A 288,358-nucleotide genomic window follows, 5' to 3' on the forward strand; every position below is an offset into this window, starting at 1 on the left:
AAGAGCACTAAAATAAGTAAAACTAAATAAAATCTATATATGGATATATTTACAAATCTAACAAAAATGACAATACACAATTTAAAACAAACAAATTAAAATAAGAAAATAAAATAAAATCTAATTTGAATATTAACAAGGACTATAATATCAATGATGCTACAATAACACTGTAACCAACATCTCAAACTCAAGCATTAACCAATCGCAGTCATTTATTAATTTGACCCAGGCCATGCTGAATAGTAAACACACAGAGCTAATGCATGAGATGTCCGTATCGATCCGGGCTCTGATTTTTCACTGATGCACGACTGTGAACAAATGAACACGTGTCTCTGTTGGCGACGAAACATTTAGTTTGATGATTTTGCAGCGTCGGCACTTCCAGCCGCAGATGTGCTTACATCCGTCCACCCACCGGGGTTCAGTGCGCAGGGAATTCCATTAATTTGACAATAAATCTTGAGGGTGTTTCATTGTGGATGGGAACCTGAGTTTCAGAGTGCTGGCTGGACACTTTCTGCTTCTGCCATCATCAAACTACGTCCATCGCCTACTGACTTATGCTGTTCTCACAATCATACCTTCAGTGCTGACCTGAGTGTGTGAGAACTCAGACTTGACTTTGCTTAAAACTAGATGTTTTGCCAGGGATGAACTGCTCACTGAGGCAATATTAACATGTAAACCAGTTGTTGAAAGCAATTTTAAAGAAAAGTAAAAAAAAAAAAAAAAAAAGGAAAGATATTCATGGCATATAAATACTGTTTTCTACAATATTTTTTATAATAATGTGTACAATTTTTTATATTTCCATTTTATATATATATATATATATATATATATATATATATATTCTAAAGTATATTATATATTTAAATTCTATATTTATTCAAATTAAATACGTATAATTTAACAACATACATTTTATATTAATATACAGAGTATTATTGTATTTTCATTATGTAATTTAATTAGTTTTGATATAAAAATGAATTTAATAACATAATTAAAATTTAATAAATATAATAAAAAATGTATATATAATTTCAGATTATTTTATACATGTGTGTATATATATATATATATATATATATATATATATATATATATATATATAATTATTAAATAACACGTGTAATAAAATGTATTAATAAATCTAAAAATATTAATCATTAATATGCATATATATAATTTTTGATTAATTAATATATTTATAATTGACATTTATTAAACAAATAGTAAAATAGTAAGTAATATTAATATGTGTTAATAAATATGAAACAATATGATTAATTAATAAACTGTATAATTAATACATACAAATGATTTCAAATTAAAAATGCCACTTTATATCTAAAAGGCTGCTGACGTCACTTACCCATCACTAGGTTCTATGCCAATGGGCGGACGATGCATGAAGCTCCCAGCAGGCCTTGCTTGAATGTCCTGTAGCAGTGAGGAAGGCCTTGATGCAAAACAAAGCTGCAGGAATCCAGTCTGTCAGTAAACATTTAGCAAGCAGATTATACTGAGAGTGGGTCATTGTGGGTAAACTGGCAGAACAACAGGTGTGTGTACACAGCGGCTCATAACAGCTCGTGTGTGTGTTACAGGATATTTACATCACAATTAACACCAGGATTCACAGCTGCACGCAACAAAATATAAAAATATATACAGAACACATCATTTGGATCTGAATTGTATGCAAATATGCATTTGAGCTTGACTTTTATAAATTATACATAAGCATGCATTTGCAAACGATCTTGAGATGTTTATATTTATGCATAAACATGTATGCATATTTATTTATATACATTTAAACACTTGGGGTCAGTAAGATGTTGTTTTGAAGGACATTCATCCTTTATCATGAAAGGATTAATCAAAAGTGACAGTAAAGACATTTATAATGTTACAAAAGATTTTGATTTCAAATAAATGCTGTTCTGATTCATTTGAACTTCTGTTGGTTTATCTGTGAATCCTGAAAAATAAAATGCAACAAATTGGGCAGCACAACTGTGTTCAACATTGATAATAATCAGAAGTGTTTCTTGAGCAGCAAATCAGTATATTAGAATGATTTCTGAAGATCATGTGACACTGAAGACTGGAGTAATCAGCTTTGATCACAGAAATAAATTACATTTTAAATATATATTCAAACAGAAATCAGTTCTTTTAAATTGTAAAAATATTTCACAATTTTACAGTTTTCATATTTTTAAGCAAATAAATGCAGTCTTGTAAGCATTCACAAATCCTGAGGCTTTTCAGCGTCTCTCCTCTAATCATGTCACACACAGACTTTTATTTTTTGTCCATCCGAATCAACTCCTAATTGATAAAATCAAATCTGCATGATTAAAAATCAACCAGAAATATGTGCCATTACTGAAGGCAAACGGGTCGGGAACAGCATTTCATGTTTACTACTGCTTGTGTGTTCTTCTGATGTGGCCCGTTCACAGTTTTTTATTTTTCTCCAGGAACAGGGAAGCGTGTGCTGCGGCTCTTTTTGTTCTGACCAGTGCTTGAAGTGGGCCGGTACGCACCGGTACTTCTATATTTTAGCCTTTAGAGTACCTGCACTTTTTTGTGCATACTGGCAATTCTGACATGTTGTCGGTACTCAGAGTTAAATCGTCAGGGTCTGGGTTGTGATCCCATTTATGATTAGACATTATATAGAAACTATGTAAATCACACTGCCCAGGTGGGATCACCTCTCATCTCGACCAATCAACACAAGCAGAGTCGGTCTGCCTCATTGTGTGGTGCGCGAGAGCATGTCAGGGGAGTAGTAGAATAATATTGATTACTAATTTGAATCAGTACTTTATAACGAAAATCATATCTTAAAATGAAAAGAAGCAGGCTTTAGCAATCACATCATTTTAAACTGTAAACTCCTGGAAGGTCCAAGGATCCAGTGAACGAATTCAAACATTATAAGCTCAAAACAGCGCTAATGCAGAGAAAACACGGCCGATTTCATCAGCGATTACGGAGAGAATAGTGACTTACCTCCAGATGTCAGTAAAATTATTCTTTTCAGTGTGTATTTGGCTTAAAAGCAAGAGTGTTTTATAATGAACGCTGATTATGCAGTAGTCAGAGATTTAGTGATTCTGAATGGATCCGTGTATTAAAGGCAGGCGGTTTAGTGGTCTTTGGCGTCTCCCTGTGGTCCTGTTTGGTATTGCAGCTTGACTTGTACTAATTTGTATTGAAAACTTTGATTGAATTATTGATTGATTGATTGATTGTGGCACTATACATACATTGTGAATTATTAAAAAGTACTTATTTAATTTGAGTTTTTTTATTCATTTTTTATTTAGTTTTAGTTATTTTATTAAAATAAATTAAAATGAAAAACTTTGCCTTAGAAACAAGTAGAAAAAAAAAAAATATATATATATATATATATATATATATAAAATATATTTCTAATGTTTTACAACAAAACATGTTTTTCTACTTCAAAATTTCATGTTTAGCCTAATTCAATGTTTTATTTTTGTTTGTTTGTAAAATTTACTAAAACATTTCTTTAGATACATTTATTTACATTCGTTATATTTTCTAAAATGTATATTTAATTTTATCCCAGTTAGCTTAACATTTTATTATTATTTATTTATGGTTTTAGTTAACTGTAATATCAGTGTTTTTACTATTCAGCATTTGTAAAATTAGAAAATAACTGTGATTAATTAAGGTTTGTACAATAAATTGAGGTGTAAATCATTAGTATTATTGTTTAGTTTAGTTTTAGATTATTTTACTTTGTTATTTTAGTGCTTTAAATTTAAATGTTGCCTTAGCAACTATAGCATATACTTATTTTTATATTTTATTTTAGTTCGTTTATTTTCATTGCAAGCAAAATGTATTTATTTAGTTAGTTAATTAGTTAGTTTTAGGTTTAGTTATCTATAATAACTGCATGGAACCACTGAACTTTTTGAGCCAATCACCTACACCAAAAAATGTCATGTGACATCTGCGGGAAAATTAATATTATTAATATTATTAGGCCGATTGCACAAGAAGAGAACACACAGGCCGTTCATACAACATACTGTACAGTGTACTAGTACACTGATATTTGTATACTAAATATCTTTAAAAATATACTTGAACTTTACTTAAGTATACTTAATAAAATAATCTTGAAGTATACTATTTCTTTGCTAAGGGAGGCCAAAAAAGGCTCTAAACTTACATTGAACCCGAAACGTTCCTGTAACATTCGTCCTGTATTAAACCCAAACATGAGTCAAAACGCTACAGCGTTACTGACAGCCAAACACAGCCCATTAATTGAGGCACACAAACTTCAGCCCTGCCTCTGTGCCCTTATTAGTGTGCATGATGCCTGCGCTGTGGGTGGAAAGGGTGTAAATTGGCTGCTGTGTTCTTTCATCTAAGTGCAAAGTGGATGTGGCCACAGTTAATTAGTGCTGGAAATGTCCAGAGCATTGGTGGTGCGCAGCCATCGCTGAATGCTGACCAGTGCTCAGAGCTCGAGGTGAAAAAACTACTTCACCTCTTGAACTGACTAACAGTGTGTCTAGAGTTACTAAAAGATGACTGGAGAATGATATTAAAACAATAAGTCACTCAAGACTGTGATTTTAGCACAGGTGAAGGGTTTGTTGCATTCATATAACAGTACATGTAACAGAATTACGATAACAACCAATACTGCTCAACAAATGGGACATTTCAGGTGGAAAATAAATAAATAAATAAATAGTGCAACTGTTTTCAACATCGATAACAATCAGAAAAGTATCCTGAGCAGCAAATCAGGATATTAGGATGATTTCTGAAGGATCATGTGACCCTGAAGACTGGAGTAATGATGCTGAAAATACAGCTTTGCATCACAGGAATTCATTACATTTTACAGTATATTCAAACAGAAAACAGTACTTTTAAATTTTAATAATATTTCACAATACTACTGCCTTTATCAATTAAAATGTATCCTTTGGTGAACAGAAGAGACTTCTTTCAAAAACATAAAAAAAAAAAAATGTAATGAGTGGAACTTCAGAGGAGTTCAGTTTAGAAGGTCTGAAATGTAATATTGAAAAACTTTTTTATTCACTATTTAATTTAAAACCACTATGTCCCCTTTGTATGCAAAAACTAAATTGTAAACATGCTTAAAAATGTGTCCTTTTGTGATAGAACACATGAAAGTCATACATATTCAGAACAACATCAGGGCGAGTAAATTCATTTACATTGTGGGCTGAACAAACTATATAAACTATATAACAACCACAATTATCTATTATTCTGCAAAATTCTGAAATTCTGACTTAATTTTTTTTTTTGCAACTTTAAGATAGAGGTCTGTGTATATCAGTTATTTTAGCACATCTTCAAGCATGGCTGATCCAATCAGATTCTAGACTCAAATCACAAGTAAGCAAGGTACGAGAGGCCGTGTTGTATCGTGAATAAATTGCGGCTGAAGGGCGTTGTTGTTAACATATTTAATTATTGCAGGTTTGCATCATATTCTGAGTTTGCATTTCACTGTTTTAATTCATTTTGATGAATACTAAATCTGTTTTTTGCGAGTGGGATGAATTAATGCACGTTCACATTTAGTCTAGAACTACAGTGCACTGTGTGCATGTCACTCAATATATGGGGAAAAAGTAACTGGCGTTACTTTTTTGAAAAAATAACTTGGATATTTTCTCGTAAATCAAAAAGTAATGCATTACTTTACTTGAAAAAAGTAATATTATTACGTAACACGCGCTACTTGTAATGCGTTACCCCCAACACTGATCACAGATGACCTGTGATGATTGACGTACGTTTCTTATTCAAGTCCATCAGTACATTGAGTATCCATGCAGACGGATTCCTGTGTTCTATCAGAGCGACGCAACGGATATCTAAGTTGATAATTGTTCGCAAACAAATCCTGATGGAGCAAACAAACGCTGATCATTTCTCTCATGAAGAATGAACACAGAAGCCTGGATCATGTTGACTTTCTCGATCTGAAACGCAGATAACCGTGTTTGTTCCACAGACAATCATTCTGGCTCTGTTTTCACTGAATGATGTTCTGCTCTGTCGCCACGTCACGTTAACAGCAATAGATCGATTAGATTTGTGTCTCAATGCACAATCAATTATAGAAATCGTTCTGGTTGATTTTATCATGGGGATCCACACTGTGGGAGTGATGCTAATCATCTCAACTCCTACCCAGTGGATATACATATCAAATACTTATAAGTGTGTTGTTATTGTTAACTAAAACTAAAATGAAAAAATATTCAAATGTTTCCATTACTTGAAATAAAGTTTTAATTATATCAAATACAAATATTGTATTACAAAACTTAAAACAAGTTTTACTGAAATTAATATGGCATAAAATATAAATATTAGATAAACTCTAGCTACTAACTGAAATATAATCATTTTTGGTTTTGAAATGGTTAACACTCAAATAAAATAAACCTAAATATTTAATTTAAATGCCAAAACCACATAACAAAATTACTAAAACAATCCTAAATGTGAAACTGAAAATATATAAAAAATGACTATAAATACTATAAAATATTAATACAATGCAAATGCAAAACACTGATATGAAATACCACCCATGAAAATGACAAATGTCCCATTAAATGTCAATTTCAGCATCTACACATTGATATCACTACAAAAGATTGCATTAAAACGATTAAATAAAACAAAATACTATATTATGAGGAAAAACTTAAACTTAAAAAACTTGACAATGGTTTTCATTGATTGAAATGAAGCTAAAATATAAATAGACAAAAAATTTAACTTACAACACTTAAACCTTTGCTGAAATAAACTGAAAGTAAGTTTAAGTAGCTAAAACTGAAAAAAACTGCAAAATAAATATATAAAATTGATATTTAAAAGAAATATATATGTACAACAAACACTAAAAATGGCAAAAACACAACAAAAACTAAAATGGTCTACAATAAAACTGAAAATATAAAAGTTAATTCAAAATTGTAAAATAATATATATAATAAATAGTACATACTGTAATAGTACACATTAGACTAGTGTGACAAGAACTGTGGCAACATCTCCAAGATGCTTCAAGAAAGCTCCCTGAAAAACAATAGTGCACAGAGCAAAACAGCTGCTCACACCAAATGTTGGTTTAACTTAGTTAATAGAAGTTAATTGATAAAGAAAATCTATTCATGACATTATTTTTGACAGCATTTTTACACAAAACCTTTTAACAGCACTGGAGCTTTGCAGGCAGAAAATACTGTGGTGAAAATACTAGTGTTCTAATCATTTCTAATCATTTACCACTGTATAATTAATACTAAAATAACACTGATCTAAAGATATCAGCTATAAAATGAAAAGGATTATCGAACAGAATTTCAGGATTGGCAAATTGATATCACTACAAATGATTGCATCAAATTAACATGAAAAATTCATTTATTCAGAGTATGATGCTTAGAATGTTTTCCAGGGAATGTTGACAGAGGAATGAGTCTGTGCGCTTTAAATTAAAAATGAGGACAAAACATGCACAAACATACACACACACACACACACACACACAGACGTTGCCTCGGAGCGATACACACTCTTGTTCTTTTGCGCGTCTGTCATTGCATTAGTCAGCGGCTGACTCTCCGTGACATTTGCTTGATGAGGATTTCATTATGGCTGTGGGGCTTCGGCATTCCTTTAACAGCGTAATGATCCCGTGTGGACGACTGTCAATGAAGATCAGGGTCAAAGAACACGTAATTCCATTCTGTCATTTCCCTGTTACCTTTTAATAAAACATGAGCAGATTGGATGAATCATATACGGTACGATTCCATCTTCGGCCTGCATTAGCCTTGTGCTTTTTCTATAATTGCAGGCTGTTTTGATGTCTTTCCTATCTGTGTTTGAACTATTTTGATTCTGAACGAACGCTGTGTTTTGAAACGTCTGTCTAGACTTGCTCTGGGTGGCCGCTGACATGTGTAGGTTTATACACTGCCATAAGAGCTCATCCATCAAACGCTGCCACGGCTGAAAGCAAAAACAAGCTCCAGTAAAATTAAAACATCTGCTGCTACATTGTGTGTTAAAGCAACATCCCTGTATTCAACATCACAGTCGGTTTATAGCTGCACTTCCTGACAGAACCTCACAAAACCTCATCCGGGTCAAAATTCCCTGCAAAATCAGAAAAACAGCATAACAAGAATGATGAAAAAGACAGATTAGAGCCATAGTTCACCCAAAAATGAAAACTTGTGCTCACCATCAGGCCATCCAAGATGGAGATGAGTTTGTTTCTTCATCAGATTTGGAGAAATGTAGCGTTTCATCACTTGCTCACCAATGGATCCTCTGGAGTGAATGGGTGCCGTCAGAACCCAAACAGCTGATAAAAACATCACAATAATCCATAAGTAATCCACACTACTCCAGTCTATCAGTTAACATTTTGTGAAGCCAAAAGAAACAAATCCATCATTAAGATGTTTTAACTTTAAAAAAATAAGAGTCCATAATCCTTAATAACTTTTGATCACTTGTGGATTATTGTGATGTTTTTATCAGCTGTTTGGATTCTGACGGCACCCATTCACTGCAGAGGATTCATTGCAGAGCAAATGATGGAATGCTATATTCCTCCAAACCCGATGAAGAAACAAACTCATCTACATCTCGAATGGCCAGAGGGTGAGTACATTCAGCTCATTTTAATTTTGTCATAATTTAAACGTTTTCTCCCCAAATTCTCATTATTGTAAAGCAAAAAATACATATTTAATTTGTTATTTATACATCATATATATATATATATGTCTTATGTTGCCATTCATTTATGCCAATTTTGAATTAAAAAGTACATTTATTATAGTATTTTAAAAAGGTATTACAGTAATGAGAATCACCACTGAGAACAATAAGAATTACAAAACAAATAAAAAGCAAATAAATAAAGATGCTTGACAGAGATGAGAATGAGATTTGGAACCAAAACAGGGGAAAACAACAACAACAAATGCTGTCTTTTTTTTTTCTTTTGATTTTGGGCTAAAATGTTACCTGGACATGTTTTCTCATGTGATTTATCATCCAGTACGCACTCGTTCGTGTCCCAAAAAGTCACCAAAGAAAATTCTTGAAAAACCGTAAATATTTATTGATGAATTCAATTGTATTTTTAGCCATACATCTGCATTTTGGGGGGATATTTAAGGGTGCTGGTTCAGGGAAAAACTGGACTGCTGCACCCCGTCTCAAGTTCATCATCCTCAGCCCAACACAGAATGATCAAAAACCAATCAAATCACCCAAAGGAAAGCAATCTGGGAATATCTTGGCACACGCACAAATCATCAATGAACATGTATATCAGGGATATCTAAAAAAGAATGGATAAAGAACCTGTAAGATGGTCTCGTTTGTTTCTTGTTGTGCATTGTGCCATGTTGTCTTGTCTTTCAAAACTTCCCTTGAAAACCGATTCAATGCCGAACGCAACATCCACAACAAGTGATCTGGATAATTAGTTGAAAAGCAACACAACACACAAAATGTATGACAAGACAAAACCAATGCTCACAAAAACTGTCAAAGAATCACATTTCACTCCAAAACCTAAAGAACAAAGCAATTATATTTTGCAGAAAGTAAATGAAGCCTATTGTTACATTATTTTTATGACAATTAAGCACTTTTTTTCTCATTTATTCTCATTAATGTAATACAAATTACAGTGATTTACCCATATTTAACTACAATATAGTCCAGAGAATCTTATTGGGAAAAATTAAAAAGTTGCATTACAGTAACTTTGGGGGAAAAAATACTTAATTGCCATAAACAAAATGAAAACAGACTTCTTCTTCATGCAAAATGTCATTACTTGTTTTATTCTCTTGATTGTGGGGTGAAGTGTGACATAGACAAGTTTTTGTGAGATTAACCTCAACAGCCGTTACTTTTCTCCAGCAGAATCACTTTGTATTTTACAAAAAGAGTTTCTAAAAAATAAATACAAATATTTTAAAGACTGATTTACTGTCATTGATAGTTTGCAAACTCCTCTCAGCGATCCCACCCCAACATCCCAAAAGTTATTTCTTTTTTTTGTTATTTATTTCTTTTTTACCCACACTATATTCAGTCCTTGTCTGTCACCCTGACAAATTTTAGAATTTTGTATTTCAGTCCATTGCCAGGATGAATAAATAAATAAATAGAAAGCAATAAATACATAAATATTGTTTTACTTTTTTTTGTTCGTTTTTCTTTAAATAAATACATATTTAAATTGGTTTTTTTTTATGTTGGTATGTAAAAAGTGTTTTCACTGTATCCGTCCGGATCCCACTGACTTGAAGTCATTTATCTCCACAGATGGGAAAAGAAATCACAAAAAAAGCAAAGTATGAGTGTTCTTCGTGGTGCATATGGCACAACCCCATTCTTCTTGCTCTCGTTGACAGGTGAGAAGATGTTGGAGGTTTGCCCAGCACCCGGCCTAGTGCTTTTCTCCTTCAATATTTGTCCTGAACTTTTCTACAAGACAAGAAGTCACTTTACAAAGTGTAATGGGTGACATTAAAACCCTCCGGACTGACTGGGATCCAAAAACCGTCAATGCGGAACTGCAGGGAGAAAAAAAAACGACTCTGGGAACGGGATACTGATCAGAGGATGGTGCTAGGATCCTTCTTCCTCTGGCTGGGCCGGGGCGTAATATCCGGCCAGCTGCCTGAAGCGCGGCCCCCAGTCGCTGAGGTACGAGAAGTCCTGTTCCGAGGTGGTGGACAGCGTACGGATGGAGCTTAGCGAGAGAGCCGGCGAGCTGCTGCCCTCGAAAGCGTAAGTCTGGAACGAGTCGTACGGAGGCACCGATAAGTCTGCGTCCGCCTGCTCCACCTTCTTGCGTATGTAGCCTTTGAAAACTGTGAAATCAGCCGGGCCGCCATCTCCAACCACTCTGCTCTGGATCCACTGCGGGACCGGGTGCAGGTCGGGGCCCGAGTCTGAGTTTTTGACCTCGGGGAAGTCGTAGAGGCTGCGCAGGGCGCTCATGTCGTACGCCTGGGTGTCCTGCTCGCCGCCGCCCTCGTCGTTGTACTTGATGACGTTGTCGCGCATGTCCTCCTCGTCTTCGGACATGCGCTGGCCCTTCCTGTGACGCTTGAGGGTCAGGATCAGCAGCACCAGGACTAAAGGAACAACGAGAGACAAGCAAGACAGCTTTATTCAACAGGCCTGAGGTTGGAATAGACATCATGTTATGAAGAATCAAATCTTCCTTGATCTTTTGAAAAGTTCATCGTACTCTGAAAGTCCAAAAAGACAATTTATTGCATTTGACCTTCAAAGACATTGTGAACTTTCAGACACAGTGAAGTAATGAGGAGAGATTTAGACAGACAGGGCCAGATTTACTAAACAGGGCAAATTAGCGTTAGAGCGCAATTCCATAAAAGCGCCGATGGGAGCGGAATTTCTGCGTGTGATTTACTGACAATGCGCACATGAAAGAACACAGACGCAACCAGATTTTTTTCCATAACGACCAGCACAATCTACCAAGAGCAGCGCAATCTAACAGCTGGTCTAAGGTTTAAGAAAAATTTTTTTTGGGGGTGTTAAATAATGGCGCAAATACCAGTAATTTGACAAGTGCAAATGTTAGTAAATCGCGTTGCGTTATTCATTTGAATAATATCGTCCCATACATTTTGTGTCTGAAAGGGAAACTCCTACAAATGCATATTCAATAAGGTAAGGTGCAAAAATACACACCTTTTCAGTGCTACCTCGTCACTGCGCGTCTTTAGTAAATCCTGACAGTAATATTTTAACACCAAAAGACGGTTAAAATCTTAACAGCTTAAAGACGTAAGCTGTTAGTAAATCTGGCCCATAATGTTTGTTTTTTAAAACCAGTAAAACAACAAGAAGAGTCGAGACCTCAGGTAATTTAAAATAAATTAATAATTTTATCCAGCATTACAGTAAATTGATCAAAAGCTACAGTAAAGACATTTATAATGTTACAAAAGTTTCTGTTTCAAATAAATTCTGTACTGTGAACTTTCTATTCATCAAATAATCCTGAATAAAGTGTATCATGGTTTCCACACAAATATGAAGCAGCACAAATGTTTTCAACATTGATAATAATCAGAAATGTTTCTTAAGCAGCAAATCAGTATATTAGAATGATTTCTGAAGATCATGTGACTCTGAAGACTGGAGAAATTATGCTGAAGATTCTTCTTTGACCACAGAAATAAATGGCATTTTAACAGATATTCACATACAAAACAGCTATTTTAAATTTTAATAAAATGTCATAATTTTACTGTATTTTTGTTCAAATAAATGCAGTCTTGGTGAGCAGAAGAGACTTCTTTCAAATACACTATAAAAGAAAGATACATCGTGGAAAACACAGTTTCGTGACTTTAACCTCACAATGCAAATCGTGACCACAGCGGTGAGGAAAGTAAACTAAATTAACCTTTTAATCTCAGGGAAAAAGTAATGTTAAAGGGGAGCTTTGTTAACATATGCCTCAACATCACTTTTCATGAGAAATTATGACAAATTAATACAGTTTATTTAAGCATATGAAGGTGCCAAGCATCAGAGTTTCCAAGAAAATTACTTATTAAAAAACTAAATGGTCTCAAATAGAAAAAGGAAAATCCATTAACCTCAAATTGACTCTTTAGTAAACAACTGAGCCGCTTCTTGTACAGCGGCAGTCGACTTTCCTCAGCGGATCACACCACAACATGAGGAGGATATTAACAAACCCAACCTGGCAACGCTATGCAGCAAGGGAACTTATTACAAACCACATCCTAATTTTAATGAGAGACTTGTCCTTTCTGTAGCATTTCAACTACTGCATCATCAGAACAACGCTTGACAAAATTATCTCACTGCAGTTTCTATTAGAATTGACCCTTTGCTAAGCTCCGCCTCTTTTGGTTACTGCCACTTACATTAGAATTAACTCAATTGTGTTTAATATCCATTCAATTGTAAAATAAACTCACTGCACATTATTCTTTCTGTGAAAATCCATTATAAAAAGCATAAACTTCTCATATAATTATACACACAGCAACAGCTGCTAAACCAGGATTGGTCAGTAGTATTTTAAGGCGGAGTTTAGTGCACTCAACGGACTGCATTATGCATGAGCTTCTAAGACTGGTTATTAAGTGATATAGCTGCCATCCCATTGTCTTCATTCACTAACAATATGTGATTGAGAGGAGAAGTGCAGAAAGGATTACAAATAAATGAGACGTTCACAAAGCTTCGCCGTGAGGTGCAGCGCAGATATGAATGAGGAATTCAACTTGAACTGAAAAGGCAAACAATTGAGATGGATCATTTAATAAATGAATGAGTCAGAAAACAAAAGCGGCATCTCTCTCAATAAATCAATGAGCCCTTAATCTCAGCTGAATTATGTTAATTATGCTCTGCGTTTGTGATTGTATAGCTTCTTTCTTGCATTTCATCTATCAGTGTTGTTTAAATAAACACAGAACCGGCGGCAATATTCACTGCTGCATTTACAGACCCTAAAAGCCAACCAATTCCAATTTAGGAAACGTTGATGTATTTAATATGGATATCCGGGTAGAGAAAAAAGGTCTGACCTAATTCCATCCATGCATCTGTTTTAAGCCTCCTAAAACTGGAGACAAAAGCAGCGATTTAGCAATGTAGGTTACTGCAGAGGTTTTGAGATTGACTGTTCAAAAGTTAGTTGCATGCACAAACTCAAAACCTTCATGCATCCACACCGTTTGCACTATGGAAATGATTTATACCTCAAATCATGCTGTTATTCTTCTAAGCAATCGGATTTACGATTTTCTGGCCCAACAGACCAGAATAAAATCTAGAGATCAGAATATCACAGAAAACACTCTTCACGTGTTCTTTAAAAATATAAAAGTGTAATTTTTGATTTCATTTTGCAAACTGGAATAATTGTTATTTATCAATTTATGTTAATTACTATATGTTCAAGTCGACCAGTTTGCTGTAGTTTTAATGCAGTGTCATGTTTACAACATTATTGTGTTTTATGATGATGTGCACTGAAGCACGCACGTGTTCAATTTTGTTTTCTGCTTTCTGCTGGACAATACATCGACGTTTAATTAAATCTGCTGTCATGGTTTGGCTCTCCATCACACAGCTCACAAAATATAAACAGTAAACATGCATATTCATAGCTGAAGTATTAAAGACTCTACTACTTCTACTAATATTGGTGTGGAAAAAGCAGCTTGAATAGCTTTTAGTTTACATCATAGCTCTGCTGGCGGTGCTGGGTAGGAACTTCTGGATTATGAAATCAGATAAAAAAAAAAAAAAAAAAGTACTTGTAATTAGATTATATTACATTTTAAAATGCTCGTAATCTGCCTACAGTTATTTTTAATTGATCACATGATTACATATTCACACAATACCAATAAAATGTTCATAATTTATTGATTCTCCCTTATTCTTCTTTTTCCATCTTTTACACGTTCCTTTCTAAAATAGACCACATTCAGAAAGTTTTCCAGTTTTGTGGAAATTAACACAAAGTCCAGTCACGAGTGGCTATAATTACACAGAAAATTGAGAGCACACATTGCATTTGACTACTGGATTTACAAAAATCATAACAATGAATGGAATATATTTTCTGTTTGTATTTTTATCAAAATACGGTGCAAGATTACTATATTTAAAGCAACGTGATAAATTAGAAAAAAAGTAATCCAAAAGTAATCAGAAAATAGTCAGATTATATTATGTAAGTAATCCACACTGCCTGTTGTCACAGACTACAGTTTTGATTTCAGCAAGTCTTTAGCTGCAAAGATGCTAAAATCATGATGCATAAACGCAATATATAATGTCTGTGGTGTGAAGTTCAAATTCAGTAAGCGATCATCTGAATATTTCATTAAGCATGTTTTCACTGGAGCCACATGTCTGATCAAAGACTATCCATTTTACATAATTATTAATGTAATAAGAGTGCCATTGTCTTGGCTGGCGTTCTAATCTTGAGAGGGAAATGTCTGGGGTCAGGCAAGGATTTCTTTCATCCTTCCGTTTGAGGACGAATGACTGGGATGAAAGCTCTCAGACAACCGTTTATGCAATAGTGAAAAATGGCAATGAAGTACCTAAATGTGCTCAAAAAGAAATGTGAGTTAGAAATGTTCATGCTCTAATAAATCCAAGCCTTGCTATCCTAAATATATTTTGAAATATGTCAATTTTAGAACTACGCTCACTTTTTTCTTTATTAAGATGAAAAGGACTTCTCTTTCACCTTCTTTTCTGTTGTATAATGTATAAAGGCTTCAGAATTTGGCAGTAAACATTTTATTTCCTATGCTCTTTAACTACTACTTGAAACACATCAGCCTGATATACTGTGTCTGTAGCTCAAGTTTGCTTAACAACTCTCCCATCAATGAATACATACTGTGTGTGTGTGTGTGTGTGTGTGTGTGTGTATATATGTATGTATATATATATATATATATATATATATATATATAAATCTAATCCAATCTTTTCTTGTCATGACCTCATGGGGTCCAAATGAGACCATAAAATATATTAATTACAAATTATATTATCAGAATAACTTTAAAAAAAAAGTTGAATTGAAAAATTCCTCTCATTTGCATATTTTAGTTATCTAGAAATACTACTAGTGCACAATCCAAAATATATTTTCTCCAGGCTTAAATATGTGACCCTGGAGCACAAAACCAGTCTCAAGTCGATGAGTAATAGCCAAAAATACATTGTATGGGTCAGAATTATTGACATATTGATATTTTCTTTTATGCCAAAAATCATTAGGACATTAAGTAAAGATCATGTTCCATGAAGATATTTTGTAAATTATAATTAAATTATTTTTTTAATTAATTTATTTTGTAAATATATTAAAACTCTCAGATTCCAGATATACAAATAGTTGTATCTCAGCCAAATATTGTCCTATTATTTTCTCCTCCCATGTTAATGTTGGGAGGAGAAAAGATGGCAGGCATATTAATCTAGTCTGTTAGAATAGGACAATATTTGGCTGAGATACAACTATTTGTATATCTGGAATCTGAGAGTTTTAATATGTTTAACGCCATCAATGGAAAGCTTATTTATTCAGCTTTCAGATGATGTATAAATCTCAAAAAAAAAAATTGACCCTTATGACTGGTTTTGTGGTCCAGAATTTTGAATCTCATTATCAATGTGTTCCCAGACTTTTAAATCCCATTGCAGTTGGCCTCAAAGCTAACAGACAAATTGAAGCAACAAAAATCACATTTTGATATCAGACTTTGTTCAGGTTTTGATCAAATCCCCATTCTTAAGCAAGAGCAATATTAACAGTGATGCTTTCCTTACCAAGCACTGCAGATTCTGAGAAAACCTATCGGATATGCTTGACCTGACACGTGTCAATTTCCATGCATCTGTCAGATTGCAGCCAATCACAGTCCATTACCTTCCAAAGGTACAGCGTACGAGTTACATAAGCAAAAAAAAAAAAGGTATATTTGAGGACAAAACTATATATTTAGAGCCCAGTCTGCACTGGGAAACTTGTTTTATGGATGGCTTTTGTGGTAGATGGGAACACATAACAGTGTATTATGAAGGCTCTAGCTGTGAAGCAGAAGCTAATTTTGCTCGCTGTGGACCATCCGTCTAACGCCAAGCTTTACGAGCGGCTCCAACCATATGAAAACTGACAAAGCGAAGTACAAACAAGGCAGAAAATTAACAACGCACTCTGACCCTTTCCAGAAATGACAAATAAATCAGATACAGCAATTTCCAATTCAGCAGCCGTAGCCTGCACCTGGAGTTTCATAACTTCACTTTCACAGGATACACCGGTGAGAAGTATTTATGATTACTTACTACTGTTAATGTCTTTTAGCCAGCACTCGCTGTCAGCGTTTATCTACCCTAAACATGTTGGGAGGAGAAAAGATGGCAGGCATATTAATCTACGTAACTGACTCAGGATAGGCCGTTTTGCAATTGTTTATTCACCAGCAAATGGCTAAAACCATCCGAGTGAATAACGCCGCAGATAGAAAGACGCGCGGCGCGACTCCTCAAAGACGCTCTCTGGCTCTTTGATTCAGTATTTTTCCATAAGCCTCGGGGAGATAAGTCTTTGACCGCGCTCTCCCTTCATGTTATTCTTCGATTCTGGCATGATCAAGGACTCTAAATGGCCGCGAGCCAGGTAAAGTGAATTGAGTTACACAGACTGCATTTGCAGTGCACGATGCATACTAAATGTGCTAATTCCTGTGAAGACGGCATGAGATGCATGCATGCAGACTAGCCTTTAGACACATTAGGGGATTGCATGCATCGATTGCATAGACCGCAAAAAGAATTGAATCATTAGAAGGTCTTACCATTAAGGTGTGTGATATTGGCAAAAAATTATATCTTGATATTTATTGGTATTTTTGTTTGATAAAGATAATTTTGCCGAGTGTATTTTTGTGCTGTTACTTTGGCTGGTTTAGGCCTGACATCATTGATCTTTTTTTTTTTTGGCAAAATAAATCATTAAAATAACAATTACGATAGTATCGCAGATGATAAATATCGCACACCCCTACTTACGACTTCCTTTTTCCCAACAACCTACATCTGGACTGAGCTGTGAATCCGGCCTCGGCTCACACGGTCGAGCTGAAGGTGTCGGTGAACAAGATACACGTTATGTACTTGCCCTTGTGAAACACGTTGTGACTTCTTGCCGTGCAGATGTTGGGTTAAGCGGACCTGACAAGATGGCTAATTTACCCTTGGGCGGCGGGTGGCCAGGACTCCCATCATGGCAGATGGGCCGTAATTGGGACGGATGTGTGCAGATGCCTTGCTGCGCCCAAATGGATTTATCACGTCACCCTCAGAATGAACTGATGGAGGGGTTGTTTGTTTGAAGCTAATTAGGCAGAAATTTGTTTTCATTCCCTCCTTATCATGCTGCAAATTGATCTAATAGGAACAGTGCGGCGTTCGAGGAAGGCGAGGGACACCCTCTTCCTTCCAACGTCATGAGATCTGTCCGATCTGTGCACTCAAACAAGAGGAGACATACTGATGCAACTTTCAACGACTAGATTACTAGATTACAAGTGAACAGAGACTCTTGAGCCATAATCCCACTATGAATTTTATCTTTTTAATTTTATGAATTATAAAGGAATATGGTAAAACAGACTGTTTGAAAATTGACCAATCAGAAGCCAGGACGGGAATTAGTATAGACCAGATTAGGAGAGAATAGTGTAGAATGGAACATAGACAACAACAATCCTACTATAAATGAACATATATTTCCAGAAACAGTTTTAATTAAATAAAAATAAATAAAAAATAGACAAAATAAATTAAATAGAAATCAAATATTAAATACAAAATATAAAAAATAAATACTAAATACAATAATAAAATGTTTTAAAAAGTACAGAATTATCATGGAACCGAACAGAACAGAACAGAACATCATAGAATACAATACAGTCTCATAACTAAAATATAATATTTGGCTAGAACACAGATGTTCCATAATCTAAGTATGAATTGTATTTGTCCATCTGGGATTTGAAGGTGGCTGCAAGTGCTATTCTGCCAAATATTCAAACGCCAACCGTGCTCTCAAACATCACAGATTAAAACATCCAGCATTAAACTTTCAGCCGTTTCTGCCTTTCAGCTTCCCAGCGCTGCTTCAGTTTTAATTGATGTTCATTTCTGAAGAGGATCAAATCCTTTGGGACAACAATTAAATTGAATTATTAATTAGAGATCAATTTTGAGGTGCTTCGCTCACATATTTGCACGACACATTAAAACTAATGACTAAATGATGAGACATGTATGAAAATGTAAGCAGTGTTTGTCCTTGCAAAAACTGAGTGGATGCCAGGGGATTGCTATGTGGATGCTGGGTGGTTTTACTGTATTTACTGTATTACATGAAGAGCCTCGGTGGTTACGTTTCCAAATATTGATTCCATTTAGATTAAAATAGCCTAAAATGAAATAAAATAAACTGAAATTAAAAATATACATAAAAACCAATAACATAAAATAAAAATAAATAAATAAAAATCTTAAAACATAAAAATAATATATAATACAAAATTGCATAAAACAATATAAAAGGAGTAAGGTATGGCAGTCTATGTTACTTAAATACTGACCAATCAGAAACCAGAACTGGAAATAGTATAGAACTGAACAGCATAGAATAGAAAATGAAATTATGAATTATGTTTCCAAATATAACTAAAATAGACTAAACGAGTTTAAAATAGGTGACAACAAGCTAAACTAAAATAAAATAAAATAAAAATAACAGACTAAAATTATATTAAAACAGAATAGTACATATACATAATATATATATTTTTTAAATAAAAAAGCTTAAAACATAAAACAAAATTATAATTATAAAAAATCTGTTATAATCTGGTCTCTAGAAATGGCTTCTTTTTTTTTTTTTTGCTATATTTATCAAATATCTCATGCCTGATCACTTACAAATTTAACAGCACACCTTTCCCCGACAAGCTTTAATACTTCAGGTTAATAGTTTTGAAAACCCCTAACCAAAAGTATGAGCAATAGTGATAGCGATGCTTGACTTAGCAACCACGGCTAATTAAACAGAAATGAGGTGCGTTTGATGACCCGCACACGACCCATGAATGATTCACTGCAGGAAAGATGAGCCGAAGCATGCTCAGCTGACTGAGAACAATTCACGTCGCATACTTTCCCCAGAAAGAGAGAGAGGGACGGGAAAAGCGCTAAGTGGAGAAGAGAGAAATAAAGACAGATATACTGAGGCCAGGAGAAAGTCATAAAACTTTCAGAGATGACAAGAGAAGCGCAGTTCACTGCTCCGGTACATGGGAACGGGTGGATGTCTGGAAAGGCTGCTCTATTTAAAGCTGGGTGCTCCGCCGGGACAGCGGTGCTGATGCTGCTCTTTTTTGCGAACGAGGGCTACATCCGTTTTGAGCATCCCTTAACTCAGCCGTCCTCCGCCAAAGAGGCTACATGTCATTCACCCAGCCCTATATTGTGCGTGTGTTCGCTCTGCGTGAACAAAGGGTTTTGGAGGATGAGCAACTGCAGAGGATGCTGAATGAAATATTGATCAGCTTTTATGTCATTCTAGTTTTGTTTTTCGCCTCCTGCCGCATTTGAACCCAGCTTTTAAAGAATGAGTTACAGCGGTCGTGGAGGTAAACATGTTCAGAGCTGGCTTGGCTCTATATCTGCTGAAAGCCTCTGTTAATTGCTCTGAGAATACAGATATTAATGCACATTCTCAAGTGGACATACTTGCATCTTCAAGATCTGCTGGTCACCTGTGTTTTGATACAGATGAGTGACCCAAGCTTTCTTTCACATCATTGACCCACATGCACACACATTCCATGACATACTCACAGTATCTGAATGACGAAGGAATCTTCTGGGTTATTTACCACTTAATATCTACAAACAGCCTACCACAAATAATAATTGCATGAGTGTGCATGCATGAATGAGAAACACATTGGAAATCAATGGAAAGCTAGCAGATGAGAAATGTGAATAAATGTTTAGAGGCAACTACTCATTTTCCCTCCATCATTTTAGAATAGTAAATTATTAGAATAATAACTGTAATTAATATCCTTACTACTTACTTTATTATTAAGACGCTGTTATAAGTACATATGTTGATATAAAACATTGATATAAGAACATCATTTTTAAAAACTTTTCATTTTTTTTAGCTTTGGCATCACAAAAATTAAAATTAAAATACACAAATTTTTAAATTTGTAAATTAATTTATATTAATTAACTATTATTATTAAATTAATATTATATATATATATATAAAAAAGTTATAGGTCATACTGTATGTTTCTTTGAAAAAAAATATTAGATTTTTCTATATATATATATATATATAAATATATATATTTTTTTCAAAGAAACATACAGTATGACCTATAACTTTTTTCATGCAAAACATATATAAATGTCATTTTATGATACAATTTATAAAATTGCTTTACTTATGGATGTATAAAATTGAACTATATGTTCATAATAAGGAAGTAAAATTAACAAAACAATACTAATTTGAAAAAAACATTTAGTGACTTGTGGCATGCATTTACTCATACAGCAGATAATTTTTATCTACTGTGAACATGGAATTCAAGCTATAAATTTCATCAGTTTCTTTGTTCCCTAGAATTCAAACCCATGACCTCAACGATGTTCAACCAGTCAAGCTACATGATGTTGGTACTCAATACGTTGTCAGATCTGTCACACTGCTTCAAAACTAGAACCGCAACACAATATTACACGCATACAGCATGAGACCGGTGCCATAGAGTCGAGCATCAACACCGTCTGTCAAAGTCTTTCATCGCACAACCAGCGGAAAGAGAAAACATGGTTACTTTCGCTTAGCATCCGTGTGAGCATGTGATGTAACGTGCTGTTTACATTCAGTAAACTCACAGGAATGACACCAGTAATGCATAAGCAGAAGTTGATCTAGAACTGCAGTACAAACTCAACTGGACAATCTATGCAACACTGAAACACAAGTTTCTTGCCTGCTTGGCCGAACTGAGGAGTGCATTGAATTGAATATCTCATAATGTTCCTATAAGACCGTAAGGTGGATAAGTGAAGGCTTTACCGATGAGGATGAGGATGCAGACCAGCAGCGCGATGAGAGCGCCGGGGCTGAGCGCAGCTGACATGACGTAGGCCGTGGCGTTGCAGGACTGAATGGCTCCGTCCGTGTCGCAGCCGCACACGTGGATGGTGAGGGTCCCTGTGCTGCTGAGGGCCGGAGGGCCGCTGTCCACCACCAGGATGGGCAGCAGATACACGTTCTGCTCCTGGCGGTTGAATCCGGAGTGCTGCGTCCTGATGCCGGCTGTGTTGTCTACAGAGTCAAAGAGACCAAAGGTTTGATACACAAATACACTATATATATATATATATATATATATATACTTTTTTCAGCAAGGACACATTCAATTAATCAGAAGATTCAAGATTTGTATTCGTCACATACACAATTATACAGAGTATAGTAAAGTGATAGTAAAATCATTTATAATGTTATAAGAACATTCTGTTTCAGATGAATGGACCTTAAAACAAGTACAGTTAATTATACAGTATTTTTAATTAAGAACAATTAGTCAACTAGTTGTACAAACAACCCACCAACTTAAAAAAAAGCAAAGAGACGGTATACAAATAAATACAAAATCTATTGATATTTTATGATAAAATAATAATTAAAAAAGTAAAAACTCAATTAAAGTGACACTATACAAAATAAATATAATTTGTATTTATTATATTTAACATATATTTATAATTTATAATACAATTAATAAAGTAAAAAAAGAAAGTAAAGAGGCACAGTAAAAGCAGTATAATTTATATTTAGTATATTAAAAATGTTTATAATTTATAATAAAAAAAACAATTAACATTAAAATAAAAATAATGACATTTAATAAGTAAATATTTACATTTTTACAAGAACATTCTATTTCAGATAAATGAACCTAAAACCAGTCTAATTATACAGGATCTTTAAGACCAATTAGTCAACTAGTCATTCAGAAAACCCATCTACTTTCAGCCTTGGTGAGAGTTTTTTCAGCCTTGGTGAGAGTTCAAACTTTTGAATGTAAACACGCCATACTTATATATCCACATATTCACACACAGAACACCCAATTGTTCCCCTAACAGAAGAAACAAGCACAAACTGAACCCACTGCAGGCTGTAAGTGAGAAACAAAGTAGGTGTGGAGTTCCCCGAAGTGAAGAAGCAGATCTATGAACGCGACAAATACATACAAACAACAAAATACTATGAAAAACTCCAGCAACAGCTCAAGTAATGGACTTGCATACAGGCACAGAAGGACGTACATCACCGTCAGCTCCAGCGCTAGAGCATGACTTACTGATAAATACAGCTCACGTCACAGAGACAGGGAGTTTCTGATGACACTGTGACTCGACCGGGCCTGTAAATCTTCTCTCTTTCTCATAAATACACACCAACAAAGGCAAAAAATCTAAAGTCTAAAAGTCTAAAAACATCAGGAATGGAGACATTACCATAACCAGACCACAGCGCAATGCAGTCGCTTCCCTGCGATGAGCCCAAGTAAACACTGAGATGTGTTTTAAAATGCGACGCTGACACGGTCATTGATCGGGTCAAGAAACCAATCATTTATTAAAGAGCGCAGAGCCGTGACCTTTCAATATTCATCTAGTTGGGCCGCGTCTTTCTGGCAAACACCTAAATGACAAAAAGAGGACGCAGAAGGAAAGCATTGATTGAGTTCAGCACCTTGAATCAGCGCTCAGATTAGCTTCATAATTGATTTCGAGTCATCAAAAGCTATGAATCAGATTTAGTGCTTGCGTTTATTAGGGTTCCCACACTTTTGGCCGATGAATTAATGTGACCTTTCCAGTCGCTGGATAACGATTCTTAAAAATGATTCAAACGCAGACCAATTCACAAATGAATCATTCAGAACTGACTCAGAATCGACTCACATTGATTCACAAATTGGACATCACTGTGCACAACAACAATAATTAGCTATGTAGAAAAGAGCATGAAATGTATTTTTACTATATACATTTCATTAAGAAAAAAAGAAAATAGTAAACACCATTATAAAATTCACAGATACTTTCCATGACAGTCAAAACCTTGGTTTAAAAAGTTTTGGAAAAACTAAAACAACAAAATAATCAATTAAATAACATATACATGATATATGAAAATAATATATTTATAATATTATTTTAAAAACAAATTTTCAAAAATAGTCATTGCATTGCACGCATTATACACGCCAACAAAAATCTGTAAAAATAGGGCATAATATACTGTATAAGGAACAGGAATATTTCCATATTTATTTTTTACATGTGTTTAACTACTTTAAATTTTACAGTTCATTGCACTGTGTTTTAGAGTTAACAGAAATGTCCGTAAAATTAATGGATAATGTTGTGTGTAATGAGCAGCCAGTACTTTTTCGGTTATTTTACGGATTTATTTTTTACAGTGTATTGGAATTAATATTCATTAATAATAACATTGTATCAGTTTAATATTACTATTAAACAGTTATTATGCATTTAATATATAATATACTATAATACAATACAATACATTTAATCAAAATGACAGAAAATCGATGATTAAATCACCCTTTTTGAAACAAAACATGACGTACAAAAGGATTTTGTAAAATGTTTAAATACTACAACAACAGCGTCAGTATTGTTTGTTTGTGGTTAGTGGATGATGTTGATAATTCATGTGACCTTCAAACATCGAAGTAAAAATCAGTCAAACAGCTTCTGATTTGAACATGATGAGAATATCCCGCAGCATTCGAGACTCTTGATCTGCTGAATCACATTTGCACATTTAGAAGAGTCCAAACACTGATTTTGGGCATCTGCAGTTGCCAGATGGAAACATATTGCAATGTTTCTGTATCACAGCATCGGCCGATTGAGGCCAGAGCAGTCAAACTCCTTTGAATACAAAATATGGAAAGAGAACAATGAAATCAAACCAGAACAAAACTCAGCACCGATGCCAAAAACATCCCAAACAAACTGAGTAACAATGAACAATGCCCTCGGCCTGCGCTATACATTCTGCTGTGACTAAAAACACGCCAGCAGGCGTCCGGGGAGAAAACGGACACGGAAAATGTTGGTGGAAAGACGAATCAAACGCCGGTGTGAGAAAACCAGCCCCAGACGAGCCGTCCAGATCCAACAGCCAAAAGATGCTTTGTTTGGAGTCGTCAATCAAATTCCCAAAATGCCAAGCGGCTCTTTCGGTCTCTGTCCCTCTCTGGAAGGACTCTATTCCAAGCACAAAGTAAGAGATGAGTTTAATATTACAGCGAAAGGACAGCTGAATCAATAGCACAGATAGTTAAAAGTCTGACATCCTCGTGTGTCGGATCACAGAGGGAGAAGGTAACGCGGCACTGCAGCGCTCAACTGAGAGAAATGACTGATTCAGTCTGACAGCTTGACAAATGTGTCCATGAAAAAGAAGTATGGGGGATTCGGGACGTGGGAGGACACAAAGTGTGCTCTTTTGAGTGTGCTTGAGAGGGGAATAGCAGGGAAACCTGCGGAGGCGTCCTTTTAGGAGAGTTTCTGGGTGAATCTCACAACAGCTGTCAAGAACACGTCCAGCTCATGTTTCATCCCAAAATCAAATGAGGAAAATAGGAAATTATATTCAGCAAATAGAAAACCAAGTTGGGATCAAGAAGTGTGTGAGGCTATAGTGGCAACAAATAGAAGTGCAAAAATAATGAATGTTTCCAGTATTTTCAAACATTCCCCTCAACTTTGCAGATACTTTTGATGCACCGGTGGAGCAGAAATGAAACACTTTACCTTTATTTTTATTTGAAAATCAAGCACATCTCCCTCCAGTTTATCATTACTGTAATAGAAACAAATATTAGTGTCACTGTCATAATGTTGAGGGGAAAAAAGATACAAATGTAAGTATCTACATACACATTTTATTTTTATGCTGTTATTTAAGCATCTTTTTTATACCTTTTATTATAGTTTTATTTTATATTATTTTTATGTTTATTTATTTTTAGGTGTACAGCAATATACAAAGCACTGTATAAATGGCTCATTCCTTCATTCATTCATTCATATTTTATACTAGGCTACGTTTTCATTTTTTCAGCAAGTTGAAAATGAGTAATGTTGAGCAATAAGAGAAATTTATGTCAAGTTACAAATGTTTTTTATGGTTTTAGTTTTATATATAATTTGTGCTTTATCTTCTCTTCCATTAATATATTTAACATTTTTAGCCACTATTACACTATTATTTCTTTTGATTTAGAGGTCAAATATGACCTGGATGTTTCTTCAAGAGATTCACTTTTTTAATGTACACATAATGACACACTTTTTGTTTGCACAGTGTTTTAGTTATCATTTCTACCAGCTCTAGTTGATAGTCTGTGTGTGTGTGTGTCTGCTCAAGCGTGCATGTATGTGTTTGTGTGTGTGTGTGTGTGTGTTTGTGTCCTCACGTGCTCAGCTGACATTTGCCTGGCTCTCCACCGCTGACATTTCCATCCTGTCAAATCAGTCTGTATTTGCCCATGCGTCACATCAACTTACACACATCTCTAAAGAGCCCAGCAATAACACAATCCTGCTCGGCCTGATGGGACACAACAAATATAAAACTGACAAAGCAAAACTGAAATGAAAAATCTACACTGAAGGAGAAAACGCCGATTATTTGCAGATGGATTCATATCAATAATGCCAATGCACTCCCTACCTGGATGGCATTACAGGGACAGTCTCCAAGAAAACAGTCTTCTAGTATACCTTATTTATCATATTGTGTCTGAATGCTCAATTCTGAATTGCTACATTATATTTCTCAGCATGAAGTGGTAACACTGTTTTCACTGTCTACTCACAGCTTCACTATAAGTAGAGAGACTCTCTCTCTCTCTCTCATTAATTATTTAAAATAAGTTTTATATGTAATAAATGTTAATGTTGTAATTTAAAATGTTTATTTTTTTTTAAATAAACGAATAAATAAAATGTATTATATAAATGTGTATATATATATATATATATATATATATTAGTGCTGTCAAACAATTGCGATTAATTGCATCCAAAATAAAAGTTTTTGTTTGCATAATATATGTGTGTGTACTGTGCATATTTACTATGTATTAAATATAGACATGTAAATACATGTAAATATTTTCAAAATATATACTATATGTGTGTATTTATATATACATAATAAATATACACAGTACACATACATATATTATGCAAAACAAAACTTTTATTTTGGATGCAATTAATCATGATTAATCGTTTGACAGCATACAGTATATATATTTATATATATATAAATTGAAAAATATATATCATAAAAAGTGTGCCTGTGTGCAAATATGGACCTAACTGTATGTGTATAAAATATATGAAGAGTTTATTTGCAAAAACACACAATTGCGTTTTTTTTTTTTTTTAAATCATGTTTTTTATTATATCATATTTTTTATTTTTTATTTTAACCTAGACAAAATAACCCAAGTGCATTCATATATATATAAATGATCTGGTTTGTGTTTACATAGTGTGTACTGTATATGGTACATGTATATGAATTTAAGAAATATATATAAATACACAAAATTTAATTTTGGATGTAATTAATCGTGATTAATCGATTTGACAGCCTTATTATTTATATATAATTATACATAAAACCTCATTAGTAAAGCAGTTCAAATGAAAACTCACAGTTAATGTTTTTTTATGTCATATTTAATTTTGTAATTTTATGTGAAATTAGTTTTTAATGTGATTATCTGTTAAACGTTTATACACTTTTGATATGGACTAAAAAACACAAAGCTCCGATACTGGGTCTTTAAATAATCATTCTAAGACACAAGTAAAATAATAATCCAAGCAAAAATTGATAAAAGAATTCCCAGTACATAACAGAAAACCCATGCATATGAATTGGACAGAAATATTAAATACCCCTCATTCTCTGTTTCTGAGCACAAACACCAGATGCTGCAACAGAAGGTGATGTCATAAAAGTGACAACGCGGCCTACCTCTCGGGAGCGTTCATGAAAGATTGCATTTGTCAAGTCAGACTTAGACTAAAAGCTTTTTTTCAGCTCATATTCGGTCTTTTCGCCAGAGCAGATAAACTTGGCTTGTACTTTTATGACACCTCATGCGGGTCAGAGACAGCCGAGCGGCCCGTCGAGGGAGCGTCGTACACCGAAAGCGCCTGGAGGAACTCTATCCATCTGATTATCCCGAGCAGAAGGAAGATAAGGTGTCCGCTTGAGGAAGTTCGCTCAAAGATAGCGTAAGAACGCTTTGTGGAAACTCTCTGGTTGAGGGATTTTTGAAGTTCTTTCAAACCTGACGTGTCTATTTGTCCTGAAGATGGACGGATGCTCCAGACGCGTCCAACACCAGAGGATTAAGGGAAAGACTTTTCCTCTTGTATTGATTCCTCCTTTGCAGGAGCCAGACAGCTGAGCTGTGGTCATCATGACACGCAAGTCAAAGGTGAAATGTGTTCGAAAAAACCAACAGGGACCAGAGAACAAATGCTGCTTTAATACTCAGAGTCAAACAACTGCATTTTCCCCCTGATTTTACCTCTGAAAGTGACTGGATAGCCATTCCCTGCTATGTGGCACCTGTTTTGTCCAAATGCAGTTGCTACCACTGGCCAAACTATATACAGTACACCACTGGCCAAAAGTAGTAGGTTTTTTTTTTATCAAAAGTACAACAAAAATATAATATAATATAAATAAGTGTTTTCTATGTGAATATATTGAAAAATATAATTTATTCCAGTGAACCGCAGGTGAATTTTCAGCATCATTTCTCCAGTCTTCAGTGTCACCTGATCCTTCAGAAATCTGATTTGCTGCTCAAGAAACATTTCTGATTATTATCAGTGGTGAAAACAGTTTTGTTCAGCAAGGATGCATTAAATTGACCAAAAGTGACAATAAAGACATTAATAATTTTACAAAAATGAATAAATAAATAAGCAACAAAAACTGTTCAACATTGAAAATAATAAAAACCATTAATAATACATGAGGACCTACGATAAACAGCAAATCAGCATATAAGAATGATTTCTGAAGGACACTGAAGACTGGAGTAATGATGCTGAAAATTCAGCTTTGATCACAGAAAGAAATTGCAATTTACAATATTTTCAAATAATACAAAAACAGTTATTTTCAATTGCAAACATTTAGATATAGATATAAATAGACATATGCCAAAACCTATGATAAATTCAATATGCATGCATGTAAAAGAAAACTTTCCAGTGCATCCAAAATGTATAATGAAAAGATAAAATATCCATTCTCTCACCCTTGATGTCCCTCAGTGTAAAATGGCGGTTGTTGGAGGCCTCGGGTGCCAGTGTGAAATAGAATCGATGTCCAGACTGCGGTTCGTCTCTGTCCACCACACTGATGGTGTGAATGAGCTGGAGAGGAGACAGAAAGACAGAAAGAGGTTAGAGATTTCAATAAACCTCAGTGTCTGCACCATCCTAATCAGAGAATGTGCTGGCGCTTCAACCAGAAAACAGCTGAAAAAATACCACACTGAAGGAACTTCAGCCAGACTGCATGACTACTCATATTTACTAGTTGACTATTCAGCCAGAAAAGTAGCCAACAAGTCAATATTTACCTTATGTAAATGACTCACTTCTGGCAAGTCAAACCGTGTTCGAGTCTAGAGAAGGTCCACTGCTGAGATGATGAGGCTGACAAACCAAAGCGTGCATATCTACATTTCCACATTCATGCAGCTGCTGTTGTCACAAATGGTGCAACCACTAGTCATGTTCTCCTCGCTAGAGTTCCTGTCAGCCTCTGGCCAACATCTGATAAGCTTATCGGTGCTTTGCAATAATTCTGGCTTGTATGTGACTCTAAATGCAGATTATCTCAAATATCTGTAGCTGCAGTATGGTTCATTTTTTTAACGTCCTTCATGAATGCAAAAAAGTTCACAGGATTTCACTTTTAGGTCATTCAAAAGGTTTCAAATATAAAGCTGCTGTCAAAATGTTACATAGATGCATTAAAAACCAGATCAATTGCGTAACTAAATTACTAGTCAAACTGCTGCATAACATTTTGCACAATGGTTAAATATATCTAGTTATATAAATAAATAAATTAATACATTTCCTTGAGGGACAAATTAAGAGTTTAACAGTTGTATTCAACAGCATATATATATATATATATATATATATATATATATACATGGAGCTGTGAATCTAAAGGATCTGGAGTGATTCTGGATGAAGGAATGGTCTCTGATCTCTTGTCAGGTGTTCTCTAACCTCATCAGCCATTATAGGAGAAAATGTAGAGCTGTTAAACTGACAAATGGAGGTTTCAAAAAGTATTGAATAAAAGGGTGCCGGTAATTGTGTCCAATGTGTATTAGAGAAAAATATTTATTTCATAATGATATGTCCCCCCCATTTTAAATTCGCATTATACAATGAAAGGTTAGATTTTTGTGAATTTTTTAAATAAAAGATCAAAAGGATTAACAATGCAGATTAATTTTCACAGCCTTCTTTGATCATATTTATCAGGGGTGCTGATATTTTTGGCCATGACTGTATATATATATATATATATATATATATATATACACTCACCTAAAGGATTATTAGGAACACCTGTTCAATTTCTCATTAATGCAATTATCTAATCAACCAATCACATGGCAGTTGCTTCAATGCATTTAGGGGCGTGGTCCTGGTCAAGACAATCTCCTGAACTCCAAACTGAAAGTCAGAATGGGAAAGAAAGGTGATTTAAGCAATTTTGAGCGTGGCATGGTTGTTGATGCCAGACGGGCCGGTCTGAGTATTTCACAATCTGCTCAGTTACTGGGATTTTCACGCACAACCATTTCTAGGGTTTACAAACAATGGTGTGAAAAGGGAAAAACATCCAGTATGCGGCAGTCCTGTGGGCGAAAATGCCTTGTTGATGCTAGAGGTCGAGGAGAATGGGCCGACTGATTCAAGCTGATAGAAGAGCAACTTTGACTGAAATAACCACTCGTTACAACCGAGGTATGCAGCAAAGCATTTGTGAAGCCACAACACGCACAACCTTGAGGCGGATGGGCTACAACAGCAGAAGACCCCACCGGGTACCACTCATCTCCACTACAAATAGGAAAAAGAGGCTACAATTTGCACGGCTCACCAAAATTGGACGGTTGAAGACTGGAAAAATGTTGCCTGGTCTTATGAGTCTCGATTTCTGTTGAGACATTCAGATGGTAGAGTCAGAATTTGGCGTAAACAGAATGAGAACATGGATCCATCATGCCTTGTTACCACTGTGCAGGCTGGTGGTGGTGGTGTAATGGTGTGGGGGATGTTTTCTTGGCACACTTTAGGCCCCTTAGTGCCAACTGGGCATCGTTTAAATGCCACGGCCTACCTGAGCATTGTTTCTGACCATGTCCATCCCTTTATGACCACCATGTACCCATCCTCTGATGGCTCCTTCCAGCAGGATAATGCACCATGTCACAAAGCTCGAATCATTTCAAATTGGTTTCTTGAACATGACAATGAGTTCACTGTACTAAAATGGCCCCCACAGTCACCAGATCTCAACCCAATAGAGCATCTTTGGGATGTGGTGGAACGGGAGCTTCGTGCCCTGGATGTGCATCCCACAAATCTCCATCAACTACAAGATGCTATCCTATCAATATGGGCCAACATTTCTAAAGAATGCTTTCAGCACCTTGTTGAATCAATGCCACGTAGAATTAAGGCAGTTCTGAAGGCGAAAGGGGGTCAAACACAGTATTAGTATGGTGTTCCTAATAATCCTTTAGGTGAGTATATATATATATATATATATATATATATACTGTATATATATAGGTAATTTTAATTAAAACTAAAACATTTTCATCACTTAAAATAAGCATTAACTGAAAAATAAAATATAAAAAAATATATATATATTTATCTGATTTTATTTCAGGTAGTTGCGCAGGCATAATTTCTCATTTTCATCTATAATATGTGTAAAATAGCCAAAACTAAATAAACTAAAACTAAAACTTAATAAAAATTACATACACAAATTAAAAAAATAAATAATAAAAACTAAAATTAAACTTCAAATAAAATGAAAAAAGAAAACAGAAAATATTCAAAACAAATTTTATAAAACCACACACACCAACCGTTTTTTTTGTTGTTTTTTTTAACAGTGCTTTCACTTATTTTCCTTTATTAATAATCTTGATTAATATTCATTTCTATGCATATAAGTCCTTTTTTTAACAGTAAATTTATATATTGACATTAGCTGATGCATGAACTAACAATGCATATTTGTAAATTATAATCAAGATTAATACAGCTTTGTACAGGTTAAATATTACAAATTATGCAAAAAGAGAATATATTGCACTGTGAAGCCAGAGCACTTTACATTCAGAAAGCACACTATAAATGACTGTGCAGGAGCAAAACAAATCTGTACTTTTTGTCATATTATGCTAAAACTACACGGAGCTCTCTCGGCCTGCTAGGCTGTGGAATTACAGTTTATGTGATAAATCAGAGCACGAGGCGGAGACGTTGTTGTGGCAGTGAGAGTGGGCGTACTTGCGAGCGGCATCGGGCCCAGTCACTACATTAGCCGGATTGTGAGACAACAGATGGAAGTGTTTAGGAAGGCGGGATGAACAGAGGAGCAGCGGAGAGGGAGTGGGCGGCTCTTCAGACAATCCTGTGAAAATTCCCATGTTCTCTCATTGCTCATTTCTCATTACACGGTCATCAAGAGCCTCGCACGGCGTTTATGTCAATTTTTAGGGAGGTGATAGAAAATCCAAGTGTAATTAGAGGAGAGAGGAAAAAAAAACCCTAAATTAAAATTCTTTCTTCAAAGTCTTTCCTGCGCCCTGAAGTCAGCGAGGAACACTCACACTTGCTCGGATTGGAAAATGAAAAGGAAAGACATGCACACACCGGGAAAGTGAAAGCAAGGACAAATGCTTGTAAGGCACAGCCGTATACTCAAAGGAGACCCCACACTAACACTGATGTTTCCCCTTCAAAATGATTAAAGCTGGAGTTTCCAAGAGAGGCAAAGTGCTTGTGTTTAAGCCCCAGTCCTCCAGGACGCGCTCGTTTGACGGGCTCCGCTTTGACTCCACTGCGCCGTTCCCGCGAGGAGAAGCCCAACATTCACCGTCAGAGCCTTTCAAGAAATAGTTTGCAGAGAAATGAGCATTCTGTTCACATTGTGTCAGTTCAAACCTGGATGCCGTTAACACTTCTTCATTTAAAAAAAAAAGTCCATATGACTCATGCAGTATATTCCAAGACTTCTGAAGTGCTACGATAGATTGATAGCTGTCAAATGTTGACTGGTGCATTGTTTTTTGTTGTTTATTTATTACACTATTTCATACATCACTTCACTCAGGTTATGTTTATTCAGATTTATGTCTTGTTATTATGTGTCTTTTTTTTTTACATTGCCAATCCTAGAGAAAAACATTGTTTTTTAAACAATGACAACAGAGATCTATTCTATTCTATTCTATTCTATTCTATTCTATTCTATTCTATTCTATTTTTACAGCATGGAAACCGTGACATTTGACATCAATATATTACATTTACATTAATGCATTTGGCAAACGCCTTTATCAAATGTGACGTATATTGCCTTTAAGTAATAAATAAATTAATTAATTAATATGCAAATAAATTAATAAAAAATGCATAAATAAATAGACAAAGATATTAATGCATATACGTGCAAATAATAAACTTGCATGCACATCAATAAATAAATAAACAAACAAACAGATCAAATTAAAGTCACACTTCCACATGTAATTTTAAAAACATGAATGACAAAAAGGCGAATTATAAGTGAACTTCAGCAACACGCAAATCTATTGTACGACATTACTTTTAAATAATTACTACTTTTATGCTGATTTTGAAAGCCTTAAGTACCATAAACTGTCTTTGTATGCCAAAGTCAAAGTCTCTCTAAATATGAATCTTTTGTGATCCTGAAAACAACAGCAGACATGAGGGTGAGTAAATAATGACAGAGCTATTTCTAAGCTAAAGTGACATAATGACACAAGGAACCTATCATCTTTGAGTACTAATGTTTGCTACTACCATAGTAATCCTTTTTTAAGTATGCTGTGCACAGCATGTTTGTGCCCTGAGGTGCTGATGTGAGAGTCTCATGTAAGAGCTGGACTGCATATCTACTCAGATTCTGGTTTAAAGCCCACAGACTGTCAGTCACACTCACATGGAAACACATTCTGGCACAGAAAGAGAGCGCGGTGTTAACATTCATTCATGGCTTGTGCTCAGTATTGTTACTGTAGTCTGTGAGCAGCAGGCTTGCCAATCTTTACCAGGGTGAGTTAAGGTAACATTAGGGTAAAGAAGGCTCTCTTTCCAGTTCTTCTTCTGCTGTATTTTTAATTCTAAAAATTATTTTTTTTGGAAAAGCTCTGAATGAATCAGGAGTCCAACATAGGTCATGTCTAGATGACATTCCCTGTCTCAATTTTCCAATAAAGTAAAGGCTAAATAAATAATATGTTTGTTTATATAATAAGCTAATGCATTTCACCATTGCAACTTTTTCATTCTTATTGTAAAGTTTTATTGATTATAAAATAACCAGACTTCATTGGTCCCTCAATGAGAATTAGGTATAGTGGTCCAACATCTATAAAAAAAAAAAATTATATATATATATATATATATATATATATATATATATATATAGATCCATCCATAAAAAGGGCACATTTATTTATTTATCTTGTTTTATTTTACCTATATTTAAATTTTTCACTTCATTGCGCTGTGTTTTAGGGTTAATGGAAATGTCTATAAAATAATGTCCTGATAATGATAATAATGTCCTGGCAAAAAAAAAAAAAAAAACCTTACCACTGTACTTTGGGTCATATTTTTACAGACTTTTCTTTAGAGTGCAGATTAGCACTGCAGCATAGACATCAATTGCATCAACTTAGTTTAGTCTTTTCTAAATGGTAAAGAAGGTAAAGAACGAGGCCCAGAACTTCAGAAAATACAAATGTTGTTGATGCTGGAGTAAAACTGCAGGTGTTGAATCCCCAAAACATATTTCTCATAAGTCGAGCAGTACTTGCAGCTGATAATGTTTCTGCTTGATTACATCCACAGCAGCATTAAACTAAACACTAACCTGTGCTTCCCATCGGCCTCATTATTCGCAGCGCTCCACTTCTGTCTGCAGCTGATAATACGACGCCGGATGCATTTAAGAGTTAACTGGTAACTTATTGAAATTAAATAAGTTGAAGTTGAAGTACTAAAATGACTAAAACTGAAGTAAAATTAAATTAAAGCTAAAAAGAGCTATTAATAAAAATAAAAATGACAAAAGCAAATTAACAAAAAAAGCTAAAGCTAAAATTAAAATCTTAAATGAAAGCTAATTAAAAATATTAATACTACAATAGTTTTCAAATAATACTACAGTAATACTGTTTATATGACCACATTTATGACCAAACGGAACATGCATGATCTGATCAATCAAACCGCATAAAGGCATTCACAAATGGGTTTCATACCGTTATGAATGAATGTAATGAATTACGCACTGATTTAGTCTTCCTTCATCATAATTTCAAAAACATAGGACAGAACTCTATATGACAAAGTGATAAAAAATATGAGGGAAACTGAAAGTGCAAGTAAATTCAAAGCAGAGAATTTTTACATAGTGTACTGAAAGATAAAAACAAACATGCACTGATGAATCAGAAACATGCATTTAAGGAACCAGAGCTGTTAATTGGACGATTCTCATTCTTCTTATTTTGTGACCCTCATTTGTTTAATGAGCTGTTGTTTGGATGGTAAAAAAAAAACAAAGAATGAAGTAAACAAAGGTAAATGAGAACGCAAACTATATTAAAAAGAATAAATGAACACTGTTTTCTTAACAAACGTTAATTGTGATGCCAAAGACAGAAACAACAAAAGGTCATCTGATATTTCCCATTTCGAGGGCAAAACTAATGCCTGAGGGGTTTCTGGAGGGAGAGAATTGGGATGGAAAAACACAGAGAGAAACAGGGACTTCTGAGAAAGAAAGACGGAGAAAAACAATGTGAAGGAGAGAGAGATTGTGAGAGGGAAGCAGTGTGTGGGAGTTTATTGAGTGGCAAACACAGCTCCCTCAAGCAAAATCATCTAATTAGATTTCCATCCAACAGCCCCCTCATGACCCTTTAAGCTGCGCGAGGCTCGCAAAGTGAGAAGCCATGAGTCTCCCAAAAGTCTTGCACGTTCTCCAGAGTCTTTTAGGACCAAAGGTCCTCTCCAAAAGTCTTCCTCCGGCTCACAGAGGAGGAGGAGGAGGCTGACCTCTGAGACGGATGGAGAAGTTCAAGGAAAAAGAGTTTTCATTCTATGAGTTTGCATTGGAGTGATGAGGAGAGGAACTGATGGTAATTAGTTAGCGAAGGCAATAATTAATGCCAGAACAGGCTCACTGCATGACCAATCAGAACGGATATTCAAAAGACACAGTGCCATTAACTACCATCCAAATGCTGCCAAAAATCAAAGGGAGAATAAATGTAATTTCCCTCCTACCACATAAATAACCCTCATTATCAAGGTGACCTTTCAATTACTCCTCAATTCACAATTCACATCTGCCTCCTCTGTAAACCCCTCATGGAGCACCACTGCAAATGTAGCTATGTATTTGTTTGTCAATTTAAAACATGACTGATTTATATTTTTACTTCCAAATAATACCTTAAAAACTGATTCCTAGTTCAAATCTTCAGTACAGCCTGAACTTTCAGCAGCATAATTCCTACTATTTTCCACAGAAGTAATGAAATATAAAATCATATGTGCTTTGAATGAAATGAGGGTTGGTAAATGGTCATTTTTGGCTGAAATAACTTTGTTTGCAGGAGTGAATTCAGCACAGGTTCGGTGTATGTGTCACCATTCGATTGGGAGCCAATCCATCTCCACGGCCGTTTGCGTGTGTATGCGTGCGCATGGGAGCGAGAGTGTACTTTCCCCTCAAACATTAGTCATGTAGCCGGGACTGTCCCGCGGGAGGACCAGACCCCTGTGATCTGTCACGGAGAGCCGCTCGGTGCCATTTGATGTCTTGTGTGGAGCTGACAGGCCTCTCGTCCTCGGGCCGTTCTTAGTATTTGCCTTTCCACCCGGCCTTTCCCTGCACACACGATTCTATATGATATCTGTCTCTCCTCATCCCATCAGCCCAAATACCACAGGGTTAAGAGTGGAATGGCACACGCTCACACCGCTTCACATGGCAATCCGAACAAGGGTCAGGCGTGTAGATAGTCAACGAGATCATAAAGGGGGCACGCCGTGAATCAGAGACCTCTAGAAGGATAAACTGGAAATGCCTCCTCGTGCATTTGCATCTTTTTAAAAGCCCACTAAGGTAATTGTGGGAAGATGCATCACTTTTCTTACAATGGTACTGAATAATTATCAAATTAATGCACTGTGGTATTTATATTTAAAGTAGCAAATACCATGTCTTAAAAATCAAAACATGGTACTATCATGGCATTTTGGAAAGTATCATGGTATTCTTGGAAAATGTTTTTTAAATGGTACTTCAAAGAAAACCATGAAAAAACACAACAGTACCATGGTACCATTTTTACGAAATGGGAAATATTTCAAATACCATTTACAGAAATATTACCATAGTGCTACCATATTTTGGGGTACATGGTACACATCGAACATGTCCCAAAAACATGGTAGTACCATGGTATAATTTGTAAGTGAAGAGAAAGAGTTCAAAACAAGACCTTACCAAAAAAGAACCATTATTTTACCATATTTGGGGTAGTTTAAAAAAACAAACAAAAACAAAAAAACATAAAACAAGGTACAACAATGGTACTGTACATGTTCTAAGAGACATGGTAATACCATGGTGTTATTTGCAAGTGAAGATAAATTGTTCAAATAGCATTTACAGAATAAAGTACCATCATTTTACCATATTTTGGGGTATTTCCAAGACAACCATGGTAGTTACCATGGTAAATATTTTAAAACATGGTAATATCATCATACTGTTTGTAAGTAAAGCGAAATAGCATTTACAGAATAAAGTATAGTTTACTATATTTTTGGGGTATTTACAAGAAAACAACGGTAGTACCATGGCACATGTCCTAAAACAAAATAAGGTAATACCATGGTACTATTTTTAAGTGAAGAGAAATATTTCAAAACCGTACTTACCACAAAAAAGTACCATAGTGTTACCATACTTTGGGGGTACTTCTACGAAAACCATGGTAGTACTGTGGTATGTCTCAAAAAACAAAGGAGTACAACGGTATTATTTGTTAGTGAAGAGAAAGTTCAAAACAAGAATTTATAGAAAAAGCACTACACGCTGTCATGGTAATACTATGGTATTTTAGATCTAGCACAACAATAATATGCATTTTTGGACAATAATTGTATATGACAATACTAATGTGTTTTTTTTTTTTTTGCACTAGCTTCTTTTTCTTACTATAAAATCAAAAGTGCGTCCTGTGGATCCCGCGGCCTGCAGATCTACCTGACACTTAAATCCGCATGAGCCCATAAACGCTTTCTCCTTCCATGTCTAACATCGGTGTCACAGCGCTGGAAGGCGAGTCGCGCCCCCTGAGCCAAAGCTGCTTATGAGCTATCGGCTAAGTCCTTTTTCATGTCTCTAGCCCTCTTTCTTTGCCTGTGTCTGATTTATTCACCTTTCACACACAAACAAATACGCTGTGTTGTCATCCTTCAAATGGGATCAAACTCCATGCATTTAGCGGGCTTAAGCTAATCTGATTTCACTGTTGTTCTATAAGAAATGCAAGCGGTGACTCTAGCAAGCACTAGCGCAGAGAGAAAGGCCACGCTAGCATGGCACACCAATAAAGCTTGATAACTGGGCTAGCAGTAGTGTGTAACGTCATGTGAAATGTGAAAGCAAGCAAGTTTTTGAATAGCACAACAGACCGTATGAAGGGAATATCATCCGGTTTGCAAAATTTACAGACACTTTCACGGGGGGAAATTTTATGACAAATTTCTATAGGTAATTTTCGAGGCGCAATCTAATGAAGTTTGTCTTTTGCAAAACAAACTGTTTTCAGCTTAGCCTAGTTAGCCAAATATCAACTACTTCAAGGTTTAATAAATTCTTATGCTATTGAGAAATGTAAATCAATTATAACTTGATCATTTTTTTTTTTCATTAACAATGTATTCAGTAACATAGTTTATGTTAGTTACCATTAGTTAATGTTGGTTGATTTTGCAGTATATATTAACCTTTGTTAACATTAGTTAAAGGGGGTCATATGATGCGATTTCTTGTTTTCCTTTTGTTTAGTGTGTTATGTAGCTGTTTGTGCATGTATACGATCTGCAGAGTTACAAAGCTCAAAGTCTTCCACAAAAGGATTTATTCTATCTAAAAGAGAAGCCTGATCCAGACCTGGCTAAAATGCCTCATTCAAGCACGCCCCCACATGTTTACTTCACGATGTGGAAATATTTGCATAATGCAGCCCAAATGTTCACACAAAGAAAGAAGGCGTGGTTTCAGTAACTGCAGGAGTGTTGATGCAACCAAATGCAATTTATATGGCCTTCCGAAAGTAGATTCAATTAGGAATCATTGGTTAAGATTTGTTTACAACAGAACAGCACAACCCAAAGTTTCGAATTTGTGCAACGCATTTTATGTACGACAGTTTCATGAACTTAGGAGAGGACAAGGCTCGCTGTGCACAAAGGCTATTTAAAAAAAAAAAAGGGGTCAATTCTGACTTTGCTGTGACAATCTGGCGCTTCTGAATCAGTGACTGTAAGTATGTTTTGTTATTAGTTTAAGTATTTGCTATTATCTGTTCAAATGCAGAGTTTTGCGCTGCATAGAGAGTGTGTGTGTGTGTGTGTGTGTGAGGGGAACAGGGTCATATCACAGCGGCGTGTACAGCCCGTCAGAAATCATAGCACGTCAGCTGTCTTAATCGCGGCTTGTGTGAAAATACATATGAGCATCATCACTGTGTCTGTCACACAACTCTGTTCCCCTTTCGGGCTTGAACTGATGGTAAAACTAAGGATATTATTAACTGTATTTATATTTACTTTGAAAACTGAAGCTCGCAATTATGGTAAGAGGCGTTTCCGACGCGTGCTTGTGGTGTTCGGCCAATCACAATGCACTGTGTCGGATGGCCAATCAGAGCAGACTGTGCTTGTCGGAAAGAGGGGTTTTGTTAAAATTATGTGTTTGAGAGAGGTGGGGCATAGAGGAACTACAATAATGTACAGTATTTTAAAAATAATGTGTTTTTTTAACATTAAAGCATGTCAACATATTCTGTCACACCAAATGCACAAAATAATGATCTTTAAAATAGCATCATATGACCCCTTTAATGAAAATACTGTTCATTGCCAGTTCATGTCCATTAATATAACATATACAACTTTTGATTTTGAAATCAACATCAGCTCAGCATCGACAAGATTAATAAATGCAACATACACTGAACAAAATTATAAATGCAACACTTTTGTTTTTGCCCCCATTTTTCATGAGCTGAACTCAAAGATATGACTTTTTCTATGTACACAAAAGGCCTATTTCTCTCAAATATTGTTCACAAATCTGTCTAAATCTGTGTTAGTGAGCATTTCTCCTTTGCCGAGATAATCCATCCACCTCACAGGTGTGGCATATCAAGATGCTGATTAGACAGCATGATTATTTTAGAGTGGCCACAATAAAAGGCCACTCTAAAATGTGCAGTTATATCACACAGCACAATGCCACAGATATCGCAAGTTTTGATGGAGCGTGCAATTGGCATGCTAACAGCAGGAATGTCCACCAGAGCTGTTGCCCGTGAATTGAATGTTCGTTTCTCTACCATAAGCCGTCTCCAAAGGCGTTTCTGAGAATTTGGCAGTACATCCAACCGGCCTCACAAGCAGATCACATGTAACCACACCAGCCCAGGACCTCCACATCCAGCATCTTCACCTCCAAGATTGTCTGAGACCAGCCACCCGGACAGCTGCTGCAACAATCGGTTTGCATAACCAAAGAATTTCTGCACAAACTGTCAGAAACCGTCTCAGGGAAGCTCACCTGCATGCTCGTCGTCCTCATCGTGGTCTCGACCTGACTGCAGTTCGTCGTCGTAACCGACTTGAGTGGGCAAATGCTCACATTCGATGGTGTCTGGCACTTTGGAGAGGTGTTCTCTTCACGGATGAATCCCGGTTTTCACTGTACAGGGCAGCTGGCAGACACGTGTATGGCGTCGTGTGGGTGAGCGGTTTGCTGATGTCAACGTTGTGGATCGAGTGGCCCATGGTGGCGGTGGGGTTATTTTATGGGCAGGCGTATGTTATGGATAATGAACACAGGTGCATTTTATTGATGGCATTTTGAATGCACAGAGATACTGTGACGAGATCTTGAGGCCCATTGTTGTGCCATTCATCCACGACCATCACCTCATGTTGCAGCATGATAATGCACGGCCCCATGTTGCAAGGATCTGTACACAATTCCTGGAAGCTGAAAACATCCCAGTGCTTGCATGGCCAGCATACTCACCGGACATGTCACCCATTGAGCATGTTTGGGATGCTCTGGTCGTCTGGATATACGACAGCGTGTTCCAGTTCCTGCCAATATCCAACAACTTCGCACAGCCATTGAAGAGGAGTTGACCAACATTCCACAGACCACAATCAACAACCTGATCAACTCTATGCGAAGGAGATGTGTTGCACTGCGTGAGGCAAATGGTGGTCACACCAGTTACTGACTGGTTTTTGGACCCCCCAATACAGTACAATTGCACATTTTAGAGTGGCCTTTTATTGTGGCCAGCCTAAGGCACACCTGTGCAATAATCATGCTGTCTAATCAGCACCTTGATATGCCACACCTGTGAGGTGGATGGATTATCTCGGCAAAGGAGAAATGCTCACTAACACAGATTTAGACAGATTTGTGAACAATATGTGAGAAATATGCCTTTTGTGTACATAGATCTTTGAATTCAGCTCATGAAAAATGGGGGCAAAAACAAAAGTGTTGCGTTTATAATTTTGGTCAATGTTGTTGTGCATCATTCTGAATTGAGGTGAGTTTTTTTTTTTTTTTTTTTTTTTTTATAATAATCTCAATTCAGTCCAGAATTTAAATTGAGGTTGTAAATATTGCACCATTTAATGAAGTAGAATTAAAATGAATTGAAATGATATAAATACTACTTATAGAAATTTGGATTTAGATAATATCAGCATATGAATTATACATACTAGTTTATATATTTTGTCACTAAATAAATAAAATAAAAACTTTTCATCCTAGAACGCATAACATTGTTCTTCCTGTCATTCAATGTCATATTCCAATTCAATTAAAATTCCCACTAATAAATGAAAAGGGAGCTAATTTTTCAGTTCATCATTGCTATCCAATATGAATCATAAATAAAAGCGCTTGATTGAGGGATAAATAGATGCATTTGAACATACATATTATTTTATATATTTCAGTATAAATTAAATTTGTGGACCAGGGTGGAAGAACACTTCACTTCCCAGAATGCATCACTTCATGCCAGTCCAAATTCAATTCATAGTCAATAAATGGAAAGGGAGTAAATTCTTCAATTCATCATTGCTATCCAATTTGAATGAGGGAAACAAAATGCATTTCTGGCCCAATTTTGAGTATGTAGTATGTACTATCGTACAGTCTACTGTTTATTATACATATTTAAAGATGAAGAGTGCAATTTTTCTTTGCTTTTCTATTGTTTACCGTATTCCTCATTTAAAATGATTCTCAATGCATTTTCTCCAAATATTTTATTAATAATTACTATGTTACTAATCACAATATTTTTGCTAGCTTATCTTGGTTATGAAAAATAAGAACAATGGTGTACATAACAAACAGTATAATAAATACAATATAAGAAAGAAATTAACAGTGCTTTACTTTTTTCATATTAAATCAGTTTAACAAGCATTCAAGTAAGAAATAAAACAGAAATTAAATAATAAAAAGGTAAAAATAACCACAGTCTTTTGTGCATTAATTACAAATATTAAAGCCAAAAAATATATATTCATGCATGTTCTTTTTAAATAATATTTAATAAGAGTAGGCCACTTTATTTACAGAAAAAAACAGTACATTAAAATGTATGATGTTGGCCTATTTAATCACATTTTAAAAAAAATGATTATTTTATTTTTATTCATTTTTATGAATAATGAATAAGTGTAAAACCAGCTCAACATGAAGAAGCAACTAGTAATAGTTTCCAACTAGTAAGCCAATCTGAAAAGTGCAAACAGTGTGTCTGTAGTGCAATCCAAACATTTGTTTGAGCAACACTGACTCAAGCAGCCTGTTGAAAGCAAAAAGCAGCTATCATGATTTATTCAAGATTGATTCAAAATGCAACTTATGTAATGCTTCTTTTTTGCATTAGTTAGCGTGTTATTGTGACAAACTTGAACGCGTTTAGTTGGGTTTTCCCAAACGATAACATGATGAATGCTAGCATCTAAGAATGTTTAATGTTCACAAATAGATTTAATAGCGTGCTAAACAATAACAATTAGTTTCTCAGATATAAAATATCCTTTTTTTATAGTACAAAGTACATCCTTTTGTAGTTCACAGCATACGTGAGTCTATGGCTGCAGAATCATAACAGCTTCTATAAAATCATACATACTAGGCTATATGACTGCAAAATCATAGTTGTTTTTTTCTCAAACTGTAATTCCAGACTATAATGTTTGAATATGATAGGCAATTCATTGTATTAAAATTTCTTTCGACGTGATGTTTTCATGCTCTATATAAAACAATAAAAGTAATATGAGAGTACACTGTAACATGATGAATGCTACGAGTCTAAGTATGTTTACAACATGTTTATGATTAATAGCCCACTCTGTTCAAAAATAGATTTAATAATGTACTAAACAATAATAATTAGTTTCTCAGATATAAAAGGTCTTTTTTTGTTTACGATAGTACAAAGTTTGTGTGAGTCTATAAAACCTATATATATATAGATGCTCCTGATGTTAACCTGCTCACAAATGTTTTTGGTTGTTTGTATTTTATTGAATCTGGTACCTGAACCACAGATGAATCCTGATGACTTTCTTCTGATGTTGGTACAGTACTCTCAGAGGAACACAGTTCAACTACACTGATATTCTATGGAAAAACAAGATCCTTGACTACTGATTTTTTTTTTTTCTTGAATCCATGGACATAAGTAAATGTCAGGTACTTGTTGAACAGAATCTGTTGCAGGAACGAGTCAAAGTCTCTTCACATCTCTGTGGTTAGATCAGTGTGCACAATAATGTGTCTTTGACCTTCATTATGTATGTTGTGATTATACTGTTGTAAATAAAATACAAATAATTAAAAAAAAACATTTTTTTCAGTCTCCTCACACTCTCTCTCTTACCTGTCTCAGTCACAGTCACACTGATGGGCCATTAGCAGCCTTTAGGGGAGGGCCCTTTGTCTCTCAGGTGAGAATCACTTAATATTCAAAGCCATTACCACTCCCTCGCATATTGGCTTTCAATCACAAAACATGTCTTTAAAAATTTAAATTAATATATTTTGTTCTGTGAATGATTAAGCAGAATGTTTTTCGCATAACTGTGAAGTAAATATTCTAGCCTACAAGACTGACTACACAAAAGTCTTATTCAGGACTATTTAGTGTGGGTTTTATGGCCTTATTTCAGCTACATTTTTTTCCCCAAAACTTACTAACCACGCATAATATTTTTTTTTTCTAAAAAATGCAAACATGTACATCCATCTTGGACACATATTATTGTAACACAGTTTGTGCTGAATACAAAAAAAAACATGTTGGTCAATAGTATGTAACTGAAATAAGCACAAACATCAGGGCATGTCAAAACATCTCAAGGGCCCCAAAATCACCTCAGACCCCAGAGGGTTAAAGAACATAAACAGGTTCCCTCTCGTGCAACCAAAAAGTATGCACATAAAACTGTCTCACCCGATCCAGTGTTTATGTGGAGGCCGAGCTTTGTGCGTCTCCTACAAAGCGCCAATCTTAGGTAAGAGATAAATGAGTGTAATTGCGTGTTCCTCCACGGGCCTAATTTCCAGCCCAATCACCAGAGTGATTAATCATGGAGCCAGAGCGTGCGTAAAGTTTTAACGCACAAGCCGCAGCGTCTCCTGGCCTCCGCAGGCGTCTCTTGCTCACCTAAGCCAATTTAGTCGACACAACGCATTGGGGGACCCTGGGGTAGCGGACTACAAATCACGTAAACATGCTACAGGTTATCGTAACACTATTACATCGCTGAAGCTGCAGCAGCGGGCTTCCAAAGAGTCCTTCATTTAATGAGAGAAATTTATTACAAATATCCGTTACCGGATTGCACTTTACCTGTGTATTTGGGGGACAGACACGCTTGGGATTTTTCACCTTAAATGCGCTTCAGAAACAGCAGGTATTATGGCCCTTTGGTTTGAAATAGTCCTGCTGAAAGATGAAACGTCTTCTGAGCTCTTATGGACTCAAACGGCATCTTCTTCAGTATATACTGGTATTGTGTTGCGCTCTGTCTTTGTTCTGTCCAGTGAGTCGGCCGGATGAAAAGCAGCTCCACAGCGTGACGCTACATCACAGGATGCATGGTGATTGTTAAGGTATGAACACCACCCATATTGCTTTGAGTTTCCACAAAAAAACCTCCAACTCTGGCTCATCTAACAAAAAAAAAAAACATGCTCTTTTGTGTCTCCCTTCTTTCAGGTAGACTGGTAGACTTTTACTTTATTCTACTTGGTAACCCTTAAAAAGTCACTGCTTGTGATTCTGTGGCTTCTCACAAAAGTTTCCTTTTAGTTCTAGTGCTTTCCATGAACAATTTTGAGTAGGCTAATGTCAACATGAAATTTAAAATCATCCAGCCTTTCTAACACACACACACACACACACACACACATATACATACACAAAAGTGAGGACACCTCTCACATTTCGGCAATCATTTTAATATATCTTTTCAAGGGACAATTCTATAGAAATGAAACTTGGATATATTTTAGAGTAGTCAATGTGCAACTTGTATAGCAGTACAGATTTACTGTCCTATGAAAATAACTCAACATACAGCCATTATTGTCAAAAAAGCTGGCAACAAAAGTGAGTAAAACAGCTATACGTCGTTTAACCATGCAAAGCCACATGTCCTGTTCATCATGTTCATGTTTTTGTCTGCTTGTCAGGACTATACAAATTTGTGAATCTTGTTTTAGAGCAGTTAAAATTTGGTGCTTTGAGTACAATTCTCTCATACTAACCTCTGGATGTTCAACATGGCACCTCATCTCTCTGAGCATTTGAGAATTAAAATTGTTGCTCTCCACAAAGATGGCCTAGGCTATAAGAAGTTCGGCAACACCTTGAAACACCCTGAGTTACAGTATAGTGGCTAGTGGCATACAAAGGTTTTTCAAGATGGGTTTCACTCGGAACAGGCCTCGCAAGGGTCAGTCAAAGAAGTTGAGTCCTTGTGCTGTGCATCAGGTGCAGAAGCTGGCTTCAAAAAACAGACGCATGAGTGCTGCCAGCATTGCTTTAGAGGTTGCAGAATTGGAAGGTCAGCTTGTCAGTGCTCAGACCATACGCTGCACACTGTAACAAGTCGGTTTTCATGGCAGTCATCCTAGAAGGAAGCCTCCTCTGAAGCTGGCTCACAAAAAAGCCTGCAAACAGTTTGCTGAAGACAACCTGGCCAAGAGCATGAATTACTGGAACCATGTCCTGTGGTCTAATGAGTCTAAGGTAAACTTGTTTGGATCAGATGGTGTCTCCCTGGTGAGGAGTACCAAGAAAATTGTGTCTTGCCTACAGTCAAGCATGGTGATGGTTAGCATCATGGTCTGGGGCTGCATGAGTGCTGCTGGTACTGGGTAGCTGCGGTTCATTGAGGGAAACATGGATTCTAACATGTACTGTGACATTCTGAAGCAGAAGATGATGCCCTCCCTTCAGAAACTTTGGCGAACGGCAGTTTTCCAACATAATAATAACCCCAAACACACCGCTAAGATGACAACTGCCTTGCTGATGAAGCTGAAGGTGATGGAGTGGCCAAGTATGTCTCCAGACCTGAACCCTATTGAACACCTGTGGGGCATCCTCAAGCAGAAGGTGGAGAAGCACCATGTGTCTAACATCCAACAGCTCCGTGATGTCATTATGGAGGAGTGGAAGAGGATGCCAGCAACAACCCGTGCAGCTCTGGTGAATTGCATGCCCAGGAGGATTAAGGCAGTGCTAGATAACAATGGTGCCCCTACAAAATACTGAAATTTTGGACACAGTTTTGACATGTTCACTTAGGGTGTACTCATTTTTGTTGCCAGTTATTTGGACAATTATGGCTATATGTTGAGTTATATTTAGAGGACAGTAAATTTGTACTTCTATACAAGCTGCATATTGACTACTCTAAAATATATCAGAGTTTCATTTGTGTAGTATTGTCCCTTGAGAAGATATACTAATTTTTTTGCTGAAATGTAAGGGGTGTACTCACTTTTGTGAGATACTGTATGTATGTATGTATATATATATAAAATAAAAAATAAAACAATATAAAATAAAATAAATGGTGTTACAACCCGAATTCCAGAAATGTTATTTTTTAAATTTGAATAAAATGAAAACTAAAAGACTTTCAAATCTCATGAGCCAATATTTTATTTACAATAGAACATAGAGAACATAAATGTTTAAACTGAGAAATGTTACACTTTTATCCACTAAATGAGCTCATTTCAAATTTGATTTCAAATTTCAGGTCTCAAAACGCTGGCACAGGGGCAACAAAGGGCTGAAAAAGCAAGACATTTTGAAAAGATTCAGTTGGGAGAACATCTAGCAACTAATTAAGTTAATTGACATCAGGTCTGTAACATGATTAGCTATAAAAGGGATGTCTTAGAGAGCCAGAGTCTCTCAGAAGTAAAGATGGACAGAGGCTCTCCAATCTGTGAAAGAGTGCGTAAAAAGATTGGGAAATACTTTAAAAACAACATTCCTCAACGTCAAATTGCAAAGGCTTTGCAAATCTCATCATCTACAGTGCAAAACATCATCAAAAGATTCAGAGAAACTGGAGAAATCTCTGTGCGTAACGGACAAGGCCGAAGACCTTTGTTGGATGCCCGTGGTCTTCGGGTCCTCAGATGACACTGCATCACTCATCGGCATGATTCTGTCATTGACATTACTAAATGGGCCCAGAAATACTTCCAGAAACCACTGTCGGTAAACTCAATCCACCGTGCCATCTGCAGATGCCAACTAAAGCTCTATCATGCAAAAAGAAAGCCATATGTGAACATGGTCCAGAAGCGCCGCTGTGTCCTGTGGGCCAAGGCTCATTTAAAATGGACTGTTTCAAAGTGGAAAAGTGTTCTATGGTCAGACGAGTCTAAATTTGACATTCTTGTTGGAAATCAGGGATGCCGTGTCCTCCGGGCTAAAGAGGAGGGAGACCTTTCAGTGTGTTATCAGCATTCAGTTCAAAGGCCAGCATCTCTGATGGTATGGGGATGCATAAGGGGATATGGTATGGGCAGCTTGCATGTTTTGGAAGGCACTATGAATGCTGAAAGGTATATAAAGGTTTAGAGAAACATATGCTCCCCTCCAGACAACGCCTATTTCAGAGAAGGCCTTGTGTATTTCAGCAGGACAATGCAAAAAAGCTATTACAACAGCATAGCTTCATAGTAGAAGAGACCGGGTGCTAAACTGGCCTGCCTGCAGTCCAGATCTTTCACCTGTAGAGAACATTTGGCGCATCATTAAATGAAAAATATGCCAAAGACGACCACGAACTCTTCTGGAAACCTATATCAGGCAAGAATGGGACCAAATTCCAAAACCAAAACTCCAGAAACGCATAACCTCGATGCCCGGACGTCTTCAAACTGTTTTGAAAAGATGAGGAGATGCTACACCATGGTTAAAATGCCCCCATCCCAACTATTTTGAGACCTGTGGCAGGCATCAAAGTGGAAATGAGCTCATTTTGTGCATAAAATTGTAAAATTTCTCAGTTTAAACATTTGTTATGTTATCTACGTTCTATTGTGAATACAACTGGCTCATGTGATTTGAAACTTTTATAAAATTTTATTCAAAATTAAAAAACGTCCCAACATTTCCGGAATCCGGGTTGTAAAAAGACTAAAAATTTATTTTTCTTTTCCTAAAAATGTTATTTTTTATTTTAATTTTTCTTTTAAGGTATGATATGACATCCTTAAACACTTAAGACACTGTGTAGTTTTATCTGCACATCTTTGAAAGGGTCTTTAGTCTTAATTTTCACAGCTGTCATTAATATTCACATGATTAAATGATTCTCTATCCCTGGGGTTTTATCCAGAAAAACACTGGTAGTTAATTTAATGATTCACAGGTGACTTTAATTATTCACAATTATGAAATTACTAGAACAACTGTATTTCACATGTGCATCATATTTACTGTATGCTTGTATGAAGCATAATTTCATTTGCTTAAGATTTTATTTTAAATTTTTTTTACATAAAATGTAACTAAATGAATTCAAATTGAGTTCCAATGCTTAAAACAATCAGAGAACAACATATAAAATAGTGCTTCAAAAATTCAGCAAAAAGAGAAAACTAACACCACACATGGGAATAAAATCTTTTTTAGTCTTCCAAACTAAACTTAGCTATTTAATGGTTAAATAACTTACAAAAGAAAGCAACATTCATTCTTTTCTATTTCCAAGGATGAAAACGGAAGATGACAAAAGCCCTTCTAACACACAGCCAAAAATGTAGTACAATGGTTACCAGTTCTGTACAACAAAAAAATCTCTGAGAATCCTTAATCCAGCAATAACAGTCCTCATTCAGCGCCTCTATTGTGGAGCGAAGCCCTGGAGAAGAAGTGCGCAAAGACACACAGAAAGGAGAAGTGCATACAATTTTCCATGACATCTCAAAGCAAACAAACCTTTTGTTGTTCTTTATGTTTCACGGCCACTCTAAAAGAGGGCAGGAAAACGTTCGGCGGATCAACAAATAAACAGAGCTTTGAGGACAAAAAAAAAAAAACTACTTAAAAATAAATTCCAATAATTCCAGTCAGAGAGAGAAGAATCGGGGTGATAAAGCATCATTGTCATGACAAAAATGTAATTATTTAAAAAAAATCTTTGAGAATTTTTTTTTTCTTTTTTAATTTTTCTAATTTCAAACAAATACAGCCCCTTTTCCCCTTTAATTAATTTACATGTTTCAATTGTTTTATGTAATCGCAATCATGCATATGTCAATTATCTCACATTGTGACTACCACCATTGAAAAGCACATGTTAATGGCTGCATCTCATTATATCTTGAATAAAAGGACATGGCACAGTCAAATAAAGTACCTGCTCAATGTCAAATGTTTGGATTATCCGAAATTATTGGAGCGCCATTCTATAGATTTTCATGGTCAATGGCAGTCTGAAGTAAAAAACCTACTTGATGCTTTCTTCAGATGAACATTTAGTGTACTGTACTTCATAAAAGCCAGTGTAGCTCTATTTCAAAACATTTCAAACTATCTCAAACGCACCTAATGCCCTAGAAACGCACAATACCTTTTAGCTTTCAGTAGGACCAGATAGTTCATTAAAAATTAATTAATCTTTCGTTTCATTTTATAGTATATGTTAATATTTGTTAACATTCAAATTCAACAAGTTGTTAATAAACAACATGAAATAATGAATTCTTCTTCTTCTTATTATTATTATTATTATTATTGATGTTATATTACCAAATACGGTCAAAATTGTATATTATATATTAACATCTGTTAACATTTAAAATCAACAAGAAGTTAATAAATAAAAGAAAATATTGAATAATAATAATTATTAGTATTATTACTATTATTAGTATTACTATAAAAATACAAATATTGTCTGTCTATTTATTTATTTTACCAACTATTGTCATTTTTTTATTATATATATTTATGTTAACATTTAAAATCAACAACATGTACAAGTTAAATTGAATGTTAATTCTGAATAATATATAACATTAGCTAACATTTAAAATGAACAAGTTCATAAATATAAAATAAATTTAATAAATATAATTATTATTAACAAAAAAAAATAAGTAAAAAAAAATTAATAAATGCATTTATTACTATGCATTTATTAATACAATTATTTTATTTTAATTTTCCAAATATTGGCGAGCTTTTCATGGAGAGATTTGTGCACCGTGCCAGTTTGCTAGGCAGCTCACCAGGTTTGGAGCAGAACTTGTAATTTTTTATCTCATCAAAAATGCACTTTTTGTGCTTCACAGAAGACCGTTGGTCAGGTGGGTCTGAAACAGCATGAGGGTAAATAAAAGATGACAGAAGTCTCATTTTTGGAACATGTATTCTTCCATTCCACGAGTAAATAAAAGCTCTGCAACAAGTCGCTACAAAAGCGCTGCAGGTGAGTTTGCTTCACTGCTGCCGTTTTTTCGCGACTAGAGTTTATAAATTGCCTTTGGGACAAAATGTCAGACGGATCATTCTTTCCAATTGAAAAAGGTCCAAAGCAGGAGCAAAGCAATAATGAAACTATTCTGACAAAAACGTGAAAGCGATTGGCTCGGTACTAAATCTGACACACACTGATTGTTCTGCCGGACTCCAGCGCTTCGGTCTGGGTTCAGAGGTCATGCGAGGTCACGGCGCTGTACCTCTCAGACCGGTCGCTTCACACGGCCAAACGGGAAGGAGAGACCAGTGAGTTGAGCCAAACTACATTAGCCCAGTGGGATCAGACGAGATATTGAGCTTGGGAAAAACAAATCTCGTTAGGCGTTGTAAACTGCCGTCAAAGCGAATCAGAGAGGCCATGCTGAGTGTTGCAGTCCCACAATGCAATTAGAATCTGACCATTTCATCACGCTGCACACCTGATGTGTGCCGCGATTGATATATATTAGCGGCGAGCGCAGCTGTCTGAGAGGAACTGGCTGATGTCAGATTACATATGCTTTTCATGGAAATGACAACGTTTCCCTCGCAGGTCCGTATCGCGGCTGACAGCTTTATCAACACGACTAAGTCAGTGTCTCCTGACCGCAGATATCCTATCAAATCAGCAGTAATGATGATTTGTGTGCGGAACAACGGATCTGGTTTCAGACGCAGATGCGATCATGTCGAGGCGTGATTTCTGATTAGACTGATTGATGAGAGCTTTATCTCACCTGGCCAGGTTTGGCGTCCTCGCAGATCGACGCCTCGTAAGGAGTGGCCAGTTCGGGAGGGTTGTCGTTCACGTCCAGGATGCGGATGCTCACCGCCGTCTGAGACGCCATGGACTGGTTATCTGAGGAGAGGCAGATGGAACCATCATCAGAGCCATCGCAACTGGACTGGAAGTTATTTGCAGCACTAAACGTTTTTAAAATTAAAAATATCACACTAGTTTGTGTGGGTCAACTGGAGTGACTGGAGGAAGCACACGCTTATAATCTGAATTCACTACACCATACATACAGCATCTGAAAAAATGCATAAACTTACCGTAAATACACTCATTATAAAACACTGAAACATACTATTCATAACAAGTTTCTTTCTTGTTTACCAGTGAAAGTCACTTAGTTTTGTAATAAAGTCAAAAGAAAGAAAATTATATTTTATAACAATATTGTATTGTATAGGATAATACTATAGGAAGACAAAAACAACAAATAAATAAAAAAACACTGAAAATTACTATTCCTAACAAGTGTTGAGTCTTGTTTTGTAATATCTAAGTCAAAAATAAAAGAAAGAATAGAGAAGTTATTTTTTTTATAATGATACTATTATAAATGATATCTAATGCAAGAAAAAATGAAAAGAAAAAAGAAAACAACAGCACCAACATAAACACAGTGAAAAAAATATGTTCCTAACAAGTTTGTTTTAACAGTGGACAGAAACAGAAAGAAAGAAAGAAAGAAAGAAAGAAAGAAAAATAAACTTCATAAATATACTACATGTTACCTAATGTAGGACGAAAAAGCAAACAAACAAAATAAATAAGTAAACACTGAAAAATAATATTTGTAACACGTTTATTTGTCTTGTTTTAGAATTCTGCTATAATTATAATCTAATGCAGGGAAAAACAAATGGACAAAATAAATAAAATAAACAAACAAACAATACAGACAGACAGACAGACAGAGAGACAGACAGACAGACAGACAGACAGACAGACAGACAGACAGACAGACAGATAGACAGACAGACAGATAGATAGATAGATAGATAGATAGATAGATAGATAGATAGATAGATAGATAGATAGATAGATAGATAGATAGATAGATAGATAGATAGATAGATAGATAGATAGATAGATAGATAGATAGACAATAAAACTAATAACTTATGCAGTTTTTTTTTTCTTTCAATAAGAATATCTATTAAAACAAGAAACATATAATACTCAAGAACAGTATGGTTTTGTACTGTTATTGGAAATTGTGCTCTTCCTCACTGTCAGGTTTTCACTAGAAGTTTTTGCAGAGGACACTTGTTTACTGATATGATATATTGCAGACTGACATACAGGCCAGAATATATCACATTACAATCCCAATCACAGGAAACAATGTATCGCACACAGAATGTTACATCTGAAACAAAGAATGCTCTTAACACATGCACCGGTTGTCATGACGACGGCAGAGTTTACTCTGGCCACATCTGTGAGCGGCAGGAAAGAGCAAACCCAAACACTGTGATTTTGTCTCGTTAGATTCCACTGAAACACCGCAGCTGTATTTTGCATCTCAGCTTCATCATGAGTGTATGACACTGACCAGCACAACACAGCCTGCAGATGAGGACGCTTTGGATTTGGGGCTTCAAACCTCCCTAATTAATACGCCCTCAAATAATATATAAACACAGTATGTGTCTGAAGGCACTTCTAACCACTCTCTCAGCAGTGAATTCATCAGGAAGACAATTCTTCTGCTACAGTTTGAGGAAATGAACAATTAGCAACTCATATTCTTAACGAAGACAAACAAGACTATACACAGAAACATTTAGTGCTAAGAGCTCACCGTTTGGGGCTGACACAATGACATAAAAACAAAAAAATGGATTCAATATTGGGATGAAATATCATTTTGATCATGGCCTTATTAAGCTACAATAAAATAGAAATATTATTAGAAAATGTGTACATAATTAGTTCCATTTAAGTTCATATAAGTAAAATTATCTAGTAATTAAAAAAAGCTCTCTGTGTTGGAGGCGACTGATCCTGAGCTCATTTCTGTGCTTCATTATTTCATTAGAAATGTTTTAATTTTCATAAGAGATGCTTCTCAGCAACACATAGGCCACCGAGTGGCCCACCATTCTAATTGTAATGAGACATAATTACCTTTTCCTAATTAACACCGTGTTGCTGTTATGCTTGTGTTTATTTACGAGGATGTACAGCAGTCCACGCAATGGAAATTAGCGTTGCCTAATTTAAATATGCAGTTTCATTGTATTGTTTGCCTTATTTATTATAAAACACAAACATATCTGTAAACCAAATACATTTTTGGAAAACCAATTTCACCCCAACATTTAAAGAAAGAATTAGGGTTTATTTTAATATTATATATAATATCTAACATAAATAAACAAAGAAATGAACAAAAATATATAAAATAAAATAAAAAATAATAATAAAATTGCTAAATATTTATTGTGGCTTAATGACTGCAGTGCTGAAAAAAAATCAAATATAAAATAAATTATTTTAAAACTGAAACTATAAATTCATAATGAATTTTGAATAGAGAAAATATTTAAAAAATCAATGCTCTAAAATTTAAAAAAGATAAATAAATAAATAAATATTGCAAAGTATTAATCGTGGTCACATTTATATACTGCCTGATATTGTTCTGATTTAAATAAAATAAAAAAATGAAGTATTTTAAAACAAATCTTAAAAGCTGAAACTGAATACTGAAAGGGAAAAAGCTATATCATATGAAAAAAAATAAAAATTAAGCAAACAAACAAACAAGTTAAATGGCAAAGTATTCATCACATCATTATTTACCATATTGCCCAATACTGTGCTGATTTTGTTGAATATTGGACAAGTTTTCATGACAATCACCCAAATAAACCAAACACATAATAAGAACACAAAGCTCTGATCAAGTAATACTTTCTCTGTGCTTATATAGAGAAACTTTTTGGGAATTGTTTTTTGGTCTACGCACCTCGTTTGGATTATATTGACGGCGCGGTGAGTGTCTGGCTGCTTTCTTATATAGAGCAGACATCAGAGCTATATTTAACTAGCGATATGCGTCTGCGATATGAAGAGAAGGGATTTGAGCAGATTACAGGCTGCAGGGCTTCTGTTAGTGGCCCAGCAGATGTTGGACGGCCACATATCTTTATGACATATTACCAGTCAGGCACTATATTAGAAAAGATGCTCCTCAATCCTGTTTGAAAGCATGTCGCGGAGCTCGGCACGCCACCTACACAGAAATGTAGTCTTATGGGGTTTGGCAGTACGTGAAATCCAAAAGAACAGGAGGGTGATTATGCACTGCTATCTCAACGATCCTTGTCTCAAACATGTAGATGACACGGCAATAAACACTGATTGTTAGTAACGGCAAATCACAAATGACAACACAATAATAGATTCTTTATAGCAGATGAAGATGCACAATATGACAAAAAAATGTTGCTGATTAATTGCTGTCTCAATGTACCACTGTATTAATTAACATGGAGGTCACAGCATATGTCTAAATATAATAGATAACATATTACACTGAATGAAAACTATGCATCATAATGCAAAATGCAAAAATATTGATTGTGGTAATATTAACTATATTGTGCTGATTTAAATAAAAAGTAAAATAAAATAAATAATTTAACTTTTTATTCATTTATTTTGTAAGTAAACATAATAAAGAAATAATAATATGTCCTTACAAGTCACTGGCATTTTACATTTATTTTGGAAACGCGGAGGTTTTTGCATATGTGTCCAAAAGATCAAATATGAAACTAAATGCATCCTTTCAGTCTTTCATAATAAGCAGTTTAATATAATATTTTGAAATTATAGTGTTCAGAATGGTACTTTGTAAACATATTGTGAGTAAACATTTTAAAAAGTCTAAATAGTCTTGCATGATTCACATCCAGTCATGTTTGTCTCATAAAACAGAAGAAAATAAAGAAAAGAAAGTTCAGATTGCCTTTGGTGCATTTCTGACTCATATGAGCTCCAGCGGGAGTTACGCGCAGCAGACGAAACCTTCTCTGCGTGATAGTTGGCACTGAATTAGCAGAACTGACACAGACTGCAGACCTATGGCCTAAATATTAAACTAAACTCATCTTGTTTTATCGGCTCTCCCGGTTGCACTAACCATGCCTAATGAGCTTCAAATGTTGCGCAAATTGACAAAACAATATCTCTGTCCTCAACCCACGCCTGAAGACATCAGAGACGTCCAAGAGCAACAATTTGGCATGAAAGCAATAAGTGAATTTCTAGTCTGGATGAGCGTGACTCATTTAAAATAGTGCATAAAGGGCTAAATTTAACTTTGATGGTAAAAGCACTGCTGCTTTATTTTCACTGCGTCACGGCCTCTCGAACAGGCGATGTCACATGTAATAAACGTCTGTGAACTCGGGTCATCGCTGCAGATGAAATGTGTGAATCATGTTGCTGAACTTCATCTGTCTCCTCAAGAATAAAACAACCCTGACTAGTACACTTTCTCTCCTTATAAGAGCTGTATGCATTAAAACTGAATGCACTGTGTTTGGAAAATGGAACAGCAACATGTCATGTTAAAAATCTGAGAGTAATTAAAAAACAAAATTATCTAAATACAATAAATGCATGAATGCATGCATGAATGAATGAATGAACAAATGAATGAATGAATTAACGGATGGATGAATGAATGAATGAATGAATGAATGAATGAATGAATGAACAAATGAATGAATGAATTAACGGATGGATGAATGAATGAATGAATGAATGAATGAATGAACAAATGAATGAATGAATTAACGGATGGATGAATGAATGAATGAATGAATGAATGAATGAATGAATGAATGAATGAATGAATTGACGGATGGATGAATGAATGAATTAATTAATGCATTTGTTGTTAGTAATATAATTACAAGTAAATCATGTCTGATGAACTTTAATAACTCTAAAAACACCAATATTTTCTTAAATTTATAACATAATTGATAACATTTTCTTAAAATCATTCTTAATAAAATCAATTATTTGAGAAGCAAACTTGCAAGAGATATTAAGGCATATTTTTGGAGAATATATCTTGAATTATTTTCCTAACCGTAATATTATAAAATTAGAAAAACAGCATAATAATTAAAATAGAAATATAAAATAAAATAAAATAAAAATAATAATGATGATGATAATAATAATAATTAAATTAAATCATTTAATTTATTGCAAAAAATTAAGTTTTGCATTAAAAACAAAAACATCCTTAAAATAAAAATCTATCTGAGAAGCAAAATTGTATGATATATTAAGACTGTAGAGAATGTGTCTTGAATCAAGTTCATTTTTCTAAATATAATATTATAAAGTTGGAAAAACAGTATAATAATTATATTTTTTAAAGTATTATTATTGCTATATATAAATAGTTAATTCAATACTTTTTAGTAATATATTTGCAATTAAAAAGTAAAACAAGTCTGATGAACTACCATAATTAAAAAAAAGGTTTTCTTATTTTTTCCATTAAAAAGATATAACAGCTTGAAAGAGATGAGAACAGAGACTGTTTTCAGAGATTACAACTTAAATTAAGTTCATTTGATCTAACTCTAAAATTATGAAGTGAGAGAAACAGTATTAAAACGTATATCTCTTGTAGTTTCATTATTATTAATACAATAAATAAATATTTGATTCAATAAATTTGTTTACAAATAACAAGTAAACAAGAAAAATCATGCCTGACGATTTACCATAATAACCCTTAATTAAGGTTTTGCATTAAAAATATATAAAATCCTTAAAAAAATAAATAAACAACTATTTGAGAAGCAAAACTGCATGGGATATATGTGTTTTCATACAATATATCTTGAATTAAGTTCAACATTTCTATTTTTGATTAAAAGTTGGCACAAGTTGTCATTTTCTTCCCTGTTGGATTTTTTTTCTCTTTCTTGTCTTAGCCATAAATCGAACTAAATTTACGTTTACGAGTAAAGCTACATTCTTAATGCAAGGTGCCAATAGGGTGAGAAAATATTTTAAAAATATATATTTTTTATTTTGTCCTTGACGTCAAAGACTGCTCATCAAATCAAACTTTCTGCTATTTTAGAGGTCAATTACTGCATTAACGCATACAAATCAAGAACAAATTATAAATCAAAATGCTGCCATTTGACGTCCAATGCAAAAGTCACTTGAGAAGATGAACTCAGCAGCAGTGAAAGCCACTGGAGCTCCTCCGGTCGTGCTTGCTGTACTTTAGCATTATCATTAAAAATGAAAGCAAGGAGGTTGGCCGTGATTACAGAAATGCCATTTTTGGTTACATATAAACCCTTCTGTATTTCTAATGGCTGGAAAGGGCAAATTTTAGAGCAGGAGCCTTGAAACAGCTTAAAATCCAGAGAGAGCAGTGCAGTGCAGTGCAGTTATTTTTCACTCTCCACACCAAATGTCCTTTCTGTCGAGATAAAGACACAACTGTGTTCATAGTATCTCTTTACCCTAAGGGCAAGACATGATGGTTTTTCCTCTATCACCTGAAAAAGACGAAGCGCGCGAGAGAGAGAGCCTGTCTGCAGTTTGATATCATAGAGCCTATCAAACGCAAAGAAATTATATGTCACTCTTCTTCAGCAGATAGGATTCTGTGGCGAGCCGACGGCCTGCCAGACTTTCTGACAGTAAAACTCCAGTCTGGAAGCATCGTGCCAAGACTTCGCAAAGCAGCCGCCCTGATAACTCCTTCTGGACAGCAAAGAAAATTTCATCTCCTCAAGTCGACTTCTAGCCCCGGAGCGCGGTGCGATCGGTCGACGTTTGCCACGCCTGCTTTAGTAGGACTAAACCCACAGCCTTGAAAAGATTGAAATTGTATTTATTCCCAGCCAACTGAGGCATACTGAACTGCGCTTCTGTGCATGATCAGATTTCTCAGATTTTGTCTGAAATATCATATTTACTAATATCTCTAGCAATGGCTCGTGAAACGCTCGCCGCACATCGATCTGCAGACGTAACTCTTCGATGAACACTCATTACGCTCTTGAGTGGAGTGTGAAATTTTAAAATACGAATGTACGAGGGAATTATGAAAAACGTTTCCAAACTGGCCACTCGACGCCTCATTGCCCAGCGACTCCAGATCCCATGTATTCTGCAGTGAACGAGCACAGGCTGAAATTCACTGGGAATTCTGATTAAGCCGTTGACTTTGCTAAAGCTGCTACTTCTTTTTCTGCAAAAAAGGACTTTATCTTGCAGCAAAACCCTGGTATTCGTGTCTGAGATTGAGATTGAAGTGCTTCCTCTCAACTTTAATTCGACAAATTTTGACTAAAACCCAAGATGTGATGCAACTCTTAGAAAGAGCGATCATACGTCTTGAGAAAAACAAATAGTTTAAGACTCACTTTAAGGATCTGAATGTTAAAGTGTGAGGGTTAAAGGGGTCACAAAATGGAGAAAAAAAATTCTTGACACATTTGAGAGGTTTGCTGCAAGTTTCAGAATTCAAAACTAACTCCCAAGTTTTAAATATGAATTATTCTTTTCTAATTTTCCGAAAACCTGGATTTGAAATTGGGACAAACTTGACTTCACAATTTCTCCTTAACATGTGTTTGATTTCTGCAGAATTTTGCATCAGTAACAGTTTACACTGCTCAACAAGTCTCTTAATTATTTACATTGTGTGTTTCCACTGTGTAAGTTATGATGGAAGTCATGACTCCTTTAATGTTCAGAAATGAAATGACAATTGATGACACGTGCTTAGCTTTTGTTATCGAATGCAATGGTGACATTTTTAGGCGTCAATATATACTTGTAAAGCACTGCACAGTTTCTTAACCCTCATGTTGGAGAGGATTTTCTTTTCCCCAGAAATGCTAGTTAATAGCACTGGACTAAAACATACTAATTTTGCTCACACAGGGTATAACAACCTCCCTCAAAAAAGGGATAATTTCTGTACTTTTTGGGGATTTGTCTGTTATACTTGTGGAGTTTCAATTCAGAAATGACTGGCCAGCAAAAAAGCAAAGAAATTTCATTTTATACTTTATCATTACCAAATATTAGTCTTTTTTTATCAACTTGTTTTCTTTCAATTAGCACAGGTATTACATTTCTTGATGGTAGGTCTCATTGGTTTTGGAGTAAATATTGCAAAAAGGTTTTCCACAAATAATGATATTTTTCACTCAAAAACTGCGATGCATGAGCTCAGATCAACAAGGCTTATAATCAAGAAATACAAAACCTGCACTAATTGAAAGAAAGCAAGTTGATAAAAAGATTGAATCAAAGACAATATAGCACATAATGGCAGATTTACAAGCAATATTTACCAAATTGACACCACATTAGCTAAAGGAATTTCAACACAGCACAAGGGTTAAACTGATTTCTGCGTCAATCTGTAATGCAAAAACAACGTAAATCACTGAGGTTATTTGTTATGTCATGTTCTATATAAACACTATAGTTCATTATCTCAGCATTAACACGCATAATACTTCAGCAAACCCCATATTAAACTGAAAACCATCCCTCTGTTTTGACTTTAAGGGAATTAAGTCTCTAATTTGGGTGCACAGAATTTGGGCCACTTGACTGAAACTCATTTGCGATAGATGGAGTACAGTAAACAGGGTTTTGTACCTGCTTCCACCACGGTAACCGTGATGTTGTGCCAGCCGGCAGTTTCCCGGTCCAGGATCTTTCCCAGAGTGATGGCGCCTGTTACAGGATCGATGTTAAATATCTGCTCCTGGTCTGTGCTCCGGTCTATAGAGAACCTGGGAATAAAGCACAAATAAGGGTTTAAAGAGACTGAAAAATTAGATTTATGTCATCCACTCGAAACTGTTATTTTTCTGTTTAATACCCTTTTCCATAAAAACGTGGAGTGGGACGTAAAGCACTAAAAAGGACATGAAAATGACAACCTGGTCTCATGGCATTTACGTACCTGGGTGCACTTTTTAGCAAGACACGAAATACGTACCAATAACTACATATTACTGCAGTTTCCAAAAGAAACAAACACTAGAGGCAGTAAAACTCTGACACCTTTTACTCCTTTTCACACAAATTTACAGAGTTTTGATTAATAAAGCGTAATTTTCGCACAATTACTTGAATAATATCATGTTACGACTTCAAAACAATATTAAAAAGTTTGGAGATTTGAAAACTGATGCTTTTGGACATTAGCATCACACATATCTTTATGATCATCATAATGTAATTGTGTTAACTTCTAGTCACGAATTGTGAGGACAAACTAGAGTCAGTACTTCAATTGTCCTCTCCAAACAAATTATTAATATTTCATAAAGTGCTTTGATGAATCAAAATATATTTTTATCCCGTGTGGAATACAAACACCACTGACAGAGAGATGAGACGACAAAACTCAATGAGGGTTTTTTGATTTTTCCCTCTGACTCGCCGTACTCTCCATTTTTTTTAAGACCCTTACGGGTTTAATGTCAGTTGTTGCAGTTTTTATATGGAATACAAATTCATCTGAATTAATTCACTTCTTATTTTACCTTGCGCTTATTACTCTGTGCCAATAGGTTGAGTCAACGCTTTGGAAAAAGTTAAACCGCCCAAAGGGAGATGGAAGAAAAGAAGCTATTAAAGTCGAGGTGCAGAAGATCCTGAATTTGGGCCGTGGAAAAGATTTTTCAACTGCATTACTCTTATTGGCTTTTAATTGTCATGGAAGCACAAGTCCAGTGTGTGTTGATTTACAAAAGGTCTTGAGTTGTTTAACTTCTCCATGCATTAATGTACAGCTGCCTTCAAAAACATTCTTCATGAACAAATAAACAAAAACAAATACTTGCACTGAAACAAAAACTGAAATATCATTTAGTCTGCTGCTCATACCAGCATGGGAATAATACATCTGGTTGCTTAGAAAACTGACAGCACAGCTCTGTCCTTAAAATCAATGTCACCCAAACACTTGTAAACGTTAAGTGAAGTAAAAATTTGATCTACACTACAAAAACTGTTTTTCTTGCACAGTATTTTTAACTTGCTTTATAGTACAAATATCTAAACATTCTTAAGTCAAGATACAGATACAGTACAGATTATTTTGCTTCTTTGCTTGAGAAAATTAAAGGAATGGCAAATGAAAATTTGCTAATGATGTGCTCACCCAAGATATATATGAGTTTGTTTCTTCATCAGATTTGGAGAAAATGTAGCATTGCATCACCTGCTCACGAATGGATGCTCTGCAGTGAATTGGTGCCGTCAGAATAAGAGTCCAAACAGCTGATAAAAAACATCACAATGATCCATAAGCAATGTGAACCAAGTGGTGTGGATTACTTGTGGATTATTGTGATGTTTTTATCAGCTGTTTGGACTCTCATTCTAACGGCACCCATTCACTGCAGAGCATCCATTGCTGAGAGAGTGATGGAATGCTACATTTCTCCAAATCTGCTGAAGAAACAAACTCATCTACATCTTGGATGGCCTGAGGGTGAGCACATTTTCAGCAAATTTTCATTTATGGGTGAACTATTGCTTAAAGTGAGCTTGTTCTTAAAACAAGAAAAATCTGCCAATGGGATAAGAAAAATAAACTTAATTCAAAGGGAAAATTAGTTTACCCCATCGGCAGATATTCATTAATGTTTTAAGCATAAAGTCACTTAATGGATTGAAAAAAATAAATAAATTGTGCTTCTTGATTCAAGAATGTTCAGCTGTTTAACAAGACAAAAACACTTTTTATAAAGTAATTTCTTGCAGTGTCTAAGGAAAAAATAGAGATTTAAATGTAGCACAGGTATCAATGTCTCTCTTGGAGCTCATAAAAAGCCACCGCCGAAGGAAAACAAACAAATATTTCCTGTCCAAATAGCAGGAGTGTGTAGCAGGTATAGTGCTCTCCGAGGGCTCCATGCGTCCGCCGTCCCGCTGGTATTGGGTGGTACGGGCGCAGGAGAGAGTGATGGGGCTCTGGGCAAAGCCTCTGTTTACTCGCTGAGTCCAATGGAGATGATTAAAGTGGTACCGATGGGCACGGGCTCTACGCCATACGCCGATGTGTGCCAGCAAACCAGCAGAGTTTCCTGCCACTGCGCTGTGCTTTATAACACCTGGAGCACTTTGAGCGCAGTCTCATGCATTTTTAATGGAGGTAATTTGCAAAGGCTATGTGTATGTGTGAGAGAGAGACTATACGGCCAACCAAAGCCTTTTACTTCCCTTGTGCGTCACCTTTGAGCTGCAGCAAAGAGTAAATCATATTTCTGTGCGCTGATGGCTCTGGAGAATAAAAAGCTCTATCAGGATGTGGAATTGTGTGACCGAAATGCAGGGCGGGCGTCTTTGATAATGGCCAGGGTTCGCTACGCAATTCAGACGAAGCCTGACCACCTGCAGACCGTTCACTGACCGTCTGATGTACGTTATACAAAAATAGAAATTACTCTAACAGACTCTAATTTTACTGACTCACAAAGGGGTCTTTATCAGTTCGACTGGAAACAAATGACCATTGCTAAAGATTAACAGGTTATTGTCATCAAAAATCGAAAAGCAGGTCTTACAAGCAGGAAAAAGACGGATCCTGCAACTCCTGATTTAGTGGATATATCACCTCTACAGCCTCTGAAAGAAAATTATTACATGACCTGAACATTTAAAACAATGTGGTTAATATTAAGTAAAATATGAAAAATTGATAATAAAAAAATAAAAAAAATAAATTGTAATAATTAAAATTAAAACAAAGGATGAGTAAAATAAAATAAAATATTAGGTGAAAAATGTAATGTAATTTCTAAAAATTGAGAAAATAATTATAAAAGTTTAAAAAAAGTTACCTTGGAAAAAAAAAATATATATATATATATATATATGAAAATAACAAAATTACTACAACTAAAACTGAAAATATAAATATGAAAGCAAATTTAAATATTAATAAATACTATAGTATTTGTGTATATAATATTAATAAATTATTATTATTATTTATCCTATGTTAAATCTGTCACATCGTCTCAAATCAGAAATCTATGAAAATCTATTTTGCGCTGTAATTATATTCTTTACAATGAATAGTTGAAAAATTTAAAAATCAAAATCAAAATGTTAATTAGTTCCTAAATCAATGCAATCCTAAATCAATCAATCAATCAATTAAATAAATTAAATGAAAAATGAAAGCAAATAAATAAATAAATAAAAACAATCGTCTGATATCTGAAAGCGATGCATTGTGCATCTTTCAAAAAAGAGTTTTCTGTACGTCTTTACTCAATTACTGGACCTAAGTGCTTCTCCATGACATATTATTGCTTAGTTTAATCTATTTCTGATAAACCTGCCCCTTAAAGGCGTATAAAACAAACTGTGCTGGATCACTTAACATGTCAGTCACGCTCTCTTCCCGCATAAGCGTGCGGTTCCTGGCCAGAATGAGCCACAGTGTGAACCAGACTTTATGCCTGAAGTCACAGGTCTGGACACGCAAGACTACACAACAGCAGACAGAAAGTTTTTGCGATTGAGCGGACATTTGACATGCTTCCCAAGGCCTGGAGGTGAAGAGGCTTTTCTGGATGGCACGCATGTGTGTGTGTGTGTGTGTGTGTGTTTGTAAAGGAGGATGGCAGGTTGATAACTGTGCGTGCCAAGATGCCCATAGCGTAATGGGAAAAGCCTCCGGCCAGCACATTCCAAGAGCCACACTTTGTTACGCTTCTGTGACTCCATATATCTCCAGTAATAGGCTCCTCAATGGAGGAGATTGATTCTTGTCTAAACTAAGAAGTAGTGGACTGTGGCCAGGGTGTGAACGCACACAAATGCACAAATACACACATAAACAAACTATTTTCACTTTATTTCATTGAGGTTCACAGTCACTGAAGTTGTGCATTGTGATAAAATAGCTGATAAAGCACCGTCGCTGCCAAGCTTAATGATGTATTTAAATTCAAAACCCCTGTAAGATCTATAGCTGCAGAGTTGTGCAACAAAGTTTTGCCCATGCAACAATTTTTCTAGAAACGTCTGGGCATATTACTACTAAATATTTCAGGCCTGAAGTTCGGCAGTCTTTCCTTCACATGATTTATACAGAAATCACTCAAATGTGTTGATTTTCTGCTCAAGAAACATTTCTTAATATTACGATGATGAAAACTGTTGTGTTGTTTAATATCGTAACCATATAAATGCTTTACTGACACTTTTGATCAATGAAATGCATCCTCACTGAATAAAAGGATTTCTGGTAGCACTTTAGAATACTTTCTCTTACTTGCTGCATAACTAATAAGGAATTATTGAAGAATTGACACTAAAAAAGGAAAAAGAATGCTGGCAATATTTATGTACATTGTGAAACAAATGAAGTATCGCTGTTTTTAATTTATATATTTATATATATATATATATATATATATATATATACACACACACACACACACACAAACGTGTTAAACACAGAAATTCTAAGAACATTTTGTACTGTAAACTCTATTCTGTGTAAATAAAAAAATAAAATAATATTCCCAACTAATTTTTCTTCCATATATGACATATTTCCAAATAGAATCTTACCCTAAATGATCTTACAAGAGTAAATGCAAATGTATGGTTTATTTATACGCTGTACTGTACCTGATGGGGACGTTATCCATATCCGGGTCTTTGGCAGTCACAATCCCGACCAGCGCACCCAAGCGAGCGTCTTCCTGGACCTCCATGATGGTGCCGGTCGGAGGGATGAAGATGGGAGGCTCGTCCACATCCGACACACTGACCCGCACGATGGTTTGATCCCGGAAAGAGCCAAGATCCACGAAACGAGGGTCCACGTGTTTGTTCACAGCCTCCACGACCACATTATGACTGCGCTTGTTCTCAAAGTCTAGAGGCTGAAATGAAAGAGACATTTAGAAACTATAAAGACTACAATACACACATTCTAATACTTCAAACTATTATAGTATTATTCTACAAACATCCAGCTTCAGCTTGTGCTTCACGTGACTGATTTATATCAAGTAAACGTCAGAATAACTGCAGTCATATCGCCAGATGAACTCTTACTGGACTGAAGCAGCTCAGCTTTACTTGATTCTCCATCAGTCATTTTTTTAGAAAAATCAAATCTGATCATCAGGATCTTTTGAGGAACGTTTGTTTCCAGAAGCTTCACTTTCTCTGTTCCTCAGCAGAGGAATGATCTTCACAAGCCTCCAAAACATCTCACATCTTCTGAGGAGCACTTATTTCTTCATCTCTCAATCAGCATTGCATTATATGTTTGGATCATTTGAATCTCATCTTGCTAAGACATATAATTGAATATATAGAGTGACGACTGATATTTATATGCGATTTAACTGTTACAAAAAATCTTAATTTTCAATTCATCTTTTTTTTTTTCATCTTGTTGTCCATACAACTAACAGAATCTGCACAAAAAATCATATTTTTGCTCAGTTTGTGTCTGAATAAAATTGTCAGCTGTTTTTCCTCCACATTCTAATTGTAACAATGTTCAATAAACAATAAACAATGTTCAATAAACATTTCCATGTAATAAAACAGACTTTTTCATATCTCAGGCTTTTCAGGTTTAAAGAAACATGAATACTTAACATTTCTTTTTTTTAACATTTACTAACATTTAGAATATATATATATATATATATATATACATCTTATTTTATTTTCTTTGTTAGAATACACTTCTGTATATTAAACAATTTTGGTGCTGTGTTGAATCACCATTTGATGTTAAAACTCACAAGCTATCACCAAACTACCCTAAGGATGCTTAAGAAAGCCCAAAGCATCCTCAAAGACACATCACACCCTGGACATGATCTGTTTGAACTGTTACCATCAGGGAGACGATACAGGACAATTAGAGCCAGGACAAACAGACTAAAAAACAGTTTTTATCCAACAGCTATAACCACTCTCAATAATCAAAAAACACTGTTTTCATGAGATGTGAAAAAAATAGACAGATGGTGAATGTGACTGTGTACAATTTTCTGTACCTTTTTATTTAATTTTTTATCTTATGAATGTATGTATGACTACTGTACTCTGACTGGCTGGTACTTTTAAATTTTGTTGTACATGCAAATGGTACAATGACAATAAACTTCTATTCTATTCTATTCGGCCACATGTGAGGGGCAGGATGACCTTCAGAGCGTGAAATGTCTTCCATCTACCTTTTTGATGGTGATGACGGCCTCTTGTGTATCTCCATCAGTGGAGACTCTGAACAGCTCTCCGCCCTCCTCGTCTTTGATCAGGTAACTCATATCCGTATTCTCGCCCATGTCTGCATCCGTCGCGATCACTCGGCCGATCGAAGTCCCAACGGCCACAGCCTCCGAGACCGAAAACTGATACATCTCTGTGAGAGAAAGTTAGGATGTTACTTTCAGAACGGTTTCCATTCATATTGACACACTGAGAATGCATGCATATTAGGGCTGGGGAATACAGCAAAATAAAAAAATCCTTTGATGATATTTAAATATGAAATAATAAATATATAGACTGTGAAATATTTCGATTCTCGGTATGTGTGTATTTGCTCTGAATGGCTTAAAGGGGTGGTTTTTTTTAATTAAAAGAAAAGAGTTTAAATATTTTTTGCACCATTTTTCACTAAATATCCTAATCATTTTATATGCACCAATAACACAGTGCATAGCACTGTAATTCTTATGCTCATCAAGGCTGCATTTTATTTTTATTAAAAATACAGCAAAAAACATTAAAATTGTGAAATATTATTGCAATTTAATATAACAGTTTTCTATGTGAATTTATGTTAAAATATAATTTATTTCTGTGATCAAATCTGAATTTTCAGCATCATTACTACCGTCTTCAGAGTCACACAATCCATCAGAAATCATTCTAATATGCTGATTTGCTGCTTAAGGAACATTTCTGATTAATATTAATGTAGAGAACAGTTGTGCTGTTTCATATTTTTGTGGAAACTGACTGTGCTACATTTAAATTTTCAGGATTCTTTGATGAACAGAAAGTTCAAAAGAACAGCATTTATTTGAAATATGAATAATTTTTTATGTTATAAATGCCACTTTTGAACAACTTAATGTGCCGAATTTTGTGCCAATCACAATGTCTGATTAATTTCTTGAGTTACATTTTCAATGGATGTAAATATGTGTTTTATTATTTTCAGGCATCACTCCAGACATATGTTACATGGTAGTCAGCATGCATGTGTTTGACTTGTATATCGTATCGGAGGCCAGCGCTGTGCCATGACTCTGAATAGAGCGGCTGTAATACACATCACAGGCTCAGACAAATAAAAAGCACTTTGTCTCATTGTTCACATCAGAGCAGAGCGCATGGCCAATGCTTTAATACATTTCATGTCTGGAAGCAGGACTCTGTGTGTGTGTGTGTGTGTGTGTGTGTGTGTGTGTGTGTGTGTGTGTGTGTGTTTTCAGCCACACCATATATATAGAGCAATGAAACACGTTGGGGTATTATGTTCCCTTTTCAGCTGTTCTTCCATCCTCCCTTTCCATTTCCTCCAGAGGAAAAGCAGCATTAGCTTTATTACAGCAAAGAGACTTGCTGTAATACTGTCTCAGATGCCCTGATGTCTGTTTTTCTCCATATTTCGATGACTCTCTCCTCTTTTTTCCCTCCTCGTATTCTCCACAAAAGCCTCATTTGTGCCAGTTTTGCTCTAGCATCTAATTCATTAAGCTGCTTTTAGTATTGTGGGCCCTACTGAAATCTTTATACCCTGTTATGACACATACTGCACTCAGGCATATTGCCTACATTACATATATTACAGACTGTACATTATGTAAGGCCGGGGTGCTTATTAAAGCGAGGTTTGACATTGTGTTGTGTTGCTGTTGAAACACCTTCAAATTAAATAGTGCAACAGTCGACTTCTGGATTTAAACAGACCATTCATTTTCCATAGAGAAATCAATCCTTAACGATTATGGATAAATCTTTTTAGATGGATGTAGCACGAACTCTGAGGTTAAGAGATGATATGAGATTCTCTAGCAAACACAAGTCAGCCTGATTTGAAGATTATTTTAAGAATGTGTCAGTGAATCATTCATTTTAATGAATCAGTTCAAAAATCAACAAAATTATTCATTTGAGTCATTGTATGTTTAGTGGCATTTGGCATATTTTAAAATGTTATGATATAAAATGGAATATAAAGCATGCACACTTGCTCAAAAGTTTTTTTGGAAGAAAAATATTTTTGGAAGAAAAATATTTTTATTCAAAAAGACACTGAATTGATTAATAGTGACATTTTTAATGTTACAAAAGATTTCTATTTCAAATAAATGCTGCACTTTTTTTAACTTTCTATTCATCAAAGAATCTTGAAAAATCTAATTTATCACAGTTTCCACAAAAATATAGATCAGCACAACTGTTTTCAATATTGTTGATAATTTGAAATGTTTCTTGAACAGTAAATCAGTATATTAGAATGATTTCTGAAGGATCATGTGACACTGAAAACTGGAGTAATGATGCTGGAAATACAGCTGCAGATCACAGAAATCACTATTTACTACATATTCACATAGAAAACAAATATTTTCAATCGTAATAATATTTCACTGTTTTTTTATCAAATAAATAAAATAAATCAAGTTTGATAGACCTTCAGAACTGACAGCAGAGGTTTAGTGGCGTTCACAAAAAATGAGAGTCATGTATTAAAGGAATAGTAACCTCAAAACTGTCATCAGTTGCTCATCCTCAAAGAAGATTTTGTCAATTGTTTTCAATATAACTAAAGGAACAGTTCACCCAAAAATGAAATTTTGCTGAATGGAACGAATGGATCCTCTGCAGTGAATGGGTGCCGTCAGAATGAGAGTCCAAACAGCTGAAAAAAACATAAAACATCACAATAATCCACACCACTCCAGTCCACCAGTTAACATCTTGAGAAGATAAAAGAGACAAATCCATCATGAAGATGTTTTTAACTTCAAATCATTGCTTCCAACTAAAATATGTGTCATAATTAATCCATAATAATGCTTCCTCCTGTGAAAAAGTCCATCTCCTGTTGTCTCTCACATTAAAATCCACACATATTTTGGACTCTTTTGTGCTCGATCTGTGCAGATTTCTCTCCTGTTTCATACCAGACCACTTGTGGATTATTGTGATGTTTTTATCAGCTGTGTGGACTCAGATGAGTCAGATGATCCATTGGTGAGCGAATGATACATGTAATGGAATGACACATTTCTCCAAATCTGATGAAGAAACAAACTCATCTACATCTTGGATGGCCTGAGGGTGAGCACATTTTCAACAAATTTAAATTTTTGCGTGAACTATTAAGACATAAGCATCAGTTTATCAATAAAGAGTATGAGTATTGGATATAGCAATGAAACATCCAATTGAGACTGGAAAAACGCAAATACTAACTAAAACTAACCACCCTTTTTCTCTATAGAAGAGACTCTGCAAGTAGATGAATGTTCAAGAGCAAATTCAAATAGCAACATTCGTCTCACAGCCTTCTTGTGTCACTTCGGCAATACAAAACTCTATTAGTTTGTTCCAATTGTTCAGATTTTCAAGTAGTGTCTGGCTTGTGCTGCATTCTCTCTTAGCAGGGACAAATTCTGTGCTTTATTAGTTTATAGCTGGTGCTGCTCAATGATTCCACTGCATTAGTCGTCTCAAAGTGAGCCAAAGCAAACAGAGCTGTGCTGTTCCAGCATTACAGAATGTCAATGCAAAATTTTCATACTTTGCCATCTGGAATTTAAAGTCTTTTGAGCACTTAAAATATTAATAATTACAAGGATTTTATCAAGGTTGCCACTTCAGTTGTACAACACTCACACTCAGTTTCACATAACGTGTGCAACAGATTTTATGGATAAACCGCCATTTATGATCTTTACTGATAAGCCTGACTGATTATTGATAAATATTATCAATAAATGAGACCTTATTGTAAAGTGTTACCCATTTATCAATGTCTATGTCTTTTTTTAGGCTTGGAAATCACAATTGTTAAATTTCCAAGATCAATTGGTGAAGAACTAAAACATTAACTAGAACAAAAAATATTTAAAAAATTGTTTTCATTGATTTAAATAAAGCTGCAATAAAATAAAATATAAATATCAAACTAAAAAAATTATTTAGAAATGTTGCCTTGGCAATTAACAGAAAAAAAATAAGTTAAAGTACTGCAATTACTAAAACTCAAGTAAAAAATAAATTAAAGCTGAATAAAAATATAAAACATAAAAAAATGAAAATGACAAAAGCACAAAAAATAACTGAAACAAAAATTAAAAATTAAATTACAAAAAAGATCAATAAATGCTACAACAGAATATAAATATCACTAAAATAAAATTAGTAATCTTGTCTTGGCAAGCTTAATAGAAAAAACATAATAAAAACAACTTCATTTAAAAAAGTTACTCAAATTACTAAAACTGAAATAAGAGTAAATTAAAACTGAACAGAAATATGAAATATGACAAAACCACATAACACAATTACCTAAAGGTAACCTAAAATTAAAATGAAATTTGCAAATACAAGAAGGTAATTCGAAAATATTAATAATAGTATATACATAAATCATACAAATTAGAAATAGTCAACAAACTGAATAAGTCTGATCTATTGCATTATCTAATGTTAACAAATGGGACTTTATTCTAGAGTGTTACCCATTTATTAACCTTTATGGCTTGGACATCACAATTTGAAATTTTGCAAGGGCATTTTGGTGAGCATGTGCTGAAGAATCTGTCAGACAGCTGTTATGATGACAGCGTTCACTCAAAGGACACGTCGTGAAGCACACTCACTCTGAGGGAAGCGCGGAGGGTTGTCATTAACATCCGTGATCACTATGGTCACTGTGGTGGAACCGGAGAGGCCGCCCATTTGGCCTGCCATATCTGTTGCCTTGACAACCAGCTCATAGCGGTCCTGCGTCTCACGATCCAGATCCGCCACGGCCGTCCGGATCACTCCTGAAGACCAAAGAAGAAGAAAGAGAGAGAGCAGTGGATTGATGGGTGTTTAAAGGTCATACGAGCAGCTTTACATGTCTGAAACCACTATTACTTATTCTTATGCTCTTAGAATTAACTTCAATTCAAAGAAACTATTATGCAATTAAAGTGCTACCCAGAAAAAGAATTTAGTTCCTTTTGCCATGGTTACCAATTAGCACACCGCCAGCGTTTGGCGTTTGGCATATATATATATATATATATTAGTGCTGTCAAATGATTAATCGCATTCCAAATAAAATATGTACTATGTATATTTATTATGTATATATAAATACACATACATACAGTATATATTTTGAAACTATTTACATGTTTATACATTTATATTTTCACATTCATATATATAAAGATATTTAATACATACAATATCACATTTTACTGGAATATATACATGCATGTGTTTGTATTTATTTATACATAATAAATATACACAGTATACATATATTATGTAAACTTTTATTTTAGATGTGATTAATCGCAATATCTAAAATATATATACAAATATATATAAAAATCTAAAAGCACCCCCCAAAAACAAAATGTAAACTAAAATGTAAATGAAACTTAAAAATAGAAAAAGCTGATTCAAAATATCAATAAATGCTATAACAGTATATATAGTATATAAAGTATATATTTCTATAATAATATAAATAGAAAAAAATTACAAAAGCATGCCACAATATTACAAAAATTTTAAATGAGCCTAGGTTGGAGTAATGTAATTAATAAAATAAAAATATAAAAAAGAAAAAAAAGACTGAAATTTCAAAAACGAAAACCAAAATGAAAATGAAAACTAACAACAACAAATATTATGGTATGTTATGTTATGTTGTTACGTTACGTTATGTTATATTACAGGTTTCGTGAAGCTCAAACTTGTAGGTATCAAACAGATGAATGATTTGCGAATAAACACAAAACTAGGATGTTTCAAAAGCCATGAAAGTCAGTAAATGACTTGCTTTTCTCCTCTAAAGCCGAGCTGCCACAGGAAAACAGGTCCTGAAACCAAGATATTTTGGGAGTGAAATAAAGAAAATGTCACTGTGTTACCCTGAAGGACTGCAATTATCCTTTGTTGCCATGGCATTGGTTAGACACAGGCATGGAAATTATGAGAACAGTAAAGGACACACGCCAGCCTGACACTCCTGCTGCGCCGCTCCTTTATTCTGTTCACATCGCAGGGAAATCTAAAACCGCCCTTTTTTAAGAATGCAGGCAAAAGATAAGCTGAAACACCAGAACCTGTTGTGTATAACCTTTCCTCACGCTTTCTCACTCTCTCTTCTGCCCCGATGTCATACGAGCACAACTGGATGCAGCGAGTTTGACATGGAATGTGACAAGCCACTAAAAATCAGTGTCAGTCAAACGGCAGGAGACGACTGCAGACGTTACAGTAGCGATGAGTGAAAGATTTCATCAGCCACAACCTTACATCTACATTAAAGAGCCCATGAAATCACTATCAAAGCCTTGTGCTTATCATTCTCTGTCTGTCAGACGCACTAGTGTAAAAGATGACAAAATCAATGCAACTGTTGATAAGAGTCGTTTCTTATCTCTGCACTAATCTACAATAATTTCTGCACAGAACTACCAGCTAAAAATAAATGCTGTCTGTTAAGCATTACATCGTGTTCTTTACTCTAAAATGTTAGTTAACATTTATTATTATTATTTATTATTTTTGAACATTTGAATTTGAAAAGGCTATTTTTAGGATTTTATTTATTTTTTGATTGTTATTGGGAGCATGCTTGTTCTAAGCGAGAACATCTTCTGAACATTAGACAATACAATGCGCTGTTCCTGTAGTCAAACACCCAGGGAAAAAATCTAAACAAATCCGTGGTGCTCCTTGTGGGTTTGTGCAACAAGAAGCCGCTCGTCTGGCTGTCCATGTCAGTTTCTTTCAGCTCTTTGTTACTATCTGCATTTCTGTGGCTCTCTGCTGTGGAGATGTGCATTCCCAGTGAGGAAGCCATCGCCGATGTTTGTGTGCCGGATACATCTGTGCTGCTGATGTCACTATTCACTCTCTCCCTCTCTCTCTTCAGCGCAGAAAGCTGCTGACCTGAGGTCAGATCCATTACAAGTACAGTCTGAAGTTGTGTCGATTCAAAGCACGTCTGAAGGAAGCATAGAGTTCTTGATAGATTATGGTCAGACAACGAGCGGGATGAACTCAGATCAGATCTTTTTAATATCTCAACCGTTTCTCCTAGAGAATAATGAGAGCAAATGGAAAATTTGGGTGAAATCTTTCTCCTAAGAAAAAGACCACAGTAATCGTATGTGTGTCTCGTCTTGCCAACGTCTCTGCAAGTCTCTTAAAGTCAGAGAACTTAATTTGATCACACATTCTATTACCATAATCAAATGATATGAGCTGCTATACAGATTCATTTTCTAGCTCTATACTCTTACATTGTCAACAATAGTCTTAATTGTGTGTATTTTGTCAGATTTTTAGATGTAATGTAATGTAATATATAAAAGCATTTTTTTAGAATTATGATCTTTTTTTTTGCATTGTAGCAATATTTCCATCACAATGGAAATGCAAAATGGCATTATCCTTACTGTACATAATAATAATAAAACATTAAATAGTTTTTACACAATGTTATATATATATAGGAGGAACATTGAAAAAATGAAGACTTAAATAAAATATCAATATCTGATATTAGAATTATTTCTGAACGATCGTGACTGAAGACTGGAGTAATGATGCTGAAAATTCAGCATTACATCACAGGAATAAATTACATTTTAAAATGTATTAATACAGAAAACAGTTATTTCAAATTGTAATAATATTTCAAATTTTTACTGTTTTTACTGTATTTTTGGTCAAATAAATGCAACCTTGATGAGCAGATGAGACAACGAAAAAAAAAAAGCCTTATGAAAGAGCAAGCTCTGATCAATCAAATCTTCCTCTGGTGCAGCATTTCTTCCATATTCTGGTAGTAATTTCAGTGCGACGAGGCTGAAAAGCCTCTCATTGGAGAAAATTGCAGAAACAAATGAGAACATCATCAAACAGTTTGTAGATTTGGAGAGCGTAAGTTAAGAAGCCGTAGTTCAAACGCAAGCCACTAACACTGGAGCTAATGAACTGATATTAATATCAGACTCCTCAACTAGCTTTTTATTTATCCCGTGTCAAAGACTAAAAGCCCCGTCCAGGGATTAATGCTGTTTTTTTTTGTAAGTAAAGGAGGTCAGGAGCAAAACACGCAGCTCATCTGCTTCCAGCTCATCTAACTGTTCTCAGATCAGAAGGAGGGAGCGTGCAGAAAGTCCGGCGGCTAACGTGGCACAGGCGAAGCCATTTATCATCCACTGCTCTTAGGTCTCGTGCCCGCCGGCCCCAAAAAAGAGATCATTAAAAGTTTAGTGCTAGTTCCCCGGGGGGCGAACGCAGGCAACAAAAGCTGAGATATTCCCTGGAGACCCCAGTGATGACGGTCCGTCTGAAGCGGTCGGACCCTGTTTACTTACACTCAACTAAAACTCAAACCAGCTGGAGAAAAACAAAACATGCTTCATAATTATTTAAGGAAGGAAGGGAACTGTACATATTTTCAGAGTATTCAAAGCACACTCATTTATGAATAAAAATGTGCTTGTTATACTCTATCGTTCAAAAGTTTGGGGTCAATTAGTAAGGACGCAATAAAATGATCAAAAATGACAGTAAAGGGATATATCTAATGTTACAGATTTCTATTTCAAATAAATGCTGTTCTTTTGAATTTTCGATTCTTCAGAGAATCCTGAAAAAACGTATCTTGATATTCACAAAAATATGAAGCAGCACAACTGCTTTCATCCAGTGTTATTTCAGTATCGTTAAGACATTATTATCCTTATTTATTTATTTATTTTTTTTATATTCCTTTTTCAATTTAATCTCAGTTTTGGTCATTTTGCTGTGTATTTTTGTCTATTTTTATTTTATTTCATTCTATTTTATTACTATATAGTTTCTATCAAGTTTTATTTCAGTTTTAGTTACAATTTTAGTACAAGTAACATGAGAAATGTTGTTGAAGTTGACATAATACATTATATTATATTGTATTATATTATTCTATAATAACTCTGTTTTCAACCTTGATGATAATCAACAACATTTATTGAGCAGCAAATCAGCATTTGAGGATGATTTTTGAAGGATCATATGACACTGAAGACTGGAGTAATGATGCTTAAAATTCAGCTTTGATCACAGGAATAAATTACATTTGACAGTTTATTCACATAAAAAAACAGTAATCTTGAATTGCAATAATATTTCATAATATTAGTGCTTGTATTGCAACTACAAATATCATTCGATAGCAATTTCTCTAAATTGCTCACAGGGTTTTTCAGGGCTTTTTGTGATAAACTCAGTATAAGAGATGGTGCAATTACAAACAAAAATAGCCAAGACTAAATTATAATGCAGTCTGCAAAAAAAAAGGAACAACCTGTAATAAATTTCAACTAGGAAGTCTCAAGTCAAAAAAGTAAAAAAAAAAAAAATCCCTAAAACTAAAAGATTATAGCTCGAAAAGTTGATTTGTACAGTTTCTAAACTAAGTGAGTGGAAAACTTTGTGCAAAACTTTTCATGAATGAACTGAACGAGCGCAAAGCAGTCTTTGCTTTCTTGTTTTGGGCATTTTTATTATTTGTTAAATCTTTTTTTGTTTTGTTCCTTTGTTACAGTTTTAAGTTGTCATCTCGTTCTTTGTCTTTATTCGTTTATTTTTGTTCTATTGCTTTGCAATCCATGTATGACAACTTTCGCCTTGCCCTTGGGGAAAACTGGACAAGGTAGTATGGTAACACCTAGTGACTCGTGTATTAGATGTATTAGACACACCGGCCTAGAAGTGAGCGCCCTTTTTGTATGTTTTGTTTGTTAGTCTAGAATAGGTAAGTTAGGTCATGAAGGTGCCGAAGACTTAAGTTCGATTGGTTTTATTTTATTCTTTTCTTTTCTTTGGCGCCGCTTGCATCCGTTTTCCCCTTGCAGGCTCATTATTTAGTTTTGGCTTCACATGTAAATATTGTGAAAATATAGATTTCCCCTTATTGCTATTTTGATATCTGTTTATTGTTATTATTATGGCTATTTCTTTTTTTTCCCACTTTCTTTAATTTGTAAATAAATGTCCCTTTTCTGTCAGTTTTCGTATTGTGCTCATCTTTTTGCCACCACCGTTATCACAACCATCACCCCTTCTAAACCTAGACTTAAAATCAAGGTAACGTAACAATGATATTTGGGTGCAAATGCAGCAATAAAAAGAAGAATCCAATTCATGACATTAATAAATATAATCTCTCAATAGGAAATGGTAGGGAACTCATTTATACACTTACCGGTTTGTCGGTCAACAGTAAAGAATCGTTCTCCTTCCAGAACGCTGTAAACTATCCGAGCGCTGCTTCCGTAGGTCGGATCATCAGCGTCCGAAGCCATAACCTTCATCACTGACGTACCTGCCATCAAACATATCAATTACATCAGTCAGAGCCTCACAATGACAGCATTCCATCAAGAAAAACAGCACTCTAATGGATCTCATTAGTATCAAGTGATAAGTGTTTCCACAGCATTTAGTTGTTCTTTAAGTAAATGTATTCAGTGCATTTTCTGAGCCAATTGTGCGCGCCTCAACAGTCTCCGGGCTACTGATACAAAGCACATATTTACATTTAGTCACACGTTTTAACTAAAGCAAAGCCCACAGCCTATAAAGTTTAATGGACCATATTCCTGAGGGGGGAATGCAAGCTTCTCGAAAGAAAAGCCTGGAGAACGCAGACAGGAGAAGATAAGACACACAGAGTTTAAAGAAAGAGTTTTCACACTCATGTCGATCCAAACCTGTACCGACTTTCTCTCACACAAGGAGAGTTTTGGAGGAATCTCTACAAAGCACTTTTCTGTACAACAACAGCTCACTGTGGCCACGTCTGTCAAGCTCCAGAAACGACAGAAAAGTAGCATGAAAGACTAAGAAAGAATAAAATAACTGTGTGTGAGGAACAGACTGTATTCTCTGAAAATCTGACGCGAATAATTCACTCAGTCAATCGATCTTGTTCAGAATGTTTCAGAATAGTGCTAATTGGGGAAAGAAGTATGCTATATTATATATACATTTTTCTGATTTGCTGCTTAAGAAACATTTCTTCTTCTTCTTATAAATGTTGAAAACAGGGTTATTATAGCTGAAACAGACTAAAACCATAAAAACATTTGATTACTTGAAATAAAATAAAATAAAATACAATAAAATAATAAAATAAAATAAAGCTTAAACTTCAGCTAATCGTCAGGGCAGGTTGTCAGGTTTCTTATTTTCATTTGATTTAACTAAAACTGAAATAAAACAACAAACAAACAAATAAATAAATTATATTTTAATTATAAATAAATTATATTTTTAATTATATAATAAACAAAATGAAAACAGATAGAATAGAAAAAAAAGAATAGAGCAAGCTAGTGTTAGAGGCCTTTTTTTGCCTTTGTTAATTGTTTAATAAATAAAAAGAATACATAGAATACAAAAAGATTAGAAAAGCTAGTGTTAGTATTTTTTTTAAGAATAGTTTTAGAATAGAGAGTGCTAGAGTTTGAGGGTCAAATAAAAATGGAAGAGATATGTTGTTAGACGATTCTTGAAAATGGCTAAGCTGAACTGAGTTGGGCAGGTCATTCCACCAGGAGGGAACATTTAATTTAAAAGTCCGTGAAAGTGATTTTGTGCCTCTTTGGGATGGTACAATAAAGCGACGTTCACTTGCAGAATGTAAACTTCTAGAGGCACATAAGTCTCAAGTAATGAATTTAGGTAAAGGGGTGCAGAGTCAGTGGTGGTTTTGTAGGCAAACATTAATGCCTTGAATTTTATGTGAGCAGCTATAAATTGTTCCGAACAAGAATTTTTTCCGAATTCTTCTTGATGCTGAATAAAGCAAATCTGCAGGACCGGGCAGTTTTAGCAATGTGGTCTGAGAAAGTCAGCTGATCATCAATCATAACTCCAAGGTTTCTGGCTGTTTTTGAAGGAGTTAAGATTGATGTGCCTAACTGGATGGTGAAATTGTGATGAAACGATGGGTTTGATGGAACCACAAGCAGTTCTGTCTTGGCAAGGTTGAGTTGAAGGTGATGGTTCTTCATCCAGCAAGAAATGTCTGTTAGACACGCTGAGATGCGGGCAGCTATCGTCGGATCATCAGGATGGAATGAGAGGTAGAGTTGAGTGTCATCAGCATAGCAGTGATATGAAAAGCCATGTTTCTGAATGACAGAACCTAGTGATGCCATGTAGACAGAGAAGAGAAGTGGTCCAAGAACTGAGCCCTGAGGCACCCCGGTAGTTAGATGTTGCGACTTGGATGTTGCAACCAGTAGTTAGATTATAATTGATTATATTCTTTTTAATTTTAAGCAAAAACTATCTGTACTCTGATTTTGCTGTAAATGTTTAAAGCAAATTGCTTTGTCAGACTCGGGGCATTTTACCCAACCCATGGGGACGTTTTGCCCCATAGGTGGGGTAAAACGTCCCCCTTGGTACAAATAAAATTTTTGTTAAAAATCGAATAACATTTTTCATACTTTGCTTATAATGTATGTCATTGTCATTACAACCATGATAACTTTTCTGAACACATTTAACTTTTGTTTCACATAAAAAATGACACAGTGATTAAGGGGGGGGGGGGGGGGGGGGGGGGGCATTTTCCCCGACTCCAGTACACTTATAGAACACTTATAGAAAAGTTAGAAACACAACACAATTACTAAAGCTAAACTAAACTAAAACTTAAATTTAAATTAAATTACATTGACAAGACAAATGGAAAATATAAAGATGAAAAGAAATTAAATAAATAAATAACAAAAACTGCAACACAATAACACTGGTTGAAAACCTTTTTTTTTTTTTTGTGAAAACCATTATATTATTTTCTCCTGATTCTTCAAAATAACAACATTTATTTTAAATAAAAAATCTTTCGTAACATTTCAAATGACTTTGTCACCACTGATACTGTGAAATGCCCTTAATTATAATGTAGAAACAATCTTTTTTCTGTGAAGCTACATTGTTAAAAGCGCTATACAAATAAACGTTAACTGAATTTAAAAAAAAAAGACTTTACTGTCACTTTTGATCAGTTTACTGCTGAATAAAAGCATTTAAGAGACGACTCTTCCCCACTCGGTGACTGTATATAAGTAGCGTAAAGCGCCGCTGAAGGACTCCAGAGCTTGTATTCGGCCGATCGCTCTCAGGTAATTGCTGACAGCTGGTGGTGTCCTCGAAAGGTCATCGTTGCAGTCTTTCACCGAGGCCTGTCACGATACTGTCCAGCCACATAATAGGCCTATGCTAATTCGGTTAATTAACGGGAAGTGTCAGAATCTTGTTTGTCTTCCATCATGAACGCTGCCTCCCATGAGGGCTTACAAAAAAGGACAATGTTTTATCATTAAAGCGAAGCGCTTTCGCCGAAGCCAAACATCTGATTGCTATCTGTCTGATAGTTTTCTGCTTTCTCTAACCTTCCATCCGTTCGGTGGCCTGAACAGAAGCAAACACCAAATGCTCGGATAAAACTCAGATATTCTGACACGTTTTGCAGTTTCAGTGTGCGGCCGCTCTTTCAAGTTGAGTTTTGTTTATAGAGCTCTATTTTGCCTAATGGGGCTGCGGAGGCAAATTTACTGCCAGGAAGATTTGCTGGTATATTAAGGAAACAGACTCTGTGTATCGGCATTCAGTACAACAAATAACTGCCAACCATTTTCAGAAAAAAAAAAAAAAAAGAACAATCTTCAAAAGATCACGGATGCCTACTCTGCTCCAGGATAACTATGAAAACCATCTGCATTGCATTACAAACCTAACTGTAAGATTGCATTTCTCTTGTTAACTGGGGGTGGAGATGCAGAAGTCATTTCCTTTCATGGGATTACTTACTTATCTTAATTTTCCACAGGTAATAATCAGCATGAAGCTGTCCGACGGGCTGCCCTGAGTCGAGTAATGCCACTGGAGAAAAACTATATAAATGCAAATGCTATTTTATTGTGTTTACACTCAAACAGGAAGAGGAAGCACATTAATGCACAGCCTCGGATTCACTAAGAGGTCATTAGATCCTGGTTTATGCATCTTGCGGCGGCTCCTGGGAACGCATAAAAGAAAAACATACTTGAGGAGTTGGAGACCTACACATAGACTTAAACGAATTGGAAACTATTTATCAGATGAAGAAAAAAGCCCAGTCAGACTTGATGCATTAACAACGTTGATAGCCTTTTATTTTTTTTCATTATTTAATTTCATTCCATTCTACTGGACTCTAACTCATTTGAACTCATTTAACTAATTTTCAAACATCTAAGTATAACTTAAAGTCTAAGTCAGTAAAATAAATCATATTTGGTGTAAGACTTACTAGGAAACAATATTCGCTCAGAAATTGCTAGTAAATAATCACAAAGGAACTGCATGTATGTCACGTTCCCTCTCGGGATACAAGGAGGTGCGGAGACGTGGAAGTTCCAATAAACCCTTTTATTGAACACACAATGAGACGAGGAGCTTGGGGAGAGACGAACATCAAATGACGTTTAGACCGGACACAGGGGCTAGGAAACACAGGGCTTATAAACACAGGGAAATAAGGAACAGGTGTGGACTAATCAAAACACAGGGCTAGGGACTAATTAAACTAATGAAGACAAACGAGGACAGGAACAGGAAGGCCAAATATGGGCACAGGAGGAGGGGGAAACACAAGACAAGGACTGACATTACGCCCCCCTCCGGAAGGCGTGTCCTCACGCCTAACACCATCCAATGGGGAGGGGGGGTGGGCGCTCTGGAGGCCTCCAGGGCGGTGCCCGTTCCAGGGGCCATGGCGGGTCAGGGGACTCGGGAGGCCATGGCGGATCTGGAGACTCGGGAGGCCATGGCGGGTCAGGGGACTCGGGAGGCCAGGGCGGGTCAGGGGACTCGGGAGGCCAGGGCGGGTCAGGGGACTCGGGAGGCCAGGGCGGGTCAGGGGACTCGGGAGGCCAGGGCGGGTCAGGGGACTCGGGAGGCCAGGGCGGGTCAGGGGACTCGGGAGGCCAGGGCGGGTCAGGGGACTCGGGAGGCCAGGGCGGGTCAGGGGACTCGGGAGGCCAGGGCGGGTCAGGGGACTCGGGAAGCCACGGCCTATTTTTTTCGGGTCGTGTGGCCTTAGCCCTTGGCCCGGCCACACAGGCTGTGACCCTCTTACCCCCCCCCAAAATTTTCTTGGGGAAGCTCCCCCCTGGGAGCCACAGAGGAGCGGACTCTGTCGGGCGCTCTTGCAGCGCGGACTCTGTCGGCAGCGCGGACTCTGTCGGCAGCGCGGACTCTGTCGGCAGCGCGGACTCTGTCGGGCGCTCTTGCAGCGCGGGGCTGGACAGAACCAGCGGGAACGTGCGTGGAGCCGGCACGGGAGGGCACGTGCGAGGAGCCGGCACGGGAGGGCACGTGCGAGGAGCCGGCACTGGAGGGCACGTGCGAGGAGCCGGCACTGGAGGGCGCTCGGGAAGCGCGGACACCTGGGGGCGCTCTTGCAGCGCGGAAACTTGGGGACGCTCTTGCAGCGCAGCCACTTGGGGACGCTCTTGACGAGCTGGGCTGGACGGAACCAGCGGGAACTCAGGAGGGCCGGACGGAACCAGCGGGAGCTCAGGAGGGCCGGACGGAACCAGCGGGAACTCAGGAGGGCCGGACGGAACCAGCGGGAACTCAGGAGGGCCGGACGGAACCAGCGGGAACTCAGGAGGGCCGGACGGAACCAGCGGGAACTCAGGAGGGCCGGACGGAACCAGCGGGAACTCAGGAGGGCTGGACGGAACCAGCGGGAACTCAGGAGGGCTGGACGGAACCAGCGGGAACTCAGGAGGGCGCTCTTGAAGCGCGGGGTTGCGGGGGTGCTCTGGGCTGAGGACAGCAGCAGTGCTGGGAAGAGTTGGGTGGCAGGAACATTTGGCAGGGTATGTGGAGGGTGCTGGCGAGCGGTGAGCTGGTGAGGCCGGGTTGTTCTCGGGTTGGGTTGGACGAAGATCGGTTTGACATTCTTCGACTTCGAAATCAATGCCATGTACATTGAGGACATAATTTATCAGCCCGATAAGGGAAAAACTGGACGTGGGGATATCGCAGCTGATGACATCTTTGTCCAACCCAAACCGAAAACACACACCGAGCGAGGCGTCAATCCAGCTCACCTCGTTGGAAACCTCAAGAAACTCCTCTACATACTCTACCAACTCCCGACCATCCTGCCGCAGACACCAAAGCCTGTCTTCAGCCATAGTGTTGTTGTAGGTCCGGTCTTCTGTCACGTTCCCTCTCGGGATACAAGGAGGTGCGGAGACGTGGAAGTTCCAATAAACCCTTTTATTGAACACACAATGAGACGAGGAGCTTGGGGAGAGACGAACATCAAATGACGTTTAGACCGGACACAGGGGCTAGGAAACACAGGGCTTATAAACACAGGGAAATAAGGAACAGGTGTGGACTAATCAAAACACAGGGCTAGGGACTAATTAAACTAATGAAGACAAACGAGGACAGGAACAGGAAGGCCAAATATGGGCACAGGAGGAGGGGAAACACAAGACAAGGACTGACAATGTAACACATTGGAGTAGAAACTTTTGTAAAACATACTCCAGTAACGTTTGTTTTAGCTACTTTGAAAAATAATTTTTATAGTGACATTTAAAAACAGATTTAATAATGTTTATAAGTTTAGAATAATGGTAAAAGACAAAAAATGCTTTGATTAAAAAAAAAAACACGGCTAAACGCAAGTTCTCTTATACAGTGAAAAACTATAATAGATTGAATTTGTCTTATACAGTGAAATACTGTTAAATATACAGACGTTGGAAGTAAAAATGAACAGTTATCTTAAAAACCATTGCAAAAAAACATAAACATAAACCCACTATTCCCCTGCATGTCATTCTGACAACTGACATTATTTTGTTTAGACAACGTTAAACATCAATATCAGTTATTTAAAGGTTACAAAAACGGGTCCCACTTTATATTAAGTGGCCCTAATACCTGTGTACTTATATAGTATGTGTACGTAGTATGTACGTAGTACATATAAGCTCTAATGTTTGTGTACCTACACACATGTAACAACACACTGAATAGTATGTGTAAGTACAAATGTGTAACAGGACATTGGTAACACTTTTTGGTAATGGAAGTACAAATGTGTAACAGAACTAACAGCACTTTTTGGTAAAGAAAGTGTTACACTTTATATTAAGTAGATAAATCCTATGAATTTAGCATGTAATTACTCTGATTCTACACAGCAGCGGCCAGTAAGTTAGGCTTTACATATAAATTGTGGTTGGTGTCCAGAATGTTACACTTTATATTAAGTGGACATTTCCTGGGGACTTACCATGTAAGTACACTGGTATTACATTGGTGCACCAACTCCACCAACTCCAGATCCAACTCCTCCCACTTTACATATCCCTAAACCTACCCATCTCCACCCCCTGGATCCCATTTCCACCCCTATACCCATCTCCACCCCCTGGATCAAATTGTTCCAATTCCTCTTATACATACTGTTGTTACAAAATGTATAATTCCTGTTATACGATTACTTAGTTAAGTGAAAAAAAATGTTGTTACCAATGTCCTGTTACACATTTGTACTTACACATACCATTCTGAGGGTGGTTACATGTGTGTAGTTACAGAAATATTAGAGCTGTAGATACTATGTATGTACCAACCTGTACTTATTCTGTGGTTACATACTACGTACACATCTAGTTACTATGTAAGTAAACAGGTATTAGGGCCACAATATCAAGTGGGACCCAAAAACAATGCTCCTACAATGTTCTATAGACTTTATTTTCACCTGAACTATGTTATTTGAACATTATTTTTTTTACATTTTATCTCAACATTATGGGAATGTGCAAATAAAATGAAAATAACATCATAAGGATGTTCCTGAGAATGTTGTTCTAAGACTGTTTTCTCTCAATGTTATGAGAATAAAGTTACTAATCACATTCCATAAAACATTCCTTTAAGAACATTTTACTGTAACATTCATATAACTTTAAAAGAAAAATGTTAATGAAGTTCTGAGAACATTCCCTGTTAGTTTTGTACCAAAGTACATGCATATGATTCACATCAAAGTCTAGCACTACCATCTGATGTCATGCTACTGTTACTGTTTTGTAAGAGTGTCCAGCTTCATTTTGTAAATATAAAAGGGTTACGGGTGAGATAAGGAAAGCCTGTGGTCTGGAGTGTAATAGTAGTGTGTTTGAGATCTCTGTGTATTCTAGCAAGTGCAAATATTGCTCCAGAAGTAGATGGAAGAAAAAAAAGTGCATGTTTGCAGGCCTTGATCCAGCTCTTCACAGTTATAACTGTATCTGACACACACACACACACACAAAAACACACCCTATAGCTTCAGAATCCTATAAGAGTGGGCTGGGAATTGAATATGTGCAACCTTTATTTATTATTTATTTTGGTTTATTTATTTATTTTTTACTGTTCTTCTAAAATAGCCTAACAAATGTGTGAGAGAAAAAGAAGTTAAAAATACACTGAAATGCTCTAGAGTTTTATCAGTCACATTCTATATATATATATATATATATATATATGTATATACATAATATAGCAGCATTCATAAAGAAATGCTATTAAGTTTTATTAATAAATTATATTGAAACGATTCCCTGTGATATGCCTGGTCTAAAATAAAATCTTCATCATATGATAAACTGTAACAGTTACACAGTCATGAATATTTACAGCTCTCAACAGCAAAGATGCTGCTAATTTCCACGTAAAAAATGAAATATGAAACATTAAATAAGACTAAAAGGGTTCTGAGAAATCTCTGGGTCTTATTTTGCCTCAACAATCAGTAATAATGTTTTGCATAATGCAAAAAAAGGTCTTAAAAACAAGCCTCATTTGCTTCATGACATTATTTTCATGACAATTAAGCACATTAATCACCCAATTGTCAGTGGCAGATTTAATTAGCATGTGGGTTTTAATTAAAAACAAAAACATGTTTTCGGACAGGATGTTTTTGTGACTGTATTCAGTAATCCACGCATTGCGGTGGCTCTATGCAAAGCGCTGAGCTGAAATATGACCTAGTGTGATTCACTGCAGAGTTTCTATGGGAAGGAAAGTGCAGCCCTAGGAAGTAATCACACATACAGCATCAGAGTTCAGCAGTCGTGGCCCTTCTTCACCCCCAGCATCCCGCCCTCCTGCTAATATTTGCAGAGCGACACGGGGTGGTGGATGTGGATTAAACAGGGCTTGTGTAGGGCATGCCAGGCTGGTTCGTTTTCCTCAGCTAGCATCTCCCCACACAAGTCTAGATTGGCACGATCATCAAATATAGATCAAAAAATAAGCTGATGTGGAAGCTCGCCGTACCATACCCACTGGGGACGCTCTGGTCCAGAGATTTATCTCGGGGTTGGCGTGAGATTAACCCGCTAGGTGATCTTTGATCGGATGTCATCTGTTTGAAAATCTACAACCCAGAAGGTTTGAGATGAGGAGCTGTTCATGGAAGAGCTGAAGGAAGCTGTATAGAAGCAGAAAAAGCCAACAGCACTGTAAATAGCCAATGAAAAATGCATACGCTAAGATATAAGAGAACAAGAGGCTCTAAAGCAAAATTAGTTTTAATGTGCCCGATTTTATGGAAGACTGCATTTTTAGAGCCACTGCCTCCTCATCCCTTGCCGCCAGTAAGATTTATGCATAAATGCACTTCACATTTCTATGTCCCATGTTATATACATCTTAATATATTGATACTAGGGGTATACGCATTACAAGCTGAACAATTACATATTACATATGTAAAATAAAAGAGCTTTAAGTGTGTGAAATATAATGCATATAATGTATATAATGTATACATATATAGCTGGTGGATGTTAGAGACCTTGCGCTCCTCCACCTTCCGTTTGAGGATGCCCCACAGATGCTCAATAGGGTTTAGGTCTGGAGACATGCTTGGCCAGTCCATCACCTTTACCCTCAGCTTCTTTAGCAAGGCAGTGGTCGTCTTGGAGGTGTGTTTGGGGTCGTTATCATGTTGGAATACTGCCCTGCGGCCCAGTCTCTGCTTCAGTATGTCACAGTACATGTTGGCATTCATGGTTCCCTCAATGAACTGTAGCTCCCCAGTGCCGGCAGCACTCATGCAGCCCTAGACCATGACACTCCCACCACCATGCTTGACTGTAGGCAAGACACACTTGTCTCTGTATTCCTCACCTGGTTGCCGCCCCACTAGCTTGACACCATCTGAACCAAATAAGTTTATCTTGGTCTCATTAGACCACAGGACATGGTTCCAGTAATCCATGTCCTTAGTCTCCTTGTCTTCCTCAAACTTTTTGCGGGCTTTCTTGTGCATCATCTTTAGAAGAGGCTTCCTTCTGGGATGACAGCCATGCAGACCAATTTGATGCAGTGTGTGGCGTATGGTCTGAGCACTGACAGGCTGACCCCCCACCCCTTCAACCTCTGCAGCAATGCTGGCAGCACTCATACATCTATTTCCCAAACACAACCTCTGGATATGATGCTGAGCACGTGTACTCAACTTCTTTGGTCGACCATGGCGAGGCCTGTTCTGAGTGGAACCTGTCCTGTTAAACCGCTGTATGGTCTTGGCCACTGTACTGCAGCTCAGTTTCAGGGTCTTGGCAATCTTCTTATAGCCTACACCATCTTTATATAGAGCAACAATTCTTTTTTTTCAGATCTTTAGAGAGTTCTTTGCTATGAGGTACCATGTTGAACTTCCAGTGACCAGTATGAGAGAATGAGAGCGATAACACCAAATTTAACACACCTGCTCCCCATTCACACCTGAGACCTTGAAACACTAACGAGTCACATGACACCGGGGAGAGAAAATGGCTAATTGGGTCCAATTTGGATATTTTCACTTTTTTTTTCGGTTTAGACATTAATGGCTGTGTGTTGAGCTATTTTGAGGGGACATTAAATTTACACTGTTATACAAGCTGTACACTCACTACTTTACATTGTAGCAAAGTGTCATTTCTTCACTGTTGTCACATTAAAATATTTACAAAAATGTGAGGGGTATACTCACTTCTGTTAGATACTGTGTGCACGTATATATATATGTACTGTATATATGTATGTGTGTGTGTGTGTGTCCCATACAAAAGCCAGTCTCCATGCAGTGGCATCATTTCTGTGAGAAATCAACAGCAGAAACATTAGTAAGGATGAATGGATTTGATGGATTAGTTAGTTTGTGTCTCACTAAAATCTCAACTGGTTCGATAAAATTACAGATATCAGTATAACAATATAAAAACTTAATTAATAACATGAAAATCGGCTTAATCTAATGTCAATCCTTTACTGAGCAGTGACTATCCTCAGCTCTTGCCATTGTGGGAGTAATTACTAAAGTCAAAATTAGTAAGATTAAAGCTTGACTGGAGAGTTTTTTCATAGAAATACATCCTTAAATTACTGCACAGGCATATTCATAAAAGCTCAAGAGTTCATAAGGCACTGTGTAACAGGAATGACCCACTTAATGGTGTCAACAAAGTGTGTTTGACGCTGGCAGCCGAGGCACCGGAGCAGATGGTCAGGAGAGGTGAGCTCATGCAGGACCACAGACTGACAGCTCTTTAAGAGCCGCTGTCGTAAAGGAGATTTGTGCCCGCCGCTCGCTTTCTCCTCTATTTAACCCTGTCAGAGTCACTCGCACCGAACGCCCCGAATCACTCCGCATTATCAATCGTTTAGTGCTCCCATAAAATCCAAAGTGTTTTCACATGAAAAGTTTCTCTCACCATCTCAACACTTGATTCACTTTTCATTCGCCCACTTAAAAATAAAGACCACACTCTTAGATATGAGCAAAGACTAAAGAAGAAAAAAAAAAGAGCTGGGTAATGTTGTGTCATAAAAGTCAATGGGCCGCTGCCGGGATCTTCGAGGAAGTCCCATAAGGATTTACATGGGATATTTTTCATCCACTTCGACAAAGACATACTTAAGCAGTCCCCCATCCAGGATGCTTTATTGGCCAACTATATCTCACAACCATCACTATTGCGATAAGGAACCGAGAGACACTTTTGAACACCCTAGCAGCCACATAGCAACAGTGTTAATGCCTTAGCAACTGCATAACAATGCCCTTACAACCACCCGCAACACCTTAGCACCATAATGGTGAGTTCTGCACGGGAAGACATTGTTAAAGTAGATTTGAGTTGCAAATGAAATTTCCGTGCATTTAGATTTTTTTTTAAATTTTCACAATTTCATGCAATTCCATTTTTTTGTCAGTGTATACTGTAAATGAAACAGGTGAGATTTCTGCAATATATATTTATATATTTATTATATATTGCTTGTTCCACAGCTAGTAATGTTTTAATCATGGTCATATTTTTTAAGAACATAAATGTTATTATTTTCACACTAACCAGATTTACACTGGTTATAAGCAATTTGAATTAATTAGAAAACAACTCTACTGTTTAATAAATAATAAAATAATAAAAAGATGAAAATAGTTGATAATAAACTATTCTATAATTTTTGAGTGCTGAAAAATAATGATAGAAATCAAATATTCTAAAAAGTTATTAATAAACTATATGCCACAATGAGTGTTAAAATCTTAACTGTTTCTTGCCTGTATGATTGACAAATATGCTTAAACTGCATAATGATATATGCAATTATAACATTCTGTACTATTTTGTCTTAATATATGTAAAAAATATAGTTTAATAATTTATTTATTTATGGTCATAAAACTGTAAAAGTGAGCGCAAGACAACTTTTTAAATGTAAGTTCTAGAGATAAAAAAAAAGATACTAAGTGTAAAAGAATTAACTAATGGGATTAAAATCGTTTAAGGTATTGGCCCCTGGACATTCTGCTAAAGCTTCTGTTAACGAATGAATGACAGAATTTTAATGTCGGGGTGAATTATACCTTTAAGCAGACATCAAAAAGCAGAAGTTTATGACATCAAAAGCCTGCAGACTGCAGATGGATCGAGGCACCGCTGCTGCAGCCGCAGCAAATCTCAAAATCTAAGCACAGAGGAGGATTAGATATTAATCCCATTTTATTCAATTTAACACAGAGTAAAAGCAGAATCATTTTCATTTTGAATATTTAAAGGCAATCTGTTTAAAATAGACCAGAACGCCCCATTCTCCTCTCCTCCCTTCTCAGAATGTGACCATTTAAATAAAGCGCTCGCAGCGATGAAATAGCTCATATCTGGCATATCTTCTTCTGATGTCCTACCAGTCTCTGGTACTTTATTAAAAAGTTGTACCTGGCAGTGGGTGACCACGTTTACAGCGGCCTCGGTTCCAGATGTCATTTTTCCATTCATTTTCTCCATAGGGATTTTAAAAAGAAGTCCAACACTAAAGAATTCTAAACCTCAAACTGAACCAAAAACTATTGTGCAATATAAACCTGTTGATCCACCTTCATAATGCATTGTATGATACCTCAATACCATTTTATGAATTTAAATGTACTTTATTAAAAAGTCTTACACTGAGAGTCCATGTTTTCTTCATTTAAAAAAAACAAAAAAACATCACTAAAGAGTTTTAAACATTGAACCGAACCGAACTAGCTCAGAGATGGACAACAACAATACAAGCTTTGATTTGAACAAACCTAAAATAGGTACAAAATTGTGACTTTAATTTGTTAAGGCAACAAATAAAACCAAATATTTTAAAGCAACTGTTTAATCAACTATTCCTCTCATGATGCATTGCAAAATTATGTATTCAAATCAAAAACTAATTTTGTAATTTTGGTTGAAAAAGTACAAAAATGTGACTTTAATTTGTTTAGCCTACAAATTAGACATATTTTAAGATGAATGTAATCAAATCAAAAACTAGATAATTTCTCCATTAATTTTCTCCATAGGGATTTTTTTTTTAAAGTCACTAAAGATTTTTTAACCTTAAACTGAACTAAACCACAAAACAGTGACACTAACTTTGTTTTCCAAAAAAAAAAAAATTTGACCAAAACTTAACCAAAATCATGCTAAATGTAACCAAATTTCACCAAAAATGTTACCAAGTTACCAAAAATGTTTAACCATCTGCTTAATCAACCACTCCTCTCGATGCATGGTAAAATTATGTAATCAAATAAATAAATAAATAATTTTTCCATTTATTTTCTCCACAGGGATTTAAAAAAATTCCATCACTAGACTTTTAAATCAGAACCAGCTCAGAAATGGACTACAACAGCACAGACTTTGATTTCAACCAAAAATATCTGAGTTCATAATGCATTTTAAAATATTTCATTGTCTATTCATCCATTTATATGTTTTATATGTATTAAAAAAAGTACAAAACTATGACTTCCAACTACCCCGATGCAAATTATGTAATCAAATCAAAAACTTATTGACTGCAATAAGTTCCACTGCAGTGAAACCTATTGACTTGACCCATTTGGTTCATAATTCATTTTAGAATATCTTGATGTCTTCGTGTGCATTTAGATGCATTTCATTAACCCTTAGATGCATGAATGTTTCGTCAAACACTATTAATGTACATATTTGGGTCTTTAGCGACCCGGACCTATATATCCAGCACGGATGGATCTCTAACTGTTGCAACAGCAAAAAACTCTCTTGACATTTTAAGAACAATTACAGAAGAATAAAATAAGGCATATTTTGTTACCTTTTGAAACTTAGAAGGGTTCAATTTGAGCAGATAATTTTACCATCGCTGTCATCGTCAGAGCGCACTTCCACAGTGTCTGCCTCATATTCGTGATCTCAAACATATTCGCAAAACTACCATTTTCAGTGACTTCAAAATCAATAGTTTGATTGCTGGCAGCTTATTCACCACATCAAGCATCAAATGACAGTGACATTTATATTTTATGGCATACAGTAATTGCTCTGCAGTATAGCCATTCAAACCATTTCAATTTTTGCTTATGATATTCTTTTGTTTATGCCTGCAGTGATTATGAGCGGAACGTCATGTCATTATTGTCTATTGAACAGTGCCATCTCGAGGAGTAAAGGTGAATTGCATGCATTGAGTCATAAAAAATATATGAGTATTTTTTTTTGCAGAATTTTTTTTTTTCTTGTTATCTTGTTTATAATGAATAAATTGAGGAATACTAAGAAAATTGGAGTCTAACTTTAACAAATGAAGGAGGGAGAGGGTAGTGAATGATGTCCCGGGTCGCTAAAGACCCGAGAGGTATGCATTTAAGGGTTAAAAACTTGTGCACTGAGGGTGCATGTAATGCAAGAAATTTTCCCATTCATTCTTTTTGAAAAACAAAAAACAAAAAACAGCTCAGAGATGGAGAACAATACAGGCTTTGATTTGAACCCAAAAAACATAAGAAATTCAGACAAAAAGGTACAAAACTGCATGTGACTTTAATTTGTTTTAGCCTACTACAAAATCAACTACTCCTCTCATTATGCTTTGCAAAACTATGTTATAATATCAAAAACCGCGGTGCAATATAAACCTACTAACTTGAACTATCGGTTTCATAATGCATTATTTTTAGAAGTACAAAAGTATGACTTAAAATTGTTCAACTACGAAAGCAACTACTCCTCTCATAATGCACTGCAAAACTCTGTAATCAATTAAAAATCGCCAGTGCAATATGACTGAACTATCCACTTTATTGCATTTTAGAATATCCTGAATGTCTTTTTAGATGCATATAGATGTACTTTATTAAAAAGGTATAAAAATATGGCAAAATCAACCACCCCTCCCATGATGCATTGAAAAAGTATGTAATCCAATCAAAAACTGCTGTGCAATATAAACCTGCTGACTAGAACTATCTGCTTCAGAATGCATTTTGGAATACCTCGATGTGTTTTTGTGCATTTCGATGCCGTGGCTCCTCTAGAGCTGATGAGCCATGTCAGTCAACACAGATCAAATCAGGTCAGACGTCAGAATGCTGGAGTTCAAATCCAGTGACATAACCTTTCCATCGGCCATCAATCAAAGCTCTCCACTACAACCATCCATCAAGCAGCACTTTTGTCACATGCAGGCATTTTACGGCCTGTCATGGGTACAACAAGACCGTGTGTCACAAACACATGTACCTCCAAGTCATTGAGGATAATTACAAAGCAGCACCGATGCAGAACTAAAGCCTGGATCCTGAAGTCACCCAAAAATTCAACATTGTTCTTCTGCCGCCTGCTCTGTTATTTCCTTCTGAAAATGCAAATCTCTTGTGAATATGATGGCGCAGCCAGCTTTGTGTGTCTATTATCTGACACGGGCAGAAACCGTATTGGTGAATCATTCAAAGGGGTTTTGAACATTTCCTCTAAAACTACGGTTAGACATCTGTTGCACAACACGAACAAGCATCATATTATTTTTGCATGCATCTGAAGAGTTCTGAAACTGTGGGCAAAGCTTTGCCGGAGCGTAAATATTTAAAGCGCTACTTTGGCTCTCACAACTGGAGGAAGGGAAGAGATGCATTTGGTTTAATTATTCACAGATAGCTTTACTCCAAACAAACAAGAGTCAGACTTCAAAAAAAAAAAAATAATAATAATAAGACACACACGAGATGCTTGAAAAACTAAATATTTAGGAAAATATGTCTTCTAAAGATTTCTACTGAACTGCGCAGAGAACAGTATTTTATACATTAAAAATAAACTTATTATAAAATTAATCATGCATTTTGGGAATATAAATTATTATTATTAATTAATTAAATTGTGTTAAACAGCATATATATGTATTACTTTGCCACTTTTTTTCCTGATTTTTTTTCCAATTGTTTTATCCACTACATGGTCCATTTCAACCCGACATTTAAAGATCTTTCGATTTCAAATATGATTTTTATGCATTTACCTAAAACATTATAATTTGTTCAAATATGGCATTCATTTATTGCTTATCACATTTGGAAAGACATTTGAGATAATTTAAATATATATCATTCTAATATGCTGATTAAACATTTCTGATTATTATCCATGTTGAAAACAGTTGTTGTGTCTGAAATTTTTTATAACATTATTAATTATTATCATATTAATTATAATTATAATTAATTATTATAACTTTTTTAATAATATTAATTTTTTACATTAAGCATAACTTTTAACAATATATTAATTTTCCTTTTTTACATAAAAAGCATGCGTAGTATCAGTATTGATGTTTTATTAGACACCATGAATGACTCTTATAAGCAATATGATCCTTTCATGCAGAAATCTCTTCATATCTCATAAACCAGTGTCAAATTTTGTGAAAAACAAACAAAAATAGACAAAAGATAGTCACGCTGGAGTGATTTCAGACTAATTTGATTAACAGGCGGTGTTTTGACCGTCTCTGCGGCTCATCTCGAGGTTAGCCAGCATCAAGCATCTAGCCTATAGTGTGTGAATAATATGCAAACAAATGCGACTTGGCTTCGAAAGCGCGCTAAAGGCCATGAGTATCAGCAAAGCCACTGGAGAGAGAAAGAGAGGGAAAGAAAGAGAGGCAGAAAATGACAAAGGCGGTAAGTGAAAATTAATATGCCCGGGGCTCGGCCGTGATTACTTTTTTTTATGATTATTGCTGAATTCTCTCTGGCAGAGTGGTAAGACGGCACAACTTATTAGATCAGTTGTTCACACATCTACGGGGCGAGTTTGCTGGAAAGCGACTGCGCGCAACATGACGTTAAATTAGCTCTGTCTGCTGCGGGACAATTAGCCCTGTTACGTGTGACCACCCGTTAGCCGGTCACTTAAAGCTCTGCGGCTGGAAAATTACTGCAGCTCTTTATGTCAGATCAGGAGGACCAGTCGAGTTTAATATGAAGCGTGAGCCAGGCCTGGCTTCAGATCCCTGTGCTGTTAATGAACATGTACACGACCAATTAAAAGTTTGCATGCCTGAAATTAGTTTTGCAAGTGAGAACATTGTGCCTACAGTATTTATAAATTTACTATATAATGTATCTATTACATGGATCATATTATTTATTCATAATAAAGATGAGTTGTTGTTGTTATTATTATTATTATAAAAAATTAAGAATCAATAAAACTATAAATAAAATTTCTCAATTATTTTATTATTAAATAAAATTATTTATTATATAATGTGTATTATGGATTATGTAAAACAATGGTAAAATAAAAAAAGAGTATTGATGCAGAAAATTCAGCTTGGCATCACAAAAATAAATTACATTTTAAAATATACTCAAATAGAAAACAGTCATTTTAAATCATAAATAATATTTCACAATATTACTGATTTTACTGAATTTTTAATAAAATAAATGCGGCCTTGGAGAGCTCAATAGACTTTTTGCCAATAAATAAATAAATCTGCTGAATTCCATGTAGCAATGTAACTGATATTAACTTTTATCATTATTTTGCTAACAAGACAACTATATATCCAGGGGTGCACATCAGTTTTTCAGCCTGGTTCTCATATGAGTATCTGGAGATTTGGTTTGGTCCTCACACGGCCACGGCATGGAGTGTGACCCATGTAATAATAGTGATAATATTATTGCACTTTATTTAGTTTTTTGTTTTTTTTCTTCCCAATAATAATAAACTAAATAATCAAGTGTGATAATACTATTTTATTTTAAAATAAAAAGCGAGTATTACATACAAATACAATTATTTTATAGTAAACTTAAAAATAAAATGCTAATATTTTTATTATCATTTTTATTATTATTATTTGAATTTTCATCATTGTCAAACGTAAACACAGTGAGCTTTTATTTTGGCGGGTTGCCGACAAGTAAGTATGCGCTTCTGTGTTTAGCGCCGCTGAATTAAATGTCACAGTTTTGCTTTGAAAACTGCAGCGGCTAGTCTAGATTATGCTTTCAGTTTGAATAGAAATCATATACAGTACAGTTTGTCGATCTAAAATTGTAATTGTGCATTAACGGTTGTCATCCATGTCGGTACGCAAATGCGCTGTCAGAACTTATTTACACAGCGCATTTTTAATTTTGGTCGCACATGCGGACCTGTGGACCACTTATGTGCACCCCTGTATATATTTATCTATTTTATATTGTTTGGCATTACTGTAAAAGGTGTTTTATACTCTATAGACTCTCTTATTATGCAGTAATTTTTCATGCACCTAAATTAAAATGTGCCGTTGAGTTTTTTTGGCCGAGTAACACTGACCTTCTTCCCGAGGCTCTAACAATAAGACCATTAGTACTTGTTCTGTCCAGGACCTCAAACATAAGCAGAAAACAAACAGGAACTGCTTGACTAAGCAGAGCCGTTATTTCATTACAGCCGCCGCTGTTCAATGTATAAAACATGAAGTCCACACTTCTTTAATGTATAATTTGACTGAAAGGTGGAGAAGCCTACAGGGAGCGGAGGACTCGCTCATATTTCTCTCTCTCTTCTGCGTGTCAATAAGCAGCGAGTGGCTGCCGCCGATGTGCTGAGGAAGCAGGAATTAATTTCAATCAGGAAGTTCACAGCCGTGCAGCGCTGCAGTGATTACATTATTGTAACCTGCATTTAAAAATCCTTTATATCCGCAAACACGCACATAAGAGCTTTGGCTGAGGTGCACCTGATCCAAAACACACAGGAAATAACACAAAATACCGTGACGGATCATTGTACCGTTCTATCAGATGCCAATAATGCTCTACTTTGACATTTATATGGTAGGCTACTACTAAAAGTACTATGGTACTTCGATGGTACTTTTGATACCCACATTGCAAAAGCAAGAATTGACTAAAATGAATTTTCTGCATCTATTTTGACCCTCTGAATAATGAAAATGTATTAATAAAAACAGGAGCAAAATGCACCATGTTTGCTGGACTTGCAGCATGTCATCACTCAGCAAGCATCTATTCAAATTGTTGTTTTGCCATGATAGTAATTGATCTGAAGGAGAAAACTACTCTCTTTTGGGCCTTGTGTAACAACAAAACTTGCATTTTGAATTGCGATCTGAACCAGTGTCATTATTACTGTTACCTGAAACTAAAACTAAAACCATTAAAAAATTAAAAATAAATAAATAAATCTTATATTGAATATAAACATATTAATCATATAACTTATTTTATTTTAGCTAATTGCAAGGGCAACATTTATCATTTTTTGTTTAGTTTAAGTACTAAAATAAATAAAAATAAATAAACTTAAAACTAAAACTTAATTTAAAAACTACACAGACAAACAAACAAATAAATAAGTAAATAAACTCAAATTAAAATGTTACAAAAAAACAAAAACTTTAAAATGAAAAATGTTTTTCCAACATAAAACTATTTTATAAATACTGTTTGTTTATTTTATTTATTTATTTATTTATTTTCATTGTAATGCCATTTAATATTTAATATAATATTTAAAATATTTTGTATTGATTCATTTATATATATATATATATATATATATATATATATATATATATATATATATATATATAATTTAAATTCAACTTTATATAAATTAAAAGTGTTAAAACACTGCTTATTATTAAATAATATTGAAGAGTTCAGATGCAAAAGCTTCTGAGTGCCATTTGAAATTTTCTTCTAAACTGAGCATTTTCCTCAGGCTCCTATGTGTAGGTTCAGTAATTTCACTTTAATGGCAATGAATAGGTTATTTTTATAGCCATTAAAGTGAAATAAGTGAACATAAACACAGGAGACTGAGAAAAAATTGTCATTTTAGAAGAAAATTTCAAATGTTACTTAGAGGCTTTTGCATCTTAATTCTATGTTCAGATGCACTCTACTCCCTAAATTATGTTGGCAATAGGGGAAGTGCACTGGCATGGTTCAAATCGTACTTATCTGACCGCCATCAATTCGTAGCAGTAAATGAAGAGGTATCATACCAATCACAAGTGCAGTATGGAGTACCTCAAGGCTCAGTACAAGGCCCCTTACTTTTCACGTTTTACATGTTACCCTCGGGAGATATCATTAGGAAACCTGGTGTTAGCTTTCACTGTTATGCTGATGAAACTCAGCTCTATATTTCTTCACGATCTGATGAAACATACCAATTTGCAAAACTAACAGAATGTATACTTGATAAACAATGGATGACTAGCAATTTCTTACTGCTAAATTCTGAAAAAACAGAGGTGTTAATTATTATTGGACCAAAAACTTTTGCATGTAATAACCTAGATCACTGTCTAATACTTGACGGCTGCTCTGCAAATTCTTCTTCATCAGTTAGGAACCTAGGCGTACTTTTTGATAGCAATCTTTCCTTTGAAAAACATGTTTCTAGCATTTGTAAAACTGCATTTTCTATCTTAAAAACAAATTAAATTACGATCTATGCTCTCAATGTCAAATTCATGTGTTCATGACCTCGAGGTTAGATTATTATAATGCTTTATTGGGTGGTTGCTCTGCGCGTTTAATAAACAAACTCCAGCTGGTTCAAAATGCAGCAGCTACAGTTCTTACTAGAACCAGGAAGTATGACCACATTAGCCCAGTTCTGCCAAGACTGCACTGGCTCCCTATTAAACATTGTATACATTTTAAGATCTTGCTAATTACCTATAAAGCCCTGAATGGTTTGGCACCTCAGTATTTGAGTGAGCTCTTATCACAGTATAGTCCTTCACTCCATATTTGTAATAGTAAAACTACACTACACATCCTGTTTTTTTTTTAACTAAAAACTTTAAATAAATTGAAAAAAAAATAAAAGCTATAAAAATTATAAAAATATAACCTAATTCAAAATATCACCAAAAACTAGCATATCAATGCCAGGGTAATGTTTAGTATCATTGAGATACTGTTAGTTTTTATTAATATTTTCAATTTGTTTTTATTTTTATATTTTCTGTTTTCCTTTTAATTTTAGTTAAAGTTTTAGTTATTCTGTTGTGTATTTTTGTCAGTTTTATTCATTTTTTTAATTGTCTATATAGTTTTAACTATTTTTTTTATTATTATTTTTCATTTTATTGCAGTATTAGTTATATTAGTACATCAAGATAAACTAAAAGAAAATGATAAACATTGCCTTGGAAAATAGCTAAAATGATACAAGCTTAATTATTATTATTATTATTATTATTATTATTTAAAATTTTGGTGCAGCTAAAATTTATTTCAGGTAACAACATTTGTATAGATACAAATAATTCAAACATTTCTTATTAATAAATAACACTGAAATGTAGTTTATTTCAAGTAACAAAATTTGTTTTGGTTTAATTTTAGTTAAATATAATAAGCCTGATCAATGATATTAAATATATATTTACAATATACTAACACCAGTATTACAGAAGCAACAGTTCAGCTTATAAATACAGTGTAACTCTTACCGATAGGAGAGAGCTCAGCCACACTCCCGATGTAGGGACCTTCTAGAAACTTGGGCTCGCTGTCGTTGATGTCCTGGACTTTGATGACGAACTCAGACTCGGGTTCCAGTGGTGCGTCGGTCTGGCGGTCTCGCGCCTGAGCTCGTAAGGTATAGAAGGTCTTCTCCTCTCGGTCCAGGCGCTCGGTGGCGTGGATGTCACCCGTGACCTCGTCTATGATGAAGACGGTGCCTGCTCCCTCTCCAGAGATCGTGTACTTTATAGAGCCGTCGCCTTCATCAGAGTCTGAATGGATCTGTGGATTAAAGTAGAGAGCTGTGTCAGAAGACAGGAATCCAGTCTGGATGTAGTGGCGATGTTCAAGGAAACTGAAATATCTGAATAGTATCTGAAACGGTGAACCGGCATTCAAATTGGAATGATGCATAGAAATTAAAGCTCAGACAAAAGAGCAATTTAATTATTCTAAAAGCAAGTTGCAAAACATGAAATTTTTGACTAATTATGCCTGTTTACTTCTGATCTAATGTAGAGCTGTCAAAACCATACTGCAACACAAAAGGTCCATCACATTGGTTTAAAGCAACTTTGTAACTTTAAAATAAATCAATAAAAAAAAGTATTATTTATTTATTCATTTATTTATTTATAATGAAAAACACTGAGGAAATGTCTGGAAAAGTGTGATATTTGCTATTATTTACATAATAATAATAATAATAATAACATAATAATAATAATAATAATAATAATGTAAGGTTTGTATAATAAAAAAAAAGAGTTCTTCCACCACAAAACTACGACTACTACTACTAATAATAATTGTGTAGTAAAAAATAAATTCTAGAAAAAATATTGAGGTCATTTCTGTAAAAACCAACATAAAACTATAGGCCATTTATTAAATATATTCTTTTTTTTTTTATTGGCACTGTATAATACAACATTGCTTATTAATACGTAATATTTCTAGAAATATTCCATATTTCTTATAATAACAAACTACTCCTGTTTGTGAAATCAAATTCAGTTCTAGTTTGGGAATTGCACAGCTGTGAGACTTACAGCAATATAAAACTTGATGTTCACAAACATACATTTTGCATAGAGTTTGAACTAAAATGGAAAAAATGCATTTACTAAATGAATGAGTGAATGGTTTGAGTACACAACACATCAATGTGTAAAATACAGTCATGTCTCCATGGCTAATGTCGTCTGATCTGCCTCATGAGTTCAGTAATATGGCCAGTTGCCATGATGAAAGGCACAATTCCCAGTTATCCATCCTCTCTTTCCACACCGACGGCTCCTCTGGTTCTGCACAAGACTCTTGGCATTGCTTTGACTCATTACTATGGCAACTGATGCATGGTACACAAAGCGGATATTGACTACAAGGCCTGAACAAATGCATTTCATCTGCTACAAAACAATCTGTGGGCAGCCAGTCCTAAAAAATGTCTCAAAAGTCAACAAGAAACACCCTTATTTACTTTCTTAATGCATGTATTGTGAAGGATTCATTCAGTGATTCACTCCATTCAGAACTAAATGACATTCCATTTCAATTAAATAACAGCACTGGAATTGAATTTGAATTGAGGTAGGACATAGAATATAGAATTGCATTTCAAATTTAAATTTGAATGCAATAAATTTAAATCTAAATCTAACAAATAACATTATAAATATCTAGCTTTGATTTTGAATATTAATAAAAATGTATACATTTATACAATTTATCGTAATTAATAATGTTAATTATTTTGTGTGTCTGTCTATATATGGATTATACATATTTTATTATTTTTAATTTCATTATATATATATATATATATATATTTTTTTTTTTTTTTTTTTTTTTTTTTTTTTTTTTAGACATAATATCCAAAAAAAGCTAGCTTTTAGCTTGTTTAAAAAACTTTTTTTTTTACTTTTAAATTATTTTAAGTAAAAAAAAAAAAAAAAGGTGTAGAAAGCCTTCAAACTGAAAAGGTGTATAGGCCTTGCAGACAGACTAATTCCTGATGCATAAATGTAACTCCATGCCCTGCTTTTGTTTTCCATTAAACATCTTATTTCACACCGAAACACATCACATTACAGAAGTTAAATGGGTTGTGAACACCGCTTTAAATATTCTGGCGTATGGATAACTGCTAATTCTGTGGTTCAGTTTACGCTCTAAAGTTTGTCTGGGGTTTCTGGAGTGTTTAAATGTATTTCACCAAGCAATTGCTTTTGGGCCGACTATAACAATCCTTTCCATTCATCTACGGATCAGTAATGAAGCCGGTCAGTTCAGAGATTTAGGGAGGAGGTGCTCTGGAAACACGGCCTGCCGGAGGCTCGTTATATATAAAAGCAGATGTGTTTCTAAAGTCGAGCCTGGAAGAGAAGTTTGGAGGCATTCTGGGGTCCAACAAACAAAACAAAGAAACAAATCTCTTTCAAACTAAACCTCAGCTGAGATGTTTAAACACACCAAGACGGTCTGTCTAGATGGTTTTCGAGGGGTTTTGGGCACTAAACTAAATGTTCATCACAAACCTGATGATCATATTTGACACTCACATTTGAACATGATTTTTCAAAAAAAAAAAGCATGGACAAAGAAGCAAATTTGAGTAGATTCAGTCCAGTAAGTGTTCATGTTGAAATATTACTAGCAATATTAAAGTTATTCTTATATTTACTTTTAAAAATCAAGATTTCACAGCAAAAAGACACAAAGCAAAGAAACAAATCTCAAGAAATTGCCTCTGCATTCAATAGGATTTCCTACTAAACCTGTAAGATGGTCTGTCTAGAATAGATGCTTTTTAGTTTTGAGGCCTTGGCAGCTTTTAAACCCTGCAAATTTACAGGTTTGAGTCTCGGGCCGGCAGGGATTGTAGGTGGGGGGAGTGAATGTCCAGCGCTCTCTCCACCCTCAATACCACGACTGAGGTGCCCTTGAGCAAGGCACCGAACCCCCAACTGCTCCCCGGGCGCCGCAGCATGGCTGCCCACTGCTCCGGGTGTGTGTTCACGGTGTGTGTGTGTTCACTGCTGTGTGTGTGTGTTCACTGCTGTGTGTGTGTGTGTGCACGTTGGATGGGTTAAATGCAGAGCACAAATTCCGAGTATGGGTCACCATACTTGGCTGAATGTCACTTCAATAGTCAATAGTTTTTATCAGCAGGGAGAACGGCTGATGTGAGCTATTGAAATGCAGAGGTATCTGCAGCGCTGCAGTGTTGTAAAGCTCTGTCGACTGTATCATTTTGACTTTCTTTAGCTTCAGTCTGTGCCTGTTCCACATTATAATGTGCCTGGAAAAGTCTTCTAAACAGCAGTGGACAGAGCAAAATCACCCTCTCCATCATCGACGTGTTAAATATTTTAGAAACTCTTAATTAAATAGTGGCTTCTATCACCCCCGTGGGGATTTTCATTAGGTATTTGTCGTAAAACATGGGAATAACGCAAGCCAGCCTACAGTATTGCATTTTTTTCCCACCCTCTTTCCTCATTTCAAATCCTCCCTCAGCCGAATAAAACATGCGCTTGGAAATATCCTTTTTTCAGCATATCAATATTTCAACAGTAATAAAAAAAACCTCTCTAACAGGAAGACAAAGAAAGCTGGGCAATATCTGGAGAGCTGGAGGATAAAAAATCCTCTTCCCTGTCTGCTCACAGCGAGCGTTTGATCGGAGAACAGAAACACGACACGCTCCTGAAGTCTTTTGTGTACATTAACGTATACGGAGATCATATGATCAACATCACATCTGCTGCCTCAATTAGGAACGCAACAAATAATAATCGGATGCTGTGACTCTGCTGTTTTCCCTAATGAAACGGAGATGCATCTTTTACCTGACAAGTGCTGTTATTGAGTTTGAGACGTCAAAAGGTCATGCAGAGGCCTTATCTGCTCTAGCTGCATTGCTTGCTAATGGCTTTCGTCTTTAAAACTTCTGACTTCATTTACTCCCTAAAACGAGGCTTAAACCAAATAATATCACTTTGCAGCCCTCAAGCCGGCTTCATTTCACTACACAGTTTGAAAATCCTTACCTCAGGCTATAAACACTACTGCTTCTACTCTGCCTGCTGTCTACATAGGCACCTTCAAACCGAGATAAGTGACTGATTTGGAAAACTACACAGACGGCAATTAGCGCTACACAAAGTAGACTTGATTCACAATGCATTCCAGCAGAGTTTGTGAATAGATTGTTGATAAACTAATGGTACGATGCTTTAGAAAACATAAAAATACATACACACGGAATTATGCATATTAACCCCGTAATAGGAAGTAGTCTTTTTTTTTTATTATTTTATCGAACTTTTAGACAAAATTTTACAGAAAATTTGATTTCATACGTTTTTTGTTGAGTATCATATTTGATACATCAGGCTTTTATGGCTCATATCGCTTGATATAGTGAGAAATTAGAGGATAAAGCAGCTCAATTTTATTCAATTTATTATTAGCAAAAAAATTATAAATTATAAATTAGTATAATATATTTATATTATATAAATATATTTTATATAATATATTTTAATTAAATAATTTGAAAAATATTTGGTGAAGATGCTGATTTATAGGGACAAAAAGTATCAAATTCTGACTGCTTGTAACATAAATAAATGAGATCTTTATTACAGTAAAAACACATATAAATATCACTCGTCATTCTTTATCTCCCATAATATGTATTAGTAAAATGAGATTGAAATGATATGAACATATAATCCAATGTTGATTGAGAGATGAAGAAATAAACGCTCCTCAGAAGATGTGAGATGTTTTAGAGGCTTGGGAAGATCATTTTTCCGCTGAGGAACAGTGAAAGTAAAGCTCCTGGAAACAATCGCTCTTCAAAACATTTGAGACACTGATTTTTCTAAAAAAATGATTGATGGAGAATCCAGTAAAACCGAGCAAGATATGACAGCAAAGAGACACTAAAAGAGATTTTACTGATAAAAAAACTATACACTATTAATGTGCAACAGGTAAAAGTCAGCAAAGTTTTGATCATGTTTATCATTTACAGGCCTTAGAAATTTTTAACCATGAAAAACTAAAAGTCTATCATGGACAAACAGTTGGAGCCCGAGTTGGTATTTGAGCGGTGTAGTTAGCATGAAGTGTCTGGCGGAGCAGTGAAGCTCCAGGCTGTGGCGACCTGCCACCTCTCAGGTCACACGCTAACAAACCAAACCTGTTAGCTTCTAGTCGCAGTGAAGGAGCTAGCCGACACTCCCAATATCTCACCTCTGATGAGCGCCGAGGCAGGAACAGCTCCTGCACACGAACTGTGACACCAGCGACACATCAGAAGTGTGAATAAACCAGACACGCGGGTCAGAAAGTCCCACTACGACTACTAGCGTTGAAATATGTTTGAATGCATTGCGGGCTGCTCATATATTTTATTCCTAATAAATATATTTTACATAGGCTACAGTAAAGTTAAAAAGTTTGTGGCAGGGCCGGCGCCAAGGGGGGGCATTCACGGGCCGTGCCACCCCCAAACGAGTTACTGTGCCCCCCACTTTCCATCCTCTCCCCTCCTCGCTGAACGCGATCGAATTCGAAGCGAAAGTACCGATAAAACTGCGCACATAAGAAAACGATTGCACGCTTTAGCGAGTTTCAGCAACTCAGCGATTGCACGCTTCCCACCCGAACCACACAATGTGATTTGTGCCCCCCCTAGAAATTTAAATGCCCCCCTGATGGAGGTGCCCTGGCGCCGGCTCTGGTTTGTGGTTGCATTTATTTGAACTGCATTCCAAAGCTGCATTTATTTGATCAATAATATTATGAAATATTATTACAACTTAATATCAGTGTTTTCTATGTAAATATTTTTTAAAGTGTAATTTATTTCTGTGATGTCAAAGCTGTATTTTCAGCATCATTACTCCAGTCTTCAGTGTCACATGATCCTTCAGAAATCATCCTAATATACTGATTTGCTGCTCAAGAGACATTTCTGATTATCATCAGTGTTGAAAACAGTTGTGCTGCAGCCTATTTTTTGTGGAAATGTTGATACATTTTATTGTTCAGGATTCACAGATCAATAGAAAGTTCAAAAGAACAGCATTTATTTGAAATAGATTTTTTTGTAACATTATAAATGTCTTTTTTGTCAATTATGATCAGTTTAATGCATCCTTGCTCAAAACAAAAAAAGATCTTACTGATCCCCAGCAATGAAGGTTAAGTCTTGCATTTATAGCTGTGAAAATCTCAAACAAAAGAAGTGCACTATCAAACTGGCATTTCTGTGACAATAACAATCACTGACAACTTCCAGTGTGGCTTTTGATGAATTTAATTTGCATGGGCCTGATAATTTAACACTTTTCATTGCAGCTTACAAAACCGTAAAACAAAAAGCCGCAAGCAAAACTGTGTGACATTCTCAACACAGACTTCAGCCAAGACATCTGCACATCAGGTCACGACGGCCAAACCTCATCAGCAAACACAGGCCTTTTGTTTTGCTGAAACTCATTAGCTACAAAAACACTCTCTCTCAAGAGAAAAATCAAAACACTAATAATGGATTCATAAAGCTTCGTCTCGCAATCAACATGCAGATTCGACGAACACCCCTGACATTTAAACTATTACGATTCATGGATAAAGAGATTGTGCATGAACATCCTGATACACTTTTAACCAGGAGTGTTGGCCTGTCAGACAGAGATGCTTATGAGGCAGAAAGGGTATGAAACTAATAATTATTTATCAATTATTCAACTGAGTGAAACACAGACTATGAAGATGAAAATAGCCAAAGTAGGACGCAATACTCAAATTCAATAAGCAGTGTGGATCAATGTTGTACTTTAAAGTGGGAGAAACATGGTTATTATTGTTAAACAAAACAAAAACTACTACTAAATACAAATATATTTATATATTAATACTTAATTTATATATTTTTTTATTTATAATCATTTTATAATTATAATTATTTACAATAACAGTTATTTACTACAACAACAACAATAATAATAATAATAATTATTATTATTATTATTTGTAGTAGTGGCACCATTTTAATTAAAAAAACAAACTATATAAATTTTAATTTAAATAAAGCGTCAGTAAAATAAAATAGTAATGTTAGATTAAAAATGTACACGAAAGGACAATTAAAAAGTAAAACCTGAAATAACTTGAAGCATAAATGCATAAATAAGTGAACTAAAATTAAAACTAAATAATAAAAATATAGTAATAATAATAATAATAATGACATAAGCTAATAACAAAAATTTAAAAATAAAATATACAGAAAAACTGAAAATATAGAAATAAAAGCTAACTAAAAAAAAAACTATATTAGTATATAAATAAAAAAATAACAATGGGTGAAAGCAAACTCCCCTACAAATTAAACAGTTCCTAACTATTCCCAATCCTAACTGTTGAATAAATAATATTAAACAAATACTGTATGCTCAACCTTTTTTTTTTCCGACACAAAAATAATCCTGCATGAAAGTTTGAACGAAGTCTGCAGGAAATTATTTGAACACGTTCAGACATCCTTGGCATGCGCGTTATGAACGCCACCGTCTGTTCAGCGTCCCGGCTCTACACGTTCAAATCCTATCAATCAATGTTCGGCGCTCGTCTGAAGGAGGAGGCTGGCATACTTTCAAAGCGCAGTGGAAATCTTTCCACTTTGCTGCGCTGCCCATATGGCGGGATGTTCTTGTCGGTGTTCAGCCTGTAAAAACTCTCTTTCCACTGTTCATTTTTGCTGCCCTACTGCCTTTCCCTGCAAAGAGACTTCTAATATTTATCGGCTCGAGGTTTACATACGTCTGGACTTCAAGGCTCAGAGTTGGAGGGGAAAAATGGTGCAGTGGCCTTTTCGACAAGAAATATTGCAACTTTCACTCTCTCTTAGAGCTCTTTGCAGAAAAGGGACTGATGCGTAGAATTAACCTTCAGGATGTCCGTGTTTCTCCGACAAGCCTTTTGAGTTGATGCGGTTTGAAAGTCTAATGTAAATAGCATAAGGTCACCAGAGGCTTTTGTGAATGCAAGTGCACCATTCCCTGCAGACAAAAACACAAGACATCTGCTGAAGAAAGACCGATGTCATAATGAAGCATTATTGGGCTTAAAGTTAATGGCTGCAATTAAAGCTATTAAATTAAAAGAATGAATGAGACATCAAAGCCGTTCCAGCAGGAACAAAGGTTTAGCAGGTTTAGTCTGATTAAAGAGGAAGAAAGAAGGAAAAACTATTCATCTATTCATCTAACAGGTCACTTCAGCAGGACTCATTTTTAAAAAAGTTTAAACTCTTTGACAATTCTCAACATGAGATGTTATTCAGCACCCATTTTACTTCTGTAACGTGACATTTTCAAGAACATTTTTTTGTGTTTGATTTGCCAAATTTCATGGGAAAAAATGCGAATATGTCCACACAAATGTTGTTTCAAAAGTTGTTTTTGTGGCATAAAATTTGCACTGCACAGTACATTAAATGTTATTAGACTGCAAACTCAACACATATTATAGTCAAGCCGCATAATATAGACACATAAAACAGCTTATATAATAACGCAAGACTAAGTGAAATTCATTTTTACAAATGTATTGAAGAGAGCTGCCAATGCAGGGGCCAAACGTTTAGAAAAATGATATTTCATTAGCAGATTAATCACAGGACAGTGCTGGAGCGAGGAAAGAGAAAGAAAGGGATTGTTTTAAATGGCCGTCATTGGTAAAAGGCAATGGTCATATTTAATTCTATATCACCCTAATTAAAGTCTGTGATAAGGTGAGCAATAGACACACAACACCAGCAGCCCTATTAATCATCTGGGCTCACGGCCTGACTGACTTCACAGGGAGCAGTAACTCTGGCTAATTTTATTAATAAAATCATCTCTCTCCAGAATACCCCTTCCATTTCCCACATCATCCTTTATGGCTCTCATTTAGACATCAGCTCCTCTTTTTCTGGCACACATACAATCTCTTAATGAAATCCTGCACGAGTCGCTTATATCTCTACAACACACTACTGCTGTGCAATACAGCTCAAACAATTACTATATAGCCACACACACACACACACACACACACACACACACACACACACACACATACATTAAAAACAAAGGAATATCAAGATACCATTGATTCGAGACAGTTTTCTACATTGTATTTGTATCTGTAATATACAATATTTACCAATAATTTTTTAATTAAGCATCTTAATATATGGAAAATGCTACAAGACATCTTAATATATGAAAAATGTCATGAACATTTCCAGTTGATAAAAAAAAGGGAAAATTGATTGATTGCAATTTTTGCTATTGGAAGATTAAATCTTGACGCTCTCCAGAGATTACAAAACAAATCAGCTAAACAAAAAAAATAACATTCAAAATATCATTAAAATTACTGCAATTTTCAGTATAAATGTTAATTACCACAAATAATTGCAAATAGTTCAAAAATGAGACATCCGATTTTGGTGTCCAAATCAAATTAAATATACTAAAGGACATTGTATGAACATAGAAATCATAATAAATAGTGTCTACTTCGAAGTTTCAAATAATAATAAAAAAATATAAATAAAATGGGTGAAGTAATGTTTCATTGTCATTCAGCGTAAAGCATCTGCAAAAAAAATCATACTTATTTTTGTTAATTATATTATATTTTAAATGATTTAAAACTTCTTGCTGGCAAATAGTGGTTTGAAGGATGGTGGCAATTGACAATTAGTATTTTAGGGGTCACACTGTGATCATTAATGTCATCTAATGATTCTTATTCAAAATATAACAATATTTTATACACATATATATATATAAACTTTTTTAAATTATAGTAAAAATGTATTATAGCCATTCTTTTTTGCTTAGAAAAAAATTATTCTAATGTACAAAATTAATGTTTACAACTTCCAAATACGGTTTATTGCGATACTGCCCAGCTGCACACAACTCATAAACAAACGTATATATGCACACTAAATCACTTTTTCAGTGTTGCTAATGCATTGCTAATGTAGCCAAATATATGCATATGCCATAATAAGATCTTAAGAGAAGCTGTTTTAGTTTGGCCCACATATATTTAGAAGAAATTCAAGCCTTATGACCAAACTTGAGCTTGATCTGTCCTCGTCAACTATCCTGACGCCATCCATGCACTTTGAGACACATTTGAGAATTGGCTCATTTAAATGCACAGCGCACGCATCTTTCTTGGCTTTCATTGTGCAGCTATAGATTTTTCTTCTGCATGGAAAAATAAGCAATCATCATGCAACCAAAAACACGTTCTGCAGTCCTACCTTTCCGACATAAAGCGGCTCCGTCCCGGTGTATTCCTCCACGACGAAGAACTGATTCCACACCCATCCCCTCTTCACCCGTTCGTGGGACATCGGCCATTGCTCTGGACGTCTTCCCATCATCCCAACACTAGTCCTTATGGTCTGACCGGACAGCCATCCGCAGCACTGCAGAATTCCCAGAGTCACTGCCAAAACCTGAGCTCCTCCTCTCCAGTGGGGAGCCATGTTTGAAAACGCTCTCGTCTCTACATGGGGCAGAAGTCAGAAACTCATTCAAGATGAAGCTTTCCACCCAGCCGCTTGATTGCTTGAGAAAAGCTCCTTGACTCTGGGGTTGAGGAAGGTAAACGAGAGTTTGCCGCTGCTCAATGAAACTATAAATCCAATAGGTTTTTGGTCATCGCAGAGGCCACCGGGCCCTCAAGAGGGCATTTAAGAGGAATCTTTCTTGGGAAGATGAGGCCGTTTCGGTGGTACACAGCTATAACTCCTCCGTTCTGATATCTAAGTTGGGTTTCTCAATGACAGGTTCCAATCACAAAGCCATTGAAGTCCTATCTGTGCTCGAGTTGAGTTTTAAGTTGAACAGCTACTGGACGAAACTGCAAACATGTAAAAAAAAAAGTCATTTGTGGTTCAGTCTTGGCAGTCCCATTGTGAGCCTGGAAATTCATGAAAGCTCCATGTTAACTGCTTTAACAAAAAGAGTGTAATCCAACCGTTTTGCATTTAATTTCCATTTGTATGCTTCACATCCCAAAGACAAAAAAGCAATCCTCAAATTTCATGGATGCAAGATGTTCCTCAAAATCAGAGGTATTATTATCCCAATCTAGATCCACGTGCTGTGGGTACTTCTTGACACGCAGGGTTGAGAGTTTGACATGGGTGAGTTTATGTCGACCTCAGCATCTGATCACCTGTAAAAGAGCAAAGATAACTGATTAGAAAAGCAAAAGACCTTATGTAATAGGAAAAAGCAATAAATGGAAACTTATAGCTGGCCATGCAGAGCTAACTAACAGAGCGAACTATAAGATGATAGATGGCTAAATAGATATTTGACTACTGGTTAACATCAACCAATGTCCAGCACTGCCTAGTTGAGAAAAAGAAAGGAAAGTCTAAAAGAAAGGTGATGAGAAAATTAATGCTATTTTTGGAGTGAAACATTTACAGCACACTTTTCAAAGTTTAATAATTTGATTATTATTATTTAGATTTTTTAGATTTTATTTTATTTAATAATAATGTATATTTAATTATATATAATGTAAAATGCAATTTAATAATTATTTTTATCCATTTCATTTCAATATTTTATTTTATTTTAAGTTTACATTTATTTTTTTGCTTCTGTAACCAGTTATCGTTGCCCTATAATAATTATTATTGTTATTGTTCTTATTAAAGACCAAAGATAACAACTTGCAGAAGCGAAATAAACATATGAAAAGGGAAAAGGCACTAAATGGGAACAAAACTATATCGATCCTTGACTTCTTGTTATGGAATTCTCATTCTTGTTAAACAAATACATAATTCAATACATGCCACAGTGAATTTGCCATCCTCCCCGACACACAAAACGCTTTTAAAGCGGTCACGGATCTAAATTCTTTGATTTTCTCCTGGATTCCACAGGACTGCAGCAAGAAAACGCACCTTCATTTAGGTGATCTACCTGAAAACATTTCTCAAAGCAGAAACTTTGTGCTCAGCAAGAATCCGGATAATGTTCTAAGCCCAAGAGCAATGTCTTCTGTGTTAGAGAGCCAGGTGTGGCTGGAAAAGGAAAAAGGGAGGTGTATATATCACGAACTTGAGCCCAAAGCATCTGTCTGCCGAGCTGCGGCCCACGGCAGGCCCTTACACTCGAGGCTATCTGATTAATTGCATGAGGGAGCACTAATTGGATAAAAGTATTAATCAATTAATTCAATCCATTAGAGCGGCAACCCTAACGCTTAAAACAAACACTGGTCAGGAAGGTGAAGATAAGCTATGGAAATGATTAATGGTCTTTGAGGCTTTCAGAATAAGAGAAAAACAACAACATTTAGCATGGCTGAAATGTCACAACCTCAAGGCTAAAAGATTACAGCTCCTGCGGACGAGCGCGGGCCAAGAAAGGCCCTTCAGGATATTGGTTGTTTAACCTTTGGCAGACGGTTGATGCGGCTTCGCTTCTGAAAGAAGGCCAACGAGCCGTTTGCGTCGTCTAGCTAAGACATTCTTACAGAAGCATCCAGAAAGAGAAACGACCTTGTAAAGAGGATGAAACATTAAACACTCACAGCCAGTGCTGGGTAGTAACCAGAGGTGGACAGTTACTGTACTTAAGTACGATTTTCAAGTATCTGTCCTTTACTGGAGTTTTTATTTTGGTGAAATTTTGTTCCTTGTTTCATTTTGAACTAGAGAAATCTTCACTCATTATGAGACGTGGTAGTGGTGTCTGATTCTTTTCAATCGGTTCGTAAATCGCAATGAAGATTCGATTGGATCTCTTCTCAAGTCAGCTACTCACTAATTCAAATGATTCGGTCAGAGAGAGTCTCCAGTTAACAATTCACAGAATTCAAAAGAATGTGAGATCCTCGGATCTTGAGTGCATGCACGACTGATGGCACGAAAAGTAAGCTACTAATGCCGAACTTTAGCATTGATTAGCTCATGGCTGTCTGTTGTTTGTGAGCTAAAGCTAAATTAATGACCATGCGACTTTCTATTTTTTTGCATTGTTTACATAGCGTTCTTTAAATCCTAACACATTTTGCCCAACATACATATATTGAATGTTTATATTTGGCAACACACATTTTGTTTTTCCTCATTTCTATATACTATATGGTATATTTTGTTATTTTTACTTCTTTGCACACTTGAATTATCAGTATTTCTTTTGTAGTTGTCAGTGTTATGACATATTTTTAGCAGGAGAATATAGAATTGATCGGTACTTTTTACTTTTAATACTTAACATTAAAAATCGAGTACTTTTGTACTTTGACCCAAGTAAAATTGAAAATTAGTACTTAAGTTGACTGGAGTAATATTTTATTAGGGTATCTGTACTTTTACTCAAGTACTTGATTTTTGTACCTCGTCCACTTTTGGTAGATTACATATAATCTGGATTACATAATCATCTTCTAAAAATTAAGTACTCGTAATCAGATTACAGTTACTTTTTGATGGATTGCATGATTACATATTACATTTACATTTATTAATTTAGCTGACGCTTTTTATCCAAAGCGACTTACAATTGCTATATATGTCAGAGGTCGCACGCCTCTGGAGCAACTAGGGGTTAAGTGTCTTGCTCAGGGACACATTGGTGTCTCACAGTGGATTCGAACCCGGGTCTCTCACACCAAAGGCATGTGTCTTATCCACTGCCTTATCTTTTGTGATTTAATAAATTATTAGCTTTTTGTCAACTCAGTCAACCCACTGGACTTCTTACATTAATCCAAGTTTGGAAAACCCTGGAGTAAATTAATGTTTAATGCATATTATGATGTTGACATCAAAGAATGAAACAGTTTATTTCTGGTTTTTTTTTATTATTTTTTTTTTATTTTATATCAGTGTGGTACATTTAATGGTAAGTTTAAAACAAGTTAGTTAAAAAGTAATCTAAAAGTAATCTAAAAAGTATTCAGAATACATTACCCAAAATAAGTAACCTAGATTTTCATCATGTAATCTGTAATCAGTAACGGAGTACACTTTGTAAGTAATCTACCCAGCACTGATCATAGCAAGGCAAGGTTTGTACAAACAACTGAAAGCGATATGTATTAACACTGTGATCATAAATGGTGAATTTCAGTCTAAGAGAAGATTAGAGGACTTAAGCTCAAAGCTGTCTCGAGAACCAGGTGAAACTAGCACGCTCAGTATGTTTACCACCCTGAGTGATGAAATCACCTCATTATCACCCTCTAGGAAGACAGTTAGGCCTGGTGATCTTCTTTTAGCGCAAACTGAGAGAGATCGCCAAACAGGCAAAGCGAGAACATCCAGACACCATTTGGACACAGATGCTTTCGTTATCACGCTAAAAATACCATGTGCAATTTACACAGTAATGGGATCCAGCCTATTGCAATCTTATTGCACAGTACTCATGCTAGCATTTTAGCAGATGGTAAACAGAGAAACACCGACTTTTGATCTTTATTCCTAAAGACAAACACACAAAGTTTTCACCAGAGTAGCTTATTGAGCTTATTAGCCACCTGTGGTACGAACCGATGCAATGCTATCTAGTTTTTTTTTTAATGGGAATATTCTTTAGTTAACAAAGCAAAAGGTTTTCTGCACTTACTGTTAGTTATTTTTGATGCTAAAGGACTGTGACGTGTGACATTTAGCTCCGCTTCAACTAGCATCTCAGGTCAAGCGGTGATCCGGGTCACGCTTTGCATCTAAACACGCAGGACGAAGAAAAATAAAGTTCAGTGCAAACAACTGATCCTGAAAATATGCATGTGAGGACGGCCAACTACAAACAGAAAACATCAGAAAGCCCCTAAAAAACTCCATTATGACTTCAAAACACACGCTAGCAAATATGCCAATCAAAAGAATCAGTCAATCAATCAAAAGCACGCTTTTGCATTTCATTGATCTAACATAATATTTTTCATGCTTCCAATTAGCCTGCAATGTTCTTGTCTTGAAGAGGCAACTTCAAAGTAACGTTGTTTATTCCCTTTCGCCTCAAAGAAAAACTATTTAGGGCAAGTCAAGATTAGCTGGTTTTTGACTATCTAGAGTTTCCTAGTAGGCCTGACCAAGTGCATATGATAAATTATAAACCATTTATATCAAATATTTTCTCTGGCTGAATGCACTCTTCTGAAGCAGTTCTCCAACTGTTTGCTCAAAACTCTCAACCCTTGGGCAGTTAACAGAGAAAAAACACAAGCTAGTAAAAATGTTCCCTCTAGTTATAAACTCGTTGAAATTTTCATGAGTTTACACAATCCGGCCCTTATTAAGATGTGGTATGGAGCGTAAACGAGTTGACTAAAGGATCTGGCTCTTTGGGGGTCGTCCGTTCTCGGCTGTTGTAGAACAACGTCAATTAGTGAATATCTGCAGAAAGGCCGGTTGTGTAACGCCAACGCCGGTCTGATACAGTCATAATGCCTTCGCTCCCACCCAAAACGCTATTGGCAAGCTGGACGCGCTCATTCGTGACCTATTAGGTCGTGGATTGATTATAAAACATGGCTGCTACTTCTCATCAGACGCCAGCCGGAGAGCAGAGGCCACGACAGCCGGCAACCGGAGCCAGAGAGGAGACTGATCACCGCCGAGTGATGGGCTTCAGGCTAGAGAAAGAGAAAGAGACCATACCTCGCTCGCTCGCTCTCTCTCTCCTCCAACAATCTCCTTTTCACCTGCACGACATCAATCGCTTTAATGGGAATCACTGACTGCCTATTAGCCGCTCCTGCACAAACAGCCACAAACACACGGCACTCGCGAGAGGGGTTCAAAGCGCCGCTCCAACTTTAGGATCGCAAAAAGAGAGCCGCATGTCACAAACAACTTGCCCTTTGTGAACTTTTAGAACATTAGAAATATCTTTACTGTCGGTTTTTATTAATTTAATGCATCCTTGCTAAATAGAAGTATTCATATATTACCGTACTGACCCGAATATAAGACAATGTGTTTTTTCTTGGAACTACATCTGAAAACATACAAGTCATCTTATATTCAGGGTCTAGACTTTGACATGTCAATAATACATCCACAACAATAGGTGGCGCTAAATACACATAAAAATAGTGTGCCAAGAAATATGTAATGTGTGTTGTAATAATGTTAGAAGATCGCGAACAAAAGAAAAGCTTACAGCAGCATGAGTCGTGACTGTCGTGTTAGCCTGATGCAAACAAACTTCCTCTGTAAGTGATATTAAAACATAAGACAGTAGCCTACCCAGATTTGAAGACTACAATAAGATTTCACTTCTACTGATAATGAAATTTTGCTAGGCTACTATACGATGGATAGCCTAATTGTTATATAATGGGCTACCTCTTATTTTTATAGTATATCAAAAGGTGTATATTTTAAATGTGATTCTTGGTACATTTTACCATACATTCAAAACAAAAATTAAAATAGGAAATAAAATAAGCAATATTGAAAATAATTTAAGCTTTTCTTAATAAAACACAAGATTTGGTTTTTAAAAACTTTTATATATATTTAAACCAGTTTATCTCTGTTAATAATTGAAGAATTAGTTTGAATATACAGATTTATATTATTAAAACCAGTATAATTGTTTGCAATAAAAACAACAACAACATAATAATAATAATAATATAATGATATAGTATGAATAATTGATCCTAATAATGGCAAATTATAATTAATTACAAATTAATATTGAAATAGCCTGAATAATTGTTTATGTTAATACTATAATAATTCGAACATACAGATTTATAGATAGATAATATTTAAACCAGTATAATATAACAACATTGATCAGAAATGTTTTTTGAGCAGCAAATCAGTATATCAGAATGATTTCTGAAGTTTAAAGTGACACTGAAGACTGGAGTAATGATGCTGAAAATTCAGCTTTGATCACAGAAATAAATTACATTCACAATATCACTGATTTTTACTGTATTTTTATCAAATAAATGCAGCCTTGGTGAGCAGAAGAGACTTCTTTAAAAAACTTTTCACCTGTGCAACAATTATGCTTTTAATGGGAATCGCTGACTGCCGCTCCTGTACAAACACAGCACTTGTTAACACTCTTATATACATTTTCCTTCCAACTTTGGGAATCTCAGCTAATAGAGCCGCATGTCAGAAATGGCCTGCCTTTGTCAAACTAGTTCAAAGTATTAAATGAGAAGAGATCCAAAACATCAGACTGATTAAAATCTGGGAGGATTTGAAAAAGAAAAACAGTATTTGGAAACTAATAGCCTGAGGTTAATAAGCTGCGCTGGCCCTCTTCTCCGGCTGTGCAATGTTTTGATGTGTCATCCGATTATACATTTGCCAAGCGCTCCCCCAAGCATGTATCAATGCACGAAAGCTCTCATCAAAGCCCAGACCACATGCACTTCTAATGACTGTGGTCATATAAATGAACCCACACACCTGCACTACAGCAGTCTGACATCTACTCACTAAAAATCATACAGAGAGAACATATACGGGACATTTAATAATGACAGATATGTAATATGACATATCTAATGAGCTAACTACTCACAAGATTTTAGAAAAAGATGCATTACCATATTTATTATATTATTTTTTTATGTTATTTAAAATAATAATAAATAATAGTTGTTATTCTAATATTTATTATGTGTATAAACTTGTGTATAATATAATAATTATATTATAATTATTAATAAAGTCACTACAAAATATATATTTTATTTCTATATTATATTCAATACATATATTTGAATAACTGAAAAAGCTTGCTATTATTATTATTATACAGTCAAAAACACACTGTTTCAGAGCAAACTAAATAGTTACCCCACAATGTATCATTGTTTTAAAAAATAAAATAATAATAATTGAATGCTGTAATGAATTAAAATGAATATTAATTGAATAAATTTTGAATAATTGTCAGATACTGCATGCACTGGCATGAAGGCTATAGCAGCTATATAAATTATTATCCACTGTCTGCATAAACATGAAATTCAAGATGCATAAATAAATCCCCAGCGTTTTCTCCCAAACACAGCTGCCCTTCAAAAATGATTCAGTATTAGCATGGCATATAAGATAATCGCGTCATGCACATAAACCCAAATATTTGGGAACGCGGCATCAATTAGCAGCACTCACAAACACCTGGACAAGCCTCAATACCTCTAGTGTCGCCTCACTCTTCCATTTGGCTGCGACTCTGAGCTCTAGAGACCAGCTATTATGCCCTGGAATGGGGATCCGGTTAGAAGTAGCCCTTGTCCAAGACACGCTGTTTCCTTGGCAGAGTAGAGTGAGCGTGTTAGAGGGGCCGGAGCCGAGCGGAGCAGGGCGGGGGTTAAAGTGGACTCGATTGGCAGACGGCGGCGGCTGTAATGGATTGAGCATCAAGAGTAAATGGTGCTGTAGCGTATGCTGACTCTCATTAAGCTGCGCGTTTGCTTACAGGAAGTAATGAGAGGAGACATATATTGTCACAGCCATAGAAAAGTCTCATGGCTAATTACACTAATTGTAGTTTGCTGCTGCCTCCTCCCACATCCTCTCTATATCCCTCCCTTCCTGTACAACTGTTACCTACTGTTATCTTCTGCACTCTTACACTACCAGTCATGTTTGGAATTATATAATGTTTTTGAAATAAGTCTCTTCTGCTCACCAGCGCGTTATTTATTTGATCAAAAATACAGTAAAAATAGTGAAATCTTTTTATAATTTAAAATAACTGTTTTCTATGTGAATTAAGTTTTAAAATGTATTTTATTCCTGTGATCAAAGCTGTATTTTCAGCATCATTACTACAGTCTTCAGTGTCACATTATCTTTCAGAAATCATTATAATAAAAATACTTAAAAGTATCATTTTTAATCTTACTGAGCCCGTACTTTTGAATAGTAATTTACCAGAGTTTCCACACAACAGTATCTGTTTTCAACATTGATAATAATCAGAAATCAGTATATTGGAATGATTTCTGAAGGATCATGTGACACTGAAGAATAGAGTAATGATGCAGGTTTTATCACAGAAATAAATTACAATTTACTACACATTCACATAGAAAACATTTTATGTTAAAATAATAAACCACAATTTGACTGTATTTTTGATCAAATAAATGCAGCCTTGGTGAGCATTACCTACTTTTGTTCAGAAACATAAAAAAATCATAAATTATTCCAAACTTTTGACTGGTATAGTAAACAGTAAAGGTTCTTTCTTGGCATGTATGGTTCCATAAAGAACTTTTACAGTAATATCAATGGAACCTTTCCATTACACAACAGGTTCTTCTTTATTATAAGAGGATAATAAAGGTTCTTCAGATTATTAAAATGTCCATCAAAATGGTTCTTTTTCCGAAACATTGCAAAATGGTTCTTCTATTGCTTTGCCACAACAACTTCTTTTTGTAACCTTTATTTTTAAGAGTGTATTCATGGTTCTTGCACTATTATTTTCTCTCTCTCAGGCTTTTCTCCCTGCCAGCTGCGCAATTACTCAGTGGCTCGTCTCACGGGTGACTGGCAGGAGCGAAAGTCCTGGCGCTGGCCGGTGATCAGCCGTGGAGGGTGGGCGATAGCCAATGGACGCTCCTGGCAAAGGCACGAGGAGGTGGCCATCCAGCTGACAGCTGTCCACGAGCTCCTCGGGGCCCCTCACCAGGGGCCGGGGCCTCTGCTTTACTGCTGCCAGCCAGGAGTCAGAGTTTGGGTGGCTGGCTCCAGCATTTAACCCCTGCTGGTACAAACCGTGACTACAGCAAATCACATGTTACACAGGCCTATACCGAACAACAAGGAGGTCTAGAACGCCTGCAGAGGTATAGAAATGCACTATATAGCAAATCTCAACTGCACAATTTCTTATTTTGTCACAAATAGCAACTACATTATTGCTCGGCTCTTCATGTAAAGTTATCCATTTTTATTTGGATGCATACAATATACTCATATCTTGCAATCTAGTCTACATAGCAAACCTCAACTGCATGATTGCTTGTATCATTGCAGAATGTAACTATGTAAATGTAATTATCTGTAAAACTGCTTTGAAATCATACAAAAGTGTTATAACAATACATTTCTGATTATTTGAGTCAAAATTGGCACATGAAATCACATGCAACCATGACAAAATATTATTTTAAAATATTCGTCATTGTCAATAGCAACAAAGGAGAGATGGAAAAAAAAATGCAGCTTTACAAAAATGAAACTATTTTAACTAAAACATACTGCTGACAAAATATAAGGGAAAAGTAACACTGCATCACTGCAATGCACTAAAAATGTTTTTTACTTAAATGTTTTTAAATTAAATAAACTGAAATGAATCAAACATAAACACTACACTTGCACATAATAGTATATGAACTTGAAGTGACTGTCCTGTTGTGAATACATCATTGCTACAACAACAAGCTACTGTACAATGAAATATCCTAATCATTCTCCAAAATAACATGGATTACAATCCCAGTAACAAGTAGAATTCACAACAGTAACTTCTAAACAGCAGAGCACTCATTATATCTTCAGTACTCATGATATGTCATTGTTTCAGGAGCTCTGCTTCTTACACGGCAAAGAATCCGATCCTTAATGAGGGCTTTTTGTCTTTGCTTTGCAGCTGAAACCTCTACAAATCTTTAAAACAAGATATATTTCCTTGGGTATCAATGCTGCATACGATATTAAGACTTTTTATTCATAGATTGTATTTTGAATATAAGTGTATTTCATCTTAATAGATTGGCAGATTTGTTTTTCACTTGTCAACTTAAATTAAAAATTGGCCAGTTCAACCAAACACACTTTTATTAAAAGACACAATCTATGCAAATCAGCCCTGATATCTTATGCAGGGAAAATCTTATGCATCTTGTTTCGAGATTTTTATTTAATATTTTCACAGGAAAACACAAAAGTACCAATTAAAAAAAAAAAAAAAAAAAAAAAACAGTGGCAGTGAAATAAAATAAAACAAGTTATAATACTGACAAAAAAAAAATAAAAAAAAAATAAATAATAATAATAATAAAAACAAAAACAAAAAAAAATAAATAAATATATATATATATAATGTAATAAAATATAAATATGTAACAAATACATAATAAACAAATAAACAAAACTATTAAAGATAACAAGAACATTGCTAAAACTTAAATAAAAAAATAAAACTGAGAATATATTTTAAAATATGAATATATACTATAATAGCATATAAATAATACTAAAATAACAGGACAAGAAGTAGAATAAATAATTATACATGTCCATGCATTAACAGGTAAATGTTAATACATGAAAAAAATGTTAATTTTGCTCACACACACACACACACACACACACACAAAATAAATAAACAAATAAGTAAATTAATAAATTATAATATTATTATTATTGTTATTAAATTACATTACAATCAAAACAAAACAACAAATGTAAAAATGAGCAGAGCCCAGAGATCTGAGCAGCGATCTGGACTTATTGCAGCTTTAATTAGCCGTCAGACGAGCATGAGATCTCACAGACAGATCACAGCATCAACACTAGCATCGACAGCATCCGCGGTTAGCGCTAGCATCTCTCTCTGCCCTTGAGAGGGTGTTTACAGCCCCTCTGCGTTTGCTGTCAGCTCGCATCGGGACGCTCAACAGTTTGTCCCTGACATATCGTCAGAAATCATGATAAAGCGCACAGACGACAAGAACGCAATTTAATTTGATTTGAAACAAACGCAGCCAATTCATGCACATCTCCAGCTGTCTGAATACTAATATCAGTGCACTCAAAACAAACAGAACACATTTCTGATCCAGAGACAAGACATTCCTAGTGATTGACTCGAATATTGACCGAACCAAAATAAACATTAAAACAATATAGAAATATGCATTTAAAAATTCACATAAAATGAAAAGAACTTAAAATACAATGAAAAAAAAAAACTGAAAAAAAAAAATTATAAATAACTTTAAGTTCTAAAATGACTAAAACTAACACTGAAATGAACATATATAAATATAAAAGCAATATATAAATATTCAAAAATATATGAAAAAAGTCACATAAATTACTCAAAGCAAAATTAAAATGAAAACTGAAAACAAAACTAAAAAAAGATGTTTATGCTAAAGAACTAAAAATACTAAAACTAACACCGAAATAAACAAAGCAATATGTAAAAAAAGTTTACATAAAATTAAAACTAAAAATATAAAACATAAACTTAATAAATATATGCTGAAGTACTAAAAGTACTTACACAACTTACATTGCAATTTAGAAATATTACATAATAATAAAAAATTTAAATGACAATCACATAAAATTACTAAAGAAAACTGAAAATATAAAACTCAATATTTACAAGTTTATTTTGAAGTATTAAAATTACAAAAACTAATACTAAAATAACCAAGAAATTTAGAAATATTAAAATTAATAACAATTAATTAATTAATAAAAAAACTGTGATTCCCTGACATATGATCAGGAATATTAGTAAGAGTGCACAGATGAAAAGAATGCAATTTAATTTGATTTGAAACACATGCAACCACTTCATACACATCTGCAGCTGTTTGATTCCTGACATCAATGCACTCGAAACAAACAGAACGCATCTCTGATCCAGAAACAAGACTTTTCTAGAGATTGACTCGAATATCGACTTGAAAGTTTTAGATAGACTAGTGCAATTGTGGGGAACTGTTAGGATGCTGTTGTCATTTCAATGCATCAGGACTGAAAGTTTTGTTAAAATTTCAAAGCCTCAACACAATTGCATGCTCAAATCAGCACGTCTTACGTATTGATTCCAAAGAATGGGACGATCGTCTAAATTGCAGCGCTGAATGAGATTTTGTCATGATGCATAGTGCCATGAAAGCGTCCAAATGAAAACCACAGGCTTGATAAAGCACAAACTTATTCAGCGAAACAGGACCTTTTGTAGCAGAATAAAGAAGTCAGCTAAAGCCTATCGTGTGGATCCAAAATCTAAGCTATTCAAAATGCACAGGCTGAATTGTGCATAAACAATCCAATCGTGAGCCGCTGTCAACACGACGAAAGAGTGACGGCGACACCGTATTTGACCACTTCATCATCAATCTCCATGTGCAACTCTGAGTGCATCTCTTCCACAATGCAGTTCATTTTCTGCATGTCAGCCGCACAGCTGGAACATCTCATGCTACATCCCTACTGAGCGGAGCGGAGCGGTCAGCCACAAGATTCCCATTAGGCCAAGATTCGGTCAGCGAGGCCTGAGCTCACCTGGCCTAACTCAATTACAATTTAAATGCAAAAATTACGTTGAAAATTAAAATACAGAAAGAAAGAAAGCAAGCAAGAAAACATTCACATTTAATTCTGAATGAAACACAACCCTGGACAACAATACAATGATCAGTGTCTATTAGTTCAATGCAAAAGCTTCTAAAACAACAACAACAAATATTTCTGGACGCTAGTTAACAATGTCAGGGATACAACATCATTTTAGATTCAAAATCAGTCAGCAATATACTTCCTGATGCGTCAGGACTTGATTGAATAGCGCACATTTGAAGTTTGTAGTCAGTTGTGGACCAGTCGTCTTCTCAAAAGTCACACGGCGGCCTCTCCAAAGCTCTTCTCTGCTCGCCACGCTTGTCATTACACAAATCAGCAGTTAGCGAGCCCTAAAGAGTCCCTGGGTGTTATTTATTTCCCATCAAACACTATCAGACCCTACAAATGCTTTGACAGGCCCTGCTCATCTCTCAAAGGCTTCAGGGAATACAAAAAGATAACCGGCAACCTCTGAAACCCAACAACAGCCCCGGAGGAACAGGAACGCAGCAAAAAAATGTGCAGATATTATATTATACAAGTCCAAAAATCTCAGAGAAGTCATTATCGCACCTCCATCTCAAGCAAGCACTCAGTGCACAGCAGCAGAAGACGGTGACTCTGACTTTTAACGGCGCAGAGTAATGGGAAACATCATGTAGATTGGAGTCTTTAGCTTGCGCGTCTCCAGGGCCGCGTGCTGAAATTGGAAAAACAGTGCAGATGGCAGGGGAGCTGAACGCATCTTCTGCACTATAAACGCCAAACATCTGGCCCATTGTGCATTTGTCATTTTCATGACCTTTAGATGCGATGAGAAATGTGAAACATGGCCGTGATGTGCTCGGGTGAATCTCACCAAACCTGTCAGAAGCATATGCCGCTCATCTATCACTGCAAAGTGAAAAGACAATTTTTAGGATCACATTAAGGAGATTTTTGCCATTGTGACATTAATTTCATAACCGTTGAGTGCATCCCAAGCCTGTTCTCATTTTATAATGAAATACATTGCATATAGACTGCCGTTCAAAAGTTTGGGGTCGGTCATTTTTTTTTTTTTAAGTATTTTTTCAAATTTAAAGGTAGTTGTTAACTAAAGCTAAAGTGTTTCGATAACTGAACAATTTGGTAAATGAAAATTAGATAAAAAAACTAAAATAAACTTGCATGAAAATGTAAAAAAAAAAAAAAAAAAAAAAAAAAACAATAAGTTAATCACGTTAATCAAGTACTAAAATTAACAAACCTACCTCTAAAATTAAGATAAATAAATAAATAAATAAATATTTCACTCAGCAAAATGCATTAAATTAATCAAACGTAACGTTACAAAATATTTATATTTTAAATAAATGCTGTACTTTTTACATTTCTACTCTTAAGAATCCTGAAAAGCACAAATGTATCACAGTTTCCACAAAAATATTCAGCAGCACAACTGTTTTCAACACTGATGATAATCAGAAATGTTTCCTGAGCAGTATATTAGAATGATTTCTGAATATCACGTGACACTGAAAACTGGAATAATGATGCTGAAAATACAGGTTTGATCACAGAAATAAATTACACTTTACAGTGTATTACAATAGAAGACAAGTATTTTAAATTGTAATAATATTTCACAATTTTTGAATTTTTACTGTATTTTTAATCAAATAAATGCAGCCCTGGTAAATATACATATAATATAAATATACATATAAAATATACATAATAAAAAGTACATATAATGTACTTGTTGTAGTTTATGCTGATTGATATACAGTATATGCACACTTTCCTGTCTGTTTGTGTGTGAAATGTGACCTAGACATGTTTTGGAGTTCTTGGTTTTGTTTTGATCCTGACTAAGTGACCTCTAAACGTCATATCCGCTCACATGTAGCCTGAATATTTTGTCTGAATGAAAAGCACTTCACTGAAGCCCATCACCCTTATTCTCCGGTGTTGACTGACATGCCCATTACTCTTGTCGTCATTACAATATTGGCTAATAAATCTATTGAGAGGTTTTCTTCGCCCCGGGCGTGGAATATGTAGCCTATTGACAGAGGAAAATGAATAAATATGTAACAAGGACATCGGCTGGAGAAGGAGGAAAATTGACGTTGGGTACTGTATTGGAGAGCTTGTGGAAATTACTGAAAGAGCAAGACCTCGCGACCCATTATCAAAAGACAAGCTTCATTTCTTTATATATTTTTGTTCATGCATAATGTGCAAACAGCCGGTTTGATGGGGTTGATAGGGTTACGGACGGCTTTTATTAAAAATACCGCAACCGAATGATGACACGGTTGTGTAAACATCTGCATCTTAACTGAAATACAAATGAACTCTACTCAATGCATAACGCGTTCATGGACGTTCGTTTTATCAACCGCAAGATTTAAGGTCGAGTGCATAAAATCACCTTTTTTAAACACCTTTTTGCTGTCACTAGTTCATTTTAAATGATCCTGTGGCGTGAGAAATGAATTTTGGAAAGTACAAATATTCCATGCAATTTCTCATTTACTGTAATATGAGTTGCATGCATAATAATTACAAAAGAGCCAGCAAAATGCTGTTTAAAGAAGAAACAGCAGGAAGTCGACTTCCCAAAGGTATTTTCATCAACTACTCAACTGCAGCACCGTGGCAAAAGAAATAATGCAAGTTATCTAAATTCATGCGAGAGAGAAAAACCGAGTGGCGTAAAATAACAGAAAACACAACTGACAGACAACACATCTTTCTAGCGTGTCGACAACAAACACGAAGCACAACAAGTGCAGTTAAGTACATTATGTATAATGTATAATTGATGGTAGTTTTACAGTTTTGACTGCAATGTTTGAATACACATGAACGTGATTTCTATGCGTGTCTCGCTCTAGATACACAATCTATTTGTCTAAATAACACGCACAGCCGCCGTTTTATCCTCGCTGACTTTCTCAGCGGGCTATGACTGTGAAAACAATCCCATAAATTAGGAGCAGAGCTGATAAATATCTTTAAAGCAAATTTACGAGCAAAACCACCCATTCAAATACACCCCCAACAAACAGACAATATGGGCCAAATTTCAGCATATTCTACCCTGCTATAAAAGTCTAACTCTGTCCTGAATACACAATGAGTCTCCGGTGTGATGTCCTCTCTATATTCTACCCAGAAGAACTAAAACCTCATCTGCACAGAATGCTAATGACACACTATCTGGTTGCTTTAGGAGCAAAACTTTAAACTAGTCTCACAAAAATTGCACTGCATCATACCATACTGAATTACTGTCACATGCATATTCATTTACGGTATTAAAGGAATAGTTCAACCAAAAATTAAAATCTGCTGACAGTGTACTCACCCTCAAGCCATCCAAGATGTAGATGAGTTTGTTTCTTCATCAGATTTGGATAAATGTTGCATTCAGTTACTAGCTCACTAATGGATCCTCTGCAGTGAATGGGTGCCGTCAGAATGAGGGTCCAAACAGCTGATAAAAACATCACAATAATCCACACCACTCCAGTCCATCAGTTAACATCCTATGAAGCCAAAAGCTTGTTTGTAAAAATCAAATCCAGCACTAAGACATTTTAGTGTAGCTTCTGGCTAAAATACGTGTTTCATAATCCATAATAACACTTTCTCCATTGAAAACGTTAATCTCCTGTCATCTCTCACATCAAAACCCACAAGCATATTTGTTTAGAGCTGTTTTGGACTGTTTGGGCTTGATCTGTGCAGATTTCTCTCTTGATTCAGACCAGACCATTTTTTCACTGGAGGAAGTGTTATTATGGATTATGGACTCATATCTTAGCCAGAAGCAATGGTTGGAAGTTAAAACGTCTTGATGGATTTGTTTATTTTGGCATCTCCTTTCGTAAACTGATGGACTGGAGTGGTGTGGATTATTGTGATGTTTTATCAGCTGTTTGGACTCTCATTCTGACGGCACCCATTCACTGCAGAGATGATCAAATGATGGAATGCTACATTTCTCCAAATCTGATGAAGAAACAAACTCATCTGAGGATGGCCTGAGGGTGAGCACATTTTCAGCAAACATTCATTTTTGAATGAACTATTCCTTTAAATATGGCAAAAACTGCAAAGCGGCATGCTGCCGTGTTTCTTTCTTTGCATTAGAAAATACTCAAATTACACTGCATATCCTGCAGTCTCGTGTATGTGAGGGATCTGACACTTGTCGTGGCAATATTTGTCCATGTGAATAACACTGTGAAATATGGCAGCTGAATTGAAATACAGTATGGGAGATTGAGACTCTGTTAAACTCACGGTCCCTGCTGTGTAGAAATCTACCATTACCGGCCGGTCATCCCACCTGACCTGCAACACCAGTGAAGAAGAACAGACTGGATGTCTTATTGACCCGTGAGCCCACCGAACACATAAAGACAGACCTGCAATACAGAGACTCACGAGGGATCCGTCACAGCGGCAGCGCTTATCCTACACCACCACAAGAAAATCCATCATCTCTGGATGTTATTACAGTATGGATGATGCAGAATATGGAAGCAATATGATTAAGACCAAGGAGATTAATTCAAGAAGTATTTTTCAGTAAATATATTTGAAAAAATGATATTCAATTTCAATAAATGCAGAAATATTTTCCTTACCTATTTAACTATGGCATTTCAAAATATTAAAGCAAAGGTAACAAAATGAATTAAAGCCAATATATACAGTAAAGGTAACAAAAATAAGTCTTTCAAGTGGCACTGAAAATGCAACTGAAATGTTTTAACATTAAAATCACCATTAAATGAAAATTCTATTTTTTAAATGCATTTTGCAGATCACAATGTAAATGACCCATGTATGTTTCATTTTCATATGTAAAAAAAAATTTATACAAAACTACTTTTTTTTCCTTTTTTTATAATCAGTTCACTCGGATGTACATCAAAACACATAAGTAAAGATCTTTCTCTACTTCCTTTTCATCACAACTTCAACAACAAGCTGGACATTTTAAAACAGTAACACGAGGTATCATTTGCTAACGTTAGTTAATTACAGTAAATTAGTTAATGTGAAATAAAACTGATCAATACTTTTACAGCATTTATTCATTTTAGCTAATGTTAATTTCGTGTTAATTTACTATATATACTAATGAATATTTGAATCGTTTAACATTAGTTAATGCAACATGAACAAAAAAATGAACAATTACATAGAGAAAATTTGGTAAAAATAATTTTCACTCAGAAATTGAAAAAAAATAAACTCCACAAAAAAACAACATGTAACACATTAAATGAAACTTTTAAGTAGAACTTTTAAGACTAAAGTAGTAATTCATAGTAAAATGTAGGTCTAAAACAACAGTGTAGAAATAATTTAGTAAATTTCACAAATAATTGCATAGGAACGTTGAATTAAACGTAAGTAAGTAGAAAGACTGAAATGGTAATTTCTTCTTCAAAAATCTGTTATATTTACAGTAAACTTTGAGAAATATATTTATTGTGATAAATCTTTGAAGAAAAAAAAAATTGTTATAATATTATTATTTGAGAATGTCTGAACCCCCAAAACTAAAACTAAAAATAATAATAAAACAAATAATAATAATTTTTAAAAAAAGTTGCTTGAAATAAAATTAACTTCAACTGAAATAAAATACAATTTAAAAAAAAATATTTTGAAAAATTGTTAGTTTCCAAGGCAACATTCAAGTACTAAAATAACTAAAATTGAGAAAACTTTGAAAAATATGTCTACACTCTCAATAATGTTTGCTTTTATATAGTGTGTATTTTATTAATACATGCTGTAAATCTATATTTCTCATAGTTAACTAATGCATTAACTTATGTTAACCAAAGAGAACTTATTGTAAAGTGTCACCAAAATAATAAATCATTCCGTGAACCTTCTGGACTCAATGAATAGTTTTGAGTCAGAGCTCATTGAAATGGACAGTTTGAACTGATTCACAGAAATGATTCAAACTCTAACATGATGTTAGCTACTGAAGTTGAAATAAAAACAATCATAACGCTCTCATACTCGAAATTTGCTAATCAAATGACATGCTCTTATGGAAAATGATTTGCCAAATTATCAGTCAATAAAAAGACTACTGATGGATAAAATCACATGAAGTGTATAATTGTGAATACTCTATCACTGATTTCTCGCAGCTCAAACACATTACATCTCATGCAAACTCTGGAAGTGAACAGGATCCAGTGTTCTGCAGAATCACAAACACAGACTCATGAACACATCCCATGCTGCAGCAGTCAGTCTCAGCATGTAGTCCACACACACACACTCGACACACTTCAGCTCTCCAAATCACAGTCCTGAACACTGAGAGCCGCGCGACCCACTGCTACAATGACTGAGTAATCTCTGCACACCTTTAGCACCTCTGCTCGAGTGCGCTGGGCTGCTATTACTTTGACCACTGTCATTAGACCTGTACGCTACTATTATTACCTTCATAAACAGCATTAAAGCCACACAGGCATGATTAGGCCACCCTTTGTGAGCAGAAGATTTGAATTCTGCCAGAGCCTGATATCGTGAGCGATGTGCTGTTGGGAAATCATGTTAGCGGCTTGCGCCGGGTCGCGATGTGCTTTCATTTGCAAGAAATGAGAACGGAATGAAACGTGTGCCTGCAAGCACAAAGCATCATTCAGTGACGGTTTACACGGAAATGCTTGATACGGCTGCATGGTTACATTCGTATTTGTCAGAAATCAAAAGCTGTTGTTGAAGCATTTTAAATGACTATTGTCTTCACCGTGACAATAGTGTTATTTGGATCAGGGTTATTATAGTCGACTGACACTAAAATAATAATAATAAATAATTTATAATGATAAACTATTTATTTTAGTTTCCAAGGCAACATTTATTTTATTTTTGCTTCACTAAATGTACTAAAATAAATAAAATGAAAAGTAAAATAATATTTAAAAAAGCACTAAAATGTCAAATTAGATTAAAAACAATAAATAATTCAAACTAACAATATAAACTAAAATAGTAATTTAATTATTAATCGAATTATTAATAAAAAACTGACAAAAAGCACAACAAAATTAATCAATTTGAAAAGGAAAAATCTAAATGTTCATCAAAACTGAGAAATAAAATAACAAATTAAAACTTTACATAAAATTAAAATGAAAAATATATATAAAAAAACTCATTTAATCAATCAAAACTATAACAGTGTAGTTTTATATTCAAAATATTAATAAAAGCTGACAAAACACATCAACATTTCTAAAACTAATTAAAATTAAAAAGAAAAAATTTAAAATAAAAACTAATTCTAACTATCGATATAGTTTTTATATTCAAAATATTAATAAAAACTGACAAAAACAACAAAATTGTTAAAACTTTAACTAAAACTAAAAAAACTAATTCAGACTATCAATAAAAACTATAATAGTAGCCTATAGTTTTTATATCAAAAATACTTATAAAAACTATATTATCTCGATGATACTAAAACAACACTGATTTGGATATGTCTATGAATAATAACTATAAATAAAATCAACATGAAACAATATTTGAAATACATTGACTTTTTTTTTTCAAAAGGGAATAAGATATTAAATAAATAATTGTAATGTAGAGCTTGATTTTATCAATCAGGAACTGAGTGCATCATAAAAAGTGGACGTTATGTACAACAAAGTCAGAAAAATAAAAGGGATTTATGACTTCAACTGAAAATAAAAGTCTTTTCACATTAATGAAAGATTATTCAAACAAAAACACCATTTTAATTTGGAATAACATGCACCGAAAAGCACATTAAAAGGGTCAGTTTTGATTTTACGCTGACATTTGGCTGCACAAACTGAGCATTAAAATGTTTTTGGAGATCGATTCCAAATAATAACGATTGCTCACAAAGGCTCGACATCCTGCGGGAATCATTAAAAGCAGCTTCCCAAAAGCAATCTCTTCACAAAACAGGGCATTGTTGAGCAGGACAAAGTAATTTGTTGTCGTCTGAATAGAGCGATATTTCTCGACATCTCAACAGCTATCTGATGGAATTACACTCTGAATAGGCTCTTCCAAAAATAATTAATTTCATATGAAGGGCCACACGTCCCTTTGTCACTAGTGAACCTTTCATCTGTCCCTCAACTGAAACCAATATGCAACCAAATCCCACAAAAAGCCAGAAACTGTGGTTTGTCGGAGGTCTACGGAAAGCGTTAACAAACGCCATTATCTTCGACAGCAAAACGAGCGACCGCGGCATTCACAGCGCCTCACATTCATTACATGCATGAAGTAATGGGCCAAGAAGTGGGTGCACAGGAGAAAAGAAGTTTAAAGTGGACCTCATAGAGTAAAGGACAATTACAGGGCACGTGACAACCTCCGTGTCACCTCTTTTCATTTTTCTTAATTACCGGGCAAATATTCCTCCTCCTCTGCTTCATTAGGTCTTTTGTTGAGCGATTAGAGATGTCAGACAGAAGATGGAGGGATAGAGCGGCTCTGAACATATTACAGATCGACTACTGAGAGAGTGTTGCAGACCTATAGAAAGACTGGAAAAGCTGAGGAAAGCAGTCATTTCTACAAACCACTTCCTGATCGGATCTCATTCTCTGATTTTACTGCTAAATCCGATGACCTAGAGAGCAAAGGCCAATATAATGCAAAGAGATCAGAAAGTAGAGCAAGCTGCAAGTAACATAAGGTCATGGGTTCGGTTTCCAGGGAATTTATAAACTGATATGATGCATATATTAAATGCAAGATGCTTTGGACTGTGCAAGTGCCAAATATATACTATATATGTGACCCTGGTCCACAAAACCAGTCATAAGGCTCAATTTTTCAAATAAATCTGCAAGCTGAATAAATAATCTTTCCATTGATGTATGGTTTGTTAGGATCGGACAATATTTGGCCGAGATACAACTATTTGAAAATCTGGAATCTGAGGGTGCAAAAAAAATCGAAATATTGAGAAAATCACCTTTAAAGGTGTTCAAATGAAGTTCTTAGCAATGCATATTACTAATCAAGTTTTGATATATTTACAGTAGGAAATTTACTAAATATCTTCATGGAACATGATCTTTACTTAATATCCTAATGATTTTTGGCATAAAAGAAAAATCTATAATTTTGACCCATACAATGTATTTTCAGCTATTGCTACAAATATACGCCAGCAACTTAAGACTGCTTTTATGGTCCAGGGTCACATATATGTATTATTAATTTATTTATTTCAGCTTAATTTTAGTTATTTTTATGACAAATGTATCTGAACTTAATATATATATATATATATATATATATTTTTTTTTTTCCTCAAGTAACTTTTTTTATTGTTTTAATTTTAGTTTCAATTTAGGTAACAATAGCAACCCTGAACTAAAACTGAAATAATAATAATAAAAAAAACTATATAGACAATTAAAAATAAAAATTACAAAAACACTCAACAAAATTACTCAAACTTAAAAATAAAAAGCTAATTCTATTATTAAACACTAAACTATTAATAAGAACTGTATTTCAGTTCAAATAAACACTGATGCATACAGTGGATTTTATGAATATATGAATGATTTGAAGTTAATTTAAAATTTAAAAACTGTTTAATACATGTGTCAGCCCTCTGTCGTGTGTCTTGTGTTCCCGCCTCATGTTTCCATATTTGGTTTGTTTCCTATCCTTGTTAAATGTGATCATTAGTTAATTATTTCCAGCTGTGTTTGTGTGATTTATCCTGTGTATTTATAGTCCTGTCTATTCAGTTTGATTTCGTCTGGTCTACTCGTTACTCCCCGGTGTTTCTGTCTGTGTCTGTGTCTGTGTCTGTGTCTGCCTTGCCTTGTCTTGCCCTGCCTTGATGTCTTCAGTAAAGACTGTTATTTTGCGTTACATCCTCGTCTGCGTGTTCCTTGCTCCTCCCTGCTGTGTGCACCGTGACAACGTGTTCCTGGTCATACTGGGAATAATTCATTTGTGCATTGTGCATTCTTTATCAAATACAATGACTTATTCCACCTCAGGATTGAGTTTCCTTTTACAATGACATCGCAAATCCATCTCACCGCTTTTAATGCAGAAACTCTTATAAAATCCCATCCCATCCCACACTTCTTCCTAACTGATAATCCTTTTTTCCACTTGTAAATACAGCACATTATGGAAGTGAAATGGCTTGTGATTGTGCTTTCATGCTAACTAGCTTGGCAAGCAACAGTTGAATGAACTCCTGCACTGGACTCAAACCATCATTTACTATCTTCTGGCTTTGCTCACACCTGTCCTCAAAGTTCCTCCAACTAAGCAACTATCTTCCCATCTGGACTTGTTCAGACGTCAATCAAATGGGCAGCGTCTGGAAGCAGGAGGGAACTGATGGGGGTCACCGGAGGATGCAGGAGGGGTCAGTCTATGAAGGGCCTTTACAGGCTGCTATGGGAATCACTGAGAAAACTTCATCCTGCTTCTCCTTACAGAGTTTAGAGAGACTGGAACTAGAGCCCATGCTGTAATTGTAACTCAGGAGAGGATGAAACTGAGAAAATGGAAAACAAAAATAGCTCAGGCTACAGCAGCACTGCTATTCAAACACGTACTGTTATATGGACACTTGTTAGATGAAGAAAAAGCCTTTGTCTTGTCAAACCATGAGATGTTTCAGCCGGCCACAGTACTTTTTGTAATGGATAGAGAGGAAATACTGATTCATAATTTACAAGCAAACAGAATTAATTCTAATTCTTACATTCAGACAATTAACATAGTTGCTTTAAAGAAAAAACTCCAGGTCAGGTTCCAGGTTCCATCCCAGTAACAAAAGAAAAGACTGTAATATATTAGTTTATTAACTTTTTTATTAAATTTTATTTTTACTAATTCATTACTTTTACTGAAGGAAGTAAATACATAAACATACCAACTATTTATTGAATTATTTAAAAATAAAACAAAAATATAAAGTAAGAGAAATTTAGGGAAAACTATGTTCAACTGTGATGTCACATTTACTAATATCAAAAATATCAAAATAACAAAAAAAGAGGCATATCTGAATGTCACAAGAATCATCAAAAACATGATAGAAGCAGTTCATATTTCATCCCAGAAAGTAACAGAAATAAACTTTAAATTATATGTTTAGGACCATTAAGATAAAAACAATAAATAAATAAATAAAAATGTAAAGTAAGATCATTTTAGTATAATTATAATTAGTGTAAAATAATATAAATTAATAATAAAATAATAACACATATAAATTAATTAATAATAATAATTATTATTATTATTACTACTACTATTATTATTATTATTTTGTGAGAAAATAAAGAGCAATGTCTTTGTCTGCCATGACAACAACTGGTCTGAAACTGGCTGAAATGTGGCCTGCATGCACATATTTTTAATATTTCGCCTGCACATCCTTTCAATGCACTGTAGGCTCCCAACCACTAAAGCTACAAATAAATCATATTAAAAGCATATGGCCAGAATCAGCACAAAGCACAAAGCTTTACTGTTTGGGAGTATATTTGTTAGTCCACTAGCTGTTTACTCGTTTCAGTGGTTAGAAACTGTGCCCTCAAGACCCATAAAGCCCTATGAGCCACCCTACAGCAGCCCGAGCTGCGTTTCTCCACGGCCTCATCCATTACACACTGATCTGTGTGTGTACACAGTGTGTGTGCCGCATGAGAAGAGCCTCTCTCACCGTCACCCTGTCTTGTTACATTAATCTTTACTAGGTCAAGGTCAGACGCAACACAACAAAAGCCACGGCCGATGAACACGCGCACAAATTTCGCAAGGGCCCTAATTTAATTTAAGATGGTCGGCCTCGGCTCAGCACCGTATTACAATCTCGCATCAGACTGCATTAACAAGTGTGTTAGATTGCAGAGCACAAACAATTAACGAAGCCTTAAAGATACCGTGGCACAAACTAAAAGCTACAGATTAGCAGCATCTACATTCACCTTTCCGTCTGCACGGATGAGGAAGATTGTGCTTAAACTTCGGCTGATGCTGAAATAATACGAGTGGACATGTCTATGCATTCAGCACTACTTTTATCCAGCCTGTTTATTTCATTTATTGTCGTTTCATGAATGCTAATAGTTCTATTTCCCCAGCTAGAAATCACACTTAATAAAACCTACAGGTGCGAAGATTGAAAGTCTCTTTTCATATCTCAGCCTTGGCTTTAAGAAAACACAACGTGTCGATTTGAGATAGCACCACTGTGCTTTGAATGTTTAGAGCAATATCTACTACTGAAAAATACAGCTTAAGATGGTAGTTAGAACATCTTTAACTAATGAACAGTTTAGAGAAGGGTTACTATAGTTAAATAAAACAAAAACTAAAATCATAAAAAAGTTACTTGGAATAAAATAAAAGTTAAATGTTAATTTGCATAATATATGTGTATGTTCTGTGTATATTTATTATGTGTATATATGAATACACACACATACAGTATATATTTTGAAAATATTTACATGTATTTTTATGTATATTATTTTATAAATAAATATATTTAATATATAAACATAACATATTTTTCTGAAATATATGCATGCATGTGTGTGTATTTATATATAGATAATAAATATACGCAGCACACATACAGTATGTTATGCAAACAAAAACTTTTATTTTGGATGCGATTAATCACGATTAATCGTTTGACAGCACTACTCAAAACCTAAAAAATATATGTATTTTCGAGATGCAAGAAAATATTTTTCATTTTCATTTAGTTTAATTTGATGTATTTAACTAAGCACTGAAGTTAATACAAAATAAATAAATACAAAAACACTCCAAAATTCAAAACAAAATTTTGCTTTGGCATCTAACATAAATACATTTAATTTAAAGAAAGAAAAATAAATAAATAAAAAGAGCACAAAATGCACATTTCTAAAACCTAAAATGAAAATATAAAATAAATACTAAAAAGTTATAAATAAATACTATTTTAATATAAATAATAACAAAACATCTAATGCAACTAATGTCGTTAATATAACACAACTACAGGCTTATTTAAGGAGGAAAACACCATATAAACTAAAAAGAGTTTTTGATGTCTAATGCAGAATTAGTAAATTGGTGAAAATTCATTTATTATTTTGTAAAAGATTGTTAAATTAGATAGATATCAACATGGACAGGTTGTATGATGCCTCATCCTCAATAACCATGAATAAAATAATAATAAAAAACTAGGTTAAATACACATTAAATTGCAGTGAAATTTTTTGTGCAATAAATATTTTTTTGCACTGTATTGAAGCAAAACCAGCACTAAATTATGTCTAAAATGCAGCACAAAATGTTTTGTTATATGTTGAAATATTAGCTGTATAGAGTGACGTGGTGCTGTCGCTGGCATATAATGGAGCAACACTTCCAGTGGTGTGACTCCTGTTTGTTCTGAATAGTGAAATGCCATAGATCTGAGTGCGCCAATGTGGGTACAACCCAGCACCAGATGCGAGGCAGCACTAGATCACGCGCTTCAAAATAAAACAAATCATTGTTTGTAATGATGTGTCCAAACCTGCAGCAGAGTCCCGCTGGGGAGCCGAGAGAGAGAGAGAGGCTTTACATGCGTTCACATCCACAGCACATTCATCATGCTGCAATGAGAGCAGTGTGTTCTCATTAGAGCTGCGCTGAAGCTACACACCAAAGCAAACAAGACTTCCTCACTCCTTAAAAACTTGCCAACTTGTAAGTCTTTTTATGTCTTATTTCTAATGGCCACATGCTTTAAAGTGTGTGCTAATATCCCTTCAGCTTGCATACAAACAACATCCCTTTTAAAGGAAGAGCTTGTCATAATTTACTCCTCCTCATGCTGTTCCTAAACTGTACAAATTTCTTCTGCTGTGGAACACCAAAAGATGATGTTTTGACCAATCTTTTTGCAGATCTTTTCTATATAATGATAGTTCAGCTCCTAAGGGTTTTTGTTTGTTTGTTTTATGATCTATCATTTGTCAGAATGTTTGGAATTTGTATGGAACTTACAATTCTGAGAAAAAAAGTTGAAATTCTGAAAAAAAAAAAAGACAGAGTTAAGTTTTGAACTCACAATTTAAAAAAAAGTCACAATTCTGAAAAAAGTCACAATTTTCAGAAAAAGATATGAACTCGCAATTATCATTTCTTTCCTCAAAATTCAGTGTTTACATCTCAAATTCTGAATTCTGAAAAGGCCAGAACTGCAAGAAAAAAGAAAGCTGCCATTACCGTTTTTTGTTTTGTTTTGTTATTCCGCAGCACAAACAAGCTCCTATAAAACTGCCCTGGAAAATGCTGGATTGCAACAACAAGGAAAAAAAATACTGACAACTTCTTTTTCCCCCTATTTGTGACATTATATACTTTTAAATGTCAAATGAAAAAAAGTACCTATAAACTTAAAACACACTGACTGGTATGATAGCTGCTTACTGACCTTGTCTGCAGTAGCCTATATCTGAGTTCATGATTATGTAAAACCAGAACATGGCAACTTTTGTATAACTTTTGCATAGGAATACAAAAGCCTAGCTTTTTAAATCCAGAACATCTACCCTCAGGAATGACACTTACTGTAGTTCATCCACCTACAGTAGATCCAGACAACCTCACAGCTCAAACACCACACATGCTTTAAAAAGAATTCACTCTCACAAAACACCAACTTCACATTTCTGCTGTGTTTTCTGTTTCAGGTGAGAGTCTTAAGTGATTTTCTGTTTGCTACAGATGCTGCTTTTAACGTCTGTTTTACCTGCCACATTACAGCAGGTCCAATTAACACGACCTAAAATAAAACTTTCGCTAAACAATTAATTATCTAATTATCATGTTTTTTCATAGCCTTAATTACTTAAACTGTGTCCTCATATATTTCAGTGAAAGAAGCAAGCCTAAATGAGAAGATTTAGCACTCTCTAGAAACAAAAATATCACAAGAAAGAAAGAAAAATTGTTCAAATTAAAGCAAATTTCTGTACACCCAACACATGGAGCCACATTAGTGTAAATCACCTAAACTGAGCAATGCAAAAAATGTTTTTTTTTTGTTGTTGTTTAGGCTCAATCAGTAACCGGTACCCATTCTGGCAATTAAAAAAAAAAAAAAAAAGTTTATACTGATGCAAAATAAAATATCAAAATTCAGGGTTTTTAAATGTATTCAAGCATGTCCAAAATTTAGGTTACAGTGTTACAAAAAAATCTGCAATGCCTGTAACAAAAATGCTTGTAATGAATAAAAAGCAATGGGTTTCTGTTTTTAATTCTTGCGCACAATGAACGAACAAACAACCAGACACATTATGTTTATAGAACAATGAATTAATTTGCTGAATTTTGTTTCTCTAAATTTTAGCGTTACAAATTAAACTCTCACAAAAAATAGTTAAGAGGTTTAGAAAACCTGATGCTGCAAAAACTGTTCATCCAGCATTCAGCTTGACCTCCAGATATTTTCTGAAGGTTATGCACACACTTCCTCTGATTGAGAAGAAAAACAGATCCTATTCTGTCCCCTGATCATGAAAAGCGCCACCGAAGAAAGTCTGGTATCTTCAGAGCTAGAACGATGCCTCGGGCGAACGACGCACACGTTAGTCCTGGTACGTTTTAAACAGATCCAGTTTAGCCCTGGAATATTTCTGCTGCGACGGCAAATCTGGCAGATTGTAGGAGATGCGATGTGAATACACAACGCGGCACTTGGCAGCAGACAACAGGAATTACAGGTGTGTGTTATAGGCCTGGTAATTACTCTTAACACAGGGACTGTCTCTCCTAATGTCTTCTGATTCCTCTGGAAACGTGCGGGTAAACACAAGGCGGCTAATGAGGCCTCGCTCAGATTAGATACTAACGCAGGATGAAGAATTGGGATCATTTTAGCCACAGCACCTCGGGTTAGTCCCAAATCTAACCTTTAGGATGAAAGTTTGACAGATTATTTTCATTAGCGCACAGTCAGAAGAACAAGCTGAAATCGTGTAATTGACAAAAGCATTAGGCAAACGCCGTCTTGACTGCATCGCTTCTCTGCTGCGCTACAAACCAGTAAAAGCTCTGATGAAGTAGCATGTAGGGAAACGCAGCACTAGCAACATTTTTCTGTGCACCAATAAAACGTAAAGTGTCTCGGTGGAGGTTTTTATACTCATTTCAGAGCATCGCTGAAGCCTCGCTTATCTGTGGATGTTATGGAAGATGGAGAATACAGATGCAGCTTGTTTGATTGCTGTTTACTCTGAAATACATAATGCAACATGCGTTTTATCAGTAAGCAAACAGATGCAACCATAGGAATGTCATGGATGAAAGGCAATGGGTCAAATAAACTGATGTTGACACAGATGTGAATATTAATCTAATCTATCATGCACAGTAAACAAGACAGAACAATGATTGTGCACCTTAAACACATAAATATATCAGCTGCATTGGTTAGCAAATTAATAAATAGAAAATAGTGTTTGAAAAAAGTAACTAATAATATGGTGTAATTTTATCAAAGAACTTTATTAAAAAGTGAACCAACTTTATCTCTCAAAGCGCAAAATCGGACACCAGGGTTATTATGGTTATTCATTAAAAATAAAATCTTATATACAATTTTTGTAAGATAATCTTCAAATAAAAATAAATAAACTAAAAGCGACATTTCTGATTTTCATGATGTACTAAAAAATAACTTAAACTAAAACTGAAATAAAAATAAACCATAAACCTATACACACATATTAAAATAAATATAAACTAATAAAAATTGATAAAAAAACACAAGATTAAAACTTTAACTAAAATTAAAACAGAAAATAGAAAAATAGAAAGACAATTTAAAAACTATAATAGTATCTCAACAATACTAAACTAACCCTACCAACAATATGCTTGATTTGTGTCTAGTTTTCACTAAACCTTTCTTATATTAGGATGTTATTGTGAGGGATGAACTTCACATACAGTATAACAGGCTGACAAACTGACAGTACAATCTAATATAGTTATTGCAAGCCTTTTTTCTTGTTGTAAAATAAATACAACACTGTTTAAAAGTGTAATGCTTTTTTGAAAGTCTCTTCTGCTCACCAAGGCTGCATTTATGTATGTAAAATTCAAACTGTATTTTCAGCATCATTACTCCAGTCTTCAGTGTCACATGATCTTCAGAAATCATAATAATATACTGATTTGCTGCTCGAGACACATTTCTGATTATCATCAATGTTGAAAACAGTTATGATGCTTCATATTTTTTTGTGGAAAGCGAAATACATTTGATTTTTCAGGATCGTTTGATGAGTTCAAAAGAACAGCATTCATTTGAAAATATAAATATTTTGTAACATTTTCAAATTTGACCAATTAAATGCATCCTTGATGAATAAAAATCAGCCCAACCTTTGAATTCTAATGTAAATCACATAATGTGAAAAACTACAGTGATGTTTCTTTCTTAGCCTGCACAGACATGATAAAAGCATGAATCTGATTGTGCTCCAATCACGTCCGCATCAGTTTTGATGGATTCACACTTCTGCTGTCACAGCGATTAGATCAAATCACTCGGCACTAAATAATTACATTCACAAAATCACACATAACAGACGATTACGCTGTACATAAATCAGTAAAACGACTCGATCACGCTTCATCACACATCAAGTCTAAAGAAGTTCGCTCCATTTGGAGTCGACGGCGGCCCTGAGGCTCTCTGCACAAATCTCCTCAAGAGTGACTTCTATCATTTGTTACACACACATCTCCTCTTTATTGTTGATATATATTTCAGCGCAGTGATGTACGATATGCTTGACGCATTGCATAAAAGTGTAAAAACCAATATTCTTCCGGGCCATTAACACTCAGTAGGGTTTGCACCGTTATGCAACATGATAAGCGAGTTGGGGATGAATATGAATTTTCGCTTTATGGCAGATGACGCATCGCATATTGGTGGTTCTCATCAATCTCGTGTGAGATTAATACAAGCAGCAGTTCGAGCTTCAAACGATCTTTCCATTCCCGTCAAGATCCCTGCGAGTTTACAGATGTCCGAGAGGAACCGACGCAGCGTTGGAGGGCCATTTTGATTACATTTAATCACTGTTATCGGCCTCTCAGCTGCAGTGTGAGGCATACAAAGTAAATAAAGAGCAAGGCCTGTGCGAGAGAGACAGATTCATCCCCACTGAGTCAGCTCCGTAGACAGATGAATGACAATCACAAATTAAAGGCAAACACGGGATGGCGTAAATCACAGCGCCACCGCCGCTCCAGATGTGGGCGCAGAACCCCTGCTGGGCTCGGGATGTTCTGCCAGACCTGCGGCTTGTTAGCAGCATTCAGCGCCTTCGTTTAGACGCACCATAAAACCCACATGAAAAACCAGGGGAAGTGAGAGAATGAGGAAGCGGCATGGGAAACAAGTGCTCCATTCAGGTCTTTTAAATGCAGTTCAGTTGCTGAATTTCAATTGAAGTAGAAAACTGGATGCAGAACTGATTTAAATAAAAAAAAAAAAAAAATAGAACTATAGCCGTTCTTAATTTCATCAGGAATTAGTGAACATTTTTATCATACACAAAGCATATTGAGTATTACATTACAATAAACTACAGGATATTATTACTCAGTGTTAAATATTATAGAAATTACACATATTTGCTTTTTAAATAAATAAATACATTTTAGAAATCTGTAAAATATCTAAATATCTTTACAGCCCAATAGGCCTAGATAAATTAAATGGGGCATTCAAACTTTTACACATAAGAATAAGAATAAATCTCACTGCCGATATTACTATAAATATCATATAATATTAATTATTAAATATTATAGGACATAAATGTAAATATCTATTAATAAAAAAAAATTAAAAATAAATAAATAATAATAATAAAAATTCCAATCAGTTCTTTGTCTTGTTTTCCAGTAAAATATCTATAAAACAAAATATATTTACTTTACATATTTGTAAGATTCAATCTTACTGCAGGTATTGCCATAAACAACAATTATATGATATTAATATTCATTGTTAAATATTATGGAAATTACATGTCAATTTCAATAATTAAAAAAGCAGCATTTTTGTCTTGTTTTCCAGTAAAATATCTAAACTTTTTTTTTTAAAACAAGATATATTTATTTTTACTTTTTAGATACACTTTTTAACACCCGACTTAAAACTTGTATAAATGTGAATTAGAAAAAAAATGTTAATGAGAAAATTTAAAGATCTATTCTCTAAAATTATTGCTTCTCAAATTCAGTATATTTATCTTGTTTTATGAATTTTTATAATGTTATTTACAAGACAAATTACAGATACAAATTAAGATTGTGTGTGTGTGTGTGTATGTGTGTGTGTGTGTGTGTGTGTGTGTGTGTGTGTGTGTGTGTGTGTGTGTGTGTGCTGAAATGTATATTTAATTTCAGTAAATGAACATTAATTGTCAGAAGACGCCATCATTTCCACAAATGCTCCAATTCAGTGCTTCTCAAACTACAATTTGGTCACAGATAGTGGTGGACACCAGGACAAAATGTAATAAAATGCTAGACATATAATCATGTAAATTTAGCATTACAAAATAAACTAATTTCTAGCAATCTGGCAAGCCAATTCTTAAACCAGCTCGGCCTCCATCAACAGAGAACTCCATCAAACCGGCAGCATTTCTCATTGGCTGTTAGACTCGCACATGACAGCCCTATTTCATAGCGCCAATTAAACGCCTGCTCTCCTGTAATTAACAGCTGTTTTGTCCACTGATCAATAAAAGCTGTTCATTAAAAGTCCCTTTGCTGTCTCCAGATCCCTGGCAAATTTCACCGCTCTGAAAAGGCACCTGCAAGAATTACTATCACCTGAAATGCAATTCTCAGCCACAGCTGGCCAAGACAAACCGGCTTGAAAGGAAAGCGGCTGGGAAAAACACCACCGCAACACTGCTTTATAGCCTTCATAAAAAAGTGCAGGTAATCATGAAGACTAACTTACTTTCACCTTGAGGTTTTCCCAAATCAGACACCTGTATTTCTTTCTGAACCCTGGTAAATAAAAGCCTTGCAAAAATGTTTGGTTTACTCAGCGGTGTCTCGCGTGGCCCTTTGAAACCTCTTGAAATACAGACACGGCCTGCTGGCCATCAATATCAGAAAAGCCAGAGAAAACAAAAGGTTGTGAATGTGTTAGAAAATCAATATTCTAGAGCAGAGCGGCTTCTAGAGCCAGATATTACATCATGACCGATTCAATGGAAAATATGAGGAATATAAGTGTGATCCACACCCACCTGAAATCATGCATTTTTACTATGTATTAAAAATACATACTTCACTCTGATGGGAAAATGCAAGTACGTCAGTTTTGGGAAAAAGTGTCACATCATAAAATTGCATTCGCTGTACATGTAACCACTTTTATTGTAACCATCACAAACTATTCCTCTTCTGTAGTGCAAAGGGTTTGGGGTAATTGCTCAAAGTAAATCAAAAAGCATGGATTTGTACCTCATAAATCCACTAGTCCAGACACCTTCAGCATCCTGAGATTTAGGACAGACTAAGCCTAATCGCACTTACTGTAAGAACAGATAACGGAGTTGTGCGCTTAATACCAACTGGGATTCAGTCAAAATGATCCAAAAACTAACCATACAACAGTATAACAGTTTTTTTTACATTTTCGACTAAATACATTTAAAAAAAATAAATTTTTAGATTCATCTGTATGCAAAAAAAAAACAAAAGAAATATGATCTTTTACGTACTGTTCCTCAATTATTTCTTTATTTATGTATCTTTGCTTGTTGGCATTTAGAATATTTTTAACTAGAAAACAAGGAATTTTAAAGTAAATAAATATTTTAGGCTACAAGAATGTGAAAAAACATCAAGAAAGTACCGTTGCTGTAGACCATATTAATATTATGCCATAAAAGTCAAAGGCCATATCATATGACTTTTATATATTCAACCAGTCATGTTGCTTTTATTATATATTCCCATATTTACTTATTTATTTATTCATTCATTCATTCATGTTCCACTGAAAAACAGTATTCAGGTTTGGACCAACATGAGGAAGAGTACCATGAAAGCATTAACAATACAAAACCTTTCACATTGACAGATTCATAAAAGGAGCAGCAGAAGTAGCAGACTGAGTTTGTGTTTGTAGAGGAACCAGTGTAGGAGTTTGTTTGTGTTCATGACTGCATTCAGTCGTCTGTCTCAGTAAAAAGACACCGCAAGGTGAAAACCTCTATTGATGACCTTGATGTTTTAAAGATGTCAGTTGAGTATGCAGCGGAGGCCTTGTTACTTATTTTTCCTCACCTAAATAATTGTGTTTTGCACGCCCTCTAACTCGAGCACATCAGCGTGAGTGTGACTCTCATACAGTCTCTCTCTCTCTCTCACTCTCTCTCTCACTCACTCAATTCATATTGCTTTATTGGCATGACATACTTAAGATACATATTGCCAAAGCATTGTACATAGCAGAATGAAAACAAAAATATATAATGTATATCCATAAATAAACAAAACAAATGTAAAATAAATCCATATATATATTTATATAAACATTAATGGTACTACTAATGCAGATGTGTTCACTCTTTACTTCTTAGTTTGTGGCATTTCTAAATATGTTGTGCTACCAAAGAGGAAGCAGGTCCTTCAGCGAGTAATATTCTTAATTTGTCATTTTCATGGAGTAATCTGCTGTATTTGACTGTACAGTGCTTTTACTCTGACTGTACTCTTAAGGACGGGTATTTGTCACAGTGGAGGAGAAAGTGTTCCTCCGTCTCAACTGATCCAGATCTACATTCGTTACAGATTCGCTCTTCTTTAGGTAGCCACATCTTTTTATGTCGTCCTCTTTCTATGGCCAGCTGGTGATCACTCAGTCTGTACTTCGCCAGTAAATGTCTGAGTTATATTCCTGACTGAGATCAGATAATCAGCCAGACTGTACTCTCTCTTGAGTTTCAGATAACATTGGAGACAACTTTGGTCTTTGGTTTGTTCTTTCCAATGCTGTATGTATGTCTCCTTCTCTTCATTCATCATTTAATTTCACTCACTCACTCAATGTACCATACATACCATACATTCACATTTACAGATAAATCATCTAAAATATGTAACTGAACAGTGCTGTCAGTCTATGGATAATGTAATGGCATTTTAAGATACTAGCATGTTCAGTGTACAGAGTAGTAATAAGCGCAGTAAACGGGTGCCGTCAGAATGAGAGAGAAAAATTAAACATTTCTGAAAATGTCTTCAGCCTCAGGTCATCCAAGATGTAGATGAGTTTGTTTTTTCATCAGGTTTGGAGAAATGTAGCATTCAATCACTTCCTCACCAATGGATCAGTGAATGGGTGCCGTCAGAATGAGAGTCCAAACAGCTGATAAAAACATCACAATCCACACCACTGCAGTCCATCAATTAACGTCTTGAGAAGGTAAAAGCTGTGTGTTTGACGGCACCCATTCACTGCAGAGGATCTATTGGTGAGCATGTGATGGAATGCTACATTTCTCCTATTTCAATGAAGAAACAAACTCATCTTCATCTTGGATGGCCTGAGGGTGAGGACGTTCTCTGCAAATTTTCTTTTTTAGGATAACTATTCGTTTAATATCATACATGACACACACACACACACACAAAATACAGTTTTGTAACCACTAACCATTCTTTCATAAGGAAAAACGATATTGCATCTTTTTACCATGCATAGCATCTGGTATGTAATCAAACTTATTTGATGCAGAATACTGCAAGCCACTGTGTTATACATCTAAGATCTAATCCAAAACCTCAGCATTGTTTTTTAGTGTGACAGGCACTGAGCGGTGGTTTTTCAAAACCACTCTGGAGCATTGTGCCCCAGTTAGTCCTGCGACTGGATTCCCGAGTGCGGCATACAGGGGTCCTTCAGCTGTCGGGACTCCTCCTTTAAAATCACGCTGGAACGGGAAACTACTGTGCAGCTCTTGTTTTATTGCACTGTGCAGATTTTTATTTCTGGGCATCTTGTCAAAAAGCTTTAGATGGTGTAATTATAGTGGTAAATTCCATTGCTGATGTGAAAAGACTTAAATCAGCAATCACAACACGTAAGACACTAAAGACTCTCTTTGAGTATCAAACTAAAAGCCACTTAGCCTGCATGCTGAACTTGAGTTTACCAACATAGTGCCTGCTTAAAAATGTTCATCATATGAAGTACAGCAGCCCTAAATGCATTTGGACACTTGAGACACACTTAAAAATGGCTCAATGTCATTGAATCAGATAACAAAATATCTAAGAAAAGCTGCAGGATCTTTTATCTACACTACTTTTGGTTTTCTTCATCATTTTTGATGATCTCAATGTCATCAATCAGCTGGTGATTTTGTTCTTTTTTTGATTGAAAACCATCTTCTTTACCAGAAATGACACTTGATATGATATTTAATCATCTAATGCAATGGCATTCAGGCATTTTAACTGTGATTTAAATGGTTAATTACTTTTGGCATCAAATTAAACGACTTTTATAGACACTCTGTGACGCTGTGGTGCACGGCAACAAATCTTGCATCCTTTAATTCACTCTCATGCTACATTTGAATAACTGAATCAGTGATTAGTCAATAAATGAGGAAATCATTATATTATTAAACTTACACAAACAATAACACACACTGCTGAAACTTTGGTAAAAATAGCGGTGCCTGTGGGCTCCACAGTACAAGAAAGAGATTGCTGTGTGGACGAAAGCACCCATTAATGTAAAAGGTATTTCTGTGAGGCCTAAAGGTACAATTACATGTGAGTTAATAGACTTTGACAGCTTTCTAATTCTATAGAGCATAGATGTACATGTGCGGAATACAGAAACGGGGAATGAACTGCACGTTTTTCAAGTCCACTGAACAATGACTAACAAAAAATCTCACATGCAATTTCTCCCTAAAACAATTATATATATTATATGGCATATCAAGACCAAAACATGCAATAACAAGCATATGCAATACTACAGCAAAAGCGTGCAATTTGGTGCAGCTGTTATTTATATGGCCAAGAAGTAAGATGAAATTTTGATAGTTTGTAACATGAGAAATTAAATCTTTATAGCAGTATAGCTGATACTTGCATACAATGATATATCAGTTGTCACTCTATATCTCCCAATATGTCTTAACATGATATTTAAATGTTTTGTTTTAAAAGCAAAACATATGCAATGCGATATAATGATGATTGAGAGAAGCCAGATGATCATTTCTACCCAACATTGGTATAATGTTACCACCCCAACAGTGTGTGTTGGGGTGGTGATGGCGCAGTGGATAAGACACATGCCTTTGGTGTGAGAGACCCGGGTTCGAATCCACTGTGAGACACCAATGTGTCCCTGAGCAAGACACTTAACCCCCTAGTTGCTCCAGAGGCGTGCGACCTCTGACATATATAGCAATTGTAAGTCGCTTTGGATAAAAGCGTCAGCTAAATGAATAAATGTAAATGTAAATATAAAGCCCAAAATGAGTGAGTTTTATATGCCATGTTCACCATAATCAAATGCAGGAAACGAAGTACATAAAACAAATAAATAAAAAAACAGACTGCATATTGTTAGATTGTGTGATTAGAGTTTCTGTTAATTAATAGTGAGTCATTAAAAATGTTAGTAAAATAACTCTTTGGATTGCATTCAGACATTCTGAACTGTTTTAAAGACTATTTAGTGCTTTTTTTGTAGATACTCATGAATACATTTTATGTTCTTATTCAATTAACAATAATTAAAGATTAAACTAACAAGCAAGTTCCACCTTATTCCTTTTAAATGAATCAGAATTCTGCTTTATGCATATTGCATGAAAGCACATGGATCACTAAACTATATGTTTGGGGGGAATCTAGCAGTTTACATGCATGGATTTCCACGGAAATAAATTTAGTCGATCGCAGAAACTAAATGCAATGTCCATCCTACAACTAGTCATCTATAAATGAAGCCAAAACTGCATGCATGCATGGAAAGTTTAAAATCTGACTGAAAATTGACAAACTTGTTCTATGTATCAGATCAAGGATTAAGCACAATCAGATCAATTGCATGACCACGTAACTAAGATTATTTACTGAAATCACAAGCAGTTTAATGTCTTTTGTTGGTCCTGGAGCAACATTTTCAACCTAAGAAACCCTTGCAAGCATTCCCTAACCGTTAACTACTATTAAGATCAAAGATTAATGATAATAACGTTGTTTAAGCTCCTGAACCCAACCAGAAGCTTAACCCTAATATCTGGTTGAAGGTTGATCCAGGACGTCTACTCTGAGAAATCACTGTAAGTAACATGTTTGATGTATTACAACACTATCAGCCTTTAAATCACCGCACTCATCCACATACAAATCAGCAGCACATTAACATACTTTCCTTGTCATGTACGTGCCGTCCTAAACCACCTGATTATGTTACATTAGCTGAGCGCAAATTAATAAACATTAGATAAATACCTCAGCGTTTGTTTCTGTTCATCTGATTACGATGCACCATCAATTACAACAAACTGACAGATGGTGAAAGCAAATGAACACACACGTCGCCTGCAAGCAATGTATGGGCCGCGTCTCGCCAGTACACGCTAAAGTCTCTAATCCCTAAGAGTCAGCAAAATTTACTGTGTGGCAAACCCTTGACTTCATTTGGCACCAGCGATGGGATTTCGGAGCGTAATCTTCTCAGCGCGAGCGTCCTTCCCCCACGATGCATCTCTGAATAGCAGCTGCCCACTTGAGGGGAATTCTGCCCGTCGGTTATTTGCACGAACCGTGCATGTTGTTTTACCACCCGATTCACTAAAGGAATTATGCGATGCCACAAATTCACTCACAAAATCTGTCCTACATGTAATTCACACAGTGCAATTCCCCAACCAAACCCTGCAGGTCGCTTATGAACAGCCACGATCTGAAGACTTCCACCACTGCAATCCAGAAACCTGAATCAGCTGTATCAGCACACATCTGGATATGCATAAATATAATGCTCTTCTATATTATTTGATTATCATTGAGTGAATCAGCTATTTCACCAATTAGGGAGTAATTCATTCAAAGTATCAGTGCAAAAACTACTGCTGTTTTGTGTTTATCATGGATGCAAATTTACACCAAAACAAACTTACATAGTACTAATGTTATTTTAGTATCATTGGGGTGATATTGTAGTTTTTATTAGTATTTTAATTTAGTATATATTTTCAGAATATCCATTTCAATCATCTGATTCACCGCTTCGATCAATTGATTATATAAAATATGAGTAGCATGAAATTTGTAAAAGTTACATTTGAAAGTAGCCCAAACTAACCCAACACTGTTTAAAGTGTCTTCAATCACTTTTCAGAGCCAAAAATCAAACAAAACCTGGCTACTAGCTCAGTTAGCACTACAAGCGTTAACACGACACAAGAACAATGCATCTTCATTTTCATACATATGTAACAAAATGGGCCTAATTAGCTGTGAAATGAGTGTGGCTCTCGTCTCGCGCTCTGTTATATAAGATCATTCACATGCACTACGTGCGTTATCCGTGCGGATGGCCATTCTTCTTACTTCTTTCACAATCGAACACATCCTACATTCATCAGACTCCAGAGTGACTCACTCCTATTCCTCATCCTCTTAGGCCCTGGAAAACACACTCGTGCACACACACACACACACACACAAGCACACACGCTCACACACACGCACATTCAGGGTCTCACAATAGAGTCTACTTAATTGTTTTCTTACTAAGAGGCAAATTAATTTTCGGGATGTACATCTAATCGCAGCATAGGGAGGGGAGGTAATTTGTTAATGGAACAGAGAGAAAATGGCAGGCCGGCCTCTCTCGCTCGCTCCCTCACGCTGATAAATGACAGAAATCTCCTCGCGCACCCATGTCAGTCTTTTGAAGAGAGTCGGGGGGGAACTAAAGTGGGTTAAAAAAACACAGTCATTACATATATTTTGCTGTCAGAGCCAAGCAAAGACAGAGAGGCAGAAAAGGAGCGAAGCTGTATCGCTTTGTTCACCCGGCGGATTCGATAACCCACAGACTTCATTTAATCACTATCTGGCTGTTCCCCCCGAGGTCCTCTCCGCCTCCTCTGGGACCGTTCTGCCTCTGTTTAAGCGCTTTTAATTACGCTTTAGCTGCGGCCTAATCACGCTAACTTTGTCCTGACGAAGCACTTACAAAAATCTCCCCGCCCCACCTCTTAACCAGCCCTGAATATATACATGAATCGCTTTTCTTTACATGAAGAACTACAAGAACACACTAAATACAACTCATCTGCTCATTCTGACATCTTTATGATGTTATGTCTGCATAATGCTATCTTTTATGCAAATAATATTAATCGAAACAAAAATACTGACAGGTAAAAATCAAACAATAACTTACTGCTTTTTATGTTTGTTTTTATTTTTTATTATTATTTTCAAAACCGAATGCTATATTTACTCATTGTAATCCACATCAAGGCCACGTTTCATTTAGTTGAATTTATTTAACTTTTTTCAATTTGCTTAATAACATACTGTACCGTTCAAAGGTTTGGGGTCAGTAAGCAGAAATTAAAACTTTTATTCAGCCAGAAAGTGACCGCAAAAACATGCTACAAAAGATTCTATTTCAAATAAATGCTGTTCTTTTGAACTTTCTATTCATCAAAGAATCCTGAAAAAATTAAATGCATCAGTTCCCTCAAAAATATAAAGCAGCTCATCTGTTTTCAACATTGATAATAATCAGACATGTTTTCACTGGAAACTTGTATTAATCATCCTAAAAAGGATATTGCACACATGTTGAGTTTGCAGTGACGATTCAAAGCTCAAAGCCTCAACTTACCTACAACTTTTCTTTTGCTGCCATGCTCGTGCTGCAGCTTCATACAAGAAATGCAAATCTAGCACCAGCTGGTATTTAACTAACAAAGCACTTCTGAAAACAGCCACGCCCAACCTGCTAACCATCTGGAATATATATCAGCCACTGGAACAGATACTGCACACACACACGCTGCTCGGCGAGCTCTAATGGTCTATTGTGCTGTAATAGCAAGGCCAGATCCAGCAAGTGGTGAAGTGCCTTCCTCAAAGTCGTCATGGAGACAGAGGTGCTAAAATACTGAAAGTCTGAGAAAAAGCCCAGAGATATGGCCTCTCCCACACATTTCTCCCATTATATCTAACTTTGTGTGAACTCATGTCACTGCAACATTGTACCGGAACGACCGTTTTGTGTACTTCTCTCTTTGTGCAGTTGTGTTTTCCCAGCAAACCCAGACACACGGTGCAAGTTTGGATGTCAGATGTGATTTAAAGCTACCTGAAATTAATCATGCACTTCTACATAAACAGATAGTTCTAACTATGATATATATATTACTCTACTTTGTTAAATTACAACAGGTTGCATGTGCATTACAGTTATTGTACCAGCAATACATTACAATAAGGTATCATTTGTTAACTAATGAACTGAGTACATAAACTAACAATGAAAAATACTTCTTGCATCACAGAAATAAATAACATTTTACAATATGTGACCCTTGACCACAAAAGCAGTCTTAAATCGCTGGGGTATATTTGTAGCAATAGCCAAAAAAACATTATTGATTTTTCTTTTATGCCAAAAATCATTAGGATATTAAGTAAAGCTCATGTTCCATGAAGATATTTTGTAAATTTCCTACCGTAAATATATTAAAACTTAATTTTTGATTAGTAATATGCATTGCTAAGAACTTTATTTGAACAACTTTAAAGGAGATTTTCTTGATATTTAGATTTTTTTGCTCCCTCAGATTCCAGATTTTCAAATAGTTAAAAGATCCTTATGACTGGTTTTGTGTTCCAGGGTCACATTTATTCAAATAGGAAAAACTTGCTTTAAATTGTGATAATATTTCATAATATTGCTGTTCTTTACAGCATTTTTAAATAAATGAATGTACAAATAAAATATATGAAATATATAAAATAAAATATATAAACTAATTTATAAAATATATAAAATAAATGATAACATATTGCATGCATTTAACATATATTATTTAATGTTCATTCCAATGTTTACTCCTACACTGTAAACAATAAATTACAAAATAATTCATATTTTAATTTAAATTAAAAAATAAAATAAATAATTCTAATTCTAATTGTAAAAACTAAAAATACTATAGTTAACTATGTATGGTTAAAAAATAAATCATAATCATGTATTAAATTTGCAGTTTTTAAGTGAAAAAGAACAAGTAATCTTAGTCAATAGTGAAAACTGTAAAGTGATGTTCACATAATTCACACATTCAATGTTTTTTTTTTTCCACTGATTTTTTTTTTTCCACTGATTTTTTTTTTTCTTATCAGTTTATGTACATTAGGATTTTACATTACATCTTTTGTAGTTGTGCTAATGAAATAAAATTTTTCTATTGTACATTTAAGTTAAATAAATAAATTCTAAAATGTTTCTGGCAACTACAGCTGCCATTTTTATGTTAATAATAATAATAATAATAATAATAATAATAATATGTTATTAATATTTTTAAAGGACATCAGATAATATGAACGAACAGTGAAAACAATACCTTGTTTTCAATAAACATTAACAAAAGTAATAAATACTAGCTTATTGTAATTTTTTACCCATCTCATCATGCTTAGGCAGAAAAAAGCCCAGTAAAGCACATTTTTATGAGTCGTATTGTGTGTTTTTTGAGCTGTGCATCACGTATGAGCTCTGATTATCTGGGAAAGAGAGGAATCTGCATTCAGTGCCTGTGAGTTTCTCAATTCTCTGCATATCTGCCGTTCTGACAGAGAAACAAATAACCTTCTGATGCATTTAACGCCTGTAATTTACATGAGGAACACGTCGCCGGAGAAATCTGAGGAAAGGATAAACTTGTGAAACGACAAACACAATAAAAAAGTAAGGAACAGCATTTAGCGTTTAAGTCGAGGTGAAATCATTAATGACCTTATTTACTTCTAATGCACTTCTAATGCATATTCCTGCTCTTATTTTGAATGATTCATCACTGCATGTTATTGTAAAGAAAATTAAATGTGTTAGTAATGTCTCATCAAACTATAAATAACTTGCTCTTCCTCTGAAACAACTTTCCTTTTCCACTGACATCACTTAGACCTTAAACAAAGGCCAAATATCAGATAACAATCAGGTTTCAATGTATTCTGAGGAAGAAAGCCCCCTTTTCACTACCAAAAATCAATTTCCAATGAATACAATCAAGTTCAATATTATTTCTCACGTGACACTAAAATGCATCACACTTACATTAGTAAAGTGAGTGTTTGTTCTTATCCAAATGCAGCACTGCACACAGATCACACAAACATATATGCATAAAAAGTGTGTGTGCTTTGTACAACAATTAATACAATTATGAACAATAAATATACACTAATATTCAATATAACTAAAATATTGAATTATTATTATTATTGTTGTTGTTGTTATACCACTGAAATATGAATTAAATCCATTAAAATATGAATAAAAGAACATAAATTTAAATTGTTGTTATTGAAATCATAAAATAATAATAGCTATTGAGTGCATAAAATAATAAAAACTGCAATATTAATTCCCTATTATTATTATTACACAGAGAAATCATTGAAAAATTATAAAAAAAATAATTATACTAATTATCAAACAACAACTACTACCACTACTACTACTACTATTAATAATAATTGTTATATAGGTATCATTAATCGAATACATGTGCATTAATTAAAATAAAACAATAAGAACTATATTAGTAGTAGTAGCAATTTCCAGTAAATACAGTATAATCAAGTCCAGCCGAATAGTATTTCTCATTTGACTCTAAAATGCATCACATTTACATCGCATTTAGTAAAATGTGTGTTTTCTTCTCCAAAAGCAGCAATGCGTCCAGATCACACACAGTGGCATGCATGAAAAGTGTGTGTGCTGTGAAAGTGATCAGCTTTACTACAGGTAAGTGGCAGTGAGTATTGTGCTGCGGTTTCGCTGACTCAGTAACAGACTACAGACACGATCCAACTGAGATCTTCCCAGAACACACAGCGCTAGAGAGCCTCCTCAAATACACACCATATTAAAAAGAAAATCTGAGTGGGTTTATACAATTTTCCGCTGTAAACACATGAAGGCGCTGGGCTTGAAACACATTTAATGCATTTTTACACGGTATAGCTGGAGTTGTGATCAGCGAACAACTTTATACGGTGGATTTAATGAGAAGATAAAAACCCTCAGCAAACGTGTGCTTTGGAAAGTTGGAAAGAAAGTGTTTTGCGTGAAAGAGAAGCTGGTTGCTTGCAGGCAGCCTCGAGTTTCTTTAGATAAAAGCATCTGCTTCATAGGCACAAGTAAAACGAGCACATGACTGTTTAACAGATGCACGCATGAAGACTAATCACTTAATTCTAACATCTCCATTTAAAAATAACCTCTCAAATATAAAACAATAATGCTACAAAAATTGGCTCACTTTCATGTTATTTCAGACCCATATGCCGTTTCTTCCGAATATACATACAGCTCTTTTCCATACGACTACAGTTCATATTGATCACGTTAAAACTGCCAAGCTCCAAAAACCCAAAAAAAGCTAAATAGAATCAGTCCATATAACTGATTTAATTTATTTCAAACAGTGTTATTTCAGTATTATTTATTGTATTACAGTATTAATTAATTTATTGATTTGCTTTTATTTTAATATTTTCAGTTTTACATTGTTTTTGTCCTTTTTTTAAGTTTGTACTAAGCTTTAAATTTGTGAGCTGCGATGTTCAGCTCTTTGTATCTTTGGCTTTTTGTTTGTTTTTTTGGAGCTTCACTGTATGTAAAGAGGGTTTATATTCATTAAAAAGAACACACTGACAGCATCTGGAATTGGAACGGCAGAAATTTTAGTCTAAACTTTCTTGATTCACAGACGAAATTAAAGGAAAGTGGTGCAGCGGCGGCATGTAAACAGATTTTCTATGCAAAGCTGCAGAAATCAGGGCGGCTCAGAAAAAGAGGGCAAACTCCTGGCCAACGTTCAGAGGTTGAGAAAGATGTGCTCTGGTACAATAAAGCACAGATTTAGAAGCGATTTAATCTCTTAATCAGAGCTGTAACTGAAGAACCGGAGGGCAGGATTGTCTGCTGCTAGATGATAGCATCCATGTAGCGACCCCGCGGTGTGTGTGTGTGTGTGTGTATTAGGAGATGAGCGTGGAGTTGGGCGCTTTAATGTCTCTTCCTGAGGTGCTGCTTCAGAAAGCGGCTGCAGCGAGGGATAAACACTCTCACCATCCAGCCCTCCGGCCGAGGCCTTCCTCAGCTTTACTCACTCACACACACACACTGCCCTCCTGTACGTCTCAAAGCCTCTTCTTCAAGCCGTCCATCTCCCTGCATTTCACATTCTGTGAGTCTGTCCTCTGAAGGCTGGCAGAGGATCGCTAATGGCAACTGGCTCCTGAACTGTTTTCTGCTCGTGAGAAATCGCCTCTGTGTTTTTAGTCTAACGGCTTTGCAGATTCAACTCGAATTGTCTTTGACTTTAACATTCAAAATGACCTTACAGACACACAGACCAACCATAGGCATCTCAGGAACCGCACTTGGTTTGAGTCTTACCTCTCAGATAGGTCATTCAAGGTAACTTGGAGTGGGGAGGTATCTAACTACTGGGGTGTCTCAGGGCTCAGTTCTTGGACCACTTATCTTCTCTGGTTCTGTCATTCAGAAACATGGCTTTTCATATCACTGCTATGCTGATAACATTCAACTCTACCTCTCATTCCATCTTGATAATCCGACAATAGCTGCCCACATCTTGCTGGATGAAGGGCCATCATCTTCAACTCAACCTTGCCAAGACCCATCAAACCCATCGTTTCGTCACAATTTCACCATCCAGTTAGCCACATCAACCATAACTCCTTAAAAAAAAAAAAAAAAAACCTTGGAGTTGTGATTGATGATCAGCTGACTTTCTCAGACCACATTGCTAAAACTGCCCGGTCCTGCAGATTTGCTTTATTCAACATCAAGAAGATCAGGTCCTTTCTTTTGGAACCTGCTTCACAACTCCTTGTTCAAGCTCTTGTTCTGTGCAGGCTGGACTATTACAATGCTCTCTTTGCAGGTCTTCCAGCCAGTTATAACAAATCTTTACAATTAATCCAGAACGCGGCAGCAAGATTAATTTTTAACGAGCCAAAAAGAATGCACGTCACACCTCTGTTCATCAATTTGTACCGGCTACCAATAGCTGCTCGCATTAAATTCAAGGCATTAATGTTTGCCTACAAAACCACCACTGGCTCTGTGCACCTTTACCTAAATTCATTACTTCAGACTGTGTGTGCCTCTAGAAGCTTATGTTCTGCAAGTGAACATCACCTTATTGTACCATCCCAAAGAGGCACAAAATCACTTTCAAGGACTTTTAAATTAAATGTTCCCTCCTGGTGGAATGACCTGCCTTGGAATGATCTTCAAGAATCGGCTACAAACACATCTCTTCAATCTTTATTTGACCCTCTAACTCTAGCTCTATCTATTCTAATTCTATTCTTAAAAAAAAAAAAAAAATGTATTTATTATACAATTAACAAAAGCAAAAAAGGCCTCTAACACTAGCTTTCTCTTTTCTTTTTCTATTCTGTTTTATTTTTATTTATTTATAATAAAAAAAAATCTTGCTACATGTATTGTGTTAAGCTAACTGAGACTTGTTATAGCACTTGCATTTCATTGCTCTTTTGTTGATTTTGATTGCTTCCATTGCCCTCATTTTTAAGTCGCTTTGGATAAAAGTGTCTGCTAAATGACTAAATGTATATGTATGTATATATATATATATATATATATTATTGATACTGTATTAAATAAAGACACCACTTTTAAATATTTTTTTTAAATCAAAATAAAATTAAAAATAAAATATAAAATAAAATTATAATCTGCCAAAGTCATTAGAATCATTAGTCACATGCATATTATATACTACAGATGCACATACTGTAGAGTCAGTTCAACCAGCTGGAATTTGGAGTCAGAGTTAAAATGTTATGTATAATTTAAAAATATATTTACTGAACTATTTATTGGTATTTTTAATCACAATATTGTTTTCTAAAAGCAGCAAACAAATTATTTTACAGTTCAGGGGATTTCAGGCAATATTTGCAATAAGGTTTGAGTATATTTTACAAAAGCACAAAAAAACAACCTGGACAATATTAAAACCATCCTCTGATGAAAAGCTACTAATAAAACTATTCAGTTTTAGATTGGAAGCTGCATTTTTCAGTGAGAGCCTCTAAAACAACCTATTTACTCAGGCAATTGAACTCTGGCTTTTAATGGTTTGGTAATCGCTTTCTTCAGGCTCTTTAAGGTTAATTGATATATATTTTAATTCAAGAACCCTTTCCCTTAACAGTTGCAAAAATGGATACAAAAGACAGTATTACACAGACATTTAACTGAACACAGCCTGGTTAGATTAAGACTTTTTAATGCACTGTACAGTAGGCTGCACTGACTTTGAGAGCTTTAATAAAAAATATATAAAAAAAAAAATATGTGACTTCCACAGAAGTCCTTCAGCAAAGACCTCTACATTTTATTTGAAACCCCCAGAAAGCCATTCTCCAGTGTATGGCACTTCAAAAGTCAGCTTTGAAAACTAAAGCCTATCAATCAGCTTTTATTCAGCGCTCTTACTTAGCAATACTTGTCCTTTCGCAATGTCACTTCAGGCGAAAGCAACAGAAAAACACAACAGAAATGCACAGAGAGCCATAGCGTAAAACCCGAGCAGAGAAAACACATCGCTCGCAAATTTCACGCTCGCTTTATTAACACAGAATACCAAAGCAACGCCAAAGATCAAGAGAATCCAAACTTTCCGACTTCAAACGTGGCATGATTATTATGAAACGCTTTCTTATGGTCGACGGGATGAAATAGCATTATTTACCAAAAGAAAGAAACGCGATGGTGAAAAAAGAAAATAAATTCCCCGAATACCTTTCAGAAGACGACGATGAATCCAGAGAATAATGGTAAATGAGGGTACTGTACTCTCCTGCTCTCTTTTTATATATATTAGATCAGATCTGATTTACATAAGGAGATTGGTTTGAAGATTGGAGCTCATGGAACAAGGGGAAGAAGGGACATTTAAATGAGGAAGCCTGATTTGAAGATCTTTCTTAAAACACTAGCTGGACCGTGCATGCAGATGTACTGCTCATAAACACATCCAATAAAGATGCTTCAGCTCGTGTGCAAAGTAATGTTTTATATCAGATATATCTTTTCCTCATTTGCATATTAAAGGAGTATAGTTAATTCAGAAATAGCTGATTTACTCATCCTCATATCTCCCATATGCTGCAATTGTAGACATTTTGAGGAATCTTTCCCATGCAACGCAACTCTTTCCTATGCAACAACAGTTTGTAATCATGTCTTTCAAGATTCAATAAGGATTAAAAACACAATAAAGCACCATATCAGTAGTGCACATGATGCATGCATCTTTTGAATGACAGCTTTGTGGCATTACTGCAAACAAAATATTTAAATCTTTGCTGAAAAACACTCGTCGGGAAAACGTGTTAAATAAGTTTCATTCATTGTGTATATTGTTCACTTTTCTGATGTTCCTCATTTGTAAGTCGCTTTGGATAAAAATGCATGCATTGTAACAAGCCATATCAGTGCCAAATTTTAAAAAATAAAAAGAAAGCATGCTTTGCAATGTGCCATACTTTAATGCAAAAGGTTGAACAAGATTTGATACATAAAACTCTAGAAGTACCAAATAGGTTCAGAGATTCGCTGCATTCTATAAATATAAATATAATTTGCTTCTGACAGTCCTCATTTGCAAGTCGCTTCGGATAAATCATCTGTTAAATGACAAGATGCACGCATTGTGATGTGCCATATTTGAATGTGCAAAAGGTGGAACAAGAAAAATGCATGCACTGTACTGTGGCATATTATGCTAAATTGAAAAAAAAAATGTTGATTGGTGCAATGATTGAACAAGATTTAAAAAATAAATACATACCCTAAAAATGACAAATAAGTTCACTGATTTATTTTGTAATATAAATATTGTTCACTAAGTGAAAAAAGAGGGGAAAATGCATGCATAGTGATGTGTCATATTTAAATGTGCAAAAGGTTGAACAAGATTTGACATCTTTAAATACAATATATTTATAGTATTTTGGCCCATTCCCCTCACAAAGCTTTCATATGGAAATTTACATTTACATTTAGTCATTTGGCAGACACTTTTATCCAAAGCGACTTACAATTGGGGAACTTAAATTATGGAGAACTTCTATTGTAGCATCCTTTAGTCATTTTTGGAGGTTGACGGGATCAATCATTGCATGAACTGCATAAAACACAGAATTGTTGATATTATGCTAAATATCCTAAACAGGCTTAATATTCAAAAAGCTACAAGTTTTATCTATACCTGCACTCCCTGGGAATCAAAGGCATATTGGTTGATCTACGGGAACACTGAAGAAAAAAGACTTGAGAGTGAGCATATGAAGACACATTTTCATCTCTCACTGAAGTATTTCTTTAAATCTATACGTGGGCAGGACCGCTGCTGGCCAATTGGGTGCCCTGAGCAGGATTGTATTGTTTGGCCCCCCTCCCTCAAAAAAACAAAAAACTACTATACAGGTCAAAATAGAACTTTAATCAAATATAAAAGTAAATTAATAAATAAATTGGAATTAAATTGTATTATTTACAAATTACAATTGTAGATCTAGACAGTTACCTATGGCTATTATTTTATTAATACAGTTGTCTGATTGATTATATGGTCTCAGAAATGGTCTCATTCATAAATCATGCAAAAGAAAATTAAGCAGTTTTACTACGATAAAACCATGGTTAATTTTTGTAAGGGTTGTGATGTCCACACGTATTTTGTTGAAGAAATTATAGAGGCTGTGTCATCTATAGCAAAAAGGTGGCCGGAAATTAAAGATTACATGAATATTTGAATTAAATCTTTGGTCAATAGCCCATTAAACAAGGATATGATCATCCTGTAAGTATAACAGCAGCAATTACCAGGCCTTTGGCGCCCTTTTCGGGCATCTATAAGATGTTGGGAAAAAAAAAAAAACATTAGACACCATCACAAAATTTGTAATGGTTTTACTGGTTTTAATGGAAACATAATGGACCCTGTTGGTCTCTTCTGGTAATTGGTTTCCTTCTATTGGTGGCTTGTTAAAACCAATAAATTCTAATGGAATATGTCCCAAAACACACTACAGACGAAAACCATTGTTTTTAGTGGTTTTAATGGTTAAAAGTTGATGGTTTGTAATGTTTGTAATGGTATTTGTGAATTATTTGTGATTAATTTGTGATGGTATTAGAATTAATACGGTCCTATTGTTTTTATATAATGCATAAGTCATTTTAAAGACTGTTGTTGGCTTAGGTTTGTTTTTATAACCACAAAAATATATTATCTTAATACTTCTTTGTATATTATTTGAAGTAACAAAACCAAGGTTAATTTGCGGTTACCATGGATACAACACACATGATTTTTTTGGGGGTGAACATGGAAACTCGGAGAGAATATTAGATGCGTTGGTGGTGGTGAAATTATTACCAACATTTATACATGTTATTAACCTTAACACCCAAAAAAGTTATTTTTTTCTTGGCGCCGGATTGCTGATGTCTTTTCACGGGCATAGTTGTCCATCAATTATGATCATTTGCATTCAGCCGCAAAACATGAGGTGCGAGCTGTCGCGGGTGCAGGAATGGTACGTCACTGTTTTTTTTTTTTATTACTATTTTTTTTTTTTTTTGAGCAACTGGGATGGTGCCCCCCTGGAAGTTGGTGCCCTACACAAACTGCATACTCTGCGTATAGGGACCGGCGTTACTGTACATGGGAAACCAAAATAATCACTGCCTGCACAAACTTTGCACTACTTTGAGAAGTCGAGTGTTAAATATTGCCAGCCAAACAGCATCTGATCAACTTAAACAAGTCTAAGTGAAGCTCGGAGCCGTTATAAATTGCCTGGAAACGGGATGTTCACTGTCAATATGTGCCAAATTGTGGGCTTACTGATGTTTTCTGTGTAACACAATATTCTACACACTCCTGCATCCACTATAACAGCTGTGTGACGCATAAGACCTTGAGCTTGTAAAAGCAAACTCTGCCAGCGCGGCTCACAAATTCATTTGCAAATCTCTCTGACAATATGAAAGGCCGAGTCTATTCAGTCTGACACGGAGCAGAAAATGCCTGTATTTTCATGGAAAGCAGCGTATCGTGTTTGCTGCCATGCAAATACAGCGTTTATTGACAAACCGGACCGACTGATACAGGTTTAACTATTGCACTGACAGACTTGGAGGCAAGAACTGATATCTATCCCATTCAAAGGTCCAGCCGACAAAGTGAGATTGACAAATTAAATCACTGAAGTCGAACAGATGTGAGCCAGAATGAGCATTTCTAGTCAGAAGACCGGCCTCTCGTTCCGAGACGGGACACTGAAGCGGTTTGCACCACTCGTGAGGTGTCACCAGAAGACAATTAGCCTATTGGGGCAAAAGCTGGCTGCTGTTCTAGCGCTATTAGCATCAGCGTGCATGGCTTGCCTCCTGGGATAGAGGCGTAAAAACCACATATCCATAATCACATCTGCATAATTGCGTCATTTATTCTGCCTGAGCTCCAACATTTCTGACTTATGGTTTCATGCATTTAAACAGAGTTCGAGTGAATTACCCAAGACAAGAGCATTAGCAAGTGCGCACAGACAGCGTTCAATTAGCTAAAACGCTTAATGCAGCTCCAACTTTGCAGGTTTTATTCTCTTTCCTATCGAAAAAGCATCAGCATCTGCAGCTGTAAACGATGGAAATGAGGTTTCAGACATTTCTATTTCAAACAAATGCTGTTCTTTTGAACTTTCTATTCATCATAGAATCCTGAAAAATGAAATGCATCACAATTTCCACAAAAAAATATGAAGCACTGCAACTGTTTTCAACACTGATAATAATCAGAAAGGTTTCTTGAGCAGCAAATCAGCATATTAGAATGATTTCTGAAGGATCATGTGACTCTGAAGACTGGACTAATGATGCTGAAAATACAGCTTTGCATCACAGGAATAATATTCACATAGAAAACAGTTAATTTAAATTGTAATTATATTTCACAATTTTACAGTTTTTACACAATTTTACTTAACTGCTTCATATTATTATTAGTTTTATATCGTTTACACATGTTTAGCACATGCATTTTGACATGTTGCACAAATAAATGGACTGGCTTCTTTTCAGCTCATTATTTTTGGGAATTTCTAAATTCTCTGAGAGGAGCAGCAAGCATGTGAAGTTTGTCATGGCAACCAGAAACATTGCAGCTACAATAAAAGTATGTGCAAATCTTTTAATAGCAACTGTTTTTAGTCCTAACAGAGATGCTAACTACAAGACACTGATTCTATTTTACTTCAGGACATATTTCCAGTTACATACCTCATGGAACTGCGACGTCAGAGGTCGTATTGTAGTCTAAAATACATTACAGGAATTAGAGATGAGATTTGCAAGCCAGAAGGTTTTCAAAGAATAACAAGCACACGTACAGTAAACACATCTGTGCATTCAACCAATACTATCAGGCCTAATCTCGCAACTATCATGTAAAACATTTCAAAGCTTTTTCAGGCTAGTTCATATGAGGCATCCGAGGACTGGGAAATTGTGTCAGCTCTCCAATGCAAAAGTACCTCATCCAGCAATAGCCTTTCTTCACAAGAAACCAACACGGTCCTATTGTCATGCTGGTGAAATAGAACTTAAATCAAACCCTCAGAGAACACCTTTCATGTTTTTGCAGTAATGCCGGGCGATATCTCTTGTGACTCTAGTCACGTGTGGAAATACAACAGGCTTTCCGCAGACCAAAAATGTTTTTGACACGAATGCAGTTTAGCTTGGCAAATGATAATTGCTCAGTACATAACCTTAGGGCCATTGATCGCTTCGGCTCATTATATCTAACGTTCTCAGAATAGTAAGTGCACCTCTCATGCTCTGCTGTGCCTTTACGCTGCAGTGTTGAATCATTTCATTAGTTTGGGAGGTAACAGTATGGAGTTCTACCTCAACCGCTTGCCTAACAAATTAGATTTAATGAACAAATGTTCTGAAAAGTGCTCCTCGGAGAGAGATCCTCAGAGAGTCGAGGCAAAGACTGTATCATAGCGTCCGCTAATCCTCATATGCTGCAAAACTGCCATTGTGCGCTAGTATTAAATATTGAGAGTTACAGATAACGGTGTTCCTGAATGATCTAAAAATTAAAGGTGATGAAGTGCATGGTAGGGCGCTCAGAAAAACCATTAAAGACGATGCCACAGTGCTTTAAACTGGGTTAATTTAAAGCATTTGATGGTGCAAAATGCCTCACAGCTGTAGCAAAACATTCTGTGAGCCAGATCATTACAACACTAAAATGCCAAAAACTAAATAGTTTTTTTTTTGGGGGGGGGGGGGGGGGGGGGGGCTCTTTTAATCGACATGGATGCATTAAATTGATCAAAAGTAACAGTAAAGACATTTAGAATGTAAAAAAAAAAAAGATTTGTATTTCAAATAAATGCTGTTCTTTTGAACTTTCTATTCATCAAAGAATCCTGACAAATAAAATGTAGCATGGTTTTCACAAAAAATGAAGCATTGCACCTGTTTTGCAGCAAATCAGCATATCAGAATGATTTCTGAAGGATCATGTGACACTGAAGACTGGAGTAATGATGCTGAAAATTCATCTTTGAATTGACATATACACATAGTACACATGCAGTTATTTTGAATTATAATAATATTTAATATTTTTTTATTTATTTTTGATCAAATAATGAGCAGGAGAGATTTCTTTCAAAAATGTGACACTGAAGACTGGAGTAATGATGCATTTTACAATACATTCACATTTTGAATCGTATTTTTTTTTTTCAAACACCTTGCCGTGTATATTACTGTACATAAGTCCACTTACCAGTCGATGACTCAGCTACAGGGTGACTAGTGGACCATCATGATCCACATTCCTCTTTTATGGATGTTATCCATCCAGAGGACATCGAGCTCCAAAAATAACAAAATAGCACCATAAAAGCATCATAAAAGTAGTCGACCCGTGTTATATTCCGAGTCTTCTGAAGTTACTCTGTAGAGGGATATGAGGCATGAATGACATTTAAGAGCTGCAGGAGACTTTTCAGCAGAAAACAACTTAAATTTGGACCTCGTTCCTCACAAAAGAGACATCATAAGACTTCAGAAGACTTGGCACACAAATCATATTGACTACTTTTGCAGAGCTCAAAAATCTGAACCACTCTCAATTTTGATATTAAACGTTGAGTAAATGATGACAAAACCTTCCTTGTTGGGGTAAAATAACCCTGGGTCAGCACACTAGCATCTAAAAACAGCCTTATTGATCTTTCCAGCAGCAAAAACAACAGTGGGTTTGTGTTTGTATGTGTTGTGCTGGAGTGGATCACAGATATGGGGAATCTTTGTCATTGGTCTAGAATAAATGAGGCAGAACACAACAAAGACTCGCCGTCCACGTCTGCAGCACAAACACCCACCGCAGCGGTTGAGAGACGCTGAGATGTTTGATGAGATCCTGACACACAATCATCAGGAGTTACTCCCTAAAAATAGCACTAATGGTGCAGACATATTTTTAAAAAAACATTTTGGGAAAAGAAATGGAGGAATGACCACGGTTAGGGTTGGACACTCAAGAGCGGCTGCCCATCTTAATGCGTTCCTATTGACATTATTGATTTCTCATTTGGCGAGGCTCTTCTGTGCTTTGTGGACTATTTGGACATTATAGGAAGAAGCAATGACGCATAAAGACCGGTGCACAGATTCACAGTGAAGACTAGAGACGTCTGTGTTTGCATGCATTCTCTTTTCTGCTGCTTTTTTAATGAAATTATACTGCTTTATCCAGCAGGTGCAGCCATTTGTAACTTGAATATGTGAGGTGCCCACCGGTGTCATTCGCTTCTAGTTATTTTAGCTGGACAAAAATAGCATGTTACGCTGCTTGACATTACAAAATTGTATTTGTTATCATCCTATTTTGATTCATTATCATAATGAATGACTTGAAAGTAAAATAAACATTAACTGGAATGTAACGAAATATAAAATAACAAAATATACAAATAGCTTTTTATTTTAGCTAGCTGCCAAGGGGGAAAAAATCTTATTTTTATTTATTTGTTTGTGTGCGTGTGTGTGTGTATATGTGTGCATGTTTATGTGGTTTATGAGGACACAAATTTGTATAATGACATGGGTATGACAGAGGTATTATAATATGAAGGTGGTTTATGAGGACACTGCCTATGTCCCGTAATTCAAAAGGCTTAAAAAACATACTAAATGGTGTTTTTTTTTTATCTAAAAATGCACAAAGTCTCCTGTGAGGGCTAAGTTTAGGTGTAGGGCAATAGCACACACAGTTTGTTCAGTATAAAAACCATTACGCCTATGGAGAGTCCCCATAAACCACAAAAACCAACATATATACATAACTATAACTATGCCTTTAAATATATACATTTAGCAGCATCAAACTGAACTGCAAAAATAAATCTTTAATCGTAAATGCATCTTGCTCTTTTTCAGAGTCTCATGTCATTTAAAATGCTATGTCAAGTTAAAAGTTAACTTAACGTTGCAAAATGCATTTACATTCTTGAAAAATTCCTTATTTGCATGGATGTCAGTGCATGGGCATTATTAATTGCATGTTTTCACTGTGTTTATTTCACAATTAATTAATGCATTAAATGTCAGTCCCAGTTTAAAAACAACTAGTCAGATTAGTTACCCATCCTGTCAAGCACATAGAGCTATTTAATGCCAGAGAGCCAGAGTTGCATTGCATCAGTATCTGAAGGATTCACAGAGAATGACTGTTTTTTAGAGAGCTGCTCTCTGTCTGCTCTGTCCATTACACCACAAGGTCTCTCTGACCTGATCAGCCAGGCTTTGAGGGTAGTTTTCTTCACTCTTCTTTGAGAGGTTCAAAACATTGAAGGAGTAAGACGAGACACAGCTCTGTAGGAAAGAAAAATCACACATGCAGTCTTGCTTTAACATTGCAGAAGTTTCTCAAAATACCCCTTTTTACATTTATGTGATACAAAATAATCATGTCTTTCATGCATAGCTAGAGCAGCAAGAGCAAAATAAATATGAACTTTTCAAAGGACAAAGACAAAACAAAGGCTATATCTTTTGTAGGCTACTGATGATGTGCAAGTGTTATTTTAGTGTCTGTGATACTATTATAGTTACTGATATTATTAAAGGTGCCATAGAATAGATATTACCGTATTTGGAAGGGTCATGATATCAAGGATCTGTAAATCATTCGCCATCATCTTCAGTCATCTCTCCTTACTCTGTTTATGTGGTAAGTGAAATCTTATGTACTGTAATGTAACAGGCTACTGCTAGCAAGAAGCTAACCATGTCCCTTTAGTGGCTTGCGTAATTTTATTAGAATGTTTTATTTATTTTCCGTGCCTTTCTGAATACAGACACCAACCCATCCCTGCACTTCACATCCCCTGCACAGACTGGATTTTGCACTACTATGACATTTTGACATAGAGTTGTGTGAATGCTTACATCCTCAACAAATATGAGAAAACAACATCAAATGCATATTCTAGAAGGTTTATAATTTTATAATTTTGGATGTTAATAAATTCAGCAGTGATGGGGTGAACTGGATCAGAATTAGAACTAAAGTAACTAACCAAACGTCCTGATGTTTGTTTGCTTGCAGCTGGTTATGACAAAAAACCTAAATTAATATGCAAAAGCTCATTATTGCTTTGGAATTTTAAGAGAGAAAAAAAAACAACAACAAACAAAGTGGATATTTAAACGAAACAACACCGAAAACTACATTACATTATCTACCGAGTTATGAAAGAACAACCTCTGAGCGATGAAATGTTTCCTCTGAGAGCTTGCTGCCACTAATATTACAAGCGTTTTGGATCTTTCCATCTTACGCACAGTGGTAAAATCAGCCGACGAGAGAAACAAATATTATTCTGTTTTTTGAGGGAATGATTAAAGGGCTTATGAGACAAAATCTCTCTTTGCAGCAGCGAGCGTTGAGAGAGATATTTGTTAATCATGTTTCTCTCCTCTCATTGTGCACTTCCTCTGATGGAGTGTTTACCACTTGCTTTTCAGAGACGGCAGCCAATAAAAGCTACGGATGACAGTCGGTGGTGTGCGGTGAGATCATTTGATTCATTTTGCTGTTTTGAAAGTGACATTTTTATTCCATTCCCTAGAATTTGGGGTTTGTTTGCTTTTTTTTAATGCAATGCCTCATGCAACCGCAAGAGCTTTCAATCCTGTTTCTATTTACTCCTGCATTTTAACAGGAAATGACAGTAAAATGAAACAAATATGAAAATAAGCCCTGCAAAATACGTACAAATGGCAACCTGCCAAAGTCACAAACCTCCACACGCCACAGGATCCAGTTTCAGCTAATGACAGCAGTCACCACATTCTGAAACCCTGTTATAAAGATCAATTTGATTGTGCCGTACATATTTTGACTACATCTCTCAAATCAATCCAAGGACATAATTTCTGTGCTTCAGCATGCCCTGATAGACAATTAGCACCAGATCAAGGGGGTCTCTTGGATTTCAGTGAAGCAACAGGACATACATTTAGCCTTTTAGAGCCATTCGATCGTACATACAAAGGCGCCACGGACTTCAGGAGCGCAGCCATTAGCCGAGACGAGACCGAGACGGATCTATAAAAACAAGAACGCATGGATGTGTTGATGGGGTTTTGTCCATTTAGATGACCGCTGTTGAGGCAAAATATAGGAGCTTTTTTGATTTCCAGACTGATTTAGTTTTCAGACTCAAGTATGATGAGCTAAAACTCAACGGGACTGAGCATATTGGCTTTTACAGCGAATATTGAGTCTGGAAGGCTGGAAACAAATAGGCTTGAACTCAAATGTAATGGTTGCTTTACATGGCACTTTGTAGCCTAAATACACTGCAAATGGACCAGCTTGTACCTAGATAGACTAAACAAAACATAATCATGAAAAATGCGGAGTTTTATCAATGCATTTGCAGCGCAAAAATCTAGACAAACATTGTCGAGGCAAAATGTTGGAACTTTTTTTCTGATTTCTAGACTAAATTATGAAGAGCTAAAACTCAACAGGCCTGAGAGATATTGGTTTTTATATTGAATACTGAGTGAAGTATGACTGGAAACAAATGAGTTAGAACTCACAGGACTGAAACAATGAAAACTTTTGAGGAATAACTAGTTATTAAAACAAATGTATCCATGTTAGTAGCATCAACTCTTTGAGAGAAGAAAAACAACGAAAATACACTGCAAAAGTACAAACAGACCAACTTTGACAGAATCATGGAAAAACGTCAGATTGTATCAATGCATTTGCTGCACATATATGATAACATCATACTTTTGGACACTTTTTTGGAAACATGATAAAAACACACACAGGTTTTTAGCATTTACTAAAGCAATCCATCAGAAATTCCAGATATTAAGGCAAAATGTTGGAACTTTGTTAATTTCTAGAATGATTTAGTTTCTAGATTCAAGTATGAAGAGCTAAAACTCAATGGGACTGAGACATCTTGGATTTTACAGTGAATATTTAGTCTATGCCCAAGTACGACTGGAAACAAATTGGTTAGAACTCAAAGGACTGAAGCAATGTATGCTTCTAATGAATAACTAGTCACTAAGAAACATTTATCCATAGTAGCATCAAATCCTTGTAGAAAAACCATGTAAAGGTTGCTTTTATGCAGCTCTTCTTGGCCAAAATGCACTGAAAAGTTTAGACACTAAAACTTTAGACAGACTAAACAAGATGTAATCATGATAAATGTAGCATTCTATCAATGCATTTGCTGCACATATATGATAACATCATCCTGTTGGACAATTTAGGAGACATATGGTGAAAACACACACAGGTTTTAGCATTTACTAAAGCAATTCATCAGCGTTAGATGGAGACTCGACTGCGATCATAAAGAAAATCTACAAGGACACTATGACATTTTCAGCCGGTTATTCGTGTGGCCTTTTGCCACTTTAAAAAGGTACAATATAAGAGAAAGGTGGCAAATGCACTAGAGATGAATTAATAAAGGTTATTTCCTAAAGTAATTAGATCTCTAAGATGTATTTTCATTGCAGCGCATTAGAAAGTTAGCCCAGACAAAACCGGCTTGTCTCAGGCTGAAATGAGATCTAGTTTACGGCTTCAGATGTTTGGCTATAAACATTTTGAATGAATTCATTACAAGGCTTTTCGCACTGCAGGGCTGAAGTGTCTCCACGGAGGATTTGTTTCCCCGTGAGACGTGACCTGTTTTGTTTTTAGCTGTCAGCTGCAACCTGTCTTGGGTTCAGACGCACAAACACACACTCATCATATCACATACACACTTTAAACCGCAACACGCAATCACCTTTCAAGTACTGTCATCTGCTCTGCTTGCCTCCAACCTGAACTCTCCTGTCATGAGCTCCAAGACAACAGATGCTCACCGCGAGACTGAGGCTGTTGATTCGATACTGCTCAAATCTCTCCAACTACAATATCAAAGAACAAACGAATGTGCAACTGAAAAACTACTTAAAGAGTTAAAAAATCTATATGTATATTAATTAATATGCATAATATTCAAATATCAATTTAGCAAACATGGAAATATATCATTCAATAACAAAGTCTAAATAAGCAAAAAAAGGCCTTCTGTTTCAGCTTCTTGGCAATTACTGCATAGACGTGCATCAATATTTATGTGTAGTGATTCAAATCATTACTATCAAATTGTGTTATGACTTGGATATTGACATTATATTTCAATTTACATATTATTACATTTCAAATATTAGTTAATATTCATTAACTGACACTGAAATATCAATGAAGTAAAGGGGAAAAAACTATTGAAAAAGAAATATATCTAGTTGTTATTATTGTTTTATTTTCTTTAAATAACAGAGGTATCAAACATTCAAAAATTCTAAATTATGTTATGTTAAATTATGTTGTTAAATTATTAAATTAAAAAAAATGTTGATTTTTTTTTTTTTTTGAAAATGTTTTGCACATTATTTATTTTTAAATTAACTTCAAGAAAAAAGGATGCAAGGGAAAGCTAATTAAATTGGTTAATAATCATATTCAAATTTGAATTAAACACAAACAGAGCAAATAAAACAACAGAAAAAGGAATTAAATAATATATTGTTTTTCATATATTTAGTAGTAGTATCAAATGTTCAAGTCTAAAATATGAAATTAATAAAACTAATTTGGCAATATCAATAACTAGATAGAATTGTCGTTAATGCAATTCCGATTTATAAAAGTATATATATATATATATAGCACAATATAAACTTTTTGAATTAGCCAATTATATAATAGTTAATATTCAAATATCAATTAAGTAAACACTGCTTCAAGCTGTAAAATAAAGCAGTAAAATGGCAATAGAACAAATAAAACAACTTAAAAATTAAGTAAATCTATAGTTCTGCATGCATTTATACAGTAGTATCAAATGTTTGAATATAAAATGAATAAAACTAAATGTCAAACTAAATGTATTAAAGGACAGTGACCAGATGAATGGCAATACCTATAACTAGAAAACTGTTGTCCGTGTAATTATGATTTATGTGATAAAGACTAATATGTTTAACAACAGATAATTGTCAGACCTCTGTCATGTGTGTCATGTGTTCCTGCCTCTTGTGCCCTTATTTGGTTTGTTTCCTGTCCTTGTCTGATGTAATCATTAGTTTATTCGTGTCTAGCCGTATCTGTCTCATTATGCTGTGTATTTATAGTCCTGTCTGTTCAGTTAGATTTCGTCTGGTCTACTCGTTACTTCCCGTGTGTTTGATGTCTGCCTTGCCTTGTCCTGTCCTGTCCTGTCTTCATTAAAGACATATTATTTGAGTTACATCCTCGTCTCCGTGTTCCTTGGTCCTCCCTGCTGTGTGCACCGTGACAATAATGTACAAATATATGGTAAATATATAGTTTTGCATGCATTTAAACAGTAGCATCAGATGTTCGAAGATAAAATACTAATTTAATAAAGCTTCTTGTCAAACTATAGGCCTATGGATTATTATGATAACAATGAATGGCGATGCGACAACTAGAGAGAAGAGTTGCACGACAATGGCAATTTAATAATAAATATACATTTTTATATTTAAGTTTTTGCAAGAAGATGCAATAGAGACTTAACGTCGCTGATGGTCAGCCAAGTGGCTCTGTAAGGACTCATTACTATCGAATTATAGAAAGATTTGCATCATTACGTTGTTTGCACTAATAGAGCATTAGCTTGGTCCCAAAGTACTGGCACTTCAGACATCTTACTCTACACACTTGTGTGTTTCCTCCTGCGCACATGGATCAGTATTCACATTCACTTCCACCAAAGCCAATGTCCATGCAGCGCACGCGTCCACCTGCACAAACACACACACTCACACACTCCCTAAACACGCTGGAGAAATTGCCCAGTTATCCACTCTTGACAGACCAGTAACAACAGGCCTCGTTCGCATCGATCGCACTCTCCATAGACTCTCTCTCTTTCCCATCACTCAGCAATTAACACAACCAGACCTGAGCATGCATTCATTAACACAGCTGCCCCCCGGACACCGACCGATGCCATCACAGCACCCGTTTACTCTGAGCTGGCTTTTTAAATTATCAATCAGAAACGCAGAAATTGCATGTCCCCTACCTGGCACTGCAAACGCAAAGTAGAGTTAATATCATAGACGTCCTCCATTCATCTCCCATAATCCCCTACTCTATTGGCTCTGCCCCCTGTAATTACACTCTGAGATTGATATTTGCCCTCATGGCCAAATGGATATGCATCTTCGGAGAGACTTTGAAAGGCAGAAATGACGATAAACCGTCCAGGAGACTTTTATGTGATGCGTTATTTATCACTACCCCCTGATTGTTTATGACTGGTTTTGGGTATTGATAATCAATGCTTATGACTTAATAATGTCATTACTATTTCTGGGTTAACGGACCATTAAACAGTATAAAATAGTTTATAGCAGTAAATGACCAGTTACAGCAAAACCAACATATTAGCATCCTAAAAACAAAAGTCCCATGGTTACCATGGTGGCATGGAGTGATATCATCACAATATTTTTTTAAACAAGTCAAGTTGGTCTAAAAAGTCTAGAAAATAAAATCATATATTTATTAAAGTCTATTTTTAAACTAGTAATAAAAAAATGCAAATGTATAAAACAAACATGCAAAAAACAAACAGATATACTCATATCTGAGATCTATTATTTGAAACCAAGTGCAAATAAGGATATTTGAATATGCTGATTTGGTGCTTAAGAAATGTTTCTAAATATTCTAAAGGGCTTCCAGGGCTCTTTAATAAATAGAAATTAAAATATATATTTTTATAACATTTATTTATTTATTGGATTATTTCATTACGTTTTCTAAAAAAATATTTTATTGGATCTTTTGGATCAATTTAATGCATAAATTAATTATTATCATATTATTTCATAGACTCCCAACTTTTTAACAGTAGTATAAATTCAATAATTTAACATGCTTCGATGCTTTTATCGAAAACAATTTACAAACAAGGAAAATCACAAGCAATTTGTCAAAACAAATTCTGCAACCACATGCAATTTGAATCTGATTTTTGTTCACATTTTTGCTGCATTATGACAATAGCTGACCTAAAAGAGAAAACTGGTCATAAAAGAAGCTGGTTTACACTAATGTCCTCTATAGCACCTCTTGTGGCAGTGCTGAAAATACAATACCTATTTTTGTTTGCATTATATATTGCGCTCTGCATTTCATAACGCAACAGTGGACTGCATACATTTGCATTCAGGTGCTTGCACAGAGTATGTTTCTTGAAATTTAAGCAGGTCCAAACTGGCATTTTTTTCAAGCTCTTGCATTTATTCAGAAGCAGAACAATAAAAGAAAAAGAAATTAATGTAAGACTTCAAGCCTCCCCAGAGAGTGCGCGGCGTGCATTTACACCAGAGAGCTTGCCCGACTCAGAAGTACAGTGTAGATCAAAAGGTTCATTGAGTTTTTCTTAACAGTTCTGTCTGAAATCAATGCAGGATCAAGAGCCGCAACATTTATGAGTTGTAAAAACATCCCTTGTTCTTTGTAGACATCAGGATTCCCTGTTTAGCTCGAGGGAAAAAAAGAAGGCAAACGCAAGTCCAGACTGCCAGAATCATATTGCAACGGGAAAAAAATCAACACGAATTCTCATCGTGTGGAACAAGACTGGATGTCATGTGGCAGATTTAGGCAGAGCTGCTTTGTTCGGCCGCCACAGCAAGCTGAATCATCATGCCATTTCGCTGATTAGGCCTTCATCAAATCGCTGTTGCTTTCCGAGCAGAGGCCACGCGTGCCGATCCGCAAAGTCCCCCCAAAAAACGTGCTTTCTGATCCAGAGCACACGGCTCCTTCTCCAGCAGCACATGGTGTCTCGGAGAGGGGAAAAGAAAAATACTTCATTTTCTGAACAAGAGCTCCCAAGATAGCTCTCTGCTTTGAGTAGCAATTAATGCATTTTCTTGCTCAGTGGCTTGTCAAACACATTAATCTGTGGCAAAAGGGTGAGAAGATGGAAGCTAGTGAATGCACGAGGAGTAGTAGGTGATACAGGAACACAATATAGCCAAGACGTTATTTGTCTGTCAAACAAAGCAGCATTTATCTTGAGTGATGTGCACCGGGAGCGCATGAGTGACAAGCCTTTAACCGGCGAGTGTCTTCTTACACAAATTATCCCACTTTCCTGAACTATAGACTTCTGTCTGCAATTAAACGAATGCATAGCAACTCCAGCTAACACAGTAATGGGGCATTATTAATGAGAACTAAAGCAGAAATAAACCTGGAACTATGTACTTATTTAGCCACTTGTTAGAATTCACTTGAAGCAAATTGAGCTTCTTTTTCATCTCTGGAGAAAAGACCAACATAGCTGAGCACCATGATGGGATACCAGCTTCCCCTTCGGGCTGTTTAATTAGCTTAACCAGCAAGATTACCTTGGTTAACCGGCTCCAGCAGCTATAATAAAGCAGCACTGATCAGTCTGGACAACCGTCGATATTCATCTCAGACTTTCTTCTTTCATGGAAAAAATGCAATCCCTGCACAGCTTCAGGTTGTCATGCTGGTTTTTGGAGCGTGACGGCTGTTCGGCCAGCTAATGACTAGCTTTGACCAGCAAGAAACTAGTTATCATGTTCCAGTCACAGTTAGCTTTTTCCAGCAGGGATTCACAGGTTATGTCATATAAACATGGTGGTGCTTGAAGAAAATGGGGGGGGGGGGGGGCAAACATGCAGTTTAAAGCACAGACAGGTGTGTAAATGTTCGTGCACCTGCAGAACAAATGCTAGCATTACATACGCAAACTAATGCAAAGCTAATAGTAGCATTTATTCAACTGCATCCAACTTTGAATGCACACAAGACTAGTCCTTAACTAACATTAGGTACTTTATTTCCCACTAACATCATCGCAGCTGCCAGTTCTGCATATTTTAACATATTTTAATGCATAAGCATTTCACAAATTTAAAATTATTTAATGAGTTCATCGAACAGAGTAATGCATTGGGAATCTCTGAGAAAAAGCAATATTTTAACACACTTAAACATTATGTGGATTTAAAAGATGCATTTGACAAGGATGCATTTTTATGCATTTAACAGAAATGCATAAAATCAAACATTATGCAATGAGATCACCGGGCAGAGTGATGTATTAGGAATTATCTGAGAAAAGGTGACATTTCAAAACATTTTAACACATTTTACTAATTGTATGCATTAAGCACAGATTAATTTAACAAAGCTGATTTTTTTTGTATTTAACATGCATAAAATCAAACATTATTATGCATTGCACAATGAAATGCATTGGGAATATCTAAGAAAATCAATACTTTAATGTACTTTACACCTGAATGCATTTTATGGCATAAAATCAAACATTATGCACTCAGGCCATTGGACAGAGTAATGCACTGTGAATCTGTAAGACAAAATATTTCAATGCATTTTATACATTTTATGTATTTAACAGATTCATTTAACAAAGATGCATTTACGGATTTGTTTGGTTTACGGATTCAACAAAAACATAAAATCAAAAATTATGCAATGAGGGTGTCGGCAGAGTAATGCATTGGGAATCTCTGAAAAAAAAAAATATTTAATACATTTTAACATTTTACACTACTATATTTTATGAATTTTTCATATGCATTTAACGTAAAACCTTCAAATTAAAAATTATGCAATTAGGTAATCAGGCAGAGTAATGCATTGGGAATTTAGGAGAAAACTAAATATTTTAATGTATTTTAAAACACTGTTTTTTATGCATTTAACAAATGCACACAATCAGCATTATGTAATGAGAGTAATGCATTAGGAACCTCTGAGAAAAAGCAATAAATTATGCTCAAACATAGAGAAAATGAAAAAAGGCACAAACATCGCATAAAATGTGAGCTCTACGATTATAGCTACAGCCACGCGGCGACGCTCAGATATATGGAGCCCCTCTCTATGAACACACAGAGCTGCAACTTAATCTCAATGTATGCAGAAATACAGCAATATCTTCTCAGCTTAATTTCGCCTGAAAAGGGCAAGGAATCCAGCGTCTCCGGGGTCTAATGCTGATAGACTCCATTTTGCCAAGAATTAAGGGAGGAAAATAACAAATTATGCATGTCAGCTTCTGCTATTAAAGCAATTTACAGCATCAAGTAAAAACTCCCTCAAATAGTCTCAGAGCAATTTGCTGGCAGTCTGACACTACAAAGAAGCTGGGAATGCAGAGGGTTGAGCTGAAGATGGCGTGATGTGCAGATCAGGTGTGTAAGATTGGTATTTCTCTCTTGTCTTCTGTAGGTTATGAACCCTGATCTTGTACAATGCAATTTTGCGAAGCTTTTGATGATCTCACACAACTTCTGCTTGCTCAAGAGCATTTCATAGATCGTTGGTTTTGTTTACGAGGATTTCTGTAAAATGTCATTATATAGGCATTGACACAAATACATCTGAGGCAGATTTAACAAGATGTCCCGTTCACTAGTACATCTGCATGTTGAAATGTGCTTTGCAAACAATTTTCTCCATTACATGCAACTAAAAATAATATAGTGTATGTATATTCAGCCTACAAATGTGGGTGTTGCTTGCCTGTGAAAAACTGAACGTGCATAAATTGATCAAAAGCGACAGTAAAGATATTTATAATGCGTTCTATTTTAAATAAATACTGTTCTTTTTAACTTTCTATTCATCTAAGATCTCTGAAAATAAAAATCTATGAAAGTTTCCAGAATAATATAAAGCAGCACAACTTTTTTTAACATAGGTAATAATCATAAATGTTTCTCGGGCAGCAAATCATCATATTAGAATGATTTCTGAAGGATCATGTGACACTGAAGACTGGAGTAATGATGCTGAAAATACACATAAAAACTGTTATTTTAAATTGTAATAATCAGTGTTGGGGGTAACGCATTACAAGTAACGCGAGTTACGTAATATTACTTTTTTCAAGTAACTAGTAAAGTAATGCATTACTTTTTAATTTACAAGAAAATATCAGAGTTACTTTTTCAAATAATATTACTTTTTTCCCATTTATTGCGCTGTGTGAACATGTTACTGTAGTTCTAGCCTAAATGTGAACATGCATTAATTCATCCCACTCGCAAAAAACTGATTTAGTATTCATCAAAATGAATTAAAACAGTGAAATGCAAACTCAGAATATGATGCAAACCTGCAATAATTAAATATGTTAAATAACACAAATGTATCTAATCCTATTTTATTAACCGATGTCTTTGCTGCTGACCTTTGATGATCCAGTTCAACCATACTAATAAGCAAAAATGACTTTAGATAAACTAACAATTGTGCTTCATTGTTTTTTTATTGCTGAAGAGTGTTAAACTTTCTTCTCCTGCGTTCTACTGTACAGACGTGAATTTACTCCTCCTTCAGCCTGAGGTTTATTCATTACACTTTTTGGTGTGAAAGGGCTTTTGCTATAATTAGAACTTCTTGTATTAAAAACAATCAAGCCCTGCTCATATTTAAAAAGTAATGCAGAAGTAACGTAACGCATTACTTTCCATAAAAAGTAGCTAAGTAACGAAATTAGTTACTTTTTAGGGAGTAACGCAATATTGTAATGCATTACTTTTAAAAGTAACTTTCCCCAACACTGAGTAATAATACTATTTCACAATGTTACTGTTTTTAGTTTTTTGAACAAATAAATGCAGCCTTATATATGCACAAAATAGACTTCTTTAAAAAGCATTAAAAAAAAATTAAAAATCCAACCGCAAACTTTTGTATATTCCAAGAAACCACTTTCTGGTTAGAAACAAGTTGCCAAACAGCAACCATTAAATCAAACCCCGAGGTGTTCCTACATACACTGTCAAACACACATATATCTTGCATTCTCATTCATATGAATTAATAGCTGAAAAACAGTAACAGGAAAAATAGCAGGAGATGAGGAAAGATTTATATTTCCACAACTAGAATTTACTTGCAGACTCCCATCAGGGTGTAAAAAAAAAAACTAAAAACTAAAGCTTGTTAAGATGCTGGTGGCTGGGAAGGTCGGACATACACACACACAAAATAATCACACAGCCCATTATATCCATAAATAGTATAATGACTAGGATGGGTGAAAGTCACAGAAGCGGATTGATCTCTGGGATACCAGAGCGTTTGTTCATGTGTTTTCTTTTCTTTCGTTTGCCTTCTTTCCAGCCCAGTGAAACAGAACATGAACTTAATGTGAAAGGTTCTGGTCCCTGGTGTGATTTATTATTTGTTATGACTTCACTGGTGAGATGCATTAATAATGTGGGAGCTGGGAAATATGCACTGAAATATATGGGGAAAACCCAGAAACCTGTTGAATTTATTGATTTAGAAGCAAGTACATTGAAGGCCAGGCTAACAAATGTAACAACTGCTATTATAAACCATAATATGCTTGCAGCCAGCGCTGCTGACGTCACAGATGTGGAGGTGAAAAGGAAATGATGCAAGCTTTTCAGACGGCAAAAACATTATTCAGTATACAAACATTATTTTGATCACTTGGAGGTAAATTTGCATCCATCTTAGTATGAACTCAAATATTTCTCATCATATTCTCCGAAATTTTAATAATTTGAACTACTGTGAGCATTTATTTTATGGCTCATTACCAGGGTTAATATAGTTAACTAACTAAAGCCATAAAAAAAACAACTTGATAATCTATATAGCATATTTTTAACAATTTATTCAAAATAAATAAAAATGCAAAAAATGATTGTTGTATGACTAATTAAAAAAATAAAAACTAATTCAAACTATTAATAAAAAATAAAATATACGTCAATGATATTAAAATAATGCTGATGTTTAAATATAAATATATTTAAACATAAAAAAAACTTGTTTAATCGTTAACTTATTGGGAATGATTGATTTGTGCACAAAAAATGCTTCTCTTCAAAATCTACTAAAAATGACAAACACACAAGTAAAAATGGATAATATAAAAACAAAACTGATTCAAAATATTATTAAAAACTACAATGTATCACAATGATACTCTTAATCTATGACAACTATTGACTCATTTCTGTCTATTTTTAGCCGAAACACAACAAAGTCAATCTTTTAAATGCAGATAATTGAGAACACCATTAAGTCTCTGAGCTATGAAAGAGCAGCCGCGGCGCAATAAACTTTCCTCTGTGAAACTAAGATTTAGATGAGCGAAGAGCTGGCCAAAACTCATTAAATACCTTAAGGAACACTTACACATAAGTCTCGCTCGCTTTCAACATAATTGTACTCCAATTTGAAACTTGCAGGCGCTGTTAATGAACAACATCCTCGCTGACGAATGTTGCTCTTAAAAGAAATTAAATTTGGCCCCAAATTCCAGCATCGTCGTGGGTGACAAATGTGGGGTCCTGTAATAACTTCGAGGAAACTGCAGCCAAACAAACCAGATCAAATCAACATTTAATGGAGCTTCACATAAAACTGGGAGTCCTGTAAATGACATACACATTTAATAAAATAATGCTAATACAGTGAATTTCTAATACTTTTATTCAGCAAGGATGCACTCAATTGATCAAAAATAAATCCTGTTCTTTTGAACTTCACATTTATCAAAATATCCTGAAAAATGTATCTCAGTTTCCACAAACGTATTTAGCAGTATGTCAACATAATAATAATTCGAAATCTTTCTTGGAGAACCAAATCTGTTTTTTGTTTTTTTTAAGCAAAATTAATATATTAAAAATGTACTTTTTAAAATCAAATATTTGTTTCTTTAATGAACTTTATTTTGATATTTATGGCTGCCATGCCATCAGAGAGTTGTTTTAACATAACCTCACATAAAGTACACAAAATGGATCAATTTAATGAATATTTATTTTTCACTATTTTCACTTAAAATACAGAAAAAACTATGCAGAAATTTTCAAAGATATGTATAGATTGTTGGGTGACACTAAGAATATCAAAATGACCACACATAATATAAAATATAATATAATAATAATTGATAAATGCACTTAAGATGTACAGAACATTTATTCATTTAATGAACACTTATTTTACACAATTTTTACTTAAAATACAAAAGAAATAACAGAGAATGTGCATTGATGTGTATAGACTGTTCAACAATAACAATCTGAAAATGCCTAAATACAATAAAATAAAATATTTAAATAATTAGTGCACAAAAATGTATGAATTGAATGAACACTTGTTTTTCACAATTGAGAGAATGTGAATATAGATGTGTATAGATTATTGGCCGACACTAATACTCACAAAATGCTCAAATACTGTGCAGTATATGTCAGCAGAAAGGATTTCATAAATCACGACTGCAAAATTGAAGTAATATGGCAAATGCAGAAATGTAAAACAGCATGAACATCACCACTGTCCAACACATGTCCTGCCTCAAACTCGCAGGCGTTTGCTCTTTAGTGTTCCCTTATCTGTCCGTGGAGTCGTGGGAACGGCTTTGGCACAACCTGAGCTTCGCAGGTCTTCGGGTGGATTGACCTCCAGCCCTCCAGTCCTGGCAGGGGCATCTCCCTCCAAGCCCTGAGTGATTGTGCTGCTTCAGGTGTCATTGGCTCCCAGCAGCCCAGGTTGAACCATGAATAATGGATCTGCCATAGAGCCGGAGCCCCCGGGGACCAGCACAGCCCAGCTCAGCGTGAGCCGCATTACCGATGGGCTATTAACAGCCTCTGATTCATAGAGCTGGCCGACTCGACAGGAAACGCCATTAGCTAACTGGGCTGAAATTGCATACTAAGACAGAACATCCAAAGGATCGGGGCTGTTTTCGGCAGAGACAAAGGTCTGAGTGGACGGTGAAGAGACAGAAACCAGAGGAGATGTTTTTTTTGACACCTTCAAAGGTGTCTATTGTGTCTCTTCAGGCGGTTCGGAATAAAAACTTTCAGTGTAATTGGTTCAAATAGACTACTGGGTGAAAACAGGTGGAGTTGAATGTGTCTGCGCTTCTTTCCTTGGGACGTCTTTGATCAACACTTCAAGCGCCAGCGGTTGCACTAGACCGCCAAAAGAAGACTTTGATGCCGATTGTAGTCTGGCGAGGCTATTTAGACTAGTAAAAGTGCACAAATGCCCAGATCAGCAGCGTAATGGTGTACCGTGTTGTTTTCTCACTGACAAAACACATCTGTTATCATCTACAGCACATACACTTAAGAAAATCATTTTTTAAGAGCATCTTCATCCTATTTTCCCAGTTAAAACATCTAAAAAATCCTTGGAACAAGATTAATTTACTTGAGAAGGAACATTGCTTGAAATATTGAGATTTTTTTTAGAGAAAATATATTTAAAACAAGTGTATTTGATCTTACTGCACTGGCAAAGACAAGAAAACACAACTTCATGTCTTATGCCAGTTAATGTATTGTCACGGTTAGGTTTCTGTTTAAGTTTCCCTTTTGCCCTTTTTTGGTATTTCCTGTTCTAGTTTCCAGTCATCAGTTAATCATTCATTCTCATCACCTGTGTTTAGTTAATTATCTTGTTTCCTCATTTGGTTTATCCCTTTATAAGTCCTCAGTTCTCCTTATGTCTTCGTCGAGTCTTAACGTTTGGAGATTGATTTCTTGCATTCTGAAACTCTTGTGTTATTAACCCTCTGGGCCCTGAGGGTGTTTTGGGGACCTGGAGAACTTATAAAAATATAAATGGCTGAAGTCTAATAACACTGTAAACAGCACAAACTGTGCTACATAATATGTTAGCAGCATTTATGTACATGATTGTGTTTTTGAGAAATCAACGTTTATGCGTGGTTAGTGAAAAACGAAAATTTTTAAGTCACTGAAATAAGACCATAAAACACATACAGGACATTTGTTTACAAGACTTTTGAGAACCGGATCTTGTAGCCTAGAATTTTTGCTTCAAAATTATGTGAAAATCATCTTGTTTATTTGCTCACAGAAAACAATACATTGATTTAAATTTTTAAAGGCATGTTTTGTGATTGAAAGCCAATATGCGAGGGAGTGGTAATGGTCTTGAATATTAAGTGATTCTCACCTGAGAGACAAAGGGCCCTCCCCTAAAGCTGCTAATGGCCCATCAGTGTGGCTGTGAGGCAGGTAAGAGAGTGTGAGGAGAGTGAAAAAATGTTTTTTTTTTAATTATTTGTATTTTATTTACAACAGTATAATCAAAACATACATAATGAAGCTCAAAGACACATTATTGTGCACACTGATCTAACCACAGAGATGTGAACAGACTTTGACTCGTTCCTGCAACAGATTCTGTTCAACAAGTGAAACAAGTAAATCATACCTGATATATACGTGTTATTTAAGTGTTTCTTAAATAACTTCTGATGTTGGTGCAGCGCTCTCAGAGGAAAACAGTTGGAAGAGACTGAAAGTCAGCAGGATTCATCTGTGGTGCAGCTGTCTGATTCAATAAAATACAAACAACCAAAAAAAAGAAAAACCATTTGTGAGCATGTTTATATCAGGAGCATCTATATATATATATATAGGTTTTGTAGTCATAGACTCATTCATGCTTTGTATTATCGTAAAAAAAAAAGACATTTTATTTTTGAGAAACTAATTATTATGGTTTAGCATGCTATTAAAATCTACTTTTGAACAGAGTGGGCTATTAATCATAAACATGTTGTAAACATACTTAGACTCTTAGCATTCATCATGTTACAGTGTACTCTCATATTACTTTTATTGTTTTATATAGAGCATGAAAACATACTCATGCCGTAAGAAATTTAAATACAATGAATTGCCCATCATATTCAAAATGTTTTACTGGATTTCAAACATTTTAGTCAGGAATTATAGTTTGGGGAAAACCCAACTATGATTTTGTAGTCATATAGCCATCCTGAACATCATGTATGACTTTATAGTATAAAAGATATGATTCTGCAGTCATGCTTTGTACTATAAAAGGATGTACTTTGTACTATAAAACATATATTTTATATCTGAGAACTAATTGTTATCGTTTAGCACGTTATTAAAATATATTTGTGAACAGATTATTAATAATAAACATGGTCTAAACATTCTTAGATGTGTAGCATTCATCGTGTTGTAGTTTGGGAACAACCCAACTAGTAATGTGTTCAAGTTTATGTCACAATAACACGTTAACTAATGCAAAACATAAACATTACTTACTCATCAGATCGATCTTCTCTACTTGATGAACTCTTGCTCTTATTTTGAGGGAAATCCAGCCTTTACTCAGCGCGTCTTCTTCCAGAAATGAACAGTATAGCAGCGATGAACAGTCTCCGGTCTCTTTGTTTATGTTGGGCGTCTCCAAGCGCGCGCGGGTCACGTGGGTATTTACATGTGAACACGAGGGGGCGGGATTACATTAAAAATAATGAGTAATAATGAATAATGAATCAGGAATGAGAATGTGGCAAGCCCGTCCGCTCCTCGCAAGTGCCCTCCAGTTTACATTGTAAACTCTTGCGTTATTAAAGACCTGTTTTCTACTTACCCGCTGGTTCCTGAAGTCCTTATGGGAGCGTTTCATAACATGTATCTCGTTTTAAGCATTTCTAGATATTTTTGCTAGAAAACGAGTCCTAAAAAAAGTTTAAAAACTCATTATTTGCAGTGCACTGACTAACCTAAGGTTAAAAGTGACTCTCTCTATACATAATACTACTTTTATTCAGCAAGGATACATTAAATTGTCAAAACCAACATTTATAATGTTACAAAAGATTTCTACTTCACATGAATGCTGTTCTTTTGAACTTTCTATTCATCAAAGAATTACTTGACGATCGCAGGGAAAACACGTTTTAAAATATATTGAAGTGAAAAAAGCAGTTATTTAAAATGTAATAATATTTAACTTTTACTAGCTAAGCATAAGTGACTTCTTTTAAAAACATTTACAAATGTTTCAAAAGTATCTTAAGCATTTCTGTGTATTTTTACTACAAAACATGTCCAAAAAAGGTTAAAAATAAAAAAATCATAGTTATTTTTTGCAGTTTATTGACTAACCAAGGTTAAAGTTGACTCTATTTGCTTTCTTAAAGCACATTCTTGATCTTATATGGTCAATATCAAATGTTTGGCGTTGGTTTTGAAAGAAACAAATACCTATGATGAGCCAGGATGCATTTAATCGATCAAAAGTTCAGTAAAGCTGTTCAATAATATCAAAGAATAATTTGATGAGAATCACAGGGAAAATGCATTTAAAAATATAAAAAAATAAATTTAAATTGTAATATTTCACGTTTTACTGAGTGAGCATAAGAGATTTTAAAAAATACATTTACAGACAGCAAACTTTTGAATGGTATTGTGTGTGTGTGTGTGTGTGTGTAGATACAACAATGTGTAAACGTGCAAAGAAAAAAATAAACATGCTTCAAGCAGGAACACAATGATCCAAGCTAAATTGATTTTGCTATATGGACAATAACATGACACCAATGCAACACCAACAGGAAAGTCACTAAAAGAACGAAAGGAGCCATTGCATTGTGTGAGTTATAACACAGCCGCCTAGCTGTGTAAAGCAGCACAACAAAGCTGCTCTTTCTCCAGCACACAGAGATCTCTCTGATGAGTGCGGCGGTCTTTGTGGTCAGACCGTCCTTGTTAGCAGTTCCTCCATGCCTCTCTCTCAGAGGAGCCGTAGAGGAAGACGCTATCTCTCGCCGACACTCAATTCATTTAGGATGCAGCGAGGGAACGGTGGAGAAAAGAGGACGGCTTCCTGGATGTGCAGCAAGTTTACATCCATGGCAGCACTCCCAGACTTTCAGAAGACTTATGAAGCTCACTGCTCATTTGCTGACTGGATTTCAGAGCAAATAATCATGAGTTAAAACATTTGTACAGAACGAAACATTCTGCTGCTACTTGGGAGCGACATATTTTTGAATTAACATCCTCTTCCTCAAACAGAGAATTGCATCTGTTTTGGCAGACCGCTTGACGGATGCTAACCTTTACCGTCTAAACAAACTAGGCATTTTAGCACGCTTAGGTGGCTAAAATATTTTCTTATATAAATCTGAAGGAAGTAAAATCACAAATGAGATCTCTTTAACATCAAGCTGCTTGCCAAGAACGCAAAGAGATTAAACTGAGAACAAATGGACACATTAGCTGAAGTCCACTGCATGTTTCTCACTTCAGATTATCCTATTTTAAGAGTATTTTTATCTTATTTCCAGTTAAAATATATTAAAATCCTTGCAACAGGATACATTTTCTTGAGAAGCAATGCTGCATGACTTTTTCTTCTTTTTTTTTTTAAGATGCATCATTAAACAAGTGTATTTTTTCTTATTGCACTGACAAAAACATATTATTACTTGCAGCTTTGCTTTGCAAGTAAATGTATCTTGTTTTAAGCATTTCCAGCTATTTTTACTGGAAAACAAATAAAAAAATGACTCATTTAAAAATCCACAAAAAGTGCCTCAACTATTTGAACCTGATGGAAGTTAAAATCACAAATTAGATCTTTTTACCATCGAACTGTTTTCCAAGAACATAAAATGATCAAACTGAGTGCACATAGAGTCCACTGTATGTTTCAGACTTTATACTATCCTACTTTTAAGAGTATTTTTTTTATCTTATTTCCAGTTAAAATATTTAAAAATGTTTGGAACAAGAACAATTTGCTTGAGAAGCAACGCTGCATGGGATAGTAAGACCTGTTTTTTGTGTGTGTGTGCATCATTAAACAAGTGTATCTCTGTTCTGAAAAAAACAAGGGAAGAAGAATTGTTTTAAGCATTTCAAGGTATTTTTTACTGGAAAACAAGCCAAAAAAAGGGCTATTTGAAGTGCATCAGTGATTTTCTTAAACCAAAGAGAAGTAAAATTGTGAACATTTAACAAGAACACACAGAGACCAAACTGTGAACAAATGGACACATCAGCTGAAAACTTCCGAAAATCCTATTTTTATCTGATTTTCAATATTCCATTTGTCTTATTGCACCAACAAAGATTTTATATGATATGCAGATTTGCTTCACAAGTAAATGTATCTTGTTTTAAGCATTTCTAATCATTGTTACTGGGGGGGGGGGGTGACTCGACTATTTTCTTATACAAACCTGAAGGCAAGTACAAGATCACAAATGAGATCTCTTTAACATTGAACTGCTTTCCAAGAACACAAAGGGAATAAACTGAAAAGAAATGGACACATTAGCTGCAAGGCTCTCTTATTTATCAGTTAAAACATCTTTTAAAATATCCTTGGTACAAGATCTTTTTCTTATGAACAAAATCAATTTTCTTAACCTAAAGCTGAAAAACATTTAAAAGTATTTCATGTGGCTCTCCTGAGAAAAAGACCCTCAATCTCCTCTAGAGTTTTAGTAGAAATCTCCAAAAAAATAAAAAATTCCAATCAAATTCTAGCCAGACCACAGTGTCTGCATTTTGATATCTCACATATTCTGTCAACAATTTTCTCTCAATTAACTTTGCATCCAATTTTCCAACATCCAATAGTCTCCTGAGATGTAAAGAAGCAACTTCTGATCAACTTTAAATGCTCTGGGAACTTTAACACCAACCGAAAAGGTGGAAAAATCCCAAATGAGACACTGCAGTCTGCAAATCAAAAGTCAGATGTCGATATGAACTCAAACGTTTCTCATCAAATGATCTGATTTGCTTTCCATGTGCAGTTTATAAATCTTTATATCTCCTTAATGGAGAAACACTTGAGACGAAGATCATATTTCAATGAAAGTACAGCCTACGAAAAACTATTTTCTTTTGGAATTACGACATCAGTTCATCAGTAGACTGCTAGACTATTGACGAGTTAACTCGACAATTATGCTCCTGTTTCCCTGTAACAAGATCTGAATAACTTTATTCAGCTCCATTTCACATTCTCAGAACCGTACCTGGTGCATTTTCTCATTTTACTCAAGTTTTATACCCTTTTATTGATGTCTTCACGGAGTTTATTATACGCTATCTCACGGCAATTCATACGTATTTTACAAGGTGGCTAATTTGTACGAATTCATACGACCTCACTCGTACGATTTAGTACGATTTGTCTAAAACCCAGTGACGGGTAGGTTTAGGGGCGGGGTTAGGTGTAGGTCATTCGTACAAATTCATATAAATTGGCAAATTGTAAAATACGTACGATTAAGCAAAAATCGTATGAATTTATACGAGTGAGGTAGCCACCTTGTAAAATATGTATGAATTGCCGTGAGATCGGGCTGTTTTATCCGCTGTGTGATATCGGCACTTTTTTCTTTCTGGGCTTTATGAATGAGTAATACATCTTCAGCGATTTGACGCTTTTGTCCATATGACTTCAGAAACCATCATAACACCTGCTCAAGCCAAACACAGCAGCAATTATGCTGGAAATGCAACAGCATGAGGAAATAACAGACCCGTTGAGAATATTTCATGCTTTTGCAATAACAAAATATACAAAACATTCAATGCATGCTAAGATTCCTTTCCTCACTTCTTTTACTAGTTAAAACTCAATGACTTGGCTTGACGAGCACAGTTTCCGTTCCTGCTTTGATGCATTTCTTATTGAAAAGGCTATTGAAGACCAAAACATGTCACAAGAGTCAGCTTTTACCATAGACAAAAGCCATACACTTACAAAATTAACTCTCACTTCTTAATCAATTGGTGCTTGAGAAAATAAAATAAAGTATGTGCGTTTGCACACCCAAAGACACACCGTTGAGCCATGATTTTCTGCTTGCTATTTTGTCATCTTGTAGGAGTAGCATTTAAATGAGCTTAAAGCTAAAGCCAAAAAAACTCAAATGTTGACGTCATGAGGTTTTTAATCTGCTGCGTTCATTTTTGCACATGAAAATATGAGCAGGTTTGCAGCAACGTCTGCCAGAATGTGCACCAAGGGGTTTGTTGGATTACAATACTTTTGTTAAAAGAATCTATGGCATCTGAGACTGTCAGACTGTCTGAAAAACAACTCCAAACAAGGTCCTTCTGTGAAGCACAGACAGCTGGTAGACGTTCCAGACGGGCAGGTGGGTTAGTTAACACTTCACTGTGACAAATAGGTATCAATAAAACATGCTGTGTATGACGGCCAAAACGGCTTTACCACAGATTTACCACAAGCAACTGCATACTGCAAAATTAGATTCTTTATAATCATCAAATATGCTCTTAAACTGATTTATTTAAGAATAGCCTTCAATAAATTGCTGGAAATGCGATACAAATTCTTTTAAAAAAAATTATAATTTTTTTACCAGAATTATTATTCTATGAAATGTATTTTAATATTTATTCTAATTTATGGTAATTCTAATTATATATACTAATTTATATTATAGCAATTTTATAATACTTACTTGATTAATTTTGTATAACATTCTTATTATATTTATTAAAAATATTAAATAAGAAAACTTTCAGAGCAGGATTTTAAGCTAAATTATATTACTGTATTTTTTTTAAGTAAATGAGCTCACAATAGGCCCGGGTTATTATAGTTAACTAAAACTAAAAATTAAGTTAAAAAAAACAAATAATTATAATAATACAATTAAAATTAAAATTTTCATTACTTTAAATAAATGATATATCAACTGAAATCTTATATATATATAATTTTGCTTTTGTTGAATATATAAAAAACTTATACAAATAAACTTTTATAAAAAACTATAAATAAATTGTATTTACCTAATTGCCAATATTTCTCATATTAATTTAGTTTAACTTGTACTAAAATAACTCAAATTGAAGTAAATGTAAAAAAACAATAAGAACTATACAGAGATAAAGAAATAAAAACTTCTACAAATGACAAACACATTACTAAAAGTTCAAATAATTGTTTTTAAAAACTGGAAAATATAAAACTAAAAACTAATTCAAAATATAAAAACTATGAGAAGAAGAGGAAGAAGTAGAAGTAGAATCTCAATTATGCTAAAATAACACTGCATTAGGCAAAAAAGTTGCAATAAAGTTATAAACTGCATGAAGTAAAAGTTATTCACAGACACCTTTGTTTAAAGATGCCTGAGGTTTTCTTACTGGCTTTTGGTGGCACAGCCTTTAATCTAGATGAAAGATTTTAGGAATAATAGTGACATGTATCAGAGACACTTTTATGCACAAGAAATTACAACTAAAGCACGGAATAGACTCAAAACTTCCTGAATGCCCTGCACACAAACAAAACCGTGGATGTGGTCACCAAAGCCATGGTGCGTCCTCCGGCACAGAGCCACACGCAAATCAATGATGTGGCCTTTGGCAGTGTTGCACATGGATGATTGGTGAACACACCACAGGCGTGCTTTCTGCACCGGAGTGACGCAATCGTGGATTTATGGCAGCGAGACGAGCCGCAATACGCAGCAGGTGCGGCTCCTCATGAGCTGCCAGCAGTGTTATCACACGCCTCCTCTTGGACACGCGCTCCTGTTGTGAGTCTGGACGAGGATATGTGCATATCTCGCCTGGTATATAACATCCCCCAGATCAATGCTGGGAAAATACCTGAAGTACATGCTACACAGAATTTAAGTAATTATACTGCAGTTATGATACTTGAAAACTTATATTTATTATATTAAACAGTTATGTGCAACAGTTTGGGTCTGTGAGAATTTTTATTTAAAGAAAGTAATACTTTCATTCAGCAAGGATGCATTAAATTGATCCAGTGTAACAGTAAAGACATTCATAATGTTACAAAAGCAATGTTGTTCTTTTGAACTTTCTGTTCATCAAAGAATCATAAAATCACAGCACAACTGTTTTCAACATTGATAATGTTTCTTGAACCACATATCAGCATATTCAGCGCAGACACTGAAGTTTTCCGTAATTAGTGCACTGTAAAAAATGTTTTTTTTTAATCGTAAATAAAATAAAGATCATTAAGTTTTACAAGAAATTACTATTTCAGTGTTTCATTTATTCACGCTACGTTTCAATGCTGTTAAAGTTTATTAGTGATTCTTTGTGATTAATTTACTAGCAATTTTGGAGAAATTTCTACACCACATTTTTTCAGCGTGTGACAACTTTACCTAATAATTTACACTAAACACAACTAATAGCTAGACATACCATAGTAATGGCGTAAAGGGCATACAGCAACTTCCCCATAAGGTTTTGGATTGATAAGAGGATGAATAATGAATGTTTTGTTCACATAAGCCAGTGACGACACTAACAGTTACTTTGTTAAGCTATACGCCAACACTGCTGAGGGTCAAGAGAGAGAACATCATCCGAACGTCAATTCAACATGAAGGGCTGTTGACCCTCTATGATAAGTGGGTCCACCATTAAATAATTAAATTAAATTACTGTTCATCTCAGAACGTCATTTTGATTTGTTTCAGAGATCAGCCATCCGCCTCCGCACAACATCACAACAATCAGAACAACAACTCTGCGTTTCCAGACACACAGGCTTCATATGCATGCCTTTCATCCAGCAGAGCAAGAATGTGCAAAGGCAAATCGCTGCGTAACCGTAAGCGTCTGAGACGCGTGACGTCTGCCGGATCCGAGTTGAAAGGCTGAGTAAGATGCGTCTTTCCTCTCCAGGTGTTGTTATCGTTTATCCGTGTTGGAGACCTTGCATGTAATGAGTGCTTTATCAGCACGTAACAGACCGCCTTTAGTAGTAAATCACCAGCGGTAAACAAACCTAGGCGATGACGTGACGCTGTACCTTGTAAGATAAAGCCATAATTAAACCCTCAGCTCTTATCTTCACACGGGGAATTATGTCATTTAAATCTTCGCCTTGTAAAATAGCCGCCTGAACCAATTACGGGAGGCTCACATGTGTCGCTCTCAAATGTCACTCTCATTTCGAGTAGGAATCGTTTGGGTTGATTGCAGTAACCGAAGGGAAAAATTTAATCAGAAATCCTATACGTGTGATTAGGGTTCATATCGCAGATCTAACGGCCGCTCTAACCGTCTTTATCTGACGTATTTTAGAGGTGATTGGAAAGTGACTTAAAGTTCAGATGTTTTGTGTTTCGGTTCAGATGCCTTCAATAATTCTCTATAAAGTTCATGCAAATAAATGTGGTAAACACACAAATAAAGTCACAAAACTACCAAGAAAATTACCAGAATAAATATTAAATATTGAAAAAAAAAAAAAATATGGAGAAAAAAATTAAAATGAAAGAAAAGGCAAAAAAAAAAAAAAGGCTAAACTTATAAATTTCAAGACCATTTTATTTTATAAAGCATACTTTTTCAACAAATTGGACAAAAAATACAGTTTAAAACTAAAATATATTTTACTGTAAGAACTAGTATTCAAATTGTATGCATTTAAGTTCATACAATTTTTCTAAATGCTCATAAAAAATAATAAATAAATTGTGTTTTCAATTTCACTTTTTTTTTTGTATATAACTTTTCATGAAAACATGTTGTTTCAAAGTAGCTTTACAAAAATATGAATGTTTCTACATTACAACTATTAAATTTATTTAGTTAGTTATTTGTTTGGGTTATATATATATATATATATATATATATATATATATATGTATTTATTTATTTATTTATTTATTCCATTACAATAATAAACATTTCTGTGAAGAATGGTGCTTCATTGCCATTTAAAATTATTGTAAAATAATAAAAAAATATATAAAAAAAAATATACGAATGAACAAATGAATGTGGGAGTGAACTATGATCCAGACATTTCTTTGTGAGATTCTGTTTTGCTGGAAAGTAATACCACAGTTAAACCACGGTATTCCCTGGAGTACTATATAAACACCACAATTCATGAATACAGTAATCATTCAGCACAATGGGAAAACACAGCATCACATCTACAAATATCACAGTGTTTTTCCATAAAGGACAAAATAATGTGAATCAGTCTATTCCAATTAAAAAAGAAAATCTGTGCAATCGAACACAAAACATACACTTCATCAAACTGAAGTAAATTACCATAAAACAGGCAAAGGAGAGAAAAGCATGTCAATTAGCTGTGATAACTAGCGCACACAGATATAATTAAAACACGCTGCTGTTAACAGTATCTGAGAGTGCACAGTCACAATGTGCATTAGATTTACCCCTGCAATCTGCATCAAACGTCTAGCGACGGATGCGTTCGTTAAGCAGAAATGACCGGCGTCCATGCGCTTCCAAACTATTTACCCGTGACCGAGAGAAAGGTCACGGCTTTGGATGCAGCAGACTTGCATCTGGCCCAAATTAGAGCGTGAAAAGCCGCTTCTCTCACTGACGTCCACTGCATCAAACAAGGACCGTCTAACCTCAAAACCGCTCAAATGATGCCAAGGCAATGCCAGTGACCCCAGCGATGTGTCAAGAATGATCTCTCATATTCAACATGCGCCGCACAACAACAACTCCCATCACATCAGTGCAAGAGCCCAGCCATAGTGATTATTGTCACTCCATGGAAAATCTCCCATGCTCGAGTTTTAATGAAGACGGAAGAGCGTGGAGAACTGGGGCAGTCCGAGACCGGCTCAGAAGAATTGTCGTGTCTCCCGGGTATTAACTTACAAAGCCCATTACAGCAGTAAAACAACAGGGAAACACATGCAAAAGCCCAGCGGCTCGTCATGTCCTGCACCAGTCCTAATCTCTCTGAGATATGCATCATTGCATCAAATCCCACTGTATCCGCAGATTAAATTTATGCACTTGCAACACTGTGACATTAGAAACAGATGCGCGACGGTCGTATCATAACTTATTTGTAGTGAAAGCATCCTTTATGCATCCATCCAGCTCACAGGCGTGCTGATTCTACAGCTGACAGAGAGAAACACATGTTCACAACACACCGTCTTCGAAAAACGCTTTGTTACGATTCCCTACGGTTTCTTTAGTCAAGTCCAAAGAACACTTCAGAAGCACAAAAGACTTACTTAAAAATTAAAGAATTTGCTTATTACTTTAGTTTTTTCTACTAAATCATTTACTAATTATTTAATTCAAAATAAGCATGAAATATAATGGCAATAAAACAGAAGCTAAATTCAAAGAATGCAAAACAACTTTTACATATGAAAATACACACAAGATACTGTCAGTATAATAATTTGTAGTCTATTATATAACAGAAAAAAAAAATATATATATATATACATACATACACACACACACAAACACACATTCGTTCATACAGTGCATTATTATATTTTACTATTTTACTTTTTTTTTTTTATTTATATATAAATTGTAATTTAAATAATTTAAATAATATGATAAAAAAATATAATATAATAAATATCTTAGGTGAAGCATAAATACAGAAGAGGTGAAATATAATCAAGTTTTGAAGTCAAAATATTTATTTCCTATTTACTGTCTTAAGTTTATATTTATGTTTGTTTGTTTGTTGTTTTTTGTATCAAAACTGAAAAATTTGAACAAACCGAACTAAAGCAGGAAATTCAGAGCACATCCACTCCAGGACACAGAGAGAAGCAAATCCAGAAATGATTAAAATCTGGACGTTGAATAGACGAGCCATACATGCTGAAGCAGCTGTCATATTTATGAATGTTTTTTATGTAAACATTCATACTTACTGTAAACCTCATTGAGCATCTCCCCACACTATAATGACTGCTATCCTTGCTTAAAAAAAGATAGCAATATATTCATGTTATTGTCAGCGACTTATTTATACATGTGGCATAATCTGATACAATGCAAAGCAGCACATATAAAATCAGCAGCACATAATAACAGGCTGAAACATCTATTTGCTTGTGCTATTGTAAAGCATGCATCCAAACGCACTCATAAAGCGCTCTATAACTGCTGCATGGACATCATTTCACGTATACAGCTTTTGTGCTGTCACTAATTTACATTTGAACAAAACTCCAGTAAAAAGGCGACACATTTATATACTGAGAGCGCTATCCTTCAGAGAGTGTTTTTCTATATGCATGTATATCATTACTGACATCAAGGCTGGAATATGCTGATCTCTCATGTCTGTACTTATCTTATTACTATAACCATAAGACGAGAGACTAACAGCTCCCTGAAGAAAATGAGATTGCTCTTTCATAGCTCACAAGTGTTAATGGAGTTCGTAGTCTATTGGACCACCGATATGAGTTTTCCAATACGGATAACTAGAGGCTGATGCAATGCTGGCTTAAATGTGATATAAGATCTAATAGCTGTCTAGGAGGAACAACTGGCATATCGAGAAGATCTCATCTGTGATTTTCTTCCTTCCAGAAGCACTTTTCCAGACCAGTTTGCGTGACTTCAAGCTTTAACTTCCTGTTTCACTCCCACCTGAGACGCAGACCATCAGCCCACTGGAGTCATGCTGCCTGACAGCAGGCAAACTCTCTTTTTCTCTTTATTTCTTTCATGCCAGCTTCATTCTGGTTCAGTCTATCACACTCACACACACACACACACACACACACTGTCAGAGATAAACTGCACACTGTCACTGAAACACTGCCGTCCTCAAGTCAGCGCTCAACACGGCATGGAAAATCTCAATATATCTGCAATAATGTCACAGAATACTGTTTTGATGTAGTAAAAGGAGAGGTGCTGGTTTCACGGATGAATGAGAGACTGATCAAACTAACATCCAACAGAAATCTCTGCTTCTGTAATGTGAAACAGGATATTAATATAAAAATAAAGAGGAAATATAGGAGATTTGGAATAAAATTTACAGTAAAACCCTAGATGCAGAAAAATAAATAAATATCAATTATTATAAAAAAATTAGAGTACAATGAGTACTCAGAGAGTACTAAAAATGAGTAGATTATTTTGGAAAGTTACACACTTGAAATAATTTGATAAATATAATATCAAATAATCTAATCTTATATAATTCTAGGCAAAAATAAATAATGTAGGAGTGAAATATGATTAGGTTGTTTTGTTTTATTTTAGTCAAATATAACAGATTTTGTATTTCAAATGAACACACATTGTAATTTGTAGATTATATTTATATATGATTATTTTAGGCTTAAAAAAAGGAAAGTGCATTTGACTCCAAAACTACAATTATGACAGTAAGTGTCCAGAAAATACTATTGTTGTTTTGTTTTTTTGTGGTGTTTTATAATATTGAGAATTACTAGGTAAAAATATACTTATTTAACTTTGTCATATAATGAAAGGTAAATAATTAAAATAATCTATTAGAAAAATAATAAGAAAAGAAAATGTTTGACTTCACAATACAGTAAATGTACAGTGAACAGTTTCTATCTATCTATCTATCTATCTATCTATCTATCTATCTATCTATCTATCTATCTATCTATCTATCTATCTATCTATCTATCTATCGTGAGTAATACGGTCATTATTCCACACCCCATCACCCGAGCTGAATAAAAACAGTACTTCGAGCGTGATTTCATCTGAAAAGCACCTTCGTCCCGGGGGTCGGCGGTGGGCCGTACGATCAGGACCAGAAAGGTCCGCCGGAGGATCTGATCAAAGCTCGTCTGAGATGGCAGGCCTCGTGTCAAATTCGTGATGTAGGGTCGCTGGGCTTGACCAAACGGCCGCTCGCTTGCAAAGTCAACACACATTCCCAGAGATTGGAAATCGGCGAGCTGCGCCGGAGCCGTCCGCAATAGCCATAATCAAATATGAATGGCTCCAGTAATACTGCCGCGCTCTTGAAAGATAGAGGTGAACAACGGGCAATAACTCAACAAGATGAATAATTTTCAGAGAGATGTTTGGAATTGAGGGCTTACTTTGATGGCAACCGCGAGCGAAGTGCCGACAGGGAGTTCATCCTATCAATAGGTTACGCCTCCGAGTATCTGCGTGGACTGCAGTCTGGGAGAAGTTCAGGCTGAATCTTGAACAATTCGGAGATCTACAGACCATCCGGTCCTGGACCGGGAACAGGCTGGAGGCAGGGAAGGCCGTGTCCGAACACATGCAGCACCGGTGGAGCCTGGGTTATCAGAGAAAAGCCTGTAGCTACACCTGACCCGCTCCAGCCCTCAAGTGACCACAGAGGAATAAAAACCTACTTTAAAATTTAAAACTGGATGGTGTGTGAAAATTTTTAAGAGGAGAGAAGAAACCCAGAGAGAGAAAAAGACCTGAAATGAGAGGTTTTATGGCTGTGGTTTTGAGTGGTGGACCGTTTGTGAACAATTCGTTCATTTTAAATGAATCTTTAATATGAATAACGAGTCACCTCAGACAGTGATTCATTATTTTTTTTTGTTCTGTACAGGAGACAGAAATGACTCCTACATTTACATCATGCTTTTGTGGTCTCAAATTGCAGCTTTTTTTATTTCGTACAATTGAACTTTTCCATAATGTTGAATGAGGGAATAAAGAGTTGGTTATGCTCTAAACTTTATCCATATGATGGAGAAAATCATTTTGATAATTCCTAAATAAACATTTCATTAGTATTATTGACTGTAAGATCCTGATCCGGAAAGCAGGTACTTGACAAAAGAAGGGATGATTCGGACCAAAATGGAAAGATTCAAAGATCTTGTATATCTGAGATTTATAGCGTATCCAACTTTATCCATTCGCACACGATACACTCACGTAAAGCAATATATACTATGTATTAAGTGATATACAGCAAATCTCAACTGCATGTATCATCGCAAAATATAACTATATTACCATCCAGCTCTAATCTGCTAAATGCAACTATAAGGCATGAAGATATTAAGATATTATAAACATTAACATCATGATTTTCTATAAATCTGCTTTGAAACAATGTGTATTGTGAAAAGCACCACGCAAATACATTTGACTTGACTTGACATATTTCTTAGACAGTGCTGAGATTAAATCAAGAGCAAACGGAATGCATTACTGAAGTCTTGTTTCTCAGAGGACTGTCTGTGAAAAAGAGCCTAGAAATCTCACACGTCTCCTTTAGAGTTTCAGAAAAGAGCTCAATGTTTCAAACTGTGCTCAGATTTGCCAAGATAGCAAAAGCATGCAAAACTCATCAGACCAAATGATTTGAGCCATCCACCATATCTACTATTAGTCGTGATTCGCATCTATTTTGATTTCTTCTTCTACAGAATTTGAAGAGAAACATATCCTGAGCAATGAAAGAGCAACCTTTGAGCAACAAAAATCGCTTCAGGGACTCTAAAGCAATCACAGACAGCCTGTTTAGTGCTGGTTAATTACCATCGAAAATCGACTGTGTTCCACTGAATGGCATGAAAATTAATTACTGTTAATGTACTTATTTATATATATTGTTTGTGCGTCTGCCAGGAAGCACTGCAGGCGACGTACGGACCATTGACAGCAACAAAGCAGCGCAGCTCTCTTTCTCCAGAAAAACACATGCATGTCTGATGCAACTCATAAAAGAAGCACGTGTGAGACATTCTAACATGTATTTACTGCCATCTCCTCTGACAAATGCCAAGCTAAATTTCCATGGTAACATGCTACTGGATGACCAACACTGAGAAAGAAATGATTAAAATGCACTATGAAACTGTGACGAGGGAGTCGGTTTCACATTTGTTTATTTTTATGAATCACCCTGTCAGTCAAAACCGTCAGATTTCACGTCTCTTCGTGATAATTAGTCGATCCCAATTTGGGAAAATATTTGCAATTTTTCTCTTAATGTCTCATGCAACATTTATCATCACAAATTATAATATCTGCAACAACTGGGGCAAAAAGCCAGATTGATAAATTTGTGAATTACAGTCTGTACAGAGATAGACTCATTTGCAACTGTCTGCAAAAAAACAGAAAGCACGATGATGAAAATAACGTTTATGAATCGTTTTGCATCTTGACATTTCTTTACTCAGAGTAAATCAGAACTATAAGCTTCAAAACATTTCCTTCACAGACATTCAAATCTAAAAGCAGTAGTCTCACCATGTGCTTCTGCCGCTGCATGCTAAGCATCAATTATTAATCATGCACAATGCTTTTGAGTCTCTGTTGCGTATGAAAAACATTTTTTGGTCCATATTCAAATAAAGACTCATTCTCAAGGGTACCGCTTTGAGTAAAAGTAATACAGCCTGACAGAGTAATGACAGTAATTATTGAATTATTGTTGTGGTGCTCCAAAAAAACGCTTTTGAAAAAGCCACTTGACCTACATGTAATCACGGTTACCTGCAAAAACACACAGCTTTTAATTTTGTTCCACTGCTGTTTGCATGCTTTACTACTGCAGGGAATAATGACAGAGGCAAACTCAGTACAAGGTAAAACACTGTGTTCATTCTAATAATACTTTCTTTATTTCAAAGATATAAGGCCTTGTGGATAACAACAGATAGAGAGTGAATTGAATGAAAAATGAGGTTTATAAGCAAATATTCTGTTCAAATCAACATTCATGCATGTTAATCCAGCCATTCTGGTTCCTGCGCTATCTGTGCAAAACTCGCTCTGCATCTAAAGCTACTTTTGCTCTGCATCTGAAGCTATTATAACATAAACAAATAGCTAAATAGAAAATGAGCCATTGCATTAGCAAAGATTCAGCATACATGCTAATGTCCGATTGATGTATAAAATCAAATCCAGCCATAGTTTTCTCATAACATTTCCTGATTCAGTCTAAATTACGTCATATTACAAAAGTAAAATGAGTCCAATGGTCTCTCTAAACTACACACTTCTGATGTAGCTCCCATTCAGAGTCAAATCTACCAAGAAGGCAGACTAAAAAATGCATGAGGAAAAAAGCTAAAGATCTTGAAACAGAGCTAAACGAATGAGTAATGTTTCTACAGAACATCCATTTATTGTTCTTTTTTGTTTTTTTTGGTATCCAAAATGTAGTCAGAAACATATAAATAAATAACAGCACATCAGGGCCATGCATTATTTTTTTGCAAAAAAAACAAACTAAAATTCAATGTACTCTAATTTTTTTTTCAGGATCATAAATCTTATTTCCAGTGTTAAATGACTAACCAAATCCCAGCTTTTTCATTTTCGAGGTGGCCAAAGCATCCCCTACAATAGAATTACTTTTTAATAAGCAAGAACAAATTAAAGTGAACACTGCAAATGCCATGTTGATTTTCAAAAAACTAGCAAAGCCTGTAGATATATAAAGATTCAATTAATATTTTAATGTAATTAAGACTTTATGTAAAGATGAAGCTGTTATCAGTGCTAAATGTAAACTAAACTTTCTGTTCTGCCGTGAGACTTCATCACATACATATCGCCCACTCTGCTTCACAACAACAGTGAGAAAGCAGCCATTGTTTCACGGGCAACTGGGTGAAAAGCCCACAGTCAGGAAGACAGCGAGGCCGGAAGCACGGGGGGTCGCGTTCCTTTGGCATAAGCCGGATCTCGGAGCAGGTGTGGGATTGTAACACAGCAGATAATTTAAGCAAAGGTCTGCGGCAGAGGCACCTAAAGCAGGTGCAAAACTGCAGCGGCGCTCCCTGAGCTCCACCGCCAGACCGAGATCAATTAAACGGGCCTGATGGTCCTCCTTCCAGGAGTCATAAAACCTCTCTCATTTGTAACCCATATCTGTCATCTCTACCGCCCCTCAGGCAACATACATCAACTTCCCCACCCTCGCAGTCCCGCTGCGCTAAGGTTTATACTCAGACTCAGTAAAAGGTAATCAATGTTGTCCGTGGCATGTCGCTTCTTCCACACGATCTATCAAAGAGGGCCGCATGTCCGGGCCCTGAGTCTGAGGACCCGAAGGCGACACGGCCGGTCGCGACACATAAATCACAACGAATCTATAACACATTACTTTATGTGAGTTCGCAGCATGTATGTGCTTGTATGGAAAAGCGCCGCTGACAGGCCTCTGCAGTTGCATTATGGGCGGCATGGCGGTGCATGAGATCGCATATCAATATAGCTGTCAATAGCACTCAGCAAATGCATGGGAATGCAATGACACATATATACAGCTAAAGAGCGAAAGGTGAAAGCAGCCGATAATTCACATCGCTCTGTGTTAAAAATTAATGTGATAATTACATGCAAGCTGGAATGCGCTGACGCAACTCAGGTTTCATTAGCGGCAGATAATCCAAAGGGTGCGGCGCTTTAAAGGCATCTCTGGACATACATCAGTCGCTTAATTGGATAATCTAAATCGCTGATTGGATATCGAGTTCAAGCGCGGGCTCCGAGGGGCCCAATGGGGAGCTGGGTAAATGACAACAATCAGCGAGAACACAGCAGAGGATTAAACGGAGATCATGTCGGCACACAACGAGGTGCAAACAGCCACCAGTTCGTGAACGAGAGAGGAAACGCTGTCAACTTTCACACAGCGCCTCCCTTGCTACACTGAGTTTTTTCCCACACATGTAGAAGACATGAAAGGCATGTGTTCGCTCAGGAGACAACCCTTTAGAGATGTCGACTTATCGATGTGGATAAGTGCCACGCGGTCAAAGCTGCCTTGCTCTTACTGGAAACTACACGATAAAGAAAACATGCAGTAGGGAATGGGGTTATTAAGCAGTTCAAATGCATGCAACACGATGCAAACATAGTCTGCATTTTTTTCATTCAGTCCATTTTTCATTTACTGAAAAAAGACTACTCAATTTGCAAGCACAAAGCATCGAACAATGATGTAGTCATGATGTGGCCAATCACTAAAGAGCCAAAATTAACATAATGAACCATTCTATGCATCAATAAGTCTATGCATCAGATGTCTAATGCAAATATGCATGCATGCACGCATTAGCCAATGCAGACATAAGAAGTTAATTACTGGCTAAATATAAATAAGAAGGGAGTGTTCTCATTGTGCTATTCATTAAATACTCAATTATCTACAAAACAACTAAAGCATGACGACATTCAGCTAATCAAAGGCTGTACTACATCAACATACTGTTTTGATGATAATAAAGTGCCAAAATGTCATTTTGGAGGGTTTCTAAACATCAGAAATCCTCTAACACACAAAGGAGTCAACTTCCACTGAGTCAAACAGGAGATCATCACATGAATATTACAGAAATCATTCCTCGTTAAAGTAATTCTAAATAATGTTACAGAAGCCTATAGTACTGTATATGCATGAGCCAATACTAAGAAATACAGAAAGCTCATATTTCAGAATATGCACATCATGCTGGTTAAGATGAGAACTGTAGCCCTTTTAGGCAAAATGTTATAGACGGTACTCTAAATGATCCACCAAACCAATAAATCAATCATTTCTAGTCTAATTGAGCAGATTTAGATTCTGATCAATAGGTGATCACCTCGGTAACCCACAAAGGAGCCAAGCCTCCGTTCAGTCAAGCACATCAAGACAGAAGTTCACTTGATAATTCTGCAACACATTGCTTAAGTTTCCATACTGATGTGATACTAAATTATTGCCAAGATGAGTTACAGTGGTGGAAAAACACAACCCATGGTCACTGTAACCTTTAAAATATGCATCATCAATGAAAAGAAACACAAAAACTCTATTTCCGATACCGAGAGTGCTTCCAGGTAAAATGGGACAAGCTTAATCATCTTTAGCATTAGTCTACACGCTTCCGTTACTAAAAATGATAGATCACAACATAGTACAAAAATTTGGACCAAAAAAGGTCCCACCTGTATTCACCCTAGGTATATTTATCGCACATGTATATACAGTACATATATATGTTGGGAAAAAACGACAAGATGACACAGACACCACGCTTTGGACACCGTTTTGAATGATCTGCCAAACTAACCCAATAAATCACCGCCATAATCAGTCATTTCGGGCTATTTCAGCAGATTTTGAAATTGAACAATAGATGATCATTTCAATAACACATCATCCGGCGTTTATGGAATATCTAGGCAACTCTTTTGAACTTTTCGTTCAGGCAAATGCACATATCGATAATATCAGAAAACAAAAGACGCATTAAAGATAAAACGGCTTATTGATTAAGACGCAACAAGTTGCGCGTAACCCCTCTATATATGATACTGTCTGCCCTATAGACACATCTCCAGCCGTATTATACATCTCAATAGATGTTCTACCTAAGACTCTGAGAGTTGGACACATGCATTGGCTGTAGTCTGTGTAATAAAGCAAGTTTATGGAGAGGAGCTTTACCTGAAGCGCAGTCACACTGAAGCCTCGGCTGTGGATTTTACGCACTGTGTTCCGCGTAATTCGTGCTGCTCCTCTATAAGGGTACGATCCTCACTGCGGTGCGGTGTGAGCGCTGGGGACAGACGCGAAGCGATGCGATGCCATGCTCTCCTCTCCGCCGCCGCGCGCGCGTGATGAGAGTCTCTTCTATCTCCAGCGCGCGCGTCTGACAGCAGCGCGCAGCCTCATGCGGCGATGAGCAGAACTGACTGAATAAGAGCAGGGCTGTGAGAGTTCACATACTGCTGCGTGCACACTTGCGTTAACCCTCTAAATATGCATTATGAAAGAAATGTTTCATTTCCCTTTCTTGCATAAAATGGAACATATTCGGGGAGTCCGGCTTGCACACACCTTACTGTCAAGATGTTTATATCGCATCATCTTGCACAGTAAGTGCTCCAGTTAAAATAATAAAAAAATAATCAACACAGCTCTTCTGATTCTGTCGACTCTGCATTTTTAACTGATGTCACAAATAATAAATACAAGCAGTTAGCCTATTAAACCCTATTTTTACACTAATCATGCCACACAACGATTCTAATGGAAGCAGCAATAACTGTAATATATATATATATATATATATATATATATATATATATATATATATATATATATATATATATATCGTAGTTGTAAATAGGATTATTGGCATACGTTTTATTTAGTCTGTCTACTTCAAATGTTGCTTCAAATTTTTTACTTCTCTCTTTTTTTTTTTTTTTTTTTTTTTTTTTAGTGCACGAGGTCAAATACATCAGCCAAGCTACAAGTAAATTGAATTGGTAATCACATATAAAAAAATATATATATATACAGTTGCTTACTGAACGTTTGGCCATCACGAGCCGCTGTCACTAAATTGATACTGTATTATTAATAGGCACGCATACAATTCCTGTATTTATTTATTTTATTTTATTTTTTTCATTTTACCATAAAAGATTTGGTAAAAGTATTAAAGACTAATATGCTGGCATGCGGTTCCGAATTCAGCAGGTGCTGTCACTATGCCATAACAATAATCCAGAATCAATTTAGTGACAGCTCCACCTAATGGCAACATACAACGTGTCAAATTAGCACTGTACAGACACAAACACAGTTCCTTGCATCTTCATCATGGAATTCTTGATGTCTTACATGTGGACTATTAAAAAGATTTCGACAATGGCCAACATGACCATTTAATTTCGATTTGGTCAGCATGGTCTAGAGGTGATCCGACCCAAATTAGGTGAAGATTCGATAAACGCAGCAAAAGAAGATCGAAAAAAATGGGTTTGCAACATAATTAAATGATGGAGATGTACGATGACCAAAACCGGATAGGTAAAAATTCAGTTTCCCATGCGTAATTACGACTTTGTGGTGGCGTTCGTGACAAACTCGTATATATCCTAGGATCGTTCCGACATGACTGAAACATACTTTCCATAGGATCCATTGGAAATTCAAAGAGAATATTGTGCCTGTTGTTATGCTGTCAATAAATTCATCAACTTAACTTTTTAAAAAATAAATTTGGAACACAAAATCCATAGGCTATATTATAATTGATTCCCATAAGAACTATAAAAATATGTATATAATCATCATATAACAAATGGCTTACCTGATTAAGTTGGTGGTTCCTCAACCTTGGTTGTGGATAACAGCAAAAATGCTGAATACTCCATTACTAATATAAACATGCATATAACAGAAATAGTAGCCTAAGTGACAAATATGGAAAGCATTTTTGTCTCCTTTTAGAACTTTAAAAGCCTATTGGCTGTCCCAGCCAAGCACTTTAAAATCTGTCATTGAAAAACCAGCAGTTAATAAGCAGGCTCCTTGTTGCTGCAAAGAACCAGTGAAGATCCTTTATTTTTACTGCTTCAAGAAACAGACAGACAGTGGAAGGGGGAGAATATCAGAGACGCAACGGCAGATTTCCTTTCCCCCCCCGATACGAGCATCACGGCATAACAAGGCCAGCAGATAGTGCTCGCAGTGGCATCGTTTACTGTGTGTCGGGGGTTAAGTACCTAGCTGAGGAGGTCTTGATCAATATCTCACCTAGAGCTGAACCTGCAGAGGCAGGCAGGCGCTGAGTGAAAGGTGAAATGCTTTCAATGCGTCACAGTGAGAAAAACCAACAACAGTCCCTTGAGATTTCATCTTGCTACAATGTTCCTGTGTAGTCTAGTACTCGCTTCTATAAATGCAACAGAACCAACAGTGCGCGGCTAGCGCCATATTTAATTTCTGACAGGAAGGGAAACGAGACTCTGAGGGACTAAATGGCCTATAGTGCTATAGGGTCGTACTGTTTAGCAACATACATATTGTTCAGATGATGAAACGTCTTTCTGAAATAACTTTCAGAGACATAAACTCCATAAACAGTTCTGAGAGTTGTGATTTGTGTTAGGCTTAATGTCGAGCATCACCTGACCACACCGGAAAACAGGTCTCATTGCTTCCGCTTGTTATAGAAAGTATTAGCGATTTTTAAAGGTAATCAGTTAACCTAGCTAATTGTTTTTATTCTTGGCGTTTTATTCAATTAATGTCAAAATGTTAGTGAGAAAAAGAAAAATTGGTGGTGGTGGTGGTGGTGGTGGATTGGGGGTGGTGATGGCGCAGTGGATAAGACACATGCCTTTGGTGTGAGAGACCCGGGTTCGAATCCACTGTGAGACACCAATGTGTCCCTGAGCAAGACACTTAACCCCTAGTTGCTCCAGAGGCGTGCGACCTCTGACATATATAGCAATTGTAAGTCGCTTTGGATAAAAGCGTCAGCTAAATGAATAAATGTAAATGTAAAAATCATTCTACATAGGCCTATATCATATTTGGTATCTTTAGTAGCTAAAAAAGCTCTATATTTAATTAAGCAAATATGCCTATAGGCATAAGCATATGCAACCTGTTTTACACAATACATTTTGTGTGTGTGTGTGTGTGTGTGTGTGTGCGTGCATAACCCCTATCTTTTGTATCTTAAAATATATGGTCACTCTAATTTAACATGTATAGAAAAAGAGTAGCCATTCAAAATGTTCTCTTTGTGTGTTCTATGGAATAAATAATAGCCTACAGGTTTGGAACGATGCATGAGAGGGAGTAAATGCCAGAATTTTAATTTTAGCATTAATATATGTAGCAACATTGTTCTGAATGACAACATTTGTGGAAATATATATTGTCTAATACTCAAAACCTCACATTTATTGAGGTACAGCCCTTCTGACATCTAGCCCCAGTCTGCCCTCTGTATTTGGAGAAGGCTATGAATCTAATTCTAGTACAGACACTAATCTGGAGTAAAAATCTCTTAACCGCAGATTGGTGGTGCTAGAGCGTCTTTCTCTCTCTCTCTCTCCCATCCTCCTCTATATCTGAACGTTACAAGTAAGTTACAGCCCTGTTTTACCCATAACACACCTTGACTTACGAATGCGGTTCATCCATCATTGTCTCACATGAATTTGCCTGTCATATTTCATCCCTCCCTTTCTCTGAAGTCCTAAATATCTTGTTTCGGGAAACGCTGACTATAGAAATAGCTTCTGAATATTACATGTATATATTTTTGTTTGCAGGATGTTCTAGCCATCGAGTCTGTAATCTCTCAAACTAAGCAGTGTTTGAAATTCAGTAAACCTGCGTCAACATGACCAGCAGAGGAAAACAAATAACTCTTGTGGTGATCAGAGACATGTTCATCATGCGGTCAATAGACAGGCCATCGCAGAAGGCTAAACAAATGCTTTAGCAATAATGTTTCTAAATCTGTTTGTACTTGGGATTAAAAAATGTGCATGTAACAGTGTTTGGGAATGACTAACTAAAATAACAATGCTACTAGCCGTTTAACAGTAATTCAGTGGTTTTAATTCACATTGCCAGTATTCAATTTACATTTTTCCAACTAGTAAGAACATTTTTGTTTGAAATAAAGCTGAACAAAATAAAATATAAATATTTTATGAAAAATTTAACAAAGATTAGAAAAAACTATAACTGAAATAAGTTGAAGTGCTAAAATGATTAACTAAAAATTTTAAAATTAATACTATTTAGAAATATTCTAAAAAGGAAAACTAATAAGCACATAAAACAAATAATAATTTAAAAATTGGGAAAGAAATTTAAAGTAAAATTTTACAAATAAAAGCCAATTCAAAATATTAATAAAAACCTGTTGAGTTTTATATTTATATCAGTGTTGCATTTATTCTGAAACTAAAAGTTAATTTGAAAGCTGTCACCTTAATTTGTGCCACATGACATGCAGATTAAATATTAAATACATTTAAGCATTTTAAAAAAGTTTAAGCAGTTTAAGCATTTTAAAAGAGTAGCTTGACTGCAGTTTACCTTTAAATTACAAGTAGCTTAGTAAACTGTTTCCAAGTAGCTTCCCATGCAGCACTTCTACCAATGCAAAACCAGCGTCTGTGACAGAACCTGAATTTACATTCTCTTTCTAAGAGAAACTGTGAAAAGAAGAAAAAAAAATATTTTCATGTGCTGCTTTGCCTTTTCAAAGTCTGCACAAAAGGAGACAGAAATATGGTAAATCCCTCGACATGTTGTAGAAACTGTGCTGTTCATTGACGTGCCATCCTCAAAGTCAGCAGTGACAAGAAGCGACAGGTCTGGACTGGTGGAAACAAAGTGACTGTGGTGATCAGGGACTGAATAGTGTTAAAAGGTTCTTGTGCACGTCTGAGGTCCAATCAACCAGCTACACCAGAGATCCTGAGAACACAGTGAAACGAACACGCTTTCAATTTTTAAAATACCAAAACTGCAAATAAGTGCAAAAACCACCCACCTGCCCAAGCATAGAATCCAGTGAAGATTTTGTGTGCTTCATTTCTTGCAGCGCTAGGAAATCTGTCACACCACTCTTCATCGACACTGGAAGGTGCACATCATTGCAGAATGTTCGCATAAATGGACAAATCAGTAGTGCTCTTGCTCAGTGTAATAAAAAAAAAATTTAAATAAAAAAAGATTTTTGAAAGGGTTTTAAAAAGTATGTTTTACGTTTTTACATTTAAGAAAATGCTATTTCAGTTTTTCTGCTTTCACTTTAAATTCCACATTAATAGGCCAGCAACATGACAAGCTGGCTGAAATGGGGCATCTGTCGCAGTGAAAGCACATCAATGCATCAAGAACTTGCGCTTAGACATATCCCTTAATTATATGGCCTCTATCTAGTTTTGTCATGCTGCATATGTCCGCTGTTGACACCGTGTTAGATTATTAAAGGAGAAGAGTGTATTTTTTTTTCTGATGTAAAATACTTTCTTGTATCCCACCTTAAACTTCAGAGACAAATAAAAGTAAGCCATTGGTTGGTTGACACTGTGGCGCTATTACTGTTTGCAGCCTGACATAGAAAGCACAGTCTTGTATAATAATGATGCTAACTAATATGCTTATGTGCTAACATGTCATTTTAGCCCAGAGTTCATCCAAAACCGCCTTCAGTTGGAAAAATCATATCTATGCCACTGTCAGACTAAAGGACAGTGATTTTTTGTAATTTTCTTTGTTAGCAAAAGTGATTATCTCATTAGCATATAGCAGCGATACGCTGGCTCTCGGGTTCTTAATGTGCATCTCTTCCACTGAGTTGCCTGTGTTTACTCTGACTTTTCTGTCATGGATTAACTGAAGCAAGGATCAGGCACACTTAAATCAGTCCAACCAACGCAAACACTCTGAATAAGTGCCTGAAAATTGGTGCTTGTCTTAAAGTTGACATTTTCCAGTGCATTACAGATTATAGAAAATAATTAGTCTATTATTAGCTAGAGAACTGTCACAAACAATATACAGACTGCATCAATATTTCTTGGAAAATATAAATATAAAACACTTTAAAAACATTAAGAGAGGTGCAAGAATACCAATCTGCGAACAAAAATCTCCATCTGTTCATCTTGACTTATCTAAAGCAAATCAAAGCTTAAAAGTATAAATACATTAGTGCATTTTAATTTGTTTAAAGTTTTTCATTTAAGATGCACATTTTACAGTACCAGTTGATATAACTGTTCAGTCAGAATATGGAAGGAAAAAAGAAAAGATTAAGTAGGTTCAAGATGCCTATTTAGTAGGCTAGAAATCAGTGTTAATACGTGATGGAGAATTCTTACAGAGTACCTGTACTCTTTATATTATAGATAAAGAAATGCCCATGTGCTCTGTCATTACTGATTTTCCTATCTTGAGATTAGGACTGAATATCTGGCATGAAGGTGAAGTCTGGGATACCTGTGTGGCTAGTAGCACCAAAAGAAATTGCATGCGTGCAACTGCTTACAAAATATTCATATGCATGCATAAGTAAATAAATAAATAAAAATATATGCCAAATATTCAAATAAATAAATGCATTTTAATCTGGGATATTAGAAAGTATTTAAACATAAAATACCAATATCGCCTTTAAGCATTTGCATTCTGTTATAGTGTATGCTTCTCTATTTGTTTATTCACCAAAAAGTCATCAAAACCTGTGAGGCTTTTCCACAACATAATGCTTTTACAATCAGTCTGTTACCACAATTTTTAGGTTAATGTTGCCCTCTGGAAATCTTTCACAAATGTTGTTTCTGACGTAGCTGGCTAAGATAAATCCTTTTCTACACTGTAAAAAATAATACACTACATCTACTCAATAAAATTGTGGCAACAGATTACAAGCAATATTATTAATTAAATTCAACTGCTATTGAGAATTGAGTTAGAATTAATCAAATGAATTCCTTAAAAATTAGCCATTTAAATTAAGTAGATGCAAATAGCCCACACAAAAATATTAAGTAAAATTTATACAAAAAAATATTGTTTTCATTGGAGCACTATACTAATGCATACTACTTAAAAAAATTGATTTAACACAAAGTATTATTTTTAATAAATGGATTAAAGTAATTTTAATATTTCACATATGAATAACAGACACAGTCGTTAAAGATTAAATACAAGCTTCTGCTTTATTGCCAACAACAGTTACAATAGCATATATTAGCATTCTCAGACTGTATCCACAATTACTTAATATGAATTCTGCAAAACAAAGTCTCTTTTTGTGTTTCTTTTTAGGTACCAATTGTTTAAAATACACAATGCAGTTACTTTTTTGGGTCATTTTTATAGGCACAAAATGTTCAAATGTATGTTTGGCAACATGGACCACAGAACAGATAAAACCATTTTATTTTAAGACAGCAGTTTAGACCTGAGTGACTGGACTCGTTTTGACAGCATTGACGCATCCAGCTCCAAGAAAAGTTTCTGAAATACAGTAGTGGCCAAAATTATTTTAAATGGTTTTAAGTCAGTTATTTCTATCTTTTGCCGTAGTGTGTCACTAGGAAATATCAGTTTACATTTCCAAACATTCATTTTGCCATTAATTGTAATAATCCAGTGAGATTTTTGTGCTCCACACAGAGTTCTGATCTGATCATCATTCAAACTGGAATGACATGAAGAATCAGAACAAACTGAGACAGACTAAATCCAGAAGAACCGTGTCTCCAAGACGCTTCGAGAAACCTACATGCAAAGCTCCTGAAAATCTCTGCTCAAGTGCACCGAGGACAAAAGCTGCTTTAAACACAAAGGACGCTCACACCAAATGTTGATTTCATTTAGTTCATAGAAGTTAATTGATTAAAGAAAATCAATTTATGACAATTTTTGACAGCATCCTCATTTTACAGCATTTTTACACAAGTGCCTAAAACTTTTAACAGTACTGTAGCTTTGCAGGAGGTTTCTTGAAGCGTCTTGGAGACACAGTTCTTCTGGATTTAGTCTGTCTCAGTTTCTTCATTTCTTCAGTTACTGTGAAAGTCCAATAAATTAACTCAAGGCAACAAAACATAACCTCACTGAACCGTTGTCACACAAATGCATTTGTCAGCTTTTAAGTAGCTAAATATCATCAAGTTTAATATTTAATTTACAGTAGAAGGGGAATTACTACCCGAGTATCATGAAGAAAAATACAAGAATAAACCATTTCTCTCAGCCTTACATAAAACAACAAGTAGCCAAATGGCTTGCATGCTTCATTATAAACTATACCTTCAGTAGTTCTATTTCAGTTTTCAGTCTTTCTCCAAGTGCTCCTCCTTCAGCAGCTTGGAAGTGTGAAGGTCCAGTGAGGACCAATTTAGGCTCCAGCTGCACAGTGATTATTCTTTGAAATTCTGTATTCACCTGAAATATGGAATGAGAGAAATTCTCACGTTTTGAGAGGGGGTTTTCACATACATTATGTTCCTTTAGGTCTCTAAACATGATTGATAACTCACTTGAGAAGGCTGAAAAAGGGCTGGCATACTTGGACATTCATTTTTTCATTCTTCTTAAATTCTGTTCTGCAGTTCTGAAAAAATAATGTTAATAGAAATGTGGAATATCAATAATTCAGTAGACGAAAATAACTAACATTTATAGCAATCACTTGTTATTTTGTTCTGAAACAAAGACAAAATAACTAAGAATTAAGTTCAGGGCTTCCGTACAATCGCGATCGCGCAGAATGACCGTTCAATCTCATCAATAGCTCCTAACATGATGTGTAACTGAGGAATGATTAGGTTTGAGGGACTTTATTTAAAAAGACACATATGTGTGCCAGCTATTACTGTAAATTACCGTGGAACGTACTGGCAGATCGTCACGTCAGGTCCACACAGATGTGTAAAACAAACAAACAAAAAAAAAAACTTTTTGAATAGTGACTGTTCAACGGCAGATCTAACGTTAAATAGTTTTAAAATGAACCCATTCAACCATTAATCGGTGTAAAACATGATTACCCATACTTTAGGAGCAACACACTAGTTCAAACGTTAACACTAGGCCACAAAATAAGGATCTGTTGCCCAAGATCGGACAATGACTACAGCCATTATTATACAATGTTGCTTGTTGTCTATTTGTTAAGATAACGTTAGTAAGCTACAAAAAAATATAGGCTACATGAACGAATTAGCATATTTATTTTTTCAAGAGTACTATAACTTGCACTACCACCAATCAATTTTAAGCCGACTATTATGAATGATGCCTATATCACATAAAGTGGACCATTTCGATAATTTACAACAGTTTTTTCCTATATAAATAAAATAATAGCCCATACCTTTGTGAAGTTAACTGAAAAAGAGCACCGATCAGCCTTGCCTCCATGTTGTCTCGTGCTCAGGAGCTGATTGAACCGCACGTTGGAACAGGAAATGCTTGTAAATTGAAAACAGCTCATTTCAATCATGTTGGATTTATTCAATATTGTCTCTATTTTGAGTTATTCAAAATGAATAGCTAAATCCTTAACAACAGAATTAAGTAGGTTTTATTCCTGACATTTTTAAATAGTTTCAACTCAAAAAATATTTATAAAAACAAGAAATTAATTTTGTTAAGTGAAGTTTACATAATAAATTTAATGAAATCTACAACCCTACAGAATGACTTTTTACAGTGTACGATGAAAAGAGAGAGAGAGAAGAGAAATGTTTAAAAGTCAGAAATGAAGAGTTGTCATAGGAGACTGTTGAATCACCCCGAAAAACACTTAAAGTCTAATGAACTCTTTTTATTTCCTCAACAAATATTCATGTGTGATTCATCAGTGCATGTTATTCCAATGATATTCTGGTAAAATGCATTACTTATCGCAATCCAGTCATTCCCAATGAGTAAAATCAAGTTCAACCTTGCTTTGCACTCGGAAATATGTCAAATTGCAGAAGTAAGCTGCTGTAAACATGGCTTCTTGTTGAATTCAAACTTTTACATGATTGAATAAATCTCTCAAGAGCAACACACAACCTGAGAAAACATCAGTACAATCTCTAACATGTGTGTATATGTGTGTGTGTGTGTGTGTGAGCGAGAAAGACAGAGAGAGAGATGATGCTCAGTAACAATGTAAGCTGGAGGCTTGTCAGAGATATCTACAGTTTGATGGACAAAGACAGGAAGTTCCACGTCTATCGTTGTTCAAGATCTGTTCGAGTACATCTCAAACATTGGAGAGCTTTTCTATCTCTTGTCTTTCCCCACAGCATCCACACTTACATGACAGAACGAGTCCAGAGAGGAGGAGCTTAATCTCAGCAAATTCAATTTGATACATTTAATGCTACAACTTTTTAAAGATGTTCTAAGAAGGAACCACATCATGCAATCAGCTCAGAAATTATGCAAAATGCCTGAAATATTGCATAATAAGTGCAAAAAATGTTATCTAACATTTGATGCAAATATTAGATGTCTCTAGTTAGAGTAAATTAGTTTAGTGCCTGTGCAGACAACGTAATGACCCATACACTCATAGTCTTTACATTATAGAGATTAGGACTGAATTTATGGCATAAACATGAAAAATACCAGTAACCCTTAAAGCCTTTCTGTATATTGCATTATAAAGGTATTCATATTAATGCATTATATCTTTTCATAAATAATTGCAACCAAAGTTAAAATGCATTATAAAAGTTGAAGCTTTGTTTGTCATGTGTTTTAATGCATTATACTTCTAAAGATTCAACAATGAATAGATAATATTATAACAATTATTCATGAGATCATACAATGCATTACATTACAAGGTTCATTACATTACAAGGCATCACTTATACATTAAAACTACTTTCATTATGCATTATAGAAAGGCTTTAAGTAAAGTGATACCAAAATTTCAACGGTTTTTAAGCATTTGCACTGAATATAGTGTGATATAATGGTTGTTTCTTATTTTGTTTAGTCATCAAAAGCTTTGAGGTTTTACTACATCGTGATGTCTTGACAATCAGTACATTATCAACATTTTTGGGTCAATGTTGCCCTCTGGAAATCTTTCAAGGATGTAGTTTTACCAGCCCAGTGATAGTTTTGTACCTATTTTTCTGAAAGTGTAGCTGTCAGATATTCCATCATATTCCATCATGAATGGGCTTCATTTCTGAAACAAGCAGAGAAAACTTGTGTAAAGCATTTCTAAAAATATTACAAATGATTTCTTTTGTTGTTGCATTGAATTGAACATGACAAGTTGTCAGCTTAAATTCAATGCAACAATTAAAGTCATAATGCATAAACGATTTATATGCAAGGATTTATATAAACATCTTGAACATTGCATCGATTTTCGGCTGTCGCAGACGAAAGACTGGCATTGTGAAACAATCGCGGCGATTTCTGATTGGCCACGATTGTTTCACGATGCCAATATTTCGTCTGCGACAGCCGAAAATCATGCAGTGTATCTATCTCAGGCTTAATGCAGACCACACAAGCAGAGCAAGAATACACAGGAACTGCACTTGATTTTTTTTTCTTCTCTGTTTTAATGATACTGCAAATTAGATCTGGAGAAGGCAATGAGTCATTTTCTAACAATCCAGCATCTAAAAATAGGCCTACTTATTTACTGCATTAATCTTTAGGAAACACTGTTCAGCCTATGCAATTCAGTTATTTCCAGCGGAAAGTTTTTTAGTCACATAACATCAGGAGGCCGTTGCATTATAGCATGCACATTTGTGGCTGAACACAAAAAGCTATTTTCCATCCTTTTCAGACTACTTAAACATAACAACTTTTCACCCCGTCGAAGGCAGATGAATGTGTGCACACAAGGATGACTGCATGCGCTCACATCAGAGAGGATATGCTAGTGAGTGTATGCATTGCAAAACCACTATTGCTTTGTTATATATCTATCTATCTATCATCCATTATTAGGTGCCGTGAGCAGCTGTGTTATTTCTGTCGAGCACCCCTTACAATCCATGAGCTTCAGTGGACCGCATGAGTATGGTGTCAAAACACAGCCGCAACAATATGCCTGTCAAAGGCATCAAAGGTCAATGCAACTTATGCATGGAGAGTGTTTACCTCCTTGTGTCGATGCTTAATTACTATTTAATAGTCTGACAGCTATTGTACATTGTACCTATTGAGAACACAGACGGGGAAGGTGTGCACTGGAACAAACCAGTTATTAATGCAATAAATTGGTTTCTTTGGGGGATAAACGGAACAAAGGCAATCAACCAAATGCTTTAAACTAAAGAGACGTTTCAAATCTTGCATGTAAGCATGATGAAAAGTTGCACAGATGCTAATTGCTGTACAATTAATAAAAAAAAATAGTGACTGTTTGACAAGCAAATCAGCAAACTGCCCTCTACACCTCTGTATTAACTAGCGAAAATAAATGAATTTGGGCACAAGAGCTGTTTTATCAACAAGTGCAAGGCATTTTCATTGCGTGCAGCTGTTTGTTTCTGAATTAATGTACTCTAATGACTTTATACATGCTGATTCTGTGTATGTCTGTTTGTATGTATCCAACAGCATAAAGAGTATGTGGATTACTTTTGGTTCAGTAACCTTTCTTACACAGGCCGTGATGCACCAGTGCTAATATCTGCCATATCAGAAGGATCAAATCTTGGAAAGATATTCATAGCATTGTCTGAGACACTGCTAAAAATCATTTAGCTGATATGGTGTTAATTTGGTAAACAAAATTGCTTATAAATGTCTCATTATGCTATATTATCACCAAATTAAATTTTTTGTCAACTTGCTTTCTTTCAATTACCAGTTTTCTGTTTGTTTGTTTGTGTGTTTGTTTGCTTTTTCCGGAATTGATCAGTCATAGGCTTCATCTGAACTTATACACCTGTTTTTGAGTGAAAAAAGTGGATAATTGGGGCAATGTTCACTCAAAAACTGAAGATGCATGAGCTCAGATCAATGAGGCCCATACGATCAATCAGTTGCAAAAAGAAATACAAAACCTGTGCTAAATGAAAGAAAACAAACTCACAAAAAGATATCAATCTTTAATAATAATAGGCTATAGCATAACAAGAAATTGCTAAGCAATTGTTTTTTACATTTTTGACCAGGAACACCACAAGAGGAAAGAAATCCCCAAAAAGTACTAACTAAATGAGTAAATAAATAATAATTTGTTATACCCAGTGTGAGCAAAGACAGTACGTTTTAGTCCAAAATGAATACATTAAGTAGCATTTTCAATAAATATAACAGCCAAAATGACCAGAACACCACATGAGGGTTAAGTAGAAAACTATATATGGTTCTACTTTGATTTCTGAGTTACATTTACATGCACTATTCAGATTCTTTCATCCCAAGTAACTTGCATTTAAGGCAATTTTATGAGTTCATGCATTGCTCCGGAATCAAACCCATGACCTCTGTGTTGCTAACGCATGCTCTACCGTTTGAGCCACAGGAATTACATTTATTTGTGAAATAATCAGTACTTACGAATGTGGACAAATGCTTATTCCCAAAAGCTTCACCAACCTCATCTACAGCATAGTGGTATCAATTATTTAAGACAAACCTGTGACTAAATAGCATGCACAAACAAAAGAAGTTTTCTACTTGGAAAACAATTTAAGATTTAGGCTCTGTTTGCAAACAATAATACTCTTTAAAAATAAAGCCACAACATTCACCATCGCTTACTCCAGCAGAAAGCATGATTACCATTGTATTGCATTCATAGTTCAGATTTAGCTCAGAGTGATCACCCCAAAGGCGCTAAAGCACATGACATCGCTTCAGGTCAAACACACATTCACCGTTTGACCCTGGAGTCACGCCGCGGTCCAAGAAGTCAATCAACTGCATATTATACACCTCATGAGACTCACGTATGAATGCACGAATCAAGAAAGTGCAGGATGGCTTGACAGAATCTTAAATCATTATATAGATTTTTTTCTCCAGAGTAACATGATAAAGAACAGATTACATTGATTTATTCCAGACGAGAAGGAGTTTAAAATGCTACATTTTCTGGCAGAACAGTTTTCCCTTCCCACAGGATTAGTTTTCACTAAATGTATGCACTTGCATGCTGCACTAAAGTACTGGAATAGCAGATACAATCGTGTAATTTTGTGGTCTTATATATATATTTCCCTCAGCAAGCAAAATATAATAATCATCAGCCTGTATGTTGTCAACCAAGGACTGTTATTTATTTATTTATTTAAATGTTATTATTTTGAATTGAATGTGCACTGGTAGTGTACTTCAAATCTTAAAAGTAGTTTTGAAGCTGTACTTGCACATTATATAATATTAATTAAATTAAAAACCAATTAAGGGTATTTTTTATGTGCACAGTAATAATTGCATTTATGTCTGTCTGTTTAATACTATTAGATATTAAGCCAATTTTAAATGCACTACGTCTCAATTTAAACATAAAAAATGTTCAATAAATAACACTAGTTTCAATAAAAATGACATTAAAGTTTATTTTAGTTTTCCATAAATGCTTCAGCAGCATTGTAAATTTCAAAGACTAAAGAAGTAATAGTGAACACAAATATGCACTTAGTCCCATAAGTATTTCAGAAAGCACTCTAAAGATCAGATGATTGCATTTAATATGAATTTTAACTATACATTTTTGTGTAACTGCTAATTACATGCAATCAGTTGTCAGAAAACATCACATGCAATTAGCATACTGTATTCTTTTAAAGTATATTATGTCCATAAAAAGCAGTCTTTTTAATAGTACACTACATCTTTGCTAATAGGAATCATAATTAATACACCTATAATGAGTGTTGATTCATGGTGTTTACTATGACAAGCATCACTTTTACAAATGTTCAAAATCCTAGACTTAAGTATGAATGATTTCTCAAATCTTTTTCACATGCCGGAAGATAAAACTGAAGGTGAAAATCCCACAGAAGCGAAACCATTTCTACATACTAGAAGATCTAGAGACTTGAGAACGCAAGTCTCTTTTGACCCAGACCAGTAAAAAAACTTAAACAACGCCTAGCAACCGCATAGCAACTCTTAGCAACCACCCACCACATCCTAGAAACGTCCTAGAAACTACCCACAGCACCCTGGTGAGTTTCACACAGGCTTCTTCTTCAGAAAATGTCAGAATCTAGTTGTTCTCCTGCAGCGGTTCATTCATACTAAGTACAGTTAGCAAACTGTGGGAGTTTCGATTGAAGTCTCTGGTTTTTGCAAACCTTTGACTCCACTCATGTCTTGCCGAGGATGAAGAAATCTCAGCGGAGCGTTAAGGTGTTTTTTTATTTGGCACAGGGTCATTTTGTGCTCAGATTCAGAGAGATTACTTACACACCCCTGTGGGTCGAGTCCTGCAGTACAAAAAGCCCTCACACGGTACCATCTACAGGAACAGACATTAAGAAACTGAGCGAGTTCAGAAAAATGCCTGTTGTCTTTTATCGAAGCAACAGCGTGTGTGCGGGACGTCTTGGGAGAAGAGCAGTCTTGAATGCATAATGGATTGTTTTTTCTTAATGCAACATTTTTATGGCGTGTTTGAGGTATAATTCTGAACAGATGTAGTTGACATCCATACAGTCAGCAGCATGTGTTTGATGCGCTTGATACTGGGACATTTGAAAGTCAGCTTGAGATAAACAGAACAGATTGTAAGTGAAGAGAAGCGGTTTACACACCTGCACACGCATTAAAATCAAAGACAAGATCTGTTTAAAACCGTTCTAAATAGGATTATTTAAAGGTGAAGTGTGCAAAGAAAAAAAACATTATTTAAACATTCTTAAATCAAGATACACTGACTTGAGAAACAAAATAACAACAAGTCTTGTATTCTAAAAATGTATAAAAATTAAATGAGTTTTTTTGCTTAAAACAAGAAAAAAATCTGTCAGTGGGGTAAGAAAAATAATCTTAATTTATTAATTTATCCATTAGCTGATTTTTTTAAAGCAAAAACATTTTGAGAAAACAAGACTTTGGCCATAGTTCAATTAGGACATTTAAGTAATTTTTATAAACGTTTAGAAAAAAACAGAAACAAATGTTGAGACAAAACAAAGGCACCGTTATATTTTAAGCTCAGTCAGTGCAAGTTTATTTCGGTTGAAACAACTAAGACTTACATTTTAGTCTAGGACTAGACTTAAGTCCTGTCTGTGAAACTGTGGGTTAATGTCTTAAGTCATTTTGCTTCTCAAGTCAGAGTTCTACAGTAAAATCAAAATAAAATACCATGTTATTTTCAACAGATTTTCTTTGTCTATTTAACACGTGCAAAAACATTTTACACAGTATGTATCGAGCACGAGCTCGCTGAGGGAACTGTCTCAACAGACCCTTGGTAATAACCGACTGTTCAAGCCCAGAAACATAGGGAAAAATAGATAGAGTGGGGCCCAAGGTGAAACCGGGGCCTAACCAACCCAAAGAAAGGGCACAAAGCCGCATCGTGTAACCCTTACCGTACAGAATTTTAGAAAGAACGCAAAACACTTGCTGTGCGATCTTACCACAACGTAGCTTTCAGAAAGTGCACAGAGACTAGCGTGCGCACTTACCATAAGATGGATTTGTAAACACTGTTCTATGGAGCAAAGCGAGCAACTTAACAGAGAGGCAGAGAGAGGCCTAACAACCTGAAATTGCTGACTCACAGAACTCTGGGGGGTGGAGAACTCAACTCTCAGGATGAGAGGATAAACTCCAACGCTCAGGGAGGGGTTGCGTGCTCATAAGAGACCCTCGGAGTGAGGGAGCACTGCCGAACACACCATGAGATCAGCCTAAGAGGAAGGGCTGAGAAAGGGCCTGACCCGTTGGCATGACTGCACGGTGGATCCCGGAGAGCAGAGAATCCAATTCTCAGCATGAGAGAGAAACTCAGATGCTGGGAAGGGAGCAGCATGCTCATAGGTGACCCTCTATAGTGAGGGGAGCAATGCTAGCTCAATCAACAAGGAGAGCAACCTAACAGGGAGGCATAGAGAGGCCTAACAACCTGAGGCTGCTGAATGACAGAGCTCTGGAGAGCGGAGGACTCAACTCTCAGAATGAGAGGGAACTCAGACGCTCAGAAGTGAGTGGCGTGCTCATAGGTGACCCTCTATGGTGAGGGGAACAAAGCTAGCTTGACCAACAAGGAGAGCAACCTAACAGGGAGGCAAAGACGGGCCTAACAACCTGAGGCCGCTGAATCACAGAGCTCCGGGGAGCGTAGAACCTAACTCTCAGAATGAGAGGGAACTCAGATGCTCAGGAGGGAGCGGCATGCTCATAGGTGACCCTCTATAGCACATATGTCAGAGTCAAGGCCCGCGGGCCACATCCGGCCCGCGAGAAGGTTTTTTACGGCCCCTGGGATGATCTTGATTTATTATTAGAACCGGCCCGCAGACCGCAGCAAGCCGGCAGCCCGCAGATCTTTTACACGCACCAATACTACATTTCCCACAATGCAACGGTGACGCACCGAGCAGTAGGCTGCTTCATTTCAATATTTATTGGCACAGCAGTCGTCAGCATCACAGTAAAATTAACTTTCAGATACCCATCAAAAATGGCAAAACGGAAGGTGGACACTGAGAACCGGGGGTTTCAAACAAGGTGGGAGTCGGAGTATATGTTCACGGAGGTAGCTGGAAAACCTGTGTGTCTTCTGTGTGGAGAAAGTGTGGCGGTACTGAAAGAGTATAATCTGAGACGACATTATGAAACGAAACACGCGGACAAAAACAAGAATATGGACATGGAACAAAGGCTACAAAAGGCAGAGGAATTAAAACGAGGCCTCAAATCTCGACAGGCTCTGTTCAAAAAAGCCAAATCACAAGGCCAGGCTGCTGTCAAGGCCAGTTTTATTTTGGCAGAAGAGATCGCTAAATCAGCCCGGCCATTTACGGAGGGGGATTTCATCAAAAACTGCATGATTAAAGTTTGTGACGAAGTTTGCCCAGAAAAAAGGCAACTCTTTTTAAATGTGAGTCTGAGCAGAAACACCATTGCCGAGAGAGTAGACCAGTTGTCTATCAATCTAAAAGAGCAGCTTGTGAAAAAGGGAAAAGATTTCATTGCATATTCCTTGGCTGTGGATGAGAGCACCGACATTTCTGACATTGCCCAGTTGTCAATTTTCATCCGCGGAGTGGACTCCAGCCTAAGCGTGACAGAGGAGTTTTTGGCTTTACGTCCTATGCATGGCACAACTACGGGGCATGATTTGTATGAAGAGGTGTCAAGATGTGTAAATGAGATGGAGCTGCCTTGGGAAAAACTCGTGGGTTTGACAACCGACGGAGCACCTGCGATGTGTGGACACAGGAGCGGACTGGTGGCGAAGATACGGGAAAAGATGCAAGAGGAAAACGCGACAGGTGAGCTGACAGTTTATCATTGTATCATACACCAGGAAGCGTTGTGCGGTAAAGCCTTGAAAATGGAGCATGTAATGAGCATCATCACGCGCACAGTTAACTTTATCAGAGCCAAAGGTTTGAATCACCGCCAGTTCAAGGCATTTCTGACGGAGTTAGAAACGGAGCATGGTGATTTGCCTTATCACACAGAGGTGCGATGGCTAAGCCAGGGAAAGGTGCTTCAAAGATGTTTCGAGCTTCGTGAGGAGATTTGTCTGTTCTTGGACAGCAAAGGGAAAGACACAACACAACTCCGAGACGAAATGTTTCTGTGTGAAATGGCTTTTCTGTGTGACATTACGAGTCATCTGAATGCAATGAACTTGCAGCTGCAGGGTCGGGATCATGTCATCTCTGATATGTACAGTACAGTGAAGGCATTTAAAACCAAACTGACTCTGTGGGAGACGCAGATGCGGAAAGAAAATTTGAGCCACTTTCCCAGCTGCCAGACCATGAAAGAGAAGCACTCTACCAGTGCGTTCCCGAGCGCACAGTTGGCTGATAAAATAGGTATGCTTGCCGCTGACTTTCGACGCCGATTTGCTGACTTTGAAGCACAAAAAAGCAGGTTGGAACTGCTCGGTAACCCATTTGCTGTTGACGTGGAAAGCTCACCACCAAACCTCCAAATGGAGTTGATTGACCTCCAATGCAATGATGCACTGAGGGCAAAATATGCGGCAGTGGGTGCTGCGGAGTTCGCCCGTTTCCTCCCCGACACAATGCCCCAGCTGCGCATCCAGGCTGCTCAAACGTTGTCTATGTTTGGCAGCACATACCTGTGTGAACAACTGTTTTCTTTGATGAACCTGAACAAAACATCACACAGAAGTCGACTTACTGCTGAACACCTCCACTCAATTCTGAGGATTTCCTCAGCTCAGAGCCTTACCCCGAACATTGATGAACTTGTGGAAAAGATGGGACACCACCAAGTATCAACCTCAAACAAGTGAACATTACTGTGCAATCACATATTTAGAGTTTTTACTCAGTTCAAGTTTAAAAGTTCAAGTTTAATATTTGTTTTCACTGCATGTTACTTCTCCTTAAACAAAGTGTTGTTTTTGATTAATAGATTTTTGCACTTTATTTTATTGTATTTCAATCCAATTATATTTTAAAAATATTTCAGTTGAGTGGATGATAGAAAATTGCTATTATTGTTTTTTTCTTTGAAGTAAATTTAGCCCACTTTTGCTAAAATAGAAAATATAGGCTACTGATGGTGCCTTGAATACCGGTTTCTTTCATTTAATGTTCATGTTATGGGGATTTTTATATAAAGGAAATTTGTCTTTTGTGTCTGTTGAAAATTAAAGATTACTGACAGAGCCATAAGAAAATATTGCTTTATTTATCTGATCATATTGGAATATATTTGTTAGGTTTTCAGTAGGTTCAATTAGGTTCACTAGACTATATGCGTCATTTAAAAATTTTTCAATGAACATTCGAACAGTCCGGCCCTCGGCTTGTAGCTAAATTTTTTATTTGGCCCTCCGTCCATTTGACTTTGACACCCCTGCTCTATAGTGAGGGGAGTAATGCTAGCTTGACCAACAAGGAGAGCAACCTAACAGGGAGGCAAAGAGAGGCCTAACAACCTGAGGCCGCTGAATCTCAGAGCTCTGGGGCACGGAGAACCTAACTCTCAGCATGAAGAAGTCGTGGCCTAATGGTTAGAGAGTCGGACTTGTAATCCGAAGGTTGCGGGTTCGAGTCTCTGGCCGGCAGGAATTGTAGGTGGGGGGAGTGAATGTCCAGCGCTCTCTCCACCCTCAATACCACGACTGAGGTGCCCTTGAGCAAGGCACCGAACGCCCAACTGCTCCCCAGGCGCTGCAGCATAAAATGGCTGCCCACTGCTCCGGGTGTATGTTCACGGTGTGTGTGTGTGTTCACTGCTGTGTGTGTGCACGTTGGATGGGTTAAATGCAGAGCACGAATTCCGAGTATGGGTCACCATATTTGGCTGAATGTCACTTCACTTCACACTTCACAGAGAGGGAACTCAGATGCTCAGAAGGGAGCGGCGTGCTCATATGTGACCCTCTATGGTGAGGGAAGCAATGCTAGCTCGACCAAAAAACAGCCTACCAGGGAGGCAGAAGGTAGCCCAACAACCTGACATGACTGCTAACCGGAGCTCTAGAGAACGGAGGCCTAACTCTCAAAATAGGAGAGGGACTCAGACGCTCAGTTTTGGGAGCTGTGTGCTCATACAGTAGGTGCTTAAGTGGGTGACTCAAATCTCAGGAAGCCTCTCGATGCGAGACACGAGTAGCGCATCCTGGCCGGGGCACCTTCTCGAAGCAAACACCCAGCCAGGATGTCAGGGAGCACATCACGAAGCATTAATCTCTAAAAAGGCTCAGCCTGAATGGAGGACCCACAAGTCCTGGGTTGCAGCGCTATACTGGGGACCAGAAGGCCAAGGCGGATCCCGCAGAAGCCTAGTGACTTGGCTGCATGATCCAGCAAGCATGAGGCCAAAGATGTAGGCTATCATCCAGGCTGGATCTAGTCCCGACAGGTTAGACCATCACCACAATAAGCCGACAGATCGTTCTCACCCACCACCGCTCCCACGCAGGCTCAACATGAGAGACTGCAACGCAAGTGCAGGAGGGTCCTGCATAACCTCGGTCAGACAGAAAGGGTGGTGGCTTCAGCAGGCATCGCGGAGGCTCGCAAGCCAACACTTGAGCATGGGAAGTCATGCAATCTCTGCAGAAAGAAGGGCTCCCGGAGTGCAGTATAATGGGTTAGAACATGTTATAAATCATAAGTCCAATAACTGCAGACAGACCCACATCGTAATTCCTTACTGATAGGGAAATTACTGATTGGGAAGATTCCCGTCAGGTCCTTTCCCTGTTCTGCCCATGAACCGCAAATCACGGGCAATGGGCAGATAATTCTCACCGCACCCACAACACACAGCATGTATTCAGTTCCCACGGGAGCTAAACTTTATAATGTATTTGAAGTTACATTATAAATGCTGTCACTTTTCATCAACAGAATGCATCCTTGCTGAATAAAATGTTTTGTTTTTTTCTTACTGACCACATGTTTCTAAATGGTAATGAATATGACAGTAAAATAGAATAGAATAAATACAATTCACTCAGTCACTGTAGATGTTTTGTTCCACTTTATATCCACCTTTTTTATACTCGCTTAATTTGCATTTATTATGAAGTTTAACATCTTGCCCATATGTTACAGGCTGCTGAATTGTTGCATTTCTGCTTTCATTCAGTCAAATGTTGTGCACATTATTACCGTTTGCCATAAGAATGACGTTTTCATTCCTCGCTGCTAGTCGAGTCCTCATCTGGCTGAACTCACTTGATTATGATGTTGGAGACATTTCATTGCCCTCAGTATCAGGACACCAGAGTTTGGTTGGTTGGCATGGTCCAGTTAGCCCATTGCGGGCAGATGTTATAAAAGCATGACATCGATGTAACAGATCACAGAGCAACAACAACAACAACAAAAAATCACTGCTTTTTGCACTGAAGGGGAATAAAATCTAAAATTACTTGCTGAATGTTTCAGCACAGAGCGTCTGGATTTTATTCCAGCAGTTGTATGAGTCAGTGTAGCAAACCTAAGAGGCTTAGCCAGACTCAGAGCTCAGAGGAACGCTTAGAGACTCCCACTATCCAAAATACAGGAGAAATTAATAATTCTGATGATGATTTGATGATTATTTGAATCTTTTACACCGAGTATGGAAATAGTTTTCACATTAAGAGACTTCTGCTTCCTAACTAGCCTGTTCATCTTCCCAGCAGCCTTCATCCACAGTCTTCCTGTAGCTCAAACTGTAGAGCATGGCGCTAGCAACATCAAGGTCATGGATTTGATTCCCACAAAGAGCATGACCTCAAATCAATAAAATGTGGACCTTGAATGCAATTTAAGTCGCTTTGGAATAAAATGCCTGCCAAATGCATAAAAATGTAAAATGACTTGAATATGTATGTGGAGTTGAAGAACATTTCTTTAGTCTCAGCAGCATCAAAATTGCAGTTAAACAGTCAGAATAAAACAGTAGTTCAAACACACTTTGAAAAATGTTGGAAAGTCACTGTGAACAGTGATCAACAGCTTTGCAATGTTGTTCAGATGATATTACAACTAAAGAATACTTCATTATCTTAATTTGAAATTATATGAGTTGTTTATATCATTTTAAACTAATAATCCCATACGCAAATGTAATATGTTTATGTTGATATATTAAATATATTATCACAGAAGTAAATATATATATATATATACATATATATTTTATATATACAATTTGTTCCAATTTCTTCACACATATAGTTGCCACATATACAGTATAATAGCATATAAAATTATATAAATGTTATTAACGTGTATATATACAAATGAGGATTTTATATATTTTATAAACATATATCTTCATCTACCCAGATGTGCATATGTGAAAATATATGGCAATAAAACTCTTGATATAGGATAATGTCACATATGATAGTAATACATTTTTTTTGTGATATCTCTAAAAATAACAAAATCAAAAAACAAAAATTAAAACGCTGCACCAAATATCTTTCTCCCAATTCTTCATTTTCAAGTCAATTATTGTTGTTTTGGGTCACAGAAAGATTACACCATGCAAGACAATTAATCAACTAACTAAGAATTTTGATTTATTTCACAAAATTAATCTGTGCCTTATAATATCATTCTTCTTCAAGACGGATGAGGCCATTTCTTCAGTAGCTGTAGTTTTTCAGTATTTGCCATTCTGTCAATGTGAAGCAGAATCAATTCATGTAAATAGGACCATTAGATCCTGTAGCTGCTCATTCAGATGAAAAATAATGATTCATATGGATTGAAAACAGAGAGTGGATGTGCATCCGAATGAAAGAAGGGCTGTTTGCAATGCAGTATATACTGAATACTGCACAGTATACAGTACATTACCGAGACTTAAAGTTTGTAGCTTGATGTTCAGAATTATGGCTGCATTTACTTCAGATTAATTTGTTGAACTGGAAATAGAAGTTGCATTGTGGGATACTGTCCATTTTATTTCTGAACATCTGTTTAAATTTTATTCTCTCTCTCTCTCTCTCTCTGTATAGGAGTTTTCATATTTTTATGGAAACCGTGATACATATTTTTTTCTGAATTATTTTATGAATAGAACTTTCAAAAGCATATGAAACAGAAATATTTTACTTTCACAATGGATCTATGTAGTGTCCTTGCTAAATAAATGTATTAATTTCTTAAGAAAGGAAAGAAGAAGAAAAAACCTACCCCAAACTTTTAAATGATATACTAATATTTTACTGTATTTTTGGCCACCTAAATGAAGCCTTGGTGAGCAGAATAGACTTCATTGTATATATTGGTAAAATACTGGCTGTTTTGTCCTTGTTTGACTGCACAGCTGAGATTTATGACACTGACATAGTCTACACTACAAAATATTCAGTTTACATAGAGATGAATCCCTGAATCTAAAGCCTTGGAAGTGACCAAAGAAATTAACAGTGGAATCAATTTCCCATTGTAAAATGAATAGCAGTATAATAATAATGCAGTAATGAGATGCATCAAAGATTCTGAGATTTGGCACAAGGATATCACAAATAAGATCTCCTTAACAAATCAAATGTTTGTCCTGGACAGAGAGAAATAAAAATGCAAAGATTTTAACAATGTCTCAAACTGCACTCAGATTTGCTTATAAAGTCTGCAATCAAATTTGAACTCAAATATTTCTCAACAAAATGTAGCAAAACCAAATTATGTATTTTATTATATATTTATTCAGTCATACTGCACATCAACAGTTGTCTCAGCTGAATCTTTTTTAGTAACTTAAAAACAAATATATTATACAATGTCAATTATTAAAAGAAAACCGAGAACTCCTTTGAGTCTCCCTGCATGAAAGAGCCACCGCTGATTAAATTTCCTCTGGGATTGATAAACACTATTATACAACAAATGTGTTAAATAAGTGAAGATTCTCAGCTAAGTAAATTCCTTTTAATCCCATGCATTTGTGGGAGATGTTGTTTTATGAAGTGTGCATCATATACGCCAAAGAGCTGTTTACTGTTTCTCCAGAAGCGATGAAATGCTTATTTTTATGCATGTACTGGGAATGAGTGTAAAAAGAATCAGTCATACAAGCATTGGCTTTGAAGTGTTGTCTACGGAGTCCAACAGCTGTTTCTGTCACAAGAACAGTGATTTTCAAGGTTTTTCAACTATATTTTCAATAGTGTGCAGCTCGTGAACAATGTCGTCCTTGAAGAATAACTGTATAGGTACACGTTCATCCTCATGAAAGACTTTTTCTTTGTCGTTTAGTCAATATAAAATGGTTTTATCCATCCAGCGATGAAAAAAGTCCATAGAGTGAACGTGTGTCAAAAAAGATAAATTAAGTAGTTTCTTTGAACTTTAAAATACTTTTTATGTTATTAGACTTGCTGGCTCAGGGGCCAGTCACACACAACACATTTTTGCTTTAAAAAATGTGAGATGCCACACAGTACAGCATTATACAGTTTAGGCCAATTAAGTAACACCCTAGCAACACACCAATACCACGGCAACCACCTAGCAATGCCCTAGAAATCATGGAACTTGCAACATACCAGCAGCCAGCTTATCAACCTTCTTGCAAAATCATAAAAACCACCCATAGCACAAAAACAACAGCATAGCAACACTCTAGAAACCACCTAGAAATGCCCGAACAACCACAGACCAAGCAACATATTCGCAATCGCCCTGAATAAAATCAAATTGATGATAATCGCTAGAAATTAAGTGTCCCCAACTGAGCAAGCCAGAGGCGACCGCGGCAAGGAACCAAAACTCCCTCTGTGACAGAATGGAGAAAAAAACCTTGGGAGAAACCAGGCTCAGTTGGGGGGCCAGGTCTCCTCTGGACAGGAGATTATTGTTTATTTATTGTTTTGATTAAAATTTTAAATATATAAATGTATTATATTTATATTTTTATATTGTTGCAAATTCTAACAATAATAGTATTATGTAGTTAGGTATTTTATTATATAATATTTATTATATTTTTAGCTTTATTGTATTTTTATTAAATTTTTATTATTTATTAGTACTTTTAGTCTTCACTGAGGATATGTCCCTGGGGCTCATCCAGGTGTGCCGGCCTCCACCGACGATCAGGGCCGCAGACATCATCTCCCGGTGCCGATCCACCATCTGATCCGGACACGGACTGAGAAACAGAATAAGAAAGAAACAGACAAATATTAATGTAGATGTCATTCTTCTTACGATGTAACAAGTACATTGTGTGTTATGGGGGATGTTCCCGGTTCCGGTTGATCTAATTAATGCAGCCTAACAATCCTTTAACATATTTGAATAATAGAAGCATATTAGTGTGTTATGTGTAAGCCAGGTTAAAGAAATATGTCTTTAATCTAGATTTAAACTGATAGAGTGTGTCTGCCTCCCGAACAGTGTTAGGTAGATTGTTCCAGAGTTTGGATCTGCCGCCCGCAGTCGATTTTGATATTCTAGGTATTATCAAACGGCTAGAGTTTTGAGAGCGCAGCGGACATGGAGGACTATAATGTGATAATAGCTTGCTCAAGTACTGAGGAGCTAAGCCATTCAGGGCTTTATAATTAATTAACAAGATTTTAAAATCTATACGATGTTTGATAGGGAGCCAATGCAGTGTTGACAGAACCGGGCTAATATGGTCATACTTCCTGGTTTTAGGAAGGACTCTAACTGCTGCATTTTGGACCAACTGTTGTTTGTTCATCAAGCGTGCAGAACAACCACCCAATAAAGCATTACAATAGTCTAACCTTGAGGTCATAAGCGCATGAATTAGCATTTCTGCATTTGACGTTGAGAGCATAGGTTGCAATTTAGATACAGCACACCTAGGTTCCTAACTGATGAAGAAGAATTGACAGAGCAGCCGTCAAGTGTTAGATAGTGTTCTAGGTTATTACATGTGGGGTTTTTAGGTCCGATAATTCTAACACCTCTGTTCTTTCAGAATTTAGCAGTAAGAAGTTACTTGTCATCCAGTTTTTTATATCGACTATGCATTCCGTTAGTTCCTCAATTTGGTGTGCTTCACCGGGCCGTGAAGAAATATAGAGCTGAGTATCATCAGCATAACAGTGAAAGCTAACACCATGTCTCCTGATAATATCTCCCAAGGGTAACATGTAAAGCGTGAAAAGTAACGGGCTAGTACTGAGCCTTGAGGTACTCCATACTGCATTTGTGATTGATATGATAACTCTTCATTCACTGCTACGAACTGATGGCGGTCAGATAAGTACGATTTGAACCATGCTAAGGCACTTCCACTAATGCCAACAAAGTGTTCTAGTCTATTCAAAAGAATGTTGTGGAACCATAGTAACAGCTTTTCAAAATCCTGAGAACCACTGAGAACATAACAACGCCCTAAAAACCACCCAAAAGACCCTAGTAACACCTTAACATACCTGCACCATAGCAACCAACAAGGAACCATAGATCCATAGATTAATAAAATGAAAACTAAAAGACTTTCAAATCTCATGAGCCAATATTTTACAGTATTTACAACAGAACATAGATAACATAACAAATGTTTAGAAATTTTACACTAATTGAGCTCATTTCAATTTGATGCCTGCTACAGGTCTCAAAAAAGTTGGCATGAGGGCAACAAAGGGCTGAAAAAGCAAGATATTTGGAAAAAATTCAGCTGGGAGAATATCTAGAAACTAAGTTAATTGACATCAAGTCTGTAACATAAAAGGGATGTCTTAGAGAGGCAGAGTCTCTCAGAAGTAAAGATGTGCAGAGGCTCTCCAATCTGTGAAAGAGTAGACAGTGCTGATGGTTCGAGTGCTGGATGTGAATTTACCAAGCTTTACTAACTGCTGTCTGTCTGTCAGGAAGCTGTTGATCCACTGGCAGATGGAGGTTGGGACGGAGAGCTGGGTTAGTTTATTCTGAAGGGTTTCCGTGATGATGGTGTTAAAAGCGGAGCTGAAGTCCACAAACAGAATCCTCACATAAGTCCCTGGTCTGTTCAGATGCTGCAGGATGAAGTGCAGTCCCATGTTGACTGCATCATCCACAGACCTGTTTGCTCTGTAGGCAAACTGCAGGGGGTCCAGTAAGGGTCCAGTGATGTCCTTCAGATAAGCCAAAACCAGTCTTTCAAATGATTTCATGTCTACAGACGTTAGAGCCACAGGTCTGTAGTCATTAAGTCCAGTAATTTTGGGTTTTTTTGGGACGGGGATGATGGTGGAGCGTTTGAAGCATGAGGGGACTTCACACAGCTCCAGTGATCTGTTGAAGATCTGTGTGAAGATGGGGGCTAGCTGATCAGCACAGGTTTTTAGGCAGCCTGGTGACACACCGTCTGGGCCTGGTGCTTTCCTTCTTTTGTTCTTCCAATGCCAAAATACACCCGGGAATATCTGAAACACCGTAGCAACATAGATCAAAGCAAAATCCAAACAGCCAACAAGAACACCACAGCAACATCCTAGAAACCACTCAAAATACCTGGCAAAACCCTAAATTACCTGAATCACCATAGAAACCACCTAGCCAGGCCCTAATGAGTAAAGTACAATAGTTGCAACCAACTCAAACATTGAGTTTTGCAAATACATATTCAGCATATTCAGAAAATGTCCAGAGAAACTAAGTTTCTCTAATCACCACGGTTTATACTGAGTGACAATTATAAAGCAAGCTGCATATTTGAAAGACAACCATCTCTCATGTGCCGTGATGACGCTAGAAATTGGAATAAGGCAAATTCAAGAGCACATTTCACTCCTTTATAGCTGTTAATTCTTCATAGCAAGACTCATATTTTTGAAGAAAATTAATTCTGCTGACTGATTTGCTTTTGTAATAAGCTAATAGTTTGCCAGTGGCCTGTGTATTCATCTGGAACAGATAGAGAGGAGCGCGTATCGATTGAGTGGCATGCATAGCAGCTGATTTAATACAAAGATTTCATTTTCTTTCACTCTCCAATGTTCCACACAATTCTGATAATAAGACTGAAGGGGAGGGATTGTGGAATTCCCAATGAATGCAATTTAATTTGATTCACACCATACATAAGGGCATTCGCAACCTGAGCGAATACAGTTTGAATGACAAGCAACATAACAGGCTACAGCATGTCGAAAATAAATCTTCAAAGTTGATGTAGAAAAAAATAAATAATGAGGCACCGATAGTTAAGCCAAAATGTGTCTGTTATATTCTAGTTTCTAGACATGAAACAACAAACCACTTTCTGGCTGATTATAGAACTTTTATTTACTTAAAAGCTTATTTTATCTTAAAAATGAAAAACAGAAGTTCTGTGTCAGAAAGGTTTCTTAATAAAATGATGTTGATTAATATATTTGTAAATATGAAATAAATTAAAATATAATAAATAAAAATTTGCATATAATTTACATATTTAGTTAATCCAAAATCATGTGAGAAAGAATTGTGATGCATTGATTATTTTTTTATTAATATATTTTAAAATATGAATTATAATAAAACAAATAATTAGACATGATTTTTTATTCATCCAAAATCATTTGAGAAAGAATTGTGATGTGCTGATTAATGTTTATTAATATATTTTAACATTTTTAAATATATTAATATGCATTATGTATATATGAAATATATTACTTTTTTAATGAAATATAATCTGTATATTTAATTCATGCAAAATCGTTTGAAAGAGGATTATGAAAGAATTGCGATGCATTGGTTTTTAAATCAATGTTGCTTTTGGAGTTCACAAATTCACAGATGCATTGCAGTTCTTTGAAATCCATCTGATTTGTGCGTTACATTCCCAGTCGTACAATAGCGTTGTGTGAAATTACATTCTTCATTACACATATTCATACCTCAGCTGAATCATGTGAATCATTTTCATGTGCCAAGTTTGAAAAAAGCACCCCATGTCACGTTATCCATTTGCAATTTGGACATTCTGATTATATCTATATTTGTGTTACAATACAAACGCATGCAGGTTTAGATCAACATGAGGGTGAGTAATAATGCTAAAACAGAGGTTTTATGTAAGAAAGAGCACATGAAGCATATGCTATATGCTGTTGTCACATGTCTATATGACAACAGCATATAGTGTGTTCTGTGACTTCATTTGTTGTGTGTGTGTGTGTGAGATCATCTACAGATGTACGTTTCCGTCAAAATTTTTTCATATCTGAAAAGCATTCATCCTCCTTTAAAAAACACAATTCCTTTTTTATGAGAACTTCTGTAATAACGTTTGTGACTTCAGAATATATACAGAAGATTTAAAGTCTCTATAGTGTAGGTGTCTCATGTTTCTTCTCACCTGTGTGATGGACAAAAAGAAAATTAATTCTGTCAAGTGATTGTGGTTATTTTTTCTGAGCTCTTCGACCTCAGCCATAACCTCTAAGTAAATGACAGTGTACAGTATCGTTTGACATCAGCCTCTTCAGCACGGTTCTTCTGGATACGTGCAGGTCACAGTCACAGCTTATTCTTTCTCTACTTCCTCCAACACAACACTATGATGGGCCTAACATCTAAATCTGTATGTGTCAAATCATTGCACAAGTCTTATGAAAATCAAAGCATGCAGGTCTAAATAAGGACTAATGTGAACTCAAGTGCCATTAGAATCAAAACATTCATTTTTATTCTCAAAGACAACAGTTTCAGCATGTGTCTGCTGTCAGTTGTGTTAAATTCATTTAATTGGGTGCAATTAGTATTCCAAAGCACATTGAGATGAACGCTGCTGAGAGGGTTTTACTGGAAATACATATTGCTCAAGTTTTCTGAATATTGCAGTCTCAGTTTCGGGAATATTCACCAAAAATGATTAATTTACTCACCCTCATGTCATTCCAAACCTGCATAGCATGTTTTCTTGTGTAGAGCACAAACGGAGAAAGTTCACATTGCTTTTTTCCATGCAGAGGCTGTGAGGAAGGAATGGGAATCATTAGGCACCTTGTGATTCGATTCTGTTTAGAATAATATCCTACCAATTAAAATGCTAAAATCTCAATTCTGCAGTCGTGATTCTTCTGTAAATTTATTCCATTTAAATGTCAGGTCATGGGCATTGGTTGGTTTTCATTAAGATGTAAAATAAAGCGTGTTCTGTCTTCTTGTCCTTGGCTATTACCTGAACATATCTGACGGGTCTCATGTGTAAAGAATTCAGTGTAAATGCACCTTTTGTTGTGTAAATGTCACTGCAGTTGTGTCCTCCTTGCCTTTTTGCCATGCTGAACACTCATGTTTATCTGGTTTGTCTTGCATACGTTTTACAAAAATCTGAATTTAGTAATATATTTATTAATTTATTTATTTGTAGATCTAGGTTAAAACATCAACCAATGATTGAATGAATGAATGAATTAATTAATTTATTGATCATTAATAAATGTATATTAACTAATATATTTTCAAAACAAATGTCATGTGTTGGTTTCAGTTTAGTTCCTGTTTGTCCTTATTTGGTCAGTTTCCTGTCATTAGTTAATCATGAATGAATGAATGATGCATTTATATAGCGCTTTATTGTGTATTGCAGTACACCCAAAGCGCTTTACAATCATGAGGGGGGGTCTCTCCTCAACCACCACCAGTGTGCAGCATCCACTTGGATGATGCGACGGCAGCCACAGGACAACGGCGCCAGTGCGCTCACCACACACCAGCTACAGGTGGAGAGGAGAGTGTGATAGAGCCAATCAAGTGGATGGGGATTACTAGGAGGCCATGATTGATAAGGGCCAGTGGAGGGAATTTGGCCAGGACACCGGGGTTACACCCCTACTCTTTACGAGAAGTGCCATGGGATTTTTAGTGACCACAGAGAGTCAGGACCTCGGTTTAACGTCTCATCCGAAAGACGGTGCTTTTTACAGTATAGCGTCCCCGTCACTATACCGGGGCGTTAGGACCCACACAGACCACAGGGTGAGCACCCCCTGCTGGCCTCACTAACACCTCTTCCAACAGCAACCTAGTTTTCCCAAGAGGTCTCCCATCCAGGTACTGACCAGGCTCAACCCTGCTTAGCTTCAGTGGGCAACCGGTCTTGGGCTGCAGGGTGATATGGCTGTGGCGGTTTCAATAATCATGGTTTATTCCATTCACCTGTTTTATATGAATCATCTCGTTTGTTTCTTTGTTCCAGTCCCTTTATAAGTCTTCAGTTCTCCCTTAGTCTTTGTCTTGGTTTAATGTTTATAATGGTCAATGTGTGTTGAAGCCTAGTAAATACTCCTTTACATCTACTCCTGTTTCTGTGCGCTTACCTCTACAACCACGCACCTCTACAACAAATAATCATTACAATAAATAATAATTTTATTGATTATTTATATATATATATATACACACACATTCACACACTACACTTTAAACATATTCACTCCTAATTTTATATATAATTATATAAATAAAATAAAAATGTTATTACATCTATATACACACACTACACATTACATGCAATTTTTTTTTTTTTTTTTGTAATACATTTGCAAAGATTTCAAACAAACTTCTTTCACGTTGTCATTTTGGGGTATTGTTTGTAGAATTTTGTGGAAAATAATGAATTTAATCCATTTTGTAATAAGGCTGTAACATAATAAAATGTGGAATAACTGAAGCGCTGTGAATACTTTCCGGATGCACTGTATTCACTCTTGCTCTTGCATTGTGATAGTAAGTAAAAGAGTTACAGTAGTAATTATTTGTAGGTATTAGGTAGTGTTAAAAGATCTAGAATATTATCAGGCATTACTATTTGCTTCATACTAATTGGCTGATATTTAATGATATTAATATAATCAACTAGCTAATAGTGAATAGTGTCCCCTAATCTAAACTGTAACCATGTATTTCTGTAGATTCATTCATAATCATTTGAGAAAGAATCATGATGCACTGGTTAAATCAATATTGCTTTTGGAGCTGGACAATAAGAGTGTGAGAGAACATTGATTCACAGATGCATTGCAGCTCTTTGATATCCAAAATAGACAAAACAGTATTCCATCTAGCTGTGCATTATAAGTAGTACAATAGATTTGTGTGAAATTCATTCCACATATACTGTACAAGCTTGGCTCATTTGATTCATTTGAATCATTGAATCATCATCATGCGGCGAGTTACAAAAAAGTGCCCCTGGTCACTTTAAGCTTTCATTGGAAAAAACTCATTTGGACATTTTTTGTTACGGTACAAAGTCACACAGGTTTGGAACAACATGAGTCTGAGTAAATGATAACAGGCTTTTCATTTTTTTATTTTTTTTTTGATGAACTCTCCCTTTAGCACCAGAACACAGAGGTGCAATTTTAATTAAGTGTTTGTGAAAATCACAGACATTATGTAAAATAATTGTAATTCAAGATTGTTTTCGTTTTGCCGTGATGCTGAATAACCAAACTAATTATTAGAGTCAATGTTGTTTCACGGCGGCCTGTCAGCTGCTCTGTATTCTGTCACCGTTGGAGTATCAGCACAGCCGGCAGTCAATGCTGTTCAAAACTCCAAAGAAATGTCACCTCACTGTGACCGCATCGGTCACAGCTCTCTTTTACCATGATTGAAGATGTCAGTGATGTCGAGGGAAAAAATGGGAGTGTCGAACTGTGAAGTGCAAGTTACAGTCATTTGCTGGAAACAGGAAAATAAAGCCCTGAGCTCTCGGCTGCGTGTTGCATTATGAACTGGATTTAGAATCAAACATTTATGCTCCGGCACGGGTCAGGAATATTTCTTCTGTCCACATGCAGAAAAAAAAGAAAGAAAATAAGATTGGAAGAAAACCATACACAACAGAATACTAGAATAATGTGTACAGTATAGGCTGCTTATAATTAAAAACAGTATGTGCACATTTTGCAATAAACTTTGTTAAACGTTTTAAACTTGACCTCATTGTGTTGCACATTCAAGTGCTGTTTTGTAATTATCTCAGAAATAATTTATTAAGAATATCATGAATAAATTCAACATTATTTAAAAATTGTGTTTTTTCTCAGATCATTCTTAGATCAAAGTTTTCATCCAGAAGTTGCTTGTAAATTTCACAGAAAAATTGAAATGCACTCCAATAATCTTTGAAACATTTTTCTTTTTTTTACATTGTGTCACACTGGAAATGGAAGGTCAAGGACACTGGGATACAGCATTCCTCAGATATGGATTGTTAATAATTATTTAATTCATAAAGAACATGTGCATATGCGCACAGCATGCATACAGAAATGGCATGAACATGTCAGTGCTTCAGTCCTGCCTCACATCCATTACCCACAATCCCAATAAATGATTCTGACTTATAATGAGAATTGAATCCTTTAGGATTGTGGATGGCATTGAATTTCTATCACGTTATCACACTCTTATATTGATGTCACCTGTTCGTGTTATTACACAGAGTGCAAATGTAATTTGTACGTTTAGCCAATCCTGCTTTCAGAGCAGACACATGCTACAGAAAAGACACATTATACTGTGGTCCAACAAAGTCTCACGACATACTCATCACTATCTGAGCTTTCATTTCAGCAGCATTATATTATATAATACTGATTCAACACTTTTTATAAATGCATTAAAGAGGGGAGCTTAAAAAATACATTTCAACACACTCTAAAGAAAAAGACACAGAAAACAGACACAATAAAAAAATTAATTATCAGTGCTGTTTTCATATTATTTATATGATTTTAATTAGTGTTCATATTTTGAGTTATTTTAGTTTAATAATTTCAGTTTTCATTTGTAATTTTTTTCATTTTAAGTTTTTGTAATTTTGTTATGCACTTTTGCCTTTTTTTATTAGTTTTTGGTTTCCAAAACAATTGTATTTTGCTTTATTTTTTTACATTTTACAATAACTTTGCATTTGCTAACATTAGTTGACTTCATTAATTTAACAAAAATAACTTCTAAATCTATAATGAACTATAATGAACAGTAGTATTTGTATTAATGTTAACAAAGATGAATAAATACTGTAACAAATGCATCACTAATTGTTATTGATACTTAATGCAATAACTAACAGGACCTTATTAAGATTATGTTTAATTCAGTTGTTTTTAGTAATTGTAATTCTTCAACTTGATTTTATTTCAGTTTAGCTGCCAAGGCAACATTTATTTATTTATTTGTTTTTTCTTTTAGTTTTTTTTAAATTCAATATTTATATTTTATTTTAAATTTCAAAATTATATTTTAGTTTTAGCTAACAACACTGAGTATAATATATATAATATAAAAACTAGATTGGCCGAATCACGATTTTGCCAGCTGAGTTCAACATGAGAGTCGGTTGATGTAATCTGTCCAAATTGATATCTGAAATTGGAAAACATGGTAGCAGGATGATGAATGCTGATTAATCCATGACCCTTGTGCTGCTATGAGCATCAGTCATTAATGAAGATGTTTGTGTGCTGAAGTCATTATGACCTGCGGGACTCATGCAGGGCTAAAGGTCTCTCTGTCTCTCTGCCATCAGAGCCAAGCCACAGGCTAATTAGCCATTAATTAAGCATGTAATCTTCATCTAGAATGAAGATGAAGGATGAGTATCAAATATGGACACCTGGGACGAGGAAAAGCACAACCAGAACTCCATTACATTGGCATTAAAACCAGAAGCAGATTCCCTAGTGTGCAAACGTTGCATGCATTCAGTAAACATGTATAAGTTTAACTACTCTGATTCTCTTCGAACTTTTGCTCTGCTGTGATCTGAAAGAGAAAATGCATAGTCGAAGAAGACATTAATGCTGCAATGCTGCTATAGTGCCTCTTGTGCCAGTGCTGAGAATGCAATGCAATGATTGACAAATGCTCTGAAGGCAACCTAGTTAGATGCATTTGGGTTCACATACTTTAACTCAAAATATATACTTTAAATCAAAATAAAACACTGCAATATATATGTATAGGCAAACTTATGAAATTGCTTTATGCATTATGGTGTTCCCTCTAAAATCCATACTGACTGAAGCAAAACATAGAGTACGCTGTACGCTGGCCTCTGAAGCAGCGCTTGACATCACATAATCTATTTTAGCAGCTGTAGCAGGGGTCAGACTTCATGATGTATGTGGCGTGTCAGGAAGTAAACTATGACCCATTATCTCTGATAAATGATCAGAGGCTGCGTTGTCTCCTGTAAGTTGCCATCGCTAACTGTAATTCGTAAAATAGTATTTATCATGCTCCCACTCCACCTGCACCCCAACGCAATACAGGAGGCCAAATCACACATTTACACGGAGCAAACTAGTGTGTGCTAAATACCTGCAGTTTGCTAATGTAGACGACTCCTGGTTTTATCAAATCCTCTGTTATATGTCAAATTAAATTACATTTAAATAATTCACATTTTAAATTAAATTAAATATTATGAATTCCAAATCATAAAATAGAGAGAGAGAAATGTATTTTTTTGTATTTTAATAAAAATAAAAATTAAATTAAATTAAATTAAATTAAATTAAATTAAATTAAATTAAATTAAATTAAATTAAATTAAATTAAATTAAATTTATTTCTAAAATTTTTTGCCACTTATTTCTGGTCAATTTAAACTATTTTTCAGAGCCATAACTCAACCAGTTCAGACATAATATACAATTTAATAACATAACTTGAACTTGAATCAAAAAGTATAAAACCTGAGTCAAAACCTTTTGTAATAAAAACCTATAAAAGATAAAAGGTACAATAATGAATGCATTTTATGAGGAAATAAAACGTAATTCCAGCATTGCAAATGATGTAAACTAAAATGACAGCATAATAAAAGAACTAGCTAGCCTTCATTCATTTATGCGTATAAAAGCACGACATTGAAAAATGTTTAGATACTATTTTTCACAAATGAAGTTGAAAAGATTTGAACCTCAGAGCTCACGGTAGGTCTATTTTTGAAAGGTTTATATGTTATCGTTAAAAATCAATTTCTCTATGGAGAAAATGAATGGGAATTTTTCTTCCAGAGCCGACCGCTGCGCTCTCTATAGGGGAAAATGTTGAGTGATGAATTGAAGTGCACTAGTTAGAGTGTAGAGCGGACACAGGCTCAGTGAGAGTGAATGCTCTGATTGTTGACAGACTGAATGAATCTATGTCTTCATTTAGTCCAGAGAGAAATCTGCCTTATGCAGCACAGCAAGACCAAGACAAATACAGGAACACCTCTCTCGTCTGCTTTGATTTCCTCTTCTCATAATATATATCCACAAACACACACACAGTGTGGAAGTGGGCTGAAACTCACGCTGCCTCCAAATACTGCAATTCAGTTCACAGTAACGGCCATTATTCTCACGTACTGGCAGCTCTCATAAACCACCGCTGCTGATTCTGTCTCTGTTCGACAACCGGCCTGGCCCGTCACGGTTTTGCAAGCCAAAATCTGCATTAAATTTAATATTTGGGCAACATGCATGGCTAACCGCCAAAATCAAACTTCTTGAAGATCCATAAAATATTTAAATGTCATGAACAGACCACTAATAATACACCACCATTCAAACGTTTGGGGTTTTAATGTTCTTTCATGCTCGAGGCTCCATTTATTTCATTAAAAATACAGCAAAAACAACATTTTGAAATACGATTACAATTTCACATAGCTGTTTTCTATGTGAATATATTGTCAAATGTAATTGATTCCTGTGATCAAAGCTGTATTTTCAGCATCATTACTCCAGTCAGAGTCACCCGATCCTTCAGAAATCATTCTAATATACTGATTTGATGCTCAAGAAACAGTTTGGTTACACTTTACATTAAAGCCTTTATGAATAATGCAATATAAAGGTACAGTATTAATAATGTACGGTTGTAGTGCATTATATATTTTCATAAATTACTGTGACCAAAATGCATTATAATATTTGAAAGTTTATTTGTCATGTTTTAATGCATTGTGTTTGCTAAAGGTGAATCAATGAATAGATAAGTATTATAATGTTTTATAACTCTGGTTACAGTTATTCATGACATAATGAATTATAAGGTGCATTAAAATGCTTAATTAATTCATTAAAATTACTTTTATAATGCATTTTATATAAAGGTTTAAAGTGTTACCAACATGTTTTATTATTATCAATGATAAAAACTGTTGTACTTTTTTTCTCCTTTTTGTGTAAAATGTAATATTTTTTCTTTCCAAAATGTTCAAATGAAAAGCATTTAGTTGACATAAATATTGTATTACATTTTAAATGTTTTTACTGTCGCTTTTGATCAATTGAATGCGTTTTGGTGAATAAAAGTACTAATTTCTTCAATTTATTAATCCTTTATTCAATTTATCTTTATTAATTTCTTTGTTTAATTTCTGTTCAAAAATTGTTTACAGATTAATTATATAGTATTTTGTATTAGAGTAATAACTGTAAGAATTATAAATGTGTGTATTATTCTGTCCATGTAAATATAAAGTAACTGAGTTTAGAATATTTTTCTTTTTTTTTTCCTGTCAAGGGTTATACTTACTCAAATTAAAACCATAAAAGACATTTTCATTACTTGAAATAAAAGAAAAATACTTTAAATGAAATCAAAACAAATAAAATCAAATATTTAAAATATATATATATTTTTGTTTATATTTATTTATTCAAAGGCATTTCCAATTTCTATTTTTTTATTATTTAGTTTAACTTGATGAATTACTAAAAGTAAAAATGAAATAAAAAAATATTAAAACAAATGAATAAAAAAACTAAATTGCAAAAACACAACAAAATTATTAAAACTTTAACTAAAATTAAAATGAAAACAAAGAATTAATGAAATAAAAACTGTACTAGTATCTCAATGATACTAAAAGAGCACTGCTGAGACTGTGATGTGTGCAGATTAAACAGATTAAAGTCATTTGTGATCTCATGAAACAATTGGTTTATATTTGAGCAGTTCACGACTCACGATTATATCGTTGAGCCGCAGGGCCTGAGGCGTCTGAAGGCATCTCTCCGCCGTACGTAATATCATACGCAAGTGAAGCGTTCAATCATTTCTGTCCTGATGTCTTACAGCCATAACTTGCAGCCTGTCAGCGCAGGAGAATTTACATGCAGCTGCTGAATTAATAACAATAGAGATCACACAATCGCTCAGCATATCATGCAGACAGAGATAAAAATCTCTACCCTGACTAGATTTCATGTTCAGACGGCAATGAAACGTTTAACCCTCAGGGCTTCGCAAAATCTTTATCTGTCTGTGGAGATCTGCCACAGAAAAACAGACGCACATGTCAACAAACATATATTTAGCTGTATATATTTTCAGTTTTGACACTTGGTTTGTAAAAAAGAATGTAAAACATATTTACAGCAACACTGCTTATTTACAGCAATACTTTATAATGAAAGCAGAATTAAATGGCAGAAAAAGAAATGGCAGAAACAAACAATAATTTAAGAACATTCTCAGAAAAATATAAATATCTCATGCAATTTATGGTGAAACCAAATGCATTGTTTGTTTGTTTGTTTAGCAAATATTGATCATTTGATTAATCAGCAAATTATTAAATTATCTGATTGTGTTTTAAATGGATTTGAGCCGTAATATCCAGAGCATATATACTCTAATAAACATGTTATAATGATTATAACGCATACTGACAGTCCTGACATACCAGTAAGGGTGCTTGAGTTCAGGTCACTCAACAGCATGCAGACATGACACACACTTCATGCTTTTTTAATTAAGCTTTCAATGTCGCCGATTCAAAAAGCCAGTTTTTTTCTCCTCCCTGCAACACTCAGAAATGCTGAATAATTAGCTCAGCTCAAAGAGGAACAAAGTAGGAGGTGGAGAACCCATGTAGCACTGGGACCTTCAGCAAATAATGTGGAAAGGCAGCGGATGAATTATTCAGGATGGTGTTGAATGTGACCACAGGCTACAGCATCCATCAGACTGCTTGGAGAAAGATGCTCAATTAATGCCTTTAAATATACAGCTCTCTCACACCTCTTCATGAACGACTGTATCAATAATTCCTTCTGCTTGGGTAATGAATGGGTCATAGTTAACCTTATGATTATGAACATTATGATATTTCCTTAGCAATCAAAAAAATTGAAACCTATAATATAATAGGTTTAATATAGCCTTTTATTGTTTTAATATTGATGATTTTGGCATACAGCTCATGAAAACCCAAAATTCCTATCTCAAAAAATTAGCATATTTCATCCGACCAATAAAAGAAAAGTGTTTTTAATACAAAAAAAAGTCAACCTTCAAATAATTATGTTCAGTTATGCACTCAATACTTGGTCGGGAATCCTTTTGCAGAAATGACTGCTTCAATGCGGCGTGGCATGGAGGCAATCAGCCTGTGGCACTGCTGAGGTGTTATGGAGGCCCAGGATGCTTCGATAGCGGCCTTAAGCTCATCCAGAGTGTTGGGTCTTGCGTCTCTCAACTTTCTCTTCACAATATCCCACAGATTCTCTATGGGGTTCAGGTCAGGAGAGTTGGCAGGCCAATTGAGCACAGTAATACCATGGTCAGTAAACCATTTACCAGTGGTTTTGGCACTGTGAGCAGGTGCCAGGTCGTGCTGAAAAATGAAATCTTCATCTCCATAAAGCTTTTCAGCAGATGGAAGCATGAAGTGCTCCAAAATCTCCTGATAGCTAGCTGCATTGACCCTGCCCTTGATAAAACACAGTGGACCAACACCAGCAGCTGACATGGCACCCCAGACCATCACTGACTGTGGGTACTTGAGACTGGACTTCAGGCATTTTGGCATTTCCCTCTCCCCAGTCTTCCTCCAGACTCTGGCACCTTGATTTCCGAATGACATGCAAAATTTGCTTTCATCCGAAAAAAGTACTTTGGACCACTGAGCAACAGTCCAGTGCTGCTTCTCTGTTCAAAAGTGGCTTGACCTGGGGAATGCGGCACCTGTAGCCCATTTCCTGCACACGCCTGTACACGGTGGCTCTGGATGTTTCTACTCCAGACTCAGTCCACTGCTTCCGCAGGTCCCCCAAGGTCTGGAATCGGTCCTTCTCCACAATCTTCCTCAGGGTCCGGTCACCTCTTCTCGTTGTGCTGCGTTTTCTGCCACACTTTTTCCTTCCCACAGACTTCCCACTGAGGTGCCTTGATACAGCACTCTGGGAACAGCCTATTCGTTCAGAAATTTCTTTCTGTGTCTTACCCTCTTGCTTGAGGGTGTCAATGATGGCCTTCTGGACAGCAGTCAGGTCGGCAGTCTTACCCATGATTGCGGTTTTGAGTAATGAACCAGGCTGGGAGTTTTTAAAAGCCTCAGGAATCTTTTGCAGGTGTTTAGAGTTAATTAGTTGATTCAGATGATTAGGTTAATAGCTCGTTTAGAGAACCTTTTCATGATATGCAAATTTTTTGAGATAGGAATTTTGGGTTTTCATGAGCTGTATGCCAAAATCATCAATATTAAAACAATAAAAGGCTTGAACTACTTCAGTTGTGTTGTAATGAATCTAAAATATATGGAAGTCTAATGTTTATCAGTACATTACAGAAAATAATGAACTTTATCACAATATGCTAATTTTTTGAAAAGGACCTGTATATATATTAAAACATTCTAAGTATTTCTAGCACTGGAGTGAAACATCTGGATTTTTTTTCTCAGTTATAGTCAGCATAAATTAGCACATAATATAAATTATAATGAATGAATTTGTTTATTTATTTGTTCATTCGTTTGTTTATTTGTTTGTTTGTTTGTGTGTTTGTTTACTTTTTAAAAAATCAAAAATATATATTTCAATTAAATAAATAATCCAGATAAATAATTTCAAATTGTAAATAAATAATTATATTAATAAAAAAGTAAATCAATCAATCAATCAGTTAATCAATTAATGTTTGTGTGCATTCTTTATATTAGGGTTACGATACAAAAATATTTATATATATTAGTTTGGTGGTTGAAAGGTCATCCTTTAGACTCCCTCATAATATAAATGAGTTTTTATATAATTTCAGGCTACTGACACTTGGCTGGGCTAGAAACTGTAGGGTATATCTCATAAATGCTTTCCAGGAATGGCTCTGTCTGGGTCATTTTTAAAAATACTTCTGTGGATGAACGTCCTCTTGTATTGAAGCATAACTGCAGAAGGGCACTGTGCTAAAATGAATTTGCTCTTAATGTTCCTCTCAGCGTGACACAAGACTCTAATATGCGAGGCCGCAGCGGTGCAATATTCAAAGAGATGTACCTCTTTCAGAGTGGCATTATTCCTTTAGAGGGATCGCATGACTAGTCACTCGTCTGACAACAAAAGTTTCGTCTAGAGTTCCTTGAAGGTTATTTAAGGTTGTTGCGTCTCATTCTGTTCATGCAAATAGGAAGACCAGAGACGTTGGTAAAAAAAGAGTAAAAAAGATTTGCGGTGCACAAGATACATGCATGTTTTTTCTGCCTGTTATACAGCGTCAGAAGTCAGCTCTTTGATATTTTTGCACAAAATCCAGAAGTGGAACAAAAAGTATGAGTGCTCTGGTTTTTTTGGTGAAAACTGCAAATGTGCAGCCCGGAGTCCAAAAATCTCAAGGTCGCCACCAAACCACGTCTAAGCAGAAAACCCATTTCTCTCTCACTAAACTGTCTGGCCTCTAATCCAAATAGAAGTGACTGAAGACGCCTGGCTAGCCGTCGCTACTGTAATCAACAGCTTGTCCTTCCAAAATGCTTTAATCTCCATAAGCTGACATATTCATAACTGCTTTCTCGGTGAACACGTAAAGTTAGGATGAGGGAGTCTAAAGGATGACCTTTCCACCACCAAAATAACAATTACACCCTAAATAGCCGCCATTATTGAATTTTTCACTAATGATGTCCACAATTATTTTCAATTATCGTAATGTTGTAATTGAGAGGAGATCTGAAGGCCGCTGACAGCTCCTTTTGAAATTGCGGACAGAGGACGTTTATTCTCACCCTCGGCGTTAATTAGCTTCGGCTGCCACGTGTTTTTCTACAACCCGCTTTCAGCCGAACTAACACAGACGGGCCCGCAGCTCCGTTTCTGTCTGACAAGGTTTGACGTCGCTCTGATGACTTAACCTCGTGTTCTTTAACCAGACGTGTTAGCTTGTTAGCATTGCCTTATTTTTTTATCTTATAACTCATAAGTCTTTTTTATGAAAGGTTGGATGGCTTATGAGACGAGGCAAGCGATGCTGCCTTTAAAATTAAAACCCTTCTCTTGTCGATACGGTGAGATTTATGCAAATGTTCTGAGCACAAACGAGCTGAGCAAGCCCGAGCCAATTTGCCTGCTTAAAAGTTCTGCTGACACGTGGAACAGCGGTCTACCTTCGCAGGAGGAAAAACTTTGAAAGTACTCTCCTCGACTATCATGCATGTCAAGCTCTTGTGGAAGGCACTAATGCATTAAAGCAATCGTTAATCCCCAAAAAAATGATAATTCTCTCATTATTTACTATGTCGTTCCAAACCTGTACGCTCTTATTTTTCTTTTGTGAAGAAGGTAAAGGGGAAAAAATTATTTTTTTGAAGATACAAGTAAGCGATCCCTTCTATCAAGCTCCAAAAAGGCAATATCACACAGTGCAATGCTTGAGCCTGATAAATATACAAAGAGACACCATGTTATGATTCATAAAAGCTATAAACGTTTGCATTGCAGACAAGCACTTCTACACTTCTCATTTACAGAGGCGTGACTGAAATAAGCAAGAAAGCCAAGGCAGTCTGTCCTAAAAACCTCTGGCTGCCAAATGAGTGAGTCAGTTAGAATATCACAGCTTCAATTAATATTTAAATAAAGCTAAATATACTCTAAATAAACCTCTCTTAATCCATGCAATTGCATTGGCTATAGCATGTATGCTTATTGAAGTGTCCATACTTACAATAAAAGTGCCCATCTCATTCGATTCAATAACAAAGAAGTAGCTTTGAAATATTTTAATTTCATATTTTTGTTTGTATTTATTTATTTTTATTACTTTTAGTTTAGTGCAGTTTGTTATTTTACTCAGAGATAAGTCCATAATGAAGGTGCAGAAAACAAAACATTTAGCTTTATTTATAAATAAATTAATGGAAAAATCAGTCTGAAAAGGATTCAATTTCTCAAAACATACTCAAAAGTAAAAAAATAAATAAACAATTATTATTTTAAAAATATGTAATTTGCTCTATATTTTTGCTCCAAAAAAAGTGTCCAATTTGGACTAGATTCAAATCAAAGCATCTTTTATAAATGTAAATTGACCTAACCACTTTGAGGACAATAGCTGTCATATAATTTAAAGTAATTTCTAGCTTTGTTAGTTGAGTTCAGTGAAAATTTCTGTATAGATATCACTTTAGTGCTGTCAGCCTAATTGAGATCCTGATTGTGCAAGATTAATACTACTCTAATTATAAAAAAATAAAAATATGCTACCCTTAAAAAGCTTTAATAAACTTAGCTACTTTATTCTTAGTATTTTGTAGTGTAAATATACTTTTTCTGAGGAGTAGCTTGTCTGTAGCTTAATTACTATAAATTATGAATAACTCAAGAGTTTTAAAGCATCTTCTCCAACACTGTTTAATATATTTTCCCATGCGAGATGCACTAAGGCCCCCCCGATGCCTCTTTCACACTGATTTTATAGCCAGTCTTAAATACACATGCAGGCCATTGCCCATTTTATAGGACTCATTATCGGAGTGTTGGGGGAAAGAACTAATTATTTACATTAGGCCTGTAGCTTACGACACGTCAGGGCCAGTCGATTCCAGTGGGCCGATGTTTAATGTGTGCCTTCATTCCAGCATCAGGCTCTCAATTATTCATTTGTTATAGTCTTTCCGTCTAAGGGACCCCATGCATTCTTGATTTGCAAAGGCGATTGGTGAGGATGCAGCTAGATGAAATCAGCTTCTGTCGATGAGCCACACAACACACCACTGACAACCACATTCATTTCAGAAAAACAACAGGGAAAGAAAAACAGGTATTGCACACATAGGCATCAGAAACTACAGGTATATAAGCAACTGATAGGTTTGACTTACCTGTTGCATGTTTAATTCAGAGTAGCATCTAGTTATCATCACAGAAACAATATAAAGCAGTCAAATACTGAGAAAAAAAGATTCAGGTCTAAATTTCCAGGTCTAGAAAAGTCATAAAATGTTAATATGAAAAGTAAATGCTGTGAATATAGATTTTTCTAGATACTATAAAAAAATATATATATATTTTTTCTCTCTTTCTCACAATAACAGACGTCTTGGAAATTGATTGGTAAGAAAGTGCATATTTCTCCTTGAATTTAATATTCATTACTTTTTTATATAAATGTGACTCTGTGGGACAGAAGTCTTACTCCAGTTCCAGAAGTGAGACATCAAAAAGACTTTATCGACTTTATTCATGTGAATGTGGAGTTCAGTTACACACTAAAGACATTTTCAGCTGAATCTCTTTGTGTAACACTGGCGCACAGATGTCCTTCACCTCTACATTCCGTGTTTTGACTCAAATGCCACAAGAGTTTCATCTGAAAGTCAGTGATTGTTCAGATGTGCAGAGCAAAATAAACTTTTCAAACATCTTAAATTGTTCACTGAAAACTTACGATCTGACATTTCAGAGGTTACTTGTGTGCATTAACTTAACTTTATGCAAACCGTTTTACAGAAAACAAATTATCCGAATTATGTAAAAACAATTCAGTAAACAGCAAATAATGATTATTTTTGATCTGTCCCAAATGTCACCCTATATAGAAGTAGTAGGAGGCCTAAAACTTTGAGTGCAAAACCACAACCTGCCTGTAGCAAAATTTCTGCAAAGTGATATTACGTTGCTTTTTGCACATTTTGCAAAGCTTTAAAAGTGAAACATCTAAATCTGCCGATGTTTTATGTTGGTGTTTGTATGTACAGATGCAGTTTGGAAAATAAATGTCTGGTGAGGGCAGCTCTATTGCATTGGACAGTAACCCAGCTAACAAAAATATGTTAATGTTCTCATTAAGTTATGAAAGCATTATTTTTATTTTGTGAATGTTCAAAACATCCAGTTGGTCTAAAAAACATTTTTAATCCTGATTTAACTGACAAACATTTTTAAACCTCCAGCAGGTTTAATATAAGCATTTGACAAAGTAGATCAGGTTATCCTTTTATAAAGACATGTAGCTGGGTTTCAGGGACATGTGCTGAGGTGGTTTGCTTCCAAAGATTATAGAATACCCAAGACATGCCACTCGTATAGTTATGAATGGGGAAAAATGCAACACTCAATATGGATGCTCTATCGAACGAAGCCCTGCCTTCGGAGCAACAGAGCCAATCCTTAATCAGTAAAGTCAGTGCGTCACTGCAGCTGCCAGAAGTCCCGGTTGATATAGAAAGAGTTAGTGCTCTGAGACATGCTCCTAGGACTGTGCATGCGCACTGGTGGGTCTAGCCTGATAAATAAGCTTTTATCACGCTATTTGAGCAAATTAAACAACATTTATGATACAGTTGTTGTCAGATTTCAATGGTGATTTCAAATATGAAACTTAATTGTAAGCTTGGCGAACAGTTTTGGCAAATTTGATGTTTCCCCATTCAAAGAGATAGGAGCTGCACTTGCATGCCTGAGAAGCGCTTCAAAGATGGCCGCTGAGTGACATGACTTGCCTTTTAAAAGGACTTTGTTCGCTTGTAACCTTAAGAAGAGAACTTTTTAGGAAAATGTTTCTCATCTCATGATAAGATCTCTTATGGTGTTCCGCAGGGTTCCATATTGGGTCCTTTTCTTTTTGCTTTATATACAGTATGCTTCCTCTAGGTCTTATTATTCAGAGACACAACAATTATCTTTTTTTTATGGCAATGACACTCATTTTAATCTTCCTGTTAAAAATAACAGTTGTTTTGATTCTAATTTGTTTAAATATCTTCATAAACATGATTTTTTTTTTTTTTTTTTTTTTTTTTTAATAGCTAAATACAAAAAAACTGAAATAGTCATCTTTGGCGCATCAGTTTTGACCTGTGGAATTGTCAGTCAGCTTGGTCTTCTGATGTGCACAGCTGTCAAAATCCTTGGTGTTATTTTTGATCCCACGTTGTTTTTTGATCAGCAAATTAGTGCTGTTGTGAAAAGTTTCTTTCAGTTAAGAGCTTTTGCTAGAATCAAGAAGATGCTTTCTAAGAAGGACCTTGAAACTGTTATTCATGCATTGCTATAAATATGTGGAATAACACTGTAGTACCACTTCTGCAGATGCTTTTACCTCCTTGGCCTAGAAACTAATGACGCTGAGATGAACATGGTTTCCTAGGACTGAATACAGATGCAAAAGAAGGTGGCATGCATTCTTCATCCTTTAGATCAGAAAACTCACAAATGAGATTTACAACTGTTTTTCCTATACACCAATGTGAATACAAGGAGAACTAATGGTAGTGCTAGTGCTTCTAGTGCTTCAAAATTTCTCAAACTGTGTTCAGACTTGCCAAGATACAATCAAAGTCTCCAAAAACTAAATTATTTGAGCGGCCTTCCACATGACAACAAATTACTCATTTGGTGTCTTTTTTGTCTTCAAAACATCTGCAGGAGAAACTCCACAAGGTTAATGCTTAAATGAAACATAACTCAGAATTTCAGTAGTTCAGCTTCTGAGCAATAAAACGTTTTACTCTAGATAAACAGAGGTTTTTACACCCATACCTCACTAACCTACAGCAGATGGTCTGGCCTGGAAGTTACGCTCCATATGCACTCTTAATCAACCCAGAACAGCCAATTTATAGAGCCTGACAATGCTTATGCTCACCATGTTTACGACAAGCATTAGTTACTGCAACCTTGCTCTTGTTCCCGATTGGATAACAGAGCAATCAGAGGACAAAAGTCTTTTGTATCGCGTCTTCAGAGGCAGGTAGTGATGTTCGACTTGGCCACTCTAAAAGAAAAAACACAGGCACGATGTCAGTGGTGCAGAACTAATTTATATTTTCATATTGAACTGTAGATGCAAGGGAGAAACAAGCCTAAGGGGGGTTATCAGTGAATAACAAATTCATTTGAGGATGTACCGTATTCGACACACTGATGCAGCTCCTCTTATCGGGCCCGCTGGAATGGATTGGTTAAACTGGCATGGTGAATATACATCAGGGAGAGGCCACGCTTTGCATGCTAAAGTTCAACCTGCTTGTTTACCTCTCTCCAGAGAGCCATGAGGAGGAGAGATTACAGACGTGGAGAAACGAATGAAGGAAATGAACACACGTGGATGGCAGGACAAATGGTGAAGCTGTAAAATGGTAAAAGGGTCTCGAGGTGACGTGGCATCATTGCTTCCTGAAGAACGAGGAGACAAGAGGGTCCTGTGCAAAATGCAGCGTTTCAAGTTAACAATAGGGGTGGAAAATTATATGCATGAGGAATAATCAGAAAGTACACATCTTGTGCATGGTTTCTATTCAAAAACATATAATCTTAATTACTTGAAAAACTGTATATTTACAAAATAAAAATATTGTCAGTTTCTAAAATAATATTGTATTTATAATTGTAATATATGTTGTCTAGTCATTTAATATATGTTGTCTAGTTGTCTTATCTAAGTGATGGGAAAGTAAAATTGTGAAGAAAAAAAGGGAACTGCAAAAGATCCCAAGCATACAGCCTCATCTGTAAAGCATGGTGGAGGTGGTGTCATGGCATGGGCATGCATGGCTGTCTCTGGAACAGGCCCTCTCAACTTTACTGATGACTTAATGTATGATGACAGTAGCAGAATGAATTTGGAAGGGTACAAAACCATCTTGCCTACCAATATTTAAGAAAATGCCACCAGATTCATTGGGAAGTGCTTCTTATTGCATCAGGACAATGACCCAAAACACCCTGCCAGTTCAGTCAAGGAATTTATAAGGGCAAAGAAATGGAAAGTCTTAGATTGCCCAAGTCAATCTCCAGATTTAAATCCAAATTAACATGAATGTCACCAGCTGAAGAGGAGAGTAAAGACAGAAACTCCTCAAAACAAGCAACAATTGGAATTGGCTGCATTAAAGGCTGGGAAAAGTCTTTCAAAGGATGAGACCAAGAGTCTGGTGATGTCTATGGGTCACAGACTCACTGCTGGGATTGTGCTCAAGGGATCTGCAACTAAATAATAGCTTTTAATCTTTTATATCTGCCTTATGTTCAACTGTCCCAATACTTATGCTCACATCAATGAGTGGGATGAACTCTAAAAGTGCTGTTCTTTTTATTTTGTAAAACATGTATGTGTTGAAACGGCTAATAATAAAATGTGACATTCTGTAGTTTTGTCTCATATTCATCTTTTAATCATATTTGCAAATGTCTTGACTCCACAGCCAGCAGAGCAATTTTGTATTTACTGTTCCATTACTTATGGAGGGCACTGTATATATATATATATATATATATATATATATATATATATATATATATATATATGTGTGTATATATATATATACACACACACACACACACACACACACACATATATATATATATATACACACACTAACTATATATTAAATAACTATAATATATAGTTATATATATATAGTTATTAAAAAAAAATACAAATTATAAAAAAAAAACTTAATATTCTCAATTTTTGAAGTGTATGTATGTGTAAATATATATGTCAGAGTGATTCGTGACATTTACATCCAAACACATTCTAATCCACTGCTCCAGCTACTAACAACTAACACACTGTGCCAAACGAATTGCCTTAATAACAAGTGCCCTCTCTAAAGAACACCAGGAATCTATGATTACTTCCAGAAAAGAAAAGAAAAAAAGACCCAGCGAATGTCTGAAAATTTTGAGAACTACAGAAACAGACCCAGAAATTACACTTAATAGTCGGCCCTAATGACTTTGAGTCATTTTCTGCTGCTAATTTTTCCTCTTTTCATAAAGTACTCTCATTATGTTTTTTTTTTTCCACTGTGTGCTTGATCTGCATGGGCATCACTCTAATGGACACATGCTGAAATACATGTTTTCTTTGAAAAAGAGCAGGTGCTGTTAACATCATGGGCTTTTATGAGAAGAAAATGCTGCCGGATTGCATCAAATTCATAGAATGTGAATTTTAAAATTTAAATAAAATTTTAATAAGATTTCAAATTTCAAGTCATGTGGACTACTTACACTTAATTTAGATTTTTTTAATTTTGTCACGTATTTCTATATTCCAGTGTTTAAACAAATATTCTATGGTAATTTATATATATATATATATTTAAGTCTGAGGATACAATAAGTACAATAAGTAAGAGAACAACACAGAAATACAGTGCATAACTGTTCAGCATTTAACTGATCAAAAAATACATAAAAAATGTGACATTATTCAAATTTAAAAGAACTGTTTTCTATTTAAATATATTTTAAAATGCAATGCATTCCTGTGATGTAATGCTGAATTTTCAGCAGCTAGGTGCTAGTAGTGGCAAATCACACTGACAAAAAATTATCAAATGTAAACCTTGAATTCACTATAGTCATTAGTCACTTTACATAAAAGTGTCACCCAGATGAAATTATAAGGTATTTTAAAATATATTAACAATGTTGACATATAAAAAATGATTGCTTATAACACAAAATTAATGAAACAACAAAGTAGCATGCAAAAATATATGAGGGCTGTTCTGGCAAATATAATGTATTAACAAATTGCCTAAAACTAAGATTTATAAAACACATTTCATCCTTTCAATCTTAAAATCTGCTTCCAATCTATTTTGCATTTTGTCTTAATGACCCCATCCTTGATATTTAAGGCTGACAGACCATCAGTTAGATGGTTATGATAGAAAATTTGAGGGAAAGTAGAGAGACACTATTAGCAGTACTGTGTCGCTTTATGCACAAATGCGGATGTTATTCAACTAATAAGTGCATGAAGTCTCTCTTATTGAAATGAACATGATAGAAAAGCTGGAAGAAGAGAATATTAGCTTGTTGTCCATCTTGGGCCTGCAACAAACAATCTAACAAGCCAGTTGAGCTGTTTTCTCAAGCATGAAACATAGTCGCTCACACCACAACATGTGCCCTCGACCTGCTACCTTATATGAAAAAGTTTCATTAAAAACACAGAGGACTTAAGGAAAACACATTTTAGTGCTATCCATGGCAGCTGTAGACATGCATAATTTAAGTGATAATGAAATAGCAGAAATGCGTGATAAGGACGAATGCTGACTTCAAGGTCTATTAAGAATTCCTCAGATGCGCTCGGATATTCTGCAGGCTGCTACGGATGGGCTCTTAAACTATTGACAAACTGATAATCTATACATCGCTGTCATCTTCTGAGAGTAAAAACCTGTAATCTTACAGACTTCAATCTAAAACGCTCCCATATTGGCATAGGTGGGAAAATCATGCACAAAATGCACTTCAAAGATCTCTAAATGCTTTTTGGCATATGAATTGAGTGCACTTGGAGAACAAAAAAGCAATTAAACGAGCTCAAGGTTGTTGCATTGTCTAATCAGCATTCTGTTAATGATGTAATTCAAGTTATCATCTAAGCAAAGAATAACTGGTTTTATGCATGTGCAAAACAGCCGTAAAACAACTCGGTGTTTGATAAGTGTAAAGAGGGATAAATCACTGTCTCAGTCCCATATATATGAATTGATATTTAAATCCATGCATGTCTCTTATGGCTCATTTGTAGAGCTGAATAATTTCTCGCCTCTAAAGTCCACAGACAGCCGATTCATCGCTTTGATCATAAATCAGAGTGAGATATGCAATAGACATCTTCATTAGGACACACACACACACACACACACACACACACACACACACACAGACACACAACACACGTAGAAACACACACACACACACACACACACAACACACGTAGAAACACACACACACACACACACACACACAGACACACAACACACGTAGAAACACACACACACACACAGACACACAACACACGTAGAAACACACACACACACACACACACACACAGACACACAACACACGTAGAAACACACACACACACACACACACACAGACACACAGACACACACACACACAAAGTAAAAAAAAAAAAAAAAATTAAAACTCTGTTATTATTTACTTTTCCCAACTGATGTTGCTTCACATCCAAATGTAAAAGAGACTCTTTACAAAGCTCTTTTCCATATAATATCAGTTCAAAGGGAGAACAGGTCTATTTAGTTACTTAAAGGACAAAGAAGCAACATAAAAGTGGTCCACATGGCTTCTGACGTCTTCTGAAGTTACATGATGTGTTTTGTGTGAGAAAAAGAAAATATTTTGGTTGACATTCTTGTCTGAAATCTTAGATCTTCTCGAGATACATAACAATTCTACTACTGTGTTCCACAAGAAAAAAAAAAAAATAGCGTCTCATTTTTAGGTGAAACATTATTTTAATCGTGTCTCCTGATACTGCAGGTATGACATATAAACTCAATTATATATATATATATATATATATATATATATATATATATAGCAAATTTTCTATGTGCTTTTGGCGTTTTTATTAATGCCAAATCATTATATACTATTTAGGTTTAATTATTTGTTATATTTATATTTTATGTCAAGGAACAAAAAATCTTTTTTTTTTTAATATTCATGACAGGCCTGAAATCAACCTAAGCAGCATTTAATTGATTTGCCTTTAGATTTGCATAAGAGAAACCTCTGACAGCATCATCTATTGGTCTTTTTCCACCTGTTCTCATTCACTTCCTCCCATTATTGTGGCCAGAAAATGCAGGATGAGTCAGAGAACAGGACAATTATCTCTGTCACTCCGATGCAATTAGTATTGATAAGAAATATCCATCTAAGGGTGAGCAGCCATTACCAGCGAGCTGGTGTGTGTGCGCATGTCTTTTACTGTCTCATCCCGGCCTGTCAAGTCCATCAGGAGCGTGTTCTGCTGTGATTGGGCCAAATGGAGATGAAAGTGGTGGCAATCACGGCCCATGACATTAAAACCTTTTATAGATTTCTGTCGGTGGAGAGCTTTATGACGGCAGCCTCTCAATGGGGCCTGATTGTTTCTGTCAGAGATGCACGTGTGCTTGTGGCCACATACAGCATAAAAACTCAACAGAATTTCATTATGCTGTGTGTAAGTGCTCAGGGTGAGACTATGAAAGATCTGCTACCGCACCGATAATAATTAGTTATCATCGGCTAGAAAGCACATGGCAGCTCTAATGGGTCACCAGCATGTGTGTGGGCCGTCCTTCTGTTTGTCTCCAGTGAATAAACATATATTACATAAAGAGGTCATTATCATGCTAAATGACAAATTTCAGTTTTAGGCTTATGATCAGGGTTAGGTGCTTCTACTATAAGTTATCATTTCCAACTGATTTTAGGAATAAATTATGGGTAGGTTTAGGTTTAGATGTAGGGATTGGGTTAAATCTGTATCTTTGGACAGTAATGTTGATCCAGGAACATGTCTTACTTGGAAAAATCACGGCGACCTCCAAAAATACAACCTGTGTATCAGCTCTGTACTGACAGCCCTCAAACATTCTAGTTAGTTTTGTTTAAACTAATTGAACTTCAGCCTCAAAGGTGTTTTAAGAACATTAAAAGTTATAAATCTAACTGTCAGGAATGTTACATTTTCATTTACATTATCTTGATGTTTTGAATCTGCACACAAACTTGGACAGAAGAGTCATTGAAAGGATGAGCAGCACAAGCTCTGTTAGACCCGATGACAAACCTCAAACAGATAACCAAACGCTGTTGGCCTTTTTAAAATGAAAAAGAGGTCAGTCAATCATCACAGAGAGCATTTACATAGAAGTCCTCAAGGTACGATAACAAAAAACGAGTGAGGGTTCATTAAAATACACAGTTACAATTTTGGTGCAAGAAACTTTAATTAAGATTAAGTAGCCCTCAGGAAAGACAAATAAGCACAAACTCCAGAAATTGTTTTACGAATATTGTGTTATAACCTGTGCTTATCTATTTCCTTTTGAAACAGGAAGTTGAAATAGATGAGTGGAGGAGGTGGAGTTCTCCTTCTAGTGAACATTTGATTGGATAAATTTAGTGAAGATGATGTCATCAATATATGTTGCCTTTTAGCTTGTAAGAGGAAGACCGTTCCTGTGAATATATGAATGTGATGAAAGCTATTTTGTCAATTTTTCTCATGTGGCAATAAAAAAGACTTTTTTCAATTAAATAAAATGTGCTATATTTCAGTTTCGTAATATTTTAATTTAATATTTTGTATTTTTATGGTATTTATGGTACTAAATTATGTTTATGAATAGTTATGACCATTTATTACCTGTTAACCATTTTTTGAGCATGGATCTGAAAATGACATTTCCGATTTAACGTGTTATAAATTTTGAATGATTTGGAGGACACTTATTGCCGAAGTGTTTAAAAAAAACGTTATGGAAGTTTACGTTTATTATTATTAAAAATGCACAAAAATACTATTTTTACATTTTATATGAAATGTTTATTTTCCAAAACATCTTTTACTGCATTAAAAATTCAAAGCCATAAATCTTGTGTGAAATTTGTGTTCAAAATCTGAAGTTAATATCGCAAAAAAAGAAAAATTGTTTAGGCATTTTCCATCCATTTCCAATGCAATCTAAGTGTTTTTTTTTTACAGGATGATTTAACCTTTTTTTGAATCATAGTCATGTGTGTGTGTGTGTGTGTGTGTGTGTGTGTGTGTGTGTGCGTGCATGTGTGTGTGTTTCACAAAGCATGTGCCAAAAGCTTTACCAAGTTTTGTCCCATTCCTTCCAATGAAGTGAAATATTCTAAAAACCAAAACATAAAATCTTTCAGCACCAGAGGGTTAAACTGCCTCAAAACTACACTGAAAAGAAATTGATGTAGAAACTATTTTCACTCAGAAATAGCTAAAATTTCACAATCACAAAGAAATGCATTGAATTCAACATGAACTTTTGTGGTAGTATATACATAAAACCATGTAAAGCTGCATAAAATATATTTTAATATGAATATATATTGAAAATCATTTTTACAGTGTATAGACTTAGACTAAAAGCCAAAAAACTCTCATGAGCTGTCATCCCAAACCCATGTGTATGTCTTACTCATCTAAACATCTATTTCAGCTTTTAAGGTTTGTGGTTGTGTGAATCTCCAAGAGCCACAGCAGCGGTGTGAGTGATGCTCTGAAGATCACCTCTTAATTCCAGGTTTGGTTGAGAGTTGTGACAAGAACAAACCGCACATTCTGCATGGATGACATGGAAGGAGCGCATTTCACAGACGCCGCAACCATCCATTTTCACATCCATTTTAGCTGTCCTGCAAAACACGCAAGAGCCGATGACATCCGAGCTCATGTCGCAGACGAACATGCGTTGATGTGCTGGATGGTCGAAGAGGCAGAGGATGGAATATTGCACTTGAGTTTCACAAGAGTTTTCTCATTCTTTTTTCATGCACTTCTGTGTATTATTCATTCCTTTAAGAGGAGAGACAATATAAAAGTATAAAACAGAATCCAAAAACGGCTTCAGCGTTTGCACCAAGCATCTCTCACTGCAATACGAACTGAAAGCTTAAGTCAGTTGACCGTGGCATTTCTCTCTTTCTTTCTGATCTGTTTCTAAGCGTTAAAGCTGCACCTCTCAGCTAGTTTTGATCATGTCAGATCGCTCAGTCTCTGGCTCTTGACTCTCAGCCGCTGCCTGCTGCCTTCTTCTCTGCTGAGCTCTGGTTTGAAAATGACTCAACTCGTTAAAAAAAATAATTTAATGGTAATTTTATAAGAGCTTATTCTTTATTTATTTTTTTATTTTAAATTTTTAATTTTTTCTTTAAAAGCCTGACCATGTCCGCATTTATTTCATTAAAAATCCAATAAAAACACTAATATAATAATTGTTTTCTATGTGAATATATGTTAAAATATCATTTATTTCTGTGATCAAAGCTGAATTTTCAGCATCATTACTCCATTACTTATTATATATAATTATCATCAGATCAGTTTTGGTGCACAATAATTAATAATGTTTTTTGTTGTTGTTGTTGTTTGTTTTGCTTTTGAAACTGTAATACATTTTTTCTATGATACTTAGATTAATAGAAAGCTCAACAGGACAGCATTTACTTGAAATAGTATATATTTTGCAACATTACAAATGTCTTACTGTCAAGCAATCTAATGCATCTTTGTTGAATAAAAAAAATATATATTTTATTTAATCTCGCTTAAAATATGGTTTTACACAAACATTTTTAACACACACACGCATATATATATATATATATACACACACACACAAACACAACATAATATACAATCAGTTATAGTCATAATCATATTTATGTAATATAATATTGATCACAATGACTTAAAAATTGTGATAACTGAAAATGAATGTTGATAGTCTATATTTACATACTGCTAATGAAAAACAGCTTGATGGCAGATTTCTGCATTAGCTTTGATTATCTTTTCTCATATATATTTAAAACAGTCGCAACAACCTAGCAACACCTTAGCAATGCTCCAACAACCACAGGCGAACACCGCGCACATTTACTGCAGAAAATAGTTATTCTCTTTGACTTGCAGAGTAAACAGTGCGTCTTTCTACAGGGAAAAATCACGAGATGTCATGAAGTGACACGAGTTGATCCTGACACCCACTTTAAACAGAGACGAATGCAAGATGAAATGTTTGTCCCTCAACTTCATTTGAATTTATAATCGGAGCTACACGCAGCGCATTCCTCTTGAGCAAATGCTCCTTGCAAACATAACCGAATTAAACAGAGTACATTTTCAATCAGATCTTCTCGAGCAGGCTGGATTTGTGAACTTTAAGTAATTCAAACACATCCGTTTGCACAAATATTTACAGACTGCCTGGATATTCAGAAAGGATCTTGATTCTAGGAAACAAATTACAGAGAGACGCTGTAAATTAGCATTTCATAAAGGTTTACGTCTCTAATGAAGCTGCTTCACACAAGAGGAGCTGAAGAAGGCGATTGTTTTCAGCCTCTCTCTGAACATAAACCCATTTTCACCTGTCTGGAAATGAACTGTAATCTCGCTTGGATTCCCACGCGGCCGTAATCTCTCTCTTCCCCAGCGCCATGCGGCCTAGACCTGGGAATAGTGCTGTAATCTGTGCTGAATGAGGGAAGTTCTGTGTGTGAAATCTGTGGATGCCTGGATCCCAACAGAAGCTTTATCAGCCACTACAGGGACCCGATGGTGCCCTCAGGCCATCAGACATACCTTATCAACGACAGAGACAGAGACAGAGACAGAAAGAGAGAGAGAGAGAGCGAGAGAGCGAGAGAAAGAAAGAAAGAAAGAAAGAAAGAAAGAAAGAAAGAAAGAAAGAAAGAAAGAAAGAAAGAAAGAGATGATCAGAATGGCATTGTACTGTATTCATGCTCACATCTGTGCAGTAGAATATACAGTCTGCAAATATTATGCAGTTTTTCTGTTCACACTGGAGGACATTCTAATTTTGTCATATTGACCAGAATATATCTCTTATTATAATTACTGTGTCCCATAATGCAAAGCAACATTTCACACTGTGATGCATGAAGCGGAAGTGATTCTGCCTTCAGATCATGAGGGAATGTTGTAATTACCAGCAGGAAACTTTCTTTGAGCCTCAACTTTCTGAGTTGGAGGCGTGTCACTACTGTCAATCATGTATAATATATATGTAAATATATTGACAGTGCAATTTAAATTTTAAATTTGAAAAATAGCTATAACACTCATCAGAAAATACTTAGTAGAACAAGAAAATCAAATGTCAAAATCAATACATAATGCATCAATTACACATTATTTAAAAATAATTGCTTAAAAAGCTTTTTGTGTTTGTCAATCAATGAAAAATAATGATATTTAGGCTACAACTTCAGTGCTTGTATGTTGTTTTTCACAGAAGGAACTGATTACCTGCATGATATCAACCACTGTTTCAACATTATTCACACAGATATGTTACATGAAACTACATTATTAAAAAATAGGATGCTAATTTCCTAAAAATTAAGTATAAGCATGCAACATAACAAGGGGACATGACAATAGCACACTACTGTTTGAATGTTTAGCATTCTGCATACTGTTTCTTTTAAGTAGGTTGCAGTATGTACACAGTGTGCAGCAGGTAAGCCAATGCTTTATTGTAAACACAGAAAGAATAAAAGAATATGGTTTACTTACAGGCACAGAGATTTGAAGGAATGCCACTGTATCCCACATTAAGAATGTAAAACGAGGCTGCATGCTTGCAATTCCTTGACCAAGCATTGATGTCTACACTGTGCACTTGTGTAGAATCCATTTCTGGCCTTAGTTGTCCACTATTCAGGTCTGCATTTCAGAAAAGAAAAGCCACCTGGGTAAGAAGGAATGAGAGGAACTGCTTTAATAAAGTATTCCATCTTTCCATCCACTTCTCACAGCCTCCCTGACCCTCCGCTGTCAATCCCAGCCGTGTGCATTTCACAAGGTGAAACAGTTCAATTAAGCTTCACTCTTCCCTCTGAAAACACTTCCTTTCTTCAATTTAAGGCTGCTGATCAACCACAGACTCCTGAGGAGCACGTCTGAATCTGTATTGATGTTTTACAGATGTTCTGAGAAATGTTTTTCTAGAGTCTCTCACTCCTCTCAAGCACAGCTGCACGGCCGACACTGTGAACATGCTGTAGTTTTGTGTGACAAATGTCAGCAAGAAATGTGCCGGAGCAGTTAGAGTTTTATTTTTGAGCCATTTGAGGCACTATTTGGTGTACAGCAGTCATGGTGGTTACAGGCCTTTTTTAATGCAAATCTGTTATTGCACACATTTAAACTCACCTCTGCCTGCTCTAGATGACTCGTACACGATGACTTTATACACAAAGTTCCCAGTGTAATGTAACACATCTAAATAAAAGCAATGCTATTTTTCCAACATGTTGTTGTTTAAAATATGTAATTGAAGTTTCCTACATAAATGTGTCTTATCTTAAAGGAACACTCCACTTTTTTTGGAAATAGGCTCATTTTACAACTCCCTTAGAGTTAAACAGCTGAGTTTTACCGTTTTTGAATCCATTCAGCCGATCTCCGGGTCTGGCAGTAGCACTTTTAGCTTAGCTTAGCATAGATCATGGAATCGGATTAGACCATTAGCATCTCGCTCAAAAATGACCAAAGACTTTTGATATTTTTCCTTGTTTGTTTGTTTTTAAGGTGATATTAGTTACATCTGGGTATATTTTGGAAAAAACAATGTTGCAAAACTACAAAAAAAAAAAAAAATTAGAATTGCAAAATTGTGCCATTATTTTTGATATACTAAGTGAAAGTTTTGAATTCACAACACAAGCGTAATTTCGTCATTAAATAATGTAATAAATACTCGCATCAAAACATATTTTAAATGTATGCATTTTAACAAGATACTAATGAAATACAGCTAAAAAAGAAGTCATTTTTGTGTCACATTTTTGTGACGTGTCTCAAACTTACGTAAGTTCAAAATTTCATTGCATGTGAACCTTTTCCCATTATTAGGCATAGAAATGCAATAATATAAAGTATTATACAACATATACAAACATCTCTGAGTCTCTGAGGGTCAAACACCTGGTACTTCTATAGAACGGATGCTTACGAATGAAGAAAGAAGTAATTATTCATCTTGTTTAATACTTCAGCCTTGGGCAGCCCTTAACAGATTCCCTCCAAAGCTATTGATGGACAACAGTGGTCCTTTACTGGAGACAAAAAAAGACACACACACAAACTTTAGAAAATAACTGAAAGGTGAAACCTATGATTCATGTGCAATATCCACCAATTATTATTTTGTTTTATATTTCAGCAGGCTTAATCAACTAAAATACTTTACCAGAGACATAAAAATACATGAGTTAGAATTAAGTTTTCATGCAACATCTCTTAAACCTGCTTTTTGTACCATCCACGTTTATATGACGCATAACCAACTTACTGCATCGCTTACTTTCCATTAGCATTTGCTCTCGAATGCAGAGACTCAAGGGAAGCAGCAGCAACTACTACAAAGTGATTTTATGCTGGAAAACACATTTAGCATAAAGTTCTGTCTGGTGGCTGTGTGTAGTGCTGCCAGCCATCACACAGCAGAGCTTCAAAGCACAGCGTCGGGACACGCCGAGAGCCACGTGTTTACCGCGAGACCCTCCTGATTCCAACAACAATCCGCCGAGACCACGGCTAGACACAGTTTAGCCCAGCCTGGCCCAGGTTAGAGAAGCGTGCCAAATCAAGTCTGTGACAAGAAAAATGTAGAGAGAAATGCATTTACTATAAACATGAACAAAACATACACAGAGTTTGCGTAGGCAATCAATTACATCAGTTTACATTTGCAGAAGGAAGGAAATTGGGCCTAACAACTCTCTAATCAATACGATATTTTCTAAAATATGTGTTTTTCTTTCATTTTATTACAATAATTATACTGTTATATCAATTCAAACTTAAGCATCACTAGATGTTGATCTATTCATGTTTAAAATAAACTTAATTTAAGATATAAATCATATTTTAAGATATAATTTCAAAATGTTAAACAATATAATTTGAAAAAAAAACGTAAGATTGTTTTGCAAGGCATTATTGGTAATTACTGCATATTTGCCTAGCTCTCCAGCAATCCCCTTCACACGCATTATATCAATTTAAACAAACATCACTAGACTTTGGTCAGTTTATGTATAAACTATACTCTATTTAACATAGAATTCAAGTTTCTTACATAAATATATCTATCTTAAAGGGATAGTTCACCCAAAATTTTAAATTTGATGTTTATCTGCTTACCCCAAGGGCATCCAAGATGTAGGTGACTTTGTTTCTTCAGTAGCACACAAACAAAGATTTTTAACTCAAACCGTTGCAGTCTGTCAGTTATATAATGGCAGTCAATGGGACTCACGGCTTTGAGAGAAAAAAAACATACACAGACAAAACCAAATTAAATCTTGTGGCTCATGACGATACATTGAGGTCTAAAGACACGAAACGATCGGTCTGTGCAAGAAACTGAACAGTATTTATATAGTTTTTTTACTTCTCATCCGCCGGTCCTGAGCTTGTTCACACAACAGCTGGCGCATGACGCGTCTTCTTCTTCTTGCTTTACGGTTGATCACAGACTTATAAGTGCATTACCGCCACCTATCTCTCAAATGGACCATTGACACTATCTACAATCTCAATTAGGAGTGGCAAAAGCAAAATGTGGTTGCTAGGTGTTTTCTCTCTAAATAACAACAAAATAATTTTTCTAACAGTTTTTTAAATTAAAATTCATTTTATTGCATTTATTAAAACTACAACAATTTACACAGTTTTTGTACATAAACATATCTATAATAAGGATGTTAAAAATGTATTCCCTTTACACCCGATTCTGTCCCATTGATCTAAAGCTGTCGAATAATCAATATTCAGCAGCGTGCCCTCTCTGAACAGCGGGAGTTTTGTTCTGATCCTACTACAAATACAGAGGCTGCACTGCCTGGCCTTGGGTTGAGCAGGCAGAGTGGAGGCGGCGTTTAGCATGGAAAGCGCTCATCCTGCCTTTATAAAGCTGTGGCTTTAGAGCTGGACCTTGCTGAATGTGCTGGTCCTCAGCAGCACTACAAACTCCACAGACACTTGGCCTTTCCTTTACATTTTCAAGGTCGGCAAAAAGAATTTGGCTGCTCTTTATCCCACAAGCGATTCAGGCCCATTATGGGTCCCATCGCACAATCAGCATCAGAATGACACTGATGGAATTTCTCACATTGTGAGTGTCAAAGAAATCAACTGATGTTGTATTCATGTCTGACTTAAAATGTCTTCTTCATAGTGGATTTCATGACCGCTATCATGAAAGAAAGAAAGAAAGAAAGAAAGAAAGAAAGAAAGAAAGAAAGAAAGAAAGAAAGAAAGAAAGAAAGAAAGAAAGAACATTTCTGGTCTAATATGTACTGTATGTACTGTAAAAGTATAGTCATATGTATAAAAGTATAGTAAAGCATAGTAAATATATCAAATTAATTTGTGTATTAAATAAGTCCATATCTTTAGTCCATTTTTAGTCCATATCTTTAGAAGTCATCCATATGTTATGGTACTCTTTAAAAAACCCATAACATAAACATTTAGCAGATATAATAATTCAAAATTGAAAGACTTTCTCCATTCAAGGAAAGCAAACCAAATATATTGACAACTCCTTTTGCACACAAATGAGTATTTTTTTTAAATAAGAATAAATAAAAGATTTAAAAAAAAAACGATAAAAATAATAAATAACATGCTATACCTAAACAAGCACACAATTCTGAGAGCAAAAAAGCATCTTTCTTCATTAAGACCATTCTCTGTCTGAATAAAATAAAATAGTAAAAAAGAAAAATTCACACCGGTAAATATTTTGTAATAAAAATAATTTAAAGATAATAAATAACATGCGGCACCTGCACAATCACACAATTCTGAGGGCAAATAGAACCATTTAAAACTGTGCATTGTGCTTAAAAAATAAAAGAAATAAAAGAAAATAACTCTCTCAGGTGTATGACTTTGTGCTATGCAACTGTTCTTGACTGTATTTTCTAATTACGTTTTGTTAATAGCTATTATCTAATTCCAAGTAAAGCAACTATTTGAAGGAACACAAAAAACTACTTTCTATTTATGTTGAAAACACTCTTCACAACAGTTTGTTTGAGTTGCACATCACACACAGAAGTCTTGAGCGTCTCTCCTCACTGAATGGAGGAAGGAGTCTTACCTGAAGAGACTAATGGGGATTGAAAACAAACAGCAAACACCTGCCGTGCCGAGTAATTTTTCAGCTGCGTTTAAAAGCCTTCGTCTGTCGAAGCGGATTCTGTCACCTGGGATGAAACCGGTTCTGCAGAAGAACACGAGAGAGAAGACGACGAGTGCTCAGGAGACAAATGTTTCAGTTTGCCATGATCTGAGGTAAAACAAGCTTCATCTTTGTGTCGGCTGCAGCTTCTCTCGTACCATCTCCCCAGGGATTAATTGGATCTGCCATCCAATAAAAGCAGAAAGAAAACCCAAGAAAATAAATTACAATGATTCCCAGCCTCCTGTCCTCATTTGTCTTGTTTCCGTTTGAGAGGTAGACTTAAAACAAGGCCTGTCCTTCCTCTCACTCGTTTTCTTACCTCAGGTTTTACCTTCCACGTTACCTCGAGTGCTGCATACAAGAAAACACACATGCATTCAGTGTCACTGTACAATTAGTTATTAAAAATAGCTTATAGATTATTTGAAAACAACATGAAAACGTCTCGGTTACGTGTGTAACCCTCGTTCCCTGAAGGAGAGAACGGAGACTTCACATCGGATAACCAACAAAATTGGGATCTCACGAGAGAGACCAATCCACTTCGAGTGTATCTAAACGAGTCAATGGACATTGGCATGCGATCATTGCATCCAGCTGCCGCTGATCACAGCGTGAGTATAAGAGGCAGCAGGTGCACCGCATTAATTCATGCTTTCGCTGAGGAGCCGACCCGGTGACCCGGGAGCTCAGCGGTGGTACAGCGACTGTGGCGACGGGACGTCTCCATTCCCTCCTTCAGGGAACGAGGGTTACATACGTAACCGAGACGTTCCCATTCAATCGATCACTCCGAGTCACGTCAGATGACCGACAAAATTGGGATCCCTACCAAAGCGCCACAGGAGCTGCCCCTTCCAGTGCCCTGTGTAGGCCTCCTGACCCTTCCTATAAGGCAGACGATAGGACCGGGCTCTACACAGAGAAGGTCAACTACTGTTGTTCCTTGAGCAACTCAAACAGTAGGACTTGGATAACACTGGGAAGTGTGCCCTTCCACTTGGAAGAGGCACACTGTGGAGTCACGCAGCTGAGTCGTCATCCCCGGAGAGAGAGGGCTTGCCCTCAGATGCAGCGATCGACATCTGGTCGTCAGAGGGGGCACCGAAGGAAACGTGTGGTGCACCCCGTCCAGGAGAGGGCCCAGCGTGCTCCTTCGGCAGCTCCACTGGCTGCGGAGTGCTTGAGGGGTGAGGAGCTCCACTTGGGGAAGCCCTCACTGTGATCCTCAAATCACCTCTGACTCCACCGGATGCAGCGCCACTCCGGGTGCCAGGACGAACGCTGGATTGCGGCAGAGGCAGATGGACTCTGCCATGTTTGACATAACGGAGTCTATTACGCAACTCTGAGATGGTCATGTCCCCACAAGAAGAACATGAACCATCCACGAAAGCTTCCTCAGCGTGCTGAATGCCCAGACACGTGAGGCAGCGATCGTGACCGTCCTGAGGCGCCAGGAAACAACCACACCCAGAAACGCACGGGGGGGGCGTGCGTTTAAAAAATCATTTTGTATAGTTATAATAGCAAAATAAATAGTATTATACTTGGCAAACATTTGGCAAAATTGTGTAAAACTATAACTGAATAAAACTAAATTTTTACATTAAATAAAATACGTATTAAATTTGATATATTAATTCATTTGAAAGTTTTTTTTTTATTCATATACATTTTCTATTAGGAAATATAAAATTAATAAATTATGAATTCAAACAAAAACATAGTTTAACTGAAGTTTAACAAGAGTGATGTTAATATATCTTCTACTTACAATTATTCAAATATCTTTGTTTATATAACATAAAATGTAATTTAAAAAAAAAGATTTCCAACATGATCACTATATGCTTCATGTAAAGTGATGGGGTTTGTTATAGTTGACTAAAATAAATTAATAAATGTATATATATATACACATTTATATATATAATTATTTTTACTTGAAATAAAATCAAAATGTTGATTGAAATAAAATACATGTTTTACTTTTATAGAGTTATATAATTTAAAAATATGAAAAAAATGAATAAATGCTGAATATAAAAATTATATACATAAAAATGTTGGACCACCGCCTGTCTGATATGGGTCACATTTAAAGGTCACACAAATCACTTGAGCAACAACAATAAGTAAAGAAAGTAAGGAAGAAATCAGATTTGAGCAGAAAACCAGAGTTGGCCACTTTCAATCGACCATCAATAAACAATAAGTCATCTTTCAACACAAACACTAAACAATATCCATATCAGTGAGCCAATGGCAGTGATAAGCAGCCAGTATTATCCTGCACTCATGCCAACTCTTCACTGCCTTCTTGTCTTTCCATCCACAAACTCCCCAATGAAACGACAAAAGCTGTTTATCCGAACAGGAAAACACAGGCTGCTGGGATTCTCAAAGAAACCGAGAGGAAAGTTCAGATGACCCTGACATCAAACTACCCGCGTACTAGAGAAAAATCAATACAACTTACATAAAGAGCTCTTAATTTACAGTATATTTCAGTAAAAACAGAATTACCTGATGCATTGCAAGACAAGTTTGTTCCGAGTCTTTTTAAAAGCAACTTGCAATGGCTTCAGAAGTATTTAAAGGAGAGTCAACAAGTTCATTTGGGACATAGCCAGGTTTTACATACTGTAGATGAATCTAATAATGTTGAATATATTCTAAATAATTATATTCTGTACTTATATATTTAATTATTTTTAAAAGTATTCAATATTTTAAGGAGTTTTATACATTATACATTTATTAACTGCAATTATTTTTAAATTGATCTATTAAATGCAATAAATGTGACATACAACCGAACATTCCTGCAGTAACATATCCCACAATTCAATGCTCTCAAATTGGCCTTTCTAGTGTAATAAATGATGCATAAGTACAAAAGAGGTAATTTTTTTTAACATCTCTTCTACATGAAATGTAATTAAAAATGTAAAAAACATTTTATTTCCAACATGATCACTATATGCCACAAACAAAGTGATGAGGTCATGTGACAACATTAACTGAAATAAAATGAGATGCAACAAAATAACTTTCAGCTAGTTGCCAAGGCAACGCTTATCATTTTCAATTACTTGAAGTACTAAAATAACTGAAATAAAAATAAAATGCTATGTTTAAGAGTGGTATGCAGTTGATTCTGAACAGTGTGCTGATCTGTTTTTACTAGTTCACCTAGTTAGATCCTAGTTAACCCATACTGTCAATTACCAAAGAAACCAATTGCATCTTATGCTTTATTTTGTTAAAATGCATGCATAGGAAAGTTCTGATAAGTTCTTGAAATGCATTTTTGTTAAAGCACTTTTTTGAGCTGTGATAATGTCTACATTGTTCTTTAGGTAGCCTACATGAAGGTTTGGTCATGCCAACAGTCATTATGCATTCAACTCTGTGGTGAGAAGCTTCAAGCTACAGCATCATTTTTTAAATGTGATAATGAATATTTGATGAGACTGAAAGTCTGAAGATGGAAAAAGTAGAAAAATAAAATCATACATAAAAATCGTTGCAAAAAAAGATGAAGTGGTAGTAAAAAACATTTCCAAGAAGGCTTAATGTAAACCAAATAAATCAAAACATTGAAATCTGTCAGTTTGAATAAAAAATAAATCCCTGGGATATAAAAGTGTCTGTAGTTGAAGCAACCCAATTTGGGAACAAGTGAAAATATGTCTCCATTAAGATATGGCAGGCACAAAGCCTTTTAAAGCTGCACTTCTTCAAAAGATCAGTTGTCTGCTTTTGCAAATTCTTACCAGCGAATCCATCTTTGCTCCTGGATAACAAAGTGACATCAAACGGACGGCTGAATGAGACATCAAAGTTGCCTTCATCTTCCTCTGGTCCTCTCTCCTGCATCCAGAGCCAAAAGTCAGTGGATTGGGTTTTCACCTCACCATCTGCTACCTGCGCATGGATCGAGGAACACGGAGGACGTTTAGCTTTGAAATTATATTCAATTATGGCTCCTTTGAGTGTTTCGCTCGGGTTTCACAGTCTAGTTACAAACTCTGGAAGTGTGTCAGACAATGTGATTGCAAATGAGAAGAACAGAGACGAGTGTTTTTGAAATCAAATGCAAATAGAGAGATATTTCAGATAGACTGACTGTCAAGGTGTCAAATGAGGAGGGTAAACACTTCAGTGAGGTACGAGCCACTCTCGGCACGACTGAAAGAGAAATTTACACATATATTAATCTGCCTGGAAAAAAAGAGCATGAACGAAACTAAAGCTGGATGAGCTTGACACACAATATTCATGTATATCATCCACAAATGTAAGCAATATAACAAAAAATGTTCTATCTACATATACTTGCAAAAAAGTACTTTCTCATTTGAATCAACATTCAACAAATAGCTAATTAATTATGTTTTTTTTTTTGTAGTTTTTATGTTTATGTTTGCAAGCCACTGTGCTCTATACAACTACAAAAAAAGAGAGAATTAAATGTGCTAAATATATATATAAAGCAGTCTAATAAGACAAAAAAACTACTATAAAATAATAAATACTGCAGCAATTTACTAGATACCACAATCATGATATAAAGCCAATAAATAATAATAATAAAAAACATAATACTGCAAAACATTTAGTATTCGATTTCTGTCACTGTTTGGAAGCTTTTGTATAGATCAAGCTGATTTCTGTGCGCATTTACATGCATTTGTGTCAATATTAATTGATATAAACAGTGTTTTGTTTGAATCCCCATTATCTCTATATTTAAACTGAAATACGTTTTTAAAAAGTTATTTACCTTTTTTGTTTACTGTATGTGGACAGCTGAATATCTGTCAAATACCTTCTTTTGAAAATATGTTTTGACTATTAAAAACACTTTGAAAACAAATTATTTCAATTTACTTCACAAGGCTGTTCTATGTTGCAGAATGACAAAAGAAAGCGTGTCTGTCAGATATGGCAGAAGCTAATGCTAGCCTGCGCCGGTCGTATTACTCGAGGTCTTGAACTACTGTAGAGCTTCGTCTCGGTGTGTGAAGGTCACATTTCCTGCTCTAATCTTGGAGGAAGGACCCGCTTTGTGCTTCCTTCAACAAACCAATCCCGTTATAGGCCTCCATATCCTCTCAGCAATTTACCTCTGATTAAGCAATTCATCTGCAAGAGCGTTTGTGAGACATGCTTCCCCCAGCGTAGCCGCTCTGTGTGCCCGGCTAAGTCCTGTTGCTTTGAATGCGTCTCCAGAGGGGAATTATCTAGGAGCAGAGAGCCTATGCAGGGAGAAAGGCCAGATTTCACCGGCTTATCTCTCCTCCCCTCCCCGATCCGGATGGGGCAGAAAAGGAGCAAGCCTTCGAAAGCCCTCCAGAAAACGCCGGACGATTAAACCCAAGTCCCAATCAATTTAGCACCTTTGCTGGACAGAGAGCGTGGAGAGCAGAATGGCTTTCCTGAGGAGAAACTACATCTTTCCCAATCCGTTCGGGCAAGTGTTCTGGACATCAGGGGGTTTGAGGTGCTGCTCCGTTCCAAAACCTAGTGAGCTGACTACATGGGCAGCTTTAAAGAGGTAATTTGCACAAAAATGAAATTATTCATTTCGTTCCAAACCTCTACTTTCTTTCATGGACTTTATTTGTGTTTTGCCCATTCAATAAAAACTGTCAAGTCAAAGTCACATAGTATGGACTAAAGAAGCTAAAATAAAACAGAATTTGGCATTTTCCTTTTAAGGCATTGTCAATGCACAGGCTGTTAAAAACGTGGCATGAACTACTAGTCAAGTTTGGAGTAATTTTGATTTTTTTATTATTATTGTTTTTGAAATCTTCGACTCACCAAGGCTGCATTTATATGATTTAAAAAGTGCAGTACAATTTCATTACAATTTGAAATAACTGTTTTCTAGGAGAATATATTGTAAAATGTAATTTATTAAAGTGATCAAATCTGAATTTTCAGCATCGTTATTTTAGTCCTCCGTTTCACATGATCCTTCAAAAATCACTTTGTTGAGGCTTTTTTCAAAAGCATTATAAAATCTTAATTATCCCAAATGTTTGACCAACACTGTATGTTGGGACAGGTAAGTCAGTGCCTTGTGTAGGCAGTAGAGAGCAAGACAACTCACAAGGTTTTGAAACAAAGCCAATGTGTGAAGGTTTTGTTCAGTGTTATAATCAAAGTGCTTGGAAACGTTGAAGAACTCTTCAAGTAAAGAACTTTGTTCTGCATATCTTTGTACATTACATTTAAGAAATAATAGTTTCATTTGGTGTATTGAATCATCAGTCAAAAGGATCGAAAGACATACAGCCTTCAGAAGACATGAATTCCAAGGTGCCAAAGTAATATTTCCCACTCTATGGGCTCATAAGAAGATTTCGTTGATCTTTAGAAATAAAACAGCTCATTATATGATGAAAACAGATAGTCCTGGAACTTTTAGAACTCAAAAGTGAATAGTGAGCATTCACTGAAATTGTGTGGATTGTTTCATGTCTTATAGTATGTAAAAATGGCTTCTGTCAAAATGTTCAAATGGCTTTTTATGACATTTTTGGACAAAATTGCCAGTGCATACACATGCATATATATCAATATATTCCCATATTCATACATATGCATGCACATCAATATCAACCATATAGACTAGCCAGCAGTCAGTAGTACAAAATAATAAACTATCTATTAAAAAATTAAATAATCAACCCACGTGGCATTTTTACAGAAAGCACACTTTTTAAGCAAAGAGTTTCAAAAACAAATTCCTGTAAGCTTTTCAAACGAGTGGAAGAGAAAAGTACTAGTTGTTTACAGGCGTGGAAGTATCGCCCTGCGAGACTGTAGCATGAAGCAGCTGCTCCGCTGCCAACATCAATCATTATGAGACGCCACTGGGACACTGGCACCGAACACACCAGATACTTGTTTGCGATGAAAGACATTCAAAGCTTCTTTGCGATAAACACATACACACACAAACTGAGCTCTTACTCGGCCCATACAGCTACATTTATTTTTTCTCTATTCAAATATATTTGAAATGTATACTGAATGTGTTTTTAGTAAATAATAAATTATTACAATTCTGTTTTGATTAAACAAGCAAATTTCAAAATGAAAAAAATACATATATTTTTAAATCAGGCTTTAATGTGTTGAAGTTAAATGTATATTTTCGATGCTCAGTAAGTGCATGCACTAATGTGATTGAATGCATCCTTGAATGTTCTGTAAGTCGCTGTAGTCACTGTAGTCTGCTGAATTAATACATTTAGTTTACACAAGCAGATACGGTGTACAAACATGGTCAAAATGGTGGGGAAAAGCAACTATTTGCTGTTACCACACAAAAAAAAAAAAAAACATTTTATGTTTTTAAAAACATAAAATGCATGCATTTAAATATATCTCAAAATACATTATCTATATGTTTCTCTGATACACATTTCACTCATTTTGGTGAGGAAAAAACACATTTATTTTTGCCATATTGAACTGTGTAAATTTCTGTGCTGCGAACATTTTCTGAATCTCCCAAAGCACAAATCTGCAAGAGTCTGTCTTTATGCTTGCGTGTGAGAAAGCGAGAGCATGCACATGTATTTGTGTTTATATAAATGGCTGACATGTTGTGATCAATGGTTAGTTGTGAGGGAACAGACAGCAGTCTAAACTACACCGTTTGTAATGCATTTCACAGCATATAAACAGCAGAATGCATGTAGCGTTATTTGTTTTCAGAGATATTGGATACAAGTTATTGTTCAGGGAGTTGTACAGCTTTGGCTTTGATTCAATATTTAGAAATGTTTCCCATAAAAAGCAACTGTATTGTTATGAAGACCAGTTCAAATAAAGGCACCAATCCTTTCAGCGCACAACTCCCTGGAACATGGAAAAGAGATAATAAACAAATATATATATACCTGTATATATTGTTTACACTAGATTTTTTTTTTTTTAAAGTAAATATGAGTGGTGCTTACTCACCACTGACCTTGATCTTGCATGAAAAGAGTCCTGCATCACCTGTGAGTCCTGTTTTATTAAGAAAAAATATTTATTGTTAACAAAAGCAGTAGCACGAAACACATGCTTTGAGGAATCATTCAGTCAAAATGAACGAAAAGTCGAAATTGTGACATCAATTTTGTAATTATCAAAATTCTTACATAGTACTTGATAATTGTGAAATAAAAAAATTTAGGTCAGAATTATGGGGGGAAAGTCAAAATTATGAGATAAAAACTCAAAGTTATGAAATCTGGCATGATTATGAGATTTTCAAAATTCTGAGGTAAATTGAAATTATGAAAAACTCATTATTATGAGATAAAGTCAAGATAATAACTGCATAATTGTGAGAAAAAGTTCAAATTCTGACAGTCATAATTATGAGATACAATTCAAAATTATGAGAAAAAGTTAAAACTATGAAATACTCTTATAATAATGAGATTGTTGACATTATAATATAAAAATATATATAATGTCATAATTATGAGATTGTCAAATTAGAATATAAAAGAGAAAATTATGTCATAACTGTGAAATACATTTTAATTATGGGATTAATTTTTGGGGAAATGGGCTTCCATATTGTTAACGCTTATTTTACCTTCCATGATTGAAAAAAAAAAATGTAGAAGTGAAATTTGTATAAAAGCTGCTGTGCTGTTTGCACTGGCCTGTTATAACCAGAATCCCAAAACCTCTTTTCTATGAGGCTGCCATTGGCACAGAAAACATGATAAAAGCCCCGGAGGAGGAATTATTCATGTCTAGAGCACAAATGCTGCTGGACGATGCAAATACTCAATTTTAATGCTTATGGGCAAATAGTACTGTGATGTTTGACTTAGCAAGCACTACAGACTGGAATCTCTCTAAAGGAGATGCAAGCCTTCTTGTCACGACTGCATAAGTGTGTGTAGTTATCGGAGTTATGCAACATTAGATGGTCTGTCCACGGTTACCCAGCATCCTCTGCTGCAATCACATGTGTGTGGTCCAAGATAAAAGACATCAAAGCATGCAGCACTAATTCTACAATAATAAAAGCAATATCTTAAAAGCTATGATGCACTGCATAAAAAATCGATACGTTTCATTTTCGTGTCACACAGCATTGCTCATTATGTCACACGCTGGGAGAAATTCACGGCGAGTTTGATCCAAGAGAGAAACAGTGGCAAGAATTCAAAGATTCAAAGAGGGAAAAGATCAAGGTCTGAAAAGATTGAACGTGTACAGCGGCCCCCCAAAAACTAGTTTAACACTCTAGTCTCACTTAAACATGTCTGGATGTCATTATATAACAATAAAATATCAAAGCAAATGCTGCAGGAGCTTTTTAGGGCTAATAAACATTTCCGGTCTTACTGTGACAGCTTCATAACTCGCAATCTTTCATCAAAAATTGAATAACTCTGAAATAATATCAATTTTCAGGTGTTACCAAGGCTGTACAGGCTTAACGTTAATGTAAACCAACAGACAAACAGCTATTTAGGAAAACAGCTATTTTCTGAAATCTTGACAATTAATCAGTAATTTAATGCCCCTTAATGTTAATATAATAAAGGTTATATGGCATTAATAGCAAATTAGAAAAAGAAGGGTTACCTCTGGGATAAATGCTCTGGAGGGTGAACTTGACCTTTTAGCTTGGTATCAAGGGAATAAATTACATTTAATATGCATTAAAATAAAAAAAAAGAGTTATTTAAATTGTAATGATATTTCACAATATTGCTGTTTTACTGTATTCTTGATCAAATAAATGCAGCCTTGTTGAGCATGAGATTTTAAAAAATGATCCCAAACCTCTGAACTGTAGAGAGCTCGGATTTTAGTATCTGTCCTGGACTGGTGTCACTAAATACAGATTCAACCAAACAAAACAGCAGTTCTTGCTCTCTTTAGTCCTTTTTGAAGAAGACTGGAAGCACAAATGACCAGACTCCCCTCACTGACCCGAGAAGAGCTCAGAAACAGTACAAATGATAATGTCAATGCAAACCCCTCCATGCTGAATTACTCTTCCAGTCCCTCATCTATTGCGGTTGAGCCGGTTATCAATCACCGTTAAACAAGCTTAAACACGCAAAGGTTTCATTACAAAAGTCCATTTATCAGGTTAACTCAGCTGGTTGTGGAACTAATCAACTGCTTAAAGGCTGATCGGAATGAAAACACATGATTAGATGGGTCTTGATATGAATTTATATGTGTCCAGTCTATGGAAGCATGCTTTGGTAAATTATAAGAATAATAAGATTAAAGAGTTGAAATTATGACATAAAGATACAAAATTATGACAAATTTAAATTATTAGAAAAGTCAAAATTCTAACACAATTACGAGAAAAAGGCCAGAATAAGACAATCACAACCATGAGATAAAGTTGAAAGTTAGAGATGAAAAGACACAATTATGAGATAATCAATTGAGAAAAGATAAAAAAATATGATCAAATCATGGTGATGAGAAAAGTCTAAATTCTGACATATCGAGTCAAAATTATGAGATAAACTAAAAAGTATGTAATAAAAAGACAAATGTATGAAATAAACAGTCGGAATTATGACAAAGTAAAAAATAAATTAATTAAAATGTTTATATGAGATAAAAAGTTGAAAAACGTAATTCATATTTCTGAATTAGTATGTCATAATTTCAGCTTTGTATCTCACAATTATGAGATATGATAAATATATGAGTATATATGAAATAAAAATCGTAATTTTATGACATACTTTTTTTTAATCAACGCATTATTTTTTTCTCTCCCATACTAATGCCTCCTTTTTCACCTTCCTTTTATTTTCCATGACAAACAACTAAATAACTAAATAGTACGTGATGAAATAAATTTGTATAAAAAGCTCGCACTGGCCTTTTACATCTTGCAAGAAACCCAAAGACACTTTTCTATGTGGCACTGAAAACATGATAAAAGCCCTGGAGGAGTAAAAAGTCCCCAAAAAAACACTTATATGGTCCTTCAGCCAACACTCACTAACCTGCAACCACACTCATCGTCGTTTCCACCGGCGCTTGAGTAACACCTACAGAACTCTGTGCTGACCGGCGCTGTCTGTATCGTGCTGCGGCCGCTTCACGCTCCCCGCTGGCTCACAGATGCTTCTGCTTTCAGAAGCACACACACACACACACACACACTCATAAGCGCAGACATACAGACACATCCTCACTGCAGGCCCTTGACGGCTACCTCAAGTTCATCACCCCTGCCAGGACGACCAACGCCAGCCTTTAGCACCATATGGTAAATCACGTTCACACTGGGCAGAGGCAGAATGACAGATTTAGCGCGGCAGAAACAGAAACATTCTACAGTAATGGGATATTAGATGTGGAACCGTCAAATATCCAATAACGGGTCAGTGAACTGGCCTTCTGGTGAAGTATAGATAGCGCACGGCTGCTGTTCCAGAAAAACTGCTGGGCAAAACAGCATCTATCTACAAAGTCCCTCGCAGGAGGCGTTTGTTAACCGTCTGCAGCGGGAGCCTTACAAAGACTAGAGGGGAGGAATGGTTACACAAAACCACAAAGACAGAAATAGCATCTGCAGGAACATATATAATTCTGGAGCGGTGTACAATGTAATATTTTTTGCATTATTACTCTCTCTTTTTGAAATAAGCTGCAGGGAAGGTCGTTAAATAGAGAGATAAAATTTATAGCATTTTCATGAATCGGTTTACGAAGAAAAGTAAGAAAGCACCTAGCAACTGGATGGATGGATGGATGGATGGATGGATGGATGGATGGATGGAGTCAGATGATAGATAGATAGATAGATAGATAGATAGATAGATAGATAGATAGATAGATAGATAGATAGATAGATAGATAGATAGATAGATAGATAGATAGATAGATAGATAGATAGATAGATAGATAGATAGATAGATAGATAGATAATCCCGGAAACCAACCAAAACAAACGTTTTGCATGCACAAGCAACATTTTCTTTATAAAAAATCATAACTTTAGCATGCACAATAAGCATTTTCTTAATAAATCTAAAAAACCCACGTTTTGCATGCACAAGCAGCATTTTCTTTTGTTAAATAAATATTAAATCAAATAAGTTTTGCATGCACAAGCAACATTTTTGCATGCATAAACAGCAAACACTTAGCATTTAATAAAAAACATTTAAAACTGCGCATGCAACAGCCTGGCATTCACCCAAAACACACACATTTTTCATGCACAAGAAGAAACACTTTTTATTTTCCTCATAAAATTCTAGTTTGTAACATCAATTACTCTCTCTAGACTCAAGTGCAATATGAAACTGTCCATTTTCTGCTTCATCCATTTTTTTCAATAGCACCATCCTGGCAACCACCCAAAACACAAGTTTAGCATTTTCTTTATAAAAACATAAACATATAGTTTTAACATCAATACGAAACTGCTAAAGATCCATTTTTTGGTTTGAAACTTCTCTGAAAACCACTTTTTAAATCTCTGACCTCTCTCTTTCTCATTTCGCTCTTTCATTTGATAGGACAAATGAGTAGATTAAGGGACGCACTCTGCAAATGTAAATCAGCCCTGGAAAGATCAAACACAGAGAGGCGGTTTCGCCCATCGGTCCACAGCGTTTAACTCCATATCTGAATTGAGAGCGTTACAGTGATTCCTCATAAAACCCTCCAAGAATCAAGAGTGAAATTTGCCTAAACACTCCTCTATCTCTCCATCACATTATCTTTCTCTCTCTCTGACTGTCTGAATCCATAAAAATCCGATGAAATTGTCAAATATTTCTACTGAATGTTGTGGAAAATTGCAAAACAAAGCAATGCAATGCAATAAAATAAAGCATACTTTTAAGTAATATATATTTATTTATTTTTATTTTTTTGCAATGCAATACAATAAAATATTAAAAAAAAAATTGTTTGTTTTTTGCAGTGCAGTGCAAAGCAATGCAATAAAGTAATATAAAATAGCACACGAACAAGTGTCACAGCGACAACTTTTGCACAACTCAAGCACTGTTTACTTGAGAAAATGTAAAAATGTACTATATTTTGCATGTGCACACATATTATTCCTTTCATTTGACACTTAAATAAATCAAACATGATTTTTTTCCCCTCGGCAGACTGTAAAATAAGGTGCTTCTGTATTTAACCATTCATTATAAATGGAAACGGCACACCAGCCAAAACTCCATCAGGTATTTCTCATTCGCTTGCACACAGCACAGAGAACATAGACTAATGCTTGCTGAAATATGAGCTATGAGATCCTTTTTATTAGGCGCCTGTCTGAAATAATTTACCTCTCTCTTTCATAAACTTTTGCAGTGCTTAACCACCTCAGCGAAGAAAAATATATTTAGTCGTTAAAAGTCTGTTACAAAAAGTGGCTGTAAAATGAAGGCTTGACCACTGAAGAATACAGGGCAGCAGAGGTGCTGATTTCATGTAAATCTGAGAATAACCCACTCGCACGCCTCGTAAAGATGAGAGCAGGTACTGAATATTCAGCTGTGTAATTGCTTAGTCAACAGACGTGGTTAAATGGAATATTCTGCCATTGTTTGTATGTGCAGTTAAACACAAAACATCATTATTTTGGGAAAAATAATAATTATTATTTTTATTTTATTTTATTAATATTCTCGCATTTTAATTAATTTATTATTATTATTATTAATATAATAAAATAATTAAAAAAAACTCAATTTTTATTATGTTTTCTATTATTAAAAATAATAATAAAATCCCATGACATATTGTTGTTTGGGAAAATAACAGCACAACAATATGTAGGTATTAGCTATAGATCTGATGAATATGTGATGCACATCTTGTTTGACGGAATTACAGAAATCTGCATGATATTAAGATTTCAAACAGGACACAGTTTCTCCAGCTGGAATCATTTGCCATCATTCCTGAAATCCTGCAAGATTTTTAAGTAAACTTTTTGTAGTAACTATTAATGTACCAGTAGCATACTTGTAAGTGTACTATTTCAATACTAATTGGTATAAAATTGGCCCACTTTTTAGTTCATGAAAGCATACTTTTAAATATACTTCAAGTGTAAGAGTAGTACACTATTTGAGTGCATAACTAGTGTACAACTAGTACTGCAACTATACAAGTGAACGTAGATATAATGATAGTTTAAGCACATTTTTAGCTTATGAAAGTTTACTTTGAAGTACACTTTGTTAACTACTAGTTAAGTCGTTTTTATACTGCAAGCATACTTGAAAGTGAACTTAACATGATGTAAATAGTTCACTATTTATATATTTTCATAACTACTAATATAAATTGTATCTGTTTCGTTGTGGGTTATCACTGTGTACCAATAAGATCAGGTTCAGTTCAACATGTTTTATTTACTATAAACTATGTGAACAAGTATTTAATAGGCTAATCACTCAAAAGAGAGAGCACAACTACAAGACAAGTAAAATACTTAATTATATTTATAAGCACATCTCAATCAAAAGATTGTGTACAAGTGTAAGACAGATATAGACTAGTATAGATAGTGAGACAGATATAGATAGTGTAATTTGAAGTATATTTCATCCTTACAAAAAAGTTACGTGGCATTGCCATGGTAAAGTGATGATCATCAAATAATACTGTGGTAATATGTCCAAAAAATATATTAATACCATGGTACTTTTTGTAACAGAGAGCTGCTGGAGTGGATATGCTGATTTGTAATTCTTCATGGCCCAAATCACTAAACACCCTCCAAATGTCCATTCAGCACTTCCATGCTTCAACAGACAATTTATAACAGGTAAGAGAGTGTTTTAATTATTCTTACTCTGTGAAACTTCTGTCTGATTGCTTTTTCCTCTGATCCTTGTAAAAACATCTTTTTGCCTATTACCCAATTAAAATGGGGCTAAGAGGTTGAACAGCGAAACGTACAAGGAGCCCCGGAGGATTGCGTCCACCTATGAAAACTGCAACTGGATTTCAGAAGATTTGATTTGGATTTAGACTTCATGCTTCACAGTCTGTTCTAGGGAGACCGGGCTGCTTTGAGTCTAATTTCAGACCACTAAGAAAATGGATTTTCCATACTGCTGAATGTACTGTAGTCTGAAACCTTTGAGGCAAAGATTTGGTTTGCACCTTGTCAATTTTTCCCACATGAGATAGGACATCTATTAATCTTAAATGAATATATTCTTCCTAAACACTAATAGCAAGTAACTTACTATAATTTTGCCGTCATCGTGTCCCTGGATCAACATACTGCAGTGCAAAAAAAATGCAATGCAAAGCCAGAAAATAAAACTAAATAAAAACAAAATATTAAGTAAAATATACTTTTTTTTGCAATGCAATGTAATAAAATAAAATTAAAATAGACATAATTTTAAGTAAAATATTTTTTATTCCTTGCAATGCAATGCTGTTTAATTAAATAGATTTTATTTTAATGAATAGAATAAAATATATGAAATCAATGAACCAATATCAATAAAATAATAAATAAATAAATATAATAAATAAATTAAATAAAATATAATATAATAATAAAAAAAATGTATTAAAAAAAACAGGAATAATTTTAAGTAAAATATAATTTCTTATTTTTTGCAGTGAAGTACAATGCAGTGTAATGAAATTAAATGCAATGAAATGCAATGCAAGGCAATGCAATGAAATAGGCATGGCTTAAATTAAAATATAATTTCTTATTTTTTATTGGTGAAATATAACCTGTTTATGTTTCTGTGAGATTCACCTGTTTCTAAATCACAGTCAGTTCAGTCAGGTAATATGTAAATGTCCAAGCACATGTTCCCCTATGATATCCTTGGCGAATTTGTCTTAAATGTGTTTGACAGAAACATTAACCTCAATGTCAAGGCTCAGATTCACTACATGCAGTGAAAATATGCCTGAGATGAAAAAAATCACCCCGTTTAAATAATAAATGAGAGTCCTCGCTCGACCTTTCTCCTCGGGTTGCGGGAGGTGATGTATGGTGCCCCGGCGGGGACACGAGGTACGGCTGGCTAAGCCTTGAACTGAGGCAGTCAAAGGAAGCTGATGAAAAGCAGAGCTGAAAGAAACAGGTCCTCTAACAAAAAGCCTCAAGTCTGAGTGAGATCGACTTTATCTCCTACGAGTAGGAACATAGTCGTTCCGAAAGTAACTGCGGCGGTCAGACACAAGATTAGGAAGAGAGAGTGAGGGAACTTAAAAAGACCAGGTTAAACCAGGTTGGATGATCTTTAGTATTTTCATCTGCTACATCACTGTATCTAGCCACAATCGCAGTACTTGTAGAGAAAGTAAGTGTAATCAAATAACTTTAGCTAGCGCAGTCCATCTCCCATCATGCATCTGGAAATCAAGTACTTTACAGCAGGGGTGTCAAACTTAGTTCCTGGAGGGCCGCAGCCCTGCAGAGTTTTGTGTTTCAACCCTGCTCCAACACACAATCCATGTAGTTTTCAAATAAGCCTGAAGGACTTGATTAGCTGGATCAGGTGTGTTTAATTACGGTTGCATCTAAACTCTGCAGGGCTCCGGCCCTCCAGGAACTGACTGTGGCTTTGTCCAAATTCAGGGTCCGCATCCTCCTTAGGATCCTTCCTACCTGGTTGAAGGAGGAGGGATCCTCCGACGTCCGCAAAACCCGGAAGTCGGTGTTTGTGAATTTGGACAGCCTACCCTTCTTTCAGTTCCCTCCCTTACCTGTTGCTCATATCCTGTCGCCTAGCAACCGTGACAGCGCCAAGCAAGAAGCGGGAAAATGGACAAACAAAGAGTTATTCTCCTCATTTGAATTATTTTGGAAGAAATAAAGCAATTAAATAAATTAAATACTTTCTTTGCTCGTTGTCGGAGAGTTTTTTATATCAGACACATCCAGGTAAGCTATTATATTTTTATAAGCCTATTTTTATTTGTTTTTAAGTATTCTACTAATTTCTCCTACAAATTCATTGAGCCGAAGCATAAACTTTAGCTTGTTTTGTCAAAGAAACTCCTCTCCCACTCCGCTACCGCTCGCTTCGTCCGCCATTACGCTCTGCCGAAAATAATTATGGGATAGGTAGGACGGGAAAGGATCCACCACACCCATCCTTCCAGTTCGGGGAAAAGGAGGACGTATTTGTGGGCCGCATTTGAAGGATCCTACGAATTTGGACAGCCTTCGTCGCGGCGCTGTGACGTAACATCCTTCAAATGAGTACTCCGAAGGATGCAGACCCTGAATTTGGACACAGCCTTTGATACCTTTTACACTCAATGATAAAAAGCCATTTGCGACCCAATTTACTTCGACAATCTGACATATTTTCAAATGAAACATGGTATTCAACAAATAAAAATAGGTGATAATTAATTAATTAATTAATCAATCATAATAAAAAAATACAAATATAATAAAATAACTAAAAGTTTAAGTGGGTTTTTTATTTAGACTAAAATCAATATCACTCTTTATTCTTTTTTGTTGTTGTTCTTGTCTTTTAATAATTGTGCAATTAATATAATAATAATAGTAATATCACATTAAAATAAAATAAATAAATAAACATGTCCTATTTTTGTATTGCTTTCCACAGCTTTACCTATTCCCCTCAGAAATTTGTCTTAAATTCATCTCATTTACAAATGATAAATGGCTGACAAATAATTTCATCCATAAAGAGTTGATTGGATTGTGAAAATATGTTTTTATACCATGAACAGAACGAGATCTGAATGTCAATTTTCTAAAACAACACCTAAATTGTTCTTTGACTACTGCTTAACATTATCCAAAAGCTACACGACCTTTGAAGTTATTTCAGAAGCACAGCAAGTTACTGCATTTAGATGAAAGATGAATCATTCTCTATAAAACTAGAAACATGCATAAAGACAGTAAGCCCATTTTGATTTCACTTTGACTTTAAAGTAAATAATGACTCGTTTATAAGTACTGTATCATTTAATAACAGTGTTTTTGTCATTCATTTGCCGGCACTGAAACCTTGCATGTCTTTTTATGGTCTACCACCTGTTCTGCGAGTGTCTGGAGTGTTTTAATTAAACTCTGTTGGCGTTGATCTGACACCGAGTTATAAAGGACCCACCGTTCACTACAGTATGATTCCATATTGATAAATAAATAATGAAAGCGTCCGGCTGCACATTTCTCTCCTTCTCCCAGCTAACCTTTGAGCAACAGTGAAATGTTTCTCTAATCACTCATTACACTGCTCAGTATTGAATTTCTGTTGCAACGTTCTCGCTGTGCATAGAGGCGGCCAATTAATCCAAACCCCCGACCGCAGCCCACAAAGACAATAGCAGACAGAGAGACACTTGCTAAGGCGATTAATGCAGCGCGGGCCGCCCGAGAGGGGTTTGGTGACAACGTCCAGCTCTCTGAACATCACATGGCCTAATGCCGCCCCTCAAAACCTCGTCCAACCAGGTGCATGAGATGCTAAGCTGCTTTTTGTTAAAGACTTCACACAAGTTAGAAAGTGATTCATTAGGATACAATTAGCTCTTTGTTAGGTGGAAGTGTGCAGCTGTCACAGAACGACTTTAATTGCAAGTTTTAACAGTGCCGGTTTAACATTGCAGAGGCCGTGGATAGCGTACACTAATTTATCTCAGGTTAATGACTCCATTAGTTTAAATGCAATGAGGTTTAATCATTTCCAGCTTATCGTACTTCGCCATCTAATTATTATTACTATTATTATTTTTATTCGAATTATTATTATTATTATTATTTATTATTATTATGATTATTTATTTATTTATTTATTAGTAGTAGTAGTATTAGTAGTAGTAGTAATAAAAATAATGTAATTATTAAATTTAAAGTGGGTTTTGTTCTTTACACTAACAAACAAATGTATTTTTTAATTTTTTATATATGCATGTATGCATGTATGTGTGTGTGTATATATATATATATATATATATATATATATATATAAACACACACACACACACACATATATATATATTTATAAACACACACACATTCAGAATATATACTGTATGTGTGTGTCTTTATATATACAAAATAAATATACACAGCACACACATATTGTGTAAACACATTTTTTTATTTTGGATATATACACTAGTGTTCGGCTAACAGACTTGTCACAACACTTTTAGGCTATATTGTTGCTCTTTTATTGATTTGGATTGCTTCTATTGTTCTCATTTGTAAGTCACTTTGGATAAAAGCATCTGCTAAATGACTAAATGTAAAATAATTCCCTAAAATAGCACAATAACACTAACAAACATATTCAAAACATTTTTAAAGAAAATAAAATATAACTTTGCGGAGTCCATAAAACTACTGCACAACAGGAATCATGTTAAATGTTAAAAGCATAATTTAGGCCACTTCTCTAATGTTAAAAAAGCTTTTGAGGCTACTGGGAGCAATGCTGTCCTAAAACAACGATCATTATGATTCGAGCAAACATGCTAGCTAACTCTTGCTGACATTCATTACCAACCAAGGGCATGCATGGCCATAAATCTTATCCAGCCTCGACAACCAGCCCGTAGCACCATCTCTAACATACCTACCGACATCTTATAATTAAAAGGTGGAGAAAAACATTCCATTAAAAGGATGCGCATGTAGCGCGTTGGCACTCCGACACCGTAGATTTAAAAGGGTCAATTACAAGATGCACAGCACAGAGCGAGAAGCAGCAAACCATTAGCAGTCTGGCACCATCTGTTCTTATAGCAGGACGTCTACATGCTTTGATGCTATAAAACCCTAGTGTGTTTTTTAAGGGTTGCGGTGCTGAGTTAGCGCTCTACTATGCCATAAAGCCGCACGGTGGAGGAAGTACACTGAAGTAAGAGATACTTTAATAGACTACAGGACGGAGGCCAAGACAAAGTAAGATTGAGGAACTGGAGAAGTGACAGTCGGCCTGTTGCTGTGGACTCAGTCGTTCCTGAAATAAGTTCATATTAGATGCTTTCTTTTATCACAATAAAATTTTAAAATTTAAATTATCTCAAAAGCTGATTATTTATTAAGAAATATTACTGATGTCTCCTCATTTGATCATTTAATCCAACACAAGCCAGTTCCTTAAAGGAGTAGTTCACCCAAAATAAAAATTTGCTGAAAATGTACTCACCTCAGGCCATCCAAGATGTAGATGAGGTTGTTTCTTCATCAGAACAGATTTAAGGAAATGTGTCATTGCATCACTTGCTCATCAATGCATCCTCTGCAGTGAATGGGTGCCGTCAGAATGAGAGTCCAAACAGCTGATAAAAACATCGCAATAATCCACACCACTCCAGTCCATCAGTTAACATCTGGAGAAGACAAAAGCTGCGAGACTGTAAAAAAAAAAAAAAAAAAATCCATCAAGACATTTTTAACTTTATACCATAGCTTTTGGTCAAAATATGAGTCCATAATCCATAATAACACTTTAAAAAGTCCATCTCCTGTTGTCCCCTCAAAATGCACCAACATATTTATTTAGAGTTTGGTTTGTAAACGGATTTCTCTCCTGATTCAGACCAGACCACTTTTTCAGTGGAGGAAGCGTTATTATGGATTATGGACTTCCCCTATTTTAATCAGAAGCAATGGTTTTAAGTTAAAATGTCTTATGGTTTTGTTTCTTACAAACATCTTTTGTCTTCTCCAGATGTTAACTGATGGACTGGAGTGGTGTGGATTGCTTGTGGATGTTTTCATCAGATGTTTGGACTCTAATTCTGACGGCACCCATTCACTGCAGAGCATCCATTGCTGAACAAGTGATAGAATGATACATTTCTCCAAATCTGATGAAGAAACAAACTAAGCTACATCTTGGGAGGCCTGAGACCACCAGTACATTTTCAGCAGATATTCATTGTTGGGTCAATTGTTCCTGTAATGACATCATCCCCTGGGAAGTGACATCATTTTGGAGGAAAAACAACATCACATAGGTATAGGAAGAGATTCATTTTGTGATGTTTGTTGATTTGTTTCTCTCTAAAACACTAATCAGTTTGATATAACAAAAAGACGAAAACGAACTTCAAGTTCAAGTCATATGTCTTTATGAACATCCTGCTCATTTTCATGCCCTTGCCTATTAAAAAATGCAAACATTATAATGACTAAAGTGCTGAAGTTCAACCAGAGCACTTATCTGACAGTATGCAATACGCTTTTATAGAAATACTTCAAAAGGTGCTGCGTAACAGGAATGACCCTGCTTGACTTCACTGTAACCAAGGCAATAGTAGCCCGTACTCATCTGATGGACTGAGATCCACTCCTGGGACTTCTACTAGCTGATGAACCGAAAAACCCTGGTACCGGTCATCTGGGTCAATGCAGATGTTTACTGCTTCCAGCAGAGCAGCTGGCCTTTAAAGGTCAAATAATATGATGCGGTTCAGAGTAATTATTACTAACAGCTTTTCTAGCTTAGGTTTTCCCAGAATGCTACTATTACTGATGTCAATTATGAAAACAATTATAGAATGAATTCCATTTTAAATGAAAATCTTTAAAATACCTGAAAAAGGATCTGAGTGACACTTTGCTGTGTGCAGAACAGTTTGTACTCTTTAAATGGGAAACGTTGCATTTGATGTCGGTAACACAAAAAGCTGCATTTACACTTATTAACCTGCCATTAATGAAAACAGTGTACTGTATCACACCCTTTAAAAGATGCACTCATCATTAAAACAACACCAACATTTAAGGCAGTTCTGACTGACATTTCATTTTATACAGAACCAAACTTGAAGCTCTATTCACCTAAAGTCGCTGTACTGGTGTCGCAATAGTTGTGTTTGCAACAGTTATGATTATAAATGTTTGCATAGAAGCAGTTTTCATGTCATGTTGTTGTATATAAATTGCACCAGTGCATGATGCATCATATCAAAGACAAATTCAATCAACACATGCCCTTCTATCAATTAATAGTCAACATCTTTCACTGAAGACCAATGAGTCTGATGCTGCAAATTGCTGGCGGTGGATTCTTTCACCACTAACATGATAAAAAGAACAAAGATTAAATACTTTTTGGGATTGTCCCATTGCTGAAAATTTCGGAGAGGGATACAAGATATGTTTAAATGTGTAATGCCCCTGTTGGAGGCTGCTTAAAATAATTTTGTGCTAATCACATATTTTCCCATTTAATTAAAATGTTTCATCCAAATAGTTAACCTTTTCAGTTTGTGCTCTTGCATTATTTTTTCGGAGTGATTTACACTAAGTGCAAATAGCCCGTCTTGTTGGCAAAGGCTATTTACACTAACTCCGCCCACTAAGGTCGACCCGAGGTCAAGCCCCCCTTTTGCCAAACTTTTTTTCTCCCTTTTCAAATCTCATATCGCATCAGAAAGTCATTTGTTTTTAATAAAAATGAAGGAAATAATCAAAAAGTTGAAAATAAAAGTATCGGGTAGGTGTAGGGAAGGCTTTATTCTCCCAATAAGGTGACATCCATTTAATAATTTGAATTAAAACTATAATTTACACTCAATACGTTATTATTGCGTACTGTTTTATAATGTAATACAATACTGAGGTGTGGATAATTGCCACTATTTGCAATAAGTAGTATAAATAGCAGAAAATCTTGCTATTTCAACAGTGTAAATAGAATCTATAGCTATTTGCACTTAGTGCAAATAGCATATTGTTAAAAAATACTGCTATTTGCACTTAGTGCAAATAGCCGCTGCCAAAAAAGTTATATATTTGCCAGATATATATATATATATATATATATATATATATAAAAAAAAATTTTTTTTTTGCCAGATGTAAACTCAGAATTGTGCAAATTTAAATTGCTTTTTTTTTTTTTCCATATAAATATTTTCACACAGTTCGTCTGTATTTGTCCAGATCTGAGCAAAACGCTGGTTCATCATTGATGGATTCTCAATGCGACTCTAGGTCTGAATACTGGTGTTAGTGTTCAGAAGCAGGTCTTAATCACAGTCCCAAGAGACTTCCACAACTAGACTTCATTCATACAATGCTACCCACAAAGCTAAAGAGTTTCTAATGGGAAGAGT

At 35.6% G+C, this 288,358-nt stretch overlaps 1 protein-coding gene across 1 annotated transcript; it reads right to left on the minus strand.

Annotated features, from left to right (window-relative positions):
* Nucleotides 1-10,373: 10,373 nt before the first annotated feature.
* On the minus strand, nucleotides 10,374-111,412 carry LOC306844756 (cadherin-22-like). The gene is made up of 12 exons (XM_079377135.1): nucleotides 110,490-111,412; nucleotides 100,126-100,420; nucleotides 77,951-78,070; nucleotides 74,494-74,787; nucleotides 72,342-72,509; nucleotides 67,671-67,858; nucleotides 66,097-66,353; nucleotides 61,090-61,226; nucleotides 52,352-52,473; nucleotides 29,199-29,316; nucleotides 21,863-22,114; nucleotides 10,374-11,264 (listed from the first exon to the last, which is right to left on the minus strand). Exons 1-12 carry the CDS (start codon nucleotides 110,715-110,717, stop codon nucleotides 10,753-10,755), a joined length of 2,691 nt encoding a protein of 896 aa, XP_079233261.1. The 5' UTR covers nucleotides 110,718-111,412; the 3' UTR covers nucleotides 10,374-10,752.
* Nucleotides 111,413-288,358: the final 176,946 nt, after the last annotated feature.

This window comes from Barbus barbus (genome assembly GCF_936440315.1).
Source record: "Barbus barbus genome assembly, chromosome: 25".
NCBI classification, from domain to species: domain Eukaryota; kingdom Metazoa; phylum Chordata; class Actinopteri; order Cypriniformes; family Cyprinidae; genus Barbus; species Barbus barbus.

What these genes read in the sequence shown, in the direction of transcription:
- LOC306844756 (XM_079377135.1), bottom strand. Translation starts at nt 110,717, where the DNA reads ATGGCTCCCCACTGGAGAGGAGGAGCTCAGGTTTTGGCAGTGACTCTG. An exon ending in ATGGATAACGTCCCCATCAG is followed by an intron (nt 61,227 to 66,096) that starts GTACAGTACAGC and finishes CTTTATTCCCAG; the next exon opens with GTTCTCTATAGACCGGAGCA. An exon ending in CTGCATCCTCATCCTCATCG is followed by an intron (nt 11,265 to 21,862) that starts GTAAAGCCTTCA and finishes TTGTTCCTTTAG; the next exon opens with TCCTGGTGCTGCTGATCCTG.